The sequence below is a fragment of the Neopsephotus bourkii genome, unplaced genomic scaffold (assembly GCF_033783945.1).
Source record: "Neopsephotus bourkii isolate Nb327-2 ecotype Australia unplaced genomic scaffold, CSIRO-AGI_Nbou_v1 NB_1476, whole genome shotgun sequence".
Taxonomy (NCBI): Eukaryota; Metazoa; Chordata; class Aves; order Psittaciformes; family Psittacidae; genus Neopsephotus; species Neopsephotus bourkii.
Genome location: NW_026901952.1, coordinates 1 through 230,215, shown reverse-complemented (window position 1 = coordinate 230,215; position 230,215 = coordinate 1). Strand labels below are relative to the sequence as shown.

General features: G+C 40.1%; 2 protein-coding genes across 7 annotated transcripts; one reads left to right on the top strand and one right to left on the bottom strand.

The window, feature by feature from the left end:
* Positions 1–2,375: 2,375 nt before the first annotated feature.
* YTHDC2 (YTH N6-methyladenosine RNA binding protein C2) lies at positions 2,376–39,019 on the bottom strand. 3 transcript variants are annotated; one of them, XM_061369127.1, is made up of 30 exons: positions 38,791–39,019; positions 38,331–38,421; positions 34,966–35,162; positions 32,499–32,698; positions 31,787–31,953; positions 28,313–28,415; positions 26,931–27,087; positions 25,246–25,353; positions 24,020–24,168; positions 23,501–23,636; positions 23,030–23,156; positions 21,949–22,014; positions 20,835–21,013; positions 20,582–20,678; positions 20,410–20,497; positions 20,226–20,306; positions 19,224–19,306; positions 18,089–18,194; positions 17,794–17,913; positions 17,207–17,479; positions 16,570–16,696; positions 15,854–16,059; positions 15,118–15,313; positions 13,883–13,992; positions 9,229–9,521; positions 7,534–7,711; positions 6,192–6,395; positions 4,265–4,447; positions 2,969–3,072; positions 2,376–2,822 (listed from the first exon to the last, which is right to left on the bottom strand). In XM_061369127.1, exons 1-29 carry the CDS (start codon positions 38,969–38,971, stop codon positions 2,992–2,994), a joined length of 4,287 nt encoding a protein of 1,428 aa, XP_061225111.1. In that variant the 5' UTR covers positions 38,972–39,019; the 3' UTR covers positions 2,376–2,822; positions 2,969–2,991. The 3 variants fall into 3 exon arrangements, with proteins under 3 accessions (XP_061225111.1, XP_061225112.1, XP_061225114.1); XM_061369128.1 differs by having other exon boundaries at positions 2,983–3,072; XM_061369130.1 differs by having other exon boundaries at positions 18,136–18,194; positions 19,228–19,306.
* Positions 39,020–39,229: 210 nt separating this feature from the next.
* MCC (MCC regulator of WNT signaling pathway) lies at positions 39,230–224,999 on the top strand. Of its 4 annotated transcripts, XM_061369136.1 has the most exons (15): positions 39,230–39,306; positions 53,459–53,706; positions 66,708–66,919; positions 180,771–180,884; positions 186,594–186,736; positions 193,133–193,269; positions 197,805–197,968; positions 201,139–201,345; positions 210,664–210,810; positions 211,131–211,220; positions 211,885–212,033; positions 214,041–214,181; positions 215,336–215,436; positions 217,966–218,149; positions 224,711–224,999. In XM_061369136.1, the coding sequence occupies exons 2-15, from the start codon at positions 53,472–53,474 to the stop codon at positions 224,982–224,984; spliced, it is 2,298 nt and encodes a 765-aa protein (XP_061225120.1). In that variant the 5' UTR covers positions 39,230–39,306; positions 53,459–53,471; the 3' UTR covers positions 224,985–224,999. The 4 variants fall into 4 exon arrangements, with proteins under 4 accessions (XP_061225120.1, XP_061225121.1, XP_061225125.1 ...); XM_061369141.1 differs by lacking the exons at positions 39,230–39,306; positions 53,459–53,706; positions 66,708–66,919 and adding exons at positions 87,069–87,878; positions 170,602–170,795; XM_061369138.1 differs by lacking the exons at positions 39,230–39,306; positions 53,459–53,706; positions 66,708–66,919 and adding exons at positions 142,931–143,046; positions 170,602–170,795.
* The last annotated feature ends 5,216 nt before the right edge of the window (positions 225,000–230,215 follow it).

Sequence of the window (230,215 nt, the reverse complement as noted above, 5' to 3'; positions counted from 1 at the left end):
CAACAACCAAAGCAAATATTGAAAGAAACAGTTGCAACAAAGAAGACATTTTAGGCTACTTAACAAAGTACTAAACAAAAATATGTATTTAACAAACTTTCTTTAGCTCCTAGAAACTACCAAAAGGTAGTAAGAGCTGGGACCACTTGCAGGTGGGTGCTGTGCCTGTGAGGCCAGTACCTATTGGCTGTAAATGGGCTCTGAGTGGATCAGGACTTTTTTTGATTAGTGGGCACCAGTGGGCCGTATGAGACAATGTCCGCACAGGTCTTCCTCTGCCACAGGGGCTACTGTTAAAGCAAGACTGATGATCAGCCTAGCGACGCACAGGGACTAGCCTAGTTCTCAGTCATCTTGGAGTGGTTCCCTGAACACATGCTAGAGCTGCCTGGAAAACCGTGTCTACACTTCCTGCTAGAAGATGTAGTTGGATCCCGGACTCCAAAGCGAGTCCCCGTGCTTTCTGAAACTCAAATTGTGTTCTCCCTATCATGTAACATATTTGCAAGTCATGTTAAATAATCCACAATAACAGATTTGTGATAGCACCAGCTTAATTTGGGTAGGCCTGTCCTCGTGAAAGAGCATACCTGTCATACCTCAAGTAGCATCATGCTCTGTCTTAACAGCCAATCAGATTATTCAGACTTTAGGAGGGGAGGACTCTGAGACTGAATTGTCCGAATCTGAATCAGACCAAATTATCAACCCAGTCTTCCGGGTCTCTATATAAAGAAATTCCCTTTTCCACAGCTTCCAGATGATGGCCAAGTATTTCCCAGACAAATACTGCTACATGGGGGAACACACATTGCTCTAGTTTCTCCACATTAGCCAAACGGATTTTGACACAGGCACGTGGTAAGAGTTTTCTCCTTTAGTGCAGCCCTAGTGTCCTGCTGGATGTTGTCCAGTTCTTTTCACAGGTAGCCAACCTGAGCTGCTTTCAAATGCTGCTCAGTATCAATAAGGAAATGAACTGATAGATATAAGCAGGGTAATGCTCCCTTTATGTTTCTGTCTCTCTGGCTTACTCTCAAAGTAGACTCTGACCCTGCAGGCTGGGCAAGCTCCTAAGCTAACCAATTAAGGCACTCATTATAGGGTCAGGCTTGGTCATGCTGCAGCATGTACCATATCTCTCCTCTTACATCAGAGAGTAAGGACTTAACTATAACGCTGACAACTTATGGGTTTACTATATGGTAACAGGCACCAGACCAACAGCTTCAGGGATAAAAAGTTTATGTCTAAATACCAGTACAGGCAAACGTACACATCAGCAGTACAATTATCTGGGTCCTAGAACAGCAAGTCAAGTAATTCACCAAGACTGGGCTAGACCTAATAGCTGGGCTTGCAACGACTTACACGGGCATGGTTGTCAGGTAGGCACCTCTTCTCCAGACAAGTGACCAGGACTGGCCAACAAGCTTGGGGAATGCATATTCCTTGGCTGGACTGTCCTTTTTACCGCCAAGCTGCAGAAGCATGGTTTGGACTTTTTAGCAAAACATTACACCCCTCTGTGCCAGCTCTGTCCTTAGTGTGCACGGGGTCTGGGAATCCTGCACAAGTCAATACAACCCAACATTCCTTTGAGGGATGGAGACTGGAAGCATTGTGTAACGCAATACAAGCCTCATAGCTCTGTTGTATGCTCCATCTCCAGAAATACTGCATTAGACAGTACCTTACAAGGACCCAGCTAGTCTCGCAAAGGCGAAACTGACAGTTTATGTACTACACAGGATGGCAGAACTAATGCACATGGTACCCTGAACTGTGTGAATATTGTTGGTGTGAATATATGGTTAATAAGTGAATATTTCACTCATTAAAAAGTGAGAGTGTGGGATCAGAAGCAGAAAAAGCTTTTAGTTTAATCTAATAATGACTACAAACAGTGCTGACGATAAGCAGACTGAATTATTCTGCTAATAATGGCCCCATAGTACAGTATATTAATGACTAAGAAGCCAGTAATTCAAAATTACTGGAGTACGAAAGAAGAAATAAATTGAAAGAAGAAGTAAAGAAATAAAGCACGAAGACTACGCTGAAAGATGAATAAAGTTGTACTGCAAGTTAGTGAACTATTTAAACTACCATTTGGCAGCAGGCCTCCAAAAGACTGTTTCCCAACTTGCCAAAGTATGACTACCTTTAAAAGGTGAAAAATACCTAAAAATGGAAACACTGCTAGACCAATCCATTCTCAGAGGTATCATGCTCCTTTCATTTATGTATTTAAATTAAAATTTAACATTCTCCTGCTACCCAATTGTTTATATGAATATATCCTGCTCTCTCGCATTGTGCATACGGAAGTTCAACCAATACTTACAGGATCTTTCAATATATTTGGAGACATGTATTCTCAATTTATTTATTTTAAGCAAACTGCAAGATCGATTAATTCACATTACACTGGTTTCTCTCACAGATTTTATTGTGTTGAGAAAGCTTTAAGTGTAAACTGTGTATTTAAACTGTCTGCTGTGCTATTTTAAACCCACAAACAACTTGCATGTGCTCTACTGTTTCAAACTCAGTCTGGAATTTAAATGTGTTTTTAAGTATCAACTGCATGCTTCTATAAACAAACTAATTCAGTCAAAACCAGGCTGGTGACTAACATCAGGACATTTGTTAAGACAAGGAAATGCTGAAACCAACATAATTCCCCTTATTTTTCCTCTACTAGCTTCACAGCATGACTAACAACTTCTGGAGCTTGTGGTGCCACCTTCCTCCTCATCTTCATACTGCTGGCATGCTATGGGTTCTGGAAGTTACATCTGACGTTTCAACCTCGACAGCTGAAAAGAAATATAAAAAAATCAAAAGAAAGAGAACATTTAGTACCAAGTGTACCTACTTGCCCACATACTACAAAGCATAGACAGTACTGCAATGATACATTGTATATATTATAAAATCAGCAAGTAATACATAAAGTAACTACCTCTATCACATTACTTGACATGTTCAATCAGTTGAGTTTTTTCCTGTCAAAGGAATACTGTCCCAGAGCTGTAGCAACTGCTCTCCAACCTGTGGGTCCAGTTCCTACAAATGAGCAAGAAATTAAGAAGTTACCTGCACTGCTACTATTGAACATATGGAGACTAGAACAAAACTGTTAGATGAAGTTCCTGGTGATTGCTCTTAGTCTTTCTGAAAGAGCTCCTTCATTTTGCTATCGAAACATAGATTAGAACTCCTACACAGGAAAAGTTCTTTTACCAGGGTGCAAAGACAAGAACTTTCGTAAGGTACCCTGGCATTCAGGTTGTTTGAATTCTATTATTCGTGGCAAGATGTTAGTTCTTAAGAATAGAATTCCGAGTGAAAACACCACCATATATACAATGCACCACACGCTTTGTACCTGCCAAAGTCACATATTAACTAAAGAACATTATTCTCTGTACCTCTTAATTCCATCAAGTGTGGTATAGAATGTGAAAAGGCAGATCACCTGCCACTATACAATGGCTCTTGGGGGAATCATACATATTAACAGACTGTTTTTCAGATTACTAAGACTCTTTAGGTCTTAAGAGGAACTTCACAACAGAAGCACTGTTAACTCCATTACATACTACCTTCCCTTCCTCATTCCTACAACTGAAGAGGTTCTGGAGAAGTAGCAAGAAGATGATTAGGAAGGTTAGCTCTAGAATCTCTAAAGGTATTTTGCGAATGGACTGGGTAGAATGCAGAAACTGCCAGAGAAGTCTTGTGCCAATTCTCTTCCAGCTTTTTGCAGTTGCATTTAGCTTTAACACATTGGAGAACTGTCCTGAGCTTTATTCTACCTCAAATCTCAAGATTCTTTTCAGGCTTCACAGAAAATTCAAAGCTATAATGACAGACAGTTACTCGGGTGTGACAGACTACCTCAGAGAAGAAGTCTGAACCAAACAAGGAACAAATCTCTACAACCAAAATAAAAAACCCAAAACAAATAAAAAACCCAACAAACAACCAAAAAACCCCCAAACCACCAACATTTTACCTGTGGAAGTATCCAGAATTTTATTTGTTTTTTGTTTTTTTTTTTTTTTTAACGTATATTTAGCAAAAAACTGCTTTGATTCCATTACTTCAACAATAATGCATTAGCAGAATCCCAATGTGCATCAAGGAACTGTGATTCAGACGGACAGATATGTAAGTAGGGTTGAGATAAATGTCAAGGCTAAACAAGCTAACACACAATACACCAAGTAAAGAAGACTTTTGAAGAGAACATTACCTGGCCATCCCTGCTTATTTGTACTTTCTTATTGTCATTCCAAGGGTTGAGCAAATGGTGTGTAAACTGAAAAGGAATGCTTTCTTTTCGGATCCACTCCACCTTAAATACACCTCCAAAACCAGCAGATCCCCAGTCTTGACTTTTTTCACACCCTATCTCTGATGCCATTCTAGCAAAACCCTGGAGCAAAAATTGAAATATAAAAGGACACAACTGCAGCCTTTATGCTTACATTGGAATTAAATTACTTGACTATATATGAAACTTTTGAATTAGTTTCAAGGTATTCTCCCCCATTAAGCTGGACCTTTTGAAGTGTCTACACCTAGAAAGTTGTATGTGAATTTCCACTTCAAATATGCCTTCCAGGGTTTCACTACAGAATGCCTCTCAATTCATCTCTCACAATTATCAAAGTTTTTTTTAGCTTTGTAACAGAAGTGGAAAAGGTGTTGCAAAACCAGGTGAATCCTAAGGAATCAAGATGAATGTTCTACTACGTAATAATTCATTAGCTATTCCCTGTTAGTTGTAGGTATTTTTTTCAGAAATCCATTCCTTCTTTCCCATGTTCCCTCTCTGTTAACAAAATTTTACATGGAATTATGAGAGTATAGCTGTTTTTCAAGGAAAGAGGTCAAAGTTGCTTTTTTATTTCCTTACTTCAACAAAGAGGGAAGAAAAACTCAAACCACCACAAACAAAACAAACCATCACGCACCAAACTTACCAGCTATTCATGAAAATTTATGCTAGTTACGACTTAAGAGGCCAAGAGATGCAGTGCACTACGTAAGTTAGCAGCACACACTACTGTTGTAACAACAGCAGTCCTGGCTCAAGCCAGACTTAAATGGAAATTAATAAAAGGAACAGGGGAAAAATAAAGGTGGAAAGTAAAGAGACACTTGGTACAAGAGAATATTCACGCTGTTAAATCACATGAACGTCCAGTGCATTGTCAAAACTGGAAAGCTAAGGCAACATCAACCACCTATGCTCCTGACTTAAGCATGCCTTTCTCTCCCAGATTTCTTGTCTAGAGCACCAATTCAATACAGCCCATTTTCACCATTCAATACAGCAACTGCCGTGCTAAAAAGTACTTTTCAGTACTGCAGTTGCAAATCATCATATGTATATCTCACCATAATCCTGCAGTAGTGGCACCAAGGCAGCTGTATTTGGGCTAGTTCATTAGATTTTAAATTTAGCTGATTTTCATTAACAGTTCACATGAAAAGAGCTAAGTTGAACTTTATTTCTTCCTGGAACAACTGGGTTTAGCCCACTCCAGAATACAGCCAACCTGCAACTTTGCACTACTTCACTACAGGTCAAGTCTTTAACTTCAAATGGCTACAAACCTGTCAACAAGTTGTTGACAAACGCTTTGCTACACCTGAAGTAAAGAAACAGCTCTGGAAGAATCATGGCCATGACCTTCCAGCTCCTGACTTAGAAACTACAGTTCAGACAGAATAGATTTTATTAAAATTTTTAATAAACACATTTATGTATTTATTAAATGACTGGCTTTAGAAAGCTTTGACTTGACTGTAACTGCCTTTTACAATGTTTATTTTGGCAAGCAGAGCAAAGAGCAGCAATCCCTGTTTTGTTTTGATTTTTTTGTTTCGTTGTTTTTAAGAATTAATGTAGGGTCTAAACATTATTCTGACTCAAGATGCTCAGAAGCAATTAATTCTTAGCCTTTGAGTGACAAACTGACTTAGCTAAAAAGGTGTATTTCAGAGAAGAGTGAAGTACTCTTTTATCAGCAACCAGTTACTTTTGCTTGCTAATCTTTACTTCTTAGAGGTCAGAAGTCATAAGCAAAAACCTCCATACTACACACAGTCATTTGCTGCACTCTCCTAAACCATTAACCAAAGCTAATATTCAGTATTAACTAAGGACTCACCTGAAAGTGTCCAGACCCTTGAACAGAAAATATTAAGTAAACCATACTGCTCTCCCAAAAGGCTCTATTTAGCTTTCGTTCATTACTTGGCGTAGTAGACCATATACCCTTCTGTTGAGAAATATCAATGTTTTGCATGTTGCTACTTTTCATTATAAAGTACCAGACTGGCATGTTTGGTCTTGGTGAAGGAGATTTGGAAACCTGGAAATATTAAATAGAATTAAATACAGCTAAAAAAAAAACAAACCCCAAACCAACCAACCAAACAAACAAACAAAAAAAAAAAACCCCAAACAACCACCACACAAACAGAAAAAACAACAACCAAAAAAAACACAACTAGGCTTTAGTTCTAGAGTTTTAAACACACAAAGATAGAAATCTCTTGAATGCATTCCTACCCTTTCCACCCAGATTCTACAAGAAACACAGAAGCTATCAGCTGGTACTGTCTGAACTGGTTTTAAAACGTATTTTACATTCCTTCAGCACTTTCAAAACTAATAATTCATTCATTGGGGCAGCAAACAGGCCTAAATAGTCTAGTGATCAATTACAATTCTTTGAAGTCTGACACACTTTCAGACGACACAAAATTAATCATTCCAGACTGTAGCCTGAAGCAAACTACTCATATTTCCACCTTCAGGAAAAATAAGTTTCCTCCCTTTTATACTGGCTGAATTAAAAAACCTGAAGAATTAAGAGAAATTATTAAATCCTTCAATGAGTCTGTGCCTAGACGAACAATGGGGTTTCCTCTCAGTGATCTCTTCAATATTACTGCAGTTTACTATTCAAGTACACAGGGAGTTATACCAATAACCTCATTAAAAAATGTGTGCTTTATTAAAATAACCATCATTAAAAAAGAAAGCAGCCATAATAAGGCAGATAAAACAAAATTTAAAAGAGAACTGGTATCAGTGTATGCAATTTCAGAAACAGAGGAAGACAGAATCCAAAAAACTCAAAGTGCATGCACTGTATACAAATTTATTAAAGAGGAAGATAAATAATAATACACCTTCACTTGGTATTGTATCAAGTTTCAAAATAAAAACCAAACATGATCTTTTCTAGTTTGGACAGCTTTACCTCAGCAGTCCGCAAAGAGTAAAATCATTACTGTATTAAACCAGCGTAACAAGGACATCTAGTCTAGATTTTAAGTTCTAGAAATAAGTAATTATTATGCAGCTGTTAAAAATTATAATCTAAGTTAGACTCTTTATTTATCAATATAATACCTGATAGCTGTTGAAAGATAGCAGCAAATTTATTTCTGAAGATCTATTAATTCTGAAAAATAGGGTAATTTGTTTATGAGAACTCGTACCTTTCCAGAGGCTGGAGAAGGAGGATTAGCACAGGGACTTGGATAGCTACCGCTGTCTGCAGACTTCAGTGATGATTGATCTGACCTGTTGTCCGAAGCTCGTTTGGAGCGCAAAATGGCTTTGGCCTTGTACTTCTTTGGCTGGTGAAGCGCAGAAGGTGTAGACTTCATTAAAACTCTAAAAAATAAGGTAGATACAGGACATACCAGTGATTTCGTAAGGTGGCACAGAACAATTTATATCTACATATTAGCCTATTGCATGACTATATATATTATAGTAATTCCAAAAGATATTAAACACTATCTGAAAAGACACTGATCATGCACTGTATTTGAATCTTAGGGCTCAACCTCTTCTGTGACTTCTCGCCAGAGATCAAAATTTGTGGACAATATTCCTGGGTGCTCTCTCAAAAAGCAGGCACACAAATGAAAAGCTTCTCAATGAAATTACAACTGGAATAGTTAGAGTTGGAATGGACCTTAAGATCATCTAGTTCCAACCCCCTGCCATGGGCAGGGACACCTCACGCTAAACCGTAACACCCAAGGCTCTGTCCAGCCTGCCCTTGAACACCAACAGGGATGGAGCATTCATAACTTCCCTGGGCAACCCATTCCACTGACTCACCACCCTAACAGGAAAGAACTTCTTCCTTATATTTAATCTAAACTTCCCCTGTTTAAGTTTTAACCTGTTACCCCTTGTCATGTCACTACAGTCCCTAATGAAGAGTCCCTCCCCAGCATCCCTGTAGGCCCCCTTCAGATACTGGAAGGCTGCTACAAGATCTCCATGCAGCCTTCTCTTCCCCAGGCCGAAGAGCCCCAACTTTCTTAGCCTGTCTTCACACGGGAGGTGCTCCAGTCCCCTGACCATCCTCATGGCCCTCCTCTGGATTAGCTCCAACAGTTCCATGTCCTTTTTATGTTGAGGACACCAGAACTGCACACAGTACTCCAACTGAGGTCTCCTGAGAGCAGAGTAGAGGGATGGGATCACCTCCTTCGACCTGCTTGCTGGTCACGCTCCTTTTGATGCAGCCCAGGATACAGTTGGCTTTCTGGGCTGCGAGAGCACACTGAAGCCGGCTCATGTTCATTTTCTCATAAACCAACACCCCCAAGTCCTTCTCCACAGGGCTGCTCTGAATCTCTTCTCTGCTCAACCTGTAGCTGTGCCTGGGATTGCTCCGATCCAGGTGTAGGACCTTGCACTTGGCATGGTTAAACTTAACAAGGTTGGCATCAGCCCACGACACAAGTGTGTCAAGGTCCCTCTGGATGGCATTCCTTCCCTCCAGAGTATCAACCAAACCACACAGCTTGGTGTCATCGGCAAACTTGCTGAGGGCACACTCAATCCCACTGTCCATGTCAGCAATGAAGATGTTAAACAAGACCGGTCCCAACACCAATCCCTGTGGGACACCATTCGTTACTGGCCTCCAGCTGGACACGGAGCCATTGACCACAACTCTTTGCATGCAGCCATCCAGCCAGTTCTTTATCCACCAAGTGGTCCATCTATCAAATTGATGACTCTCCCAATTTAGAGACAAATATGTCATGCGGGACATAGAGGACAGTATATTCTTTCAATTGTATTTCTATTGTTTATTGTTTTATACTAATAGGAGAAAATTAAATTAAATTATGATCTACAGTCTCTACAAGATCTCAGAAGCTTACTTTTCAGCATTAGAGGAATCATCAGAGAATTCAGTTTCTGCCGAGCTTTTTTTACTGTTGGTTGACCTCCATGTAGATGTTACAGGAAGTTCTTCAGAAGTCATAGGTCTTGGTCTCTCACCAATTCCTGAAGGCTGCTGCAAACCTGCAGACTGCTCTTCAGTACTTAAAACAGCTACAATTGCTCTTACAGTTGCTTCATCAGCTTGAGACCACGGTTCAGAAGGAGCTTGCATACGACGCAGAAATAAGCTATGCCACTTCTCTCTGAGTTGCAACAGCAAACCAGCAGCCTGTAATGAATTTCAAATCTGTTAAAAGACTAGTACGAATTAGATCAGACAGGTAAGGTTATCCTACGTCTCTTCTACCTGGCATTATCTGTTATTCTAAAATGAACAGTCTCTGAACTGAAAGGCAAGACTAAAGTGCTAAAGAGGGGGAGAAAACCCCGCATTTAAACTAAGCTATTATCTTTTCCTTTCTCAGGCCCAAGATAATTTGTAAACATTTTATTTCATTTAACGCTGCACCAAACTTAAAATTATATTGTAAACCCTTTTTCACTTCAAAATTCTATTAAAAAAAACCAACCAAACAACATTTCTAAACATGTCTAGTAGAGACAGTTTTATTATCACATCTGAGAAGTCCAACTATTTCATAACCTCTTGTGGAGACCGTGTTCTCACGGGAGAATGGATAACTGGTTACATGAACTCGGAATAATCCCAAAAGATACAGCAAGGCCATGAGAGGCCCGAGGAAGTTTAAGCAAGCAAGGTAAGAGGAAGCTGGAATTCACTGAGTTATGAGAACTGTGGACTGCTGGTAAGCTTTTGAGCGCAAGTTCTCACACCTGTGCTTAACCAATTATATGTTAATCACTAACAGTCTTCAAGACATGTATCTAACCATAATATGCCAAATCACTGTAAGTGCATGTAAGAAATAGTATATAGGGAGTTAAGGCTTTGCAATAAATATCTTTTGTCTGATCACACTGATCTTCGGGTCCATATATTTTCTGCAGCAAAGGGCGCCCAACATGCGGCACCCCCCTATTTTTTATATTGAAACTGAAGGAATTAAAGCACATGGCACCGAAGAAAGTGGAAAACACAGAGCCACAGGGATGTCGGCTGGGCTCAATCTGGCAGGACCAGGATCAGGAGGTAGACGCCCTGGAACGGAGCCTTGTGAACCCAGAAGACACTGTGCAGTGCAAATAACGTAACAGCCGATGGGTCTGGAAGAGGATTAGGATGGGGAATCAATTAACTAAAGAAGAAATGGTCATCCTTAAACTCTTCCAGCATAACCTGTCTGTGAGAGGGATAGAGTATGATGATACTCTGTTAAAAAGACTATTTCTCTGGAGTAAAGAAGAAGATCTGATCCAGGGGGTTAAGGAAGCCTTTGAGCCTGGGACTTGGGAAAAAATCGCTAAGGAAGAAGCCTCTGTTTTATGGATGTTTTCAGTCCTTCTTAAGGTGAAGGGAGTAACCTTTAAAGAGAGACTTAATGCTGAAATGGTTGAAGACCTGTTATCCAGAGATTGATGAGTCTACCATATTTGAGGTCTCTTTGTGGAATGGTGCAGGAGTTGAACTGTGGGATGCAGTTACAAAAGGCAATGACACTGTGAAAAATTTGTTAGTTGTTCAGAGATCTATTTTAGAGATGTTAAAGTAAAAAAATGAGATCGTGGAGCCCAGTCATCGTTAACCTACCTGCCCCCCACCCCCCCGAACCTCCGCCAGTTGCCACTGCAGCTGTGAAGACTGAGAACAGAGATGATCCTTTTGACTCAGGCCCTACTGACCCCGAGAAGGAGCCTGTGCACGTCCATCAGACTGCTGTTGCTGCTCCTGAGGTTCTGATGCCTGATAATTCTGATGCTGACCTGGATAGTCCTTTTGACCTGGAGCCTATTCATCTGGAAAAGGAGCCTGATTTATATCCCCCAGATCCTCATGTTAAATGCACAGCTGTAAAGGGAGAAGCGAGACCAGTGGGGGATGCAGGCGTATTGTGCGCTTTCCTGGTGGTGTTATGTGCTGGATCAAGACCCACTGTGGGAAGGTCTCTCGTATGCTCTTATCAGGGGTATCGGGCAGACTGTGACGGACCGTGGACTTGGGACCCCATATACAACTCATATGATACAGTCTCTCTGTGATACTCATGTACTAGAAGTTGGTAAAGATAAGTACGTCCAGGTTTCTATCAACCTTTGGAGACCTTTATAGATATTGCTGGCCACTTCTTCCAACATAGGCTGGCCACCTGTGTCGGAATGAGTGTGCATTTTGGTCAGTATAAAAGCCCAAGCCTCATGCGAGGTGGGGGAGGCAGAGCCCCTACGGGGACACCCGCTAAGGCTGAGCCTGCCACCTCACACTGTGATGATGCTTCTCAGAGCTGGTTTCCTGATAGTCTTCACAGGGTCCTTGTGCCATGTTCTGTGTGTGGGACTGTGTAGTGGGAGTAATGATGCAGCAAACTCCTCGACTGTTAACAATGTGCAGTTTAACCTGTCTATTTCTCAAGAATTGATAACCTGGAGGAGGAGGCATATTTGTCTCCTCCTGCCCACAGGTCCATGGCGACTGCCTGCAAAGTTTGTCAAGCCTTGCCATGAGCTGGACAGACGAGTGGAGGAACCCCATGCCACAGCTACAGGAGCTGACCGTGAATACCTCAAGCAGAATGAGATAGAGGAAGAGAAAAACCAATGATTGTAAAACATCATTTGGGGGCAACTGAAAAGTAACAACTTGAATATGTGTGCTTGTAAATTATTAGAGGCTGTGATTTTGTCTATAAAACCACCTGTATTTACTAGCCAGTTGCTAATAAGAAACTACACCTTGTATTGTATGGATTTGTCGCTTGCAAAAGAGATGTTAAAGCATGCAAATTTGCAGCAGCTGCTAGAAAATGCTAAGGCAAAAGCTAGAAAGATTCTAATACAATGGCACTGTTATAAAGCAGGTAATGGAACAAACTAAGAGCGTGGGAGAACTCCACCGCTAAGAAATTTCTTTGGCTAGTCCCTCGCTGCCATCAGCATCTTCAACATGCTGCTGCACCCTGTAATAGTTACTATGCTAATGTAAATCTGTGTGTGCTTTGCCATAGTAGTGACTTGTTACTGGATGAAGCAGGTGAAACTCTGCATTGACAACAAGGTGCAAGGACTGAGGTTGACCAAATGCCTGCTATCACAATCAAGGGCAAGACTGGGCTGGCCTCTGTTGTTTGCCACCAAGAAGAAACTTTAGCTCTGCTGTTGGCTGAAACCCAGCAGGCGTGGAGCAGTGGGGACACATGCCATGCCAGACCTTGATGTGAGGGATGGCCACCCCTGTTATCAGAGAGCCATGCAGGAGGAAAAGGGCACGCCCAGCAGCCTGTAGTTGGCATATGTTGGAGATACGATCTAGCTCAAATCCCCTGCTCAAGTAGGGTCATCCAAAAGATACATAAAACTAAAAGGGGGAGGTATGGAGACAGTGTTCTCACAGGAGAACGGATATTTGGTGAACTCCGAACAATCCCAAAAGATACAGCAAGGCCATGAGAGGCCCGAGGAAGCTTAAGCAAGCAAGATAGGAGAAGCTGGAATTCACCAAGTTATGAAAACTGTGACTGTTGGCAAGCTTTCAAGGTCAAGTTCTCACACCTGTGCTTAACCAATTATATGTTAGTCACTAAGGGTCTTCAAGGCATGTATCCAATCATAATATGCCAAATCACTGTAAGTGCATGTAAGAAACAGTATACAAAGAGTTAAGGCTTTGCCATAAACGGCTTTTGTCTGATCACACTGATCTCTGACTGAGTCTATATATTTTCTGTGGCAACCTCTAAACTACTCTATCTCCTGCCACAGTCACAGCTTCTCAACTGCCTGAAGACTTCAAAGTGTTAGCTTTTTTTTTTTTTCCTTTTTTTAAAAATCTGACAGCAACTTTTTTTCAGTGACTCCACCTTCAAGAGCTCTAACTTGTCATCCTCTCAGAAGGAAATACACAGTTGTGACTGTTCACTCAATTCCTACTCACATTTTGGCTAATACAGCTCATGCTATGGCTCAATGTGTGCTGGGAGCAGTTCCATTATGTCAAAATGAGAGCAACACAGAGGCAGGTCAGGTGGCCAGAAAGAGCTAAAGGCAGCCACTATTACTTCTAGCTTGCTGTCTCCTGCAGCCATTATCTCCAAATGACAGCTTCATCAGAATCTACTGATTTATGGAAAGGACCAAACGTCTAAGCTGGAATGTATAAAATATGAGCTTATGCAAAAAAGCTTTTGATGTGGATCCAACAGCAGCTGGACTACTGAGGCTTTCCTGTTTCCCACTGTGATACATGTGATGCCTGAATCATGATGGAGGAAGGTAGACTAGTGTGGGCAAAAGGGGACTGAGCTCCTGTTTGTTTGATTTCTTAATGAGCTCATTAAATAAAGGCTAAGTCTCAGAGTATCTTATTCCATAAATCTGAAACCCAAACAGTCTGTGACAGCCACTCTAATAGAAAATTCTTGGTTACCTAAATATTTCAGGGTTGGTTTTTTTTTAGCAAGATATGATATATATATATTCTTCTAAAAGAAACAAGCATTGAAGCAATACATTACTTACTTCAGGGTCCAGTCTGAAGTGCAGCCATTCATCTAGTTTCAGTAGTGCCAAATTAGCAGTTGTTTTGTCCTCTACTTCACTATCACTGTTATCATTAGATAACCCATCCCCTGAATTAAATATAAAAGGTATATTAACATTTCTGTATTACCTCCAATTACATACAAAAAAACTGAACACTACTGTATTATCAGCAATAAACCCATTTTCCTTCTAAATTTTATTTAAAAATGTAAATATATGTAAAGCCACTTTTTAGTTTCTGCAAATACACCTGAGTGAAGTCTTTGCTTCAGTTAGCAGAATTGAAGCATCCAGCCCTGTTGAGGTCCCTGCTACGTAAGCACTTGTACTGATACCATCTAACCACTCATGTCCCTTCATCAGGATCAACAAGCCATCATCAAAACTCTGTGTGAAGCTGCTTGCAAAACCATGCATTATGCTTTATTTCCTAGTAAAACAGCAGATTTACAGACCCGTTAAGAAAATATAAATTATATACACACATGGCTAATAAGTAGGGTTGTGATTTTTTTTTTTTAAGTGTAATTCAATCAGCATAACACTATTTTAAGGGTAACAGTTTAAGAGCATGACAGGAAAGCTTCAAAAATAACTTGGGACTCTGATTCAAGTTACTATTTCTAGACAACTGAAGCAGCATGGATTATTTTTGCTTCTATTCCTACAGCACTCTACTTAAATTTTAACAAAGGAAGTTTTTATATACTCCCTATTACTTCTAGGTAATAGTATAGTTAGTTGTCATTAAAAATTACCACTAGAAAATTATCTTTAAAATGCGTATTTCTGCCAGAAGTAAAATGAATATTTACTATATTGACAGTTTCCACATTATTATTCAGTTTGAACAATGTGGTTTAAAATATCAAATAAACTAGTCTGCAGAAAAAACCCATACATACTACACTTTTCAACATTACTTTTGTCATTAAACATTTTATTTCCATTTTTTATTCCACTACAAACTGTACTGTAATTTCAGAAGCTCCACAGCTGTGTAATTTATGAATATAAATCTACAAGGATTCACAAAACTGAGACATCTATTACAGAACTTGCAAACTATTCTTGCACAGCTACAGGTATGATAGCTCTGTCATTTTAAGAATTTGGTAATATATGTATTAACTATTCTTGAAAAATAAGCCTTCCATATCAGACGCTAATATACAACAACTGAAACATTTCAAATCCAAACTCCGCTATACCTTGAAAGGATGAAGGCGCCTGCAAAGCATTACTTGGCAATCTAGCTGGTCCACAGAAAAGTGACACAGTGATGGGTGTTACAACAGAGCAGCATCTGATATTTGCTATCCTATGAGCTCTTGTCATTTCATCAAATATAACCCAGTCTGTAGGGAGTGCCTGAATGGCTGCAGCTTGCCCATTTGCAGGCGGAATCTGTGCAAGAGCAAATAAGGCTACATTATTGTACCATCTATTTGCAACTAAAATAAATCTAACATATTTCACATTTTATACACATAGAAATAAATATATATTTATATGCACATAATCTCACACAAATTAAAAAAAGTGAGAGAGAATTCAACCAGAGTCACAGATTGCTCTTCCTCCTTGAAACAAAATGTTTTGCTTTAAGAAAAGGATCTAAAATCAGTTTCAGAGGAGAACTTATTCTGCTAGTATGAGCAAGGACTGTTTACATCTTCAATAAAAGTTTTGCAATTATATTTTTTTTTTTACTGTTCTCTCATTGTGTCTCGAACAACAAAAAATATTTTGATGAAATAATGTTGGAAAAATAAACCAATTCCAATTCTTTATTTTTCAACTGCCAGGAAGAACAATTTTTAAAAATGTAGTGTTTAATGCACATGCTGCTTTTAAAGTACTGACAATTATGAAGAGACATTTCTAAAATGTTCAATAGGGGACAGTGTTCTTTTTTATGGACTATAAATCCAAAACTGATTTTACCTTTTCATAATGAGGCTGACTAAGAACAGATGTAGGATGAAATCGCACTTTCTTCTCCTTTGGTCCAGTCAAAACCAGGCTTTCTCTGTCTACATGAACTAGATTGGGATACATCCCAGCCACTAAGGCAGCTTTAACTACAGCCCAGTTTTCAGAGTTAGTATTAACATCTCTGATATCAGCTCCTCCCCTGGCTCTAACAAAACCTGAAGAAAGAAGAGGATAAAAAATTGTCGTATTTGCTTGCATTTAAGATCTTTTTTGCTTCTCAAAACGATTTTGACATGAAGAAAACAAAACAAACAAACAAAAAAAAAAAACTTACAAATTTGCTGACTTAACAGCACCAAGAAGAAATCATTATACTGAAATCATTTGTGATAAGGGATTTTATACTAACATAAAATACAACTAATTTTACAACACAAAGACATTTCCTACAGAAATAATATAATAGAATGTAAAAATCCAAGGAAACATATGTCACACTGAAAGCCAGTGGCATGTGGAACAATCAGAGCACTTTCAATTAGATCAACTGGTCCCCAGCCACACTTCCTCACTCTAGCATCTGCATGAAGATGTACTGGTCTGTTTCAAATTAAGGAAAGAAAATGACACCAATGAACACTGTTTTTGTTACAAGCTGTATAGTCTTGTACTAGGTATACACTTGACTCCAAAATTATGTTGAAGTTTGTTTCAAACCCATTTACCTGAAGCTCTAAGCTGGCCAAGTAACTGAGTTCTCATTCCTACAATGATTTCCATTGTGGCTTGAGACAAGAAGTTCTTTTCACAGAAGGCTCTCTCCCAGCCATCACTGCGCGCCTTCTGCCATGCCTATAAAGAATATTTTACATTTGAATATTAATTTCACCAGATAAAATGGAAAACAAAAAGAAAAAAAGAGAAATTTACATCAATAAAATGAAGACAAAACCAATCAGAAAGAAAGGAAGTTTATCAAACCAGAATTTTGGTTTTCTGGTTTAGTACTTTGTTCTCTCTACCCATTCCTCAAATTAACATAATGATCATTACGTGATTGTAAAATCATTATATTATTATCAAGATAATTATTTTAAGTTATCAGTCAATGTAGCAGGATATACAGTGGCACCTTGTTGGAACAGTTAGAATTTAACCAGGTTTGGAAATATAAACAAAAAATCTGATAAAAACTGTTCCCTCACTAATTTATGAGTCCAACATAGAGGAAAACCACTAGGCAAAACCAGTTTCTTCTCTATGGACTTAATCAATCATTCTACATGCAACTTGACTGGTACATCATTTACACTGATACGTGATCTACTGTGATTAATACTCTTTCTGAAAATGAAATAATACCTGGAAAGCCCTGAGAAGCGCCATATGGTCACTAAATGTTCCTGCAGTAAAACACTTTCTACACAGCATGGCTGCACGCTTCTGAGAGGCCAGTGCGGGTAGGACAAAAGGGTCTCGATATGCAAGAGTGCAAGCAATAGTAAGAATAGGATCCAGGCACTTCAAAACAACAGCACATAACACCATTTTACCAAGGTGTGGCTCTACTGGTAATTCAGTGAGATGATAGCCAAGTTCAGTGAGAGATTCCCAAGGGTCCATGGCATCTATTGTCTGTGTAGTTATAAAAAAAGGGGGGCGGGGGTAAGTGGACAAAATTTACAATAAACACAAAGTATGTGGATACTGGACATTAACTAAGAAAGCAACTCAAACCCGTAACAGTTGAGATGAGATTTTTAAGCATTCTCTTCCCTTAACATGGAGAAATACATCCACACACATAAAATTAGACAACACAAAAGACTCAAAGCATCCTTAAGTGTTTACACAACAGTCTCAGTACAAACAAACTCAGTAAGGTATGCTGCCACACCACAAATATAAAATCAAATACAATTCCCATCTAAAATTATTATTCAGCTGACCTTCAGTATTTGCACAGCATTTCTCACAATTAAAGCTGGTGGAGGATCAGGAGCTTTCATAAGAAAGTCAACAATTGGACAATTAATTGGAGCCAGTAGTTTTGTGTGCAAACAAAGCTCCTGCAAGTTAAAAGGCAAAAAAAAAGATTAAGACTGGGCAAGAGAAAACCCCAAACCAAATTAAACCAAAAACCACACACACACACACAAAAAAAGACATACACTTTTTCTGTGTTAACAGTATGGTTTGATGATAATACATTTTTAAAGTTATAATCTGTAACTGAACATGCACCTGAAGTGGCACTCTTAGAAGTTCTGGAGTCTGAAATTCCAACATACTCTGAAATCGAAGCCTGCTGAAGAGACGAAAACAGACTCCCGGCCGACAGCGCCCAGCCCTTGAAAACAAAATACAGGAAGTTGTGGCAAATCAGACATTCAAAATACCCCCCAAAAAACACCACACACATCCACAAACTTAGAATGCAAGTGTAGAAGCAGGTCTAAGAAACAGCTAGTTTTGTCATTAAGTGTTAAGTCCCACACAGGAGGCGAGAGCTTTGTAGTACATGGATTATTTCTGATAGTATAGTGAAATACACATACGTATCTCCATTAGATTTTTGCCCCAATACTGAAAGATTTGGAGAAATGAAAGTAAGATCTATCTAAAAATAAAGGGACATGGGTTTTTGATAACCTAAGATCAACCCAAATTTCAACTGCCCTTTGCTATAAGGAATACAAGTAATAAATTTAATTTCTTCCTCTTCACATGGCCCAAACAGTTCAAAGTTAAAGGCAGTCAAAGGAAGAACAAAGACCAAACAACTTGTGAGTGAAGGGACTGCAACAGCAAATACTCATTCACACTCAAATTCCTGCAAGTTAATGCCAATATAGTATCACCAAATGTAGGTATTTGCTGGTACATAACCCCTCAGCCCTCCCACAGTCTTGGGAAGGAATATGATAAAGGCCCGATAAACCATGAAGAATTTGCAGAAGGTGAATAAGGAATCAGTGCTCAATGTCTCTAACACAGCAGTAAGGAACATCTGTTAAAGACTATCAATAGGCAGCCTATTGCCCACAGGTGAATTGTGAAAAACCTTCTTGGACACTGTGGCTGAGGGGGCCACATGCTAGAAAGAGGAAGGAGAACAAGTTCACGAGGGAAAAACAACTTAGATTTAATGTAAACTTTAGGAAATTCTTGAGTGTCACTTTTCTATAATTTGGAAAATTACTCCAAGGAAACATATGCTGACCCTCACTCTTCTGAAGAAAATTAGTATTGGCCATTATCCAACACAATACTGGACTAGGTGAACATTACCCAATTGCTATTACATTGTGTATTTTATTCTTAACATACAAGATGGTGGATATCTGCAAAACAAAATTCAGTATGAAGCATTCATTACCTGCCTTTTCTCTGGATAGCACTGGCCTTTGAAATCCACACCATTTTCAGCATTGTAACACAGTTCAGTGCATCAAAAGACTTCTATAAAAACAAAGCAAGGAACATAAAACCAAGACTGACTAGGGTACATGAAATAAACTATCTAGATCATCAACAGAAGCTCCTTAAATAAAAATAATACTAAGAACCATGAGCTTCTGGCACAAAGGCATGTTCTAAAGTACTTAATTTCAAGTGAATTTATGCTACCTCCTTTGCAGTATCTTTGTAGAAACTGCTACACAGTTTTCTAAATTAAAGTTTTCTAGTCAATAGGCAGCTGTAAGTCAACAAAAGACATGGGTTGTGTTCTGTGGTATCACAAACCAAGCAAAACCATGGTATCATATTAAATAAAGTTTTCCTCTTTGTCTGACTTGAAAATTACACCCTTATTTTCCTACATTTGATGTAAAATTACAAAAAAACTAAATTGTATTACCAATAAAAAGTTCAAATATCTGGTTTGAGTGTCTCCTAGGAAATCTGCTTTTATTTCCTAACTCATATAAAAGGTCTCACTATGCTATCTCATTTTTCTTAACATTTAATTAGGGAATAGGCACTCAACATATCAAAAACAATGCTTAAAAACAATGCATTAGATTTGTGTTAGACAGATACAGTTACAGCACAAAGGGAAGTCCTAGTGTTCTCCAAGTCTCAGGAACCTGAGATGGTGGTCTACACTGATTGACTTGTTATAAAAAAAATATAAAAATACTATATTCATATATATATATATGTAAAAACATGTAGCTATATCAACCTGCAATAGCTTTTACAGGGGTTTTAAACAGCTAGCTATTTACAATACTGGTAACAAACAGATGTCAAAACATCAGTGAATTTTGTCATTTGACATGCACTACCTCTCAGCCTACTACGTAGGCTCCCCAAAACTTACATATTATGAACACAAGGATATAGATTTCCCAAAATAAGCGTAAGCGAATCATACCTCTTTCACCTTCCCTGAGTCAATAACAAATACAACATCATTGACTGTTATGCTGGTTTCTGCAATATTAGTGGAAAGAATCTGCAATTAAGAAAAAAAAAAAAGCCTATAGTAGCTGTAATAGCTGGAAAAGCAATGACAAAATAGATCAACATAGTATCTCACAAAGTCCTCAGATACTTGCTATTTTGCGGATGCCAGAAGGTGGACTTTTAAGCACTTTCTTCTGATCCAAAGTCTGCATATTTGAATGAAGCATGAAAACTTGGTATCTAATGCAAGACAAAGAACATATTTTAAGGATTTTTAAAAGAGACAGTATAAACTCAAGACAACCATAAAATTAGAGGTTCTACCTGTGAGCATTATCAGCAAATCTTTTGTCATCAAAAAGAATACGGTCCCTCAGGCTAACTATCTCATCATATCCAGGAAGAAATATTAAAATCGCTCCTAAAAAAGAAGTTAGTTTGCAGATATAATATATGTCATCACTATATATACTAGGCACTTGGAAGGTTTTACCTATTCCAAATTACTGAAAAAAGAGTACAATTCATCAGAAACTGAATCCACAGTGATTTACTGGGAGTGTGTGTATGTAAGTACCAGCATCACAACTACTACAGATGTTATAAAGTAAGTGCATAATCAGGTCCAGATCCACTTTTTCATCATCAAAACTGTGATGATACGCCTTCAATAGTTCTCTGTCCTCTGCATCCAGGTCACTACCACTTGTTTGGACCAGGGAACTTTCATCCAGATTTCCAGATTCCACTGACGCACTAAAATACACAAATACATAGGCCAGAGTCAAGGTTGTTTGCTTCAGGTTTGCATTCACCCATCAACTCGAATTTAGATCAACAAGACTACTCATCTTGAATTTTAATTTTAAAGTGTAGGAGAACAGCATCTCCACAAAACTATTGCCATTCACTGACTTAAGTGTTAACTTAGCAAAGCATGCAACTTCAGTTTTTAGTGTTAGCTTTATTATACTTTATTGAGACACAAACATAAGCAATTGTGACAGAACTCAAGGTAGAAAGACACCATCTGTTAATCTGTTAAGGGAAAACTATTTAAAAGAAATGTATTTTCCAAAAACTTCACTAGCATAACAATTAAACAGGTATTCCACTAACATAAACCATGAACTACATTAAGAGAAATTATAATAATACAGGGCTCTACACACTGAAACTACTGTAGCTGTAAATTAACCAAAAACCAGTTCTTGAATGGCCATGTTACTCATATAAAGTTTTTTTAATACGCTCTCATGTTTCGACAATATCCAATGCATTTGTTTCCAGAATAAGCACCTGAAATTACAATGGTATATGGTATAAAATGGCCATGTCCTCTATATATTTATTTCAGTTACTATAATTACACCCTGACTAGATATACAATAATGACAGGAATACCATTATTAAGGTGATAAGTACTAATAATATAAAAAATTCTACACCACTAGAACTATATTTACCCAAGGAGTCATGCAAACATAATCACTATGATACTGAATACAAACTTTTTCTTCCATAAATATATTTTTGAAATATTCCTATTCTCAAACAGATCTTGCTATTTAGGCCAGATTTTAAAGCATAAAAAGATAAAATCTGTTCCAACTGAACAATGATAGAACCTAATCTAAGAGCATTAAAACTTGTATTTTTTCAGCAGCTTCTGCAAATTAGTTATAGCTTACCTGTAGGACTCTAAAAGGTCAACAACCTCAGTCTGCCCAAAGTGTTTAGCCCAGTCCAAAGCCATCCTGAAAAGAGTTACATAAAAATCTGTTATTTTCTCACTTCATGTGTATGAATAGCATGTTACATGAGAAGAAAACTGACTCTGCACTTCTCTATCAGTTTCTGCATTAATGTTTCATCAGTGTTGTTATTGCTGGATCTGCAACTTCTCATTTTAAAGTGCATGAACAGGTGTAGTAGCAATACGACTTCAGGTAACCACAAGAAGAAAATCCCAGTTTTATATAGAAGTACCCTCAAACATGCAGAAAGAAAGGAGGAGGAAGAATGTGCCTTTCCTTCAAACAACACACACCAATGTGACGGGATGAGCCATGCCTTTTTGCAGTACCCTTTACTGGCTCCTTCAAATCAACCTGAGAAGTCACATCCCCTTTCTCTCAAAAAGACACAAAAATATTAGGCTTTTTCATGTCTTAACAGTTGTCCCCCTCACAATGCAGTTCACTGTTTTCCTTTTAAATTACATTCTTCAGGAAATTTTTCACATATCATACCTCTGGAATCCTAATTCTTATCTTTCCATACTACAATTATTTAGTATAGTTCTCTGTTTATATGAAGAGACAAAAATCTGAATTTTTACACATTCACACATATTTTTTGCATGGTACAACATACTTACAGATATAACAAAGATCTCTGCACATGTAAGACATTATTTTTAAATTCAATATAGGTTACTCTCTTAAAATAAAATTGCCAAACATTTTAGATCTGATTTAATCAATACAGAGAGAAAGATTCCCATTTTTCTTCTAACCAGTGCGTCAAATCAGACTCAATGAAACCAAGAGAGTATATCCCATATTGAGACTGTTTAATTAAGAACTGAATTTAGCATTTATGGAAAATAATGTGATAACTACAAGTCAGAAATTGTTTAAGACTGTCAAAATACATTAGTGCTTATAGTAGTCAGATAAATCAGCAAATTAGCTTAGATTATATAGAAAGTTGTTTCCCCTTTGTATCTTGACAAATAAATCTGTCTTTCAGTTTATCTGTTTGTTTTACCAGCCATTGGATGATTTGCAGTGGATACTTGCTCCCATACTTATCAGTTGTTCCACTTGACTCAGAAAGCCTCTCCCTGAGGCAATCATTAGCGTAGTTGCGCTGGTTTCACTGTGCCTATAATCAACTGAGAAGTACAACAAACATCAGCAAACCTAATACAAACATTATTTTTCCAGCAACAGGTAGTATAAAAATTATTTTCAAAATCCACCCCGAAGAAAATGTTTCCTCACTTTATCCCACTAGTCAGTTCATGTGAATTTAACACTATTTCAGAAACATGTCAATACTTCAAAACAAGTATCTACAAACCTCATTAATTTTGCTAACCCTATTAATTTTTTTCAATACACACCAGAATTCAAAAGATAACATTTGAAATTTCAGACATAGTAGCCACAGAAATAAAAGCCATTTTGTGGTGTGGGGTTCTGGGGTTTTTTTAATGCAATAAGATGAAAAACTTACCACTGACATTTTCAGTTAAAATGAGGTGGAACACCTGAGCAAAGGAATCAACATCTTTATTCAACCAGATATCAGAAAGACAAGAATCCATTTCTTTTATTAGCCATGGCTCAAGGCAATTCACATCTTTCTCAGCCTGAGAAAAAACAACATTGAAAGATGAATCTCCTCATAGAGCGATCTTTATCCTCATATATTAGACACAAAGAATTTGAACAGTGAGTTTTCGAAGTAACAACCAGGAATACAGCATTCAAATATCAGTGAAAGCGTTTATTGTATCATATGCAAGTACCTTAAACAATGGCAGTCTAGCCATCTGATCTGAACAAAAGCTATGTACAACCATCATAACTGAAAAGCACACGTTAGCTAGGACCATCACGCTAATAAATTAAAAAATGTTAATATCATTCTAGACACACAAAAGGAGTAACACCTTTAGAAAACAGTTTTTATATGGCTAGTAGTAATACAATGCAGATTTAAATATCTCTTCCAACAAAAGCAAAAACTTACCAGTTGATTAAATACTGTGTCACCACCATCATCCAACAAATTATACTCCTCAGTTGCACTTGGGACAGGTCTTTGCCTTTGAGATTCCACTTTGCTATTATTTTCCTGAGCAGAGCACCACTCAGTAAGATTGCTTTGCTGTTTCTCCTCTAGAATGCATAAAGTCTTGTTGTTTGGTTTTGGTTGGGTGTGGGGTTTTTTTAAGTTTTAGTAATTTTTATTATTCATTGTTTTCAGATACAAAAAACATTTATATCAAGTCACAAAGTTACCTATTCAATCTCCTTTTATTTAATCTAGAATTCTGTCATCAGTCTAAGACTCCATGATTAAGGGCACCTGAAGTGCACCACTGCAAACATCTGTACAAGAACAGTGCAAAAAACACTATTTGGGTGCCTAACCCCTAACTCTCCAGTATTCCAATGTAGTGCATTCAAATGAGCTTCCTAAGTAAATATCTTCTATGCCATGCTCAGTTCAGATCTTTCTCCAGAAGTGAAATACCAAAGAGAAGTTGCTCCTGCACAAAACAACTAACCTTTATGTACAAGTAGAAAAAACAGTAGAGGACGTCAGCGTGCCTCAACTGAATTTTTCTCCACACAGTTAGTACTATATGGTATAGATTTGGGGTTTGCCCACACCTTTTTTTTTTTTTTAATACAGACTACGATCATTACTTTCAGTTGTCAGGAAAATGTCTCAAATAATATATATACTTAACCAACTGCAAACCAACTACATTAAATTCACGTGTGTTAATGCTTCTGGGGATAGCTATTGAATACATCCACATCTCAAGAATGCAATGAAAACATTCCTAATGAGAACCACATCTGTGCAAGACGTACAACATCTTGCCCTCTTTAATGGCTGCACTTCAATTTTCACCCAAAAGTCAGCACATAGTATCTTCTGCTTCTACAGTTTTCATGTGGGCAAAGTCCCCAGTTATACGCAATTCAACTCCTTAATAATGAGGAAAAATTTAAAAGTTATCAACTGAAAGCAAATAGAATGTAACCACTGAAAGTGAAAAACTTTCCTTTTGAAGTTGCATAATCTACTTCAATAATGTAGACACTGGGAACTTAAAGATACTTGCTGTCATCTAACCATGTGTCATTTAATATTTTGACTGTGAAATTTTAACAGAGAATAATTCTATTTATTTGTTCAATCAGTGAGACTCATTGCCAAACCTAATAATTAAGTCCACCAACCTTGCTGCTTCTCTTTTTTGTACTTTACCATCCCTTTGTTTGTATACCCAGTGCTTCGTAAAATGTCCTCCAAAAACATCTCTTTAACTTCAAAAGACCTTCCTTGTACTGAAAGCATAAATAATTCATACAGTATTAATAAATGTAATGTAAGAGTATCTTCACTGGAGTTTATTTTCTTAAAATTCTGGGCCACAAAACAACATTTAAAAGGGAAACATCAGCTGCGTACTTTATCACTGATCAATTCTATTAAGTGTTATAGCAAGAAATGCTCATAAGATTGACAGTTATTAATAGAAATTTTATCAAAATGAGAAACAGAGAATAACCACTTTTGTTTAGGGTTACAAAAAAAGAATTCACTGTGTAAAACTGCCACCTGAATTACTGTATCTAACAATACAGCTTTAGTGTGAGATCCCACAGACAGACTGGCACCTTTGTATTAAACTACTTTATTTCATAAGGAGTGTATGAGGAGATGGGACCTCTCTGTTTCCTCAGTCACCTCAGCCAAATTTGGTGCTCTTGACTAAATACTTCCTGATGAATAAGACATTCCAGTGGTGTTTATCTTCTAATAATTCACCCTGATTTCTTTTTCAATATCACTGTTTGCTAGAGCTTACTTATGGACATTAAAGGATTCTTTTTTACAGGAAGAATTAAAATCCCTAGATTCTGATTTGTTGTCTGTTAACAAACATTTGCCATAGCTGAGTTTAAAACACCCAGGACTTTTTTTTCAGAAAAAAAACAAGCTACAGTTCACATACTTGTAGAAGCTGTCAGAGAGGAAGTCTTCCAACACTGATCACAAACTCTGTGTACCACAGGAGCCCACAACTACAAAATGCTGTTTTCTGTGGTCAGGATTTTGTCAGCTATATTGTTGAAGGAGGATCAAACCTTTTTCATTACATTAACAAAGTACCTAAACCCTCTTCTAATTCTTAATTCTCAAGATTGGAAAAGGGAAACTATCTTTTCAGTTGTGATTAGCCTGTGAAGACTACTATGTGATAACAACATAACCACTGAGGTAAACTGGAGAGATTGCCATCAGAATTTCCTAAATAAACATATGAACAAATCAATAGAACCTACAAAAAGAGTAAACCGGAAAACCGCACAACAATTATAACTGAGATTTCCCTTCTCCAAGGAAAAATGTGGAAAACATTAAAATTGTGTAATTTCTTTGTCTACAAGCCTTATTTTACTAGGCAGAAATACAGAACTGGGAACTAGAAAGAAACACTTCAATCTTCAAAAAACCCCACCAGACTTCTTTTTCAGGAACATTCACTAAAATGAACAGATTGTTTGTAGAGAAGATTCTAAAGAAAGTGATCCTATCCATGTCCTGAGCCTGCTGAACTTCTTAAAAAAGGCTGACATGCAGACAGTCTAATGGACTGTTTTGAAAAGAAAGCATTTCTCTTAAAACCTTCTTCTCAAAACAGTTACACTTTGACATCATCCTTAAAAAAGAAGAGGACTGCAAGGTGCCAGAGAAGGTCAACCATGCAGAAAATCTGTAAGCCAGGAGGGTGAAGAGGAATAAAAAAAGGGAACATAAATCTGTGTTCCCTTACTCAGATTGGTTTACTACAGTTTAATAAGATCTCTAAGTCCTAGGGCAGGTATATTCAGATTTAAGAGTTTACATAAATACTTACTGTGTATTACTGGGCAACTTCCAAAATACCTAATAAAGAGATTTGCATCTAGAGCAGCACTAGAAATGATTAGTTTCAAATTAGTGTGCTTTTGCAACACATCTCTCAGTTTTATTAACAAGAAGTCACTGAACCTATCCCTCTCATGTACTTCATCCTATAACAAAAGGGGAAAATAAAACAGAAAACAAAAAACAAATAGCAGGTAAACATCACAGATCCAAAATAATAACTTTTTAGAAATATGAACTTTTTTAAAAAACTAAAATACATAATTTGCCAGCACATTATAGACGCATTAAAATGTGTAAGTCTTGTTTAAGTGAGAATTTAAAAAAAAATATCCAGAAGTAAAACAATATTTCAAGAGGTTTTACAAAGACACCAGAGCAGACTGCACTGGTAATGCACAAGCCACACACACCTTGATGTCAGAGGTTAAAGTGAATTTCTGAAACTTTTCAAACTCTTGTATTTTAATTTCATTTTCAAGAGAATAATACAAACCCAAATCCTGCACATCTTATTTTAGCAAATTCTTGCTTCATAATTGATGAACAGTTAAACAAATGTATGATACCACATAATCAGGAAAAAAGTTAAATTGCTTCAATCCATTAAGTCATGCACAAAGCTTATCATCAGTTAAGGCACATGACTGATTAATCATCTCTGCTGGTGTGTTCTGTTTTGGTTTATATTATGAACTTACAAAGCAGGATACAAGCACAACATTTTAGGCTGAAGAAAATAATGTATAAATCATTCTTATACTTTTTCTATTTAGTTTAACAGACAAGCACTTAAAATTATGAATTTTTCTATCTTCAGCAGGGAAGAACTTGTGGTAAATGTTCTGGTTCCACTCATCTATCAAACTCCACAATAGAAATATGTACATACATATATGTAATCAAATGCACTTACATACTTAGCTCAAAATTAATGACTCATTATCTTAAAAACATCTGCACAAACAAACAGACTGCAAACCTGATATTGCTAAAACAAGTACACAATACAAGAAATTCTCATAAACTTACACTGAATCATATATCTACATTAGCCTCCCTAGGGCTTTTCTGCTTTCTGACAGAGGCAGTTCAGAAAAAAAAACTTTTAAGAGCTCTGTCCTCCAAAACTGCATGATGATTCCAAAATTAAATATTGGCATGGATTTAAATACTTTTACACCCCCCCCAATTAAAAAAAATCAAAAATGTACATGCTACAATAAGGATTCAGTAAGGCTCCAATGTTAATTCAGATTGTAAACAAAAACACCTTATATGCTCAGCAAATTAATAAAGCAAGCTCTCACCTTCCAACTAACAAGTAACACATACTGCAAGAGCGCACATGAAATACAACAGGATTCTTACCACAATAACATGTGTCACAGTTGATAGAGTGCTGTCTCCTGCCATCAGTGTGCGAAGTAGTACGCCATTAGTGCAAAACGTTAACAGTGTCTTTGGAGAAACCCTATTGAACAGTTCAAAACGATTCTTCAGTTTCCTGCACCATTTAAATGTGGCTAGCTTTCCACCACTTACTGAAAATTAAAGGATTTAATAGCTGCTCACCAGAAGCAGAATTACAGTTCTCACCAAAGAATCCATGCAGACTATTTCTTTTAAACTATGCCTATTCCCAGACAGTGCCTAAGCAACCTTGGTGCTTGCGCTCCAAAACTTCAGACAATGGATTTACTAACAAAGTGAGATTTAAACTTATATAAATAAATAAGCAAGTGAAACAGAACCTTGAGAACCTCTGCATGTTGTTTAATCTAATGGAAAATTCAGTATGGACTGCATTGGAGAAACAGGTTCCAGTTCTTCAGCATATGCTTGGATAGTCTTTTATTTCCCTCTGTGTGGTGGGTTGACCCTGGCTGTACACCAGGAGCCCACCAAAGCTTCTCTATCACTCCCCCTCCTCAACTAGACAGAGGAGAAAAATTACCAAAGGCTTGTGAGTCAAGATAAGGACAGGGAGAGATCATTTATCAGTTACCATCGTGGGCAAAACAGACCTGACTTGGGGAAATGACTTTAATTTATTACCAATCGAATCACAGCAGCATAATGAAAAGTAAAACCAAGTATTTCCGCCACACCTCCTGTCTTCCTGGGCTTTACTCCCAGATTCTCTACCTCCTCCCGTGCAGTGGCACAGGGGGACACAGAATGGGGCTTGCAGCCAGCTCATCACACATTGTCTCATCCCCCTGAGAGTCCTCCTCAGGGGGAGGACTCTCTCCTGGTTTCCAGCTGTGACAGAGTTACTTTTCCTCCTAGTAGCTGGCACAGTGCTGTTGTCGCTTCAGTCTGAGAACAATGCCAGTAACATACTGATGTTTTAACTGTTGCTCAGTAGCGTCTACCCCGATCAAGGATTTTTCAGTCTCTCATGCTCTGCCAGTGAGGAGGGGCACGGGAAGCCAGGAGGAAGCAGACACAGGACCCCTGACATAAATGAGCCAAAGGCGTATTCCTTACCACAGCACATCATGCCAGTAGGGACAGATCGCTGCTTGGGTTGGGTATCAGTCAGTGGGTACTGAGCAGTTGTACTGTGCCTCACTTGTTTTTCCAGAATTTTATTTTTAGTCTCTTTTTGCTCCCTATTGTTAATTACTGTATTTACCTTGCTTCAATCAATAAACAGTTTTTATCTCAACCCTCAGGTTTTACCTTCTCCCAATTGTTCTCTCCATCCCACCTGGTGTGGAATCAGTGGAGTAAGTGAGTGACTGCTTGGTATTCAGGTGGCACCTGGGGTTAAACCACAACAACTCCTCACACTCTTCCCCTTCTCCAGCGTGGGATCCCTCTCACACGAGGCAGTCCTCTATGAACTTCTCCAACATGAGTCCCTCCAATGTGCTTCAGTTCTTCAGTCACTGCTCCAACATTGGTTCCTGCAGGATCACAAGTCCTGCAGCAAACCTCCCTAGTGCAGGCTCCTCCTTCCGTGGTGCCATGGGTCCCACCAGGACCCTGCTCCAGCAGAAGCTTCCCGTGGGATAACAGCCTCCTTCAGGCATCCTCCTGCTCCAGTGTTGGGTCCTCCATGGGCTGTGAGTGGAATGTGCTCCACCATGGACCTTCCTGGGCTACAGGGGCACAACCTACCTCACGATGGGCTGCACTATTGGCTGCAGTGGAACCTCTGCTCTGGTGCCTGGAGCACCTCCTTCCCTCCTCCTGCACTGATCTGGGTGTCTGCAGAGCTGTTTCTGCCATGTGTTCTCACTCTTCTATCCAGCTGTAATTGCACAGTTTGGTTGGGTTTTTCTGTGGTGTGTTTCACCCCCCTTCTCAAATACATTACCCCAGAAGTGCCACCACTGTCACTGACAGGCTTGTCTTTGGCCAGCAATGGGTCTTCCTTGAAGCCAACTGGCATTGGTTTGGTTGGCCATGGAGGAAACTTCTAGCAGCTTCTCGTAAGCAGACAGACCCCTTCTACCAAAACCCTGCCAGGCAAACCCAATACACTGCACGTGACTGAACCACAAAGAAATCAGCTGATTCTTTCCAAACGCTTTTCCAAGAATTTCAAAACCTTAAAAAGCCACTATTCTAGTACCTGTGGCAGAGTCAGCTGTGCAAGTAAAACTAGCAACTGCCATTATTTTCTCCAGCACTGCCATCTTAAGTACCAACAAGTTGCTCTGTAGTGTACTCTACAGCTCTTTTCCTGAAGATGCGAGTTCCTAGTCATTATGTGCGTATTTGTTTCCAAGTTTGAAATTCATCCCTCCTTTTCTTTACCCATCTCTACTCTTCTCTCTTCTTCAGTAGCCTTCTAGAAATCATCATTGTAAATACCTCCAGCCCACATCTTTTTTGCCCAAAGCTGAAAATACTGCCATCTCTCCTTTTTTATTTTTCTCTTGAGTTTAATCTGTTGATTCTTCTTAAGCAGGATTTTCTGCACTGCTCCCAGTAATTCTTCCATTTTAATTTGACCTATACTTTGTTCTGCTTCAGCCAGCACCATACTTCCACGTATTAACCACCCACTTTATTTGCAATTCATCTTTACTAGGTCTTTTAATCCCTTAATAAGCCTTGCAAGCTTTTAGCACATATTCAAATTCTTCTTTAACTTGGTTTTGTTGTTCGAGTGCACTAATTTTCATTAGCTACGTGATATCTTCATCCATGCAAGCAACAGCTATACCTTTTTCTATCTTCTCACTCACAGGTCAACTGCTGCTCATTCCTGGAAATCCTGCTACCTTCACAGTTCACAGAATGTAGAAACTGCACACAACCTTCAGAGTTTCATCAATTCCTGCTCTCCTTTAGGAACAAACTCCTCAGGTGACTTAGAAATCTCTACTTTTGTGTCACTTCATGCTTTAAACATCAAAGCTGAAACAGAGTAAAATTTACCCAAACTATGCTGGTAAATAATGCTCAATATTAAAATGTTGCTTTTTTTTCCTTTTTACGTCCCCTATGAACTTTCATTACACAGCATTCATTATAGCACAGCGGTCTTCCTATCTGTTGTTAAACCTGCAGAACTTCTGGATCAATATCTATTAAGTTGGCAGAAAAAGAGAGGAAAATGTAGACTTGATCTGAAAATAAGACAAGGAATTCCACACAACACCCAGAAAGAAATCAAGACAAAGCACCTGCAATTCACTTAAAGATGACTACAAGAGCTTGCAAAACACAGGACAAACACTGTCCTTCTCACTCTTAAATATTCCATGACCTGAAATAACATAATCTACCTATACTTGCTATGCTGTATCCCAAATACATTGTGATTTAAATGTACACAAGACTAAAGATACCAACATAAGATCAACTGACTTTAAGAAGTAGTACCTGCTTTCTAATCGTATCTGATAACCAATTGTCTGGCCAATCTTTTCTCTTCTTTCCGCTGCCACTCTTTCAGCCACAGCAACTGCTGCCAAGCGTCTTGGCTGAGTGCAAAATATACGGCAAGGAGTTCCAGTTTTGTAACAGTCATCAAGAAGGAACTGAGGTATCTGTAAAGAAGTGGTTAAAATTTACTTTTTAGTTTGATAAAGTCAGCTTGTTTACCACAGTGAAACAGCTGAACTGCATCTCAATATTACACGGGTAGCAAAAGAATTCACTATAGAATTATCATTGCAAATGTACTTGAAAAAAAATTTCTGATTTTAAGTTTAATCTGTTAAAAGGTTACAAAAGTTGTGCAAAAGCTTTCCTCTCCTGCTTCAGAAAAAATCTATTAAAAAAAAAAAGTTTTAACACAATAGTATTCTACTCTAGACATTAAGAGCAGAACTAGCTTTGGAAGGAAAAGAGCTAAGGAAAATCATAGCTACCTTTCTTTCAGTATTTTAATGAAAACCTAGTATTTAACAGTGCTTTTAGTACACATCTGCTGGCATAGTATTTCAAAAGCAAGAAAATGAATTAGAACACAAGACTTTCACCTACACAGCAAAACTAGCATGAAGAAATCCCGTTTTACAGAAGTATTATAAAATTTGCATTAGCTTTGTATAAATACTGTTATCTTTGTTATTTCATTAAAGAAACATACTTGAGTAGTTTTTCCTGATCCAGTCTCTCCTACAATCAAAACAACTTTATTGTCCTTTATTATTTTGACAATTTCTTCCTGTTTTTCAAAAACTGGTAGGGATTGCCTGAAGGAATCAAATTCCGATTCCCCTCTTTTCAGTGGAATCTGGGGTACACCACTATTAAGTCGTCCACTTGTCTTGTTCCCGTCTCTGTTTTCTGTAAGAGAAGTTATCAATTTACTTAGATACAAAAAGTCACTAAAAACCTGCTTTCAAACAGTCCATAAAAATGAATATTCCTGATTTTATATACACACCTACGGATGAAATGACAAACCTATCACACATTTAAAAGCCATATTCACAACAACACATTCTGTTACAATGTTTGAAATAAATATTGTTCAAATGAGTTTTTACTGTCATAGATATTTTAAACAAAACCAGACTATCCCAGTGCATTGCTCAAAATCAAAAAAGGTCATGAAGAGCAAAAACAGAAACAGAAACTAAACCTAAGAAAAGCAGCCTGGCATATTTTCCTGGACTTTTTATCAAGTTTACATATTCATACCTCCATATTGTGTCCAGAAATATTCACTGTACAGTTAAGCCCCCGAGTTATTCCAAACTGACAAGCATGTTGTCCTGGGTTTAGCAGTAGCAGTCATTTTTCTCCTTATTGGTAGTTGGTGCAGTGCTGTGCTTTGACTTTCGGCCTGGGAGCAGAGCTGATAAAAATGATGTTTTGGTTTGGCCAAGGACTTTGTGAGCCTCATGCTCTGCCAGGGAGGAGGGGAAGCCAGGAGGAAGCAGAGACAGGACACCTGACCCAAACTGACCAAAGATTTATTCCATACCACAGCACGTCATGCACAGGAGGTAACTGGAAGAGTTCCCCGGAAGGGCTAGGTGGACTGCAGGGTTGGAGGAGGTATCAGCTGGTGCTTGGTCGGGGTGGGGGAGGGCAAGTTATCCATTGCCTGGTGATGAGGTGTTGTATTCTCCTCCCTTCTTATTTACTTTATCATTATTATTATTGGTGGTAGCAGTAGTGATTTGTGTTATACCTTAGTTACTAAACTGTTCTTATCTCAACCTGTGGGAGTTGCATTCTTTTTGATTCTCCTCTCTGTCCCTCTGGGAATAGGGGGAGGGCAAGAAGGGGGGGAGTGAGTGAAAAGCTGTCTGGCTGGGTTCAAACCACGACACACATCGAAAACTCCTTTTTCATACACCCTCTTTCATATCCTCCCTGGTCTTTTATGACCTCCTTTCAGTCAATTTTACAAGATCTATTGCTCTTGTCCATGAGATTTGCCTTACCATACAGACTGAACCATGCTGTACTTAAACCGCTGAACCCATGCAGCACACTGTCATGTATTAGAAAACAATGCTTAAGTAGCCAAAGCACCCACATATCTTTGTGGAAGACTACTTCAGTACCGCAAATACTATTCTATAATTCTTCAATAATTATTTTTCCAGAAGAATGAAGAGCTTGTTGTAAATTCAATTATACATATTTAATGAGATTAACAGATTAATATATTAAATTTTAAGCACTGTCTTCTCAAGACAGACACAGGACAACAGATGAAAGAGCCAAAAACCACTTCTGCAGAAGCAAGATAAATTTTATAGTATTCATCACCTTATGCCTTACGTCCCTAAACAACTGCTTTTATTATAGTTTCACTCTGTTCATTAAACAATCCTATTAAACAACTGAAAGAACTGTAAAAGGAAACTAGCAAAGGAAGCACTTAAAGTGCGAAATGTTGTTAGTCACAAATATCCAATGGAACAAGGCATACTGGTACAAGTGTTTTGCATGTACTACATCCAGCTTTGCACACACAAACACAACTCTTAGACCCATACCTGTTAAAGCAATAATCTTGTTAAAAGCACTGTTTAAAAAAACCCATAATATATCAGAAGTGTGTTTTCCACTTAATTCTTTCATACTGTAGAAATCAAGAAGTCTAAATAGTAGTTTCAGAGGGACCAAATCTATTTTAGAAAATGACAAAAAAAAAACCCCCACTTATTCTGGGAGGCTATTAATTTAAGAACAGCCAGACTCATTTTCTCGTAAGGATTTTCTTACAGTCATAGTAACACTTCTTTTTCCCCATCTCACCTCATGGAACTTGTAGTACCTCACATTTCAGAAATGTACTTCCAAATAAATTTGCCTGGAACTGGCCTAAAGATTAAAAGTAACTTTGCACAGGTGAGACATGGGAACATGGGTGACATGACTGCTTAAGTTCCTCATGATAGCACTTTCAGAAGACTCTATATTAACAACTGAAAGTTAAGAAAATTAATGGGTCTGTGGTGGGGGAGGGTGTCAGTTGGGATGGTAGAGACAGGAAAGAAAGGGGTTTGTTTTGTGGTTGGGTTGTGAGTTGCTGTACTCTTTTTACGCAGTGCTGATTCACAAGTGCGTATCAGAAGACACACTGAACATACCAGATTCAACAGCACACGCATTTCCTCGCTCTGTCTTTGGCACAAGTTCTGCTCGCTCTTTATTTGTTATGGGAAATCTCTGAATTAAATTCCGAACAGCATGTTTTGTACTGGGAGCCAAGACACAAGTCATTATTGCATGTGCTAGTTCTGATCCATCCTTCTTCTTCACAGTCAGGTACCGATTTGCTCCTTTTCTGGCAGGGGAGAAAAAATAAATAAAAAAAAGGTACTTTCAGAACATGCAACCTATTTAGATCTATTTAATGATCTTCAACTGTAATTCTTAAGTCCCAAGCACAAATACAGGCTGGGAAGAGAACACTTCGAGAGCAGCCCTGAGAAGAAGGACTTGGAGGTGTTGGCTGACAAGAATCTCAGTACGAGCCAGCTTTGGTGTGCACTCACAGCCCAGAAACCAACTGTATGCTGGGCTGCATCTAAAGGAGCGTGACCAGCTGACCTGGTTTCAGCAGCAGCAGTCATTTTTCTCCTTCTTAGTAGCTGGTGCAGTTCTGTGTTTTGACTTTCGACCTGGGAACAGCGCTGGTAACACCAATGTTTTTAGCTGCTGCTCAGTAATGTCTACTCTGACCAAGGACTTTCTGAGTCTCATGCTCTGCCAGGGAGGAGGGGAAGTCGGGAGGAAGCAGAGACAGGACACCTGACCCAAACTAGCCAAAGAGGTATTCCATACCATAGCATGTCATACGCAGTCTATAAACTGGGGGCAGTTACCTGGAAGGGCTAGATTATTGATCCGGTCAGGCTGGGTATCAGTTTGTGAGTGGTGAGCGGTTGTATTCTCTTCCCTTGTTAGTTCCCTTATCATTATTGTAATTGGTGGTAGCAGTAGTGGTTTTGTGTTATACCTTAGTTACTGGACTGTTCTTATCTCAACCGTGGGAGTTACATTCTTTTGATTCTCCTCCCCACCCCTCTGGGAGCAAGGGGGTAGAGGGGGCGAAGTGAGAGAGTGGCTGTGTGGCTGACTGAGTTTAAACCACGACACCAGCAGGTCGAGGGAGGGGATTCTCCCCCTCTATTCCATTCCCATTAGACCCCATCTGCAGCTCTGCATGCAGTTCTGGGGCCCTCAAGACAAGGAGGGCCATGGACCTGCTTGAGTGAGTCCAGAGGAGGCCATGGAAATGCTGTGAAGGCTGGGGCACTTCTGCTATGGAGACAAGCTGAGAGAAGAGAAGGCTCTGAAGAGACTTTACAAGAGTCTTTCAGTACCTAAAGGGGCCTACAAGAAACCTGGAGAGGGACTTCTTACAATGGCATGTAATGCCAGGACAAGGGGGAATGCCTTTAGGCTGACAGAGGGTAGATTTAGATTAGACATAGGGAAGAAATCCTTCACTATGAGGGCAGTGAGACACTGGCAAAGGCTGTGCAGAGAAGCTGTGATGATCCATCCTTGGAAGTGCTCAAGACTGCGCCTGGGTGGGGCTTGAAGCAACCTGATCTAGGTGTCCCTACCCACAACAGACGGGTTGGAACTAGATGATCTTTAAGGTCCCTTCCAACCCAAACCATTCTATGATTCTTTCAAGACTGCTGCCAAATTATTTTCACATACAATGCTGTATCTAGAAACTTCCAAATAATGTCCTATGTAGCGTAACCAACACAAAAATAACAGAAGCATCCACAATATCACCCATAGAAAACACCTTCCACTCATGCAAGGTAGTACAGCACAGACACCGCAGACTTCAGACAACTACACCCAGCATAATCCTGTGATGAGGCCTTCATAATGTAACATTGTTCTGCTTACCTTTCTGTAAAAGCCTATCACTATGTTATGTCTATCAACAAACGGACATAACAGACAAACAGGCAGCCTTGCAGTGATATTTTAAGCCTTAATGACATTCAGTAAAACAGCGACTCCTAGAGTGTTAATTATCAAAGATGTACAACGTAGAATACTCCAAACTATAACACTGCATTTGTTCTCAGACTGAACTCTGATACTAAAATGTAAAGTACTGTTGTAAACACATTTGAAACTGAACTACCTTGTGCCTGGGCTACAATGATGTACCAACACTTTGAAAATGACTTCTCAGGGTCACAAGCTCACAAAAGGTCACACCAAGAAGCTGTGTCAGGGGAAGTTCAGGCTGGACATCAGGAAAGGGTTCTTCACAGAGAGGGTGGTCTCTGGAACAGGCTCCCCAGGGAGGTCACAGCACCAAGCCTGCCAGAGTTCAACGGGCATACAGATAATAAGTCATATGGTTTAGTGTTAGGTAGTCCTGAGCGAACCAGGAATTTGAACTTGATCCTTATGGGTCCCTTCCAACTTGAAATAGTCTATGTAAACAGTTACCAGTAATACTATAGAATCTAATTGGGAACCACTCAGAGGTAGCTACAAATTTCTAAAAGAATCAAGATGGATTCCAGACAGGTTTACCCAGTACACCCGTACACGCTGTAAGCACAGCCACTGTACAATCTAAGCATGTTCCTGCTAACCATCTGCACGCATCTGACAAGTCCAACACTCCATACTTCCAAAATATGCTGCAAAGATATGTAAGTTCATCCAAATTTACTGTCTGAGGCACCTGTGGCAAAAATCAACTGTACCATTCTGAGACAGGAACCACACTGGAACAGCACTATACTTGAATAAGGTCTTCTGAAACCAAGCTATACATTCAACACAACCAGTGCTGAATACACTTATCTGTATTTACTGAACATTAAGCATGACCAAAAATGAGGAGCAGCAAATGCTGCTACAGATTAACAGAAGTCTACACAGAGACAAGTTGTATGTGACACTCCTGTAACTTTCCCTTTCCTGTTGCTTTGGCACCTGAACTCCCAAAGGAGCCGGATTGTTATCTTTCAAGCAAGCTCATAAGGTCAGTGAACAGGGGTTTTATCTTCACAAGATCACAGAAGGGTAAGGAAAAGAAATGTTATCATGCTTGCATATGAACCCCCTTCTGCACTTCTCAATAGAAAAACCTCCTTTGGACGTGCTACTCCAGGTTACACTTTTATCTGTCAAGGTATGAGATTCTATGCAAAACTGCTGGGCAAACAATAGTGCATGAAAAAAAGAACAGATATTGGCTTAGCAAGGCTTTTTCATGGACCCATGAAATCCCCAGAACAAAGGCAAGCTACCAAACAAAGCACAAGTGTTTTTAGTAGACATAGTAGACACAACATAAAGTACAAACATCCTTGGGTTTATGCCATTTTGTAAACTTTTGTCTCTGACACTATTCCCTGCAACAGCACAGGATATGCTAAAAACACAGATATTTTTAACACTAGTCATACATTTGCACCAAAAAATTAAAACAATAAATAAAAATCAGACTCCAACTTACCCTTTACTTTTAGATATCAGCCCAAGAGACTGACAGAGACGGTGAACAAATGCTCTTTCAGTACTAGTGAAAGAAGAAGGAAATTCCATTTCTAGAAAGGTATCAAAAAAAGCAAATTAACTACACAACATGCAGTATCCTTGACATCTTAACTCAATGTTACCAGTTTTTCAATCTCCGTACCTATCATACTCTGCCGTGAACAACAGAATTACGGTATCTTTAACTATTTTACGACTCGTATCTGCAAGCGAAGTATTCGGGCAGGAAGGGGCTGAGGAACTGCTGCTGCTGAACCAATACCGAGCCTCCGCGCCTAGATGCTCGTCACCCCGCTGCAGGCCTTATTCGGTGCCGGCCCAGCTCAGGAGTCCACAGCTTCCCCGCCGCCACGGGCAGGCCCGGCACACACCTGCCCCACGCCGCCTCTTTCTCCTACGGCCGGGCTGCCGCAACGCACCTTTCTCCTCTCCGTACCGGAACCGCTCCAGGGCGAGGTTCACCGCGATCTCCACCTCCTCGTCAACGCGGATATCCTTCAGCCTCTTGCGTCGGCCGCGGCCCGCAGCAGGGCCGGCCGGTGTGGGGGTACCCGAACACCCACCGGCCTGTCGTGGGGAGACGCTACTGGGTAGAGACATGGCCTCACAACTGGTGACGGCAGCCCAAAGCGGCGCCAGATGCTGTTGCGGAGACTACGAGGGGAACGGGAGAGCGCTGAGGAACCGAGCAGCGAGAGGCGCGCCGCCCAGCGTCCTGGCGTCACGCGCGGGGTAGGGCGCGCAAGTAGGAGCCTGTAGATGGCGCTGCGGAAGGCAGATCCTGAGGCGTTACCCGCCCACCGGGAGCGCGCGCTTCTCAGCGCCCGCGGCCCCTTATCTCCCCAGAGAGGTCGGCAGGCCCGCCCGAACTCAGTGCCCTCTGGCCAGCGGCTGCCCATGGCCGATCCCTAGACTCCCGTACGTCAGCAACCAAGGTACTTAATGCTACATCATTATAGCCGGTTTTTTTTTTGCGATGTTCAGCGCTGGCATGTCAGTTCAAGCCTGAGGAAGACTCGTTTACTTCATCTTGAAGACCCCTACTCACAAGAGGAAGCCTATTTACTTCATGTGAAGACCCCTGCCCAAGACCACCAGGAGGCACTGCCCATGAGTGGAGAGCCTTTTAGCTCATTATAATAAAAAGCAGAGATAGAATATAAATGTATAGGCGTATTGTGCAACCTAATACATATGTACGACTTTACAGGATAAATGTAGAATGAAAACACCACTGAGGTGCGCATGCCTTTTGGAGGACCAATCCCCCGTGCGCCTTCAGCTGAATAAAGCATACCTACTTTACAACTTTAACAAGTTCTGAAGTCTATTCCGCTATCAATCACCTCCCTCAATCTGCTGGTCACATTTCTTTCGATGCAGCCCAGTGCACTGTTGGTTTCTGGGCTGTCAGCACACATTAAAACCGGGTCATAATCAGTTTATCATCCATCAATACCCCCAAGTCCTTCTCTGCAAGGCTGCTCTGAATCACTTCTCCACCCAGCCTGTAGCTGTGCCTGGGGCTGCCCTGACCCAGGTGTAGGACCTTGCACTTGGCCTTGTTGAACTTAATGAGATCAGCACTGGCCCACCTCTCAAGCATGTCAAGGTCCCTCTGGATGGCACTACTTCTTCCAGTGTGTCAACTGAACCACACAGCTTGGTGTCATCAACAGATTTTCTAAGGGTGCATCAATCCCACTGCCCATGTCGCTGACAAAGGATGTTGCACAGGATCAGTCCCAACACCAATCCCTGAGGAACACCATTCATCACTGGTCTCCATATGGACTTTGAGCCCTTCACCACAACTCTCTGCATGTGGCCATGCAGCCAATTCTTTCTCCACCGAGTGGTCCATTCATCAAATTCATGTCTCTCCGTCTTCCTTGGTATCAACAGTAATAAATGAAAGTTCATAACTTGTTTGAAAGAGTCATGTCAGAAATGTTTACTTACAAGCCTGGTTTTGTTACCAGTTCATGTGTGTCTTAACAGCATCGTCTTGCCTTTCTACAAAAAACCCTCATGTGGTTCTGCAAAATTCCCGAGGCCCTATTCTGACCTCAACTTAGAACTTTGTGTGTATAACAGCTCACAGAGATGATAACTAGTTGTTAAGTTAGGTCTCATCTATATAGTTAACAGCATGATGACACCTGAGTGCATGCTGCATGACAAATTTCTTAATACATAGCTTGCAACTTTTATTGCTGTGTTGATTCTCCAGTATGGAGAAAAAAAAAAAGTGTAGTCACTCAAATAAAAATACATGACTCAAAGTACTCAGTGGGGATACACACTGAGAAAGAAAGAACTATTTTTACATACTCCTGCTGGAAAATAAAGCTGAAGTCTGAATTCACACCTAATGTAACTGTTTATAGCATTACACTAGATGTTAATCTGCCTGCAGGACTTTAAGACAAGAGCTCATAAAATACTCGTGAAATAAAGGGAAGCCTGACTCAGTAAACGAATAGCGTTTGAATTTAACACATTGTAAAGATGAGTGAGTACTGGCATGCTGTGCATGATTTTTACTATCTGCTTGTTTTGGTTTTTTTGTTTGTTTTGTATTTTTTTTTCTATCTGCTTGGTTTTCACTAAAAATATACCTGCCAACCATTTCAAACAACCAATAAATCATCGTCCCAAACTGCTGATACAAATTACAGAAGTCAGCATTTGGGCAATAAAATCTTTTGAACACAGAGTAGTTCCATGCTCCAGTGAAGAAGGAGGAAGATTTTCTTGAGAAGTCGTTGCCTGGGTACTGCATACTGCAGTGAGTGTGATCTGCACTGAGTGTATAAAAAGAAAGGAGTGAGGGCAGAATAGTGCCCTAAGCCCACTTCTTGGGGCAACTGTGAAAACTGGTCTTCTGTTTTGGTGAATTTACTTCCAAAAATCCTAAGTGTGATTCTGCACCACCTTTGGGATTGCCCTACCCCGGCCTGCGGAAGGAGGAGCGGCAACATCCTCTCTGGAGTCCATGGAATCCAAACATGCCCATACTGGTGTGGCATAGAACGTGCCTTACGGTGTGGTAACACAGGTCGAGCTTCCCATTAGTTTTCTCTGAGGCTTTTGAGAAAAGACCTTTACATACAGGTCTATGCCAGCCAGCAAAGGAAGTGTTCTTTTGCATTCAGCCAGGTCTTCAACTAGTGTAACATTTTCTCTTTGATAAAAACAGTGGAAATCTCAGTATCTTCTCTCTTCATAACTTTCTGGACATGGTGCGCCCTTCCTGCCAGGGACAGTGGAAATGCACTTCAGGAAGGATTGTTCCTTCTATGGCACAGTTTGTTCTCTGTTTTTAACTTGGTTGGTTGGTTGGGTTTTGTTGGTTGTTTTTTTTTTGTTTGTTTGTTTGTTTGTTTGTTTGCTTTGGTTTGGTTTTGCCATCTGAAATTCACATTTATGGCTGCAGGAGTGAACTGCCACATAATTCGTAGCAGACACCATGATGTGGGGAACTACAGCTTAGTGCAGTGTGACACAACTTACGTGGATCATGACACAAACCAGCAAACTCAGCTGGTTTTACTGTCTTGGATGCCATACCACACCTAGCATATCAGCTGCTCCTACCAGCTAAGAGGAACTGGTGCAAGTGAAAGTCAGAAAATCAAAGTCTGAAACTACTGCACTAGGTTTTCTTGAGACGTGCCTTGAGACACAAAAAGTAACTACCACTTATCTCCCAGAAGGGGAAAAGCTAGCAGGAAGAACTCAGGTTCATTGGGATTGGTGTAGTTGCTGTGCTTGGAGTAAAATTAGCTTTTCCACTCCATCTGGGAAACTGCTCAACAGAGATTGAAGCATGAAACCAGTGCACTGGAGTTAAAACATTTTTATTTCTTCCTTTTCTTCATACCTTCAAGTAAGATACATGTTGTTGCTATCGAAAACCCATTCATAATTGAAACCAAGTCAGGTCTGAAACATGTTTAACATATTCTAGGTGAGGGAAAAGGTAGTAAGTAAGTAAGGAAAGCCATTTATGTACCAAACCCCTGCAGCTACTGTATTACCCCAGTGCAGAATGTTACCAAATAAGAATTGTGACATTCCACAGAGGTGTAAATGATTAATTACAAACAGGACACAGAGTGTACAGAAGACCACAGGATAAAGAGGAAGAACTTTTTTATGTTGACGGTGGCAGAGCACTGGAACAGGATGCCTATGTGGGGTTGTGAAGTCTCCTCTGGAGACATTCAAAACCCTGGACATGTTCCTGTGTAAGCTGCTTCAGGCAGCCCTGCCTTAACAGGGAGGTTTTACTAGGTGATCTACAGAGGTCCCTTCCAACTCTAATGATTCTGTGATTCTGTGAAGTAGAAGCTGCTGTGAGTGATCAGGTGTCAGCAGACTAAGGAGTGATAAAACCATATATTTTGCAAGCAAGAGGTTTAAAAAAAGATCAACTCTGTAACATTGAACATGTGGAAATAAAAAACTGCCTTTGAAGACTTGTGAGAGAATATTACTCTGCTAGTTTTGCAGGTACGGAGGTTTCACATTTCAAATGCAGTTTGGTTCCAGTTCTCCACAGTCCTACGCCTGGCCTCAACCCACCTGTTTAGCAAGGGAGCATCATTTATAAGCATTCTGCAAAATGTCACCATATGGGATCAAGGCCTTGCTAAGTCTTAGAGTTTGGTCTGGCTTTTCATTTTGCTGTGCTGTTTTTACCATGGAGTTGGAAAAGATACTACACCTCAGTACAAGATTTTATTCTTATTTAAGATCTTGATTATTTGCTTCTGTGCTTTCTTTAACTGTGTGAAAGCTTGACACAACCCAGTTTTACGAATTCAAACGAAAAATACCTGGACCTTGGTAAATGACATTGTCCTAGTTTTTGAGTGTCAGCTCTCAGGTTCTGTTCCTAGACTTAATTTTATTTTCATCCATCTCCATTAGGAACCTGTCACAGGATCTGTGATCCATATAATTGAAGGAGTGATTATAAGTATACTTACAAGTAATTATACTTACTGTACACCAAATAAGGTGGTGAGTTGAAGTACTGTGCTGTTTTGTGCGTGATTGGAATTTGTTTTCTCCTTTTCTCTTGGGACTTGCCTTATTCAGTGGTTCCACAGCTGCACAGAGTTTTGTGGGACTTTATTCTCCACAGGTCCTTTCATCGTAACCATAACCATCATAAGCATCGTAACCAAAAAAGGAACAAGTTATGGGGGAAGACAGATGGAATAATTTAGATGAAAAGCCAGGAAGACACCCTGCAATACTTAGTTTAGCATGCAGAAAAAGGTATCCATCTTTAAACGTTGTGTCTAGAAAATAAATGCCCAAGAATCAGCATTCATTAAAGGCTTATGTATTTCAGAGTCTGTGTTTGTTACGAGTAGTACACAATCAGAATATATTCAAACTTGGATTTTCTGAACCTTTCATATTTTTTAATTAGTTGGCTTTCCTGTTCTTGTGGTAGACATCAGACATGTGAATAATACAGCACTGATAGCTGGAGCTATCATTTTAAATTTAGTGAAGTTAGTTGGTGTGTTTTATGCAGGTTATTGCATTTTTCTTTCCTTATTGGTATTAATAATCTGGAAAAAATACTTTTATCTCAGTCTTGTTGTTACATGTTATTGTATTCTTTTTCTTGCAAGCTTGATGTCCAGGTAGATTGTAGTGTAGAAAAAATAAACAATGAGTCACTTGAGAATGCAGTTGTCAAACTTTGATCCCTTTGAAAATTACCTTCCAGTTAACGTGTAAGTGCTGAATTTGTTTCTTATCTTTATTTTTATTAAATTTTATTAATTTTTAATGAGGTTGTTGCTAATACATGTTATTTGGTTTATGACTGTAAGAGAATTGAACCTCTTTAAAGCCTGTGATTGCCCTTTTGTGGCCCTGGATGAAAAAAAAAAGTGTTAAAACTTGTTTGTTTTGTGTTCTTGGTTTGTTGTTCCCCTGTTATGTTTTCTTGGGTTTCTTGGTGGCAATTCTGAAATACTGCAATCACTGATGTAACTGATATATGCTATCATTGATATACCCTATTACTCTCCCCCCAGGGGTGATGGGGAGCCGGGGACCTCACAAGATGCTTTGGTACCTGGCCTTTCTAGCAAATCCATAGCCCTAGGTTTATAATGCAGAAACCGCTGCTGGCTGTTCTAGCAGTATGACTGGGACCACAATAGGCATTTGAATTTGTCTCAGTCATGTGTGATCGCATCTTCTGCTTCTGGCAGACAAGGCAGTTAGCATCCTACATAACCACTGTTGTTTCCAAGGAGCAACTTTCTAGATGTGCTCAGAATTAATTTGCTAAAATCTATAGTTTGATGTTAATGCATGGGTTGACTGTTTTGGAAGGCACTTGGATGAAAGAAGAGTTCCACCAGTGGGTGGTTAACTCCTTCATTTTCTTTGTCTCCCATTGTTTGTCTGGTTTGAGGATGCTGTTGTGAATGAATTCTAAAACAATTTTTAAAAAATCCTCCGTCATAGACCGAGTGGGGTACAGTAGTTAGTGTCTGAAACTGGTTCAAGCAACAGCTCATGCCTGTTTTGAGGGGAAGCAAGGAGCCTCACAAGAGGCTTGGACACCTGGCCTTTTCTTGCAGCTGCCCAGCCCTAAACTAGGTGCCTGTATGCCTTATGAAATGAACTAGGAAAACTGGAGGTTTCATGGTTTTCTTTGAAGTCAGCCTGTGCTGCTTAATGAGTTGTTCCACTGTGTGCGGTCCTGAAGTTTTGCTCTGTTTGCATGATAATTTGTTCAGTTACGTAACTCCCCTGGCCGAAAACTAGCTCAGTAAGAAATATTTATTTCTAGCATGGTCAGTTCTTGGTTCTGGCTTCTGATGTTTAGTATTAGCACAAGGTGGGGTAAGAAACTTGAGCTTGGGGTTTAATTGTGATCCCTCTGTTTATATCTGCTTGATTTTTAAACATGATTCACTCCAAGTGCTCCAAGCTCTAAAAGTTAATTCATTATCATAAAAATGGCACTGTTTTAAGAGGTGTAAAACTACAGCAGAGGTTTTTATTTAGACTTTTGGTATCTCAGCTGGAAAATGAAGGAGAATTGCAAGGCTAGTGTTGTGTCTAATTATGTGTTGTCCAAAGGATGGACTTTAGATGTCCTCTAACAAAAAATAGCTATGCTGTAGATACGTGGCTTTTCAAATCCACGTTACTTTTACTGTGAATGTTCATATGCATCTTTTAGAGTAAATAATAGTAATGTTGAAGTCATCCTAACATAGTGACTGTTTGCATGCATGATGTATGTAATTAACATAGCTGTAACGAGCTTTGAATAATTGTAATCAGCATGTTGAATATCTCTTCTGAGAGTTTTCTGCAGCATACTTTCTTATATTTAGTAGAACAAACCAGTATTTATGTAGTATTAGCAGGTATTCTATATAATCCCTATATAATTTTCAAGGGTAAGTTAGGTAACGAAGACCAGACTGCCTCTGAACATAAACTATGCTCCTAATAGTTCCTGCTACGTGGCAGAGTCTGTAGGTTGAACTGATACTGTGTTTTAGCAAAATTTGAATCTAGTAAGCAGCACAAAAGAAAACACAGAATGGCTGAGGCCCTATTCACAAACTCTGCTTCTCTGTTGATAAAAGGATCTTTGTTTGCAATAGCTTTGTCTCCAGAGATGACAGCCATAGCCAAAAATGGACACACTTTTTTCACAGGTCATGAGACACAGTTTGTGTTAACAGTTTGATGTAGATGTTTGGAGTATGCCATTTAGGTTATTTCTCATGCATAGAATGTGCATTTGTTGTGCCATCTATAAAACACACACTTGTGTTCTGGAATTTCCTGTGACAGGCTGGCAGTCATGTCCATCTCTGGTAGGAAATGGGGGGAACCAGACACACTGTGGTGGAAGGCGTTGACTGTCAAAGGGAACCTTCCTCCTGCTTTCGCAGAAGAAGGAGTGCTGGTATAGGTGTCATGCCTGCAGTAGTACTGCGAGACGTAGCCTAGGCGGGACAGGGCAGTGAAGTAAAAGCTTAGCTAGTTGAATTATTAATATAAGTGTACAGGGCTTGGGGGCTGCTTGACTGTTAACTCTTTCCTGATGTTGCTCAGTGTAGCAGAACAGCGTTAGGTTCAAGTTAATTGTGAACTGACAGAACAGGCATTGGGACATGCAAGGCAGAAAATGAAACTAGCAAAGAGTTCAGAGTGTAATGAAAAAAATACCTCAGAGTATGGTAGCAGTAACAGGAAAACCAGGGAAAGATTACCTAAGAGATGGAGCCAGTAAGCTGTTGATGGCTGAGAAGTATAAAATGTTCTCTTTTCTATAGTTTGCAACACTGAAAATATCAAGTGGAGTGAGATGGTTCCTGCAAATAGGACCAGTAACAAATACCTTGAAAGGAAGAAGAAGGAAAAGTTACAGAGTAGTTGGTGTTGTTTCAGTTAGCTGTACTTGAAAATATTGATGTAAAATTCATAAGGACTGGACTATTTTGCAGTTGTTGTTTGGTTGGTTGGTTGGTTTTGTTTTTTCCCATGGGTTTTCCAAAAGATAGGATTAACAGAAAATGGGGACAGAAAATACGCTTCTTTTCTGCAAAATTGTGACACGGGGATCCATCTGCAGACAGCCTATAACTGGCTGAATATGGATTTATTAAGAAAAAGTTGTGTCAAACCCATTTGATCTTTCTCAATTCTAGTAAGAATAGTTGTTGGAAGTGAAAGAACAGCTGCCTTCTGGCTTGCCTTTGTTAAGGCTTTTGATGTTGTTTTATGACACTTATAAGTGAGCCAGAGAAGCAGGGTAAGGGAAAGAGTTTGGTTTGGGTTTGTTTTCAAGCTTAATTTAGAGATCATTAGATATCGTTAGTTCGTTTTACAAGTAAAAGACTGTATCAAACTGAAATTGGAAGCATGGCCTGGGCCAGATCAGTACATTTAATGGTTAATGATCTGGATGACCTCATGAGTAAGCTTTCTTAAATCTGAAATTACACCAAGTTGAGGAAGATCGGAGGCATGCTGGAGGACAAGATTGGAGTAAGAATTGGGGTTGATGAATTGAAGGTATGGCCTGAAAAAAAATCAATTGAGGTAAAGTATGGATAAGTACTTGATAGTATTTGGTGGTAAAAATACAGGATTTGTGATGGAAGAAAATCCTCTGGGGTCTGAAGTTAAACTAGAATTAACAGTATCGTGCTATTGTAAGATACTCTTTTCCATGTATGTTTTAATGTGGTGTTTAGTTTTGCATGCCCTTACCCATCAGGATGGTGGATCAGTTTTAGCTGTCAAGAGCAGCTCACTAAAGGTAATCAAAGATGCAGAAATTTGAGTTCTTGGAAGAAGGTGGGACATGTGATGTTGTGTTTTAAATAGGTAATGACTTTTTTTCTTATCCACTGTGACTGCAGAAACAGACTGTTAACTTTCTTATATAATGTTCTGAATTACAGCTGGGATGTTTTAAATTAGGAAACTTGCAGGAGAGAACAGTGATGCGCTAGGACAGATAGCAGTGGAGGTCATGGCAGCCCTAAAAAGAGCTTAGACACCCATCCATCAGTGATGACAAGGGTACGTTTTTCCCTGTCATTTGGTACAGTGTTGGATAATCTTCCTTTGCAAGTCTTATTATATGCTTATTATGTGCATGGTCTTACTATGTGCTGTATTTCTGTGTGGTGACATTTTAATAGCATAAAGCTCTTTCAGTTGACCTGTAGAATTCTGAGAATGGAGTTCTGCACTACTCCTCTTTAGATTTCAAACACAGCTAAACCTCCTTGTTTTCCTTCACCTTTTCATTCAGTTTTCCAGAACAGACTCCTCCCAGCTTCCTTTACTTCCAGCTATTATTTCTCCTTTTTATTCTCCTGAAGCTTGTCTGACTCTCATTTTCCCTTGATCCTGTAACAGCAGCTGTGTACCCTGGTTCTTCTCATGATGCCGTGTTGGGAATTGTAGAATCATAGAATGGTTTGGATTGGAAAGGACCTTAAGATCATCTAGTTCTGACCCCCTGCTATGGGCAGGGATGCCTCGCACTAGACCGTATCACCAAGAAAATAGATGATGTTTGAGAATGTAGGAGAACAGTTCAAAGCAATATTGTGTTTCTAGTGCAGAGGTTAATTTCTGTACTCTAAAAATGCTGGCACCATGATGTGGTTGGTGTTATGCTCCTCTGTTTTTTCTCCTTCCTTGTATGGGCTAATTTTTCCCTGTGAACATGGCCGTCTTGTTAACTTCTGCAGCACTTTTCTTGTCTTCTTTTTTTTATTTTTTATTTTAGTCATGTGTGTTCTCACTGTTAGAACTTCATTGCCTGTCTTATGTTGTATAAGAGGTTATTTGCTGAGTTTTGCAATGTGTCTCTTGTGCTTGTATGATAATCAAGCAAATGTGCAAGACCCCATATAGACTCAAAAAATGCAGAACCCAGTATTTGTGGAAAAAAATACCTCTTTGTGGAACTTTGGCCTGGTTTAGTGACCTTTGTTCTTCCTCATTTTCTTTCAACTTTGTTTGCAATTTGCCTTCATTCCTTTGTATCTGGGAAAAAAAAAACAAACCAAAATCTTGTAACTAGCAATGTTCTTACATCTTACCAAGTTTTCAGGTTGCATGACAAAACATCTGCATGAATTCCCTTCCTGATCGCAGTGAGATGCTAAAATTCAAGCCTCAGTGTGAATTTTCAAAACCCAGTTATCAACGTTTCTGCTCAGCATTTTAACCAGTGTGTCCAGCTACTGTGCCTGTTCTGCATCCCATCCTGCCTGATGTTTTGACTTGCCAAAAATACCAGCTTAGTTGCAAATGTCTCCCTTGACACTTTTGCCTTGTGCTGACAATATACACACAAAAGAAAACAAAAATAATTTTGTTTAATAATCTAATCTATAGACTGTTCCAACTATGTATGAAATTAATGGTTTACACATCAATTTATCAGTCTTTCTACATGTGAGTCTAGTGCAGAGAATGAATGCACTTTATTAAAATGAGAATGAGGGCCTTCTTCCTCAACAGCAGCTGTGAGGCAGGTGTATTGTTGCAGTAAGTTCATTGTTTGTTCTTTCTTTGTAGTGTCCAGGTAGTAGTAGGTGGAAAATTCCAGCTGTTCTGAAGTTGTACTATTTACTACTTCAGAAGCTGTGACTTCAGTTATGCTTTATCTCTTCCTTTTAAAGGTACCAAAAAAATGCTGAATGTGTCTATCAGGATGACCTGCACTCAGATAGTAATAGCTTCAGTTGAGGGAATTGGAGAATCAAAAAAATACCTGTTGAAGTATTTATACGTGAAATGGCCCGTGCAAACTGGTAACTGTTGAGATTGTGATGAAGGTAATGAAATCTGATGTTTCTGAGTATAAATTGATTAGAGGAACAGAAATTTCTTTCTTGTAACTATTGCTAGTTCTGTTAATTGATTCTTCAGAAAAGCTTGCCGAGTAAGAACTTACATGGATGATTGGCTCCTTTCCTAGTCTTCTAGTCTGGTAACCTTTAAAAGTGATCTCTGTCTTTGGGTGCATAGCTCTAAGGTGCTTTGTTTGCCAAAGACCATAGTGTAATACAGAGGACTTCTGTAAATTTTATTCTCTGTTGCTTATGCATTCTGGGTATATGAGATAGCTTTGGAGTTGTAATGAATTACTCCTGTTGGTACGGATTAAGAAATAAGCATTTTGTACAACCTGTTTCATATGCTTGGGGCATGTTATCTAGCCATTTCTTTCCCAATCTGAAATGGAGAGCAAAAGAAAAAGACTCTGGGAGCCTTCTGGAAGTTCTGACTGAAGATTGAGCTCTGTGGGAGCATGCCTGTAATTTGTTTTGCTGTTGTTGCTGGCTGTTCTCTTAACTTTCCTCCCTAGACCTTACATGAAGTCTTTGTGTAATGATACAGTTTATTACCTGTGCATTTGTACGTACTTCAAGTTGTAAGAATGAGATGATGAGCTTTTACCTGAAGGTTTTTTCATTGATGGTGAGTAAGACAAGTGAGCTGGAGGACGGTTTATTTTGTCAGTTTTGTTGATGGAAGAATTTGTGTGAAGTTTGAGTATGGGTCAATGTGATTGAATTGCTCTGACAGTTGAAGGTCTCCACATGTAAGTCACCACAGGTCCTGTGTCACAAAGGTGAAGATGTGATTTTTTTTGTCCTGGTAGGACAGTGAGTTGTGGGAAGTAAAGAAAATGAGCAGGCTGGCTAATGATACAAACAAACAGGAGGTTAGTTTGGCTCTGGAGGGAATAGTGCTGTTATTGGCCTAGTGCTAGCTTATCTTCCTCTGCGGTGAGCTGATGTGTGGAGCTAAGTAAATAAAAAGTCTTTGCTTTATTATGGTCAGTTTTGTGCTGGTTTAACTGCCTGCTGAGACAGCCCTAGTGGAGGAAAATGTGAGGAGACAGGTGGGGAAGTGGCATCATTGCTTTTTACATCAGCAAGCTGACCTACTGTATCCCGAATTCTTTGTTGTTATTATGGAGAAGTAGAAAACAGAGCAATCAAAGAACAGAGAAAGCAGAGTTTAAGAAAAAAATGCCGAGATGGTTGCCTGAATTGTTTGCATGTATTTGCTTACAGGCAAGTCAAAGCTTGGGTACTGGTATAATTCTATGATTTAACCGTGAGGGACTTGACTTGCTGTAAGAGTCAGAGATGATGGGGCATGAGGCCCGAAAACACCACAGCAGCTGGGTAAGTGTCCAGCTGTGGGTATGCTGGAGGTTGGTGGCTACACCAAGGAACTAAATTAAACACTTTCCTACCAAGGATAAAAGTGATCCAGCTCCAGTGATTCCAGCATATGTTTTATATTGGCAGCTTCTTATTGCTTCATTTCCTGGGGATCCTACAGAGTGTTCCATTAGACAGGCATTTCCAGGTTAGCCCATTTTTAATTAATAGATCACTGTTTATCTGCAGTATTGGTCTAAAAGTGACTCACAACAGAATGGAACAGGTTTTCTTAACACTTTCTTTTGCTCTACTAGCTTCTAGGGAGCTTGGGTGCATCCTTAATTTTGACTTTTCTTCCTCAAATGTCTTCGTGCTTTTAGACTGCAAGTTGTATAAGCAAAGATTAAATGTTTACCTTTTTAGTAGCTGAAAATTTAAACAGTTTTGAGTTCCAGTAGTTTTAGTTCCATTGCAGGGGGTTGAAAGTAAATCCTTCAAGTCTCTTCCAACACAAACCGTTCTATGATTCTATAAATATATAGTTGCCTATGGTGTTACATAGTGGCTGTAGAACTATCCTTACCAGACTTCCTTTCTGAATTTTGTAGAACATAAGGTGGCAAAAAAATGAGTAAATTACTCCACTCGTTCTTTATTCATTGACCAGATTCAAAGCTAAGAGCAAAACTCTGACCAAAATTTTAACTGCAAGTATCAGTTACTTATATTTGGCCTATGGAATGTAAATGAATTATCTTCTTATAATGTTATTTCTTGTTATAAGTGGAGATGTTATTCAATTTTATTCTTTACTAAAGTACATGGTCATAATGTTATTATTATTATTATTACAGTCCAGATTTTACTGTTAACATCTCTGCTAAGAATTCTGTTGGGGCAGCTCTGGAATTCCTGGAAGAAAAGAGAATGAAAGGAAGGTCTTTCGGCTCTGCCTTTTTTTGGTGTCTGAGTCTCCTGAGTAGCAGCAGATTAAGGCAGGCCGAAGTCTGTCAACGTTGTTTCCTGCTGCGTGTGTGAAATCTTGAGCATCTGGAAGGGAGCAGAGGTGCTTTATCTGTATGCTCAGGAAGATCATTTGGTCTGGATTTTCTGTTGCAGTTATGTTTGCCTAGGAACAGCAAGGGATTTTTTAGGCAGTATGACAGTATCTTCAGAAAAAACATCTGTTTTTTGAGAGGTTGATTTAGTCTCTGGCAAAGCAAATGATTGAGGAAATTCACTGAGCTGCACATCTGCCACTGTTAAAGACTATCAGGTGTTCATGTAATAGACCACTTCCATTATATCCAGTTAACATCCTGTACCTTCTTTCCTGTTGTTCATTGGGTAGGCTTGTTAACAGTTATTCACCTTTATTTAGTTATCAACTTCTGATTAATTTTTTTTAATTTTTGTTTATCAACTACTGCTGTTGAGAATTCCTTAAAAAATACTTAATCTTAGCTCAGTTTTGAAAAAAAAAGCAAGACAGTGGTGAGGAACAAACCCTTCCGAATATTTTCTCCTGAGACTACTGTAATACCTCACATTAAGCCTAAGGTATGTTCTTGAGGTTCTAGTTTTCACATAAAATAGAAAGTGGCATTGGTCATAGTGTTGCTGACTAGTTTTTTTTGTTTGGTTGGTTGGTTTTTGGTTTTTTTTGCTGTAAGTATCTTCCGTGTTGATTTGGTTGCAGCTGTCTTTTGGCCACTGGCAGTGTTTCCATTGCGCTGCCCTCCTTCCCCTTTTATGAGTTTCATTAAACAACTGGACCAAGCAAGCTTGTATAAAGGGGTTTGTAATCAGAATGTTTGGAGACAAGCTTAAAGCCAGTTAATCAAAACAGTATTTCTTTTCTGCTGCTCTCTTTGTCCTTTATATGTTTTTCTTCTTTAGCTGTTCAGTGGCAAAAGAAATTTCTGTGGCCTGTCCCAGTGAAAACAGAAATCTAACAAGCCGTTAATCTAGTCAGAAAATAATTATTTAAATTCTTATTATGTCACCTTTTCAGAAGGTAGGGTGAAGATGGACAACAGGTTTCATCTCTCCCTTGTGTCTGTCTTTGCTGGCAGAAGTGTTAGTAATGGCATAAAAATAGAGGTTAACACTTAATGAAAAATGTTCTCTTCTTTTCCATAGTCCTTCTGTGTTGTATTTCCTTGCCAATCTCACAGTTACTTTGTTTGGTTAACAAAAACAATAGTTGGCTTATAAAATGTCTATGCATTAATTCATTTCCCAATTAGACAGGATTGGTATTCCTTCTGAACTAAACTGTTGTTTCTTTCTTCTCTGTTCCCACTTTTCCAATCTTTCTTCCACTTCTATCTTTCCCCTTCCCCCCTTTTCACTCTAAAAATATCCTTAGGAATGACTTGCTGATGGTGTGCTGCCAGCTGAATATGGAGGAGTCTGTCACAGAGATCATGCACCAGCTGGGAGCAGATGAAAATGGGAAAATTTCCTTCCAGGATTTTAGTCAATGCCGCATGGAACTGGTACGAGAAATCAGGAAGGAGGAAGTGGAGCTCTCTGTGAAGTCAGATGACCCTTGCAAACAGAAAAAGTTAAGGGATGAGGTAGCTTCCTGGCCAACTAGCAGCAGTAACAGTTTAGGTAGGTATGACTTTTAAATGTCCTGTTGGTGTAATTTAAGGAAAGATAAACTCTGGGAGTTTTGTTACCAATTTTACTGGCATCAGGATTTCCCCTGAAGGGCTTTATGAATATGTCTTGGCATAATTTTGTCATATATTAGAGTGCTGTTGTAACTGGTGCAGTCTGGTCATCCATATGCAGACCTGACTGTGCAGAACATCCTTTTCTAAAAACCCTAGTTGCACAAGGCAACAGTCTTTTCTTGAAAGTCCAAGAGCTGCAGAGCTCAGCCGGTAACTGAAGATCCAGTCTTCTCTCTAAAGCCCAGACAGGTAGGTAGCTAGAAATATTAAAAATGAAGAAAGGAACAATCTTAGTCTTTTCTCTTTCAGATCTAGTATACTGTAGGAGTGTGGATGTTTCTTGGATGCTTTAAAAATCATTCCAGTGGGAGATCTGAGTGCTGGAAACGCCTTCTGATTTAAAGAATACAAAAATTCTCATTTTCTTTTTCCCTCCTTTCACCTGGAGTGAGGGAGTGAGGAGATGGAAGAGAAAAATCCCTTGTTCTGCCATCTGCAAGAATATGGGATGTTTATCCTTCTTCTATGTATGTTCTTGAATTGCGAGATGATTGACTCTGTAGTTTCTATGCCCATTTCACTCTGTCTGTACTGAATCTTCATAATCCTGGCTTAGTTGCATTTTCAGCCCATGAATCTCTTTGAAGAGCTGTATTAGATAGCAGGTCAAGAGCAAGATCATGCCTAGCATCTTTTTATTTCTTAATTGGATTAAAGATGGTGTGTGTTTTCTAGTTCTGCCTCTGTTGACTGTTTTGTCAGTGCTGCCACTTCTGTATTTCACTGCAAACCAGAAAACTACTTCTGCCTCAGACAGCTGTATGACAGCTATACAAAGTTTCTCTGTTTGCTGGCCAGGTTTCTGGGAAGTTGAGTTTTAAAATCATTTTTCTTAGACAGACCAGCCTAATAATTATGGTTTGTAATAATCAAAAGTAAACAATAGGTCCCAAGCTTTACTGGAGAAAGGTCTGCATTACAGTCTCAAAATGTATTTCACAAAGAAATCTTACTAACTGCTACCAAAAATAGTCATATATGAAAACTCAGATTCGTTAACATATGCAAGTCAATCCCTACTCTTTTTCCTGTTAATTTAATGTGTTTTTAAAGAGTTGGTGAGTGCATTAATTTTTTTTATTTTTATTTTTTTTAATATATTCATCCAGTTAAGTCCAGAACACCTTTGAATTTTCTGCCTTGGTGTATTTCACTCTGTGCTGATGAAGCCTGACTATTTTACTCTAGTATGTTTTTAAAATTTAAGGAAATCATGGTTTTTGTACTTGCCCTGCCTTGACTCTTGCAGATTCTGTAAGACTTTTTAATAATTAGAGAACATATGGAGATGCTCCCCCATGTAAACAAAAAACAGAATGGGATAAAGTAATAATGGACATTTAGAATGCAAATGATTTTTATTTGGTTGTAAAAGAAAACCATTGTGGCAGCATTGTTCAAGGTGCTCTACAGATCTTTCTTGAAGAGGCAAGAAAACACCACTATAATGTATTTCTGTGCTATAAACATTGCACAGAGTACGAACATAATGACAGCTGAGCAACTATACTTGCAGCCAAGCTTGGATTATGATCTGTGTTTGTTTCCATGCCTTTCATGTCTTTGAGGGCTCACGTATGTACTCATTAGTGATCAAAGGTGATTGCGTTATACTGATTATTTGCTATTGCTTTCTAAAGACTGTTTTGCACAGGAGACATCAGCATGTGCAAATTCAAACATACAAACTTGGAGCATGTTCTTTCTTTTGTGTATTCTTTGGACAAAGACACTGAACACTGTTTTTAATAGATACCATTTTCAAAGATAGTTCACAGGGCTCTTCTCAAGACTCATTTCTATGTAATGTTAGGCTGCTGATAATCCTTGAAAGCTGTTACTGTTTGTACATGTGGGGTGAATAAATCAAAAATTTCAAAATTGATTTGGCTGTCACTGAATAGCAGGGGTCCTGGTGCTCTGAAGCAAAGGAATTAAGCCTCTGGACATTTTTGCATGTAATTTTGCGGAGACTATCTGTCAGACAGCATTTTGTGCAGACTTTTCTCACAGCTGTTCTCAATTTCTTAACAATGAGTGCAAGAATGTATGTATCTAGGTAAAATGTTATCTTTACTACCTCTAATTTTTGCATTTCATTATAAAGGAAATAACTGGGGAAAAAAGTCCTAAGAAATAATTGCATATAAATGACTAATAAACTTTTTCTTACCAATCATTTTTTTATCACTGAAAAGGTTATTCTAATTTTTTTGCTCAACTTTGCCCAACAAATGTTTCTAGGGCTGTGTTTCCAAGTGGGATGCAGAAGTAAGGAAACTGGTTGACTGTTTTAGTCAAGGTACAGGACTCAGTATTTATAAACACTCAGTAATATACTTGCTTGGTAAACTAAATCTATATCCACATCTACCCGCCTGACAATCACGTAAGTATACACTCATTTCAAAGTTTACTTTACTCAGTATACACTCATTTCAAAATGTTTCAAAGTTTAATCTTTTATTCAAATGCATGAGAAATTACTGTTTCCAAGTTACTAGAATGATGCTTTTTCTGCTTGGATATCAGCAACTCAAAGCTCATTTATAATGTACTGTAGTTCTTACCCTGCGCTATTAATATCAATAGGAGTGTCAACAATAATTTGCAAGTAATAACCAGTATTTTTTCTGTAAGTGAAATGGAATGCCAACTCTGTTCTTCTGACATTGTTTAAAATATCATAAAAGAAGAATAAAATAGCTTTTGAAACTGCTGATGGAGTCTTGCTGTGACTGTAGGCTACCTGACTCTTTAGTATATTGTAGTATATTGTTCAGTAGGAAATACAGGAAGAATGTCAGTTACTGACAGGACCTGTGGCTCCTATTTCCAATAACAAAGACTGAAAGCTGTGGTGGGTACAGTAAACCTGTGTGAATCATCTAGTGAGTGATAGAAGTGGATTGCTTTGTGAATGAAAGCTTGTAATACAGGAGAACTACACCTCTAATGATCTAAGGCAGGAAATTGCTTGAACAGTTGTGGCTTTTGATAGCGGAATAGACTCCACAACTTGGTTAAAGTTGTAAAGTAGGTATGCTTTATTCAGCTGAAGGCGCACGGGGGATTGGTCCTCCAAAAGGCATGCGTACCTCAGTGCCGTTTTCCTTTTACATTTATCCTGTAAAGTCATACACAGGTATAAGGTCGCACAATACGCCTATACATATTCATATTCTATCCCCGCTTCGTATTACAATGAGCTAAAAGGCACTCCTCGCATGCGCAGTGCCTCCTGGTGGTCTTGGGCAGGGGTCTTCAGATGAAGTAAGTAGTCTTCCTCTTGTGGGTAGGGGTCTTCAAGATGAAGTAAACGAGTCTTCCTCAGGCTTGAACTTTTTACCTCTGGTCCTCACGCATGCTCTTTAGGAGCTGGATGGATCTGGTCCATGTCTAGCTAGTTTAATGGGCTATTCCCTTCGTTAGGAAGCCTTATCTTAGTGCTGCCTGATAAGGCAATTGCTGGGCTTGTCAAGCCAGCCATGATTTAAGCAGTACTCCCTGTACAACCCCCCATTCTCCTCACTAGGAGGTTTTGTTCTGGTATTTGTCTGATAAGACATCTGCTGAGCTCGTTAAACCAGCTATGACTTAAGCAGTACCCCCCTGTACATTTTGACAACCCCCCTGTACATTTTGACAACCCCCTTGTACACAATAGGCCACATCAGTTTCAATTCCCCCCTTTTCTATAACATAAGTAAATTCTTTTACTTAAGAGATACCCAGGTGCCTTCAATGGATTTGCAAAACATATTCGATACACATTGGATTAAGCATGGAATTGTCATTAAGACTAAAAGAACTACAGCCAGAATCCAAATCTCTTGTTTGATTAACTCCTTAATCCACCCTGTAATCCCAAACCCATTCAACCAATCATCCAACCCTCCATCAACTTGCAATTTCTTTAGCTGTTGTGCTGTCCAACATGCGAGGCGATGGATATCTGCCAATGCTTTTCCAGCTGCTACGTTTGGTAAAAGCAGTGCAGCAAAGAATCGCTTTGTATGGCCCCAAATCTTTAATGTGGAGTCACATTTAGGGCCTAATTGGTTAATAGATTTTTTATTCCTATGAAGGTCTTCTCGTAGGGCTTTGATTATATGTTTTTTAGAAGCTGCAAACAAGGACAATTTTCCTAAATAGTATGGTCCCCCATGCGGCTTAGAGGGTATTCCTGGCCATGCACGGTCTCCGCGTATCAAGAAATAAGCTGGGGGTAGTGCCTTAGGGGTGATAACATCATATGGGAGTGAAGGAGAAGACCCAAGACAATATGAGGTAACATTATGATACCAATCTTTCCTACTAGTCACTTTAGTTTCTGGAGTTTCATCTGACCAAGAATTGAATGTTATACAGCTCTGATTACTTTGGTCAGACCCCAGAAGTCAGAGTTCCTGAATTGGGATGGTTGAACGATTTAGTCCTTTTATAATTCCTCTTGTCTGAACAGATGCAGCTGTCCAATCGCCTGAAGTTCTCTTAACTACTCTGGTTACTACTGTAAGGTTCAAGACTGAATCATTCTTCACCCATCCATACTTAGATAAGGAACTCCGATTACACACGTTTGGAATGGGTTTCCTACTTGTGTGAGTGATAAACAAAAATCAGTAACACCAGTTCTATTTGCCCAAGTAAGCTAAACATTTGTCTCTACCTAATAATGGTAACATTTTGTCAAGACTTTGTGTGACCCCTAGAATCACAGTTAATCCTGTAATTATTTTCATCATTCTTCGACCTCTCGCTGGTTATAATTGCAAACAAGAGAGAAGTATTAAAACTTTAAACAAGAAGGTTAAAAATATCATCAACACAGTCTTATCAATTTGCAGTGTTACTTGTTACGAATTAGCTTTAGTTTCAGTTCATTTTCAGTTTGGATCGCTCTCCAGGGTGTCTTCAGAGCTTTCTTAACTCAAGTATGATGAATCCAGGCATTCTGTTCCTTAATCTTGATAGCTGTGAATGTAGTTAACAACACCTGGAATGTCCCTTTCCATCTTGGCTCGAGATCATCATCTCCTGTAGGTTTGAAAGACTTTACATACACATAATCTCCAGGCTGTATATTGTGTACCGAGCTGTCCAACCCTCTGCTTCAAGTTCCAGCCACATGTTTTTCAATTCTAGTAAGCTGCTTTCCTAACTCTATTATATAGGTGTTCATGGTTTCTTCTCCCGCTTGGGGAGACATTCCCTGTTGAACCCCATATGGCCTTCCACATAAAATTCAGTCCTTCTCGTGCTCTTGGTTTAGTTCGAATTCTCAACAAGGCCAATGGAAGGGACTGGGGCCAAGGTAGTCTGGCCTTCTGACCCAATTTCACAATTTGTTGTTTGATTAAATGATTCCACTTGTCCACTGGATTGTGGATGATAAGGGATATGAAGTTGCCAATCAATTCCAAGATATTTGCTTACTTGCTGTACCACATTTGAAATACAATGTGGCCCTCTGTCTGAAGATATTATGGCTGGAACTCCAAAGTGTGGTATTATCTCCTGTAACAATATTTTGGTCACTTCTCGTGCCTTTGCACTCCTAGTTGGAAAGGCTTCTGGCCAACCTGAAAAGGTGTCTGTTAATATTAACAAGTATCTATACCCCCCTTTTCTCGGCAGTTCCGTGAAATCGATCTGCCATTGCTGTCCTGGTCCATTACCCTTTCCAATTTGACCCATTTTGAGCTTGGGTATAATTTTGGGATTTGTCCTAAGGCAAAGATCACACTGGCGAGTTACCTGTTGAATGGTGGCATATAACTTTCTAGCCATAATCCTGCCTATTAAATGTTTATGTAAGGTCTCGGCTCCCCAGTGTGTTTTCTGATGTTCATTTTTTACTAAAGACCATAACATTGATAAGGGAACAATTACCCTTCCTTGTGGTGTGCTGGCCCACCCTTCTTCATTGAATATTCCGTTTTGATCTGTAATCAATTTTTGATCTTCCTTATTATAATTGGCTTACCTTCTAAGGAAACTTTCCCATCAGGGATCAATGCTCCTTCGGTTGGTACCTCACCTTTTGCTGCTTCTTTTGCCTCTCTGTCCGCCAGCTCATTTCCTTCTTCTAATTCAGAGCTCACCTTCTGGTGTGCCTTGATGTGCATAATTGCCACCTTCTCAGGCAATTGGACTGCTTTCAATAGTCTCAATACTTCCTGTGCATGTTTGATGTTTTTCCCTTGTGAATTTAACAGTCCTCTATCCTTCCAAATAGCACCATGCGCATGTACGACTCTGACTGCATATTTTGAGTCTGTGTAGATGTCAGGCTGATGACAAGACTGCTCCCGTCAGTGAATCAGGTTTCCGTGTTATCCAAAGGGATACTCGTCAAATCTGGACGACTAGGATAGGCAGCCTCAATGGTTTCCAGGCAATCATGGTGTACAGGTTCTCCTTCATTACCACTGAGGAAAGAGGCTGGATTGATAATGTTAGTTACCACAATTTCAACATTATTCTGCTCTACCATGATGGCTTGATACTCTAGAAATTTCTGAGGAGAAACTCAGTGTCCACCTTTTACTTCCAGTACGGCAGACATTGTATGAGATATCCCTGGAGTCCCAAGAAATTTAAGAGTCTTACCGTCCAAGCCACACAAGTTTCCAGGTGGCAATTAGAATGTCGTCCACGTACTGCAGTATTCTTCCTTCCTCCGGTGGGGCTTCCCATGATTCTAAGTTTTTGGCAAGTTGTTCTCCAAACAAAGCGGGACTATTCTTAAATCCTTGAGGCAGCACCGTCCATGTGAGCTGGGTTTTGCACCTACTTTTGGGGTTTTCCCATTCAAATGCAAAAATTTTCTGACTGGCTTCATGGAGAGGGAGGCAAAAGAAGGCGTCCTTTAGATCTAAAACAGTAAACCAAGTTAGTTCTGGAATTAAGCAAGTCAGTAGCGTGTATGGATTTGCTACCACCGGGTAAAGATCTTCAGTGATCTTGTTGACAGCTCTCAAATCCTGTACCACCCGATATGATCCATCAGGCTTACAGACTGGTAAGATAGGGGTATTAAAATCAGATTGACATTCTTTTAATAATCCTAACTGTAAAAAGTTTTCAATTATTGTACAAATTCCCTCCCTATCTTCTTTTCTTAGAGGGTATTGTTTAATCCTAACTGGTTGTTTTCCCTCCTTGAGCTTAATCTGTATCAGGGGTGCATTTCTGGCTTTCCCAGCTATGTTTGTAGCCCATACTCCCGGGAATACTTGATCAAATATATCTTCCCTAACCTTCTCTTCTGTCTGGTGTGTGATCAGTTCTAAGCTTAACATTTCTATGTATTGTTGATCATTTACTTTCAAGGTGATCTCACCTTCTTTGAAGGTAATAGTGACCCCCAGTTGTTCCAACAAATCTCTCCCCAGGAGAGCCTTTGGGGCATTAGGCATATATAAAAATTTATGAATGTCCCATTGCTTTCCCAATTGATATTTCAGTGGCTTACAAAAATATGCCTTTTCACTTTGGCCAGTTGCCCCTTTTACAGTAACATAGTCTCCTCCTACAGGTATCAATGCCTTATTCAAAGACGAATATGTTGCCCCAGTGTCTACTAAAAATTCCACTTTATTTCCTCTAGTCCATAGTTTTAATTTAACCAGTGCATCCGCTAGGGAGGATTCCCTAGGTCCCTTGTCAGTCTAATTCCAATTCATCCACCGGAGCCACCCCTTGGCACTCTCTCCCCCCCCCAGGGCAGTCAGTTTCAAAGCACTTCTGTCCACATCTATTCAACAACCCCTCAGTCCCGTCTGTCAACATGTCTGTTCCCACTTGTTTACCTGCCCCAGCACCCATCCCGTGCTCAAACACAGGAGCTGCGCGAGCTCCCCTCCTTTCCACTTGGTTTCCTTTTTTTTTTTTCCCTCACAGTTGCTCCCCCTGCTCTGCAGAGGTTTCAGATGCCTGCCGCTGCAGCAGCACTTCCAGTTTAACCCTTTCTTAACTCTGAATGTGAATGTGCTGCTTGTCGCAGGTGACAGCAATCTCCTCCTCCTTATCAATATCTGATAGGACAGATATAGAGGGTGCTCCTCTCAGAGGTATGTGATACATAATTTTCCTATTTATAACTTTCAAACATCATTCCCCAATATCCCAGGCCGAACAATATCTCTCCAGCTTAGCTTCCAGTTTTTCCTTGTCCTTTTCCAGAGCCAGAATTAGGGATCTGGCAGAGCTATATTAATTTCACATTCTGCCTGCCACTCCGGGTGATCTCCCACAGTGAAAAACGTATCTGTATACAGCACTTAATCCCATTTTCCTGGCAACCTCAAAACCAACATACATTGTAACAATGTATTATAATTCAGAGTTCCATTTTTAGGCCATTTCTCCTGATCTTCCAAAGCATATAAAGGCCACCATTGGTTACAATATTTTATCAATGTTTTCTTGTTTACCGAGCCCCCAGAAGACCCTCCCAGTTCTTTCCAGTGTGCCAAAATGTAACCCAATGGGCTTTTCTTCAGAATTCCCTTGTTTTGACCGGCTCCCATTTCAAACAATCTTTTACAAATCTCTGCAGCTTCTCTTTCCCAGTGCTCTGCAAATGCACTTAAAAAAATACGAGAGCACCTACACACGAATTTTATGATATTCTCAGGGGGTTCAGTAAAATGATACCTTTGGGCTCTGCAGATCAACTCCCCTGTTGTTAGATCACAGTTTCGGTTCCATCAAAATTTACACTGTCCTAGTGTCCACGGCAGGTTCCACTATTCAAAAGTTATTATGCACCCATATGTGAGGCTACAAGCCTCTGGTACCGAGTGTAAAGTTCAGGTCTCAAGAGTAGGATTATAGACATTAGAGGCTATACTTCTGTTATACAGCCACTGGGGCGCAGAGGGAACTCTTCTTAACACACCCCCCCCCCCCAGTAGCAACAGTTTACTTTTTGTCTACTGCTCCCCCACCGCTTAAGCACTGTAATCTTTAACAGCAACGACAGACATATACACACACAAAACATTTAGACACAACACAGAAGACACTTTGTCCGTCCCCGCCCGCTCTCCTCGCGGAGGACACAGAACTGCGGATCGGGACTCCTCACTCGCTTCGTAGCTACGCTACGTCTCAGTCACACAAACACAAACCACTTGCACTCGGGATCCCCCACACTTACACCAGTTTACTCACCACCAGATGCCACTTGCACCCTTCAGTGAGCCCGGAGCTCCTTTTGGATTCGTCCCATACATCAGCAGACGAATCCCTAGACTCACCCGACCCACCACCAGGGTCGCTAGCGGCCGCTCTATCGGTCGATGAGTCCCTTGCTTGCAAGCCCTACCTACCAAGGGGACAGCGCTGTGCGCCAGACGTCTCTGAGCGCCTTACCAGCAGCCCCTGCCACGCGTACGCCTTACAGGCCTTTACAAGTCCTAGGACAATTACAGACCTAAATTCCAAGCATACCGTTTCTCCGCAGCCGGCACAAGTTGTTGTCTGTCCCTGCAGTGAGCGGACGAGGAGTGGAGCCCCTCCAGGCAAGTGGCCTGGGGCGCCTAGGAGGTCCGCCCCTCCCCCGATCCTGCAGCCGAACAGAGATCTCCTGGCTGGCTCCCCAAATTGATAGCAGAATAGACTCCACAACTTGGTTAAAGTTGTAAAGTAGGTATGCTTTATTCAGCTGAAGGCGCACGGGGGATTGGTCCTCCAAAAGGCATGCGTGCCTCAGTGCCGTTTTCCTTTTACATTTATCCTGTAAAGTCATACATAGGTATTAGGTCGCACAATACGCCTATACATATTCATATTCTATCCCCGCTTCGTATTATAATGAGCTAAAAGGCACTCCTCGCATGCGCAGTGCCTCCTGGTGGTCTTGGGCAGGGGTCTTCAGATGAAGTAAGTAGTCTTCCTCTTGTGGGTAGGGGTCTTCAAGATGAAGTAAACGAGTCTTCCTCAGGCTTGAACTTTTTACCTCTGGTCCTCACGCATGCTCTTTAGGAGCTGGATGGATCTGGTCCATGTCTAGCTAGTTTAATGGGCTATTCCCTTCGTTAGGAAGCCTTATCTTAGTGCTGCCTGATAAGGCAATTGCTGGGCTTGTCAAGCCAGCCATGATTTAAGCAGTACTCCCTGTACAACCCCCCATTCTCCTCACTAGGAGGTTTTGTTCTGGTATTTGTCTGATAAGACATCTGCTGAGCTCGTTAAACCAGCTATGACTTAAGCAGTACCCCCCTGTACATTTTGACAACACCCCTGTACATTTTGACAACCCCCCTGTACATTTTGACAACCCCCTTGTACATAATAGGCCACATCAGTTTCAGCTTTTGTCAGTATAGTCTCATATGTCTTATATAGAAGCTAAAATTAGAATTATTTCTATTATGTTGTATATATTAGTCTAGCTCTTTACAGGTAATTAGCAAAATTCTATTTTCTTCCCATGATAAAGAATCGTCTATATCTAGTACTCATTGTTTTTAAGGTTGGATAAGAAATAGTACTGCTCTTTAGTAATTTTGGTAATGCTGAAGAAACTCTTAACTCTTTCTTTAGATAGGTGAATGGTTTCCTGTCCCACTGAAGGCTGACTCATTTTTGAAAATAAGCCCCTTGAAATTTTGGTATGTGTCTCCATAACTCCAGTGTTCTCTCTTAACACTCCAGAGTTTCCCTATAGAGCTGAGACTTGAAAGGTACATTACCTATGAGTACAGCATCTTGGCATCCGAGTTTGGATTCTGAGAAGAAAATAGTGTGGAAATTTAGAGATTAGTGTTAAATCCAAAGTAGAATACTGGAAATGCCTTCCTTTGAAACAGTCATCTCTCCTTGTGTTTTTAGTATGTATGCAGTATATGTATGTATGTAGTATTTAGTATGTATGCATGCATGTTCAAGAGTTGAAGTTCTAAGAAAACCTGGGTCAAAAATACAGAATATGGTCAAAAAAAGAATCTTTCCTGGATCCATCCACAATTGACAGGTGACTTTTAAGCCACCTGAGTGTTGTAAGTGCTTCCAATCTCATAGCAGATGGTGCAATCTATGAAGGCCACTTGAGTCATCATCAGAACTACTGTTGCTAATTGAATGAATGTGAAAGTTCCTGCAGAACAATGTTGTTTGAGTAATAGAAATTCACTGCACATACTCCATTGAGGTATGTGCCGTATTTAGTTCTGTAAAAAGAGGAGGATCTGTATGATATAACTCTCTCTTAATTCTGTGCCTCTGCTTGTGCAGAAAGAGTTGTTTCCCATGTTATTGTCAAGTGTAGCAGATGTCAGAACTGATCTGATCCTGGCTTCCTCATGCTCCTGATGTACTTCTGCTGCTTCAGCTCTCTGGGCTGCTGCTTTTTTTGCTGTATGTTGTACTGTAGCCACGAGATGGCAGAGATACCTTATGTTGTGCATAGTTAGTACTCTATACACACTGTGAAATACCAGCAGTACCTTGGTGTATGTTGTAGTGCTTAGGTCTGTTGTAGCACTTGGAGCATGAGATTAGGTATGGTGGTGCATGCTCTTGCTGTAAAAGTAGTTGACTTAATCTTTTTTACCTATACCTGTAATTATGGTAATTGTGTTATTTTAAAATTTAATTGTTTTTTGGTTTGTGTTATTTTCTTATTACGTGTTTAGAGATTGCCATATTCTCATTACAGTAAGGCAGCAAAACTGCCTCCAACTTTCCTAAGTCAGTTTGTCATAGAATCATAGATTGGTTAGGGTTGGAAAGGACCTTAAGATCATCTAGTTCCAACCCCTTTCCATGGGCAGGGAAGCCTCACAATAGACCATGTTGCCCAAGGTAATGTCCAACCTGACACTGAACACTGCCAGGGATGGAGCATTTACCACTTCTTTTGTCAACCTGTTCCACTACCTCACCACCCTCACAGAAAAGAGCTTCTTTCTTATAACTAACCTGAACTTCTGTCTGAAGTTCACTGCTAAAATAAAAAGTGATTAACTGTACAGCTTAATGATTAATTTATTTTGTTGATATTCAGTAAGCAAAAAGAGGTGAATGATGGTTCTCCTTTTTTGTTTGTATTTCTGTGTGTTTTTTGTTTTGTTTTATTTTTCTGGTATTGTCAGCATGTACAAGATAGGGAGCAATGGAGGTGGAACTGATTGCTTTCTTTTTTTCTTTCTGGAAAGACAAGAAGACGTTATTCGTGTGTTAAGTGTGTGCCCTGGCAACCATAAGGGCCAATTGTGCCCTGGAGTGCAACAAGCACAGCATAGCCAGCCCATCGAGGGAGATAGTTGTCTCACTCTGCACTGCACTTCTGTGACCGCGCCTTACCTCCCTTGTACAGTGTTGGGTGCCTCAGTAGAAGGAGGACATCAAAGTATGTGAGAGTGTCCAGATGAGGCTGACCAAGATGATGAAAGGCCTCATGGGCAAGAATTAGGAGGAGTGGCTGAGGCCACTTGGTTTGTTCAGCCTGGAGAAGAGAAGGCTGAAAGTGACCTCATGGCAGTCTACAGCTTCCTCACAGAGGACAGTGAAGGGAAAAGTGCTTATCTTCTCTGGTGACCAGTGACAGGACATGAGGAAATGGGATGAAGCTGAGTCAGGGGAAGTTCAGAAGAACCATGGGAAAGGTTCTTCACAGAGAGGGTGGTCACTCAGTGGAGCAGGCTCCCTGGGGAAGTGGGTAGAGCACCAAGCCAGCCAGAGTTCAAGGAGTGTCTGGACAATGCTCTTAGCCATATGGTTTGGTGTTAGGTAGTCCTGCTAGGAGCCAGGAGTTGGACTCTGATCCTTATAGATTACTTCATATTTGAGATGTTCTATTATTCTGTGATTTTCCCAATGCACAGTCTGTAGTACAAGTTTTTTTTCATTTCTGCATTTTAGGTGCCTTATCAGGAGCCAGGGAAAGCTGGGAGTATGATTCAGGAGCAAGAGACCTTCAGAGTCCGGACCTCCAGAGTCATTTTACACTACAAAAGGTGCTGGAATATGGTGGAAGCAATGAGACCCGACAGGCTTCTCTGCAAAGACTTCTAAATCGGGCCTCAAATTTTAGCAGCTCTGTTGGAGGAAGCTACTTAGAACTTGCCAACACTGTAAGTGCATTTTGCTTCTGCTTTTAAGTTTTTGTAGAAGATTTTTATTGTTCGTGGTGTTTTTTTCAGTGTGTTTTGGTTTGTGGGTTTTTGTTTTCTGAAAGCAGCATATCAAGTTCAGGCTTAGAGCCTTTGAGCCTTCATGGAAACAATGGTACGCTGCTGCTGCTGCCTTTTATTTACCAGAAAACTCACGTGATTTTAGCATTTGGTAGGTGTGTAGTATTTCCAAAGCTTGTATAACTGAGTTTCATTGAAAAGGGTAGGAATCTATGAGGTGCCAAATTGAAGTTCTTAATTTATACAGTTTAACAGAAGATGTTTTTTATGTGGTCTTGGCAGTGCTAGTGTAGTGGTTGGACTCAATGATCTTAAAGGCCTTTGCCAACCTAAATGATGCTGTGATTCTAAGATTCGTGCCTGAAAACCTCTTATCGATTAATTTTTTCTAAGTATGGTGTCACATTGCTCAGAAGTGTTGTGCAGAAATATTCTTCATCTGTTATTTCATTACTTAATTATTTGATAATTTTTCTAAACCCATGGTGTGCTAGCACTTTGCTTTTTTATTTCTACAGGCAATACCTACTCTTCCCTGTAAAAAATCTGTAACTGTTGTGCATTCCACTGTATTGCTGTCAAGTCTGTGGTTTAATTTTAAGCCAGATGTGTTATAAAAGGCCACTTATTTTGTAGCATGTTTCTGATTTATGCTGCACAGGAGTTTAAGTGGAGAAGTAAAAGATGCTAACTTGAAAATTAAAAGTTTCTAATTTTTAAAATGACTTTATTTGCATGCTTGACTTTGAAATAGTCTTGTAGTTCATGGTATTACAGGATAATTCAAGCTGTAAGACAACCTCAGGAGGCCACCTAGTCCAACATCCAGCTTACGACTTAATGTCTAATGGAGGTGGTGCCTGGCAACAGAGGAAAATCAATTCTTTAACTCCTTTAAATTCTTGAAGCTGCATTCCTTGAAAAGAAAATGATGAAAAATATTCTGGAAGTGTTTTTGAAGGCCTTCTAAGTTTTATTTAAGTTCCTGAATATGAGCTGATATTTCCATATTCAGAGTAAAAAATATGTAGATACTAAAACTTATCTAAGGGAGAAAAACGTTCAAGGAAGTTGACAGTCCCTTAAAGGAACTGTGTCCTCATTTTTCCTAAGAATGATAGTAAGGGATGAAGTGTGATTAATCATAAACTCTTTGATCTTCAGAACTGGACAGAAGCATATGGAAACTGGAAAGAGCAGAAAAACAAGGAGGCACACGTATATTGTAGAGAGGTTAAAATGGAGGACCTGGGAAATTACAGGTCAGTCAGCAGCTTTAATTATACTTTCCAGCAGTTTTCTGGAAATGTGAGCAAATTTAAGTGACCAAGAGACAACATGTGGATTTGTAAAAGAACAATCGTATCCATCTAATCTAATATCTCCATTAACAGTTGGAGTACTTCCTCACACTGAAAACTGCTTTCACAATAATCCGCTAAAAAGATGCAAGTCTAGGTCTAAGGAGGATAATGGGTGAATCAATGGGTGTTCAGTTACACCTGTTCTGTAGCATTGGTTGACTTGCTTAAAAATTAGCATTTTGAAAAGACTTGAGCTGTTGCACACCTATGACGTGTAGAGATCTTAAAAATAAAAATGCTGAAGGCTTATATGAAATAAAGGTCTCTGGGTCTTACATTTTTCTGTAAGTTTATTCCCATCTCTAAATTCCTTCTATACTTAAATGTTATGAAAGATGCCTGATCTTTGTTTTAACAAGCATCTGTTATACTTACGCTTTTAAATAGTGTTTGTGTTCTTTCAGACCATAGAAAAATCAGCAGTCTTTCCCTTTTATGTAGATAAATACAATACCATCTCCATGACTCCTGTTGAGCATTGGTCATATGTAAGTTTTTCATTTGGCTTTATTGAAATGGAGAGAGAAGGGAATGGGGGAAAACAAAGAGAATGGTTTACTTTGGTTTTCACTGTTTACATTTATTCCCTTTACACAGTTTTTAATACTGAAGGGCACTCTTACTGCAGTCTAACCTCTTTACGTGTGTCTTCATAGAGTGGTGATTTAATACGAGTACTTGCGTCTCTTTCTCAGACTGTTTCACCTAACTGCATTTGCCATAATGACAACCTGAGCTGCTCCCTTGCATTAATTCTCAGAATGCATTTATTTTCTCAGCTTGCATATTTCTGTGGGTTGAATCCTGAGAACTCTTCCAGTTGGACACAAGTAGCTGGGCATATTCCTTTGTACTACAGTACAAAGTATTTACAGTAGTTATAGTATTTATAGTACTTTTAAAATTTATTTATAGTTTTTATAGTGTATATACAAAATATATCATATACAAAGTACTACAGTACAAAGTATACCAAAGTATTACTGTAACCAGTATGACCTCAAAAAAACCCCACCAAAACCAAACAAACAAAACCCAAAAAACCCCACCAAAACCAACACAGATGGATACTTAGTAACTGTATTACTTCCCTTTGCTAGTTGTTTCTTTTTGTAAAGCTGTATAATAAAAGGACAAAGAATTAAGAAACAGACTGTGTGTGGACATTTCTCTCCAGAATTCTCTATTCTCCTAAAGTTAACCAGAGAGATTTATCTTCTTCAGCATACTTACAAAAAGCAGAGCAGGGCCTCTCGGTGTCATTCTTCTCTCAAATGCACAGTTCCTGGCAGCTTCTCCCAAATGCATCTAAACGGACCATATGAACACACTCTTGTAAGCAGTGTTTGTTTACGTTTTTTGATAAATGTTTAGGCTTTAAACTTAACAGGTCTAACAAAGTAATTGTTGTATGGGTGCACACAAATCAGTTCTTTTGCTTAGAAGTCATATGATTGTTTTTCTCTCAGCTCCTTGAAGCGCTTTTCCCTTTTGGAGTGTCAATTCTTGTTATTTTCTTTTTTTTTCTTTCTGATAGTCTTTTGATTTTAAAATGTGCAGTCAGGCTAAAGACATCTCTGTGGTGATTATGTACTTCTATATCAGAGATTCTGCTCCTCAGTCAATATAGAAAATCTTTATGCTGCAGTCAGCAATTAAGTTCTGTAGAGATTTGCAAGGTCTAAATGAATGTCAGGCCATTATAATTTTGCTTAGTTTTGATAAAGTGAAATTTGTAATGCATTTGTGAAATCCTATGAACAGGCAGTTCTGTAAAGCTTTACAAAAACTTAATATCTCCTCTGAAGATTTTGTTCATTCACGGAAAGAATGTAAATTTTAGAAAGTGCTGTTTGAAATTTAACCCTTTATACTCTTTGCATGTTTTAATGTGTTTGCTTCACATTATTTTGCTGGTTTAGTTTATTAACATATGTTGCGCTTCAGCTTTTGTTTTACCTGAATAATTTATTCTGCAATTATTACAGTGTGTAAATCTTCCAGTATTTTTCAGACTCACATTTTTAGATAGCTCTTTACCTTGATACCAGTATTTAAGACTAGCATATTAACCTTTAATGTGACCCATCACCACTGACTAGATTATGTACCTATTTGTCACAGTAGGTTAAATACTGCAGCACATATCTCTGGTGAGAACCCTTTTATGTGTTCCAAATGTAATCATTTATGAACTCAGTGTGTATTGCATTGGAATGTAAACAATTTTAATATTCTTCATGGATAGAAAAGGATTTCTTTGTGCATATGAGAGTTTGGGAGCTGTTTTTTATTTTTACCTGGATTTTCTATGTTGGACAAGGATCACTGGTGTGGATAGTATCACAGCATCACAGTATCACAGTATGCTAGAGATTGGAAGGGACCTCAAAAGATCATCTAGTCCAATACCCCTGCCAGAGCAGGAACACCTAGATAAGTTTACACAGGAATGTGTCCAGGCGGGTTTTGAATGTCTCCAGAGAAGGAGACTCCACAACCTCCCTGGGCAGCCTGTTCCAGTGTTCTGTCACCCTCACTGAGAAGAAGTTTCTTCTCAAGTTTAAGTGGAACCTCTTGTGTTCCAGTTTGTACCCATTACCCCTTGTCCTTTCATTGTTTGCCACTGAGAAGAGCCTGGCTCCATCCTCGTGACACTCCCCCTTTATATATTTATATACACTAATAAGGTCACCCCTCAATCTCTTCTTCTCCAAACTATAGAGACCCAGCTCCCTCAGTCTTTCCTCATAAGGGAGATGCTCCACTCCCTTAATCATCTTAGTTGCCCTGCGCTGGACTCTCTCCAGCAGGTCCCTGTCCTTCTTGAACTGAGGGGCCCAGAACTGGACACAATATTCCAGATGAGGTCTCACCAGGGCAGAGTAGAGGGGAAGGAGGACCTCTCTCGACCTACTAACCACCCCCCTTCTAATACACCCCAAGATGCCATTGGCCCTCTTGGCCACAAGGGCACAGTGTTGGCTCATGGTCATCCTGTTGTCCAGTAGGACCCCCAGGTCCCTCTCCCCTACACTGCTCTCTAACAGGTCGTTCCCCAGCCTATACTGGAACCTGGGGTTGTTCCTGCCCAGATGCAGGACTCTACACTATCCCTTGTTATATTTCATCAAGTTATTCCCCGCCCAACTCTCCAGCCTGTCCAGGTCTCGCTGAATGGCAGCACAGCCTTCTGGCGTGTCAGCCACTCCTCCCAGCTTAGTGTCATCAGCAAACTTGCTGATAGTACACTCAATTCCCTCATCTAAATCATTGATGAATATATTAAATAATATTAGTCCCAGTACCGACCCTTGAGGCACTCCACTAGATACAGGCCTCCAACTAGGCTCTGCCCCATAGACTACAACTTTCTGGCTTCTCTCCTTCAGCCAGTTCACAGTCCACCTCACTACCCGATCATCCAGACCACACTTCCTCAATTTAGCTGTGAGGATGCTGTGGGAGACTGTGTCAAACGCTTTGCTGAAGTCAAGGTAGACCACATCCACCGCTCTGCCATCATCCATCCACCGTGTTATTTCCTCATAAAAGGCCATGAGATTGGTCAAGCATGACTTCCCCTTGGTGAAGCCATGTTGACTGCCCCTCATAACCCTCTTATCCTTGATATGCCTTAAGATGGCACCAAGGATAAGGTGTTCCATCACTTTCCCAGGAATGGAGGTGAGGCTGACGGGTCTATAGTTACCCGGGTCCTCCTTCTTGCCCTTTTTGAAGACTGGAGTGACATTTGCTTTCCTCCAGTCCTCAGGCACCTCTCCCGTTTCCCAAGACTTGGTAAATATGATGGAGAGTGGTCTAGCAATGACCTCTGCCAGTTCCCTCAGCACCCGTGGGTGCATCCGATCTGGACCCATGGATTTATGGATGTCCAGATTGCTCAACTGGTCTCTAACCCATTCTTCATCGACTAAGGCAAACCGCTCTGTTGACCTGTCTTCATCTGAGGTCTCAGCAGTACAGGGCTCTTCAGGACTGCCTCCGGCAGAGTAGACAGAGACAAAGAAGGCATTCAGTAACTGCCATCTCTGTATCTTCTGTCACCAGGGCACCCATCCCGTTCATTAGCGGGCCTACATTGCCTCTGGTGTTAGTTTTATCTGCCATGTATTTGAAAAACTCTTTCTGCTGTCCTTGACCCCTCTTGCCAGATTTAATTCCAAGGAGGCCTTAGTCATCCTAGGAGCTTTCCTACATCCTCTAGCAGCAGCCTTATATTCCTCCCATGTGGCCAGCCCCTCTTCTATGACCTGTAAACTCTCCTCTTCCACTTGAGCATACCCAGGAATTCCCTATTTAGCCACTCAGGTCTCCTGACCCTCTTCCTTGACTTCCTACTTGTCAGGATGCTCTGATCTTGAGCTCAGAAAAATCAGTCTTTGAATGCCAACCAACTATCTTGGGCCCCTTTACCTTCAAGGAGCCTTGTCCATGGGCATTCCCCTAGCAATTGCTTGAAGAGGCCAAAGTTTGCCCTGCTAAAGTCCAGGGTTGCAATTCTACTTGCTATTCTACTGGTCCTACCACACAAGATCCTGAATTCCACCATCTCGTGGTCGCTGCAACCAAGGCAGCCCTCAACCTTCACTCCTTCAACCAGACCCTCCTTGTTAGTGAGGATGAGATCCAGCAGCGCACCTCTCCTGGTTGGCTCATCCACCATTTGCATGAGGAAGTTATCATCCATACACTGGAGGAACCTCCTGGACTGCGGCTGGGTTGCCGAGTAGTCCTTCCAGCAAACATCAGGGAAGTTAAAATCCCCCACAACGACCACGGCCTGTGACTGTGAGGCCGCTCTCAGCTGCCTGTAGAAGGCCTCGTCAACTTCCTCACCCTGATCCGGTGGCCTGTAACAGACCCCCACAACAGTATCGCCCCTGCCAGCCTGCCCCTTAATTCTCACCCACAGACTCTCAACTCGCTCAACATCTGTCCCCGGACAGAACTCAGTGCATTGTAGCTGCTCTCGCACATAAAGAGCAACCCCACCACCCCGCCTGGCTGGCCTGTCTTTCCTGGAAAGGACATAGCCCTCCATGACTATATTCCAGTCATGTGAGCTGTCCCACCACGTCTCTGTAATTGCCACCAGGTCATAATCTCCTGATTTAACACAGGTTTCTAGCTCCTCCTGCTTATTTCCCATGCTGTGCGCATTGGTGTACAGACATTTCAGGGAGCGAGCTGAGCACACCGATTTCACCCTAGGATTACAGGAGGCCTCCCAGTCTTCATCAATTCCGGAGTGCTGCCCCACTGAGGCAAGCCCAGCCACAACCCCATCCCCCTTCAAATCTAGTTTAAATCTCTCATGTAGCTGTAGTGAAATAGCTGATTGTGTTCAGATCTGTTCACTTCCCAGGCAGCCAGATGATACTAATGCATTCCCTGTGGTGCTATCAGGAATAATAGCATGCTGTTTTAGGAGCTGAAGTATTGCTGTTCTCTGGAAAGATCATGTGAAACATCCTCTTGATATGGTGAGCATATTTCACATAAGAATTACTGTTACATTTAATAAGGTAAGCAGTAAGATTTGGATATGTTTATTTGCCTTTTCATATTCTCTTTGCAAGTGATTAAAATAGACTAGGTTAACTTTTTTTTTCCCTTAGTTTAGTGTTGTTTTAAGATGAATGTATTTATCGCAGGTAGATAAGTTTAGATAAGTAGAACCAGTTGGAATTGTTTCATTTGCCAGTATAATATGATCTCCTGCTTTTGTTCTTTCAGCTGTAAATAACTCTGATGGGCTTCAGAAAGTCTCTACACGAAGATCTTACATTTTTTTAAATGTGAGTGACCCCAAGTATGTTGATACATGGGGTTTTTTTAGCTATTGAGTCCCTGGACTGGTATGATCCAGCATCCTTTAATCTCTTGATTTTTTTATTCCAAAGGTACTCGAGCTGTATTGGCAGTTCTTTGATTGCACCTTCCCTGCTAGGGCTATTTTGGTTGAAAACATTTAGAAAGATTTGATGAGGATATGGCTGACTTCAAGAGGGGAAGAATACAGATGTGTTTTTGAGAATAGAGCGTGGTAGGATTTCTTCATGATCACTTGCTTTTAGAAGCCTCTGTTTTACTTCCTCCTCAAAGCATCCATGTGAGTGCCACAGTCGTGGTTTTCTTACTGCCTGAGAGAGAAGGGCATATTTACAGAGTTGCCAGCATTGCTTCCTGCAGCATCTTGTGGTTCTGGCCAGAAACCAGACAGGCATAATCCTGCTTTATTTTGTGCTGGGCTGTCAATGCAAGATGAATGTTTCTAGTTAGGAGAACATGGGAACGGATTGCTCTACCTGCCGAATCTGTACTTCTAACCTTAACCAGGGCTGCTTTTGCAATGTCTCCATCAAGAACAAAGTAGAAAGCTAATGCTACAAGATTCTTAATGCATATTCTCTCAACTAGGCTGCTTTTCCTCAGCTATTCCTGCCTAATTTGCATGTGTATTTACCTCATTTGGAGGTGCTAAAAACTTTCTTGAGTTTGGGAATGGATCATTTTAGTCATGCATCTGTGTGACAGGGTATGCTTTCTGTACAGAAGGCATACCAAATTTAGTTCTGACTGTGGATTCTCTGTGCCAAATGCAGATATAATCTCTGATGGGTACACAACCCAAAAGTTTATAAAGTACAAAGCCATACTGGACATATCCATGGCCAAGCAGTATGTCCTTGTATTAGCACTAGTTTTTCAGCATGATCACTAGCAGGTGGGAACTTCCTGTCTTTGTTTTAGGAAGTGTCATATTCTCCAAAAATAGATACTCTTACTGTGATACTTCTCTATTAATCAGATTCGGTGAATGCTTGCATTGCTGATTTTTTCCTTCTTCAGAGCATTGAGCTGCAAGTTATGACAGACAGAACCATTGTTTTGAGAAAGTTATTCTTTTTAGTTGGTGTGACTGCAGTGCAGCTGGTTCTAGATAACTGCTTGAAACAGCATTGATGGGCTGTTTTATCCTGAGTCACAGTAACCATTTGTGTGCTCTGAGATACGTGCAGATCTAAACTAGGTGATTTGCATGTAAATTCAGTGCTGCCGTCATGTTATGGAGCATATAACAATTTTTTTGCAATGCCTTAATACTATACAGTGCACTTAGTACTTTAGCAAAAGAGTACTATAGAGATGTTTGGTATTTGACATATATTCACATATGACATTCTGTGATGAAATTCAAATTGCTGAACTTAATCTCTCTGTCTGGCCCTTTCTCTTATCACTTCAGACAATTTGACAGCCAATTTTCTGTTACTTCCTACCTTACCTCCCGGTATGGCTGCTGCTATTTCTAGTGTCCTTTGCTGTGTGACTAGCAGGGGATATGGCTATGTAACCAGCAGTCTTTCCTTACAGTGACTGATATGATCAGATTATTCACTGATAAGAATGTCTGCTTGTCCATCTTATGTATGTAAGCTTTTATTTGGCACAAGTCACTGTAACATTAGCATGTTCTGAGAGAAAAAACTATACTGCTTAAAAGCCCTATACCAGTCACCCTCCCAATAAGATGTAAATCGTGTTATGTATACTGTAGTTTTTTAAGCTACATTTTTGGCTCATTTTATCTAGTTAGTAAGTGTAGATTTTAAAGTTAACTTGTTAAAAACAGGAAGGTTTCTCTGTTTACCAAAGAAAGCAAAAATATTCTTCTAGGGGGTGGGGAAAAAAGGTCTCATAGAGATTTGCGTCAGTGTAGGTATACTCTTACAGCTATCCTGAATATGAACCATTTGCTCTATTGTTTAATTTACAGCCATCAATTGTAAATGGGATGAGTTTTATCGAAATTACACAGGTACTTCTTTTGGGAAACTGTCTTTCAAGAAAATTATGGAGGAAGATTGATGACAGAACTATACTGTGGAAGGTAATTCCATGGTTAGTTTGTAGGCTACTTTAGTTTGGTGTCCCTACTAATGAAAACCTGTTGTAAAGTGCCTGGTTGAATGTGTAATTTTAAAATGGTTTTATTACTCAGTAATATTAGTATTTCCTTTTCTGGCAAACTCTGCCCCTTTTTCTTCTCCCTTCTCTCTCCAAATCTCTGTTTTTAAATTAAGCTTCTTTGCTCCTTGATTTGGGAAGCTCTATTCCTTCAGCTTCCCCACCCCTTTTCTTATTAAACAGGGAAATTGGCATCAAAGTATCAGGTACCCAATGCTCTGCAAGCGCATCCTTTTGGATCAGAGAGAGTAATGGCTTTCTAGTTTCTCTGCATGAGGCTGGTGTGGACAAGGAATGCTTAGATTCTGTGTGTTTCAAGGAATTTATTCAGTGCGTTAGCACTTTATGGGATATGTCAGGATTCAGTTACTTGTGCACAAATTGATTTTTCCCAAGTTACTCTATTGGAAAGTCTGTTCTGTATTCAGCATACTATCAAAAGTAAACTGCAGGAGCCATGTCTCTTACTTTCCTCCCCTTGCAGCCATTTGTTCTCCATGTCCTACATGCAACTTTTATTACAATTTCTTTTCGTGCCAGTAAAAGCTATTGAAGTTTTTTCAATAAGAATGCAAAATGTAAAATGTAAAAATGTACTCAGTGATTTCTTCAGCTGGAACCCTAGTAGGTAGAAAGGCCTAAAGCTGAACGTTCTAGTGGTGTGAACAGTAGCACTTACGATTTATAAAAGATTTGTGCCCAAGTTAACCTTGCCTTTTGTGCCTTTGCTTCCAGAGTAGGCGCCATTTCCATTCTGCCAGTCTAAAACTAGAATCCAGGAGTTTCTTAAAGCAAGAACTGATTATTTGAATATAGATTCAGGAGGCTTGACTTACCAGAAAGGAGGCAGAAAGGCAGTTTTGTCTGACAGATGTTTTTTATGTTAAATGGGAAGCTGTTTGCTGTTTGTCTTTGATTTCGAGCCAGCACTGTAATGGAGTTTGTCTGAAACAGGTATCAGGTGTACTAAGTCTATGCGTTGTATTTTTACAGTCCTGGCTTCTGTAGCCCTCTAACAGTGCTCAGTTACTCTTCTCTTGTAAATTAAAATGGACATGATGGATTAGGTCTGCCAGGAGTCATCTATTTTATATGAAATGTGTTTTTTCTGTCTTTTGAACTTACTGGATCGTAACAGACATAGAGGTGAGCAAAGGCAGATTTGTAAGTTTTATTGGAAAACCGCTTCAGTAGCATACATGCTGAGGGGATTTGTTTGTTTGTTCTGTTATTCCGTTGCAGAATACAACATATTACAAAATACAACATGTTACAGAGTACAACATGATGGGTCTCAGCACAGGGCAAATTTGCTGAGTCAGCCTTTTAATACATCCTTTTGACTGAGGCTTTTAACTGGATCTTTTATGTGACAGTTGAACAATATCTCTTACAAGCATGTAACAAAGGTGAAATGTAACAGTGATGGGTTTTGACCCAGCTTAGTAGTTGTAATTGCATGATGGGAACAGCCGTGTGGCAACTGGGTGCAACAGAAAAGGGCCCCTTAAGAAGCGTGTTTAAGTAGATGTTTTGAAGGTCTATGGAAGAAGTTTTGAAACTTCTAATTGAACTTAGTTGCAAGGTCTTTATATCTTTCCCTGTTCCCTCTATTTGCTAGAAGCTGTCTTTGTGCACCCTGTTTTGGTAGCTGTAATAGCTGTAGTTAAGGGAGCCCTATCTCCAGTGAAGGTGTTCAGATCTTTTTACTTTTTCAGTTTTCTTGTTTTTCCAGTTTCCTGAAGAGCAGTTCATCTGGTATGTTAGGCCAGCACCACTGCACACAGCTATACAGAATATAATATTAATATTATAACTTTGCTTGGCAAAGTGGTAAGGTGAGCCTGAGGCACAGGAATAGTCTGTTGAAGCAACATTAACCTCCTGGATTCTGGTTTGCCAGAGCAATTACCATGTAGCTTTCTAACAGGGTCTTTTGTATTAACAGCTTTCCTGCCTGTGCTCTGCCTGAGCTTCTGTGAATCCTCATTTATTAAAAAGGTGAGAAGACTTATTCCCACTCCACTTCCACAAACATACTAACCCCTTATGTTTTGGTTACATGATACAAAGGAATTTGATAATAAAATGAAAATCTTAACTGCATTGCAGAGTTGAAAATGGACTCTAATGTGTTTTTACAGTTCAGTGCTAGTTCAGTTATAATGGAGTAATCAACCACTATCCTGCCTACCAAGTGAGACACGGCAGGTTTTCCACAGAAGCCTGTCAGTGCCGTGGGTAAATTCATCAAGATGCTCCTGCTCTCTGCGGTCTTTTCTCTGTCACTGTCAGGTCTGGGACATTGACCTAAGGCAGTGCAGAGTGGTGCTGCCACTGTTCAAATCCCTGCTTCTGTTCATGTTTGGTTCTGTTTGTTTGGTTGTGTATGTGTGTATGAGGGCTCTGCTTGGTTTTGTTTGTTTGGATTTTTTTAATGAATATACGTTTGTCAGCACAGCTGCTTTGGGGAACTATTTTCGTGCCAGTGCAGAGAAGATGGGAGGCGAGTACTTAATGCAGAGGCATTCTCTTGCACTTACTATTTCTACTTTTTGTGAAGAACTGTTTCAGCATGATTGCTTCATTTTTGGGCTAGAAAATCACATTATCCTTCTCAATTGGCAGATAGATTATGATAGTAACTATGTTGATGTGTATGCTAAACCTGACTCTTCATCATGGTAGGAAGCAATGAAAGTAAACTTTGAGTTTCAGGAAGGGCAGTGTCTGTTTGTGAAGAGTTCATAATAAAATAAGAACCTCAATGATGTTCCCAAGTTACATTTGTGTCTTTAAGCTAAATAGCTGTCTTTAGTTTCCTACACTAAGTTTTGTATTACTCTACCTACTTGAGGCTATAATTTCAGCGAATTGACTGGAGAAAAAGACATTAAATCTTTCTACCCTATGAATTTTTAAAGACATTTTAAGTGCATATTTTTGGTTGAATCTAATATTCACATGGATATTGACTGTTTGGTATGCATTATAGAAAAGGAGGGAAACATGTTTCTGTAGCCCCTACAGAGGTGCCAGGTGTTTGTTCATAATGCTGAAAGGATTTTTTGTCAGGATTCTAAATTCTGAAGACAGAGCAAATGAGAGTTCAAATTTTTTTAAATGTAAGTTTGTTTATTTGCTTTGGTTTAGTTGGTTGATAGACCCTTATATAACAGTAAACACCAGAAATATTTATCAAGTAATTTCTAAACTTAAGGAAGTAAGGGACTATCCAGGTGAGGCCTGAAAATAAAGAAGATTTTAGCTTTGTAATCATGTTTCATGAACCAAATAGACAATACAAGAAAGTCAGAGATACCGTAAATGCGGAAGCAGGGTTGTTTGCTGTCCTTCCCAAGGTAAAATGAAACTGACAGATATGAAAGCTGTAAGGCAGCCTTGAAGATCATGGTGAGAAGCTTAAATCTAGGAAGGTGTATAGGAAAAAAGTCTCAGAAGAGCTTTGAAAGGTACATGACAGAGCAATTAGAAGGGCAAAAACAAAAAAGAATTTTATGGACCAGGGGGGGTTTTAGAATAAGGAGCTTGGATTTTATGTCTGCTATTTAAGGAGAGAAAAAAAAAACCACAGCAAATCAACAAAACACAGACCTTTAGAAAAATAAATGTGTTTACTGGATAGTAAATAGTTAGGGAGTTGAGAAGTGAATTGTTCATAGTAAATCCTGAATTTGTTGATAGTAAAATATCTAAAATAGGGAGTTTTATTGACCAGAGGTTTTATATATATATATATTTTTTTTATGTATATTTAGTCCTGTGGAGAAGGACTTGGGGGTGCTGGTTGATGAGAAAATGAACATGAGCTGGCTTCAGTGTGCACTCGCAGCCCAGAAAGCCAACCATTGCATCAAAAGGAGTGTGACCAGCAGGTCGAAGGAGGTGATCCTGCCCCTCTACTCTGCTCTTGGAGTATTGTGTGCAGTTCTGGTGTCCTCAACATAAAAAGGACATGGATCTGTTGGAAGAAGTCCAGAGGAGGGCCACGAGGATGATCAGGGGACTGGAGCACCTCCCGTACGAAGACAGGCTGAGAAAGTTGGGGCTGTTCAGCCTGCAGAAGAGAAGGCTGCGTGGAGACCTCATAGCAGCCTTCCAGTATCTGAAGGGGGCTATAAGAATGCTGGGGAGAGACACTTCATTAGGGACTGTAGTGAGATGACAAGGGGTAACGGGTTAAAACTTAAACAGGGGAAGTTTAGATTGGATATAAGGAGGAAATTCTTTCCTGTTAGCGTGGTGAGGCACTGGAATGGATTGCCCGGGGAGGCTGTGAATGCTCCATCCCTGTCAGTGTTCAAGGGCAGGTTGGACGAAGCCTTGGGTAAGATGGTTTAGTGTGAGGTGTCCCTGCCCATGGCAGGGGGTTGGAACTAGATGATCTTAAGGTCCTTTCCAACCCTAAGTATTCTATGATTCTATGAATATATATATATATAATTTCAGGTGACATAATTGTTTAAGCAATTTTTGTTACAATTTCTGCCAAAACGAGAGATTGCCAAACTCCATAAGTGCTTAGTGAGGTTGGTGCTCGTTATTTAAATGCTCATGCCAGCCCAAAGTTCTACAGAGCTTCAAGCAGGGATAAGTCAGACACTTGCCTTGCATTAGCCAGAATTCATCTGCTTGAAAATGTTTCAAGTGGAACATTTCAGTGAATCTAATTTTTCAAATACTTATACTTACATAAATACATTTATGTCAATGTGTGTGTATATGCATGTAAGGCATGCTAAGGCACATCAAAAACAGCAAGGTGCTTGGTGACAGCCAGCACGGCTTCACTAAGGGGAAATCCTGTGACCAGTTTGGTGGCCTTCTATGATGGGGCTACGGAACTGATGGACAGGGGTAGAGCAGTTAATGTCATCTACCTGGACTTGTGCAAAGTGTTTGACACTGTCCCACATGACATCCTTGTCTCTAAATTGGAGAGACATCAATTTGATAGGTGGACCAGTTTGATAGGTGGATAAAGAACTGGATGGATGGACGCATGCAGTGAGTTGTGGTCAATGGCTCCATGTCCAGCTGGAGACCAGTAACGAGTGGTGTCCCTCAGGGATCAGTGTTGGGACCGATCTTGTTCAACATCTCTGTTGGTGACATGGACGATGGGATTGAGTGCGCCCTCAGCAAGTTTGACGATGACACCAAGCTGTGTGGTTGGGCTGATACGCTGAAGGGAAGGAATGCCATCCAGAGGGACCTTGACACACTTGTGAGGTGGGCTGATGCCAACCTTACGAAGTTGAACCATGCCAAGTGCAAGGTCCTACACCTGGGTTGGAGCAATCCCAGGCACAGCTACAGGGTGGGCAGAGAAGAGATTCAGAGCAGCCCTGCGGAGAAGGACTTGGGGGCATTGGCTGATGAGTAAATGAACATGAGCCAGCTTCAGTGTGCGCTTGCAGCCCAGAAAGCCAACCATACCTGGGCTACATCAAAAGTAGCATGACCAGCAGGTCGAAGGAGGTGATCCTGCCCCCTCTACTCTGCTCTTGTGGTACCAGGGGCTAGGATACCTCCTGCTTCTTTGTGTCACTCTGGGCACTTACGTGGTCACTGGTCCAGGTCAAGGAGTTGAGTGTTCAATATGCCACTGGTAATGGAAGTCAGAGTGGAGAGAAATCTTTTAATTAGGAAAGATAATTAGGGACTGACCACAAAGAGACATCTTGGAAGAGCTGAAGAGTAAAAGAATTGGGCAGCTGATGAATTGGGTTGCTGAATGTTTGAAGAGACAAGATCATGCCTGTGGAGTGGGGACTGGAGCCGGAAAGGAGAGTGTATGAAGGAGAAGATATAAACCCAAGAGCATTTAGGAGTAAGGAGAAAATCTAAGTGAGGAAATTAACTATCAGGGATTGGGAAAAATAGGAGAGACTTAGCAGGGGACAGTTAAAAGCTAGATCTTTCTTATGCAGGTGGTAATTTTTGAAAGGATTTCAGTTCACAGCTGCTAAACATGAGGGAATACAAGTTAGCTACCAAGAATGAAGGGACTGGAAGTGAAGTGACTTTATTTACCTTGTGGTTAATAACTGGAGGAGTGCATGACTGAACTGAGGGAATGCAGGACAATGAAGGGAAGTTGAGCAGAACTATCATGACAGGAATTGTGTTTTACAGAATAGCCTTGTTTGTGTTTATAAGCAAGGAACAAATGAACAGCGATGATGATTAGGTGGCTGCAACATGAAAGGAGCATACCAATTGCTACTGTCTCCCCTTTTGTTGTCACACACAAGTCTCTAAAGCGAGTTAACAGGCACTCCCTGGTTCTCCTGTCCTGACCTGATGCTAAGGCTCTGTGGGGTCAGAGGGAATCAAAATGTATGGGTTTTAATAAAATGACAGAAAGTGGAAGTGGCTGTTTGACAGGTTGGTGAATGGCTTCATGGCATGAAATACTGGAGGATGGAAAAAGACATCAAATGTGAACTCCCAACGAGACTGATCAGGTCAAGGATGTGACTTTTAAAGTGGGTTAAGTATTTGAGGAACAGTGAACAGGTGAGAGTAGCTGAAGTGCTATTTTGAAATGACATTATTCTAGACATGTTATCTGTTTTAGATGTTGTGATTGAAGGAAAGAAGTTTGCTTGTGTTTTTTTCAGAGAGTGCTTGATTCTTCAGTATAAGGTTACCTGCAATTGTTTCAAATGAGTTGGATTTTTCTTCTCTCAAGCTAGGTGCATAATCCTCACTTGCATTAATGAGAACAGTTTGCATCAAGAAGAATTTAGCATCCCTTTCAGACTGTCTTTTAAATGATAGTGCATTAGTGCTACTGAATACAGAATTTTCTGGAAGCATTATCCAGCTACTGTATTGAATTTCTGCTTCCAAGTTTAGTCTTCTTGCTACTCTTTTCTCCATGGAAATTTAGACTTTACACCAGTATATTCTGTTCCAGAGTGAAAACAAAACCATGTTGCATTCAAACTGTGTGTAGTCAATTTGCGATATTTATAGGTGTCATTTATTGTGTGGAGGACTGTGCAGAGTGCTGCTCTAACTGTAGAGATGATACTGAAACAAACGCAAACAAGCTAAATGCTCAATGGACTTCAATTAGTTGCATTTCAATTATAGTGCTAATTAAACAGAACCAACCCAGAAGGCCTTACCTCATACATTTGGAACTAGTGATCAGCTAAATGTGCATATTGTGTGTGGAGTGAAACTGCTCCTCAGAAAGAGGTGCACTCTATGCTGAAGAATATGTGATACATACATACTTAATAGATAATTGCTTTTATGTTGTATTTTTCACTCCACAGCTGTCAAAACTAGGAAGAAACATTCATGTGTGGCAATTGTCAGACCTGCTGCAATGACTGTTAAGAAATAGAGTATTGTAATTACGCAGACATACTATGAGGGAGAAACCTTGTAAAATAACTACAGTGCTAACTTCTTCCATTCTGTGTAGCAGTTTCAGAAGTCAAAGGTGAGGAGGGCAAGAGAATTGCATCTTGTCCAAAAATAATCCTTTTATACCAGATGATCTAGTAAATCTTAGTAAATGATTAGTCACTTAAAAGGTAGACTCCTCAGTGAATCCTGAGTGCATGTTGATGATTCTTTTACTACATTTTCATAAAAGTAAACAAATGGAATAGAGTGGCCATAGGGTCATTAGACCCACAGTCAGCAAACTGACCACCCTAATGGTTGCTGCTAGATAATTCTGAAATTACCTTGGGAAGAATCTGTCAGTGCAGATGCATTTAGCTACAAGCAGTATGCATCATGAGTGCTTTAGAGGTATAAATGCAGTAATTGATCAGAATGCACTGAGATTGAGTGGAAGCCCAACTTCCTTTTGTTTGAATTGTAGTACACACTGAGGTGTCCGCTGAGACCGTGTCCTCTTGGGCTAAGAAATGTGGATTAAGAGATTTCTTTTCCCATCCGCATGCCATGCCAACCCCCTCCTTAAGTGTAGAGGATAAAAAAGAGATAAGCATAAGATTGAGGGAAAGGGAACATCACTTTTCTAGGTGAGGAACTGGGTCAGGGAAAGCAAGAATGAACAGTCAGCTGCCAAACGGAAAAAGAAGAGAGACTGCGTCCAGCTGGCACCTTTCTCTTGCTGGATCACAGGGTACTCTCTTCTTTTCCTGGCAGTGCAAAATTGGCATACCTGAGATTTTCCTTTGTTTTCTTTGAAGCCTGACTTTGGGACAAGTCAATGGGAAAATACACTTCAGCTTCAACAAAGTTCTTTGGATCCTGCTACTATGTTAGGTCACTTACATGTATTTGAAAACAGTGGAAGTGCATGGAGACAGTTGTTCAAGTCTTTCTGGAAATTTTGTGATGTAATGTTTTCATTCAGTTAGTAAAATAAGGCTATTTGAGAAGAATTATTACATTTAGTCTTAGCTAGCCCTCCACAATAAAGAAATGCCCTCAGAGTTTACCAAGACATTGAAACAAGCAGTGCCAGTACTTAGAGGTTAGTTAAGAGTTGATTCTGAATTAAATGTGTAATCCCGTAACACTCCGTGCAGAGATTGGAATGGGAGTCAACTTGGGTTAAAGTAAAATAATTTTTTTCACCAGAATTTGGTTTAACTTTTTTCTTGTGTCTTTTTGTGTGTGTGTGTGTGTGTGTGTTGCAATTATTTTTTAAATTATAAATAATCTTTGTTCTGAAAATATCTGCATGTATCTCCTATGTTTCTGTGCACATCTGAAACTATGAATTCTGCTATTGTTTTCAGTCAGGATCTGTCTCTTTCCACCATATTACTGTATGGAGTAACATAAACAGTTATTGAAGGAGGAAGAAAAAATTCCTGTGCAGCATCTGGGTATATGACCACATGTATCTGGGTATAGATTTTGATTGTCCTGCACCATTATGTTTGGGATGCATCTATAGTATCATGTGGTTTGTCTGATGGCTAGTCTGCCAGGAATGGACAAGAATGTTGAGTGGGGAAAGCAAATAAAGACTTTTAATTTCTGAATGCCTGTTTATAGTCATCTGGGAACTATTTGGCAACATAGGGGTATAGTAGAGGAAATGCAGTATATTGAGGCCATAGTTAATATGGCATTTATTTTAGGAAAGGAAAACATAGAACTTTATTCTTAACTAATTCTGAGACTCATCCCTGTGTTGGTGAACCTGTGATACATGTGACGGAATTGGACAAAGATCAGATAAGATTCTAAACAGATTATACAATGTAATCTAAAAGTTGGTAAGGGTAATGATGCAAAGTACAGAAGCTTTTATCACCCTCCCGTTGGTGAAAGCATAACTTGGTAAAACATTTTTAAACGTACTGTGTCAGCTGCAGGAGTTCTTGAACTGAAGCTGCTTTTTTAATCATGTATGAAATATGAGGTAAGTCATTATACAGTACCTATGTTCCTGGGTATAAAACACTGTTGATCAAAACTGTTGTGGATATGCTGTTCCATGCTGCAGTCTTGTCTTTCTGGCTTCCTGCCCACTGGAGAGGGGAAGCAGTTCGTCCCAGCGTGGAAGTGTTATATGCTGTGTCTGAGAGAGCAGCCGTCTGCCACCAGAGAGCAGTGCAGCCCGCTGCCGGTCTGTGAGGGGCGATAAACGGAAACATATGTGGGGAACAAAGCGGATGAGTAGGGGAAAACACACAGAGAAGCACTAAGCGTAGCGACAGAACTGAATTGTAAAGATGAGGCAGAGAGGATTCTCTCAAGGAGGAAAATAATGAAGAATGGAGGCAATGCAAGGAGGGCATGAAAAGAGGAAGGGAAACCCAAAAATACAGACTACTAGAAAGCGAATTGGAGAACAGGAAAAAAACAAACAAACAAACAACAAAACAGAAAGGAAAGGCTGGAAAATGGACATGGAGAATGAAAGTAAAAAGTCTTATGAAGAGATTGTGTAATTCCCTTTTCCTCCTGTGCCAGGGGAGAGTTCCTGATGGTGGTCATGGAGGAAGAACAGGGACCCAGAAAGTCCTACTGCTTTTTAGTATGATAGAGCAGTAGACAGGTGTTTATCTTGGTTCTTGTTCTTTAATGCACTTTCTGTATTGTCATTTGGATGAATTATCCCTGTGTCTGCATACTGATGTTAATCTGTAATTAACAAGAATAAAAAAAAAAAAAAAATACCACAAAGTGATTTTCAAAATGTTGGTCTCGGAGAGCATTGTTTCCCATGGTAATGTTTTTTCGTTTGTTTTTTTTCCCAGTAGAATTGTGCCACAGCTTGCATAGTATTTATTCCTGTGTCTCAAAGTTGTTTTTTTCTTTTAACTCACTAGGCACTTTAGTAATACGTTGTATTAAGATGATCAGGTAAATTTCGGCTGCAGAGTATGGTATTTCCTACATCTAGCTCCAAAAGTACATCATAATCTGGCGTTATGAAGTGTGGGGCTGTCATGGTTTTAGGGGATAAAAGGAAGGGGAAGGGAGGTTGTCTGTTCTTATAGTGGGTGCAGCATGTCCACAAAGCCAGCTTGTTAAGGATTTTCCCAGATTATTAGTTGAATACTGAATGTTTTTTTCTCCCCTTCCTCCTGTAGCATCTCCCCAAAATCTTTGTAAAATGTCAGTGTGTTATATAAAATCTGCAGCTTTCTAACGGTGCTTTTGGGCTTACTGTGACCTTTTGAAATTGTTACAACCCCCATCCCCATAAATCCCCCAACTTTCCTAATTGCACATGGGAATAGGAATCCAATTTATTGTTATCCAGGTGTCATTTCGTTTACTTAGCTTTATAGTGTTGTGTATAGTAGTTAGCATGCAGAAAGCTGGAAAGATGCCTAACTCCAAAATGAACTCTCTGTAGCTGTCTCCCTCCCACTTACACTCTCCTTTAGTACCGCCCCTTCCATGCACCCTTTAGCCAGCAGCAAGACAGCTGTGTTTGATCATAAACCACTTAAACTCCAGGCTCACTGGCAGGGGAAACTTTAGCGTGAAGTGCAGCATTGGTTCATCTCAAATAGAGGAGCTTTTCTCTCTTTTCTGTTCTCCCTCCTTGAAGGCTGTAGCAGCACTTTCTTTTTAATTTCTCTGTGAATTTGCATGAAGCTCATCAAATTTTTCTGTGTACATTCGTGGCATTGGGAGATGCTCTTAAACAGAGCTGTGGAAAACAGCAGCACAGAACAAACAGCAGAGATGAAGCACACCTTGGAGATGGACTAAGACAGCCTTGGGATCCTGGCAAGCAGTTCCTTCCCTGCATTATCTGAACACAGTATTAGCAAGTCTCTTGCAGCAATGGATTGTCTGTGAAGTCAAAATCAGTTTGGCTCTTTTAGTAGGTTTTGCATTGTTAATTTAAACTGTCAGTGTGGAGTAAAAATGGCTGTATAGAGCAAAATGTGTCAGACGTAAAAATTTGGAAAAGAAAGTATTGAATCAGTTGAGCAAAGCTTTGAAGCATTAAAATCTGCAGAAGTCATCGAGCCCTAAGAAGTCTAATCATGAATTCTGGAGTTGCTATGAAATATGGAAATGACTCCCCTGCAGAGCTGAGTGAGGTAAGCAGTTTCAGTGCCCTTCTTTATGCTTTAGAAATAAATGCTTCCCTTTGGGGCTTTTCAGTATGCAAGCAATGCAATTAAAAGTTAATAGAATGTGTATTTTGCTGTAACTTGCTTTGCTGGTCAGGAAATGACTGAACTTTTTTTGCTGCTTTACTCTGAATAGATGGTGAAATCCAAATTATTGTAACCACGTAGAGACATTTTTCCTGTTACCCTGCAGTAGAGCTTGCCTTGCCTCTGAAGAGCTGTCTTTATACACAACATTAATTTTGCAGTAGGTGAAATACAGAGATCTCAGCTGAGATTAAGCAGATGGTGACTAATTTAGGAGGAGAGTGGGGAGAATGGAAGATGACAAATATTTATTGGTAAGACAACAGTGTAGTCAGTTGTGTTTGCTTGTATTTAGCCATGGTGATGACGTGTCTTTAGGTTAGATGAATTAAGTTACTTTTCTTCTTTGCCTAAGAGAAAACAAGCCATGTGAAACTTTATGCTTTTCCACTGGTAGTAAGCTGTTATTTCTTACAGTTGTGGGTATGTCTGCTTTTTGTATAACAACTCTGTGTGTGTTGTGTTTTTAATAAATCTGAAATTATAGCCATATTGATGTTATGCAAATGCTTAATAAACATTTTAGAAATGGCATATTTTGTCAGTTACCGAAATGTCTTAGGTATGTCATCCTTTACAGGCTTTACTGAGAACTGCTGTTTTACTTATGCTGCAAAATCCAAAGCATTTGATTAAGGTCACTTCGTAGAAAATTGGATATGCAGCCTGTATTGTCCTACTTTAACTGAAATGCTTCTCTTTCCCTTTTGCCAATGTCTCTGATACACCTTTTAGTGTAATATATTGTTTGTTTATGTGTGTAAATATTACATAGGATATGCTTGGCAGAATGAGAGAGTTGACATTTTCTGGCATTCATTGTACAGAGAAAGGAGACACTGGGTTATAGAATGGAAAATAAATCAGTAGGCTAGCTAGGGCAATCAAGTGTAGGGGGAGGCAGAGTATATGTGTAAGACCTAAGCAAGTACAGTATGCTGCTGTGCAAGAGGAACAGCACATTTGTGACTGGGCAGTTCTTGTGAAAGACATTTCATGTGTTCCTCCTTTAAGTACAAAAGAGTTCAATTTAATTAACTCTGTGTTACTTTTAAAATGCGCATATGTGTTTAGCAGTGCAGCATAAATGGGAGTCATAAACTTAGCATAAAAGCTCAGGTTACTTTTGCTAGGAGTTTGCCCCAGCCTTTCTGGCTACAGTTGTATTGATAGCCTGCTGATTACTGCTTTCTGTCCCCTCAACATTTAATTTCCAAGACGCTGCAGGATCACATAAAACATGGAGTGACACAAAGACTTGATGCTTGGGTTGTTACCTGAAGCAAAGTAGCACTGCTACCTTGAAATACTACCTATGAGAGTTTACTTCACACATCCACAAAGACTTCTGTTGTAAGAAACACCTTTTTCTTCTGACGTTTTAACATGGGAAATGCTAAAAAAAATGTGTAACTATGCTCTGTGCAGCATTTTTGTTGTGGGGGTTTTGTTTGTTGTTTTCCAACAAATTTACTATTTAATTCATATTTGTCCTCTGGCACTGCGGGTGAGTTAGAAATAGGGCCCTTTCTGACTGCAGACATACTAGGGAAGATCTTGCACTCCTTTCTCTACTGATCATCATTGCTTTGCTACTTATAGCGTAATAAATATATATATAATAAGTAGCATAATAAAATACATTGCATAGCTACTAATCATCATTGCTTTGCTGCTAGTCTTCACCTTTGGGATTTTTGCTGCTTGTATGAGTGTGCTTTTAGACTGAATCATGCCAAGGGCCAGATCAGCTTCAGCTTGACTGGTCTTAGATAAAAATGTGTGTTTTTAATGAAATATGGATACCTTACAGCATCATCATATTCCACCTCCGATGGAGGAAAAAATGTGTAAGTACTGAGACAGTTGCTCACCTCTAACCATTATTCAGTTACTCAGCCAGCTCCCTGTGGTTTGTATGCTCATATTAAGCCTTTTCCTGTTGTTGACGGATGCTGTTTTGCTTGCTGTAGCTGAAGATGGAAAATCCTGGCTAAAGGCTCTACCTGTGGTTTGTGTATCTGTGTTTCCTATCTGTATGTCATGCTCTCCCCCTTTTCCTTCCTTTCTGGCTGTATCTTTTGTATAATGTGTTTTGGTTTTGATTAGTGGAAGACAGTAGCGTTGTGTCCCTTTAAACATGGAAAAACTGGCTACAGTAAGAATTGATTAAATGATTGCTCTCTTTGCGTGTTTTCAACTGCACTTCTATCTCTACACTCAGCTCAAATTTTCACATTACAGTGGGTTGCTACCAGTATATATGTCTGAATGGCAAATATATGATAACAGACCAATAAAGACTATGATTCAGGTGGTGCACAGGGGGTTTCGGTGTAGGTGCTTGACCTTTTTATCTCAGTACATGGAGATTTTGGGATGAAACTACTGTTATTTGAAATAATCGAGAAAAACTACAAAGCCCTGAAGATATGGTAAATTCTTGAATGAATGCTTTAGACAGTGTAAAAAATGAAATTATTTGAACTCATTCCATTTGTATTTAAACTTTCTACTGGAGATTTACATACCTTTTTGGGCAATGGGCCAAAATTAAGGAATTTTTTTTTTCAAGACATAGTGTGATTGTAGAAACTTGTGTTTGGTTGATGTTTGCTGTCCTTGAACTCTTGCCCCAGTAAATGGAGATCTTGATGGTCTTATTTACTCACCTGCCACCATCCAAAGGTAATGAAGAAAGCAAAAAAAACCCCAACTCTCTGATTTCTGTCATAGGTCGGTCAGACATCTACAGAACTTATGCTCTATGGTTTCTTAGCTCCAGAGTTCAAGCTCTTGTTTATTGATACGTACATTGGTATGCTACTGCATTTCTTCTGCATTTTCTCCCCCTCAACCTTTTCTTTCTTCTGTCCAAAGAAAGAAAGATAAACCAATATGCTGTTTGCATAGTAGATACAGTGTGTTATAACTGCATAGAGATATAGTAGTGTTATTTTTACATAGCAATGTTTCTTTGGTGGTGCTGTTAGATTTGAGAGGTTTTAAACATGTTTCATTAAGAGAGGCAAATTTAGAAACTCTAGAATTTGCAGATGGCTGTTGCTATACTCCATGAGAATGTACGACAGCCTTTGATACTCTTGTAAGTAAGTAACAGCATCCAACCAAGCTTTGTCTGTCCTACTGTTACGGGTTTTGACAGGGTTTTCACCTGTAAAAATTACGGCTTAACATAATTCATGGAGTTTGCTTTTTAGGGATTAAGCAAGGAAGGATGTAATTTGTATGCAATACATGCCACCCAAATTAGGTAAGTACTGTTTGGATCCCTTCAATGTTTTAGTCATACAATACTGTGAACATTTAATGTAATCACAAGGTGTATTTTTAAAGCCAACATTGTGAATATTACTGGCAAAATCTTGGAGCAGATTTTCCTGGAAGGCATGCTAAGGCACATGAAAAACAGCAGGGTGCTTGGTGACAGCCAGCAGGGCTTCACTAAGGGAAAATCCTGCCTGACCAATTTGGTGGCCTTCTATGATGGGGCTATGGAACTGATGGACAGGGGTAGAGCAGTTGATGTCATCTACCTGGACTTGTGCAAAGAGTTCAACACTGTCCCACACGACATTCTTGTCTCTAAAGTGGAGAGACATCAATTTGATAGGTGGACCACTTGGTATATAAAGAGCTGGCTGGATGGCCGCATGCAAAGAGTTGTGGTCAATGGCTCAATGTTCAGCTGGAGACCAGTAACGAGTGGTGTCTCTCAGGGATCAGTGTTGGGACCGATCTTGTTCAACATCTCTGTTGGTGACATGGACAGTGGGATTGAGTGTGCCCTCAGCAAGTTTGACAATGACACCAAGCTGTGTGCTTGGGTTGATACGCTGGAGGGAAGGAATGCCATCCAGAGGGACCTTGACACGCTTATGAGGTGGGCTGATGCCAACCTTATGAAGTTTAACCATGCCAAGTGCAAGGTCCTACACCTGGGTTGGAGCAATCCCAGGCACAGGTTGAGCAGAGAAGAGATTCAGAGCAGTCCTGCGGAGAAGGACTTGGGGGTGTTGATCTTTGAGAAAATGAACATGAGCTGGCTTCAGTGTGCGCTCACAGCCCAGAAAGCCAACCGTATCCTGGTCTGCATCAAAGGAGTGTAACCAGGAGGTTGAAGGAAGTGATCCTGCCCCTCTACCCCGCTCTTGGGGGACCTCAGTTGGAGTATTTTGTGCAGTTCTGGTGTCCTCAACGTAAAAAGGACATGGATCTTTTGGAACAAGTCCAGAGGAGGGCCATGAGAATGATCAGGGCACTGGAGCACCTCCCGTATGAAGATAGGCTGAGAAAGTTGGGGCTGTTCAGGCTGGAGAAGAGAAGGCTGCGTGGAGACCTCACAGTAGCCTTCCAGTATCTGAAGAGGGCCTACAGGGATGCTGGGGAGGGACTCTTCATCAGGGACTGTAGTGACATGACAAGGGGTAGTGGGTTGAAACTTAAACAGAGGAAGTTTAGATTGAATATAAGGAGGAAGTTCTTTCCTGTTAGGGTGGTGAGGCACTGGAATGAGTTGGCCAGGGTGGTTGTGAATGCTCCATCCCTGGCAGTGTTCAAGACCAGGTTGGATGAAGGCTTGTGTAGCATGGTTTAATGTGAGGTGTCCCTGCCCATGGCAGAGGGTTTGGAACTAGATGATCTTAAGGTCCTTTCCAACCCTAACTACTCCATGATCCTATTCTATGATTCTGTGATTCTAGAAACAGAAATATTCTGATTATTCTATGATTCTACTGAAAACACATACAGGTAAGCAGTTTGGCGCATAGAAACTGCAATTACAGACTGATTGTTCATAGCTAAAAATCAAACGTTTCATCAGAATTTATATGCTTTGTACGTACTCAGGGTCTCTGCAGAAAGAGGTGTTCATCTTGAGATGTAATCTACTTCCAAATTCAATGACACTACTTGGCTTTAATGTCCAGCATTTTGTGGAGGTATCACTACATACTAGGTTTGTTCTTGTATGTTCCCCTGGCCATTCGCTGCTGAGATGGTGCATTGAGTTAGGGAGACCTGTGGTCTGACCTGTTGGCCTGAATGTGGTCAGCAGTTATGGCCTTGCTTAATTCTGGGACAGTTTAATAGCGTAGGAGCATGAAGAAAATACAAGTACTGACGTTAATGGTATTTTTCTCAGTTGACTACTTAAGAGCTAAATGATTCTTTTTTGTACAGCAAAATTAGAGGATACTACAGTGCTTTAAATGCATAATTTAAACTTTCTGCTTTATTCTTTAGGCTTGGAAGTCAAGTGTTTAGAATGTGAATGTTGTGGCTTGCAGCATTAGGAACAGCTGCATATTCATTACGCCTTTACATTGACTGGCATAAACAGATGGGCTATTTGTCTTGGAAAAAGTAGTAACTTACTCATTTGTTTATTTTAACAATGCAGTATTTAAAATACTGGGAAGGGAAGATAGGATTTGAGGTTTGTATTTGTGTAGGAAGCAGAATAGGTAGTTCATAAGAAGCAAATTCCTTTATATAATATGAGATGTGAAGAAGTAAAGAACGAGCCAAGTTTCAAATGCTTAAATAGTGACTTTTTTATAATATTATGATAGAACAATATTGCAGTTTGAAATTTGTGTTCCACTGCTGCTATACTTAGAAATTACGATTTGAGGAAAAAATCATGTAGAAGAAAGAAAGATAAAGGGCTACGTGGCTTGAAGTTGTGTATCTGAGGTGAGTGACAAAGTCTGAGGAGAGCTGTGGGGTGAGGTGGGTAACCAGCAGAAGAACAGGAAATTGGGCCAAGCCTCATTATAAGGGGAAAGTTCAGCAGTTTCAATCCCTACCCTGAGGTATTTTTCCATGTGTGCCTGAGTTCTTTTAGAACAAGCATCAGCTTGTGCTTATGCTGTACATACATATGAGGAAATAACACTGACGGAATGAGAAACAGGTTTTGTGTGTTTTCACAGCTAGGTTCAAATCTCAAATGCTTGTTTCATCTTTCTGGGTTTGGTAGTCTTCTCATTAAGAAAGTCAGAGAGTAAATGTCACCCCGGTATTGAATCTGCTTTCTGAATGGTTTCTGGCTGTGCAATAAGCATGTCAGTATACTTCCAGTACTACTACTGAGCAGGTAAATACCATTTCATACTACAGTTCCATCTCTGCTTCTGGACATAGCTGTTTGTCAAAGTTGTATGCAACTTGTAACATTGATGAGTGTACTGCATCTTACCACAAGAGAGGGTATATATTTTTCCCAGCCAGAAGACATTTTGGGAAGTGTGATAAATCCTTATTGTTAAGCCTTTAAAATATGGCTACCTTGCAGTAAAACAAACTGGAATGTGGTTATCGAATACAAAGCATGGCATATTTTAAAACTATTTTAACCTTAAAAAGGCTGCATAACTGATTTCTTTGCCAACAGTAGACAAAACAAAAAGGTGAACAGTGTTTGTGAACTGCTAAAGCCTTAGAAAAGTGAGCACATTCTCTTAGAAAGGAGAAGAAATGGATTGTAGTTGTGAACCAGGTAAAACTTAATTTGGTGGCAGCAATAACACTTGTAACCTTGTAAGAGTGTTCTCAGCTTTGTTGCTTCACAGATTATCAGGTAGAGTTTGTAAATCAGTACTGTATTGTAGCCTTACAGAGTTGGGACAGTACGTGTGAAATATAACTGCAGAATTTAAGGAGTCCAGTGGGAAACTTCAGTGGACATGCTCCTGGATAGTGACCATACGCTTGCTTTATTTCACAGATCCACTGTGAAATATCCACAGATTATTTATCTATTTGAAAAATCTAATTTATTTTTATACTTTTTTTTTAAATTTTACATTAAATTGTATAGATGAAAGCATCCTTTGAAATGGGAAATTCAGCTTTTCTGGAGTCATTTAGACATCTACAGTTTTTTAATAGACAGGTTTGATGATATGTTTTCAGTGAGCTGAGCTGGTGATTTTAGGAACATGGGTCAGAACATGAATGTGAATGCATAGTCATGCAGAGGAGGCTTTGGCATGATCAACCTGTGTGGTTTATAGTGTGACCGATGCAGGGTATTTTCAGTGTAAAAAAACCACCATAGTGACTTCAAAGAATTTTTTTATCTATTTACTTTTGTGAGCTGCTTATCAGGCTCAGAGTGTGTTCCAGGCTTGGATGTTAGTAAATTGGAGCACTATAAAAAGATCAGTCAGAATGCCCAGACACTGTCAGCACAGATAATGTTCTTCTGCAGCCTCCCAATTAAAAAAAAAAAAAAACAAACAAAAAACAAAAGACGTAGATTATGTAATGTATCTGCCTGATATTTTAATATTCCTTGTTCCTAAAAAAACATGTTTGAAAATGCCTTATGGGCTAAAAAATCCGCTAGGACAAATGTATGCTGTGAAAGTAACATAAATGATGTTTTTGAAAAGGAAATGTGTTCTGGTGCTTCTGTGTTTCTTTCCATACGTTTAAGTTCTGTTATGACATTGTATAATATTTCTGAGTGCAGGTGTTACTTGTACTGGGAATTCCTGCTTCCTTGAAAGCATGGAAGAGCCCATTTGAGCTTTTCTGTGGCATGTAGTAATAATATATCAACTTACATACTCTGTAAGGAAATGTGATTATCTCTGAATTCAAAGATTTACTGTGATGAAATGATGGAGGTTTGGTGTGGAGATCTCGTGCTGCTAAAGACAGTGTTTTCCCACTGGTGGTAGCCTGCATTAGTCAGTCCCATTTAAGAACTTGACATATAAATTAATTTTCTGCATGTATGATTTGTATTTTTTATTTGCACTTTACAAAGGCAATCCCAAGCACAAATACAGGTTGGGCAGAAAACGGTTTGAGAGCAGCCGTGAGGAAGAAGGACTTGGGGGCGTTAGTTGCCGGCTCACCATGCGCTGGCAGTGTATACTTGCACCCAGAAAGCCAACTGTGTGCTGAGCTGCATCAAAAGGATCGTGAAGGTCAAAGGTGATCTCTCCTCTGTTCTCGTGAGACCCCACCTGTAGTCCCTGGGTCCAGCTCTGAAGCCCCAGCATAAGAAGGATGTGGAGCTGCTTGTGTGAGTCCAGATGAGACCATGAAGATGCTCAGAGGGCTGAAGCACCTCTCCTATTAAGACAGGCTGAGAGATTTGGGCTTGTTCAGCCTGGAGAAGAGAAGGCTTTGGGAAAAGATTGTAACAGTCTTCTGGTACCTAAAGGGGGCGAACAAGAAATTTGGAGAAGGACTTTTTACAAGGAATGTAGTCACAGAACAAAGGGGAATGGCTTTAAACTGACAAAGGAGAGATCTAGATTAGATGTTACGAAGAAATTCTTTACTATGAAGGTAGTGAGACATTGGGACAGACTACCCAGAGAAGCTGTAGCTGCCCCATCCCTAACAGTGTTTAAGGACAGATTGGATGGAACTTGAGCAATCTGGTCAAGTGGAAGTGTCCCTGCCTGTAGAAGGGCAGGTTGGAACTAAGTGATATTTAAGGACCTGTCCAACCCAAAACATTCTATATTCTATGATATTTTTAAGATTTAAGTTGCTACCATCTCTAACAAGGCTCTTTAGAAAAGACAGGCCCGGCAGGTGGGGAGGGTGAGTTGCCCTTTATGTTAGGGATAGGCTGGAGAGTATGGAACACTGGGGACAGGTGATCAGTTAACTGAGAGTTTGTGGGTCAGGGTTAAAGCGAAAACAGCAACAGGAGACATTACTGTGGGGATCTGTTACAGACCGCCTGATCAAGGAGAATCTGCAGATGAAGCAGTCTATAGGCAGATAGGAAAAGCTTCACGCTCACAGGCACTTGTTCTCATGGGTGACTTCAGCCACACTGACATCTGTTGGAGGGATGGTATGGCCCGGCACAAGCAATCCAGGAAGTTCCTCGATTGTGTGGAAGACAACTTCCTTCCGCAAGTAATAAAGGAGCAGACAAGGAGAGGTGCCATGCGTGACCTCGTGCTCACCAACACAGAAGGTCTTGTTGGAAATGTGGCACTGCAGGGCAGCCTTGGATGCAGCGACCACGAGATGGTTGAATTTGAGATCCTTAGGACAGTGAGAAGAGCGTGCAGCAAGCTCACTGCCCTAGACTTCAAAAGAGCAGACTTTGGCCTCTTCAGGAACCTGCTTAGTAAGGTTCCATGGGATATAGCCCTAGAGGGCAGGGGGGCTCAAGACTCTTGGTTGGTCTTCAAGGATCACCTGCTACAAGCTCAGGAGTGTTGCATCCCAACTAGGAGGAAGTGCAGCAGGAGGGCCAGGAGACCTCCTTGGGTGGATAAGGAGCTCCTGAGGAACCTTACAAGGAAAAAAAAAGAGACTTATAAAAAGTGGAAGCAAGGACAGGCGTCCTAGGAAGAATACAGGGATGTTGTCTGAGAAACTAGGGACCAGGTTAGGAAAGCTAAGGCCCAGTTAGAGTTAAGCTTGGACAGTGATGTGAAAGATAACAGGAAGGGATTCTGTAGTTCCATTGCAGATAAAAGACAGACTAGGGACAACGTGGGCCCACTCTGGAAGCTATCAGAACTGACTACCCTGGATTTGGAGAAGGCTGAGGTTCTTAATGACTTCTTTGCATCAGTCTTCACTGGCAAAGGCTCTGACCGCACCACCAAAGTCTTGGAAGGCAAATGCAGGGACTGTGAGAGTTAAGACCTTAGGCCCACTGAAGGAGAGGATCAGGTACGAGACAGTCTTAAAAACCTGAACGTACACAAGTCCGTGGGACCTGATGAAATCCATCCGTGGGTCCTGAAGGAGCTGGCAAATGAAGTTGCTAAGCCACTGGTCATCATATTTGAAAAATCATGGCAGTCAGGTGAAGTTCCTGATGACTGGAAAAAGGGAAATATAACCCCCATTTTCAAGAAGGGGAAAATGGATGACCCAGGGAATTACAGACCAGTCAGTCTCACCTCTGTGCCTGGCAAAATCTTGGAGCAGATTCTCCTGGAAGGCATGCTAAAGCACATGAAAAACAACAAGGTGCTTGGTGACAGCCAGCATGGCTTCACTAAGGGGAAATCCTGCCTGACCAATTTGGTGGCCTTCTATGATGGGGCTGTGGAACTGATGGACAGGGGTAGAGCAGTTGATGTCATCTACCTGGCCTTGTGCAAAGAGTTCGACACTGTCCCACACGACATCTTTGTCTCTAAAGTGGAGAGACATCAATTTGATAGGTGGACCACTTGGTGTATAAAGAGCTGGCTGGATGGCCGCATGCAAAGAGTTGTGGTCAATGGCTCAATGTCCAGCTGGAGACCGGTAACGAGTGGTGTCCCTCAGGGATCAGTGTTGGGACCGATCTTGTTCAACATCTCTGTTGGTGACATGGACAGTGGGATTGAGTGCACCCTCTGCAAGTTTGACAATGACACCAAGCTGTGTGCTTGGGTTGGTACGCTGGAGGAAAGGAATGCCGTCCAGAGGGACCTTGACACGCTTGTGAGGTGGGCTGATGCCAACCTCATGAAGTTTAACCATGCCAAGTGCAAGGTCCTACACCTGGGTTGGAGCAATCCCAGGCACAGGTTGAGCAGAGAAGAGATTCAGAGCAGCCCTGCGGAGAAGGACTTGGGGGTGTTGATCTTTGAGAAAATGAACATGAGGCAGCTTCAGTGTGCGCTCACAGCCCAGAAAGGCAGAAAGTACCCTGGGCTGCATCAAAAGGAGTGTGATCAGCAGGTCAAAGGAGGTGATTCTGCCCCTCTACTCTGCTCTCGGGAGACCTCATTGGAGTATTATGTGCAGTTCTGGTGTCCTCAACATAAAAAGTACATGGATCTGTTGGAACAAGTCCAGAGGAGGGCCACGAGGATGATCAGGGGACTGGAGCACCTCCTGTATGAAGATAGGCTGAAAAAATTGGGGCTCTTCAGCCTGGAGAAGGCTGCATGGAGATCTTGTAGCAGCCTTCCAGTATCTGAAGGGGGCCTACAGGGATGCTGGGGAGGGCTCTTCATTAGGGACTGTAGTGACAGGACAAGGGGTAGAGGGTTAAAACTAAAACAGGGGAAGTTTAGTTTGGATATAAGGAGGAAGTTCTTTACTGTAAGGGTGGTGAGGCACTGGAATGGGTTGGCCAGGGTGGTTGTGAATGCTCCATCCCTGGCAGTGTTCAAGGGCAGGTTGGATGAAGGCTTGTGTAGCATGGTTTAGTGTGAGGTGTCCCTGCCCATGGCATAGGGTTTGGAACTAGATGATCTTAAGGTCCTTTCCAACCTTAACTATTCCATGTTTCTATTCTATGATTCTGTGATTCTAGAAACAGAAATATCCCTGGAAATTCTGGAAATTGGCTTATATATTGCAAGTCTGTTGTAGTCGTTATACATGACAATTTGCTACTGAAATTAAAATACTGACATAAATGTTTTCAGATTGTGAAATTTAAATTAATAAGTAGTTTTTCAGTATGCTTAGGTGTACTCCACTTATGTATAAAGTTTTGTCCTAGGTTGTAAAGTTGACTAGAGTGGTGGGGTTTTTTTGTTTGTTTTTTTTAAGTGGAATCTTTGGAAAGCATGTAATTGGTATCTGAATTCTAGGGAAAAAGTATAATTCAGTTTTATTTCATCTCAGTTTTTCAGTATTGTTATTTGTGATGACAATTTTTTTTTGTTGGGCAAGATGTTAAACCAGCTTCTTGGTTGAAGAGGGGCCTTGGTGGTATAATAGACAGGGCACCAGAGCTATATGGGACTTGGCCTGTGCTGACTCTGAGGATTATTAATTTCTTAAGAGATAGGTTAAGCTGTGGTGGGAACCCTAAAAATAACTTGAAAGATACTTACAATCTGGCATTACAGATAAATTGTGTGAGCTGGAAGCAATCATGGTAACAGGTAAGTTTCCACAGTGGACTTCTCCATTTCATGGTCTGAAATTCTTTTTGGAGTGCTGCTCCACTGCTGTTGAACTGCTGCCTTGATATGCACATTGGAAAAGCTACTTCTCTCAGTGCAAGTCCTGCATTATACAAAACATTTTAAACCAATATGTAAGTAAATATTTAGCTTTAGGAGGTGAACCTGAAATTGAAGCAGAAAAACTTGTGGTGATTGAATTTGTGTTTTTAAATGTAACTTTCAGATGTTTCTTTCTGCAATATTCAAATGCCTCTGTTTCAAAGTGAAATATTTCTAAAATGCAGGTAAAAATGTAATCGGTGTGCATGAGTGAGAAATTACTATCATTACTTATTATCTTAAGATCCTTTTACTTTGTAGTGGGATTGGACATCATTGCTTGTTTGTGCTTGTGTATTTGCACTGTTCTCAGCTAAGCAAGAAGGTGGTGTAAAGAACAGCTAATTATGAAATGACTGTTACTGTAATTCTAAACATAATTTTTGCTATTAAGGTATGGAACATTGAACAAAATAAGGTGGAAATAGTTTACTGTTAAAACACTAGGTTTTTCTTCGTGTATTAAATAGATATAGTAATTAGGAAATTCCAGCGTTTTTGTTGGCCTTGGCTTTGTAATAAAGCTTTAAGAAAGATTTTGTATTGCAATGCAACGACAGCGTTAATACTTTTTAGGTGGAAAAGATACTGACATCTATTAAGGTTGCTTCCTGACATAAACACCTGTTACATTATGCCTTTGCAAGCCTTTTAATCATGGAAATTGCTGTCTTTCATATGCTGAATTTCTTGGGAAAATTATCAGACAAAATGTTACATTCGTTTCCACAAATGAAGCTAGTGAAACAGACAAAACTTCCTCATGTTAAAAATACAGGAACATCTGATGATACTTTCTGCTGCCACATAGCTTTGCAGCAGAAATTGGAATTTACCAGGTTATTAGCATTTATGTGTTTTTCTATTAGCTGATCTCGTTAAGCTGTTGAGGGAAGGAGGTAAAAATGTTGCAAGTGCTCAGTGCTAATTTGTCTGTAATCCTGCAGCTAAAGCTTCCTCAGTGAGGATTTCAATAGGTTTGCTTTATCTCAGAGATTACTGGCAGTCTTCCACAGTTGTTCCTTGGATTTTTGAGTTAGGATACAGTCATTATGACAAGGGTGAAGATGTCTGGACTCAGACAGTTCCCAGCCTTGTCAGTTTCTGAAGATCACGCTTACTGATTAAAAGTTGTAAAGGACAAGAGCGCTAGACTTGAGAAGAAACACAAGGGAGATAGAGCCTTGCTGACAGGTACAAAAGAGGCTGAAGGTTTGCTGGGAGAACCCGGGGCTTGAAGCGAAGAGGTGACACAGAAGGACATGGTCACAGAGGTCACTGGGAGCAGTTGTTTGGCAGGAAGCTAGGTGTGTTAAAGGTGCCTGTGTTGGGAGATGAGGACGGGTACCTGTGAGTTTGAGAGAGGGCAGCTGAGAAAGGAAATGGGGGTGGGCCATGGAACAGCAAGCTGGGCATAAAGGGGGATGGAAAAGAAGCCCAGAAAGGAGAGACTAGGCATGAATAGATGTGTGTATAGGAAATATATGCAAGCTTCCCATCTGTGCAGAGATAAAGCACGCAGTTGTTGTAATACATTAATGCAAAGGCTTTGAATTATGTTTGTATTAACATTGTAAATCCCGCATGTCTAAGTTTCAGATTCTGGGCTTTATTACTGGTTGCAGTATTACTGGTTGCATTCTAAATTTTGGAAATGCTGGATTTTATTGCAGATTATGAGGATATATCACAAAGTAGAACTCTGCATCAGGCTTATGGCCATCTGCTGATAACGGAAATGGGATAACTGTTTTAAAAATTTATACATTTTAAAGTGTGTGGATATTTCAGTGTTTGCTAGAATCATAACAGCACCTCTGGTTTCTGATATGCCAGAGCAACTTTTGGAAATGTTTCTAAGAGACTAAATTAATTTTGTTGCAGTTGTGGATTTACAATTGTCAACACACAACTATGATAGATGGCTCCAATGGCAGAGAAATATAGAATCACTACTGTGCTGTGTGATAAATTCAAAATTATTTGACAACTTCGTAGCTTTGTGAACCATGCTTGCAGAAATTTGGGTGAAGCTGGTGTTCCCACAAAACAGCACAGGTGCCTGTCTTGCACTGTCTATCTTTGCAGACTGTAAACCCAAATATATCATTTACTTGCAATGACATTATCTGTCCATGTTATCTGACCTTCATCTACAAGAAGCTGAGATAATCCTACCCCAAATTTTTCTCATTTGCTATTAAGAATTGCCCTTCAGGGGGCTGAATGCATCCTATTTGATAATCTTTTGCACTTTGCATCCTATTTAATTTGCACAGGTTGCTTACTCTTAACCTGTTGACATATATTAAGTAGTGGAATCTAGCCTATTAACGGTAGTTGGGGTTGGTACTATCATTCTTCAAGTGGCATGACAACTATGTCATCCTTCCTTGGTCTGCTACTTCTTTCAAGTGTAGTTGAGATGGGTTTTGCAGCCACTTATACAAACCAAAGTGGTCATCTGCAGACTAGACGGGGTACCTACCTAAGAATGGTGTGCTGAGGACTGTCCTTTTCTGTTGCTAAACCTGCATGAAATAAGTTCATTTTTCTCCCCTTTCATCTCTTTTTACATTTTGCTTGCACAGCATAATTTTTGCAAGTTACTGATGCTGCTGCTATTTGCTTTACTGACCTAAGAGGGTTTTTTTATGTGAACTCATTTGCAGACATACTTGATTCTTATTTAAACTCATGGTGGTCTAAGAGTTCTCTGTTCATAGCTTCTTCTTTCTTTACATGTCTGGTAATTGATTCCTCTAGGAACAAATGATCCTCTCACGATGCTTAGTATACCAGTGTTCTGCCAGGTGAAAGGTCTGCCCATGCTAAGTAATCATGTAGTTTCTTTCAGTGAAATCAGTAAATAAATTAAATCTTTGAGGGAAAATTTATCTCTGCCTATACCATGATGTGTCAGTTAACTGCTGTGAATTGTACAACTATGGTAGCAATACTGAGGTGACTGCTACAAATGAAGGAAAAAAAATTGTTAAAATATTTACAATTATGCTTTTTTTCTGACTTAAGAGATGCTGCCTTTAGGAATAGATAGAATCTCTCTACTTCTCCTCCTCCACTGGCAGCTATCTTACCTGTTGTGCAAAGTAGAAAAAAGTATATTGATTTATAACAGTCAAGCCATGATGGCATGGAGGTTTGCATTAGTTCAGTTGCTCTATGAGAGATCTCTGCAAAGCACAGAATCTTTTTTTTCTTTTCCTTTATTTTTTTTTTTTTCCCCTCAGGCTTTTTAGAACTTGCAGATTCTGTCTCAAATCCTGCAGGGTTGAATACCTGTGAGCACCCATAATTATCTTTCTTCATGAAACTTCATGCAGTTGAATTTTGATACCTGTCTCTTCCGCAATGGAAATAAGTATGCTAATTGATTTTCATGAAGGGAGATTTTATCCTTTGCTGTAAGAATTTCTTTAACTTTCTATGTTTCTGCATTGTCTGTTATGCTGAATCTCTTTGATTTAACCCGTTTCAAACCTAGTAATTGGTACCAGTGAGATACAGGCAAAAATGTTACATGGTCGTATTCTTCAGTAATGAGATACCATTTTCCATTACAGAATTACAGAATGGTTAAGGCTGGCGGGGACCACTGGGGCTGATCTGGTCCAGACCTCTGCTCAAGCAGGGTCATGTAGAACCAGCTGCCCAGGACCATATCCAGGCGGTTTTTTAGTATGTCCAAGGATGGAGACTCCACTACCTTGGCAGCCTGTCCCAGTCAGTACTCAATCACCATCACAGTGTCTCCTGATGTCCAGAGGAAACCTTCTGTTTTTTAGTGTGTACTGATTTCCTCTGGTCCTGTCACTGAGCACCACTGAAAAAATGCCTGGCTTCACCCTCTTTCCATCTTCCCTTCACGTATTTATATGCATTGATGAGATCTCCCTTGAGCCTTCTCTTCCCCAGGCTGAAGAGTCCCAGCACTCCTGGCATTTCCTCCTAGAAGAGGTGCTCCAGTCTGTTGGTGGCCCTTGGCTGGACTCTCTCCATTGAGTCCATATCTGTCTTGTACTGAGGAGCCCAGAACTGGAGCAAGCACTCCAGGGGTGGCCTCGCCAGTGCTGAGTAGGAACGGAAAGATAATCATCCTCAGTCTGTTGGCAATACTTTGTCTAATGCATCCCAGAATACCAAACACCTTCTTTGCAGGAGGGGCACATTGCTAGCCTATGTTCAACTTGCTGTTCACCAGGACCCACAGAGCCTTTTCTGCCAGTCTGCTTTCTAGCTGGGCAGACACCAGCATATTCTGGTGCCTGGGGCCGTCCCTCTGCCTGAGCTGTAGGACTTTGCACTTCCCCTTGTTGAACTGCATGAGTTTCCTGTGAGCCCCTTTCTCCAGCCTGTCCAGGTCCCTGGGGATGACCACACAACCCTCTTTGGTGTCAGTCCCTCTTCCCAGTTTGGTGTCATCTGCAGACTTGCTGAGGGTGCACTATGCCCACTATTGAGATCATTAATGAAGATATGAAACAGTATTTGTACCCTGTAATGACCTCTAGGGTAACTGCCAATTCCTGTCCTCCAAACAGACTTTGTTCTACTGATAACCATTCTCTAGGTATGGCCATTCAGCTGATTTTCAGTCCACTTCACTATTTGCTTACCCAGCGTGCACATCAGCAGCTTCTCTAAGTGGATTGAAGGCATATGCTGTCAGAGGCATTCCTGAAGTCCAGGTAGAAAATATGCACTGCTATCCTCTCATCTACCATGCCACTGTTGAAGATGATCATGTTAGTCAAGCATAACTTGCTTTAGGTGAAGCTGTGCTGACAACTGCTGCTGATTTTCTTGTCCTTCATATGCTTGGAAATTATTTTAAGGATTAGCTGCTCCATCACTTCTCCAGGAATTGAAGACTAGCCTGTAGTTTCCCAGGTGCTTCTTCTTGCCTTTCTTAAAGATAAGAGTGACATTTGCTTTCCTTCTTTTTTGAGTCCTTCTCCTGGTCTCCATGGTCAATCAAAGGTTTTCAAGAGTGACCAGCCTCACAATGACATCTGCCAGCTCCCTCAGTGCTTGCGGGTACATCCATCAGGTTATGCTCTTACATGTGTCCAGTTTGCTTAAGTTTTTCCTGACCTTATCTTCTTCCACTTAAGGTACGTCTTCTTTGCTCCAGCATTTCTCCCTGGTTTGTGGGGCCTGGAATTCCTGAAAGTCGGTCTTGCTAGTCAAGGCTCAGGTAAAGAAGGCATTCTTCCATATCCTGTGTCACCAGGTCCCTTGCGTCATTCAGCAGTGGGCCCACGTTTTTTGTAGCTTTCCTTTTGTCACTTATCTACTTAGGGAAGCCCTTGTTGTCTTTGGCATACATGGACAGATTCAATTCCTTTTGGCCTTTGGCTTTCTTACCCTCATCCCTAGACACTGGGACAACATCTCTATATTCCTCCCTGATTACCTGCCCGTGCTTCCTTTTTGTGTTTGAGTTTTGCCAGGAGCTTCTTGTTTATCCATGTAGGCCTCCTGGCATTTTTGCCTGACTTCTACTTGCTCAGATACACTCATCTTGAGCTTGGAGGAGGTGATCCTTGAATATTAACTAGACTTCTTGGGCCACTTTCACTTCAGGACCTTATGCATTCCTTACAAGAAATATATATCAGAAATCATCAGTTTATTTAAATGTTTCATTTCATTCTGCAGAGTGGTATGATTAGGATTTAATAGATTTTGCACGGTTTTGCTTTAAAGAAACAACACAAAATAAATGGCAAACTACTACAAAGGACTATCAACACTGCTAAAAAAAAAAAAAAAAAAAAAAAAAGAGGAAAACCTGTTCTTATTTGTGCCCTTGCTGCTAATTTTCAGAGGAAATTATAGTGGCTTTTCATGGAACAAGTTTTCATTCCAAGAGAAAAAAGGAAGAATTTTGCAGTTTTACTTCTCACTAGATGTTGACTTTATGTGTGTTCTATCACATGTATTGCTGCATTCATAAGGATCTGAAAAAGCAGTGCTACAGAAATCCCAGTATGAAAGCTTAAGTTTAGATTTTGGTTTTGAAATGCAGTAATGTGGGACTTTCTAGTGATAATGAGTTTGCCGTTAATGCAGAATCCAGCTCAGTTTGTTCACCTAAATCAACTTTGAAATTAAAATTCCATTGCAAAGACATATTCATAGCAAATTCAATCTAAGAAGAATGTGAATAATTCCTGATGTAGGTATAGGTATCATGGTTGCTTAGTACTGCATAATTCCAAGTTCCCTGGAAATGACAGACATGTCTGGCATGTATGTGTGTTACTGTCAGTAACTAATGGGATGGCATTTCTGAGAAGTAGAAAATTCTACAGTGATAAGAATCCGTACATACCCTGGTTAATTTACAGTTTTTAAGCACAGCTCCTAATGGATTAAACCAGTTAAAAAATAGTAATTCCCTTCACCTTTCCCATGGAAGGAACCATCTCTTAACACCACTTGTCTATTACAGCTACGTGAACACTCAGTTTGATACTTGGTGCAACTAGGATGGAAGTACCCTTCAGTGTGGGAAAAGCAGAGAATAGGAGTTAGCATCCATTTGAAGGGTTCAAAGGTGAGGTGGAGGGGAGGAAGAAGGGGAAATGAACCTTGAACATATCATGAGAAGTTACATAAGTTTTTCATTTACAAGCACTTGCCATTATTGCTGATTCTTGACTTCAGAGGGGTTTCAGGGCATCATTCTGACAACTGAGTTAACTTTTAAAAATCTAACAGTATTGACTTTTTTTCGTACCTGTTGACTGTAAAGCTCAATCTATGTTCTTATATTCATGTGGTCTCTTTCTTTTTCATGTGTTGTTACCAGAGCTTAATGACTTTTAGTTTGAAAAGAATTTCAAATGCACAAATCAGCAATATTAAGTTGCTGCAGAACAACACAGTATCTGTGGCAAAACATGCTTTATGCATGTGAAGTTATAAAAATGTAAAATATTTAGATTTTCTTTAAAAAGAGGGAGAGAATACTCGCTATAAAAAAATGTAGATAAAGACATAAGAGGACACTCAGGAATTCTAGAACTATTTTTGAAAGTTTGTGGGGCTTTTTGTGGTTTTTTTTTTTTTTCTATTTTGTACTACACGTGGATTTCTCCATTTCTTCTGAAGCTGAAAACACATGCTCAAAGCAGTTTTGCCACTGGGTTAGTGAGATATTAAAATGATTAATTTATATAGTCTTTCAGAGACAATGAAATAATTCACAGTCTATTTATGGTTCTGTTTTCCAAATTTTCCAGATTTTTCCCATGCAACTGGGCTATATCTAAAGCTGTACTTCTTACTTAGTTGAATGGGAGATAGCAAACAGTTGGTAACCTTAAATAATCTATCTGACTTATCCTGGAATGGTTGAAGGACCAAGTTGTCAAGATTTAGTGGGTATTATTTAGGCCAAGATGTAATACCCTGTCTTTTGCACAGAAAAGATAAATAGAACAACTGATAGAGTAAGCTTTGTGTTAAATTTGACATGGAGGTAACATACAGTACCATTGCAATGACAGGGATTTTTGTACTTTATAATGCATTTCATTTGAGAGCTCAAATAAGCTGTATACCATTACTGATGCAATTCTGTCATTGTAGTGTATGAGAACTTTCACTTTGCTAATGACATTACATGCTTTATCCGAAACCTTGTTAGTCAAAATGATAATTCCGGTTACATGACTTCGTCTTGTGGTGTGCGTCTTATTAGAGCATAGATATGAAATTACACTTGAAAAAACACTTTCTGGATAAAGTTTTTAGAGAATTTTAATGGTAGTCGAAGTTGGAACAGTTTTACTTGTTAAGAATGACAGTGTTCAATGACTTGTTAAGCTTCCAGTGTTGTGCTGCTGTGTGGGCAAAGAATGGATGGAAATGAAAGAAGCAGCTTTTCTGAAATGGAATCTGGAAAATTTTCACTATTTTTTCACAGAGGGCTGGAGGATAGAGCTAGATGCAGAAGGTAAGCTTCCAGGAGAAGTAATGATAAAAGGCAGCAATTTGTTACATGTAAGGATTCACATCCTAACACAGTAAAGCATCAGAGCACAGTAACAACTTGAAGTAGCTAATCTTGCAAATGATCGGTGTTCACTGAGGTAGGTCTACACATGTTCTTAGTGAGATTTTACATGAACGCTGAAGTTACCAGTAGGAAATTAATTCCCATTTTTATTAAAAAGCTCAGTGCAGGTTTTCCAGAAGTTCTGTGGCTGAATGAGAACTAGACTAGTGTCGTGTGATTCAGTTGACTAGTTTTGATGAGTGTTGGGAAACATTGTAGAGGTTTTTTAACTGTTCAGAAAATAAATGTTCTTTGTAACTTGAGGGAAAAAATTATAAAAATTAAAAATAATCCCATTTTCCACTTCATTCAAGCTTGCGAACCAACTGGGATGGATGGCTGCCATATACAGGGAAAAAACCCAAACCCAAACCCTTAGGGAAAGGCAAATAAGTATACTGAAGCTGAACACAAGTAAAAGATGAAATACTTTCCTTTTGGGTCCTAAATGGCTAGGTGTATGATCTATTAAAGAGCTTTATGCTGGGGTAGCTGCAGTATATGAGCAAAAACACATGGGAATTTAATATTCTGGAGCCTTCTAATGCTGCAGTCCAGTTGACTGTTTGTGGCATGCAGCTTTCAGGAATTACAGCAGGATTATTTGAACTTTTTTTAATGTCTAAGATTCTTGGCATGAATTCCAGTCGAGGTGGAACAGAAACCCATTAGAGACGGCAGAGATTCCAAATGGCTAATTGTTTTAAAAGGAAGAGCAGTAAGTGTATATAGTATATTTGTCCCAGGATCAAGGGAAACTTGGTGATCACTCCCTTCCCATGCTTAATTTAATCAGAAAAAAAGAAAGTACTCTTATTTATGTCTATTTATCTACCTTTATAGGGTTGTTCTGAGCATTAGTCAGTATTTGTCAATGTCCTAAAAGCACAAAATACTGTGTATCTACCTGTATTTTACTTATCCTTTAAACCATCACTTGTATTGGGAAAAAGATGGCTGTATGTTATTTATGTATATGCTGATAGAAAGAAACAGTCATTGTTTGGAATTTTTTTCTTTTTTTTTTTTTTTAACTGAATTGTTTACAGAATCATATTTTGGGAAATGTAAGTGTCTGGATTTCATTTTTTCATTTTTTCCTTCTTTGCACAATTGACTTGAGCTTCCAGAGTCTGGCCACTTGTTTCTCATAAACTATTGTTCAGTAATATTCTAGCTTTGTCTGCACTTTGTTGTAATTTAAATGGACTGCTGTGGTATCTTTTTTTGGCTCTTGGAATATTTTATTTTAGGGCTTTATCAGCCTTACCAAAATGTTTTTCCTGCCACCAGATTTGAATATATGAGAAATCCAGATTTTTTGATCAATGCCATGAGCTTTTTCTATTGTTGTTGTACTGGTAGGTTCTTCTTTTTTAACAGTGTGATATTAAGTATGTTTTTTCCATGTTTTTCTTCATGTTTTCCTATTCCTTTGAGCTCTGCTTTCTCTGGCAGTGTTCCAGAGAAAAGGACATTGTTTCCCCAAAGGGTTACTTGAATTATATATATAATTTAAAACCTGACAATTTCATGGTCTGTTTCCTTATATCAAAATACTGGTCTTTGTTACAGTGAGTACACTACAGAATTTGTCTGAGAAGCATGACTTAGCATGCATCTTACAGACACAGTCAAAGGACGCAGGATTAATTTTTTTAAAAGGTTCCTCTTTGCTCTCTACCAGTTCTCATACTGATTAGTTTGGTTCTTTTTGAAGACTGATCTTTTGACCTAATAAACAAATATTCTGGTTTACAGTGGTAGTAATAATAATCTAAAAGCAATTACTTGGGCAGCTGCTTGAAGGGTTCTGGTATTTTAAAAACCTTTTCTGCTATGACTCATGGAGCAGACTTGGCTGTTACTGCAAATCCAGACTGCCCAGCATTTCAAAGTAATGTTCTGTCTGGCATCTTCTGAACAGGGCACAGCTACCAACCAAGCAAGAGATCTGGCAGTAATTTGACCAAGTCCTTTGCTCTGATATGTAGCTACCAATAAAGGACGTGGGAAACATATTAGTGCATCCATTTATGCAGTGTGACTTTAAAGCACATTGCAGAACAGGAGAATTTTCACTCTCATAGCAGATTTTAGATCCTCTTATTAAAGAATTAGCTCTCAGTGTTTCCATGTTTCTCTCTAATTTAAATTATATTGTTTAGTAAGTGAACTTCTGTAGGTTCAGAGGTTCTGAGGATGAGTCTTTATTTCCAGGGCACTGTTGCCTTTGTTGGCGTGGCGACCTGGTTCAGGAACGACACAACGGCCAACCCCTGGCCGCTCGGGCCATCAGCTCACTGACACCAACGTGGTGGATGGCAAATGGCGTTTATTGGCGAGTAACACGGTGTTATATAGCCTAGGTTTACAACGTCACGTCCGTCTGCTTACGACCTAGGTTAGGCCCTATTGGCTACTCAGAGGGGGGTCTTATCTTTCCGTACAGCGCGACATCTTCCGATCGCCAGACCCTAACTACCTACAGGGCACATGGTCTAGCAACTCTCTTTGGCACTTGGTTTTCTTGAAAAGTTTATTATATTGTGACCTGTTTAATCTCAAATCAACTGAGGATTTATTTTGCATTGAATTTTGTTCAGATTTTATTTGTGCCTTATGGTTACATCATGCTTCTTGACTACGGCAAGTTCGGGATCCTGATAAAGTGAGGATTTAAGAGAGCTAGTTGCCCTTGATGACTGATCTCTTGAAGAATACTGAAAGGACTTGACACAGGATTAAATTATTCTTTAACAGACAGTGATTGGTCTTGATGGAGATGAAAACCGTGGATGAAATAAAACAAGACCGTCAGCTTCATTTCATAAAAGCTGTCCTGGTATCAGCATAGCTTTCAGAGGTCAGAGGTCTGTGCAAATCATGAGGAGTCATAACTTCCACAAACCATGTCTTTTTAGTCCTATTGACTGTATCTTTTATGAGCCACAATTATGCAATGCAGTTAATCATCAGGTGAGTTTGGGTTTCTGGTATATATTCAAAGTAATCTTTTTTCAATGACTGGAGCTTTGTCTTGTGTGCTTGGAGTGAGTGCAGTATTAAGTGCTTAATTTAAAGGGATGCTGTCAACCTAAACATACCCCTTTTTATTTTATTTTTTTAGTTGAGAGGAGCCTAAGAGACCATGGCAGATCCCTTGCCAGCGTTGTGATTTCATGGTTGTGCTGCTTATCGCTTTCCAGCAGACAATAAGAAAATGGATTGGGATTTAATAAATATGCAAAGTGTATAAAATATGCAGAATTTAAAATACATAGGTAACTACTTTCCCCAAGTATTAATTAATCTTAAAAGAGCTGGTGGTGGTGTTGAGGGGGTGGGTGTGGTGTTTGGGTTGTTTGGAGTTTTTGGACTTTTTTTCCTTTTTTTTTTTTTTTTTTTTTTTAGTTTAAGGAAGTTCTCTACCTTCTCAGCATTCAGATTCTTAATTCTCTTATTATACCATATTCACTAGTTAGCTAAAAATTGTACTACATTCAAATGTACTACAATGCAAATGTACTACATTAAGGAACTGACAGACAAGCTCCTGCACATCTTAACTTTGGCAGCCTGAGAAGATGCTGTTTGCCTGCTGTCTGTGCTACCTCTGTTGGAGGTTGCTGTTCCACCAGATTGCTCTGCTTTAATTCTGCCTAGCTCCACTTATTTTAAATCCCTCTTCATTAGAAGTATTACCCTCCATTTAGAACCAGTGACGGACAGGCAGGACATCCAGGGTTATAACTGCTGAAAGTGCTTGTTCTGCCCTTGATGTCTGAGACATTATGTTCCCTTGATTCCCCATAGATAATACGATTTCTCTTCTTGCTTACACACAGCCTGGCTGGTCTATCATGAGCTTCCAGCTGAATCTTAGACTCTCATTTTTTCTGAAATGATCCTCAGGTTCTATTTCGTCCATGCTCTTCCTTCTAATAGTCTGGCAGTTTACAGGGCATGCTTCTGCTCTCCTTTGCTTTCCTTCTTCCCAGAACAGTATGCATTCTCCAGTATCTGTTCAATTCATTGTTATCTTAATAGCTCTTGTTAGCTGTATATGCCATGGAAGCATGAACATATAGACTAGCCAATTGTTCCCACTGACGTCTTCCAAGTCCTAGCTGTGTTCTGCAGACACAGCTTAGCTGCTGTGTGCTTTTGCCACACTGCATAAAGCTCTTTTGAGTTTGAAAAGTGTGATCATTGACAGGTAAGTTAGTGGCTGCCTGGGGTCAGAGACTGTTCTATGCTTTAAATAATGGTATCCTGCTACTGACTGCATTGAATCTGGAAGCAAACTTTCTTTGCAGGATGGAATGAACTTTCAGTTGTGTTTTCTGAGTATCACTATAGCAGCTGATACTGGTAACATGTCAAAAGGAAACAAAAGAAAAATAATCTTTAGAAATACATCTGTTATGTTACACAGTTTAAGTACCTGAAAATGCTTTAAATGTATCATTTAAAAAAAAATAATCATAGAATGGTTTGGGTTGGAAAGGAACTTAAGGTCATCTAGTTCCAACCCCCCTGCCATGGGCAGGAATGCCTCACACGAGGCCAATGTCACCCATGGCTCATTCCACCCTGCCCTTGAATGCTGCCAGGGATGGAGCATTTACCACTTCTTTGGACAGCCTGTTCCAGTGCTTCACCACTCTCACAGGAAAGAACTTCCCCCTGATCAAGAGTCCCTCTCTCTGGCATCCTTGCAGGCCCTGTTCGGACACTGGAAGGCTGCTATGAGGTCTCCACTAAGCCCTCTCTTCTCCAGGCTGAAGAGCCCCAATTTTCTTAGCTTGCCTTGATATGGGAGGTGCTCCAGTCCCCTTATCACCCTTGTGGCCCTTCTCTGGACTTGCTCAAACAGCTCCATGTCCTTCTTAAGCTGAAGACACCAGAACTGCATACAGTTACTTCAACTGGGGTGTCATGAGAGCAGAGTAAAGGGCAAGATCACTTCCCTTGACCTGCTGGTCACACTTCTGATGCATCCCAGCACAAAGTTGGTTTCTGGTCTGTGAGCGCACACTGAAGCTGAGTCATGTTCAGTTTCTTACCAACCAAAACCCCAGTCCTTCTCATGTTATTAACTTAAAATATAGATAATAGAGTCTGCAAAATTCTCATAGAGAAATAATTTCTGGAAGTTATAAAAACATTTGCATCTGCTGTAAACTGTTTCCTAGACAGAATAACTTTATTATACCAACATTTAATAAATAATGTTGTTGGGTGGGAGTTTTTGTTTGGCTTGGATTTTATGTTGTTGTGGTTTGTTGTTTTTTTTTTTTTTTAAACACAGCAAGGGCTCATACATATATATATTCTATTCCAATAGAATAAGTTACGTCTGTAATTTTTATCTATTTACTTTTCACAGTCCAGACATTCCCTTGACAAGTATGCAGTATTTCTGAAAGTAAGATGTTCTAAGACTCCAGTGGACTATTCTGATGTGGTTATAACATCTGCCAGTCAGAAGCAGGATGCTTATTGCACTAAACTAATCCCTGTCTACAGCAGATTCCTGAGGTTTAGAAGTTAATGGCATGAATAACTTAATTCTGTTTAGAGTAGTGTTAATATTTTCACTTTCTGAAGGTAGCATAAGGGTTGAGTAGCTCATTCCATTGATACATTACTTTGAGAGTTTCTTCTGAGTAACAGTCAGCCTGCTCTATTAATATGATTGTGTAGTTTGCTTTAAAAAAAAAAAAAAAATATTTGGAGGAAAAAAAAATCACAGGGACTTTTTTTTCCCTTACATGCTTTGCCATAAACTCATCTTGAAGGTTGTGAGATGTTCTGAAGGTTTCCACTCATCTTGGAAATACCCTCACAGGAGTTCAATACCCTGCTCCTTGTACACATTGAGTATCCTGTCCAGTAAAAAAAGTCTGAAGGTCGCATAGTTTTTGGCACTTCTGGGTAACTTTGTCCTTAAGTTAACTTTTCAACATTTCCATTTTATTATGGAGACTCAAATGTATATGTCATTTTTTTATTCTTGAATAGCAGTTTCCACCTGTTCTATTTACTGAAATAAACATTTCAGTAAAAGATCACTTAAAAGGTTACACTTAACAGCTGCTGTCTTGAGCTGAGGGATCATACAATGCAGTGGACAGAGGGACTGCATCTTCATTTTCCTCTGTCTTAATGAGTTCGTAACATAATAAACCAAAAATGTACAACAGAACTACATGATTAAAATAATACTGTCAACTCATTTACCCATTTGGAATTTTAATTTTAAACAAATTAATTTGTTTTAAGTTAAAAGCTAATTTCAGGAATTATTGCCTGGCTTATGATGGATTTAAAGTTGCACATTTATATCCCTAAAATGACTTCTTTAGGTTTAGAGTGGAACTAATTCATCTGAGTAAAAATAATACTGTATATTTAGCATAAAATCTATTTTTATAACTGTGAATATATACTTAATTTTCAGATAAACCCTGAGGAGTTACCTATTTTTAAAATAGTAGCTCAGTAGAAACTGAGCTGTAATATGTCAGTTACGAAAATGATCCTGCTCTTCCAGTTTTTGCTCCTCTGAAGTGGAACACTGTTGCCAGTGATAATGCCATTGCGTAGTTGTCACCACAGCTTGACATGGATTCTGTAAATAGTTTTAGACAAATTGCTTAATTTCTGCTTCTGAATTCTCTGGTTTTTTTCATAGACACAGTATTTTTTGCAGTTGGTATTTTTCTGGAGATATTTACCTTTTATGTTTAAATGCAAGTGTCTGGATGTAATTTTTATTTTTTTGTAAACTAACTGCTTAGAAAAGCGAGGGAGGAGCACAGGTTAACAGCAGTAGTGTAGAATCAATATTAAAACTACTCCCTTAAATTAAGTTCAAGGTGTTCTCTTTTTTTTTTTTTTAATTTGTGGTTGGTTTTTTTTGCTAGTAAAATACTACTGAATATGTAAAGTGAGTACAGGAGAAAACACCATGAACTCCTGTCTATAACCACATGAAGCTTACAAGAAAGCTTTTGGATTTCTGACACACTTTTTTCTCATCTGTTGTGTAAGGACCAGGCATCAAATACAGTTTAATCAAAAACAAAGGGAAAAAAGAAAGCACAGGAGAGGTGCAAGGGAAATTTTATCTTTTTTATCTCACATCTTGTTCAAGATTGTGTGCCGTCTGTACAGCTGAATTTCGAATACTTTTGTTCAAGCTACCATTCATGCAGTAAAGTGTGCCTGGCCTCAAACCAAAGCCTAGGAAAACCAGTGTGATACTAATCTGTACCTGCAAGTAACACGGTTATTTGTGTGTTAACCAGGACTCTGATTTGCAGTGCATCAAGAGCAGCAGTAAGAGGTACAGCACTTGCAAGGAAAAAGAATTCGCAATTGGGGGCCGAAGGAAATGAGACTGCAGTATACATGAATACACTGTCATTATCTAAATGGGATTAACTGTTAACAATGTGCCTGAGTCTTCAGCTGGTGGAGCAGCAATAGCCTAGGAAAGACGTGTAAGACCCTATCTTATTAAGAGTTGAATCCATTTAGTTCACAGAGAAGAGTCCCAACACAACTGGGAATGAAAATACATTTCATGTTCACAAAATAGAATTGTAACAAACATGGGAAAAAAGCATACCCATTAGAAGTATGCTCACAGAAGGATCTAAGCAGACAAAACTGTAGTGCCATGTCTACAGACTATAATTGCATTGGTTATTTCTATATATCCTCCTCTTACTTGCCATTGGACAAGAGGTATACTGAGTATATGGTTTTCTTACTTAAAATGTGTAGTTCTCTTAACCCTACTCTTGTGGATTTCAGTTATAAAATTACACACTCCCACACCCTATTACAGCTTAACTTCCCATCCGCCACTAAAGAACTCCCAAACTTCACATCAGTGAGCTCATTTGCTCCTGTGAATTTCAAGTATTTAAGTCATTAATTGTGCATCCCATGGAGGTACGTGTACCATCTCTGTCAAGTGTGATTCGTATGCTGAGAAGCGCTAGCAGAGGTCTTCCAGACAGGAATCTCTGGATGCTGTAGCAGTCACTACTGTAATTTGAAATGCTTGTGGTATTCTTCTACAGATGAGGTTTTTTAGAGTCATTGTAAGCTAAATACCTAAATCCCAGGGAAATCACTTTGTACTCTGAAATTGTTAGACTCCCTGGAAAACGCCAGTTTGTATTTTTGCAGGTAGATTCCAAGATTGTCTCTTCACATCTGTGCAAGACTATAATCCTGTTTCAAATGATCTTTCTTCACCTGTACCTTTTAAATTCAGAAAAATGTCACAAGATTCCTTTTGACATTTAAGGGAGGTGCAGTCTAATATTAGCCTCTATATATAAGCAAACATGCACTCTTACTTGTCTTCATGTAGCAATCTATAGCTGCTAATGGTGCTAATTTGGTGACTTGGTGGCTTAAAAGTTAGATTGGCTAAATACACTTTTAACGTATGTGTCTAATAAACACACGAAAAGCAGTAAATAAAGTCAACTTCTTTCCTTTCCTTAATTTATTTCTTCAAAAAGCAGCCTACCCTAACAGTTACCAGGAGACATGGTTCTTCTGTATTACTTCAGGCATTCCTCAGCCCTCCCAAATCTGGTTGTGTTTGTTTTTTTTTTATTGTCCACATTAAAGATATTTTAACTTCGAGCCATTAGATGGTTCAAAATTCTACTGTATTGCATCTAACATGGCCATCCTTATACTGGTCCACATTTTTACCTTTTTCCAGAAGGGGCAGTGGTTGTTGTAAACAAGTGATTGAATTTCTTTGTAATTTTTAAAAATTTACATTAATTCCCTTAATGCCATGTTTCAGACAATGAAAGAGGTAAAGTAATACAGTGTGTGTTTGCTTGGTCTTGTAGAATCCTCTAACTGTTTTTTTAAGTCCAGGTCAAGTATTTTGACCTCAAAGCTTTGCTGACCATGGTCTGCTGGTTTAAAAAATAAACACAGAAGTGTTTTTCCATAGTCTCCTCTGTGTGTGTCACCTTAGCTGTTTACAGGTTGCCCATTGTGTGCCAGCCTTGGATGCCTGAAGCTGGGAATGTTCCAGTGACAGCAGCAGTCCCATCAGCAGTTTCAGTTATGGTTAGTGCCCAGACACTTCTTTTAATGATCCTTCCAGATGACATGGTATTTTCATGTAAGATACAGCCCTTAGCTAAAAAGAGAGCTATTATACTGTGGGGCTGTTAAAGATGGTAATTTTTGGAAGAAAACGTAAGAGTCCTGTTTGATTTCAGCATGAGATTTAATGTTTGTGGAATAAAATGCATGCTTTATTATCTGGAGTGTTGTAATTAATTAACATCCTTGTGATGAAAGGAAGTAGAGTTGTTCCTATATTGTATGTGAAAAACATACATGTGAGAAACATACATGTGAGAAAACAGTAAGGGCTTGTCTTCCCAGGGCTGTTTTGCAGTTGTTCTGTTAGCTACTGCACTGCTGTGTTTAAACAGCTTTAATTACACTGGTAAGAATTCTCTGAGTGAGACTCTCCTCTGAGTACAAACATGCATGTTTCTGGTTTGGAATGTACTGCTCTGGAAGCAATTTGAACTGAGTCAAAAAAAAAAGGAAAAACAACCCCAACCTTTCGGCTAAGTACGAAATAAGACAAAATACACAGTAACTTACACGCTGTAACTGTGGTGTTTTAAACACTTCCTTCATCCTGTATAGCTTTCTTGACTAAACAAACCTTGAAAGGGTAGTAATGTGCTTGTGCCACTGTTCCCTCTGCTTATTAATACTGTATTATTGTTTCCCTGTGTCCTCTGTCTTCTCCCTATAACATTTCTGCGCACACTGTAAATCTTCCGCTTGGCATAGAGGGCTTCTTTTGCAGAAGAGTTCATACATGCAGTAGTAGTGCAAAAGCAATTCTAAGGGCAGTATCCTGACCAGTATCACTTCTGTTACAGGATAGACAATATTTATTTATATTAATGTTAGATGTTAAATACGATTCTGTTAACATATAGCTGAAATGAAAAATATCTATGCGGCAACTCCAAGTCTAACCTTTTAGATCAAACTCCCTGGAAGCTAAAAAGTCTAGGGCAGAAATGGGGAAGAAAGTAGAAAAAGACATTAAATACAGCAGGAATTGTGTCTTAATCTATTTTTCTGTATCCCTTTAGGTATTTTGGTCATACGGCTAGGGTAAGTCACTTCAGATATTCTTTGCAGCCTGGTACAGCTGGTATTTTAGCTTTTTTTCTTTTTTAGAAGATGCAGATAATTTCTGCATGGTTTATTGATGACCTTGGAAAATATGTCAACTGGAAAACTATGCAAATTGTAGATGGAAAGATCCATAAAATCATCTATTCCACATCTCTACCGGTGTAAGAGTGCTTCCTAATGTATATTTTGTTACCCAGTCTAGGTGTATGTTTCCCAAGTCATGGAGTCTTTAGCATTTCCCTCGGAAATCTGAATGTTGTTGTCAGGAACCGCTTTTTTAAATTTTGTCTAAATATTCTTTGGTTTCCTCCATCACTCTTACATCTACTTTTTTTGTTTTTAAACTCTCCCTTTCTGTGTTTTCATATGCATGAAAGAGTTGTGATTTTTTTTATTATTATTATTTTTTTAATTGTGATGCTAATGTGAGTCCACTAGTCAAATTTTCAAGTTGAAATCTTGAAAACTCAGCGGCAAAGTAGCTCCTCTTGGACAATCATTCTTGCCTAGTCTTACAATTATTTTTGCTTATTTTCTATTTTCTTCTCTCCACCCTTATGGTTAGCGTTGCTTACATGGGTGCCTGTACCTTGTAACACGTCATAATAGTAAATTAGTGGTAACCCAAATGCTATTCAGTGAACTTTGTCTCTCAAAATCATATTTATTTGCTTGCATTTCAGTGAGATTTCCTACTGTTTATAAATGCTCATGGACATATTTTTCTTGATCTGTGTGTTGGTTCATATTAATGCCACTTCATTAATGAATTTAACAAGCCCCTCTCTGATAGAAAAACAAGCAAAGTGGCCTTTTCTCCCAGTAAAGGGATGAAATTGCAAGCTTTTTTTCAACTCTTCATAAGAATTTTCTTTCGCAAGATATAGTCTTGCAGTCACACTGTAGGAAGATAAGAGAAGGCATTAAACCAGAAGTCTTTCTTAGGAAAAGCACTTACAACACTTGAATTACACCCAGTGTAATTTCACACTGGGAAAGTTTTTCCAGTGTATCAGCCAGAGAATATCCCATGTTTTGCTATATGTTCTATATATTTGAGGGGTAGTAATTGGTATAAACTCTTAGCTGTGATAATTTCAAGGTGGCAGTATTTTTCTCTGTGGATACTGGCAGGCTGAAAGGAGAGAGGACAGAAAACTATATGAGGAGGAAGTCTACTTGTTAACTTGACGTTACAAGAGCCAAGGTTTTTCTTGTATTTTTCTTTTGGTGTTTTTTCTTTTTTACAAATGATGAAACAAAATCTATGTTTGCATACAGGTGTGTGTACTGTGTGTGAGCAGTTGTCTTGTTACTTATTTCAGCAGTTTCTTGCCTTGTGTTTTTGACCTACTGGTGAAGTTTTCTAACCTAGGGCTGCAAAGAGACACAGAATATACCTGGTCCTTTCAACAACCTTGGTTAGCCACTAGTGCAGGCAAAAGAGAAAAGGTGCCAAAATTTTTTGTTGGAGAATTACCTAAGCAAGCAGTTCTCATTGGAAACATAGTATTTGGGAATCTTCCCATCTCACTACACCAGTTACACCCTATAATCCTATCCTGACCTATATGGAACTTTCAGACTAAAGACTAGGGCAGCAGAATTAGCTAGTAGGTTGCACTTACATTAGCATTTATGTGATCATCCAATTAGGTGAAAGTGCAGACCTTTAATTTTTTAATCTCTGGTTAGTGCTGCTTTGAAAAGATGCTTGTTTAAAGGGTAGAACAATGGATGATAATGGGTGCATTAATTTTGTGAATCGAACTACAACAAACTATAATTTCTTTCCCTTTTTTTTTTTTTTGTACCCTGAGAGCAGTGCTGGGAACCATTTTTGACATGTTTACATTGTTTGAAGGATAAAATTGTCTTATGATAACTTGAATTAACCAATACGATTGTGGTTAGTTTTTACATTTTAGCATTAAAATACTTTGTGTTGTGTTACAAAGCATGAAGTGTTGGGACAAGAGGAGGAATGTTCAGTTTCAAGCATTTAACAAGCCTAAAATTAGATATAGCTTTGATGAGCATATGTGCATGTCATGTGCATATCAGGCCCTACACCTGGGTTGGAGAGATCCCAGGCACAGCTACAGGTTGGGCAGAGAAGAGATTCAGAGCAGCCCTGCTGCTCTGGGGGGTTGTGTATCAATGAGAAAATGAACATGAGGCAGCTTCAGTGTGCGCTCACAGCCCAGAAAGCCAACCGTATCCTGGGCTGCATCAAAAGGAGTGTGACCAGCAGGTATTGAAGGAGGTGATCCTGCCCCTCTACTCTGCATAATACTCCAACTGAGGTCTGTGTGCAGTTCTGGTGTCCTCAACATAAAAAGGACATGGAACTGTTGGAACAAGTCCAGAGGAGGGCCATGAGGATGATCAGGGGACTGGAGCACCTCCTGTATGAAGACAGGCTGAGAAAGTTGGGGCTGTTCAGCCTGGAGATCTTGTAGCAGCCTTCCACTATGTGAAGGGGGCCTACAGGGATGCTGGGGAGGGACTTTATATTCATTAGGGACTATAGTGATAGGACAAGGGGTAATGGGTTCAAACTTAAACAGGGGAAGTTTAAATTGGGTATAAGGAGGAAGTTCTTTACTGTAAGGGTGGTGAGGCACTGGAATGGGTTGGCCAAGGAAGCTGTGAATGCTCCATCCCTGGTTGTGTTCAAGGCCAGGTTGGACAGAGCCTTGGGTGACATGGGTGTGAGGTGTCCCTGCCCATAGCAGAGGGGTTGGAACTGGATGACGTTAAGGTCCTTTCCAACCCTAACTATTCTATGATTCTATGATTCTGTGCTGTTGGTTTCACAGAATCGTTCAAGTTGGAAAAGACCCGTAAGATCATCGAGTCCAACTGTAAACCTAACATTCACAGATTCCTTGGGCAACCGTTTCCAGTGCCTCTCAACAATCACAGTAAAGAACTTCTTCCTTATATCTAACCTGAACTTCTGGATGTTTAATAGAATATGGTGTTATCTATATACTGAATTTTTATTTGTATTTTTTTATCTCACTGCTCAGGCTGCACACACACATACGTTGCCTTGACTCATGGTTAATCCCATGCAGTCCTTTGAGCAGAAATTTTATTTTTTGACTTGTAATATTAGTGTAGCCAGAAGTAGTTTAGCACTCATGATACTTGACAGGAAGAACAGGAAATACTGAAAAAAATTATTTTCCTAGTTTATTTCATTTTGCTGCTGTTGCTGAAGGGTTTAGTTCAGATACAGGATGTGCAGGGCAACTACAGTAAGATTTCCATTCAATGTAACAGCCTTAAGATTTTTTCAGAGTTTTCATTATCCCCCTTAGGACAAATGTGGCATGTGCCACTCTTTTTGTAGTTGCACCTACACCTTTTGTTTAACTTTCATAAATCAGTATATTTCATGGAAAAGGGGAGAGGTCACTGAGAGAAATGGTTTTCTGAAATTGCATACTGCTCTTTAGTGGCTCTGTTTGTATGTATATTACAGTGGTTGCTTTGTCTCAATTACAGGTCTGAATCTACATCATTTTATTCAGCCTCTGGTCTCCTATTTTGAGATCACAGTCTTCAGTAAAATAATCCTAATGCAGTCATATATATAGACCTTAAAATTAGTTTATGTTCCTTTCCAGTGATCCAGGGACCACTTTGCTCTGACAAAAATTCTACTCTTTCCTTTCCTTTAGTTCTGGCTTTCCTGAGTAGAAGCCAGTATTTCTGTAAGATAATATCTTACAAAAATAATTTGTAATTGTTTTATAACTAGTACATGGTGGGAACAGTAAATCTTACTCTGGCAGTCCATAAATGTTGGAGATGTTTAATACGATCCATTTATGCAAATATAACTATCTAAAAGTGTTTCTTATGTTCAGTTCAGCTGGTCATGATAATAAAATACTTTCTGTTTTGCAAAAGATAAAGTTTCAGTTGAACAGCTGCCCACTAAGTGACAAATGCTTTTCTAAAATTAGGTTGAGCATTGGTCACCACTCATAGTAGGTAAGATCTGTAGTATGGAGAGAAGCTGCACACAAAGGGAGCTTCTGGGGACTTGATTTACTGCTGTGGTTTCCCTGAGACCTGTGTAACTGTCTGCTGCAACCTACAAAACTGTAGCAAATAACCAAGGATTCAACAGTGCCTCTGTATGGGAACTGGACTACAGGTAGTTTGGGGTATTAGATTCCTGGCCTGGCATTCAGGCTGCATTCAGATCTGTGACTGTGGTGTTCTCAACCATGGCTTCCATGAAGGCTCATAAGAGTGTTGTGAATCCAGCCTGAGGTGAGGCTAAAAGTAGTTTCTGCTTATCCCATACTTCCAGACAAGACAGAAGATGAAGCGAATAGTTGTCCTGTTCAACTCTTCTGCGCCACTGAGGGTTCTGATTACTTGTTTGAACAATGAAGAGATGAGTGGCTATAGATACAGGCTAATCTTTTAATTAGTGTTTTAATACTGAGCCTGTGATAGCTGGTGGCTTGTTTCTAAATTCTGCCAGGTTCTGTTTCATGGTGCAGAAGTTATGTATCAGAATTATAAAGCAGGGGGGGACACACCTCATGACGTCTCCAAACCAACTGACTGCTCATGGCAGAGTAAACACTGAATTAAAACCAGGCAGCTTAAGACTTTATTCAGTTAGACCTAGAAATCTCTAAGGAGATTGGCAACTGCTTCTGCTTGGCTGTCCTCACAGGGAAAAGTTTATTCCATCTATCAGGAACCTCTTCCAAATTATTTCCATTCTCTTTTGTCCTTCCGCAATGCACCTCTGTAGGGAGTGTGCCTATATCCTCTTTGGTAACCTCTTTATATGTACTGGCAGGCAGAACTGAGGTTACCCAAAGCTGCATTATGTGAAGTCTGAACAAGCCAAGTTCTCACAGCATTTCCTCAAGTGCTTCAGTCCTCAACCATCCTGTTGACCCTTAGCTAGACTTGTTCAAGTTCCTTAAATTTTTACAGGTACTGAGAGGCCCAAAACAAGTATTTCTGATGTGGTCTAAAGAGTGCAGAGTAAATAGGAGTATTCACCTAGCTTAATCTCCTGTCTGCATTCATGTTGGTTCAATCCAGGATGCTGTTAGTCTTCACTGCTGCCATTGCATACTGCTGGCTCCTGTTTAGCTGTTGTGGCAACCAGGACCCTCAGACCCTTTTCAGCAGAGCTGTTGCCAAGTGAGTCAGTTTCCAGCATGCCCTGTTGCAGAGTTTAGTTCATCCTGTCTGCCAGACATTGCATTTGTCCTTGTTGAATTTAATGACATTGCTGCTGGCTTACTCCTCCAGCCTATTTATGTCTCTCGCAGTGGCAGCCCTGCCTTTGAGTGTATCATTGAAATGGAGGCTGACAAAGATCATTACTGATGATGACCACAGTTTTAATCAAAGAAAGAACAAAAGATACCATAACCCTTGTATTACACCTTCCCCATTAATGTATAGCCATTTTCAGGCATAGTGCTAAAATGCATAATGCAGCTGTGAATGGTAAGTTGGAGGGAAGTGAAAATACCTGTTTTCTCAAAGAATATGTGGTTATGTTGATGTACGTTGATACTTATTGATTATTACATAGCTTCTGTGTCAGCACTGAGCATACTTTGCTCTTGGCCTCTGCCAGTTATTGGTTTTATTTTCAGCCATCAATTAATACACGTAAAGTACACTGCTCTGTAGGAGAAATTGTGTGTTCCTACATTATCCTTAATGGAATGAGCTGGAAGAGGAGCCTGATTTTTAACTCCCAGTGTGATATGTATTTATGTGTGTATGTGTCATCAAAACTTTATTTAACATCTGCCTTGCCTGTCTGAAATAGGAAGTTACAATATGTAATGAGAAGTAGAAAGAATGAAAAAAATCTTTGGTGGGCAGCATAAAGCTTCCAGAGAAATGTCCCATGTTTGTACTAATAAACTGTATGTCAGAAATACATGACTCACTTAACAGGTACTGCAAGTGTATTTTTAGGACATTTGTCCAAAGTCAGAGATGATGAACTTTTGTAGGTAATGGGAAATATGTCTTGAAATACTTCTAAAGAGGAACTACCTGTGCCAGTGGGAACCTAAAACTTAAACAAGCAAATAAAACCCCAAGCATTTAAGAAGCAGCTTTCTTTTATGCATTAGAAGTTATCATTTTGACATCTTACTGTAGCATTACTTGGTTGTTACAGTAAACAGCCTTGGTTAATTAGCTTTCAGATGGCTTGCTTACCTCTTACTTTAGTTTGCCTGCTAAGAGAAATTGATGTCCCAGTGTTAAACACTATGTAAATTATACATGTTGTGTAGTTGATTATTGTTAATAAATAGTAAAGAATGTCTCTTTCAAATAGGAAGGGAATATCCTGATTTGGGGAATTTCCAATGTAACAGAAAACTGCTTTTACTAGAAGTTCTCTCGTGACTTTCTTGGTCTTCAGTGAATACACTGGATTGTTCCTGGTAAGGTACTGATTTTCCAAATGCTATCGAAATTAAAATATCCAGACAACTATAGCTTTTTAAGCTACTGAAAATTAATGAAGGATTGCCCTCTTTAAATTACAAATTTGAACAGGCTTTACAAAACACAGTGCAAATTAATCAATTGTTTATCAAAGGGGAGACTGGATATTAGCACAAATAAAGGTGGTATCTGGTGTAGTTAGATTTAGTTATAACATTTTAAGATATGTTGACCAGGGTAAATAATCTCAAAGCAAATTTAGAACATATACTAAAAACATATAATAGAACCTGCCTGATTGCTGATTTAACTCCACTGATAAATCACAGCCTGTCAAGCATTCCTTTCAGAGTTACTGACAAGTTGGCAAGGACAGACTGTAGTACACTGTCTAAATTTTCACAGCTGTCAAGAAAATCTGCATGAATTTCAGGATTTCCTTCTGGAAATCACACTAACAAGGAAGTAGCAAGAGTGGTTAAATTATGTTTCGCAACTTGGATGCACAAAACAACTGTAACAGGTAAAATGTCATATACTGTAAATGAAGCTCTAATTTCTCACTTGCCAGAAGTTAATGAATTGTAACCAGATACAGTGTGCAGTGTGGCTGAATGTGGAATTTTAAGAGAAGATTTTAGTGGATTAAATTCTGTAGTGCTTAGCTTACATAAAAATATGTAGAAGTCTTGGAGTAGCATATGGAGGCATGAACACTTTCATCTCTTATGATTTGAAAAACAGTCCTGGTGTTAATTATGCCACCTATTTTGAGCATTAACATGGGCAGGTCAGATATTCTTTTGCTTCTTACAGCAAATGAGGCCAGATACAGGCAAATATTAGCATGACCCGGAAGACAATAATGGAAGGCACTAGAGCAATCTAGGATATCTTCTGTGTTTCTGAGGTAATGGAAATCTTGTTCTCAACAGCAGTGCCACAGTGTTGACACAATCAAGTGAATTTAGTCTATGAAAAACTGTTTGTTTTGTTTTTTTTCTCTGGGCCTTCTGTATAGCAGAATCCCTTCATAAGGAGTGGAACTGCTTGGTGAAAAAATAAGACCAATTCACCCACTCACTCCCCAAACCACCCACTTTAGGACCCAATGGAAAGATACGGGAGGTAAGAGTGTGGTGGTGGTGTGTGGTGCTTTGTGTGAGAGGAAGGCATGTTTTGCTGTCTGTCTCTTTTGGGTGTACAAAACATACTGGTTTTATCAGTATTACTTTGAGGGAAAAAAAAAAAAAAAGATCCTGGGTGTATTGTTTCAGAAGACAATATTTGTTTGTTTTGACAAGGTAAACCCAGTGATTTTCCCTTCACTCCTTTCTCCCTAAAAAAGAAATTTCAGAGACCTCATATATGGATAGAAAAATTCTAACCCAGTTGGAAGCTGGGTTAGAAGTTAAATTACTTAATTTAGCATTATTTAGAATACAGTTCATTCGTAATCAAACTTTATAGAGCAAATACTATACTGTTGGACATTTTCATTTCCTGAGTACTTCAGATGGATGCATCTAATAAAAATTTTCACGGAGTAGACAATAAACCTTTTGATTTTGTAACTCCTTCTGGCTCTTAATCTGTTTATTTACTCCTAGCTGCTGGAGCAAAGGCAGATTTCTTCTCTCATGACATAGTTATATAATGGAGCCCCATGGCATTTAGTTCTTGTCATGGTTTAAACAAAATCAGCCATAAATCACGCAGTCACTCTCTCACTCCCTCCCTTTTTGCCCTCTCCCTGCTCCCAGAGGGATGGGGTGGAGAATCAAAAGAATGCAACTCGCATGGGCTGAGATAAGAACAGTCCAGTAACTAAGGTATAACACAAACCACTACTGCTACCACCTCACAAAGATGGAGGTGAGGACGAGGCCACGACGGTGAAGAGCAGCGGGACGACCAGGTGCAAGTCCACAGCCACCTCTGTTCTGCCCTGCTGCCAGAGCCCGCCCGTATTACAAGACATTGCCATAAAGTACAGTGAGACAAGCACCTTAGCCCAAGCCCCACACTTGATAAATACCAGCACAGCAAATACCAGCTCTAAGTAAGATACAACATTCTGAAGCTGTGAGATCAAGAGAAACAACTCTGAGAGCCAATAAATCAGCATTGTGACGAGTGACTATTAATCTGGTCAGATCTGTCGTTATCTCAACCCTTCGAGCCTCACGTTGGGCGCCGAAAGAACTGTTGTGGTTTAAACAAAGTCAGCCATAAATCACACAGTCGCTCTCTCACTCCCCCCCTTTTTGCCCTCCCCCTGCTCCCAGAGGGATGGGGAGGAGAATCAAAAGAATGCAACTCCCAGGAGTTGAGATAAGAACATTTTAGTAACTAAGGTATAACACAAATCACTACTGCTACCACCAATAATAGTAATTATAAGGGAGCTAACAAGGGAAGAGAATACAACACCTCACCACCCACTGACTGGTAACTCCCTCCACCCCACCCAACCAAGCAGTGACCGATACCTAGTCCAACCCTCCAGTGCACTACCCTTCCAGGTAACTCTCAGTTACATCCTGGGCATGACGTGCTGTGGTATGGAATACCCCTTTGGTCAGTTTGGGTCAGGTGTCCTGTCTCTGCTTCCTCCTGGCTTTCCCTCCTCCCTGGCAGAGCATGGGGCTCAGAAAGTCCTTGGTCAGACTAAAACATCAGTGTTATCAGCTCTGTTCCCAGGCTGAAAGTCAAAACACAGCACTGCACCAGCTACTGAGAAAAAATGACTGCTACTGCTGAACCCAGGACAGTTCTGTATGTTTGTGACACTGCACACAAATGGCATAGGCAAGCAGAAAAAAGTCAACCTGCCTAATTGTCAGTTCCCCATGGTTTCTGAGAGCACAACCAGGTTGAATGTTTAAAGTCTTTTACAGGAAGAAGACCCAGATAAGCCATTGTCTCCCAGAAGGAAGAGATGACTTGCTGTCCTGAGCTTTGCCAAGTGCTAGCACCTATTAGGCTGATGTTTTTTCTGGACTAGGTATTTTAGGAGGCTGCTGGATAGACTAGGATTTTTGTGAACTGAAGTCTGTTTGACTATAAAACTGGGTAAAATACAAGGTGTAATAAAACACACATCAGCTGTTTATGAAAGAAAAATAGGTCTTTGGATTAAAAACAGGTTTTATGTCTTTTCCAAGAATCTTTCTGTTGTCACAATATTTTTGTAGCTTTTATACATTTTGTTTCTGTTACCAATGTTTTTTCCGCTTTTTGGCTCTTGCAAGAAGATTGATTCCCAAATTACCTAAAGTTGAACAGGACTCTGCAGACCAGAATCAAAACAAGCTCAGCCTTGCCACTCTTGAGGGCAAGATCTTCAGTACACTCACTAGAACAGTATTGCTAATCAGTATCACAAGGTGAGAATAAAATATAGGTATACTTCTAGACAAGAATCTCAGAAGTTTCTCTAAATTAAACATCTGTGAAAAGAGAAGCATCTCAAATAGTATGAGTATGTGTGCTCCACTGGGTCCCCTTAGGCTCTCTCCATCACACTGAAACTTAAAATAATACTGTGCTCTGTTGCATAAAGAGAAAGGGACTCTTGCCCCTTTCAAACAGAATAAAAATAAAAGTTGGTATCTGATGCTGCTTGCTTTCTGCTGCCCTGGTCAGTTGCCACTTGCAGTGTGGCAGAAGGACTGCTGACCCATCCCCCAGTCAAATGAGCAGTGCAGGAGTTAGATATTCACACTCTACAATCACTACTCTAGCATCTAAGCTCCTTCCTGTCAGAGGTCAATTGTTCACATATTTCAGAACTTGTCAGATGCCAGATGTGTCTCTGCATCAGTTACACTGCCATCACATTTTGCACTTTTCACTGTGATAATAACAGCTGAAGACCAGTTAGTATTCTTTTAAATTTGCAGTTTAGATGAGAGAAAGCAGCTTTGCAGAGGAGCTGATGTCATGCTGGAGCTCGCCATACTGGTTTCTGAGTGTTAATTCTTCTTTGCAGGAATAACGTCTTGAAGTTGTACTTTATGGGCAGAGGTTGAGTATAAGATCAAAGTCCCTAAGATAGCAGGTCTTTTTCTGAACCTCCCATTCTGTTAAATTGGAGTTTAGACATTACCGTAGTTTATTGCTTATTGGTGTGCAAGTGAAACTGTCAGCTGTTGCGTTAGAGAACCAGTAAAGGCTCAGGTACAGTGGAGTACCAACTGTCACAAGTGTACCATGATCCTGTTGTGTGCTTCCTAATGTCCAGTGTGAACCTCCCCTGGCTCAGCTTTGAGCCCACTCCTCATGTCCTGTCACTGGATCCCAGGACTCAGAGCTCAGCACCTCCCTCTCCACTTCCTCTCCTCAGGAAGCTGTAGAGAGCAATGAGGTTGCCCCTCAGCCTCCTTCTCTTCAAACTATACAAACCCAGAGCTCCTCACACGACATACCTTCCAACCCCTCCACTACCTTTGTTGCCTTGTCTGGACACATTCAAGGACTCCACATCCTTTAGTTGTGATTACAGTTTAGTGCCATCGTTCTGCCAAGGATCCCTGACAGAATACATCTGTCCCCTGAGTGTTGGGTGACAACACGTAGTATTTCAGACACAATATGCTTTTGAACTGTTATATTAAGGCTCATGAAAAACTGTGTCTGTGATTCTGAGTTATCACATGAGACCATCAGCAAAAACCTCTGAGTTAGCTTTTTTTTTTTTTTTCCTTAAGCTTTACAAACGGTTGTTATGGAAAAGTATTTCCTTCTGGTACAGATGTAATTCTGTTTCTGCTTGAAAGCATTCATTGTCAATAAAGGGTTCTGCCAGCATGTCTGGTTCAATCCTCTTTCAGATTTTGAAAGTTTCTATATAAATGTTGGTAGCAGATTGGGGGTTTGGGTCATTTTGAGACATTGTCTGTTGCTTCATTTTGGGAAGAGATGTGAAGAGAGAAATTGGTAAGTAGAGAAACTGAAACAAAGATGTTAAAACGTCTGATACCTCATGCTGCTAGCCATTGATTAAAGGATCCTTCTGCTCCTGTACTCTCTTCGGTGCTGTTGTTTAGTGTTCGTAGATCATTAGTGCTGTCATTGAGTGGAAACTTTTACTGACACAGTGTTCATGTGATGTTTAAAGTTCTGATGCACTGCTACAAACATGAAGATTTGACCTTTTTTTTTTTTTCCTTTTTGGTAGGTATAATTTGTCTAGGCCTTGTTAATATTCATCTTTCAGTTAACTCACTTTGGGATGAATTTTGGCTGGGGTGTAAACTGCAGGGCTTCACAGTGCTGCTGCACAGCTTACCTGTCTATGCTTATCAGGCCTCACATTTCAACTGCAATCCTTTCTTCCAGAAGTACTTCTAACAGTGCTAATGTTATCAGGGCATACTATAAATGAAGAACAACCAAAATGTTCCTGAAGGCAGAAGTTCCTGGGGACCTGGTGCATTAACTGGGAGTGAAGGGCACACCTTACTCACTGTTCTTCATGCCTATGTCTGTGCTACTAAGCTGCTCTGGAGAAAGCCCCATGCAGAATTTGTCCTTCACCTCTTCAGATTCCTTCTTGCAGTCCTGGTTTCTCTCTCAGTGGAAAGAAACAGTACCATTCTTAGCATACCACTGAACATGTTCCTTGTGTATGCACAAACTTCCCTCTCCTGTCATGTTCACTGGGTGGTTTCATATGATGCCACTGCTGAAGTGGTAGTTATGACTGCAGCTGGGTGGAAATACCTCTGCCGTGTCCTCTCTTTGCTCTCACAATATTTTCTTCACTCTCTCAAACACAGGTTGTTTAAAACCGTACTGGCCTTTCTTTCTCAACACACTGCATTCTTGGCTGATTCATTGTATGAAACCTAAATGATGATATGATTCCAGCTTAAAGGATTTTAAACTCCTCAGAAATCATAATTTTGTTCTCTGTGTTTTGCAGTCTCTGTTAACCACTCTGTACTGCATTATCCCAAAGGAAATTCCTCCTTTTAAAATTACTTTTTCTCCATTCCCTTAGTGTTTACTTAGGTGCTGTGTAGCAATCTGAATCCCAAAGGTAAAACCTCAGTGCATATGCCTACAGTGCTCACCTGCTGTTTCTGCTGTACTGCAGTTCCTCAGCTTCAGTTTCCTAAAGAGCTTCTCTCCATCTGTTTTCCTTGTTTTCATCTTACTCTTTGTGCTCTTCCAGATTCTTTTCCTTTTCAGCCGATATCTCCCTGGAGTTTGTGGATGTTAATTGATGCGGAAAACAAGCAACACTGAATTTGAGGGGAAGTGAGGTGAAAGAAATTGTTCGTAGCTGTCCAGGCAGCAGCCAAATAAGGTGACATACAAGCCATACAAGACACAAGATTTTGCATTGGTGAGGAGGTGGAATGCCCTGGGCAGACTTCCCTGCGCAGAGAGGAGTCCTGAGAGGAAAATGTCTTGTTTCACTGGTGGCTGCTCTGCTTCTGGAAGTTTATATTCCCACCTGTAAGGCAGCATGTCCTATTTGGGCTGAATCAATAGGCCACACACTGTGAGGGTCTGGGAGCAAACTTGGGAGAGCAGGACCAAACTGCTCCATGTTGAAATGAAAAATCTTTAATAAGGAAAACAAGCTTTTAGGAATTGTAAAATTTAAATTGATAAATAAGAAGATAATTTCTTAAGCTATATGTAAGAGCTAAGCCCATACAGTATCAGACCAGAAGTACAACTACCCCATGGTCTGGCTTCAGGTAGTGGCTGAAATGGTTGTTCAGAATAAGATGGTGAGTTACTGCTGTGCCCTGCCAACTGTGTTCAGCAGGGGAATTTCTGAGCTAGAGCTGGTTTGGGAGCAGGCCATTCTGCTTAATGGGTTTTGAAGGATTTTTCTTACATTAATGGAAATAATAGTCTTTGAATCCATGTAAATTAAAAATAGCATGTGCCAGGGCAGTGGTCCCAAAGCCTAATGGCACATTGTGTGAACATACCCTTTTTTTTTTATTAATTGAACCTGGCATCTAATTGTTTCCAGTGTCAAAATTTTATTTTTGTATGAGACAATAGTCATTCCTTGATTTTCTTTTCCTTAACAGCCAGGATTTCCTTAACAGTCAGCTCTTTTATAGTCTAACTACTTTTCTTATTGTAGTCTTGGCTTGTCTTTGCCATTCATCTGTGTTTTATTTTTAGCTCACTAATGTCTTTGCATACCTGAGTTAGTTATCATTTAATAGCCTCACCCTCAGATTAGAATGTTGGGTTTTGTGTTTGTTCAGTCCTTTTCCCAGAAACATTTTTAAAACAGATTTTCTTAACATTTTCTCTTACTTTATTTTACAATTGCAGGTATTGTTGTCTTAGCATGTGATCTGTCTGCATTAATTTTTCATTACTGTACAGGGCGTAGCTGGTATGGACTTAATTTTCTTCATAGTAGCTTGTATGGTGTTTTAGATTTTTAACCAAAGCAGTGCAGGTAACACACTAATGTTCTAGCTGTTGCTGAACAGTTGCTTGCACAGAGCAAGGCCTTGATTTTCTGGTTCTCACTCTGCCTGCCCCAGTGAATACATTGCTTGGGTCTGAAAGAGGTTGGGAGGGGACACAACCAGGCAAGTAACCTGAATTAACCAAAGAGATATTCCATGCCATACCATTATTAGCCATAATAAGGAAGAGAAAAGCATTTGAGGGGGTTAGCTGTCTCTTGCTTGGTAACTGGCTGGACATGGGTCTTCCGTGGGATGTGGCCAGCAAAAATGCCATTGATTCACTTATTTATTAAATTATTTATTTATTTATTATTTATTAAACCCTTTTATTTTGACCCGCAAGTTTTCTTGCTTTTATTCTTCCTTATTTCTTACCCTGTCCTATGAGTGAGCACCTGTCCAGTGCTTAGCTGCCTACTGCAGTTAAACAACTGTATAGATATCGTCATATTTAACAAAATGTGTTTAGTTCCACCTTCTTTTAGAATATGTTCTGACTCTACAGATAAAGGCCTAAAAAGGGGTTGTGGTATGGACTTCCAAATGTTTCACTGTCACTTTCATTTAAACAGAACAAAAAACATTGTTTTTAACTATAAAGATTTTAAAAGATGAAAAGTTGTTTGCTGCATCTGCTGTAATATATGGTGATGGAGGAAAGCCTCTAACTAGAACAAGTTGTTGAGTTTTTAATGTTAATTCCTTGATTTTTAGTAATGTATGATATTTTACTCAGGTACAGCTTTGTGATATTGTATGTCTGTAGCTCACTAGAGATCATACTGCATCACCTCAGTATTGTTCCTAACAGTTTTGATACATACTGAAACACAGCAGGTTCCTCCTGAACGTGAGGAAAGACTTTTTTCCTGTGAGGGTGTGCATTGGGTTTGTGTGACAGGGCTTGGGTAGCAGTGGGTGCTGCAGTGCTGTCTTCTGTGAGAAGCTGCTGGAAGCAGCCCATGTCCAGCAGAACCAGGGCCAGCTTGCAGCAAGACATACCCGCCACTGGCCAAGGATGAGCCCATCAGTGACAGTGCTGGCACCTCTGGGATGATGTATTTTAGAAGGGGAGGAAAAACTGCTGTGCAACAGCAGCTGGGAGAGAGGAGTGAGAATATGTGAGAGAAGCAGCCCCACAGGCACCAGTGTCACTGCAGAAGGAGGGGAGGAGGTGCTCCAGACACTGGAGCAGAAGCTCCCTGGAGCCCGTGGTGAGGCAGCTGTGCCCCTGCAGCCCAGAGAGATCCATGGTGGAGCAGATTTTACCTACAGCCCACGGAGGTCCGTGGTGGCGCAGATTCCACCTGCAGCCTGTGAAAGCAGAGGGATGCCTGAAGGAGGCTGTGATCCTTTGGGAAGCTCGTCCTGGAGCAGGTTTCCTGCAGGACTTGCGACCCCTCAAGGATCCATGGTGGAGCAGCCTGTTCCTAAAGGAACAGTATACAGAACACAGTGTACCCCATGGGAGGGACCCATCCTGAAGCAGTTTGTGGAGAACTGTAGTCCACAGGAAGGATTCATGTAGGAGAAGGTTGTGAAGGACTGTCTCATACGGGAGGGACCCCATCCTGGAGCAGGGAAAGAGCATAAAGGAGGAAGAAGCAGCAGAGACAATGTGTGATGAACTGACCACAATCCTCATTCTCCATCCTCCTAAACATTTTGGCAGGGGAAGGAGATGGAGAAGCCAAGAGTGAAGCTGAGCCCAGGAAGTGGGAGGAAGATGTTTTCTAGATTTATTTTTCATTATCCTATCTTGTGATTGGCAGTAATTATTTTCACCAAACCACGTCTGTTTTGCCTGTGACAGTAACTGGTGAGTTGTCTCTGTCTTGACCCATGAGCCTTTTGTCATATTTTTCTCCCTCTGACCAGCTGAGGAGTAGTAGCGTGGCTTCGTATCCAGCCAGGATACCAGGGTGACCAGGCACTGACAGAGATTGCCAGAGAGGTTGTGGAGTCTCCATCCTTGATGATACTCAGAAGCTGTCTGTACGCAGTCCTTGTCAGCCAGGTCCAGGGGACTCTGCTTGAGCAGGCGGTTGGACCGGATGAACCCCAGGGGTCCCCTCTGTTCTCAACCATTTGGTCATTCCGTGATTGTTTTGTTTTTTTGTTTTGTTTTTTTTTCTAAGGGCTAATGTTATGATGAAATACTACCTTTGATGCATATTTATAATAAATAAATAAATATAAATTAATAAAGATTTTACTAGAACTGCTAGGTATGTTGTAAATGAGAACTGCCTAGCAATGACAGAAAAGAGCAGCAGGGGTTAATTTTCTCAAAATCTTTAGAAAAGCAATTTACTTTCCAAACTCAAGACATAAGGTTGTTCAGGTGGAAGGCAGTTAGGGGGAGAGAGTCGTAACTCTATAAGCAATTTTTCATTAAGATATTTTGAAGTAAGATTAATGTGTCTGCTGACTGGAGGAAACGTGTTCAGGAGCCAGGGTGCATCTGAGTGTTAAGTTTAGTGTACCTGCAGACAAATCAGCTTTACATGGATGGAAGTACTGAAATAATTCTGGGAAAGTCTTTGAGACAACATAAGAGGAAAATCAGTGGGGAGATCTCTGTAACAGTAATTGTACGCATGCAACAATATAAAAGGGACTAATTCTTAGACACCAGTGAGAAATTTACTCTAAAATGAGGCTATTTGTAATGGGAAAATATTTTTGCAATAATAGGTTTGGATGACAAACAAATGACTTTGATTTAGGCTTAGATTTACCTGTGTGATGCAGCAGGGCATATAATCCTTAAGCAAATAGAGACGTGGTTTTATGGGCCAACAGGCAATATGGCTTAAGGGAGAATATTCCGGTATAATGCTCTCATCACAGGTCACTATTCAATTGTAGAAAGTTATCCAAATATTATTCCAGCTTCTAATTTTTTTAATCCCTTTAAGTTTTACTTATTCCATAGTTTCATGATATCACACAATGTGCCACATTTCTGATGGAGGAATAGTTTTAAACAGATGCACTGTTGAAAAAGCAAGGTTGTGGGGATGTTAGTATTACTGTCTTAACCAAGACGTGTTTTGGTGTTTAGAAAACAAGTAATTTTATGCAGGAATACTATTTTGTATTGTATTGTATTATATTTTTGTATATATGTTGTACGATAAAGACTACACTGCACTTGTCTGTAGTTCATACACTTGTAATTAGTATACATTTATAAGCTGGCCATGTGGCTGATAAATGCTGAAAACATTCTCCAGACAGTTATGATGGAGCATTCTTCAGAAAGTTATGGTGGACTGAGTAAGACGTTGAACAGGGATAGGCAGAAGTGTCTCCAGCATACAGAGACCTCAAATACTTTGTCCTTCATTGTGATGGGTGTCAGATTGGAAGTTGCCAAAAAAACATGGCAACTTTATGCATCAGTAAAGCAAAAAAGCCCTTGTATTTTGCTGAAGATTTTATCTTTGCTCTTCTGTCTCTGTATTAAACATGTAGACAGTGTGTGTAACTCAGAAAGGTGACCTAGAATACAAAAGGCAGATGGTGGTTTTGTTCATGTCTTGCAGAAACAATTCTGCTTTTAGAACCTGAGTGGTGGTTTTGTTAGTGATAAATGAAGAAGAATTTAACATTTAGCTTATGCACTAGTTTATACCGGGGGGGGGTGGCAGAAAATCCTCTTTTCTTTAGCAGTACAGTTAAGCTGTTGTTACCTGAGGAGGCAGAAGGAGAAGGTACACTGAGCTGAAGGGTACAGTTACAGCACTGTGTTTTTCTAACTATAACAGCACTTCAGCTATGTGTTTTGCTTCTGCATTACAACCTATTCATAGTGCTGCAGCTCTTCCAAAAAGTTCTTATTGTGTGAAATGACTAGGAAGATATGTACAGTGTGCAAAATGCTTGATCTACTGATTACTACTGCACTTGAAAAGGCAGGAGGAATAATTAGCTGGCATATAAATTTCTGAGGTAGACCACTTTGGTTATTTTATTTTGTTTTGCCTGATGATGAATACTGAAAGAGCAAATTCTGGGCAGAGAGTGTGTAGGTTGCAGTCAGAAAGCAAATGCTTTTCTGGGAGAGTTTTCTCGGTATCTGAATGCCTACAAGGAATGCATTAAATTCGGGGGGATGAGGGGGGAGGGCAGGAGCTTTCTTTTTAAATCTTGTAGATTTGTGAAATATACCAATTAAAATAAATTCATTTAAAAATCCTGTGTTCTAAAGAAAGCAAGAGTTTAAATCTTGATTTTAAATCTATTTTTATATGGGCTCAGGCTATCAAACAAATAGGCTGCAATAATCAAGTATGAGATTAAATATATATAAAGCCTAATTTAATGATAAATATAAAATGAAATAATGTCATCTTGTCGATCTAATTGGTTTTGTCTGTGTGACACAAAAATGTCTTTGTATTTACAAAACATCTGTGATGTAAATCTTACTAAGGTGTTCTTATTGAAAGAATAGGTGTCTGTTAGTGTATCTGAATAATTTCTTTGACAATGCCAAAATCAGTTAGAATTATAGAATCATCAACTGGTTTGGGTTGGAAGGGACCTTAAAGCTCATTCAGTTCCAGCCCCCCTGCCACGGTCAGGGACACCTTCCACTAGACCAGGTTGCTCAAAGCCCTGTCCAACCTGGCCTTGAACACTGCCAGGGATGGGGCAGCCACAGCTTCTCTGGGCAAGCTGTTGGGTTGAAATTTACAGGTTGAATAAATGTTTTGCTCAGGTTATTTCACTGAGGTGTTACACTTACAGGATACCTTGTTCTCACAAGGCTTGTGGCAGCCCTGAAGTCAGGCAGGGAACTTCCCTGGGTAATCCCCAGGCATTCACCCTGAAGCAGGACACAAGTCCTTGAGCTAAAACAGTGAAGGCGTGAAGGCTTTCCCTGCTGTCTGGACTGTTGCAATTGTTGTTGCTAATGCCTGGGTGTTGCATCCAGTGCATGTGCTCCACCAGGCACTAGGCACACAATTGCATTGCTGAGCAATTCTATGAGCTAATTATCTGCTTTGTTCACGCTGGCAAGGGACTGCTCCGTCAGCAGAGTCAGGGACTGGTGATGCGGAGCAGTAATCTCTGGATCAAGAAGATTACATCCCTCCGTCTTCTGGGAAGAATATTGGGAGGTGCAAAATCTGGCTGATGCAGCATGCTTCAAATTAGCATTGTAGGTGAATGTTTCAAAATGGATCTGGCAAAACCAGTGCTGCTGAGTTACCGTATCAGACTTGTCACAGAGGCAGGTTAATTGCTAGGTGGGGTTATACAGCCTGTGTTATGCAGGAGGTCAGATTAGATCATCACTTGTTTCTTCTGGTTTTAAATTCTGTGACTGTAATGCAACCAGCTGTTCCATGCAATCATTGTCTATACTTGTTTCTCACTGACACACCTAAATCAGCTTGCATCCATATGTGGCTCACACTGTTACAGAGCTGCCTGCCTTCCACCTGAAGAGCTTTCCCATAGGTCAGTGTGGTAAGCAAAATGGAACTTTAAAAATTACATATTTGTCTGACAGACTTAATTTAGGAGGAGGGAGGGGAATTGAAAATTACAGAATTTTGAATTAGAAATTAAGGCATTATTGACTAATTTAAGCTAAATCGGTAGAACCTGTTTTAAATTGAGCAGCACTTCACTCAGATTTAGAAAGAGGAGTAAGAAAAACACACTGCAGAATTCTGTTATGCAGAATTATTCTTACGTATTGTGTATATTATTATATATTGCGTATGTTGTATTCTTAATGCGGAATTAAGGACAATGTAGATGGGTCAGTTTGCAGTAAACTGCTGTTGCTTAGATGCCTTCTCTATGATGTTGGTTGGGTTGAAATGAACACTTAAGTCTGTTTCTGTCACTGGAATTTCAGAGTACAGGTCAGGATTGGACAAAATATTGGTTCAGATGTATCTTGTATACTTGAAAATAATGCAAAACCAGCTCAGATATGTATTAGCAGTCCTACACCTGTTCCGGTAAATCTTCATCTCTCCCTTTATTTTTACAATTGCTGGTTGCAGGCATGAATTTACTTGTGCAGGCAATTTCAGGCCAGATCTGAAGGCCAGAGGAGCAAAAGTTTTACACTGTTTGCGTAAGAATTACTGAGAGAATAGAAAGGCTAGGTTTTCAGGCAGAGTTTGTATGCATGAAAGTATGTAAAAGCTCTTACATGAATGCACATACATAAAAATAACAAAGAGACTAATTGTTGAAAAATGGGATGCATGTCAAAGCACTGCTCCCATTTTAATAAGGTTTCAGGCAGCACCACTGTATGCACTTACTGCCCTGCCCCAATTTATCTCTCTGTTAGAATACTTAGTTTTACTTGAAGCAATTCAAATGGGTTGCTGTGGGTGGAGTGATCATTCATGTAATATTGATTAGTTTGCTGGTATCTGTAGATTTACCTCCTACCTTGCAGGGTCTGGGATGGGATGATGAGTCTGTTGAGTGTTTTCCTCCAACAACTGCATTTGAGATACATAAATTTTACTTAATAAAGCTCATTGAAAATTACTGCAAAGTCTTATTTTTAATGGAAAAATTAATAAATACTGCAGTCACTGTTATCTTTTATATGTTCCAAACATTTTAAAAATACCTTTCCAACAGATGGTCTTCATAGCTCTTCTCTGGAATCAGCTATGCCCATTAAAAGAGGGAACATAAATAGGTCAGATGAAGCTGCTAACTGTTCTAATGTAATTCAGGAGCACTGCCCATAATAGGCTTTTGGTACAGCAGCACATCTTTCTGATTATTGTCTGACAAATATGTTACAGCTTATCCAAAGGAAATCTGGATATAGAGCTCTTCCTTTTATTTTTCTCTGACACCCCGTGCTGGTTTTGTTTATATGGTTTAGCTGAACATTTAAGGTAGTTGGCTGGATATAAATTTAGTTTCTCTGAAACAAAAAGGACAGATTTAAAAAGTAACAGTTATAAAAATCTTTAAAATTCAGTTTGCCTTTAGAAGAGTAGGAAGAAGGCTTAAAGTAAAAATATTTGCTATTTTACAATAGAGAGGCTATTTTTGAGCTTACCATTTCTGCAAAGTGCCCAGGGATTATTCTGGTATCATTATTTACTTATTTGTTAGCTGTAAATGGCTACATTTTGGATAAATGGGGAGGTGGTTGTAGCTCCTTACAGCCCATTGGCAGGGTGCCTGCCTGTGTTTCGTGTCAAGTATCTATCAAATGTGAGTGCTTCAAAGGCTGGTGTGCCATAACCCATGTGCTTGCATGCTCATTGGCTTTGGTCATTTCATTGAACTATAAATGTGAACTTTTTCAATTTTCCTTCAGAAGCTCTGTTTGAAGTATGAGAATTGGTTGTTCCTGGTGGCATAAACCATTGTCAGGAGTGCCTACCTCTTTTGTGTCTGACTCTTTAAGAACACTTTATTATTGAAGTGCTTTGATGATGTCAACGTGCCAGTCAGAACCTTGTGTCTCTCAGGATACATTTACATGGGGATATCGGAGTGTTTTCACTTTAGTTACTAGGAAGCAGTTTAAGCAACTTTATTCAACTGATTTCAGTTAGTTTCTTACTTATTTATAGCACAAAAGGGATTAAAAACAACAGAAAGAAGCTTTTGAACACACTAGTGTCCGAAACTGATAAATCCTGAGAAACTGCACATCAGTTAAACCACCTTTTAAAATTCCACAGTTTGATGACAAATCCAGAAGAGCTCCTCAGGGCTGCAGAGGCATGCTGGTATCAGTTATGAAGAAGGGAATTGAAAGCATCACAGATGCATAACTCAATGGTAGCATGGCACTTGAGGCACGGCAGAGTCTGAAAAAGCTTTGCAACAGAGCTATTACAGAGAAATTGTGAAAAATTAACTGGGGATACCTGTGCTTTTAATACTGGTGTAATAGAACAGCAAGACTACATGAATAACATGTTTTGGTTTGGTTTTAAATCATGTAATGGTAAAAGCGTGCAAGGCAGGACAGCTGTAGAATGTATTGTGAAACAATGACTTGGAGACATAAACCTAGAATGACTACTATATGCCATTCATATACTGCTGGATGAGGTTAGGAACTTCAAAAACAATCTGTCCAAGGAAGCTCCGTGACACGCAAGATGGCTAGCAGCCATTCTTTAATGTAATTATCATCAAATAATTCCTTTTGTTTAAATATATTTCTAATCTTGAAATAATGAACAAAATTCACTTTTCTTTATGGTATTTAATCAAACTTCCAAATTACTGCTTATAACAGGAACATGTATCTGTACAAAAGTATTCATGCATTCCAGTGTTTAACTCTTATGGACAAGTGTATGTATTTAGGGAATTCAGTTTTCAGTAAAATATCTCAAAATTTAAATTTATCATTAATATTCAAGCCAAACTTGTGAGTACCAATTAATGCAGATTTTTTTGTGATGATTTCTGCAAACTAAGTGGCTTCCTTCCACATGAAGCCACTCTGTAGTATTTTTTTCCTGGTAGAGACATTAGTCTGACCACTAGTTAGCTGCCTTTCTAGGCAAAGGTTTGCAAGCAGCAGTGACAAGTAAGATGTATTTTCAACTATAAAGGTTCAAACGTGAATAGTAGCATGACAGTCTACACTGCAACGTACTGAAGTTGTCTGTGTTGTTAGGATCTGCAATTCAGAACTGTTTCGAATGGATTTTAGCATGATGACATCTGTAAACTGAGTATTGGCAATGATACATGTCCATTTTATTAGTCTTCTGATGAGCATTAGAATAATCTTGTATATGTCATGTCTCGCACTTATTTTTTTCATTAATGATAATTACAACTATAGATTTAGGCTTAAGAACTCTATTACTTCACAGAAGAGTATCTTTTTGTGTGCTTTTACACTTCTTATAGTATGCTCTGGATGCTCCTTATATGGGAAAGTGATGTGTTTTAATTTGTAGTCTTTTATCAAATTGATACTTAGCACTGCAAAAACATGCATGTCTTTACATTAAAATAGTTGTTTCCCATTCTCCTCTGTTTATAACCTGTGACTTCTAACCCTGTTGAACTGTGGAGTGTATTGTTTTCTGTTGGATGTGCATGTTTATTATTGTAGGTTTGTTATTTAAGAAATGTACTACAAATTTACTACAAATGTAAGCACCTGAAAATAAATTTTCTGCTAATCTGGAAATATAATATGCAAAGGGAATGCTCTCCAGCCTCTAGATAAGGTCTGCAAAGTATCACTGAGATGTAAAGTAATCTGTGGTTTCGGTCATCCTGAAAGCTGTTATTGATGAGTCTTGATGGAGAAGTCCTGCTGTCACATGTTCATCATACACCAGTTGAGGACAGGGGGATCTGCTCACAGAGAAGACTGAAGCTGAGGTATTTCCTATGCTTCAGAGACTCTGGTTGTGAAATGAGCTAATGTTTCATTAAACTGCACTGATTTAAAAACTGCAAAGTTTGTTAGACCTGAGATGCTCTGCTCACTGCTAATGGGACAAGTAAGCAGTTTATTAAGGTAACGGCTTTGTTAAGCTGATACAAGAACCTTTGTTTCTTGTGCACGTGGGGGTTTTTTAAGTGCAGTTTGCTGCTTTGTATTGGGGAAAAAAATATGGCTGCTCTGTGAAATAGCATTGTCAGAGAAACAACTGGAATGCAGAAATGCCTTTGAACTCAGGACGGACTTGTTTTTGCTTCCCAGGCAGTCAGCAGGAGTGGTTTTTAACAAAAGGGAGGAGAGAGATTGCCATAAGGTTTCCTGTTCATGTGGAGCTTTCATAAAGAAACAGGAAAACAGAAACTCTCACAAGTAGTGAGTATTCTATGAAATTTTGTGATGTTCTGTACAAATTGCAAATAAAACAGAAATAAGTATCTGCAGAAATATGGAGGGCTGCACAAAAAGCAGTGAGAGAAAGCACTGGCCAAAAAAGCAGAATTAGCAAAGTGCCTCTCCAGTATTAGACTTTGATAGTTGAAGGTACGTGGTGAGAGACGTGTTGATGGGTATTCATGCTTCTACCTACAGGGAATACAGAATAGCCTGTGGTTTGTAGACGAAGAAAGAGGCAAGGGGATAGAGCGGGAGGAGTTTTTTCTCCAGTTTGAAGAAAGTAAGTTTACTGCCGGTCAGGGAGCTTGCCACTTACAGAGTACTTGAAGGAGTAGTTGCCAGACTGGCCACTCTGAGAGAGGCCATTTGGCTCTCACCCCCTTCCTCTCCCCAGTATGTATACACATGTGCACAAGGGCTTTCCAGGAGAAATGCACAATCGCTGAAACAACTTGTGGCTGTGTATAGGGCTGCCTGGGAGACTTTGGGGGCGAAGTCCATCCTCTCCGTGCCGGCACAACACGAAACCGGCAGCCGAAAATACAGCTCGGGGTGAAAACCCAAACCGTTTGTGTCCTAGGTGAGTTTATCAGGTTTATTTGTGTGCTAAAAGAAGGATAGAACTATTATTGCGTCCTGCTGCAGCTGTGTGGGCACGACGATAGAGTACTAGGCATCTTTATTTACACCGGCCTGCCTTCCTCCCTGTCGTAGTCGCATAACTTCATTTGGCTGCAACCGCTGTGCTGTGGACACATCGCGGCCGCGTTGTGAGTTTTTCCTGGCCGACAGCTTTGCTTTTGTGGCAGTGCTGCGCTCGGCCGGGATGGGGGCGGGGGGGGAGGAGGAGGAGGAGGAGGAGGAGGAGGAGTAGGAGTCAGCCGAGGAAAGCCTGGAGGGCTGCTCCGGCCGGCTTGCTTTTGTGCCCAAAGTGGTGTTTTCGGAAGCGCGTCGTGCCCGCTGTGTGTACTCGTTGCAGGGCTGAGGATGAAACCCCCAGGTAAGGCAGCAAGGGAGCGGATGGTCGGCAGTGGGATGTGCTTTATTTATGGCTTCCCCCAACTTCCTGTTGCCTGCAACTAAAGCTTCTTTTTTTCCTGCTTTATAACGGGACGAGTATTTATTTAGGGAAACCTCAGACAGCCAGCTTGTGTGAACACGACCTTTTTTAACCAAAGTTTTAACATGGATGTTGGGCTTTGGATTGTAAGTGTTCCTGTCCTGCTTGTTTAACCTCTGCGTGATCTTAACTGGGAGAAGCAGCAACTTTGAACATAATTCTGGTCACTTTTTTTTCTGCACCATAAATGCCTTTTGTTTTGTATAAACTGGGAGTGAGTAAGTGGCTCACTGAGTATCTCAGATTTGAGTCTTAAAAATTCTCAGTCTCAGTTGCATGCTGAGGTTGTTGTCCTGTGTTTTGGAGCTACACGTAGGTTATGTGGAGAGGAAGCACTGGTGGCACTGGGTAGTAGTTAAGCGGCCTGGATATGAAGTTTTCAGACATGAGCTAATGGGAATGACAGCTCCAGTGGAAGAATGAAAGAGTTCATGTATTGGACACACAGGGGAGATGAATGACTTGACTGAGCTGACCATTGAAACTTTAAAAACGAGAAGGAATTTTTACTTACTAGGAAGGCTAAATTAGTGAAGGATGTAAAGAGTTACAGGGAAATGTATTCTTAAAAATGAACCACAACAAAACCTTTGTCAGAATAAATCTGTTTTTCTTCAATGTGAAAACTTCTCCCTAGCTTCTAATGACTTCCATCCCCACAAGTAATACAAGAGAAACAATAACAAGCTTATTTTATATAAAGTGTTAAGAAAATTTTTACAGTGGTTATGTAGTGGAAATTAATACAGTGTTTTGAATTTCTTAACTAAAAATGCCTTCTTTTTTAAAACTATTTAACAAATTCTGCCTGCACTTGTGTTAAAGTGCTGACTGCAGAGGATATGGTGTTGACATCATTTTAAAATGGCCTTTTTTTTTTTGCCAGATTTTACCTGAGCATAAAGAATTTATACCATTCGATTTTGATTGTCATTTTACTGGCATCGCCAGTTGGAAATACGGCAGAGGTCAGCTGTAAGAATAGACCCATTTTCAGCTATCAGTCCTCTTAATTCACATTAGTACATTTACTGTAATGCCAGATACAGTTTGGTTGTAACTGGTGTTTTGATGTGACCCTGCCTGGCAGTACAGAAGACATAGGCACAAATAAAAAATACAAGATAATAATTAAAATAATCATTAGCATTTAGACCACATATCTGAATGTATCGCAGTTGAGGGAAACTTAATTTCTGTGCACTCTTACCTCGAGCATAAACTGTCTTGGATGAGACTGACTAGAGATAATGGTAATAAAGTTTGCTGATACAAAGCTTTTTTAATTTTTAATAAGCATTTGCTCTTTAACTTCAATCCTTACATAACAGCTGTTGTTATAGCCTTAACCTTCTTCCACTTTTTTGAATAAATTAGATTCTTTTACCAGAAAATAAAGCAAACTTCAGCTGACAGCTCTTGTGCCTGCTCATAGAGGCATACCTCAGCAACCTGTAATGCATTTGCTTTTTTTCCGTCTTACGAGAAAGGGCACAAAGGGCCATGGTGAAGACTAGTGCTGCTGTGACAGTCACAGAGCTCATGAGAAATTAGAGCAGGTGTAGGAAGGGGAGGAATTGTACAAGATTTGCTCAAACAGTAGAAGTTCTTGCTACCAAGTCCACAATAAAAGAGGTAGAAAGGGGCAGTCTTTCCCTCCATCTGTTAGAGTAATGAATATGTCTGTGCTACATCAAGGATTGCTTCTAAACCTGTTTTCACTCTGAGTTGATCAGTGCTTCTGAAGAATATTACAAACTCTACCTCTGCTTTGTAAAATAGTTATTATGCTTGAGAGGCTGAGACCAGGCAGGAAAGATTTATAACACAGGATCCTCTTCTCCATTTACTTCCCTGTGGCTTAGCTACTTTCCTGTTATTGAGGAAGTTGGGAGTGAGCTCTGTTCCAAAACTCACTCTTGGGAAATCCAGAGACTTTTTTATTTCCCCACCTTGGTTCTAAAGTTTGAAAGCTTTTTAGGAGTTATGATAAGAGAAATATGTACAGCAGCTGTCACTTTTCACTGTATGTTTTTTTGGTGTCATGTAAATAACACTATAAACTTTGCTTTTTTTTTTTTTTTTTTAAATGCATGGCTTACTGTTTTGTGGCTGCAGGCCTTTCAAAGTGTCTGACCTTGTTGTATTTTCTTTAATTTCCTTTTGGAGGTGCTTGGGCTGGTTTACATTAGCACTGTATCCATCTTGTATGAATCGGTATACACCAAAACTTTGCACGTAGAGAAGAATCCACCACCTATCTTTTTGCTATGTTCGTTTTCCTCCTCCTCCTGGAAAGGAGGGTTTTTCCAGACTTTGTGTAAGAATGGAATGTATGATGGATACAGTGCCCTTTGTCACTCTGGCCTTAGAGTAACTCACATTTGCTGTTTACCACTATTAAGTCAGTTCTCTACCTTATGTCAGCAATGACATAAGTTCAGACCATTTATTCACTTCCTGCATTGCTGTCACAAAGGCAGCTGTTGCATAAACATGGTCAGGTATTTTTATTTTTACCAGTGCATTATGTAATCCTGCTTAGTATTAAAAGATGCTGTGGTCCACATTACCTCAGCCAAAATACAGTAGAGAATAAGAATTTTAATGTTCTATGCAGAATATTTCATTAACAACATAAATTTTATTGTCCTTGTTTCCTATGAAATGCAGGGCATTAATCAAAACTGAGGAGAGCACCTCGGATAGGATACTTTCCTGATCTAGTGTGGAAAACCCTCCATTTCCAGATGAAATATACATGTTACTGTTCCTGCTGGAGATCTCCCTTCCCATCCTTTTGTCATTGTGTAACACTATAGCAAAGTAAACAATGAGGGCTAGTGTATGCAGTCTACACACTCAGCTGTGTCCACAGGCCTTCCTCTTCTGCATTCTTCCTCTTCCGCATTCTTCCTCTTCCTTGTTTGAGCTCATTGCATGCTTTACAGATCTCACTGGGAGACTGATCTAGGCCTGGAGAAGCAGGTGTGCACAGCTTGACACTCTTGCTTCCTCACATGCTCTCTCTGACTATCTTCTATAAACATCCAAACCCAGTTGTTCACAGTCTGAGAGGGGATAAATTCTACCTCCCTATTTCCAGGATACTCTGGGAAGCATAAGCAAGCATCTAGAAACTGAGAGATCACAACCCAGCAGCAGACTTGCTCATTTCTCATCAGGATTGCCATTTTGCTTTTCAGAATTTGGGTAAATCTGTCACAGTCATAGAGTCATAGAATCATAGAATAGTTAGGGTTGGAAAGGACCTTAAGATCAAGTTCCAACCCCACTGCCATGGGCAGGGACTCCTCGTTCTAAACCGTATTACCCAAGGCCTCGTCCAACCTGGCCTTGAACACTGCCAGGGATGGAGCATTCACAACCTCCCTGGACAACCTATTCCAGTGCCTCACCACCCTAACAGGAAAGAATTTCCTCCTTATATCCAATCTAAACTTCCCCTGTTTAAGTTTGAACCCATTACCCCTTGTCCTATCACTGCAGTCCCTAATGAAGAATCCATCCCCAGCATCCCTATATGCCCCCTTCAGATACTGGAAGGCTGCTATGAGGTCTCCACGCAGCCTTCTCTTCTCCAGGCTGAACAGCCCCAACTTTCTCAGCCTGTCTTCATACGGGAGGTGCTCCAGTCCCCTGATCATCCTCGTGGCCCTCCTCTGGACTTGTTCCAACAGTTCCATGTCCTTTTTATGTTGAGTACACCAGAACTGCACACAATACTCCAAGTGAGGTCTCCCGAGAGCAGAGTCAAGGGACAGGATCACCTCCTTCGACCTGCTGGTCACGCTCCTTTTGATGCAGCCCAGGATATGGTTGGCTTTCTGGGCTGCAAGCGCACACTGAAGCTGGCTCATGTGCATTTTCTCATCAACCAGCACCCCCAAGTCCTTCTCCGCAGGGCTGCTCTGAATCTCTTCTCTGCCCAACCTTTAGCTGTGCCTGGGATTGGTCCAACCCAGGTGTAGGACCTTGCACTTGGCATGGTTAAACTGCATGAGGTTGGCATCAGCCCACCTCAGAACCTTGTCAAGGTCCCTCTGGATGGCATTCCTTCCGTCCAGTGTATCAACCAAACCACACAGCTTGGTGTCATCGTCAAACTTGATGAGGGCGCACTCAATCCCACTGTCCATGTCAGCGATGAAGATGTTAAACAAGACCGGTCCCAACACTGATCCCTGAGGGACACCACTCGTAACTGGTCTCCAGACGGACAATGAGCCATTGACCACAACTCTTTGTGTGCGGCCATCCAGCCAGTTCTTTATCCACCGAGTGGTCCATTCATCAAACTGATGTCTCTCCACTTTAGAGACAAGGATGTCGTGTGAGACAGTGTCGAACGCTTTACACAAGTCCAGGTAGATGACATCAGCTGCTTTACCCCTGTCCATCAGTTCTGTAGCCCCATCATAGAAGGCCACCAAATTGGTCAGGCAGGATTTCCCCTTAGTGAAGCCATGCTGGCTGTCACCAAGCACCTTGTTGTTTTTCATGTGCTTTAGCATGCCTTCCAGGAGAATCTGCTCCAAGATTTTGCCAGGCACAGAGGTGAGACTGACTGGTCTGTAATTCCCCGGGTCATCCATTTTCCCCTTCTTGAAAATGGGGGTTATATTTCCCTTTTTCCAGTCATCAGGAACTTCACCTGACTGCCATGATTTTTCAAATATGATGGCCAGCGGCTTAGCAACTTCATTTGCCAGCTCCTTCAGGACCCGCGGATGGATTTCATCAGGACCCATGGACTTGTGCACGTTCAGATTTTTAAGATGGTCTCGAACCAGTTCCTCTCCTACAGTGGGCCCAAGGTCTTCATTCTCACAGTCCCTGCGTCTGCCTTCCAAGACTTGGGTGGTGCGGTCAGAGCCTTTGCTAGAGAAGACCGAGGCAAAGAAGTCATTCAGAACCTCAGCCTTCTCCAAATCCTGTGTAGCTAGTTCACCTGAGAGCTTCCTGAGGGGGCCTACGTTCTCCCTAATCTGTTTTTTATTTGCTATGTACCTGTAGAATCCCTTCCTGTTATCCTTAATATCCCTAGCCAAGTTTAATTCTAACTGGGCCTTAGCTTTCCTAACCTGGTCCCTAGCTTCCCAGACAATAACCCTGTACTCTTCCCAGGCCGCCTGTCCTTGCTTCCACTTTCTATAAAACTCTTTTTTCATTTGAATTTTCCTCAGGAGCTCCTTATCCATCCAAGGAGGTCTCCTGGCCCTCCTGCTGCACTTCCTTCTAGTTGGGATGCAACACTCCTGAGCTTGTAGCAGGTGATCCTTGAAGACCAACCAAGAGTCTTGAGCCCCCCTGCCCTCTAGGGCTATATCCCATGGAACCTTACTGAGCAGGTTCCTGAAGAGGCTGAAGTCTGCTTTTTTGAAGTCTAGGGCAGTGAGCTTGCTGCACCCTCTTCTCACTGTCCTAAGGATCTCAAATTCAACCCTCTCGTGGTTGCTGAATCCAAGGCTGCCCTGGAGCGCCACATTTCCAACGAGCCCTTCCCTCTTGGTGAGCACAAGGTTAAGCATGGCACCTCTCCTTGTCAGCTCCTCTATTACTTGCAGAAGGAAGTTGTCTTCCACACAATTGAGGAACCTCCTGGATTGCTTGTGCCGGGCCGTACCGTCATTCCAACAGATGTCAGGGTGGTTGAAGTCACCCATGAGAAGAATGGCCTGTGAGCGTGAGGCTTTTCCTGTCTGCCTATGGAGTGCTTCATCTGCAGATTCCTCTTGATCAGGTGGTCTATAACAGATCCCCACAGTAATGTCTCCCATTGCTGTTTTCCCTTTAGCCCTAACCCATAAGATCTCTGTTAACTGCTCACCTGTCCCCAGACAGAGTTCGATACTCTCCAGCCTATCCCTAACATAAAGGGCAACTCCCCCTCCGCGCCTGCCAGGCCTGTCTTTTCTAAAGAGTCTGTAACCTTCCATTCCAACACTCCAGTCATAGGAGCCATCCCACCAGGTTTCTGTGATGCCTGTTATATCATACCCCCGTAGATGAGCATACATCTCTAATTCCTCTTGTTTGCTCCCCATGCTACGGGCATTTGTATAAAGGCATCTGAGCCGAGCTCCAAATGAAGCTGGCTCATTGGCTGGAGCAGCTGGAATATCTCTGCATTGCTCCAAGCATTTATTATAGGCGCTGGCAGCTGACTGGGTATGTTGGGATGGAATGATGCCCCCCTCCCCCAACACATCTAGTTTAAAGCCTCCTTGACCAGTCTGGCAAGCCTCCTACCGAAACTGCTCTTCAGACCAGCTCCACCAGCCCCCGCTAGACCTGGCCTACAAACTTGGGTCCCATGTTCAAGACACCCAAACCCCTGACTATGACACCACCCTTTTAACCATTTATTAACCTGGCTAATCCTCCTAGCTTTTTTTAGGTCCTCCCCTGTATCCTGGAGAATAGACGAAAAGACTATCTGAGCTCCAGAGCCCTTAACCACCTCTCCCAGGGCTCTGTAGTCCTTCTTTATGTTCCCCAGGCTACTACTATCTATATCCCTAGCACCCACATGTATCACCAGAAGTGGGTAATAGTCCGTGGGGCTTACCAGAGCAGGCAGCCTCTCTGCCACATCCCTGATCCGTGCCCCTGGTAGGCAACACACCTCCCTTGAGACTGGGTCAGGCCAACAGACGAGTGCTTCTGTCCCTTTCAAAGTAGAATCCCCTACTACTACGACCCGCTGCTTTTTCCTGGCAGCACCAGTAGAAATCTTCTTTACTAGTGCATCACCAGGCGCAACTGCGTTTCCTCATGAGCCCCCTGCAAGACAGCAGAGCGGTTCCATGTGGGGGCAACAGCTTCAGGAAGAAGTCCATTGCTTTTAATTGTCCTTTTCCTCCTTTTTGTCTTGTTTTTTTTTTTTTTTTTTTTCACCAGTTCCCAGCTTCCAGAGCTAACAGCCTCCTTCTTTCCTCCATGAGCTACAAGGGAAGCTTGAGAACTCTGCGCAGTTTGGGCAGGGAGCAAGCATTCCTGTTTTCTCTCAGCTACCCTGACATCCTGTAGCCTATTAATAGCTTCCCGCAGCTCAGCCACCTATTTACCTGGCAGCTTTTGTTTCTCCTTTACTGGATGGATCAAAACGAACAAGAGTAACTTCAAAACCAGGCAAAAGTGAGCCTTTCCCCACAAAACTCTATAGAATGAAATGCCTGTGAGGACACGGTCAAAAACTTGCCACAGGGACAGCAGAAATATTTTGAGAGGTGGTGCAAGCTAGGATGTGAAGACAACAGCGTTTTTCAAAGCCAATTTAGGCATCTTGGGGGAACTACAGGAACAACTGACTGAAGCACAAAGCAGGCCTTTAATGATAGAGGGAGGCACTGGAAAGGAAGAAATTGCAAACTTCAGGAAGAATCTCACCGTGAATCAACCAGTTAGTCTTTCTCTCTTGTGAATGAGTATTGCCAAAAGGATGATAACTAGCTTCCCCACTCCAAGTGACATTGAGATCGGGCAAACAGAGATCATTGATACATTCTTCACTATGTGAACAGAAGGTGAAGGTAAACACTACAGAATTCTAGACAGAATGCAGGTACAAACTAACAGCATAGATCTGCAGGAGCGTATGAAGGTGCATGTACACATTGCAGAGATGCAGTGTTAACAAGCAGCTCAGCTTAAGTTGTGACTTACTGAGTTTACTTTACTGAGTGAAGCATGAAGAATGGTCATGAGGACTGAGAAAATAGGTAGTTCCTTGAAGTATCTTGGCTGAGTGAGTCTTGTTTTCTTCTGGAGAAGCCTTTCAGGACAAAGAGATGCTGTTCTCTGAGAATGGAGATCTTTACGCTGGTACTTGTTTTCACTGCTGTAGGCTAATTCCATGCTCTTGACTAAGCACCAAGGTTTGTGGTCATAGAATCTCTGGGGCTTGCTTCATAATCAGAGTTTGCCTGACTTCCTCTCTTTGACAGTTAGTTTGCTATCATTTTTGTCCATTTCTTTTTCTTCCCTTAGAGCTTCCATAAAAAAACCAGAGGTTTAATTGTAAAGAATCTGGAAGACGCCTTATGCCCATGGACTTTTGTCAGTTCTCATCCAAGAGAAGGAACCTTTTGGCTGTAGTAAAACTCATTTCAGATGTGTTCTGAACAGCTACAGTGCACGTGACAGCCATGTGCTATTCCTGTAACTCATTTTGTGTTCTGACCGTTATAGAATAAAGAACAGATTGGTATTTGATGATTGCTGCTCTCTGAAATTAGTTGTGCATTAGGCAGACCTGCAGGGACTAACCTCTTTCTTGCTGAATTGGGTTACAGCCAGCATGAAAGGAGCAAAGTCAGAATTGCTCCTTTGGAAGTGAATTTCCTCATTTTTTGAAAGTTATTTTTAGGTGCTTGTTGAAGTCTTCTGCTCTGACACAAGAGTGTCGTCTCTGTGTTTCAGTGAATTATATAACACATCACTTAGGTTTTGGAAAGTTCACTTTAACAGGCTATATTAGTGCATCTTTACAGTTCTCAAATTTAGGTAGTTTTGAAAAAAAAACAAAAACATTGCTAGACTCAGTTACTTACTACTCTTACTTACTCCTTCGTTCTCTCTGTTGTCATTGTAATCACATACTGAAACAAAATTATCTTTAGAGTATATTTGGAAGAAGTGAGAGGGTCAAGGTGCTGTATTCTCTCACCTGGGAGCATGCTGGGTTGCTCAGTATGTGGGATCACGGTGGTGGGTTGACCCCTCTGGCAGCCAGGCTTTGCACTGTTCACTCACTCACTGCCGCACAGCAGGGAGGAAATGCAAGAGAAGAAGAATGCCAGTCAAAACTGTAAGAGGCTATACAGTTCATGGATTTTCATACTTTCCTGCAGTGTTGCTCATTTATGACAAGTATGACTCTTCTAAAGATTTCAGGCATGATTCTTTATTCTTACCAGGGATGTATTTTGAGAAAAGCTGTTATCTTATGTAGAAGAGGTAGCAATACAGTAATAAAGATCTGTTGGTAAAAATCTAGTTGTGCTGCTAAGTTTTGTTTTGTTTCTTTCTAAATGTAAGTTCTATTTTTTAAGGCTTTTGGGCAAGAATGATTCCATGCTTTGGTTTTTCCCCCTTTTTGTTGGGGTTTGGTTTTTTGTTTTTTTGTTTTCACATACACTTTTACGTTCTAAATATGAGATTAAGAGGACTAAATGCAAGGATGGTTCTTAAAAGTGCCATAGAGTACTAGTTGTGGCAAAGGCCTTACAGATTATTTGCTTGGCTGTTGCAGTTAATGCAGGATTTTTCTCTATTCTGTTCTTAACACTAGTGTTCAGTGTACCTTGTGTATACTTTTGTCTACCACTGCTGTATTTTAGAATCTTTTCCAACTCTTTAACATGTTTAAATAGAAACTCAAAAATGTTTCTTAGGAGATTGTTTGAATTGAGTGAAATCATACAGTCAGAAAAAAAATAATCATAATCCCTTTCTTCTGTATCTAAATTTTTGTGGTCCAAAAATGCATTTCCTCATTGGCTCTGTACCTGGGAATTAACTGCTCATGCTTCTTGCCATTTACCTAGATTATGCACCTCAGCTTCGTGTGCCTCACAGATGTACGAAAATGTTGTGATGAAGATGGCAGTTGACAGTAGGTAAATGGACACACAAAGCAGTGAGGTTAGTGGCTTTATATGGTTTTGGATTGGCTTTTTTTTTTTCACCTCTTAATTTCTCTCACTACCTCAGTCTTCACTTGGTGTTCAGTTTCCCAGGACTCATGGAGTATTCCAGATGCTTCTTACTGAGCTGCACACATAAGAGCTGTCATCATCTTGACTCCGTAAAAAGAATCCTTCCATAAAGACACAGTTCTTTCTCCTTCCCTGCTTCACTTTCCCTCTGTGCCTCCCTCAGGTTCCTCCTATGTGTTAACTCCCTCTTAGCATAATATCACCTCACCTGGTATTACCTGGCCTTCTTCCAAATTACTTAAATTTCCAAACCATCTCTGTAGGTCCGTTGCATTATTTCTCAGTCTTCACTGGTGTTTCTGGCACCACCCCGTATACTCTGATTTGCAGATGTGATTAGTAGATACTTAGTTCCCTTTTACAGGTACTGAAGAAGTTAGATAAGATGGGACTGCCCGGTTTATACCTTTGCATAGCTTACCACCTTCTTCACTGTATTGTGGTATTATGTCTAAGTACAAGTAAGTTAATTAAATTTGAAATTAAGTGTTCATGAGATACTTGATGTTTCTACTTGAATGTATTCAGTGAATACAACATCTAGGGCTTTTTTGTTTGGGTGTTTCACTGTTGTTTTTTGGAGGGTTTGAGGTTTTTCATGTGTGTTTGGGTTTGGTTTTTTTTGGTTGGTTGTTTTTTTGTTTTTTTTTTTTTGTTGTTGTTGTTGTTGTTTTGTTTGCTTGTTTGTTGTTGTTTTTAACAGAGTTGTAGTGTGTCGAGGTTTAAGCCCAGCTGTCAACCCAGAACCACGCAGCCACTCTCACTCCCCCCTTTTCCTTCCCCCGCTTCTGGAGGGATGGGGAGGAGAATCAGAAGAATGTAATACCCACGGGTTGAGATAAGAACAGTCCAGTAACTAAGGTATAACACAAACCACTGCTGCTACCACCAATAATAATAATGATAAGGGAAATAACAAGGGAGGAGAATGCAGCCACTCACCACCCACTGACTGATACCCAGCATGACCCAAGGAGTGATCTAGCCCTTCCAGGTAACTGCCCCCAGTTTATATACTGGGCATGACATGCTCTGGTATGGAATACCTCTTTGGCAAGTTTGGGTCAGGTGTCCTGTCCCTGCTTCCCCTCCTCCCTGGCAGAGCATGAGACTCAGAAAATCCTTGGTCAGAGTAAACATTACTTAGCAACGACTAAAAACATCGGTGTTATCAGGGTTGTTCCCGGGCTAAAAGTCAAAAACACAGCACTGCAGAAGCTACTAAGAAGGAGAAAAATGACTGCTACTGCTGAACCCAGGACAGTATCCACCCCTTATTCCATCCCATTCACGTCATGCTCAGATGCCACAGTTTTCAATATACCATCACTCTTGTCATACACACACACACACACACACACAGAGAGGTATCATTCCTTAGCGCATTGACCAATCCCTATAAAGCTACTGAGTTCATCCGATCCATGATGTCGGGCTCCAACTCTTGTAACAGTCTTTCAGAGCAGGAGAGAGTGTGCAGTGTTGGATTGTTGCCTGCTGATGACACCGCAGAACTCATCCGGTCAATGCTGAGCTCATCTGGTTTCGTCAAAGTTCATTCTTTGTTGGGATGATGGTCTCAGGGAAGTCAGGGCCAGCTGCTGATGACCTGAAGACATATGGTTGGTGGGCTATAAAAGTGCTACACAGCAGGCAACAGCATACAATTGAGTTCATTGGCTGTTTGCCCCTAAAATAGAATCCCCTTGAGGTACACATCGGACTTGTCCATCTTCCTGCATTACCCACCAAGGTCCAGGTCTCTGAGCAAAAGCAATCCCATGAATGGGTTCGCCTTTACCTGAAGCAAGAATAACCTAGACTGTCTTCCCCAGCAAATTCTTTACGTGCACCACTGGAATTTTGTTCCCTTCTACAGTATGTAAAAGTTCTGACTGGGCTGGGCCAGTGCTATTCGCAGATCCTCTGGTGTTGGCCAACCAGGTGGCCTTTGGTAAATGTGTATCCCAATGTTTGAAAGCTCACCACCCATTGCTCTCAGTGTAGTTTTTAACAGCCCATTCTACCATTTGATTTTCACAGAGGTTGGTGTGTGGTAGGGGATTTGATATACCCACTCTGGCCCAAGTGTCTATAAGGTTATTCTGGAAATGAGTCCCATTATCTGACTTGATTCTGGGTTGCCATGTTGCCACAAAATCTGTTTCTCAAGGCCCCAGAATAGTGTTGTGGGCTGACTTCTTCCCCTATATCACCCCACATGATAATGTCATCAATGTACTGCAGGTGTTCTGGAGCTTGCCCCTGTTGCAGTGCAGTCTGGGTCACCCCATGGCAGATGGTAGGGCTGTGTTTCCACCCCTGGGGCAGTTGGTTCCAGGTGTACTGGCCGCCCCTCCAAGTAAATGCGAACTGTGGCCTGCACTCCACTGCCAAAGGAATTGAGAAAAATGCATTGGCAATATCAGCTGTGGCATACCACTTGGCTGCCTTTGACTCCAGTTGATACTGAAGTTCTAGCATGTCGGCTGCGGCAGCACTCAAGTGTGGTGTGACTTCATTCAGGCCATGATAGTCTACTGTTAGTTTCCACTCTCCATTAGACTTTTTCACTGACCATATGGGGCTATTAAAAGGTGAGAGGGTCCTACTGATCACTTGTAGACTTGGCTCTTCAATCTATGCATCAGCTTATGGAGGGGGAATCAGGGAGTCTCTGGTGGTGCGATATTGCTGCTGATGCACTGTTGTGGTTGCAATTGGCACTTTTCTTCAACCTTCAGCAACCCCACAACAGAAGGATCCTCTGAGAGAGCAGGCAAGGTGGACACCTGCTTAATTTCCTCTGTCTCCAAAGCAGCAGTACCAAAAGCCCGTAGATACCTTTTGGGTCTTTGCAGTACCCTCTCCTGAGGTAGTCTCTGCTGAGGATGCATGGAGCCTCTGGACAAGTCACAATAGGATGCTTTTGCCACTTCCTCCAGTCAGGCTGACTTCAGCCTCCAGTACAGTCAACTCTTATGATCCTTCTGTCACTCCAGATGCTTGATGGCATCAGGGTACACTGTGCACCAGTATCTACTAGAGCCTTATATTTCCATGGGACTGATGTGCCAGGCCATCTGATCCACACAGCCCAGTAAATATGATTGTCCCCTACCTCCACCTGACTGGAAGCACGGCCCCTCTAATAGTGATCACAACATCGGACACTTAAGTCTTGTGCAAAGGGATTAGTCTTTATCACAGGAGCTGGAGTAAAATCAGCTCTTCCACTCCATCTGGAAACCTGCTCACCAGGGACTGATGCGGCAGCTTTCACGGGATGATCATCCTTGACCTTTGTTCTCCTCTTCAATTTATGCACCCATTCCTCCAGAGCTGGGGGTAGGTTTTCCATCCCACTTCATCATGTCTTCTCTGTGATTCGGCAGGTAAAACCATGGGGTGGTCTGTGGCGTATACCTTCTATATCTTCTCTCTCAAGCAGTAGGATGGACGCCTTTTGTTAATAGCTGAGACGTGGGTTGGTACACGTGGGGAGCTGGATAGATCAGCTAGATCATCTCTCATTTTTTTGAACTCCTGAGACAGTTTTTCCACAGCTGAAATGATGAAAGGGGGTGAGATTGTCTTCGAAATCTCAGAGTTGACAAATCATTTCATCCACTGTTGGTGGTGCTACGTCATTCCAGGTTATTGATGCGAGTGAGTAGGCACATGATGATGGTGCATTCCGTGTAAATTTCCACCATATGGGTCGTGTATATTCGACTTCATCTGGATCTGTGTGTGCATTCTGGCATCTGGCCTGTGGTAGATCATCTCCACAATGACTGATACCCTCAGAGAGTGGATGCCTTTCTCTAGAGTAGTTCACTTGGCCGAACGACTCATAACATCATCCTTGTATGGAAACCTTTCTTTCACAGCTGCCAAGAGTCGCCTCCAAAGGCTGAGGGACTGTTTCTCTTTTGCAATTGCTTTGTCAATCCCCCCTTCCCTAGCAAATGGCTTGGCTTCTGTACTTTCTAGTTTGTGACCTTCGGCCCCATTGTTCCAGCATCAGAGCAACCAGGTAATGATGTGCTCCCCTGGTTGACAGGTAAAATCTCTTTGCATATTCTGTAGCTCGGTTGAGGTCCGGGGTCAAGAAGTCACCTCTTCTTCTTCCCCTGATTCATGTAGTAATAACTCCTGATCAGATGCTGTCCCGGGTAGTAAGTGCATTGTTTCTTCATCTTTCTTCTTCTTTCTTGCCTCTTTTTTGCTTTTCCCCTTGCGTACAGGGGCAACCGATATTGGCACAAATTGGTCCCCTGGTTTAGCTGCAATGATTATCGCTGTAGTTGGAGTGGCTGCAGTACCTGTTGTCGGGGTTTGGGTAGCTGCTGTACTTGTCACTGGGGTTGGTGTAACTGCTGTATTTGGAGTTGGAGTAGTTGCATTATCGGTTGCTTTGCCATCAGATCCAGAGACATTTTGTTTTCCTTTTGAAGTTACTGGATGGTGTTGAACAGGGCTCTGTATGCATAGGCCAAGCCCCAGCACATTGCCATGATTTGTCTCTCTCTGGTATGGCCAGAATAACAACACACCTCATTTAAGTGTTTTCCTAATTTTTCTGGATTTTGCACTTGTTCAGTGGTGAAGTTCCAAAGCACTGGAGGAGCCCACTGCCCTAGATACTTACCCATACTATCCCATGCACACTGCCATTCATGACTGTCTAGCCTCGGGGAAAATCTCTTGGTCCTCCTATATTGTTGTCTAACCGTAGACAAGACCCAAAGCTGACTCTGCTTAACTTTCGAGATCAGACAAAATGGTCGTGGGTAAAACACCCTCTGTATGTGTGCCAACATGGTGATCCCCATCACAATCAGCAGACAATTCTTAAGGGTACCCAAAGGCCGTTCAAAACCTTCAAAACTCTCAAATTATGCTGTAAACAGTCGGGGGGGGGGGGGGGGGGGCGGGGAAGGTAAGGGAATGTCTCCTTCACAGGTTGACCACCCAAGGAGGGGAAAAAAAATCTGTAATTGCTAATCACTTCTATTATATACTTCCCAAAGTACAGAGGTGGTGACCATACTGGGAACGCAATCAATGATTCTATTGTATTACAAGTCATTACCATAAATTACAATGAAACAAGAACCTTAGCCCAAGGTCTGCAGCCAATAACCACTAACACAGCAAATACCGGCTGTAAGTAAGGTACAACATACGGAAACTGTGAGATCAGGAACAACAACTGGGGGAGCCAATAAATCAGCATTAATCTGAAACTAAATGCTTATCACAAACACAATTAGACACACTGGGTCAGATCTGTCGTTATGTCAACCCTTCAGGCCCCATGTTGGGTGCCAAAAAGAACTGTTGTGGATTGAGTGCAGTCAGTAACTTAGACCCACACAGCCCACTCACTCATCCCTCCCAGCCTTCTTCCCCCCCCCCCCCCCGCTCCCAAAGGGATGGGGAGGAGAATCGAAAGAATGTTAACTCCCACAGGTTGAGATAAGAGCAGTCCAGTAACTAAGGTATAACACAAAACCACCAATTCCCATTTGAGGTTCTGCTTTCTTAACTCTAAATAATGTACAGCCACTTTAACACAATCTGTTTGGACACTAGTACTGAGTATAGCTTATGTATATCTTTGTTCCTTTTTAGCTTGCTTTTTCCCCTGCATTATAGCTGCTGCATTAATATAGTTTAAGTTATATATGGTGATCTATAAAGTCTTTTTTGTTTGTTTCTGATACAGAGGGGATGCATAAACCTTTCTTGGTTTTCTGTTAAGCCAAGACTGATTGATATATCTTGACTTTAATATCTACTACAGAATTTCCAAAAGAGTATTGCCAAATTTTAATATCTTCAGTGGGGAAAAAAAAAATAAACCATTTCTGTATTCACTGTAGTACAACAATAAAAGCTTTTCTTTCATTCTCTCCATGTTCTTTTTTTCAGACAGATAAAATCACTGATGCATTTGTGGTTTTATGTGAATGAAATGTCTCATTTACTATTTCAAAACAAGCTTGCCAATTCCCATTGTCCTAATATTAAAAAAAAATCCTGTATTTGTGACCGAAAACCTGTCAATGTCACCTCACTTTTAATTAAAAAAAAAAAAAAGGCTATTGACCTCAGAGTTTTATTAGTTTCCAAGAACTAACCATTTTTATATCAGTACTGTAGCATATATTTCATGCACAGTAGAATAGAGGAGTAAGCAGTGTTAATACTATATTGTGCCTGCCAATATGAGTTAATAAAATTCAGTGGAAGCCAGTATGGTTGAATGATTAGAGCACTGGTCTGGGAAATGAAACACCTGGCTTCCAGTGGCAGGGTTGCCATTCCCACCATGTGCGATGTTTGCAGAAGAAAAACAATGTTATTTATTCTTGTCTATGGAAAGAAGTAGCAATTACCCATTTCTGCAAAGTGTTTATATGGTAATTCTCATTTAAAGATTTTGAAGTATTATTAATTTTACTTTTTCACTCAGCTGAGGAAATCCCTTGGATCCTTATCTAGTAGCATGTGGTGTTTGCAGGCTTTACTTCAGAAGAGTTGACCATGATGAGCCTCCCAACTCTGTCTTTAAATCATATAGTGGTTTAGGGTTGGAAAGGACTTTAAAGGTCATCTAGTTTCCTGATCTAATGTTATTGTCTGTGTTACTTGGAAGGCCAGACTAAATGACTTGGGCTCCAAGAATATGAAATTATCTGGGCTTTTTTGTCATTGTTCTGGGGAGATGTTGTAGGATGTTTGGTTTGTTGCGGGGTTTTCTTTTAGTGCAACATGTAAAATGCATCAGTGAAATGCTACAATGCTGTTTGGTTTTACCTAGTTGGGAAACTTAAGTGAATTGAGGACTTTTCCTTACATGTAATTTTTTTTTTTAACTGTTTAAAAGATAATAGTGTAATTCTGTCGCACTGGGCGTGGAAGTGTCCAGTCTTCTCATAGTCTATGGAGAATGTGGAGGAGGGTCTAATAATTTCAAAGTGGATGATTGAGACTCATGGGAGAAGTAGCTCCTTTCTGTGTGTAAGGATTAGAACCCCCAAACCAGTTCAGATAGAAATCAAGTTACAATGTGTAAGGTCTGCTGAGATTTCAGAGGGCTAGGTTGATCCCATCTCCATACATTCTGCCTGTGGCTGAGGAGTGGGTTCAGCAGAATGGTTGGTTCTCACAGTTTCCGTCGTTTTTGCTGGCACTTCAAGTCTGTTAATTGATACTCACATAGCTGAGGATGCAAAACATTTTCCCTTGTCTGTGCTGCATCTTTTACGGTACGTAGTCCTGGGATATGTGATAATGCTGGAACTGTTGTCAGTAACACTACGAAAATGTGCATGAGTTGTGCAGAAAGTTGTTTATGTTCATATAAAACGTTCTTGCCTGGAGCTGTCTGATTTATACTGTCCTAGAGTTCTTTTTCAGATGTCTTATTTTCTGATTTTGTAATGTAATGGAACATTTGCTATTAATTAGAAAAGGTTTTAACGTCTTTACTCAAGAAAAGTAGCTAGCGTAAGTCTCAGGAAACTCGAGTATGTTAACTCAGAACAGGGTGGTCTAATTCACAGCACCATTTGCAGACAAAGTCCATACAATGTGCCATGAGAACTTTTGGGTTGACCAGGTGAATACAACGGAGCAAATGTAAGCCCTACCACTGGATGTCTCTCTAGGTGCTTGTACACAGCCTGATAAGGGCTGTATAAACTGTTGTTGATGTGTCGTCATATGAAAAGGAAGAGAAGGCAGAATCTGATTCAGGAATCTGGCTGGTGGGCAGCATTGAAATACACAGCCAGCTACTTCTACTTGCAAAGAGGGCCATAAAAGAAGTGTTATGCACCTTCTGTCACCACTGGTTCTCTGCTGCTGAGACTGGAGCAGATCTCAGTCTCAGTTAACAGGATTAACAGGATGGGAGATCTCAGTTTTAATCTCAGGATTAAAGAGCACTACAAATTACATTTACAGAAATATTCTGCCAGAGTTATTTGAGGAGGTGAGTTTAAAAATCTTACATCGTTGGTGGACCCAATCTGAGGAACCATTTCTTCCCTTCCTACCTCGCAGCTCCCTTCCTTCAAGTAATAGCTGCACCTGGATTTGGATGTAGATACGTGGCATGTTAGGAACGTGAAAAATTGCACTAAAATTTACATATCCTTGATAGCTAAACCACACTGTATATGCAATTACACTTTTATGATTACAGTTTCTTTGACGTTGTTGTGGTTTAATTGCAGTCAATAACTCAGACTCACACAGCCAGCTTGCTCACTCCCCCCTTCCTTCCCCCCCACTCCTGAAGGGACAGGAGGAGAATCGAAAGAATGTAACTCCCACCGGTTGAGATAAGAACAGTCCAGTAACTAAGGTATAACAGAAACCACTACTGCTACCACCAGTAATAATAATGATAAGGGAAATAACAAGGGAAGAGAATACAATACCACCCGTTGATACCCAGCCCAGCCGAGCAGTGAGCCAGCCCTTCCAGGTTACTCTCAGTTTACATCCTGGGTATGATGTGCTGTGGTATGGAATACCTCTTTGGTTAGTTTGGGTCAGGTGTCCTGTCTCTGCTTCCTCCCGGCTTCCCCTCCTCCCTTGCAGAGGTTGAGACTCAGAAAGTCCTTAGCCAGACTAAATATTTGAGCAGCAACTAAAAACATGGCTGTTATCAGCGCTGTTCCCAGGTGGAAAGTCAAAAACACAGCACCGCACCAGCTACTAAGAAGGAATAAAAATGACTGCTACTGCTGAACCCAGGACAGATGTGAGAAGGGAACAGTGGGACTGGAGTTTATTTTTATCTCCAGTATGAGAGTTTGGTGGAATATGTTTTTTATAAACTCTCTCTCAATCCAGGCTTTAGAAATAGCTCTTTCAAAGTGTGTCCTGAGGGAGGTTGACACCTTTTTACTCTAGCAATATACAATGTGTATCAGTAGGTTTTTATTTAGAGTGGCACAGACTTTCAAATACACTGTCTGGTTCTGGAACCTTGGAACAAGAAATTACTTGTTTTCCCTCTTTTTTTGGGTTAATTCCAATTTTATTTTTTCCTCTTTGTAACAGTGGATGCTTGGCTTTCTCCTGGTTAGATTGCCTTATATAGGTATGAAAGCAACTAAGTTGGCAGGAAGGTATATAAGGTATATGAGAAGGTATATATAAGCCCCAGGTAAGAGCAAAATCATAGCTGTATCAGCCTGTAGCTCTTTTACACTTCTATTTGATGAGACTGCAAGAGTGCTTTGCAGAGTGCTTTGAGATATGCTGTGACTGAAATTGAACTGTGTCTGCAGCACTGAGATCACAAAGTAAGGGTTCATTTGGAAGGAAACTGTTGGCTTGCTTTTAGTTTGTTACCCAGTCCTACTTCCCTCAGAAATTTCAACACCTGCATGGCTAGAAGGAGTCCCAGTACAGTCTTAGGTTTGCTTAGAAAAAATGAGTAAACAGTTATGTGTATGTTTCAGAATCAGTTGTATGATGCCAAGAGATTTTTTTTTTTTGCCTGTGTCCCAGGTCCTGCAGTGAGATTTCCTCCAATATGGAAATAGTAGAGCCTTTGGTGGGATTAGAGGAAGAGTAGGAGGGATGGTGGTGGTGAAGGTCTGTTGCTAGCACAGTGAGCCTTGTATCAGGCAGAGAATGCTATCCTGCATTCCCAGGAGTGCAGGGAGAGCAGGAGAAGGGATGCTGCCATCTGTCTGATCATGGTTTGATTTGTGGACACTGAATGATTGCTGCTTCTACCCACGTAGTCACTTCAGCTGTGCTGCTTGTACTTCAGTGAGAGCTGTGCGACTTGATTCAAGCTTAGCTGTTTTAAAATGACAGTTTTGTGTAAAACTCAGTGTGGGTATTCAGCCTTGGTCCATCTAATGACAAATTCAACTTGGTCCATCTAATGACAAATTCAACTTCAAGAGTCAGATGAGACACCGGCGGTGTAGCTGTGTATGAAGGGTAGCCAGCAGTACCTTCCTGTGTAGGCCCTGCAACAGGCAAAATGCTTCTTTGTTACTTGAAAGTGAATTTAGAAACATGTGGGGTGGGGTTGGGAGGAGCAAGCACTTTACTGCAGAGTCAGATAATGCTTGTGAAAAAAAAAGAAAAAAAAAGGTTACTGTTTAATATTGCTGCTCTTTTCCAACAGTAACAGGTTTTAGATTCAGCCCTTGCTGTTGTAAATCTGATCTTTATCACAAAGTGGTTTTTTTTTTTTTTTGAATACTTGTTTATCGACTTCACTTTTTAGAAAGAAACACTGGGATTTTATGCTCTCTGAGGTTTAGGTATCTGTGGCAGCTGAGAGTGCCATTTCTGATGCATACTCAGCATTCCAGCTGAAATAGGCAAAAATGGTCCCTACAGACAGAGACATTATTAATTGCTCTCTGCAATTAGGTAAATAGCTGTGTTGGTGGATAACAGCAGGAGGGTTAATTCTGTCCTCAGAGGAGCCACAGGACTGATTGGAAACAGCTGCTGTACTGCACTGTGGTGAGCATGCCAGCTTTGGTGATGAAAAGAATGGTATGTAGAAATGTTAATAAACAATCCAGAGTCGAAAGGACATGGAAAAGTACCCTAGGCTTGGATCCCTGAGAGAGGAAAAACTGTAATAGGCAGGAGCAAAGAAAGGGAGAGTTCTGGCTGAAACTGCAGACTGGACAGGAGCGTGCAGCCACCTGCATGCTCTTGACCTCTCTGTGTGGACTCAAGGCTTACAGTTAAGTCAACGTGGTAAAACAGTGGAACTGTGTTAATGGCATGCTTAGCTGAGCTAGATGGCTCTTTTAGAAAGTGCAGGAATGATGCTTAGGATGGATGCTAGGTGTATGTGACAGTGATTCACCAAAACTGCACACTTCTGGTGGCATTTCTTGAAATAGGAGTGAAAATAGGAGTGAAAATAGGAGTTTGGTTCATTGACACCAGTAACCCAAGTCAAGTTATCCACACCTCTGTAGGATATGAATAATTTTGGCAATTGTCATCTCTGGTACATACCATGATGATGTCACTTGAAAGTGACTTCTTTTTAGTCCTGTTATGTGTAGAGACATGTCTTGTGTTTCTACTAAGATACCGATAGTTATTACCAGCATTCATATACAAAACCTTTCAAACTGCTTGTGTCTGCAGTTTGAACTGATGCTTACTTCTGTGGCTGACAATACCTGTTAAAGCCCCCAAAATACTTCAGCTTAAGCTGGAGCCTATCCATTTCATAGAGATGTTAATGCCTTTCCCACTGCTTTCTCCTAAAGACAAACATTTTTTTCCTGCAATTAATGCAGTTAGCTGAGAAGGAGGGGGAAACCAACTTTGAACAACTCAGAACAAAAGACCATGGAATATACCCCAGAGATACATTTGAGAATACAAGGATTACTTATGTACAGGCTAGATTGACCCACATGTTAAGATAGCAGAGACCAGTGACGTTATTTAGATGGCTAACAGTGAAAAATGGTTAGCCATGACAGCTGTGCAGCCAAGCACTGTCCCACTGTAATCTGTTGAGCGCCAGAACTGTAAAACTGCTGCAACAAAAGGCAAAATAAAGGATCAAAAATTAAAAGACATCTTCTGTTAGATTAGGGCATGTCATCCTCAGATGATAAGGGGAGAAAAAGGGTCATACGTTTTGAGAGAGCATTATAAGTTCATGAATGATATGAAGAAGATCAGAAGTTATCCTTGAGGTGCTGAACATGCAAGCAATACCAGAGAAGCGTTACAAATGCATAGGCAGTTCTTTTCTCAGCTTTTGTGATTCGCCATTCTCGGAGGCAGGATGCTGAACTCTCAGCCTGTGGTCTGGCCTGATACAGAACTTAAGTATGCTCCTTAAACCAGGACACTTGCTTTAAAGTGGAGAAAATACTGTCTTATTTATTTTTCACTGATCTTTCTTCAGTTAGATTGGTTATTTTTGTGTTACTAAAATTGCATTGAAAATACAAATATGTCAAGATTTTAGATCTCACAGGAACTACTTTTGATATTATAAAATAAAAATAAATAGTGCAACATTGTAACTCTTCACCTGAATTGTGCAGTGTCATGTTACACAAATAGTGAAGCCATGGAATATGAAAAAAGGAAATTCTACTTTCATTCTACTAAATTATGTGAGTAATGTGCCACATGCGAAGTAAAGGTACAAATGAAAATGCTGAGTCAGTGAGGAGCATGCTTGATGAAGAGTTAACACAGGATGGTTTTAGCTTTGGTATCAACAAGCATTTGAGCTGCTGTAATGTGCAGGGGTTAAAAATAAGCTATGTGTTAAATGAATTAATACAGTGTTGATCCTATTCTGTCAGGTCAATTAGCAGGAGTAAAATATTTGCCCTACTTTAAACACATAAGGAGGAACCATATTGTGTTCCTTTTAAGATTAATGCTCCTGTATGGGCAGAAGAGAGAATAAGATTTATTCCCTGAACCTTATGTAGGTTTACAGCTGTGCCAATTACTGCTTGAAAGCTCTGAGCCATGTTCGCAGTCTTTTTTTTTCTGTGTTAGTGAAAGTGGTCACAAGAAGGCTGAAGACAGTTTGAAGTGCTAAATGTGATACATACAAAGCCTTTAAATTATAAATATAGTCTTGTCATGACCCCTAATTTTCTTTTATATATGCGCATGTGTGGGCGTGCATTTTTATGATATGAACATAAAAAAAAATTCAATGCTTTAGAAGTAACTTCCTGTGCTGTCCTGATTTCCTTAGAAGTTTAGTAACGTTTTTTGTGTTATTATTTGATGATTTAAAGCAAAGAAAGTTGCACTCAGGGAGAGAGTAACAATCTCATGGGATGTGCACTTTTTATGGAACTGTGTTGTAGACTCATAAATATCTATGCAACTCCTGTTTATTTAATCAGATTTCGTGGGTGAAATATGGGGTGAAATTTGGCATTTGTAGCAAAAGATAAGGAGTAAGCTTGCCTTGGACTTGGTAAAGACAGGCATATAATAGTGGAAATACTAGGTAAATTAATCTCAAAATGTTAGAGCAATTGCTATTTTTAAGTTTTGACTGAATATTCAACCTTGCTAATTAAAAGCATCTGCATTTTCAGTAAGTGCAATGAAATTTTGAGTGTGTATATATAACCAGTGAAGCCTACTTGTCCAGTAGATGGTCTGAACCATTTAAATTTCAACTTCATTTCCTTTACAGAGAAATTGCAGGGGAAAGTTCATATAAAAGGAGTAGTCTTAACTAAATTCACGTTAGTCTGGTTAGAAAGTAGCTTTTCTATTTGAAGAAATTTTTGACATTTCAGAAAATTGGTAAGCACTTTTTTCTGGTGAAAAAGGGATATGTTCTTTGGGTTTGGGGTTTTGTTGTTGGTTTTTTTTACTTCAGTTGGAAAAGAAAATAGGCATCCTCACTTGAAGAACTAAAGTTCATCTGCCAAGTCCCTGCATCTGAATTTGTAATACAGAGAACAGAAATGAGGAGGGAGTAGAAGTTACAAGGAGCTCTTCGTGGAAGAAGTTGTATGAAACTAGTGGACGACAGGATGACCAGGAGCAGACACTGTGCCCTTGTGGCCAAGAAGGCCAATGGCATCCTGGGGTGTATTAGAAGGGGGGTGGTTAGTAGGTCGAGAGAGGTTCTCCTTCCCCTCTACTCAGCCCTGGTGAGACCTCATCTGGAATATTGTGTCCAGTTCTGGGCCCCTCAGTTCAAGAAGGACAGGGACCTGCTGGAGAGAGTCCAGCGCAGGGCAACTAAGATGATTAAGGGAGTGGAGCATCTCCCTTATGAGGAGAGGCTGAGGGAGCTGGGTCTCTATAGTTTGGAGAAGAGGAGATTGAGGGGTGACCTTATTAGTGTATATAAATATATAAAGGGGGAGTGTCACGAGGATGGAGCCAGGCTCTTCTCAGTGGCAAACAATGAAAGGACAAGGGGAAATGGGTATAAATTGGAACACAAGAGGTTCCACTTAAACCTGAGAAGAAACTTCTTCTCAATGAGGGTGACGGAACACTGGAACAGGCTGCCCAGGGAGGTTGTGGAATCTCCTTCTTTGGAGACATGCAAAGCCCACCTGGACACGTTCCTGTGTAACCTTATCTAGGTGTTCCTGCTCCGGCAGGGGGATTGGACTAGATGATCTTTTGAGGTCCCTTCCAATCTCTAACATACTGTGATATTGTGATAGTGTGAAACAGATTTAATCTTGTACCAGGATTTGCCAGATACCTTTTCCGACTCGTGAGTTCTGGAGACAGAATTGTGAACTGGGTTGAATTCTAGCCATTACATTTGTGAATTACTTAGTTTGATTAGCTTCAGGTTTGTAATACTGGCTGCTTGTATATTTGAATTACTTGGATGCTGTCTTTACAAATTACTGTCACCCATTAAATCATGTTCTGCTATCGTTTTGTGATGCTATAGACACTTGATTCTGTGCAAATTTTACAGCTACTTGCTTTTATATTTGGAGAAGCCCAATAAATAAATGGCTGAAAAAGTATGAAGCCACTTGAACAAATTGCAGTGCCTGATACTACAAAGACATGGTGGTGGGTTTAGTTCGTGCACAACAAAAGAAAATACTTCTGCTGAATGGAATAACATATCCAGGTGTTACTGAAACACTAAAAAACCTGTACTGAAATTCCTATTCAGTAAACAGATTGAAGTGTGCCAGGTGTGTAGACTTTTCTGTGTTGGTGCAATTTATGATAAACATTTATCAATGTTTATTTTTATCTTTTCAGATGTTTGTGTACTGGAGGTTCCATTGCTTAAAATACAAGCTGTATAGAGACTTTGAAAGAAAAATACATTCATGCAGTTCAATTTCTTTACAGAAGTCTGGTTCACAAATTGTGTGTCTGTGTGTTGTCTGCTTCCTTTTAAAAGTAGTCGATATCGGGCAGGATTTTGAGGCATCAAGCAGACATCTTGCATACAGTTTTCTGGTGGTTAGCACCAGTTACGAACATAAAAGTAACTAGTATCAGTTGGAGGATAACAAGGTGGTGGAGGGCATTTTCAGGTTCTCAGACTTCCAACTCAGTGCTTTGGTCTTGCAAAAGCCCAAACGTGGTTTTCACTAGTGCAATTTTTTCATTCATGTTTTTCTAAAAAGAGGAAGAGGTTTTAAGAGGAATTCTTCAATAAAAGATGTATTTCAAAATTACACCATAGAGGGCAAGAACTTGAACAGACCTATGGACTCTTTTTAGAAGGGAGTTTGTTAGGATAGAATGTAGAAATTGTGCTTGATATTTTCTTCATTTAACATGCTTTCATCAAGAATTGGAGTTAACTGTTTATCTAAATATAAAAAAAACAAGGACTAGTTCCTAATGTACTAAAACCCAGCTAAGCAGATGCTTTTTTAGCTCTTTCTGTTACAGACTTTAACTGTGTTGTAGTAACTTTATGAACCTTTTCTTTGTACCATGCTCCTTTGTCAAGCTGATTCATCACAGAGAATTATCAGGGCTGTATTCTGCAACAGTGATTATTTTCTATCCGATTTGTTAAAATTATATATGTATAGTTTCCATAATATCATCCAGTGCAATGGGAAACTCAAGAGGCAGTAATGCGAAGTTGCAAGCAGTTTGTGATCCATTTGCAAAGCTTTCAATAAAATTAGTCAGCTTTTGCTTGGTGCATTGACCAGGTAACACAAAAGAGTAGGCAATGAAAGATGCAGAGCTTGAGAAGTCTGGAAATGCCAAAGTGCACTGGATGCTCCTTGTGAGTGAAATACTCAAAGATAACATTTACAAAGGTTTATGGCATGTAGCTAGAGGGAAAATGAGATAGTTTCCTGCAGGAACTGAAGTTACAGTAACAAGTAATTTTCCTAACTAGGGATTTGTATTAAGTTTGAAGAAATTAATTACCATTGGGAAAACTGCACATCCAGTTTTGTACTGGTTGGATGGTCAAGATTGCTAAGCAGAAGAAATGAGATCTGCCTAAAGTGGCAGGTCTGACCAGGAGGACAGTCACTTGCGCTAAGAATTGACCTGCAGTAGTGAGACCCTGACCTGGGTATGTAGCATGGACAAGTCTTGAGATTTACAGCCAGGAGTGTTGTTGGTAAACCATACACGACTTGAGTGTAGTTTATAGGATATTACCCTTCTAAAAACATTAAAAAAAACTATTACTGTTATTTTCTGGAAGTGAGGAGGTCATTGGAAACATCAGCTAATTATCTGCATGTTCTTCACCTACCCCAAAGAATGTGTGAGTGGTGGGTGCAATTCCAGGTGCAGAGGACTCTGGGAGGAGTGGTGGTCAGAAGCCCTGTGGGGAGGGGATGGCCTGTGGCCTGAGGTTGAAGAAGCAGCGAGGGGAGTATGGAGGTCTCAGAGATGCAGCTAAGTTTGAAATGGTGGAAGTAATTAAGAAGTGAAATGAATGTATTTTGTTAATCAAGCACATGTTTATCCAGGGAATTTTGCTGCTACAGCTGGGGGCTCTAAAGTTGTTGAGATGCTTTTAAAACTAATTTTAGAGCTGTAGGTTTGGAAGCTACATATTGGACATTCTAATAAAGCAGTTAAGGGTATGAGTTGAGAAAGACTGGTAAGATGTTTTCTTTCTGTAAGTAGCAAACAATTGGACAAATACATCCTAGGGGGGCTTGGAGGGGTTGTTTCTGTGGGTTTTGTTTGACTTTTTTTTTTTTTTCCTTGCTAAAGCATCATATTTTGGTTTATGTCAGAAACAGGTGGTGAATGTGGTGGTGGATGGAATCAATGATTTGACCTGACAATACAAATTTTATTTCTGTGAATTTATAGTGACAACAGATCATGTGACTAGTGCTGGATCATGTGACAACAGATCATGTGACTGGTGCTGGAGACAAAAGATCCATGTATCACTTTAAATATAGCTTTGGTGCTAGTCCACAGTCTTACCTTTGGAAATCAGAAATAATTTTCTGGTTGAGAAGTTTTGAAAAGAGCTCAAGAACCATGGGATGCTTTCTTAAATTATTACTTAATTAGCATAATAAATAGTATCTAATTTTTGAGTGGCTCTTGAGTGGTGATTTCTGTTTTGAAAGGTCTGAATTGTTCTCAAGTCAGAAGAGGCTGAATTTGAATGAGCAAGTTAAAGTGATATAAAAAATGGTGGGTCTTTTGGAAAACAAGTAAATGTAGATGGGCTTACACCTTGTCTATGACCCTGTTGTATCCAGCACTAGAATGTGAGTCACTTTAATGATAAATGCAGGTGATTGATGAGGTTCATTCTTGGGATGAGTTTTTCACTCCTATCTTTCCTGAGGGAAGAATGGTATGCCTGTCATCTGGGCAGTGGTGCTTGCAAACTGGAAAGGAACAGAGAGAAGGGTTTTGGCATCCTGCGATTTACAAGGGTTAAGTATCTGCACTGAACATCACTGTTCTTCTCCTTTTTCTCCAGTTGTGCTGGGCAGAAGGGGAGATAGAAAAACATTGGTCTGTTTCCTCTTTCTGTCAATTTGCCTTACTTAAATTATATTGAGAATAATTATAAGGAGGGTAGGAATGCTAAATTCAGTTTACTAAAGTGGGACCAAATCCTGCTCAGTATGGACATGGAAGCCTCCCTTCCTCATAATGGTGTATTAACACCAAACATTTTAATTTTATTTAATTTTTTTTTTTTTTTTACTTAAAGGCTGCAGTTGCAGACTATGTGTTCAGACTAAGTTGAAATGAAGACAATATTTTGTCCTAAGTGTGGTCTCCTCACCACCCCATTTCCGTCTCCTGCATTACTGTTTGCTCTCTCACTGGGAGTGGAAGTGGCAACAGGTTCCTTCTGTGGAGACCAAAACCAAGGTTGAGCATTCATACATGGTGCAAAGCCAGGTGAGAGACTGTTGGTGTGGACACATGGGCTGGCCTGCACTGTGTCAGTTAGGGTTCTTAAGAATCCCAAAAGAGCAGGCTTTGTAAAATGTAGTTGTTCTGTGCAATCTGCAGATTCAGATGATTGTCTCCTTTTTAGGGTTTTCTTCTCATGTCACCTAAAATTTTCTTTTCCATGAAGGTGTAAAACATCTGTTGTAACAGAGCTAGAGCCGTTAGGCTCTCCTGCTAGAGCTGTCAGGCACACTCAGAAATAACAAATTAGCAGTATGCTCCATTTGCCAAGTGTGAATGGTCAGATTAACTTTTCAAAGGTCTCTCCCATTCTTACTTTTTTTTCTTTTAATACATTCTAAAACTGACCATACTCACTGCAATAGCATTAGATTACTTGTTTAGCAAACACTTCTTTACTACAATTAAGGTGGAAGTTTTTTTGTTCTTTTGTTTTAAGAAATGATTTGAAATATTCACAGTGCCTGCAAATGTTAATTTCCAATTAAAAAAAAATAATCTCAGTTGAAATTGTTCATAAATAACGCAAGCAAATTGAACACATCTGCTGCAGATTTTTCAAATTAAAACGAAGTGTGTCTTGCAAACACTTGGTCTGTGTTTTTCTAGAACTTTAGTGGCTCCATCCTGGCTTGTACTGGCACATTATTTGTTTAGTATTTCATAAGCATATGAAGTAACTCTAATGTCTAATACTGCAGTGCGTGCTTCAGCAGCGTAGTCACAAAATGTCTATTTTGGGTGTTACTAACTTTGTAAGCTTTGTATTAGCACGTAGCAGTTGCTTTAAGCATATAGTTTTGGGGCGTGTTGGTGGGCACATCCAGCAATTCAGTGATACTGCTTTTCCAGTCATTTTGACTTCGCCTTAGGTAATTACTTAAAGGGCTGTTGATCGTAGTATTTCAGGTCTATGCTCTAGAAATTGTACAACTGAAATTGTCTATGGGATATTGAGCTGTCCTCTCACTGCTTCTAGGAGATGGTTCTTTTAAGTTTTTCTATTCCATCATGTCAGTACATTCACAGGAGTGGACTTTGGTAACATTGATTTTATCTCTTGGACCATAAAAATACACCTTTCATGGAGCATGGCTGGGAAGGGTGATATGAAAGTAGTGTATGACTGAGAAGGAGAATGGTTAAGAGTAGCTACACATTTATGTAATGATAGCTTTGATTAGGTATTATTTATTAGTGAAAATAGTGCTGATCTGTGCTCGTGGTAAAATGTAAACTTAACAATGCATTTGAGTTTTTATGTGCAGCCCCTGTCTGTAACACAAACTTTGTATCTTTAACTTCTTTCTTAAAAAGTTCTTTTAAACAGATTCCTGAAGTTAAAATGCAGGGAAGGTTTTATTGTTCTGTGTTTTAAAGTGTGGTTTTCATTATGAAGTTACATTACCAACCTTTTTATTTCCTTGACAGCACTATAGACAGAAAATACAATGTATAGGCATTTGTTGGTTTTGCCCTTTCTGCAGTTTCAGCTGGTATTCTGGCTGTGTTTTCTGTCCTGTCCTCTGCTTCTCCCATCTGTTTTTACAAAGCAGCTTGGGCTTTCAAATTCAATGTAGTGTCTGGTGTCATTTGAAAACACACAAAAAAAAAAAAAAGTGGGGAGGTTTTCAGAGGTGAGGCAGTGTTCTGAATATCAGCTATTTTTGTGTATACTGTCTGTCAGTGAAAGGAGTAGCAGCAGTACACAGAAGACATCTGTGCTGTGGCTATTTGCAGTAAACCATGCAAAAGGCAAACAAAAGAGAGAGAAGAGAGGATTTCAGAGCCCAATATTCTCTGATTGGTTTCCTTTAGGAAACTGGAAACACCATGGTGGAGGGTGTCGTATTTAACATCAGATTTACTTGCTAGAAGATAGTTGGTGCTGCATGGGATTTCTCATTTAGCAGAGTGATACAAAACATACCAAGAACACAATGCAAATGTAAGTTACCCATAGCAGAATAAAGCAATTGCAATGCATAGTTCAATCATGATACCAGTGTGATTCCCACAGTAATTTATATATAACATGGTCACTATCAGAATGATGGGTGTCCTCAGTCTTGGTAGGAAGGATATCTGTGGGTAGAAGCTAGTTCAGGCCCACTGCTTTCTGAATTTATTTTGCTAGTTTTCTGGGGCTTATATGCTATGTTGTGCTGAGTCACATCTACACTTTCCTCTTGTTGGCTTGACATTCACACTTTTCTAAGGAACAGGGGGAGAAACCTTTACACCACCAGGTGTTCCACTCAAGCTGTTGATAGCTGCTTACCTGAACCAAGGCCACCCTCAGGTCCCCTTGGTGTTGAGATCAAGACAGCTTCTTTGCAACAGCTGTGGTAGTAAAACTCTGCATTATTCCCTGGGTTTCACAGGCACATCACCCTGGCCCATCTCCTCTGAGTTGGCTTCCATGGTGTAGGGGTTTACTGGTCTGTCACAAAGAACACTCAGAGAACAAATAAATTGGTCTTCTGGTGTTTGGCTGCTTTATGTTGATGTATGGGTTGGTATCTCTTTATTATGATCTTGATGCTTTTATAGCTTCCTTGAAGTCAGAGGTTACATTTCTGACCATCTATATATTCTGAAACTGATGTGCGGCAATACCACACCTGAGGAAGGCAGGAAATAATGAAAAAGATTAGTTCTTTAATTTCACAGAGAAGTATACTCTTACATCGTTTTTATGATTATTGTGTTGAAAATAGTAAACATATGTAGTGAGTACAACTGGTTTTAGCAATAAGGTTTAATTAGTCTGGTTCCAGGCTGATGGAAAGAAAAATGTGGAAAACTTAGTGATGAGGGTCACAGTTTACAATGGTAGGGAATAAATGCTGACTACAAAAGTAATTTACAGCTTTGCAGTGCTTTAACCTTAATTTACCCGGTGTTCAGGAACTTCCTTCATTGCCCTCTGCATCTTTCTTTTGTTCATGGCCTCAGAACACTTCCAGCAATGTGTACTACAGACAAGTAAGCCCCTGCTTCATTGGCATTCAGTTCACATTACCATCCCATCCGATTTTGTATTCTTTTCACTACAAAATTCTTGAGAAACCTGACTGCTAGCAAACATTGCAACATTTTTAAAACATTTTTATTTGTGCCCACACGAAATATTTCACCTGGCACCAAAATGATTGTTTAAATCACTGTGCAAAAATACATTATTATATGAGATATAAAATATACAGTATTGTATGAGAAGTTTGTAGAAGCAAGTATATTGGAGAAGAGACTGCATTCATAAAGGAGGCTGGAAGAGAGGTCAGGAGGTTGCTTTTCCTAAGTTATGCTTGTAATTCTTTTTATATTACTGTGTCTTTCAGAAATTAGCTGTACAGTGGTTTGCATTTTAAAGATAGCATACAGTGCACAGCTTGGGGGGGTTATTAATAATAATTGTTATTGTATATTTAGTATATTAAAAACTGGCAGGAAAGTATTTGGTATAAAATGTGTATATATATTTCAGTAAACAGACTCCTGTTCTTGCAGAAAGTATCACAGAAATCGTAGTTTCTAAGTTAGGAATGGTGATGGAGTTTTATTAATACTATGCATCTGATTTCTTTTATGAAAGAATTCTTATTTCCTTTCATGATGGTAGAGAAGTAAGTTGGTTGCTTTGTCTGATCCCTTTTCTATAATTGCTCTCACTTGTGTTGACCTTACCTGTCCTATTGGACAATTTGGGTGCATCAACAGTACTTAGTGGTGGAATTCAATACTAGCTGTATTGGATCTGTATGAAGCTTATGTTCAGTACAGGCTTTCTCAGTTAACTGTTTTCTCTGAAGTAATTCTCCGTGGGAGATGTCGCTTAAAAGTTCTGACCAATATGTTATACAAACCAATCTTTGCAGTGTCTGTGTTAATTTTTATGAAATACAGAGGTTATGATCTGTTTCACAATCTTGTATCATTAAGAGGCAGCCCACCTTGAGCTATAAATGTCTGTTATGAGTGTTAGTCTGCCTTGTCTATCACTGTTCGCGGAAGAGAGGAAAAGCAGTATGCCACATAGCTACACATTCTTCTTTCCTTCAGCTGTCATATCCCATAGTGATTCAGTTCTGCTGGGTTACAGTCGTGACTGACCTACTGCCTTCCAGTTGAGATTTTTAAATGGAATCTGTCCAGCTTTAGAAGCTCACTTCATATGTGAGCTTTTTTTGCCTGGAATGACTTTTTTGTTGACTGTAGCTCTTTGTTCAAATGTTGAGTTGCTTGTGTTAGAGCAACATCCAGAGATCCTATTCTGCTTCCTACCCTGCTGTGTGCAATACAGAAACACTGGGAAGCGTGGTCTGTGGGAACACTCACACCTTAAGGGAAGATGAAGGAATATTTTGTAGCACATTTTTTAAAGGAATTGGAATTGCTTGACGACTCTGCAAAGAATACAAAGCTACAGTAGCTGTGCCCACCTTATTATGTATTGCAGTACTAGCTAGAGGCACCTGTTCCAGGTTCTTAGGATTCCCATGTACAAAGACTGGACACCAAAAACAATGTAAACAAATGCCCTGGCCTATTTACTGAGGTATTTGTGCAAAGCAAATATATGTATATTTATTGGTAACAAGTCTCCAGATGATATGGAGGAAAAGCAAAGCAAAGCGGTGATGTCCAGGCTCCAAAACAAGGTTTCACCAATGCGTTGGCCAGATATACCGGGAGTCACTAGAGATAGATGCTGTTACTTCCAAAGACACATTCTTTTGCTGTCCTTATCCCCTTCTCTGCGTAAGGAATCTTAAATCACGCAAGAGCAGTGTTTTGATGTTAGCCTTTGAGAATAGAAGATTCAAATACGATAGTTATTTATTTTATTATTATTACTTATATTAGTTACTTATGCTAATGATGAAACCTGCTTTAGGTGACCCTGCTTGAGCAGGGGATTTGGACTAGATCATCTCTTGTGCCAACCACAGGCTGCTTGGCCTGCCCTTCCCTCCTGGATGGCCCTCTTATAACAGAGGAGGACATCCCTCACATCAAGGTCTGGCATAGCGTGTGTCCCCACCACTCAACGCCTGCTGTGTTGCAGCCAACAGCGGAGGTAAAGTTTCTTCTTGGTGGCAGACGGAGAGGCCAACCCAGTCTTGCCCTTGACTATGGTAGGAGGCATTTGGCCAACCTCAGTTCCTTGCACCTCGTTGTCAGTACAGTTTCACCTGCCTCATCCAGTAACAAGTTGCTGCTATGGCAAAGCACACACAGATTTTTAGCAGTGTAACTACTATAGGGTGCAGCAGCATGTTGAAGATGTTGGTGGCAGTGGGGGACCAGCCAAAGAAAATTTCCCACCAGTGGGGTTCTCCCACCCTCTTAGTTTGTTCCATTACCTGCTTTATAACACTGCCATTGTATTAGAATCTTTCTAGCTTTGGCCTTAGCATTTTCTAGCAGCTGCTGTAAATTTGCATGCGCTAACATCTGTTTTACAAGTGACAACTCCATACAATGCAAGGTGTAGTTTCTTATTAGCAACTGGCTAGTAAATACAGGTGGTTTATACCAAAATTGCAGCTTCTAATAATAGCTACGTTGCAAACACACATATTCAAGTTGTTAGTTTTCAGTTGCCCCCAAATGATGCTTTGCAAATCATTCCTTTTTCTCTGTCTCATTCTACTCAGGGTCTTCAGGGTCAGCTCCTGCAGCTGAGATACTGGGTTCCTCCACTCGTCTGTCCTGCTCATGGCAAGGCTTGACAGACTTTGCAGGCGGCCATCACAGACCTGTGCGTAGGAGAGCACAAACATACCCACTCCCCAGGTTATCAGTTCCACTGGCCCTTCCCATTTCTGCAGGACCAAAGCATCATGATACCACATTCGCCTTTAAGCCATGAGGATTTACACACATGGCAAATGAGGACTGAGTTGTTGACTGACAGTCAGGGCAAGACCTGACAATTTGCTTTGCTTGAGAAGAAGACAGGTTAACCTGTTTCCTTAAAGCAGAGGCATTCTGATGGGAAAAAAAAAAAAAAGTGAAGCACCTGCAGAAGTGAACTGCAGTGTTGACAGCCAAGGAGTCAGCGATGTCATTACCCACAGCTAAAGGGACAGGGAGGTTGGAATGCAACCTAATATGACCAATAAAACCAGAATAATTAGTGCATCAGCCAACACAGAAGCCCTCCAAGCCTCTGCTCTGACATCCTGACATGCCCCAACCAATTTGTCAATGTCTGTAAATTTTCCTCTGCCTGGGGCTAACACAGCCCCGCAATCCCCACCTGGACCCTCATATGCTAGCCAAAATAAAAAGGCATGAGCAGTCCTGTGACCGTCAGTCTGGCTCTGCATAACACTGTCCAGTTGGTCTATAAAAGACACATAGGTTTCCTGAGACCCCTGGTGAACACCCGTGAAAGAATTAGTCTCCCCCCCAGTCCAGGCACTCGCCTCCAGGCCCAGATAGCCACACGGGTGGCCCGCTGGAACACCAGAGGGTTTAGATCTGGTCTATGAAGCCAAACAGAAACCACATAAACCACAGTGTCTTCAGTCACTATAAATTCCATTCTGTAAACAATCACTCCTCAGGCTGTTTCCCAGCCTGACCGTGCACCCATGCACACAAACGCTCCCTGGCCTGTTCCAGACCCAGGTGCACTATCAGCAATTCTTTTTTAATTATCCATGTAACGGGAACAGGATGGCTTGCAGTTTTTTGTGTCTCTTCCTTTCCTACTCTCCCTGGTCCTGAACCGCTTTGTCCAAGCGCAGCCCCAGTAAAATCCCCTAATTGGCTTAGCTTTTCCATCACCTGTTCAGTGGGGTTTCCTTGTTCTTGTAGTAGTATGGGTATGAGGTGCGCCTTCCATGCTGATGGACGTCTCTCTGAAAGTGTGTTCCATGTTCCGGGAATTAAGGGCTGTTGCATATAAAGCTCAAGGAGAGCCCACTAAGACGGCTAGTTTCATGTCCTCAGGCTTGCCACAGAGTGGTCCACTCTTAAGCGGCAGGTGGCCAGGCACCATCATTAGTATATAGATCTGACATTCCAACTACTGCAATCATGGTGATACATTGGTCCCCTATGTGACATAAGATGGATTGTACACATGGGTCAGAGGTGAGTCCCATGGGTTTTTTTGCATCTACCCCGTCTAGTAATACAGTATTAGCTCCTTCCTCCATGAGGTGAACCAGCCAGTTCTGGGGCTTCTCTTCTGGTATCTCCTAGCATTTATCTAATAAATTACTAGTCTCCTCAGGACTATAGCCTGTCAATTTGTCTGTTTTTACTTGTCCGTTTGCCCCGGTAATCAGCTTAAATTTAAACACAGGAGCTGCATGGGCTCCTTCCTTTTTCATGTCTGCCTTGTGTTTGGTATTTGATTCTGACTCACTGGTACCCCAGATATCTCCATTCCATGTCTCTGGCTCCCAGTCAGGATCAGACACAAGGGCATGGACCCATGGCCTCACTGCCTTTGTATATTTTTTATTGCTCCTTTTTTTAAGAACATGAACAGCATATTTTTCTGCTAGGGTGGCACATTTTTCCCCAAGTCACTCACCCTGCTTTGCAGCAGTTACAAATGCCTGCCTCTGCAACAGCACTTCTATTCTAACCCTTTCTGGCTTGGAATGTAAATCTGCTACTTGTTGCTCCCATTCCTATGTCCTTATCTGCCATGCCTTTGTAGGCAAGCAGCAAGCAGCCTGTCATATGTCTGGCATTACTCGATCACTCCTTCTAGCAGGTATGGGGGGTTTCTACAAACTCACCCCAATACTTTAACACTCCCATGGGATCCTTAGCTCACCACGGTTCAGGTCCTACATTACTGAAGGTGTCTGTTGTATCACACAGCATGCTCCACGGTTCCTGTGTCCACCCTGGTCGCTCCACAGGAGGAGCCACAGCCCGAGGCTCTTTCCTACAAAATGCAGCGATAGTATATTACACAACAACCTTAAAGTGACCCTGACAGTGCACACACAGACCAAGCCCTGCTTTCTCATGCACAGAACAGCCCCTCTTGGTGCAGCTATGCTCCCTGCTGACCAAACCCTGTTCTCTGTCTCCTTTATACTACGGGAATCCCATCCTCATTGCCAATTATGTTCCAGGTTTGTAGGATTCTCCTGTGCAAAGACTGGACACCAAACACAATGTAAACAATCAAATGCTCTAGTCTGTTTATTGAGTTACTAGTGCAAAGCAAATACATATATTAATGCAAAGCAGGTTGCATGCATACCAACCCCTGGTTGCATGGGATACTGCCGAGCACGAGAGGGAGATGGAACGTGTTGCTCGGTCGGAGGGGTGGTAGGCAGTGCATCATCAGGGTGTCTCCTGAATCAAGATGCGCATCTGGCCTTCTCACCCTTCTGTCCCTGCATAGGTCTTTATACCCCCCCTCGGGTTGGAGTGTAAAATTACAAGTTGCAACATCAGCACACGTGTGGCCAGCATATGAACAGATGTTTACTGGTATAAGACTCCCTTTTGTTAACAGCGGTGTTAACTCCCCTATTTTCAAGGTTACGTTCCCACAACCCGTGCCAGACTGTACTCTTCTATTTTTATGTTTCACCATGGACCATTATCTGTTGTCACTAACACAGCACCGCTTGTGTATGCCATACTGCTGAGTGCACTGGATGCATACATGAAACCAAAGAGTATGCTAGACAGCCCTCCTCTGTGTGTTACAGCTTCCTGTACTTCCTGTTGTCTAATCTTCCCTTTCAGTAAGCTGTTTGTTCGGGGTTTTTAATTGTTTTACTAATACCTGGAAACTGGACTAGCCCATGTAATGAAAGGAAAGGATAATTCTGGACCATAAAAGATGCAACAAACTTTCCTTGTAATTAATAAAGACATCTTTTGGTTATTTGCATAAAAGAGACCCTGTATTGAACAGGGTGGCAGATGTAATTCACTCATTGGATACCCTTGTTTGGCAGGAGCTGCCAGGCCAGGCAGCAGTGTTACTATAAAACTAGACACAACTAATGCTGCTTATTACTCAGTTTGGGGTGTGCTAGGGGATGTGAAGAAGAGCTGACTGCAGTGTGGGAATAGGACAGAGAAATCCATAGGAAGTCTGCCTCGTTAATTCTGCAGTTGATTTTTTACTACTACAAAGAAAGTTATCAGTTGCTAGTTTTCCTTCTGGATTCTTTGGCTGTAGTTGTCAATACTGAGTGCTGAATTCTAGCTGATGCCTTCAGTGTAATGATGAATGGGATATTTAAGGACAGGAAGAGAGTGTGAATAAGTTACAAGTACCGGATTCTTTTAAGAATTGTTCTTGATTTCTAAGTTAGTGTAGCTGATGTAATTTAGATTATGTTAGTTATCCTAATCTGCTATATATTCCCACATGCTATCAGTTAAATATGGAATGTATCTTTCGTCAAAAGCATCTACTGCAGAAAGAAAAACAGTTGAGGTTCTTCATGTGTGGCTTTAGTAGATTAGAATCACTGACACTCACTGACATAGAACCAAGGAAACAGCTGCAGAGCAGTAGCTCAAAGTGGAGTAAGCTTTAACTGCAAAATAAAATCGAGTTCTGTGTATTGAGTTATTCCCTTCACCAAACTGATAATCCCTGTATGTCTGAAGGCATCAAATCATGATGCACCTTATATAATACAAATTTAGTGTAAGATTTTATAACACAAAACTCAAGCCACCTCCTGTTAAACTAATGCATATTTGCAGCTGAATTATACTTCATTGTATTTATCCTTGTAATATGTTCTCTGATGAAGGGACATCTGTGCTCTCTGGAGAGGATAATTCTTTGCAAAAAGTAGCACAAGAGAACTTCTTTTAGACTCTTGTTGTAATAAGTTCCTTTTAACTACTACAGAATTCCAGATATTTTAGCTGCTGCATAGTCCTCTTATCTTCAAATGACTTCTGAATTAGTTAATTTGTTTCATTCCTTTTGTCTTCTAGCTTCATTTAGCATCCCTGGCTTCATTAAAGGGAGACATAGTGGAGCTTAATAAGCGTCTACAACAAACAGAAAGGGAGCGTGACCTGTTGGAAAAGAAATTGGCAAAAGCACAGGTGAGCCGTACTTCAGTTCTGAAGGTGGTCCTTGGTTTTGTATTGTCTTGCTCTTCAGAGAGGAATGTGATACGTGGGGAGAGGATATAATATTTGCCAATGTCACAAGTGAAAAGAATTTGAAGACTGCAAGAAGCATAGTTGCAGTGGGTTTTGAGTTTTATGTGCTGATGATATTCTTCTAAAAAAATACCAAGAAATAATTACATTAGTTTTGTTTTGAAGTCAATATAAACAGCAACTGCTTTGAGCTATATTAGAATATAAAAATTGCAGCATGATCTGAGTGGATTGGGAAGGCAGGCTCTTCCAGTTCGGGGTCAGATTCAAACACAGCACAAATACTGCTAAAGAGTTATTGCCAATTGGCAGTGCTTTCACGGAGGAATTGTTTGTCATCTCAGTCTGGCTTCTAGTAAGCCAGTTTTGTGGGTACCTGTTGTAGGAAATACAGTCAGTGGGAAGCCAAGGGATTAAGTCAGAATAAGGTCTGAAGGTGCTTTCACAGCTCATTAAAAAAGTTAATCTTTCCCTATCAAGGTAAATGTAGAGAGGTAGTGAAATCTTTGGGTTTTGATACTGTCATTCTGCGAAATACCTTTTGTCAGTACTTCAGATTTCAAAACTAATTCGAAATGTATACTTATTTATACTTGCATGGGCACAAAGCACTTTGTCCTGTGAAAGTATAACATCTTGTTGCCTAGAGAGGTGGTGAAATCCCCAGCTTTTGAAGTACTCAGGCCACCTGGACCTGGTTTGGTCAACCTGCTCTAGGTGACCATCCTTGAGTTCTGCATGGGGTTGGCTGGATGACCTCCAAAGGTCCCTGTCAACCTTAGCCATTCTGCAGTCTTGTGAATTTAGGATCTTAATTTTTAGTGCAGTTCGGTAGGAGCCTGTGTGTGTGTGTTACTTAAGCTCAAGCCAAATATAGAAATGTTTAGGCAGCCTTTGGCAGCTCTTACTTCAGTCATCCAACCGTATTTTGGCCCTTGTCCGCATTCCTTGATGTTTTTTCAGCTACCTTTAAGGTTTTGGGGCTTGTAAGTGATACTGTTATTGCAAACCAACAATGCAACATCAAGAAATAAAAAACACTTTCATATGTTCGTTCTCCTTGATGTGTGAGTCAGAGCCATGCTGGGAGGTAACATTATTTATTGTAATCCTGAGAGCCTTTTCTAATTTCTGCTGCAGGTCTTTGACATACAGTTTGATATGAGGTTGCGTTTGATAGTCATTAAACAGTCAGATGCATCTATTGTATCCGAACACTCCACATCATTCTGCATGACCACACCGACTTTGTTGTTACGTATAACTCTGCAGGGTCTTGTGCTAACCACAGGTTTTTGTTCATGTTTTAGGTTTACTTCCAGATCTTTTGTTTAAAAATACTGATATTGTCTCTTAGCCAGTGAAGAGTGCCTCATAGGTTCTCCCATACAGTAAGGAATCTCCATTGATGGTGACCAGGATTAAGGATCAGTCCTTAATACCAACTGACATGTGCTCTGTTAGCACAAAATTGTTTGGTGCTTTCTTTGATGGCTTACAAATTATGCATGTTCTCAGTTTGTAATGATGAAGATTTTTATGTGATCTTGGTCTGTGTGCTTGTGAACACAAGTGTAGTGACAACTGCTACCTGAACTGCGAATAACACAAAATCAGAAAATCAGTCAGATTAAAAAAATACTTTTTTATGAACAATTTATATAAAGTTTTTGTGGTTCAGCTATTTTCAATCTTTAATTTTTCTTTTTTTTTTTTTAAGCCCCTAAGTGGATAGATTTTTTTGGGGTGTGTATATTAAATAAAATGCAGTCTTTCCTAAAGAATAAGCCAAGAAACAAGGACAGCTCACAAGTTGAGTATGTTGGCTATCTTCCAAAGTAGATGCTTCACTTAACATAATTTTTATGAACTTTTCCTCCCATTCCACAGAGAGTCATCCAAATTCATAAATTTGTATCATGTATAATATCAAACATTTTTTTCCTCTACAACCTCTGTCTAGTGCATTTCTTCCTTACTAATGTGAATCAGAGTTTCAGAAGGCATAAATTAAATACAAGGTAGTAGAAGTTCTGCATAACCGTATTCAGATGCTACTGGACTATACTAACAAAGGCAGTGCGTGTTTCATTTTAACAGGTGTGGTACATGCTCTTTGGAACAAACAGCTCTTAAAACACATTTTGGTAATACTTTTCCCATCATTTCATGAAGCTTGTGAGATGCTTTGGAAGAAAGGATTAGTGATCTGAGAGGTGGAGGTGATTTGAGGAAACGCAATTGAAGTATTTTAGATGACAGATGATAAAGTTAGACAGTTGCATACACTGTGCTTAAAATTTCAATTAAATTTGCTGTACTGGTCCACCACAACAAATATCTTCTTCCAAAAATCTTTCTGCGGTTATGAGAAGAAATGTAGTGCTTTCTGCTAGCTCTGGCTGGCATGGTATCCTCACTTTGATATGATAAGTACTGCATGTCTGAAGGGAGATAATCAGAAATACATACAGAGAGCTGTCCTCCTTCATGCTCTCCCACCTTTCGGCCAACATCTGTGAACAGGAGGCTACATCACTTTTCATAGTCCTCTATGGCCCTGTCCTCCATGGAGTTATCTAATCTTTCTAATCCATCTACATTCTTGGAATTTCCAACATCCTGTGACACTGAGTTCTGCAATTTTACAATAGAACATAGGATTTAATAAAATGCTGATGTTTCAGGAAATACAGCAAGGAAAGACAATTCACTTACATATATCATTCCTACCATTTAGTTTCTTTTCACAAGGTAGTCCTGCTTTCTCAACCTTTGTGCTTAGTCCCTGTAATTCTGGAATTTTATAATAGGTCTGCGCACAGGGTAACAAAGACTGTGCTACATCATTCTGGGTTCTTTATGACACAGAAACAAGTCCCATTACTGCTGTAATATTTTTTTACATCCTCTTGTAAAAAAATATTTTGAAGTAACTTGAAATAGAAATGCATGGTGTTCAGATGAACATTGAAATTGCTTGTCCTGTTGTGTGATGTCCTTATCTCAAATGGATCAGCCCTGTCTAGTTGTAGTCTTCTTCCACATCAAGTATACATAGAGTATCACCAAATAATTAATTCTGACCATATACCTTTGCATGATTAAGGATTTGGCACAATGGACTTGTGTTTATACTTAAAATTATATGGGTGGATTGCCACTTTAAAGTCTGACATTCCTTTTTAAATTACTGTATCAGTTGCTTGAGGATTTTCTGCTTCTGTGAGCCTGTTAGGTTTATTATGGTGGCTCATTCAGATGATGACTTATGTTCTTGGTGAACAATACTATAGCCAGTGTTTGACTCTGCAGGGCCTGAGGCACTGGGGGATGGGTCTCTAACTGAGCTCTTTCTTGTCTTCTGACTAAACACTGCAAATTTAACATAAAGGTTTGCACTTGGTAGTGTTTTTTTCCTTAGGAGTTTGTGTACATTACTAGGCAGTAGAATCATGTGTTGAGATAATAGCCTTTGGTTAAGATATTTTTTCTTAACATCCTTCTCCTTCATATTCTTCTTGGTCTTCTGATTGTTTCCCAGTATCGGAATGTCAGAGAAAGGTGTTCCCAGGTATTGTTAATTTATACCATAATTGAATTAACCTTTTTTAGTCTGTACAAAAGACGAGTGAAATGTCACTTACTTACACTTAGAACTCTGCTGGCAACATTTCTCCTGACCTCAACAATTGCTCATCTTTCACAGCCTCTCAGTGGCTTATACCTCTGTTTGTTGAATATGTACAATTTGGAAAGAAATAGGAACTAGGGCATATCATTGTTCCAAGAGAGAAATGGCTGGAGAAAACAGAAAGCAAGTCTGGTAATATGGCTGAGGTCCATACATCTTCAGTCAAGATAGATAAATAAATTGTGCTTTTCAGTGAATAGCTTAGAAAGACGAATAATATTGTAATAGGGTTTTTATTTATTGTCTGGAAAGAATTATTATACACTCCATCTGAAACATTCTTTTGGTTTAAAAGAAAAAAAAATAAAGCACATTATTGGTTGATCTGAATAACGCTTTGGTAGCATTTGTGGGTATCAGTGTGTGTCAGAGGAAATGTAGGTTTAGAAAGACAGAAGCAGCAACTCTTTATTGCGCTTGAAATCTGTTTTAAAGCTTTTGTTCAACATTTTCTCTACACAGTTTCTGTACTCTGAAAGCCATGGTGGTACTTCAACCAGATACGATGTTAAGATACGAAAATGTGAGAAATAAGCTGTCGAATGATTCTACAGTAAAGAGTCACTATACTGTACCATTGCAAACATGAAGTCTTAAAAGCCAGCTGAACATTTATCAGTCCTCTCCAGTGTAAGGATACGGTCTGTTTGTCTTGGCATAGGTAAAAGTGCTTTTGACTACAGCTGTATTAAGAAACAGTTTTGCTGCAGTCTGTGGATTGGAGCTCTTATGTCTGGGCTACCTTTCAATGTGTATATTCCTGGAACTTAAAAATACTGAAAAAAAAAAATCAAATTTAAATAGAACATAAAGCTTAACATAGATTCTAGTTTTCAAGCAGCCTTTTAGGTAGGTGATGTCCTCAAGCTATGAATGTGAGTGGTCAAAAAATAGGAGGGCAAATTGAAAATAGCTGCTAGCTTGGGTATAATTTTCATATTTATGATACAAAGGGTTGAGGGAGTTATCTCTATATAGAGTGTATACTTGATTTGCAAAATTTTTGGTGCAGCAATGTTGGACGACTTTCCACATTACTATAAATTACAGCCTTTAGAAATGTCACCTGGATCTTATATTGCAGGTCTTCAATTAATGAGTATAGTTTTTATACTGTCAGTCAGTGTGTGATTTTCTTTCTTATTGCATACCATTCTGCCATTGCAAGTAGGCTTGATTGTTTCCTGCAGGTGGTCAGAAGCAAAAAGTTAGAAGTCTTGAAGTCTTGCTCTTCCCAGCCACTATCAACCATAACTTAATCAGCGTGCACTGTTGTATTGTAACTGGAGTAGGCTGTAATTGTGTGTTCTGATTGAAGTGGAGTGTTTGCTGATGTGAAGAGCAAACCAGAGGGACTGGATTTAAAATTCTATGGGGAATTTAAACAAGGATTTTGTCTTACACATAGAAACCAAGCAGCCATGTAGCCCTTTAATTGTTCAAATAATAAGCATTTTATTAGAATGGATTAAATTAATTTAAAATATGCTATCGTATCTTTACAGGCTAATAAAACCAAGTACACTAAAGCATAACCTCGAAGTGTGGTTAGTTTTCTTTATAATAATGTGGTTTCTGCCTTAGGACTTGTCCTAATTCAGACCACATAGGGAAGATCCTTGAAGATTCATGATACATCATGAATCTCATACATCAAAAGGTGAGATATTTGTAGCTATTTTCAGTTGCAAATGGTGGTTTTAGTTCAAGCTGGAAGGGCAACTTCTGCCCTTTAGAGGGGGAGGAGGGGACAAAAAGAGTACAGTCTTTCAGTGCAACTGTAATCTTGTAATGCCCTGTGTGTACCTCTTGATTCTATATCCATCCTTTTTTCTTTCAAAGGCAGTGTCGGTTTGATGAGTAAGAAAACCATTAATGGTGGGCACTTTTGCCTTGTATTGACCTCTGTGCAATTACTCGTGAAACCTTTTCTGTTCCCTGTTTCTCTGCTTTAGTGTGGACAATCCCATCTAATGAGAGAGCACGAAGACTTACAGGAGCAAACGACACTACGCTACGAGGAAAGGATCACAGAGCTGCACAGCATCATTGCTGAATTAAATAAGAAAATTGATCGACTACAGGGAACAACGATAAGGTACAGCAACTTCCTGGAAATTGTAGGCCAATGCAAGAATGGTGGAAAACATGGTGTGAATTCTACTCCAAATACAATTTGATGACGACTTTTAGGTAGTTAGGCTTGTTATGACTGGTACTGAGTATCTGCCCATAATTATGGTATGTGTTCTCCAGAGTATCACCCTGAGAGTACATACTGTCTGGCAAAATCATACTTTGCAAAGCCTCATGGTCACCTTTCTTTTGCATGATACTGGTTGGCCATCCTGCCCTCCTCTCTGGTAAAGCTCCACCAGCTGAAAAGTCTAGTTAAAAGGCAAAATCATAGAAGCTGCATGGATTTTCGTATTTTTTTTTTCCTGAAAGGCAAAATAACTCCGTGACATTTAAGAAAAATACTACATAGAATCTATAAAAATGGTTTGTTTCAAGATCCTGTGGCAAGCTAAATGCCAAGTGGTTCAATTACAAAATACTGGAATTGGGTGCATAATATGAACGTTTAATGATGTCTTAAATATGATGGCAATGGCATGCACAGGAACGTGAGTCATAAGAACTGAGCTTGGTAGGAAGTGTATACTGCTTCTCATGAGAAGTGCGGTTTGGCTGCCCCTTTGGGGGTTGCAGGCTTTTGAAGGCATCAGAACAATACCGCTGGAGCAGTTCCCACACCACTGGCATACCCCATCTCTTTGTTCCTATCATATGAGAACTCATTTTGCTCGGAGGAACTCTGTTTTTATTTGTTCTGGTTTTATTAGTAAGAACAAGGTATTTGTTAAGTTAGTGGATTTTCTTATTTCCTTTAATGATCGGAATAGTTTGCAGGCCAATAATTTGGTGTCTGGGGAACAGAGAAGTAATATTGCTGCTGAAAAATGGCAATCAGAGGTAGAACTAGAGGGATTCCACAGGGTTTGTAAAGTCAACTGAAAGAAGGAGAACTGATACTTTCTGCTTGTGTCTGTCTGTAAATCCACTCTGGGGTCTACTTGCATCACCCCTGAGAAGCTGCTGCATCCCAAGGGAGCAAGGGTGATGTAACTACTCTCCCTCCTGGAACAGGTGTGACTCACAATGCCTCCACCCTCAGCTGTGGTGAAGCCATGCGGACTGTGAGCCCAAGAGCTGGACCAAGACAGTCCTGGGTAAAAGGGGTTTGGGAGCACATCCTTGCTATGGCCTCAGAGTTTATATTTTCCTATGACCCAGAACACAGGAGGGATTTTAGTCCTGATTTAATTGTTGGCTACCTGCAAGTAATGCTGTATGGAGGTTTTACTTGTGTTGTCACAAAGTTTAGGCTTTCTGGAAACAGTTTTCTTGAGTTTACATTAATTGTGTAGTAGATAAATGTTTCCCTAGTGCTGACAGGGAGATTGTCGTGTACTGCTTTTAGGCTGTAAAAAAACCCAACTAACACGTAGCTTGATGTTCTGCTGCTTTGTGACATTCTTCATGGTTCCTTCCAAAACCCCAAAATATTCTGGAAACAATTAGAAGAAACCAGAGATTCATGGAGGATATTTGACTACCCTCTTTAAACTGTATTATCTTTAAAATTGTAGCTCTTTGAATGTGAGTAGTACCCTGAGAAAGTGGGGCAGAAAGTAACCAAAAAGAGTGTGTAAGTCTGAATAAGGTATTGCAACAATTTGAGGATTCTTGCAAGCTGTATAAGCTTGTTGATATTCTTAATTCCAAGGATTTTTCTCTCTTTGTTTTTCATGGTTTTGTTTTGTTTGGGTATTTTTTTTTTCTGTCCTTACACTGTCAGGGCTTTTGCTCATGTGGTTCAGTAATACCAGCTCTAAAAAGAGCTTAAGTCACATGTCGGTGCCTGTGCCTCTTCCCAGGTTATATGTGATATGCTGACCTTAGTAATCTTACAGGAGGTTTTTTAAAAGTTTCCAGGATTTTTCTAGCTTTTGATAGCTATTTCTTGGTTACAACAAGTTCCATGTGTGTGCCCATATGAAGTTAGCTGCTGCTCTCACACTGTGTTGTTCCAGCATTCCCTAAGGAAAATGAGGTCACCATGGCTGCGGGAGGAAGCCAACATTCATCTCCAGTTGTCTCATCTCCCTGCTGCTGCTCTGGACAGCCCAGCTGGTTTTGAAAGCACAACCTCACAAAAATAGAAAGCTGAAATACAGCTGTGTCTGGCTTAATACTCCCTATACTCACGCTGTTCAAGTAGATGAGTCTCTTGCTTGCCTAGTTCTTCACATGTGACAGTGCAGAATTTACCCATTACCATCTCAATATGGTAGCAGTTTGGGAGCAAAAAGACACTGAAGAAATACTCTACTAGGATGAGGATGCTTTTTTTCATTTGAGCAGTCTAGAGACATAAACCTTTGCTCTATTTTTTCTTGGAAAATTACAATTGTGTGACTGTCTCAGTGTTCTTGTCTAAATTACTAGGGAGAAAGTGGGAGGAGGTAGCTAGTATTGTAGGTTCATTGTAAGACTGAATTCACAAGCTTTCATCAAAATCTGCAATACTCCTGGGCAGATGGGGCTATGAGGATTGTGTAGAGCACATTTTGCCTGCTTTTAGAGTGAACAGCTTTCACTGAGTGGTGCTAGCTTTGCGTTCATGTTAGCCTGTCAAATGGAAGCTGGGGGCAGTGTTACCCCTACTTTCGCTGTTTCAATTTAGAAGACAACTTTTTTTTTCTACATTGCAAAGGTTCTCTGTCCTTTGACAAGGTGTATGCCTGCTCCAGTTTTCTCTCCCAAGTGTGTACAACTTGGAAGACGGCAGAGCCAATCGAATGGATCTTCCCAATTAGAGTAATATTGTAAATATATTGGATATAACCAATACACCAGATAACTGTGAAGCACAGAAAGGATTTACAAATTACACAGTAGTACTGAAGTACTAAAAAGGAATTAGATATGCATTAAAGGTGAATATGGTGAATATTCCTGACTGCAGAAGGTTTTAGTATTGTCTTAGAGTCATTCAAGCTGAAATCTTTTTTTTTTTTTTTTTTTTTTTTTTTTTTTTTTTTTTTTGCCTTGTCTTTGGCTGGCAAAAAGACTGGCCTGTGATTGACAGTCTTTCTTACATGTCAAACTGAGATTCAGGAAAAGGAGAGACCAAATTGCTTTTAGTTCTAAACCACTGGCTGTTTGCATCCATCTGTGCAACTCTAAAAATAGTAACTTTGACAATACCAAACAGAAATACACTCTGTTGAATACTGGTGTGTGCTAAGGGTTATTTGAAACAGTTGTCAAGAAGCTTGTAGGCCGTTGCTGTAAACCCATTTGTTCAGACTTAAGAGGTTTTAATCTGAAATATATTCAGAAAGTAGGTTGTGTTGGAGTTAATGAGGAAGAAGGAGAGTAAATAACAAATGGCACTTACAGTCATATCTACACAATGACCTGGAAGTCTGATTCTAGCTTCTAAATATGTGCTATATGGAAGTTAAGTGAATCCAATTCAAATAGCACTGTGGGTGTGAATAGTACGTACAATGCCCAGCCCTACCTGCCACTGCTGATTAATTCTCATGTTATCTCAAGTGTGTCACTGTTTGGTCACAAGTGAACTAGTTCAGAGGGACCTCAAGAGTATATGCAAAGGAAGCAGTCAATCTCTGGGTTGCAGTGTACATACACCTGTAGTATTCTCAATCTGAGGGTCTTAGAAGGCTTTAAAAATACTTGTTCAAGTAAAATGATTGTTGAATTGTTGCTGGCACCTAAAATGTGAAGCTATGCATTCTTTGCACTTTGAAGAGAATGCACACCTTGCCATTGTCCTGGCAGAACTTGCCAGTGGTGGGAAAGGATGCTGAAAGTGTACCATTTTGCTGAATACTCACTCAAGTTTTACTCAGTACCTGTACAGCAGTTGTGATCATTGGTTGCACCCGGACATGAGGAAAGCAGGTAAGCGCAGATGTTCCCATAAAATACACCCTTTTGCTCCAACATTGTTCCCATGCTGCCCTGTGTTGAGAACAGCTTGACCTGATCTCAGTTGCCTCTAACTCACAATGACATTCCAACAACTGGGAACCATGAAGGCACATACGAGAGCAAATATATCTCCTTTCTTCAGCCAAGTCCTAAATGATGACAGCAACCAGGAGGTTGTAATACATCCACCATCTGGGTGCTGTGGTAGGAGTTCAGTGGTTTGTCATCATCAGCTGTTCAGTGCCTTGTATTTCCAGTGCCGCTGAAGGACTCCTCCTGTTCTGCGAAAAGGGGAGTCACCAACAGTGTCTTTTGTTACTGACAACTTCAGTTTTAAAGGCAAAATTTGTATTTGAGATTCACTGGTCCCCTCAGATTCTCCAATGTCTTTTTAGGCTTCTCCCCCATGAGACTGGTGACAGAAAGACTGATTGACCTTGCTGTTGCTTTACTAGAAATGGATTTCTGATCTTTCTGGTCAGGTCTTAGAAGCATTAGCTCATTCAGAGACTGATTCTGGCTTGAGCCACTGGGAAAGGTGCGAGTCCTGCTGCGTGACGTACTTTTCAACTGTCCCAAGATACCGAGGATGCTTAAACTGAAAAAACAGTGCTAGTGCTAGCTAGACGAACCTGTGTTGGACTTAAAACAGAAAATCTATGCAATAGTAGCCAGAAGAAGAGTGGTAAGACATTATTATTGTGTGCAACATTGTTTTGTGATCAGTATAGCCCATTGCACATTTGTAGAGGTAATTTAGGTTTTAAAAATGTAGAACTAGTTATTTCATAAAAAGATTCTTTACCTTCAGTTTAAAAAAAGTGCAACTGTTAGAGTGCTTGGGAATTGTTTTTGTCTAAAGCTAATTACTCCTGTCTTGTGCTGTGGCTAATAATAAACGAGTTCATGTAACATAACCCGCAATTATCTGTCTTCATTACACTGTTTTAATTCTTGCTATTTATGATTTAGTTCTCACACTCTCTTAAACATGTACTGCATGATACCATAAAGACTTATTTTTTGTCAAAATCTCTATTTTAACCAGCTGACCGGCATTTTTGTTTAATAATAGTCACTAAGTGTTTGTGATAAAGTTAGACGTCCTTTGTACTGAAGTGAATGTAAGGGGTAGAAGAGCATAACAGTTCCTGTAGAAATGACCCTTCTTGGCAAGCAAGCTGAAACTCCTTTTTTGAGTTGACCTGTCTCACAAATTGTCACCTCTGCTACTTTGAGATCAGACTTCTGTCATTGTTTTCTGTATGTATGGGCCATATCCTCTGCTGTATTGGCTGGCAAACCTAGACACCTCTCCAGGGTGAATCCTGCAATCCTTCTGTAAGAAACACTCATCACCATGTAGCATACACACAGCAGGCTTAACATTACAGGTGCCCCTCCCAGATGCGGATCCCCAGATAGCTCTTTGCTGTTTCTCATTGTCCCAGATCCAGAGAGTTTCATTCTCACACTTTTCTGTTGAATCTGCAGCAAAACAAATTTCTGCATTTGTTTAATTTTAACAAAATGGAGGCTGTTTGTTTACTTAACGAGAGGGGCTTTGAACTAGAATAACCTGATGTTGTTCTTACGTTTAAAATGAGCACTTGAATGTTAAAACAGTAGCTGTAAAAGTTAAAAACAATAAAAATAATTAAAAAAACCTTGAGTTGAATCAGCAAATAGCTCAAAAGAAAAAATTTTTACAAGTGTTTTCGGGCAAAGCTATTAGTCATTTACTTATCTTCTTTCCTAGCTCTTTGAACTCTTTGTGTGGAGCCAAGAGGAAAAAGCCCTAAATTTTTAATCTTATTAGCTTTAGCTAAAGTATCCTGTGTCCTCAATTATTTTAGTAGAACCAGCTTGACAAATGAGTTAAAACCTAGGTAACTGAGGCTTTTTATTTTCCACTTACTCCAGCAGTTCAGCATTATACTCACACATTCTCTTCCTTTTGAGAAAAGGAAAAGTGTTTGTGTCCCAGAAGCATTATGATACACATATGCAGGTTTGTGCATGTGTACACTTGCTTTGCTCACAGCTGATGGCATGTTTGAACTGAGAAAAGAGACCAAAATCAGTAATTGCTAATCCACTTTGGGATCAAAAGCCACTTACGCTGATTAAGAATTGCCATTTCAGGACTTATTGCGGAGCACTGTATATCCTTGCACACATCCTTGCTTGCACTCAGTTCCAACCCATTGTTTCCTTGTCCAGTGGTCTGGAATAATAATGAACTTGGGAATGAAGAAATGGAAGCGAGGTGCTGGCTGCTGCAAGTGATTGTTATGGGCATAGCACAGTTGCTTTGCAGTAAAGGGTATAAAACCTTCTCTCCTGGCTTAGACTTGTGTGGATTGTATCCTGCTGCTCAGCATACAATATTTCATATTACAGGTATGAAGTAAGGGTCATGGTATTTCTTCAAAGGATTTATTTCTGCCTTTGCTCTCTCTCACAGGGAGGAAGATGAGTATTCAGAGTTGCAGTCAGAGCTCAGCCAAAGCCAGCATGAGGTTAACGAAGATTCATGCAGCATGGACCAGAATTCAGTTTCAGTACCAGAGAATCAGTCCACCATGGTCACTGCAGACGTAGGTGAGTTATGCTTCTTAGTAAACATGATGCCTTCTTACAGCAGAAAGGTGTCATAGCTTTTGAAAGTCTTTTGCAAGGATAGAAATTAATCCAGGCTGTGTTAATCACAAAAATACTGAACTTTTCCATGACTGTGATCTCACATGTGAAGTTATTTCTGTGCTTTGATATGGAATAGCTATTGAGTCTAAAATGGAATGATTGTTCAGCAAAGCTCATGACTTCTGGGAGAGAAGAGTGGGGGAAAAATTGCCATTCACATACCATGGTGCCTGTAAAGCAGTCTAGAAAACAATTGCAGACAGAGTAAAATTGGGGGGGGGGGGGGGGGTAGGGGGATAGGGGAAGAGGGGAAGCATGTCCAGGATTTTTTACAGCCTAATTATAAAGAAACCTGCACTTCTTGAAATTTGCCAGCCTTTTTGAAGCATGGAATTGGAATAGCTTACTGAAGTGGATTTAGACAAGGATAAATCTTACCCAGGCTATTCAAAATACAGTGCAAGGAGGGAGTATCTCCAGATAGTCTGTAACTGTTTTTTTTCTGGCTAAGAACTAAGAAGGCAATCATCTTTTTTTTCAGAATATCATCTGTTTTGTCATCCAAGCACAATTACTGATCTTTTGAAGAACCCCTAAGTATGGAATAATTACTCCATAAAGTTTGCAATGTAAGCATGAGCAAATATTAGGCCTTCAAGTATGATAGTGTTTTCATAGAATCATAGAATAATTAGGGTTGGAAAGGACCTTAAGATCATCAAGTTCCAGCCCCCCTGCCATGGGCAGGAACACCTTACACTGAACCATGTCACCCAAGGCTCTGTCCAACCTGGCCTTGAACACTGCCAGAGATGGAGCATTCACAACTTCCCTGGGCAACTCATTCCAGTGCCTCACCACCCTTACAGCTGTAGACTGGCAGAAGTCTCATGTAATCCTCACTGTGACTGATTTCCAGAATTCTATTCAGAATACTATTTCTTTTAATTTATAATCAAATAATTGGTCTTCATTTTCTTAGCTGCATAAATTAGCTGAATGTCTGGCAACTTCTGTGGGTGATAATGTACATGAGCAGTATTCTAGGAAATCACTGAAATAGTACTACTCTTAAGCCCTGTTGCGGAACTTGTGATGCTTAATAAACTCTTAACTCCACATGAGGTTATAATGCAACATGCAATATTTGCTTACATACATAAGCAACTGTATTAAAGCGGTTTCCACATGTTTGAGCAGTGCACTTTATTACTGAGAACTTCTTGCTGCTTTTTCCAGTATGATGCCTTTTAGAAGTGTGGACTCCAGAGCAGGCTGACTTGTGGGCATAATATTCATTGCCTTCAGGTGGACTTTAATAATGAAGAAAACATGCTGATATTGCAAGCAACCATATAAAAAATGTTTTCTGTACATTTTCTTAAATTGAAATGAATATGAGATCTCTGGAGTTGTATGTTTATAAAGCCAGGACCTGGTCCCTAGCTTCCCGAACAGTGTCCCTATATTCTTCCCCCATGAGGACAAGGGCCTGTGAGCATATCTGTCTATAGAGGGCTACACCCACACAGTCCTCCTGATCAGGCAGCCTGTAACAGACCCCTACAGTAATGTCCCCCATCGCAGTTCTCCCTTTGACCCTGACCCACAAGCTCTCTGTTGACTCATCACCCATCTCAGGCAGAGTTCCACACTTCCCAGCCTATCATTGACATAAATAGCTGCACTCCTTCCCATTCTGTCTGGCCTGTCTTTCCTAAAGGGTCTGTAACCTTCTATTCCAACACTCCAGTCACAGGACCATCCTACCCTGTTTCTGTGATTGCAACAATGTCATATCCCATAGATGTGCACATCTCTAATTCAAATTACACTTAATAAAATACTGATGGAGTCGAGATATTTTAGCACAGGTTTCAGTATTAAAAAATTAAAGCTTTTACTTTCAGAAGTTGATACATACTATTTTCTACTTGAATAGATTTTAACATTAGGACTTTAATTTTCTTTCCCCTATTTTGTTTTACTAAAATAATTCTGATTTACTTTTCAGCATTTATTTTGAGGCTAGGGCTTCAGTTTTATTCTTAATGGTGTGGAGCTGAGGCAGGGTTTGTGCACCATAACAGCAAGTCATGCCTCTAAGTTTCTTCTAACAGTGGGAAACATGGCAATAAAATGAAATACAGCAATGGAGAAAATAAGAATGTTAGGTGAAGGGTTTCTTGCATTTTTTCCATATTTTGCTTCTTTTTTCATGTAATTCTTCTATAGATTCTGTCCTTTGGGGGGTTTGTGTCTGTATTCCTGTGAAAATAAATCCTGTTGTGTGCGTATGCACACACACATATATATATACATACAAATATGGATTTTTTTTTTATTCTTCTAGATACAGGTATATAAGGATAAAAAATCATAACCTAATAACCATGTGCACAACCTTGCTTTCTGCCCTAATGTAATGAACATCAGTGATTTAGTAAATAATATAACATGATACACTAATGCATGTGGATATACTGCTCTATCACTACAGGCAGTAAAACACTAAGAGCCGAAAGTGTGAATACTCTCCAGTGCTTGTGATAGGTTTATACTGGTTTTCTGGCAGAAACAGGGTTTTCTGTTGTGGAGAAGGAGTTCTTACAGGGGTATGTAGTGATAACACAAGGGGGCCAGGCTTTCAGCTTAAAGATGGGACATTTTGATTAGACATTAGGAAGAATATCTTCCCTGTAAGGGTGGTCTTACTCTGGCACAGGTTGCCCAGAGAAGCTGTGGCTGCCACATCCCTGGCAGTGTTCAAGGCCTGGCTTGAATGGGATTTGGAGCAACCTGCTCTAGTGGAGGGTGTCCCTGGCCATGGCAAGAGGTTGGAACTGGATGAGCTTTAAGGTTCCTTTCAACCCAAACCATATGATTCTGAGATACTAGGATTCTATAAAACCTGAATTTCTGGGGACAGTGTTATTGTAGAGACAAGAAGTGTACAAGGTCTTGTGAAGTTTGTTTAAACAGGGAAAATACCTGTTACAGGAGATGCTATGGAAACAAATAAATTCAAACAAACAAAATAGAGGGGTTTACAATTAAGCATCCTGAACAGGTACTAGTGAATACTGCCAGGAACTAGTGAATATGACTTCCAGGAGTAAAGTTTTGTATGTACTGGCCATTCACATTTTTCATACATTACTGTGACATCATTCCAAACTGTTCTTTTTGGTCAGTGATAGTTTCATGTTTCTGCATTAGTCTGTTGAGGTGTTTTTGTGGCAACACATTTACAGGTTTTTTTTACTTTCTCATCATCTCATCCCCTCATCGAGCTGCTTTCAGTCTTCTGTTGCACAGAGAGATATGAAGGCAGTCTACAGTAATCTTGTGTCTCATGTCTGTTAAAACTTCAGACACAGTTCAATGCCACACTACTTTAGTTCCCTGTAAGAGCCACAGCTATGAGGTAAAATTCTTGCAGCAGTTGTGTAGAAATAACATACTCCAGCAAGGATGCCTGCCATTGGTTTTAGTAATGTATAGCACTGCTCTCTCATAGTCTACCACTTGCATGCTTTACACTTGGTAGTTGCTGCAAACTCTGAAGTAGTATGCCAGGAATAATGATCAGCACAGCCAAGAGAGCACGAGGGTGAATTCTGCCATGTGCCTGCCTTAGGAACTGCCATGTCTGTTGCCAGGTGTAAGCCTAATAAAAACGAAAATATCTTTTTGAAGTGAGATAGCATCGTACTGAGAGCCACTGCTTTTCACAGAAATGGAGGATGCTGAGGCAATGCCCAAGACACTAGAATCGCTTTGCCTAAAGACAGAAAAGGAAGTGACTGTCACATTTTATAATCAAAATAGTGTTATATATGCTGCTAACATGGTTGTAGAATTATGCAACATAACAAACAAGAAGGTGTGCTGTTAAGGTCCCTGAATATTCGGCAGTTGCATTTGAAGAAGAAGTAGCTGTAAAAATGAAACATAGGGATCATTTCTCTAAACACCAGTATTTTTTAAAATCAGGCAGCACGTAATACAACCACAAAAAAATTCCTTCTAAAAATGTCAAGTCATAGTGTGAGTGTACCAGGCAGAAAAAAAAATTAGATTTACAGAGGAAAAACCTCTAGGGATAATAAAATCAGCGTAATAGGCCCTGAAAAAGCCTATTTCTAGGAAAAAAAAGAAACCCAATGAAAAAGAAAATTCGCATTATGTGAGCATGTGGTGCCTTAAAGTGATGTTCTTCAAGAAAAGAAGAGGTCTTTGGATAAAGAACGAACACTTCAGATAAGTAGGGGGGTGTTTTTTGTCAGATGGGAGGTAATTCATTATTTCAGTTAATGTGGTTATGGTGTTCAAGCCTATCACTTTGTGAGGAAAAATGGGCATCTTGCAAGGACATTCCTTGAACAATATCAGTGCAGCAGTTCTAGAACGGGCACTTCCTGGGTTAATTTTTTTTTTCACTGAGTCAGTAATTATTGAGATAATTTTTGTTTTGTTTTGCTTTCTTTTAGATAACTGTAGTGACTTGAATTCAGAACTGCAAAGAGTGCTGACAGGTCTGGAAAATGTTGTCTGCGGGAGGAAAAAAAGCAGCTGCAGTTTATCGGTAGCAGAAGTGGATAGACATATTGAACAACTCACTACTGCCAGCGAACATTGTGATTTAGCCATTAAGGTAATGGTAACATTAGGCTCTAAATGCAGCATGCACTTTACCTGAAACATCCTGTCACATTCTGTTGTAATAGCACTTTACTTCCAAAGGTGTAAAAGTAAAGTACTTCACAGAAATCAACTCCAGCTCACTGTGTGTTGGGTAAGCAGTAGCATACCTGTTTTACACTGAATTCTGCAAGGCCGTACTAGTGGAATTTCAATAACAAATGAGAAGTCTATTTGTCTTACGCTCATTTCAGAGAAACAGGGACACTCAACATTTATCTTATGAAGGTTATGTAGTGAATAAGTTGTGACTTGCCCAAAGTCACAGGTTACACAGCTACTCACTGACAGGTAACTGAAAGCACAGTATGTAATAGTTGCTGAAATTTGAAGATAAAATGACTTAAACTGTGTGTAAGTGGTGACTTGACTGTCTTAAAATATGAAGCTAGTGTTTAACACAAAGAATGCCTGTTATATTAATTCTAATGAGACATGCCAGACACAGGAACAATAATTCAACTGGTTGTATGTCTTGGTTTTGTAAACAGAACAAGAAGAGGGATGCCTGCTAACATATAATGAAGGGATTGCAATTCAGAACCTGAAACCAAGAGAACTGAAAAGTATCTTACTACATAGAGGGAATGAGATGAACAGGTTTTTTTGTGTCAGTGACTCATTCATATAAAAACAAATACAATGACAAGTTTGCTGTTAAAGGGGGGAGGTCTGTGACCAATCTAGATAGCTTAGACACTTTTGCATACTACTGGGAAAGGTCCCCTCTCTTTCTGGTGGTGGAAGAGTATAAAGGTCTATAAAGAAATAAATGTTGAGTTGTAGTTTGAAGACTGTGGGTATATTTGAGAGCAACAGACAGACTGACTTCTGAGTTTGTTTGAGAGTCTTGAAGGATTAGGATCAATACTTTTAATGTTACTCAATATTATATGGTGCTTTAAGGGTAAGTATTCTCAGAAGTCAATATTCACCAAGAGAAAGATTGAGCATCCTGGAAAACAGATAAGAGGCTGGTCTGTGTACGGTCCACAGAGGTCTCCAAAGTGAGATGAAACAAACTTGCACAGGGGGTGGCTTCAACAAAATGTCAAAGTAGCTGCCATAAGCTTAATTCTCAAGATTTTTATTTTAACCCCATTTATTTGCTGTTGCTTCAAATTAACTACACTCAAATTTTTATAAGTAACTGTCAGCAACATTTTCCTGGTCCAAAATGCAGTTATTTTATTTTCATGTGATTTCTACATGGATAGCCATTTTTGGGGAAGACTGTTCCTCACTGGCTATGCTATAGAGCCTGGGATTGTTTGTGTTTGACAAGTGGTAGCATGCTAAGTTTATTAACCTTTCAGGAAGATAGGAATCTCTCCAACATGGTCCCATTGTAAGCTAGAGAAATGTGTCATCAGTATGTTTAATATAGCAAAACCTACATGTAAAGCTCCTCTCCAGGTTTCCACCCATGGCTCCTTTCCTGCTTTCTCAGACAGAGAACTTGGAGACTTAAAATGGGTGGAATCATGAAATCTGAAATATTCTGGCTGTTTTTTGCTTTGACCGTTGGCTTTTTTCTTCCCTAGTGGACATTTTACTACATTACATTGCAATGTGATCCTGTGAGCCATGAAATTATACCTGATTTATCTGCTGTGCAGCAGCAGGCTGGATAAAACTGCTCTGTGATACTGCTTTAGAGAAAAATAAAAACCTTGGTAGTTTACATAGGTATATCCATGTATAGTATTGATGTTTTATTTAGCATTGAGGATGGTAGCGTGTTGGCTGTCAAACAGGAGAATTGTGGTAATATTTTAATATATGGTATTATATATGGTAATATATTGTAATATTTTAGTGAGCAAAAGGCTCACTAAATGGTCACAGTATTTGACATTGGTCATGTCAAAATGAAGGAGCATAACCACATGCAGAAAGGTTCCTCAGCTTTGTTAAGGACTACAGGGCAGCCCTTAGTATGACTGTCACATGCATGCTGATGCTGTCACTGCCTGAACTTTGTACTTGTGTAGGAAGATGGTAGCAGTGGAGTCTGGAGGAGCAGCAGCAGCCTGTCTGAAGATAGCTCCGTGATAAGCCCCTCTTCCTGCTACTTCATTACAGTCTTTCAGTGTCGTTCCAGGCTTATCACCCCCAGTCGTGCTCTGAGGAGAGGAGTCTTTGGGAAAGGAGGGGTTGCAAAAATAGCAACACTAAGAGCACGGGAATAAGGTAGAGGGATGCAGCAGCAGAACTTGGCATTAGAGGGGTAAGGAAACAGCAGGGAAGAAAGAGGAGAGTTTGAGTGAAGATGGGAGAGAACACAATAGCGAATAGGCACTGTTTTAAAGAAGGCTGGCATCATCAAGAAAGAATGCTCCTGCTGTTACAGAGGTTCTCTTCAGACTGTCAGATTAACCACTTTGTGCTTATTCAGAACTTAAATTCATCTTCATGTGGTATTGAAGTAACTTACCTTGTCATAGTTTCAAATGTATAGGTCCAAGTGAAACTGATAAAAGGCATTGCTCTTTTAGAAAAGAAGTTTAAGCTTACTGCCTTTTGTAGGCCCTACAAGGGCTGTAACATCTTCTGTATAACATAAGCCTAGCTGAGGCCAGTGTTCTTTCTTTTATCTCTCTGTCACCTCTAGGAAAGAACGTGCTTAGCAACATGGGAAAGGAGGCTCCTCCTTTTTTGCTATCCCACGCTTTTCTCTTTTGTGGAGTTGGCTTAGAACTAAGAAAGACTCCATGCTATGCACATTCACAGGCTGCTACTTTCTGCCTGTCATTCAGGCAAGAAACATGCAGCACAGTGCTTACCCATGACAAGGCATCATTAATTTGTTTTAAAGTGTTCTGAGATAAAACTACCACAGTTGCTGTCACTCTTGGGTGGCATGTTTTTCTTGCTTATAAAATGTATGCTGGTCAGTATGAAATGTTTTGATTAAATGGCCAAACTATCAAAATAAGCAACAATTATTTTATTTGTATTTACTTATGAAACAAAAGAAGCAAACTAATGGTGTTGTGGGGCTGGGTATGTACGTATAAGTGTATATATAGTTGCCTGTTACACACATGTCCTTTGTACCATTGGTCTTGTTCAGTCTTTTTTTCTGCTTCTTTCTGGTTTTTGATGACTGTATTTTTGCAGACTGTGGAAGAGATTGAGTGTGTACTGGGACGTGACCTTTATCCAAATCTGTCTGAAGAGAGATCTCAATGGGAAAAGGAGCTGGCTGGCCTGCGGGAAGAGAATGAGAGCCTCACAGCCATGCTGTGTAGCAAAGAGGAGGAGCTGAACAGGACCAAGGCCACCATAAATGCTATTCGTGAAGAAAGGGACAGACTGCGTAGGAGGGTAAGGCTACTGTATTGATCATGCTTCTTGTTCTTCCTAACCTGTATAATTTTGTCACCACAACAAGCTTCTCTTCAATCTTGCTTCCTGCACTGACTGTAGGGCTTTTTGTTTTTAAAGCTGAGCCATACAAATTAAAGAACTGGAACAAACCTGAACATAATTGAAAAAGAGTGTATGATGAACAGCCAAAGTGTACAACAACCTGATACCAGAAATGATGAGTTACCAAAAACCTTGATACTCATCTCCAAGGAAGCGTATGTAACTCGGCTATAGAGAAAGCAGATGTTCATTTAGTGATTTTTCCTGAGAGGCATTTTTTTTCCTGTAAGCAACAGATATTTCTTTGGTTTTGATGGGAATTCAATTTGTGATTAGGAGAAAGAAAAAGAGCAGGACTCCTGTCAGAGGGTAATAATTCTCAGAACTGAACAATGAATAGTCCCAGCCATGTCCTGCTGCCCTGTCTACATTCTCTAGTGCTGCAAGGTCAGATAAAGCCCTTGTGCTTTGTGTGGAGTCCAGAGTAAAATAACCCAGAAAATGGTACATAAAGGATGAGAGTTCCAAAAGAACATGACCTCAAGCTCAATTACTTTTTAAATTCTTTAACTGGGCCCTGTTGAATCTGCAGAGTTTTGGCTAGATGGGAAATAATTATGTTTTCAGAACAGGCAGTTTCAAGTGTATGTGTTAAATCTGAGTGACAATTTAGGCAACCTTATTTTGGTAAAGTTACTGTAAGTGTTGCTCTTTACCTACTGGCAGCAGATCAACCTTTTTGACAAATACTGTTTCTAAACCAATGTAGTTCCCTAGTGACTGCATCATTTTAGCATGAAGCTTGTTGTGTGAGACTTACAGTCTTCAGATACAGAGTCACAAATTACCTTTGAAAAACTGCCTAGACTCTAACACTAAAAAAAGGTATGTGTGATGAGGGAAGAACAGTAATCTGCAGTCAAATAAAACAGGACCACTTCAACTTTTCCTTTGTAAAATTTATTTTTATGATATACTGTAAGCGTAAGATGTCATCAGTTCTGAAGTTTCTGGACTGGTTTTATACTGACGCTTCTTTTTAAACAGAGGCAGTACTACCCCTTGAGCTACAGAAGTAGCATTTATGCACCCGGTGAATTATTGCAGGTTGCAGGATGGGGGTGGGAGAAGGGGGTAAGTGAGCAGAGAGCAGAAGTATTTGCTTCTGAAATTTGCTTACACAAATGCAGATATTGACACTATTAGATGATACAGGTAAGTATTGGGATATCAAACAAGTCAAAAATAGGTGGCCTTGAGGATAGAATCAATAGAGAAAGATTTAACATGTGAGAAATACATGGCAGGGGGGTTAGAACTAAATGATCTTAAGGTCATTTCCAACCCGAACTATTCTGTGATTCTGTGAAATACAGAATACAGGTTAAGGTGCTAAAAAGATTGGTAACAGGCATTTACACTGACAGCCAGGAGCTCCTCAGAAAAAAAAAAAAAATCCAAAACAGAAAAAGGGAAACAATTAGTGTTTGTACCCTCAGGGATCAGCAGTGGTGGAGCTGTTGATGCATGGTGTCATATTCAATCCTAGGTTGCACCAAATAAGTTATTTCCAGTAGATTGGAAAGATTATATAGAGTGGTAGGATCTGGTCTGAAATGTTATATGTAGGTCTTACTGCTTACACTTGAAAAAGTTCTGCTTAAATTGACAAAAACGATGTAGAAGATGCTCAGAGGAATGGGTAGCTTACTTAGAGAAGTGACTTAAAGTGATTGTCCCCTTCAAGCTGTAAAGCAAAATCTGAATTTGATTTCTCCTTACAAGTACTGGAGAAAGAAGGTAAGAATGAAAACTAGTGGCTACTCAAACATAGGGACAAAACTGGAGCAAGAACGTATTAATGTAAACCACTTGTGGCTGTATTAGACCAGAAATTAGACTATGAGGTATCTAACAGACAAGATGACTGTGGTTCTGAAGAAACAGTAAGGAGTTATAGGTAAAGTTTATATAATGAAATGAAATACTGTGCAGGGATAACCATTAAAACCAGGATTGTTACATTAGGATTGTATCCAAAGGAAAGCAAAAAAGTGTACTTTTATTTGGTCCAGTTAATAGAGCTGCATTAATTCTAGAGTTAGCCTTAGTATCTCTGCACAAAACTATTATGTTTTGTCTGGCTGACAGCAGTAGCAGAGAGTTGGGTTAGATGGTGAGGAAGATGCTCTTCGGTTCTGTGCGTGTGGATGCTGCTTGACTTGGTCAGACCCTGTGAACCAAGCTTTGGTGGAGCCCCACAAGTACTGGCTGTATTGTTGAGTATTCCACAGTTTCTTTACCATAGGCAGGGCCTAGGCTAAAATCATGCTGATCTAGTAGTTGCTGGTCTATTGGATCTGTTATCGGGGATGCTGCATGTGTTCTTAATATATCTCTGTTATGGAAGCATCTCTGCTGGAAACAGAGTTGAGGTCATCAGCTTGTTGATCATCTAAGTGGTTAGAGCAGTTACGGATGGTAGCAGCAGCAGGGACATTACTGACCCAAATAGTGTTCAGACCACTGACCCCAGAGAGTCTTGAATTGCTCTGTAGAGACTGTGAGCAGTCTTTTGTAAGCAGCAACCCACTTTAAATGTTCATTCTTCTTTAATTAAGGGAATTCTTCTTGGACAGATTGGATGGATGTCTTCCCCAGTAAACAAACGGTTAATGTTGGACTGGCATAGAGCATAGCAAAATCAAGCAGCCTCTATATTCAGGCACAGCTGGCAGGTGGTGTTTTGGTTAGTTGGTTGGTTAGAGTTCCCCCCCCCCATGATAGTTTTTATTTAGTTTGCACACGTACAGGACTTTATTGAAATATGGATTTTAATATCATCCTGAACTTGCAGAACAACCAGCTTATTACCCCCACCAGAGAAGTTTGTTCATGGCATATGACCTGGCAAGCAACACTATGTAATTATTTCACAAGAAACCACATTTGCATTTTTGATGTAATTCTGTGTCCATAGCTGCAACAAAATAAATGTTTGACCTATCAAATATTTTCTGTATGCCACCTGAACTCAAAGTTACTTCAGATTATTTCCCTGGAGGGTTGGAAGGAGTTCCAAGCAAAATCTAATTACTGTTCTTCTCAAATTAAATTGGGTGAGGTGAGTAAGCTTGAAGTTGACCAGATCAATAGGGCTGTTACTTTAGACAGTCTGTAATCAAGTAGAGTGCTTTCAATACATTTTTTTCAGGCTCATTGGAGATGTAATTAAATTAGGTATTTACTGTGCTCAGTTAACAGAGTGAGCCGCTTTCTAGAAGAGTAGCTAAGAGACAACATACATATGGAGTTCGTTTCTTACGGGTCATTAGTAAATAAGGTGATCTCTTATTTCTGTAGGGTGCCTGTAGTGTAGCAGCTAATTCCATAACACAGAGGTTTATTTTACCTCTGTATAATATTGCTGTATTAAAAATCAGATCTATTTAAAGTCTGAGCCAGTCAGTGCCTTAGAAAATGCTTACCCGTAGCTGACCGTAATCCTGAATCTAGTAATGCAGATAAGATGCTGTGAAAATTCTGTACTAGATAATGGGATTATTATTACATGAGAATAAGGTTGTAATCACGTCAGCACTGTTTACAACTGTTATTTGTGGAAACAGGCTTAAATAGTAGTAGAAAAAGTAATATGGCATCCTTACACAAAGTCTCTTGTATCCACCAGGGGAATCAGATGAGCAGCACTGATACAGCATATATATTCCATCGTGACTGCAATTACTGCCCATGAAAGTTACCAGATGATTAGTCCCAAGCAGCCTGCTGGCATGGGAAGCAGTAGGTGTGAGCAGCATTCAGGCTTCCCTGAGGCTGTTCTGAAGAACTTAGGCTAGAGTGAAAAGGGAATTCCAGCTCTGAAAGTCTGTCAAGTCTGTTCTCTGCCGTATGTCAACTTGTTGTTAATCAGATGCTTCTAGTTGTGAAAATCGATCTGTATGTGCTCCAAACTCATCTGAAGTCACCAAACTGACCAGAACAAAACCAGACTTAGTATTTTAGATATCTTCAATTTAAGAGCTTCATGAAAACTAATCTGCAGAGGAGTATAGAAGTGCCATTTTTAATGTGTGATCCCTCCAGCTGCCCAGATTGTCCCCACTCTGAGAAACTTTATTTTAGTATAAGGACTCTCCCAAAATACCTTGCTCTTGCAAGAAGTTCAAACCTACCCAAACCACAGCAGCAGACAGATCATTTGTCTTTCAGGCATCCTTGAGCCCAGGCTGTTCTCCTAACAGGAAGCTGGCACAAGCTGCTCATTACCCTTGTTTGGCACCATGTGTTGGGATCAAAAGGTATTGTTCCAGATTGCTAGAGAAGGCTAATACGTTATGTTATGGGCCTTTGGCGATTACTGTGAGCTTGCAGTTTAAAGTGATCCTTGAACTGTTCTGTCTCCTTGTCTCTTGATGCACACCAGAAACCTGAGGTAGCAGCCAAAATCTATTTCCATTTTCTGCCTCCTTGCATATGTAGTGGTATCTCCCCTTAGCTGGTAACAAACTAAAGCTTTGCTTCTGCTTCCAAGCTTGTACGCAAATACCTAGTGATTAATCTGAAATCGAATGAGAAAAAGCCTGAGATACACTTACTGCCCTCACTTGTGTTTGTTTCCATTCTCTGGTATTTCAGTTGTGGTCAGAGCTAGGGAATCCACTCTTCATCTCCCATGTCATGTCCATCCATGTCTTTAGTTTTTGTTGCTTTTTATCCTTTATAGAGGTGCAGCACCCAGGTTATCTTTCTGCACAGAGGGACTTCTGTCTGAAAGGTGTCAGAAGCAGAGGAATCTTTGCTTACTAAGAGACTTGTATCACTGTAACCTCTCCTGCCAGTTAAGAAAGCCATATGTATAAAGTGTAGTAGCATACCTGTTCTCCCATAGCTTGTTGTGTCTGTGTGTTGTACCCTTTCTCTGTTCCTCAAAATAATTGTTTGAACTGCAGATTGATCTTCAGATCTGCACTCCTAGTCACAGCTAAGCTCTTACGTATTTATTGAATGTGAGAAATGCAGAGAAGATGTCTACGCTTATTCAGCTCCAGAGAATTCATTGAGGAGATGGCTCTGATAAGTACCAGGAAAGACTTTTTTACCATACTCCCCTCAACCACAACAGACAAGCTAAAAAATCAGACCTTGTTAGCTCTGGTGCTAACAGTTTAAGAGGGTCTGAAAGTTACCTGACTGAAAATAATGATGACTAGGCCTGATGGAAAGGTTAAGGGTTCTTTAGGCTGGGAAGGGCCCTTACCAGTCAGAGATGATTGAATTGACACAGGTTATTTCATTTTCCATCTTCCCTTCTGTCCTGGTTTTGGCTGGGATAGAGTTATTTTTCTTCTTAGTAGCTGGTGCATTGCTGTGTTTTGGCTTTATTCTGAAAATAATGCTGATAACACACTGATGCTCAGTAGCACTTGCCTTGTCAAGGACTTTTCAGTCTGTCATGCTCTGCGATGAGGAGGGGCACAAGAAACCAGGAGGAAGCAGAGATATGACACCTGACCTGAACTGTTCAAAGGGGTATTCCATACCACAGCATGTCATGCCCAGTATATAAACTGGGTGGAGTTACCCAGAGGGGCGGATTGCTGCTCAGGTCGGGTTGGGTATTGGTTGGTGGGTGCTGAGCACTGTATTGTGCATCACTGCTGCTTACTGTTTTTTTCTTCCCTTTTTAGTTTTATATTCCCTCCCCTTGTTACTTCCGTTATCAGTAAGAGTAGTAGTAGTGTTATATTATACTTCAGTTACCAGACTGTTCTTATCACAGCCCATGGGGTTTACATTCTTTCGATTCTCCTCCCCATCCCCAGGGAGGGGAGAAGGGGAGAGGTGAGCGAGGGGCTGCATGGTGCTAAGTTACCAGCTGGGCTTAAACCACGCCACCCTCCATAGATTTGCAATATGCATGGATAAATTAGAAAGCGGGAGAGGTCTGCTCACTTCGTGTGATTTGTTGCACTTCATCTTCCTCCACAATGTAACAAGGAAAAAAATAGAAGTGGTAAAAATGTTAACTGCTTGAAGGGTTCAAAGATGCTGCATGTTGGAACAGGCCACAGGTAGGGTAGAAAGAATCACAACCATGTCCCTTTTTGAAACTGGTTTGGGAACAAAAGCAGTTGTCCTTTGCATGTGGAAATCAGTGACAAAACAGGCAGTCTTTATCTGTGGGTTTGTTTTGTTTATTTATTTTTTTTTTCATTTAGGATGTGTTTACAAATCATGTAGTTATGAGTATGCATGTGTAAAATACAGAGAGTAAAATTATTTAGATTCATGATTGTAGAAAATAAGTATATTTTGCCAGATTATTTTCTGTAGCACACTATGCATTTCTGCAAACATGTTTGTAATGCCTGCTAATGACTTATGAAATCTTTCAGAAACACAGCATTACTGTAGTGTATTCTCTTCTACTCTTGCTGTCTTTTTATTTAGCTCTTAAGGTATTATGGCACGAAGAATTGTTTTTCCTGTTTCCTACTCCAGTTCTCACCATTCAGAGGAAAAAAATGGTAAACAATTAGTTCGGATTGCTAAACATAGAGTAGTAATTAAATAAAATTTCCGGTTATTTAAGTTTATATTAAGGATTTGAGAACATCTGTAAGTCACATGCAAACATCTGTTTGGTATACAGGCTATCTGTTGCTCTCAGGTCCAATGGTTCTGTTGCCTTGTGTCTAATGCCACTGCTTCTGCTTTTTCCAAGGTTCCAGCACTATTTTACTTCTGGAATTCTTTGGACTTCCTCCAGGTGTTTAGAAAATCTTCGCTCTTTCCTTTTTTAAATTGTGGTATTCACAGATTCTTTCCTGAATTTCTCATTTTTTCCTCTGTTTTTGTTTTTGGGTTTTTTTGTTTGTTTGTTTGTTGGGTTTTTTTTCCTGATCATATAATTAGATCTGCCAGTCAGCCAGTTTCCATTTCAGTTGAGACTTTTTGGATACTTAAGCAATTTTTATACCCTAATATGATGCAAGAGCTGAAGAAATCTGTCTTTAAATCCTTCCTTGTTATTCCTCCCCAATTCACAAATCCACACTTTCCTGTCTTTCGGTGGAGCTTTTTTTGATTTTGTTTGTTTGTCTTCACCCATCAGATTTTTCAATTTTGTCATCCATTTCCGGTAAGACCTGCCCTTTCTCTCTCTCCAGTGTTTATTGTGCCTCATGTGCATTACTGCAATTACCTTCATTCTACTAATAAATGTTACCTTCAGATTAATTTATATTGGTAATGACACTTAAAATGGGTAGCAGCATTGAGCAGGGGTGGTCAGATATTTTTAATCATACTTTTTAACTTGTCCGTTCAGAACTCATCCATTCATGGATCCAGAGGAAAAAACTGGGTCTTCTGAATTCTTTTTTTTTTCTTTCTTGGTTCTTGTTCTTTGATCTTCCTTATTTTTCCAGTAAAATAACTACTAGTGTGGAAAAGTACTTTTTGAGGAGATGGTGCATTCCTGCTCTATACACGGTGAAGGTTTTGATGACCAGAAATAGTTACCTAAGCTGCCTTTGGGCAGTCTGGTGGGTGGGCAGTCCAGTGGTGAGGCTCCAGCTTAGTGAATGTGTGAATTGTGAGATAGGTGATTTTATAGGTCACATGAACTTGTGACCTATATCCTGCTCAGAATTACCTTCCAGTACTCAGCATTGCTAAAGTTAGTGCAGCCATTTACAGCAATTAAACCAGCATGCAATTTCTCAAATGAAGGTGTGAATCAGTGAATACATCAAGAAGCATGAACAAGTAGACAGTGTATGTAAGTTGTGATTGCTACTATGATACAGTTTGAAAGCAGCAATTTGCTGCTTTCACAGTTGATACCTGTGCTGTGCTTTCCTGAGCAAAGATTTGCCTGGCTACAGTCTTAGCTGTGTTCATTTTTCTTTCTGGTACTAATGTCGTTTTACAGATCCTTAAGAATAATTGGCTTTGTAATCGTGGCCAATAGTCAGTGTGCAGTAATAAAACAAACATTAAAGGAAACCTATCTGCATTAAAGTTCTATATAATGTTATCCTTACATAACATGGTTTTAAACTTTGGATTTAACAAATGTTTAGCATTTTAAGTGACTTTAATACTCTGATTGCCTTAAATTTGGATTGTTACTTGCTTTTGGACTGAAATCTTCCAGAATTAGATTGTGGGCATGGAATAATATTTTAGCAATTTTTAAGTCAGATTTTGAGGCAGGGGTTTGATTTTTATGGAGAACACATCTCTAGTGGGTTTTCCTGTTTGTTTGCTTTTAAACAATGCCTCATTGCACTGGACCTTTGGTAAAATTTCACCAGTTCCATCTTGCAGATGGACTGTTACAACAAAATCTGCGCAGAAACTTGAGTATTAAACACTCCATATTCGGGGAAGTTTCCTCTTCAGGTGGCTTTCTCCCTCTCATCTCACACTCTTCGTTGAGATTCTGTGAGAAAAATGAGCTCTGTCACTTTACCTTGTGGCATAATTGTTTTCTCTTAGGCAGACCATTTCTTCTTTGTCTGTTCCAGGGTAAATATTGTAATCTTTAGCTCAGGTATAGTTTGGATCCTGCAGATTTTTTTTACCCTTAATCCTTAAAATCTTTTGGTGTCAACGCTACAAGTATCCAGTGGGTTTTGAGGACTGTGCAGTGTTTGCACTGTATGTTTACAGAGCAGTTCTGCAGACAGTTGGGTAATTTGCTGGAGTTTTCGTGTCTGTACATTACTCAATGTTTGGTAGTTTTACTCAACTGTAGGTTTGAAAGCACAATTAATATTTTAATTTCTTTGACCTTTATGACAAAGTCATCATCTGATATATTTATGTCAGGAGTGTTTTAAACACTGGAGCTTTCTATTAACAACAGGATCTTAATTTGATTTGTTTGGATATCGTAATCGTAGGCTGGAGCATTAGCTTCACCTTCGAGAGAGTAATTTCTGTACATGTAGTACAACTGCAGTGATGGGGTGATATAAAACAAGCTGAAACTTTGTGTAATTACTCCACAGTATTACATTTGCATGTTTCCACGTTGCAGATAGTTTAAAATAACTGACAATGAATTTTTAAAACAACGTCCATTCATCTGCTTCCCACATGAAAACTTTGCAGCCACCACAGGACAAAATACCTCAGTGCTCAAGCCAGAAGCAATTAGGCTTGGCTAAACAATGAGAAAATCTTCAAACTATTTAAAACATAAAAGTGAAAAAAACATAATGTTATGTTTTGCTGTAGGTTCGGGAGCTGCAAACACGTTTACAAAGCGTACAGGCCACAGGCCCATCCAGCCCAAGTCGCCTCACTTCTGCCAGTCGACCCATTAACCCCAGCACGGGAGAGCTGAGCACAAGCAGCAGTAGCAATGACATTCCCATAGCCAAGGTGAGCTATTGTGTGTTGCAGCAGTACTTGTGATTACTGGGGAAAAGCACAGCTTTTGCAAAGCTGCTGTACAAGTGTGTGATGAACTAGGAGACACCTGTAATCTCCAGAGTTTCTGGTATCCTAAGCAGGCCCATAAACTTCAGTTGCATAAAGGATTTAAGCGCTAATTATTGTAATTCTCTGTTACAGCACAGGTGTCAATTTTACACCTATGTTGTACTTAAGTTTATTCCAGGTTTGCAAGTGTAGCTAGTGAACAAATGCATTTTATGTAATCTTTACTGAGTTTGTAACCTGTGCAGCATTCTGACTTCCAGATTGCTGAAAGAGTGAAGTTGTCAAAGACAAGATCAGAGTCTTCATCATCTGATAGGCCTGTCTTAGGATCAGAAATCAGCAGCATAGGGGTAAGGACTAATAATTATGTACATGCATGATACCTTCTGAAAATTACTTGTATTCAATTAAAAGCATTGTTTTCTTGCTAACTGCAAATACTTTTAAAGTTATTTTGGGAAAAATATTTCAACAGAGAATATTTCACCCACTATTAAGATCTCATTTTCTCATAACTGATGGCTAGAAATCATTCTCTGAGTGACCTCAAGAGGATAATATTGGAGTCAGTTCCTCCAAAATATTATTCTTCAAGGAAAAACTGCTCAATTGCATTTCACAATTTCCAGTCAACAGAGAACCACGTTCTGCTTTGTGATGCCAGTGTCCATCCATAATGCTGTTGTTACTATGTGTTAATATTTGTTTCACTGAAGAGCTTAGTTCTTGCCTTTTGCTAAGTTTTCAAGAAAATAAATAACTTGTGTATTAGGCTTTCTAAGTACATGATGAAACAGTGGGCTTCACCCTTTGGTTAGTAGAATTTTAAATCAAAATAGCTTCTTGAAGTGGAAACTTTTAAATATTTTATTAACTTTAAAATTCATGATAAAAGCTGAATAATGAATGCCTTGAAGTTAGTGTGTGCAAGCAAATACAGCTCTCAATGCAGACTACTGTTAGAGGAATCCAGTTGTTACCTACTCACAATAATGTATTAATTGCCATGTGCAGGTGTCTAGTACTGTGGCTGAACATTTGGCACATTCCCTCCAAGACTGCTCAAACATCCAGGAAATATTTCAGACTCTTTATTCACATGGATCTGCTATCTCTGAGAGTAAAATCCGAGAGTTTGAAGTGGAGACAGAAAGATTAAATAGGTAAGGTGAAAAGTTACACAGCCTCAAATGTGTTGTCTGCTGTTAAAAAAACAAAACCAAAACCAACAAACAACAAACAGGTTTTTTATCCTTTTCTTGGTTCAGTCCCAGCTCAACTATGGCATCTGCAGTGGAATGTAGTTCAGATACAACAGAATGTAATTGATGAAGATTGAATCATATACTAAGGATTCTTTCTATTAGTATGACAGTTTGGTCACGCATTGCTGGATCAGCATGACGCCTTCACCTGTGACAATGCACTGTAGTGTCTGCTGACCAATTAGACATGGCATCTTTTTTCATAGGGCACATCACTGCAAAAAATAAAGATTCCCATAACTTATTCTCCATCATTCTGGAATTAGTTTGCTTCATTTTGTCCTGAAGAAACAGAATTATAGCATTAACTTTATCAGTGAATATACTGATGTATGGTGGTGTGGCATATATACCAGTAAATAGACTTCTGTCTGCAGAAGAAAAATTACATGTTTCTGATTGCAATTAAAATACTGCACTAAACTCTATCAAAATCCATGTTTCATGTCCTTTTTTGGCAGATAAAAACTGTGGATGAGGAATGGGAGAATCATGTCTCAGCATGTTTCCTGCCAAGGTCGCTCTTCCCCACAGCTATCTCATATTCAGTCTAATCAGTACAATCTTTTATCTGTAGCTCATGTTTTTGTAGTGCTGCAAAATTTAACCCCTTTTTTTTTCTTCTTTTTTTGATCTGCTTACTTTTTTTGTTCAATGCACAATTGTGCTTTGACAACGTATCCGTACAGGAAGTGTCAAAAAAGATACAGTATGTGAAGCTTCTGAGACTCTTCATTAGGCACTGTAGTGATAGGACAAGGGGTTACGGCTTAAAACTTTAAACAGGAGAAGTTCAGGTTAGATATAAAGAAGAAGTTCTTCACTGTGAGGATGGTGAGGAGATGGAATGGATTGCCCAAAGAAGTGGTGAATGCACCATCCCTGCATTGTTCAAGGCCAGGTTGGAAGGAGTCTTGGGTGAAATGGTTTACTGCAAGGTGTCCCTGCCCATGGCAGGGGGGTTGGAACTAGATGATCTTAAGTTCTCCAACCCAAACCATTCTATGATTCTATGATTCTAGCAGCTAGGAAAGTCAGGGCTTTATTCTGGTCACTGAATAAAAGATATACTAGCTCTTCTTGTGTTTGTTAAGAAGTCAGTGATTTTAGAATTCTGGATGGCACTTTCTTCATTAGGTGCCTGTCCAGATTTTGAAATCATTTGCCTGTCTGTTTTCAGTGTATGTCCAACTTTAGCTATTAGGCGTAGTACATTGACATATAGTGCAGTTGTTAGCAGTGAGAATAAACAGTAATACTGATATTCTGAAGCCTCATTTTCAGGTTCAGAGTTAACCTCAGTGAGAAGAATATTGCAGTTAATTTCTGATCTGAGTTTCTGTTTGACTTTTGCCAGAACTTTTGGAGATTTCATTGCCTTCTTGTGTTTTGGAAGTTACCTCTCTAATCACAACCAGAATATGACTTGAAGTGAAATGGTTGTTCAGGATGTTTCAAAGAAAGGGGGAATTTATGCAGCTGCATGATCCTTACACACACCCGCACATTGCACTAATGAATACACCATTTAAAACAAGAACCAAATGTGGCAGCAGGAAGTGAGGAATGGAGGAAGAAAAATTAAGCAAAAGGTTATTATGAAACTGGCCTATGCTGTCTTGTGGCTACAAAATAAGGGTACAAGCTTTCTGCTTCCTGCTGTTGTACAGGGTTATAATTACATTTTATGGGGAGGGGAGGAGAGGAGAAGAGGCTGTCCTAAGAGAAATTAACTATCCTGTTGGTTCTTGATAGGGAATGCAGAATTTACAGATTTTGGCAGCTTCATTAAAAACCTTGCATAGACCAGATGGTATTTGTTGTTTCAAATTATGATTGTTCTCAAGTTTTCAGGAGTGTCTGCAAGCTAGTTTTGAAGGTTACAAATTATTTCCTTTTCTGCAGCCGCATTGAGCACTTGAAATCCCAGAATGACTTGTTGACAATAACACTGGAAGAGTGCAAGAGCAATGCTGAAAGGATGAGCATGCTTGTTGGGAAGTACGAGTCCAATGCCACAGCCCTCAGGCTTGCATTGCAGTACAGGTGTGTACCTACGCAGAGGGTGTTTCAGAGAGAAAAAGAGGGAGTGATGATATTTGATAGAAGTCTTTGAGAGTGAAATGGTTGGTGTGCCATGATAACACTGTTTATGTTTGTTTCCTATTTGATAAAATGCCCCCTTGAGGGGGCATGAAAAACTACCAAACTGAAATGACTGGTACAAGTGTGTTTCAGCCCTGGTTTACCAGCAGTAGTCAACTCAATCTAACAGACATGTACAGATTTATCTTTTTATTTTTAAATACTGAATTAGCATTTGAATTAGGGGTTGTGTGTAGGTTAAAACTGTTTCTGCCGCATCCAGTCGTAAGATACTTATTTTCTGTATTATGCTGACACCTTTCACTAGAGAGTAGATCAAGGAGTATTATTGTACTCCTCATAATTCAGAGTGACTTTATATTAATTACATCATGGATGAATTGGTTGGTATTTGGTTATGTGTATCTAAATTTGCTCTAAACTGTTTGTAAAAGGTGGTGTCATTTAACTCCTCTAACTGCAACTAATTTTAAGCAGGCAGTTCTGGTCTTAAGACAAATTTTGGGCCTTTTAAAGAATGTACTCTGTTACTATCAGCCTTGAGCAAATTACAAGGAAATGTAAATTGCAAATAGACATATTAATGTATATATTTTCAAAACTATTGGAATGCAGCAGGAATGAGTGACTCACAACTGTATTGAGAAGCTGTTGTGTTGTAAGGAAGAAAAGCTTACAGCTAGGACAGAGCAAGAAGTATTTTCTTGTCTTCTTAGCATACTTTGCATAGTATATTAGCAGAGTTTAAAATACTCTATTTTGTATAGTAAGAAGGCCTGAACAAAGTTTCTCAAAGGGATTGTGTCAACTACCGTTCGTATTGCTGACTGTTCAAAGCATACTTCTGGAGCTTACTTCACATCAGGTCATTCTCTTCCATTTTCAACTTGTTATATTACTGGAGACCAATCTGGGACCATCAGAAGGAAAGACAGAATGTTGGATGTTTGTGATAGAAGCTGTGCATGTTATGTCATTTAATATTCCTGCTCCTAGACATAGGGAATCATGCAGCTACTTCTGTTGCAGGTATTCTTCCCCTCTAAATAGTACATACATTTTTTGAGATTTCTGTGGTTTATTTTCTCTTTCAGTGAACAGTGCATAGAAGCATATGAGCTGCTGTTGGCACTGGCAGAAAGTGAGCAGAGTCTCATTCTTGGGCAGTTCAGAGCTGCAGGTGTTGGCTCTGTTGGTAAGATGTTAATGAATCACTTTTCTTTTTCATGTCAGTTACCATTTGACTTAGTTATAACAGTGAATCAGCTCATGACCCATCACTTAACAATGCTTTGCAGTCTTTTCTTTATTTTAAATAACTAAATAATTTAACACACCAAAAAAAAATAGGGGAAAAGGAGACTGGAATTGAGTCATAAATTTCGCCAGCAGTGTAAATTCACCTACCTATGTTATCACAAAGGGATATCTATTCTGGCAAAGGTTATTCACCTACAGGCATGCAGCTGAAGAGAGTGGAATTATTAAACAATACTCATGAGCATGTGTATCTTAGGGCCATACAGCTGTGTTAACTGCAAGGACACATACTGTTTGAACCAGAAACATTTACCTCCTAGAAGCTGCATATAGTCTATGAAAAACTGGGATAAGACAATATAAAGGCAGCACTGAGTAGTGTCCAAAAAAATGGCTCTAGTTTTTCAGTCCACATTTTGCTTTTTCTCTGAAATTTTAAAACACTCTATCTAATGTTTTACTGTGTTTTCAGGGGTGTTAGCCTGTAAATTCTGGATTTCTTCTTACTTTGTGGGTAGTTAATCTTGCGGATAGGTGGTGGTGGTTTTTTTGTATACTGCTTACAAAGTAACGGAATGAGCCACTATTGCAGGTACAGCTGCTGGCTATGGTTTTCAAATAGAAAGCAGTGTTTACACAATGAATGTTAATCTGGGTTTTATAGCCCCATTCCTTTTACCAGTAGGGGAAGGTAGCAATCGTAATCTTCAAGTAGAAAGAGGGGAAGAACTTCTGAGAGAGAAGAATAGCTCTTCATGCTATGCTGAGGTGTAGTAATTGCCTGGCTGAGACAGTTATTACAGCACTAGCTTCTCAGAAATCAGTGAAGTGTAAACAGAAAGCTCTTAGAGACAGAGTGACCGTCTGGCTTGATGTGGTCAGTCTCTTGTTTCAGATGCCTAGATGCACTCAGCCCACAGTTGCTGTACTGCTGACCATGTCCCTTATTTTGCATCTCTGCCAGTGTTAGAAGCAGGTCCTTGTGTACATGTCTTGGCCTGTTCAGTGTGTGTTCCATGCAGTAAACATTAGAGTGGATGTCTGACATTTTCATCCACCTTTTTTGCAGACTCTGGTCTTTCCATTCCAGAGTGTACTAGGGAGCGTTCCCCGCTGGCAGAGATAAGTGGCCAGCGAAAGTGAATTTGGTCTTAGATTTTCTATTCACACAAGTGACAGAAAGAAATCTTAGGAGAGAGAAGTACTTCACGTTTGACTATTGTTTCATGTCACATGCATTTTATGAAAAAATGTGTCATTTAGTTTTTATCAGATGTCTGTCTACAGCTCCTAGTTATGGTATTAAGAGTTACAGCCCTGTAGTGGAAATAGTGACCATTTACCATTACATGATGCAACTTGCAGGAAGTTGTTTGGTTTATATGCCTTTACTTCACCATTAAATTTGGTTAAAATGCCGAGATAGCAGATTTTCTTGTTTGAAGATCAGCCAAGTTTTATCAACATCTGTGAGCGGAAAATTCATGGGAGTTGCTTCTGCATCACTTAGAGCTAAGCACATGCAGCTGCTCTTAACAGAAAATTCTCCCTTCATTTTTTTCATGTTATTTTCTAGTGCATCGCACTTCAATTAGCAAGTATGAAGTTTGAGTAATTGGTCTTTGACTCGAAGGAGGATAAAATTAAAATGTGACATAGAGCAGACCAGGGGTGGGAGAGTTTATTAATACTTTCTGACATATTTGCATTGAATTTGGTAAACTATGAATAAACTGTAGATTTGTTCAGAATTTCTGTGTAGCCACTAAGGTGTCTTAATGACTCTGCTGGAGTTAAGATTGTAAGTAAGTATGGTGACAGTGGTGGTTTATGTCCTGCCTCTGCTAAAGAGATGGCTTACCAGCTGCACAATGCTGTATAAACACTAGAAATTATTAGCAAATTAAGAAACACCAGTTCTAGTTTTCTCTGAGTTTAGGATTCATGATGGTAAACTCTGAAAGGCTGCTTCTAAGATGTAATGCAATTCCTCAGCTGGAAAGGCAACCTATAAGAAGGTGTTCTGGCAAACCATTAGGCTTGAGTTGAAGGTGGTTGAGAAAAAGCACTGGAAATGACTGCGCTGTCAAACAGCACTGGACTGATTGGAGTAAAAGTTGTAATTTAGGCTAAATGTTTTTACAGTGAATTATTTTGACAATCCTAACCTAATCCTAATGCACACCCTTGCAAACAGACAAACTAGCTAAGATAAAACATTACTTATGACATGTACCCAGAGCAGCAAGTGTCTGGAGCTTGTGGCTGGGAGGGAGATGCATTATTCAGGCATCAGTTACCACTGACGCTCACACAGAAGTAAAGTTGTTTTTACATCACAGATTGGTAATTTATTGTCATCTTCTTGGTATAAACTGAGAGCATGCAGAAGCATCTCTTCTCTTGCCTTAATTTCTATCACCCTCCTGAAAGTTCTGAAACAGATTGTTTGCTTGAAAACCAGGGGACCAGGCAGGTGATGAAAACATCACTCAAATGCTTAAGAGAGCTCATGACTGCCGGAAGACAGCTGAGAACGCAGCAAAAGCCTTGCTGATGAAACTAGATGGGAGCTGCGGGGGAGCCTATGCAATCACCAGCTGTAGCATACAGCCCTGGGAGAGCCTGTCATCCAACAGCCACACAAGGTAACTGCAACTCATCTGCTCTCCTGATCCTCAAGTTTTCTGAACTACCTCCTTCTCCTCAGTCCACTGGCTTGTTTTGATTTGTAAGTCACCATATGTCAGTGGTCTGATTGGCTTTAGACTTCGAGCAACTCCAGCCAAGAAGAGTCCTGTGTAAATCTGTTGCAAAGGAGTGATTCTGAATTTTCATCTTCCTCATAAAGGGCAAATCCATTATATTTGTTCCACTTCAGTGACTTTCTTGCAATTTTATTCAGTTCAAGTTATGTACTTCATATCTGTTACATGCATACAGCACAGACATGCTGAGAACCACACATCAGAAATATGCTTTCATGAGCATTTTGGAGTACTCAAGAATTTTTTATAAATGTTGCAAATCCAGTCATTGTGTTTTAAACTATTTGCTCTCCCTTCTCATTCTGCTTTGCTCCTGTTCCAAGCTGCCCATTCTGTTCTTCCACATGTGGAGTGGCAAATGAACTTCATCACAGACAGAGTGGATTCTTCCAGGAAAGGATAGATATTACAGTTTTTCTGAAGACCTGTAAAATAATGAAACTTAAATGAGCTACTGTTGCAGAAGAGTTCCAGTTCAAATGCATCTGCTAGCAGCTTCATTTTGAGTCGTTGCCTGCCTGCGGTATAATTGTGCTCTGTGCAGTGAATATGTGCGCTTGTGCTTGTGTATGGATATTATTTTGGCAAGCATCCTGGATAAAAATAGATGATAATTTTTCTTTTTAAAAGATATTTTGGTTCCACAGATTCACTCTAAAATTGAATTTTAATTCAGTTTCTGAGCCCGTTCCTTATTCAAATGCTGTCATTTTTCACACTTTAGAAGTTTATTTTAATACCATATAATTTCTTCTTGCTGATGCCTTCTCTGAACGGTGCTATCTCCTGACATATGACTAGCATGGAAAAGCTGAAAAGTGAGCAAAAAGATAACATGAGGCAACAGGGTCCAAATGTGAGGTAAATTTTTAGGTTTTATTCTAAGAATTTTGTGATGCGTTTTCAGTGCAAGAAAGCTATATTTTTACATAGAAATTAACGTGGCAGCATCTGCACATAGTAACATGTTGGTCATTCAAAAGTACAAAGCTGTTTCAAATTCTTGACTTGCCTCACCTCGGTTTGCATTCTCTTACGCCATTATCTACACCTGCATGTGAACAGGTTGCGACCACAAAAACCAATACTTCTACCTAGGCTGAGCTACTTTTCCATGCTGTTATTTGAAAGGGTACTTTTCTTTTTTTATAACTACACCTTGGTAATTTTCTTCTTTGTGAGATATCTAGTATGTAGTTAAAGCATCTTTTTTTATGGAAGTTTAGCTAGTTTCCAGTATTGATGGGGGAAAATGGAGGGAGGAAATGATTCCCCTTTTATTGTCTGTTCTCTTAGCCTTTCAATGAAAGTCTTTATAAGAATATAGTCTTTACAGTCCTTGCACTGTTGAACACACTTTTGGTTTTTAGAGGGGAAGGGTAAGGAATGGATGTGTATGTGTTTGAGGAAGAAAATCATCCCTCGTGCTCATTGTTTACCTTGAACATTTTGTGTTCAGCTGGCACTATGTGTACATGTGCACATAACATGTTGACTGAGTATATAAAGTTTCAATAGAATATGATTAAAATAGCATAGCATTTTAAATTTCATCAGTGTACACTGTGTCATGAAATGTAAAAATGCAAATGTAAATTCTTCTGTGTGCAAGATTTTAGATAAAAGTCATTATCATTGTAGGATTTTTATTTTTTTTTTCTGATGGAGAGCAAGATACTATAGTGAATAAGGTAACTACTGTTACCTGCTTTGATAGATACAGAACATGAGAGAGAAAAGTACTCAGTCACCCAAAGGGCACACAGCAAGTCAGGAACTTGTCATATGGGCAACTCGATCTGATCATCATTTAGATATTGTCATCCCTCTCCATTTCACCCACAACCAGTATAATTTGTCTAAACATACATGTCAGTAAAAATATTATTTTAATTTTAGCTTCTCCATGACTCTTCTGTTCTGTTGTGTTAAGTGATAACGTGGTGTTTTCAGATTTCTCCTTCCTGTGGACCCTGTCTCACAACAGAGGCATACCCTCTTCAGTTTAGAGACACATGAGACTGTTGACAACCCATAGATAGAAAATCTATGTTGGTTTAAAAGGCACACACTTTATTTATATCAGTAAATGTTATATCTTGGGTTTAAAAAATTGATGATTTTGCCTATAATTCCGCTCTCCCTATCATTCTGGATCCCTTTTTTTTCTCTCCAGGGCCCTACTCCTGTTTTTTGTCATTACCCTGCCTATGTTGTCAGCTCTCTCTCACCCCATTCCTGTGTGGTCCGTTGCCACTTGGCTTCCTGCTGCTCTGACACACATCCCCTTGCTGCAGACCTATAGCTCTCTTTGATTCTTTGATGTTGACAATTTCCATTTCCATTCATATTGCATTGCAATAGCAATCCAAGCAGAAACAGGAGACTGCAGATTTCTAGCTATTTAATGGTTGGACTTGATGATCTTAAAAGTTTTTTCCAATATAGTTGATTCTATGATTCTGTGATTCTATTCCTGCGGGCTTAATGTCTATAAAACTGGTGAGTAGAGCAAGCCTGCATCACTAGTGAGCGCTGTGTGAACCTCCATTTGGGGACCACTACATTGAAACTAAAACGTTTTTACATTACATGGTTCAAACATACTCCATACCTGCAAGACTGATCTTTTGCCATGGCTGCTCCAGTGTTGCATGCTTTTAGTTGCCTGTTTTTCCCTTTGAAACTAACTGAGCAAAGAGGTGGTGGCATGATGAAAACTCTTCTTGGCTGAGACTTGTGACAAGTGAGTAATTCTACTCGCTGTTCAGAATCCTGTAGAATTGGAACTTACAATGCAATTGTTGACCCATTTTTAGCTTTGGCATTTCAGATGAGATTCTGGCTGTCAAATTGCTGAATGTGTTACTGAAAATAAATACTTAGTGAGCTGCTAGTTACAAGTGGTTAGGAAAGGAAAAGGGAGCAACTCAAATGTAAATGAATGAAATGCAACGAAAGAGCATCACAGATGCTCTGCTGAAGTGGATAAAAATAATAGCAAGCATCTCAGATTATTTAGTTGGCAGCACCACAATGTTACCAATTCATTTTTGGAAAATAGAGTAGGTCTACAGTGTAGTTGGGAGTCATAATTATTTTAATGGACAGAAGCTAACAAACACTGCCAACAAGGTTTGACTGTACCTTAAAAAGAAGGAAACAGAAAGACTCTGGTGTTAGTACCAGTCGAAAACAGTGGATTTTATTCCCTGCAGTGCTAGTAAGCCCAACTTTACATCTAGATTCATGTGGGAAAAGATCTGGTCTCTTACATGCTAAAGGAAATTCTTTTCAATATCACACAGTGTCACAGAATATCAGAACTCAGCCAAATGTAGGACTGTATCTCTCATCAGAATTACTTCAGATTTCAGATAAGTAGCTGACAGACAAGATTATCTTGGCTGAAGTGTGCCAATAAGTTATTTTAAGATACCTGTTGTGATATTTCTGTTACTTAGGACTTCATTGCTGGACCTAATTATTCTCAGAAGGAAGCAGAGTAGTTTCACCAAAGGTTCTAACTTTAGCCAAATATACTGTTGTTTGTCTTTTGGCTGGTTGGCATATTTTTCAGTTTCTCAGGAAGTTACTATCTTTTGGCTTTGTGCTCTTTCATATGTCAAGCCACAGCATTCACCTAGAAGATGGTGGCCTGTATATACTCTGTATCAAACACATTCTTTGCAGTGTATGGTTGCATGCAGACAGTCAAGCAAGTTTTGTGGATTTTGTTCTGACAGCATTAATAGTTCTGTCAACTTTTGTAGTCTGCACAATTGCTGAACTGCAGATTTATTTATTGGTTTGATTTTTAACAGATGAACTGAAGCTTATAGAATTTTATGGACAAAATTTTGTAATGTACTGAAGTTACTCACACATAGGCACTGTTCGAAGCCTCACTTTATCCATCTGCTGAGTTTCATATACACACATGTGCATGTGAACACACACACACATGCCAGCAAATAAAACTGCACATTATGCTATATTGATTTACATATTTTCCACAGGCTGTATATGCAAATTGACATCATGCAGGCATGGCATCATTATAAAAGACTGGAGGGATGAAGCAAGTGGGAAGAACATTTCTCTTACTTGTTATGAACACAATACCAACGAGAATGAGCAGATTGTTGTTGTGTTCCCTCCAGATGTGATGAAATGGTGATCCTTTCTCTGTCCTTACTTACATGCTTCAGACATGAGAAACTGCACATCTTTTGCCAGAGTTTCATGTAGTTTTTGGATGGATGCATTATGCTATATATGCATTCTGTCAGTCTGGTTTCCTTTGTCCTGAGTGCTGTTAAGAAGAGAGAACAATATCTGAAACTCAAGTTCATATGCTCACCAGCTGTGGGCCTTAAATAGCGCAGCAACGGACTAGCATTATGGAGAAGTGTATGGTGGGGCTTTTGGTGGATGGCAGAGCTGTTCTGTGGGAGTTCAGTGTGTTTCCATCCCTCATCACTCAGTCTTATTTTTACAACAGTCCAAAGTGGGCTTTGTACCCCAGCTTTCTGCATCCCATACTGCTTCCAATCTTCTGGGTGAAATCTTGATGCTAAATGAGATGAGCTCTTTTGTGCCCCAAGATTTGAAGCCTGTGTAGGTTTTAAAAGTTGTTCTTCCTCCAACAGCAGCTGTTTTGTATTTAATTCAGAAAAACTGTGCAATTGCTTTGGGTGCTGAGGAAACTTGCAACGTGACTGTGGTACAGAATTAAGTATTTCTCATATTGTTATCCGTACGATTTTTATCTCACTGTGTACTTCAGAAAGACAGCTTTAGACTCAGTAGATCTTGCTTTACTATTTCAAGATTCTCTAATGAAAAGCCAAGTATGCCAACCCAAACCATTCTGTGAACACAAATTTGTTTCAGTCTGGAAGGGGTTTTACGTAGTGTAGGTACTGGGTGTTTTTAGCTTCACTGCAGACAGTAATGGCAGAAGACAAAAGCAAAGACAGTTTACACTTGTGGTAAATATGGCACCTATTACCCCTAAGAAGAGGAAGGAAAAAATGGGAAATTGATAGATAAAACTGTGGTAAAGAACTGTAATGCGGTATTTCATGAGGGAAGGATTTTGAAAAGTGTTTGTAGACCTGCCAATTCTCCATCTCCTCCAAGGCTGTGCTTGGAATTTGTGGGAAGATTGGCAATTAGAGGCACTTAAAAATCAATTCAGCTTTAGCTGCAGTAGAACCAAAAGAAAAGAGAAAAATCAAGCCTGTCTTGATAGGTTTCCCCTTTTTCACATGCATAATATATTTTAGCATTCATCCTGATTCCTACAACATGTAGCAGGTAGGGCTTTTTAATTCTTACAAAAACGTTGGACAGCAGTGCAATTTGACATAGAAAATGATTTATTCCCCTGCTGATAACTGAGATCATCTAGAATTCCAGACAAGCAGTTAATGGATGACTTACCCCTCACCCGAGAGCTGATTACAGGACCTCAGGAGACAGCAGGCAGCTTTGAGTGAGGTTATAGAAACAACATGGTATTTTATTTTTTTTTAGTGTTATTGCAATTGTATTCAGCCCTGGAATGCTATGACGGTATCAGTCTTGGCCCCCTGCAGCACTGGCATGTGTGTAAGTGGCTAGGCAGCATTGAGCCACCCTTTCTCTAAGGCATTACTTCTCGCTTCGTGTGATCTCTGTGTAATTTGTGGGACAGACTAGTGGGCAGTCATTTGTTTGTAGGTAGAAGAAGTTCTGCAAAATCTGATTATGACTTCTTATTAAAAATTTTACTAACTTAGGAGTTATAAGCCCTCCAGCCCTGAAAGAATGTCCGTGAACTGAAGAATGCATCTTGACATGAATTTAAAGAATGTCAGTGTACTCCTGGCAATTACCAGTGTAATTCTGCTCTGGTTGATTCCTGCAAGTGTCTGTTAAAAATGCCTAAGCTGATAATGTATATTGCTATCAGCAAAAATCAATGAAGTCCGGCCTGCTTCTTTCTTTTTTAGCAGATGCTTCTTCCCAAAGAAGATGAAGACTTAGTGTCTGAGCAGCAGAGAAGTTTGCTGTGCTAGGGTACTGCTAAGAAATCTTCAGTAGCTATTTATTTTCAGTTTTTTAATTAAAAACCTAGTTTCAGAAGACATGATTCCAGGAAAAGTACTTCAGTTATGTGTCACTAAATACTCAGCTTTGAAGGGGAATTGTCACATGATTAAATTTTCTCATGCAGCTTAAAGAATTAATTTATTTTCTGAATTTGTCATACCCTTCTGCATCTTCTGAGCATTGCAAAATCCAGTTTGTGGTGTGTGTGTCCTTTCTCTGAACTTTTAAGTAAGACTCAGATGTGTTGATGAACTACTTGGGATGGGGGGTAGGGCTGAAGTTGGTAAAAAAATACAGATTTTGTTCTGAACTCTCTTAAAATACTATTCTTTCTCTTTCCAGTACTACCAGCTCAACTGCAAGCAGTTGCGATATGGAATTTACAAAGGAGGATGAGCAACGACTGAAGGATTACATACAGCAGCTGAAAAATGACAGAGCAGCAGTGAAACTGACAATGCTAGAGCTGGAAAGCATCCACATTGATCCCCTTAGTTATGATGTTAAACCTCGAGGAGACAGCCAGAGGCTAGACCTGGAAAATGCAGTCTTGATGCAGGAACTTATGGCAATGAAGGTATTTTACTTATATCCAGCTGGCTCACTGCACTTCTGACAATGCCCCTACAAAACCACTACAAAACACTTTCAGTCACACATGTGGATGCTTTGATAGTGATCACTGGATAATAAAGGGTAGCTTCAGTAAAGCAAATAATCAGGGCTGAACACCCAGTAGTCAGAAAGTGAGAAGCAGTGCACTAATACTGACAAAGTACGTGTGTTTTGAATTAGGTGAGGACTTCATCCATGGCTCTGAACTTGGAATGGTCTGCTTGACAAATGGTGCTCTCCCTGAGAGATGTGGCAGCTGAGTTGCTTGAGGGTAACCAAAAGCATGATACAGAACTTCGCAAGAGACAGTTCCTTACAAGCTTGCAGATGTGCATCTTGAATATTTGTGAACTGAAGCAGAACAAATTTACCTCCTTTTAATGTTGTCATGGGAGGGCAGTCTGTCAGAAGCTATCATCCCTAATGCTCTCTAGTGGTCAGTCACAAGTCCAGAGCTAGGCACTGTGTTGCAATCTGTAGCTTAGTTCAGAGCCTGAGCAGAATATGGTGTGTAGTGATTCACGGTAACACAGGTTTTTGGAGAAAACACTGGTCCTTCAGGCCTGGTTTATACATAGAATTCTAAAGAGGTTATCAAGAAGAACTGACCTTTGTTGACCAGGTATAGAGCTCATGTCATTTTAAATTTGGCTTCTGTATTGAGTGAGGTGAACTAAAACACGGGAGCATATCGAAGGCAAGCAAGCCTCATACAAGCACATGACTGCATTTAGAAATTGTCTGCGTTTTGTTCAGTTTAAATGAGTTTAATTTCTGCATATTGACAGCTCCTGTTTTAGTCAGCTAATGGCAGATACATGTTAGGCGATGGTATCACGTGTAACAGCAAATCCCAATAGTTTTATAAGCTCCTAAAGCTATAGATTTTCATTCTGATGTGCTGCTGCTGGCTAAGTCTAGAAATGATTATTTTGTTCCTAGTGGTACTATTTTTTCCATGATGACAAATACAATTTTGCAATAATGTATTCAATACTTGCAGTTCAAAGAAAAAAGATTGCCTGCTACCAGTCAGAAAATTTAAAGTTGTTTTAGTTGTTAGAATATATTTTGGCCAACAGCAATATATTCCCCAGAGTTGACACATTCAAGCTGTACTGGAAAATATTTATAGATAATTATATGTATATTTCAGATATCACGCATCTCCTCTTTTGCATCCAGATCTTCTGTGAAATCTCTTATACACCATTCTATCTTTAAATTGATAGGTAAAGGCAAACTGCAGAACTGTCCTTTGCGATTAGTGCTCTGGCATTCCCTGACCTGGCAGGGACACCAACAATTGCATATCATAATTTCTGCTACAGTTTTGAGTTCTGGTAATCCTTTTGTTCACTAAATGATCCTGTAACTTGTTTTTTACACTCATAACTTTTGACTTGACCTAGCACATTGGGTTTTCACTGTAGGAACTGTCCCTAGAAGAAATCTTTCTTCTTGACTGGTTTGTGCACAATGCTATTCCATGCATTTTACACAGGTGGCTGAAGTCACCTTAAGTCCTTTCTGGTTCAGAAAAACTGGTAGTGTTGTTATTTGTTATAATGTGTTGAACTTTTCTGGAATTCACAACTTCAGGAAGTTCCTGCATTTCTAAAAGGGACATAGTGAAAACTCAGGTTTGTCAAAACTTGCGATAGTTTTGTTGGTAAGTGCTCTCCTGCTATAGAAATAGGAAATTCGTACCCTTTTCTATGCATAAAGTATTAGAAAAGGCACAGCAACACTCTGCTTGCTTCGGTCCCAAGAGGATGTGCTACCTATTAGCATTTATGGTTGTTGCTTAGGTCTGCATTACACCTTGCTCATGTTCAACAAGCTATAACATAGCTGAACCTAAGGGCAGAACTCATGGATGTCTTTGCTTTCTGAGTGTCTTGGCTTTTCATCAACCAGCAAGGATGGTACAGCTTGATCAAGCTACTCAAGGATTTTCTGCATTGCTGGGTCTTACACCTGCTGCTGTCTTCCTGAAACTTGTATTTGTATTGGAATCTCTGCTGCATCTTTTAGCATGTTTCATTTAATGACTCCTAGTAAAAACTGATGTCCAGATCAGTTGTTTTGCTTCTTGTATCTATGTGTTATGCTGATAATATTCTGAAAATGCCTTTATACCATTAATTTTTCATTACTGATGAAAATTATACATAAAAAGATGATTTGAGGATCGTTCTTTGTTGCCCTGTTTATTTATTTTTATTTATTTTATTTATTTTTTTATCCAGAGTGTAAGACGTAGTGTTTCTCCAGTACTACTACAGAATGCAAATCTTTGCTTCAAGCAGTAATTAATTATGTTTCCAAATACATTCTGGTCTGTGGTTTGTCATCACTTATTGGTCTTGCTTTGAGATCAGTTGTTCTCATGCCTCAGTTAGGAAGGAGATTAGTTCTGATGGGTGTAAAAAACATTTCATTTTCAGCCTTCCTGCATTTCAAAGTATGTAATGTAGATAAGTCTTAGCTTTCTACACTGATAGTTCTTCCTCTTCTGTGTACAGGTTGTGATAATATTGCTCATAATGTGCTTTGAGACTACAGACTTCTTGCAGAAAATGTAAAAGAATCCTCTTGTCCACCTTTGTTACAACATTTCATGCTCTTATAGATGTATGTAGTAAAATATAGTTAACTAGAGCATGGCATTTATCTGCTCTGATACTTGTTTTACTTCTGAAGGCTGGTATGTTCCACCTGGTGTACTGTGATCCTTTGAGAATCCCCTTTTCATGACTTCTAGAATTTTTTGCCACATAGGAGTCAATGCTGGTTTATTCTGACATGACCACATCCAATACCAATTTGAATTTTGAGAATTATGTGGTGTTATTGATTATATTGAGTCAGGGATGCTGTATAATTGTCATCAAGTTTTCACCCAAATTCAGAATTACAGTATGACTGCAAATACAAAATATTCCTCCATATTCAGTTAATTAATCCTGACTGGTAGATTTAGTGCTTGAAGCTTGTGAATTTGAACAGGTTGTGTAAGTCTTCTGCAAAAAACTGGAAGAGTGACTACTTGCAACCTCCTTTGGGGTTTCATTTTGTAAATCCTACTTCAGGTCCACACTCTGAAGAAACATATATGTTAAACTGCAAATATTTCACCAGCACCCAGTAATTGGGGGGGGGGGGGGGGATATGGGATTAAAAAATAAAGGAATAGTAAATATACAAAGCTGATGTTGTCACTGAAATGAAATTTAGACACTATCTTTAGAAAATGTGTTTTCATGGAAGAAGATACTGCATGTGTAAGGAATAATTAACTCTCAAAGTTAATCTGAGCTACTTAAATTTTCCCATGTGAAATGTGACTTTTGCCACCCCTCCTCACAGATTGGATGTATCTGTACCAGAATTCTCAGCTTTTAACTTTAGCCTTTCTATCCCTTGCTGCTCTTTCCCTTTCCACTCTTTAAGACAGCGGTTGAGGATTCTTCCACTTCTGCCCTGCTTTGTCTTTCCTTCTCTGTTTCAAAGTCCCATTGCCTTGGTACAAGGAAACTAACTCGTGTGGAGTGCTTTTGGAGTCCATACTATGTCTTCTGGGACACGGTGCAAATTTGTGAATTCATATATGATGTCAAAAACTTACTGACTTCATAAACAAATGAGTTAAGCATTGATCCTCAAATTTGTTTTCAGCTAGGATATGTAGTACAAACAAACCTAAAAAAAAGACCTAAAAAAAGCTAGGAGGATTAGCCAGGTTAATAAATGGTTAAAAGGGTGGTGTCATAGTCAGGGGTTTGGGTGTCTTGAACATGGGACCCAACTTTGTAGGCCAGGTCTAGTGGGGACTAGTGAAGCTGGTCTCAGCAGCTTTGGTAGGAGGCTTGCCAGACTGGTCAAGAAAGCTTTAAACTAGATGTGTTGGGGGAGGGGGGCATCATTCCATCCCAACACACCCAGTCAGTTGCCAGCGCCTATAATAAATGCTCGGACCAATGCAGAGATATTCCAGCTGCTCCAGCCAATGAGCCGGCTTCATTTGGAGCTTGGCTCAAATGCCTCTATACAAATGCCCATAGCATGGGGAACAAACAAAAGGAATTAGAGATGTGTGCACGTCTGCAGGGCTATGATATAATAGGCATCACAGAAACATGGTGGGATGGCTCCTGTGACTGGAGTGTTGGAATGGAAGGTTACAGACTCTTTAGAAAAGACAGGCCTGGCAGGCGCGGAGGGGGAGTTGCCCTTCATGTTAGGGATAGGCTGGAGAGTATGGAACTCTGTCTGGGGACAGATGACCAGTTAGAGGAAAGTTTGTGGGTCAGGGTTAAAGGGAAAACAGCAATGGGAGAGATTACTGTGGGGATCTGTTACAGACCACCTGATCAGGGAGAACCTGCGGATGAAGCACTCTAGACAGATAGGAAAAGCCTCACACTCACAGGCCCTCGTTCTCATGGGTGACTTCAACCACCCTGACATCTTTTGGAGGGATGGTATGGCCCAACACAAGCAATCCAGGAGGTTCCTCGATTGTGTGGAAGACAACTTCCTTCGGCAAGTAATAAAGGAGCTGACAAGGAGAGGTGCCATGCTTGACCTTGTGCTCACCAACAGGGGAGGGCTTGTTGGAAATGTGATGTTCCAGGGCAGCCTTGGATGCAGTGATCCCGAGATGGTCTAATTTGAGATCCTTAGGACAGTGAGAAGAGCGTGCAGCAAGCTCACTGCCTTGGACTTTAAAAGAACAGACTTGGGCCTCTTCAGGAACCTGCTTAGTAAGGTTCCATGTGATAAAGCCCTAGAGGGCAGGGGGGCCCAAGACTCTTGGTTGGTCTTCAAGGATCACCTGCTACAAGCTCAGGAGTGTTGCATCCCAACTAGGAGGAAGTGCAGCAGGAGGGTCAGGAGACCTCCTTGGATGGATGAGGAGCTGCTGAGGAAAATTCAAATGAAAAAAGAGGCTTAAAGAAAGTTGAAGCAAGGACAGGCGGCCTGGGAAGAGTACAGAGATGTTGTCTGGGAAGCTAGGGACGAGGTTAGGAAAGCTAAGGCCCAGTTGGAATTAAACTTGGCTAGAGACGTTAAGTATAACAGGAAGGGATTCTGCAGGTATATAGCAAATAAAAAACAGACTAGGGAGAATGTAGGCCCCCTCAGGAAGCTCTCAGGAGAACTGGCTACCCTGGATTTGGAGAAGGCTGAGGTTCTGAATGACTTCTTTGCTCCGGTTTGGATTCT

Excerpts from the sequence above, each read along its gene's own strand:
- YTHDC2 (XM_061369127.1), bottom strand. The coding sequence starts at position 38,971 with ATGTCTCTACCCAGTAGCGTCTCCCCACGACAGGCCGGTGGGTGTTCG. Across the intron at positions 31,954-32,498 it reads GATCAGGAAAAACTACTCAA|ATACCTCAGTTCCTTCTTGA; the intron begins GTATGTTTCTTT and ends ACTTCTTTACAG. Across the intron at positions 20,307-20,409 it reads CTTCTGGCATCCGCAAAATA|ATTCTTTCCACTAATATTGC; the intron begins GCAAGTATCTGA and ends TCTTAATTGCAG.
- MCC (XM_061369136.1), top strand. The coding sequence starts at position 53,472 with ATGGTGTGCTGCCAGCTGAATATGGAGGAGTCTGTCACAGAGATCATG. Across the intron at positions 53,707-66,707 it reads TAGCAGCAGTAACAGTTTAG|GTGCCTTATCAGGAGCCAGG; the intron begins GTAGGTATGACT and ends TCTGCATTTTAG. Across the intron at positions 211,221-211,884 it reads CAGAAATCAGCAGCATAGGG|GTGTCTAGTACTGTGGCTGA; the intron begins GTAAGGACTAAT and ends TGCCATGTGCAG.